This window comes from Mustela nivalis, assembly GCF_964662115.1.
Source record: "Mustela nivalis genome assembly, chromosome: 9".
Taxonomy (NCBI): domain Eukaryota; kingdom Metazoa; phylum Chordata; class Mammalia; order Carnivora; family Mustelidae; genus Mustela; species Mustela nivalis.
In genome coordinates, this window is record NC_139028.1 from 111,250,016 (window position 1) to 111,502,259 (window position 252,244).

The following is a 252,244-nucleotide window of genomic DNA, read 5'->3' on the forward strand; positions in this document are numbered from 1 at the left end:
TCCCCGGCCCCCCTTCCACACTCCCATTCTCTTCTCCCCAGGAATCCTCTTATCCCCTCTCCTAGGTGGCCACCCACTACCCACATCAAGGCAGTGTTCCTTCCTTCCCAAAGGCTGAGGAAGGAAGACCCCCAGGCTGGAGGCCCCCCCAGAACACCCCTCTCCAGACAGGAGCGCCCTCCTCACCGCAAGATCATGAGTGGGCTGGGGCCGAGACCTGAGGCCCTGTCCTCTGAAATGGCAAACATGTTTACAGGCTAAAAATACCCAGCAGCCAACTCTGCTGCCAGCCCTGGGGGCTGTGTCCCAGGTCCAGTTACCAGCACAGGCCATGGGGGAGGGAAGACACAGGCAAAGAAGTCCTAGCTGTGCCCAGACTCATACAATGGGCGCAGAAAGGTGGAGACACACGTGTAGAAGTTCAGACAGGCATAGACACGCAAGGACAGACAAAGCAGAGACTTGGGCACCCGCATTCTAGATCTCTCTCACTCCTGTGTGCAAGTGCATTCTCCCTCCTCCCCCCACTCCCTACCTCTGTCTCACACACACACACACACACACACACACACACAGATAAGGACGCAAACTCACACCACACACATCACAAGCTTTCCAAACTCAGGCTTTCTAAAGTAGTGCCTCCTCCATTTTGTTCTGTACCCCTTTCCTCGAACCTACCCCTATTTGAAGAAAACACCTAAACTTTTCAACTTTGGGTTGCTTTTAAAAACATATAAGTACCAGGCCCGTGGGTGGCTCAGTCATTAGGTGTCTGCCTTCTGTTTGGGTCCTGATCCCAGGGTGCTGAGATTGAGGCCCACATCGGGCTCCCTGCTTGGTGGGAAGCCTGCTTCTTCGACCTCCCCCACTCCCCCCTGCTTGTGTTCCCTCTCTCTCTGTGGCTCTCTCTGTCAAATAAATAAAATCCTTTTTTTAAAGATTTTATTTATTTATTTGAGAGAGATAGATCACAAGTGGGGAGGGGGGACAGGCTCCCTGCTGAGCAGAGAGCCCAATGGGGAGGGCTCCATCCCAGGACCCTGAAATCATGACCTGAGCTGAAGGCAGACACTTAACCAACTGAGCCACCCAGGCACCCCAAATAAAATCTTTTAAAAAAATAAATACATAGGGGTACCTGGGTAGCTCAGTGGGCTAAAGCCTCTGCCTTCGGCTCAGGTCATGCATGATCTCAGGGTCCTGAAACCTGCTTCCCCCTCTCTCTCTGCCTGCCTCTCTGCCTACTTATGATCTCCGTCTGTCAAATAAATAAATAACATCTTTTAAATCAATAAATAAAAAATAAAAACATGTAAATACCGAGCGCTCCTTATTTCCTTTACTAATGGCTTTTTAATTATTTCATTGTCCGTAACATTTATTCAGCTTTTCACAAATGGAGCCAGAATACAGAGAAATGAAAGCGGGCCTTCATGCCCCAAGTCCGATAATCCTTGTTGACATTTTTTTTTTAATAAAATCAATGCCTCCATCTGGTGAAGAATGTAAACAATAGAGAAAGGTAGAGCGGTAAACAGTCAGTGGGTCCCTCCTCTCCCCGGTCCCTCTCCCCAAAAGTAACCACTGTTCACAGTTGACTGAAGGATTTTTAACTTTATGACTCACCTGGTTCCTTGAAAGAGAAAGATTTCCCAGGACATAGTTAAAGGGGAGTAGATTTAGACCTAGGTTTTGGGAATTTGGGAAACATCGCTCCGCGGATAATCACGGAGACTTAGGGGGACAGCCAAAGGGCGTTGGGAGTTTGGAGGGAGGGTTTGGAGCAGGAGAGGAGCAGGGAGGGAGGGTGTGGGTGTCTACCTCCCTGGAGCATGGGCTCTGTCAGCCCCTCAGGAGTGAAAGAGCAGAGGCTAGTGTCCTGGGCTCAAGGCCAACGTATCTGTTCATTATTTGTTCTGGCCACCCTCTTGGTCAACAGAGAAGGCAGGAGAGGCTGATTTGCAGAGCTGCTGCAGAGCTGGGATTACCGTCCAGGTTCTTCCTTCAGAGGTAGGAGCGACCCCGCTGGTGGGGGCTGGTCCTGGGGATGGGCTCCTGCCGAATTCCCAGCTAGGAGCTAGAGGCAGAGTAACCGAGACCCTTGCCCCATTTTAAAAAAAAAGAAAAAAACTATGGTCTGTACCTGCTGGAACAGGAGCTGGGCTTTCCTAGGTCAGCTTCCTTGGCCCAGGGGAAGGGAATATATTCAACAACTTTCAATGGCTTAAATGGAGATGCATGCTCTTTTGGAAATTTCTGCCGACCCTTCTCCTTCTGCCCCTCTGCTGGAGCCCCCTCCTGCCCCTCACCCCTCACCCCCCAAAGCTAGACCGTAATGGTGATTTTGTCTCAGGCCACAGCAGGCCATATGGTGTGTTAGCTCAATAAATCGTCACATGCTTGGGGACGAAATGGTCTCAGAAAGGGTTAGTGATTCCCCTAAAGTCACACAGCCCTCAGCAGCAGAAGTCAAAACTCCTACCAGCATCCAGGCTCCACGAGGGCAGGGATTTTCTTGTTCTTTGTTGTCTGCCCTGTGCCTGGAGCAGAGGCTGGCTTAGAGGAAACGCTGAAGAACTTTGAGGAATGAATGAATGAATGAATGAACTCCAGGGATAACTGCCTCCAAAGTCCGTATCTTTTCCACAACAGTATCCTGAGCCCCACACTTCCTTTTACTCTCAAGCCTCCAGGGACCAATTCCCCCACTTATAGACCTCTCCGGCAGCTGCACAAACATTCACTGTGTGTGTAACACTAGGCCCCGGGGCCCGTGGTGCTGGTGGTGGTGCTGGTGCAGGGGAACAAGATCCTGATGGGTTGGGGCGCCTGCAGGGCTCAGTCGGTTAAGCATCTGCCTTCTGCTCAGCTCATGATCCCAGGGTCCTGGGATCGAGTCCCGCGTCGAGCTCCCCACTCAGGGGGAGCCTGTTCTCCCGCTGCCTGCCACTCCCTCTGCTTGTGCTCATGCTCTCTCTGTCAAATAAATAAATATTTAAAAATTAAAAATTAAAATTAAATAAATAAATAAGAACATGACAGGATGGCATTCCTGCCCTCATGGTGCTCCTTCCTGAAGGAAATATATTCTGAGCTCCTCGCAGGCCTTTGGCTTTGGGAAAATGGGATATTGTCTTTTCTGCTATATCCTTTACACTGACACCTCATTCCCCCAACATACACTCACGGGGGAATTTTTTTGTGGATACACACACAATTTTTTTAGTTAAAAGGAATCACCCCCACCCCCACCTCCATCTCAACTTTGCAAAGAAAACCTCTCTCTTTTGGAAGGTTTCAGATGCCTCGGTGAAAATAAGGGCCACCCGGGGGTCCAGGAGGACTTCCAGCCTCCTGCCTGGCACTCTGTCACATTTCTGAGGCATCTGACCCCACACGGGCCTGCGGGTTCATTGGCAAAGGTAGGTGAGTCCTAGAACTCGTCATCACTGGGATACCCCAGCTTCCCCAGAAGTTTTGTTCCCTCCCCCCGCCCCCTGCTGGGGGTTCCCTGATGTGTACATGCGTCAAGTGTGTGTGTGTGTGATGAACCTTGGGCTTCTCTGTTGCCAGGCGACGTGCCTCTGTTTTGTTCCTATTATGCCTGTTTCCATAGTAACGACAAAGGGAGCTCTGTGGGCAGGCCCCCTGCCAGGGGGATTCCCCTTCCCCTCCCTCCTCGCCGCAGTCCCCTTCTCTAAAATCAGTGTATTACAGGGAAGACAAGACGCCCGACTGCTCAGAGAGTAATCATGGCTTTTAAACTGAGATCCCAGCAAGGAAGTGAAGTGTGCAATCTGCAGTCTCTTTGAAAGCAGACTCCCCGCCCTTCCCATGAGGGCCCTTTGGCGTGTCAGCCTTAGAAGCAGAGAAATGACTGTTACCCCTTCTTTGAGCCATCTGGGATCTCCCCGACCCCACCACCGCCCCATACACACACCCCCAGAGATGAGCGTCTCCGCCAAACATCAGCCCCTTCCATGTTCTCTTTCTTCCCTTCCTGATCTGTCTGTGCCAGTGAACAGCGAACCTATCGGGTGATTCTGGGATAAAGATATTACTGCCTGAGCAATTCTGAAACCCCCAAACTCCTAACCCAAACTCAAAATAGGAAGCCAAGTAAGTATCCCAGCTCAGTTCAAACCTCAGCCTGATTTTAAACCTCAGCCTGATTTTAAACCTCGGACTGCAAATAAGGAGTTCCTGAACCGCTCAGATCCGACAGCCAGCCGGGGTCCCGGAAACCTGCCCATTACACTCGGTCCTAATTGAAATCTTCAGGCCAAAGCAGAACCCAAGTCAAAGCTGATTAGAGAACAAGAGACGACACACAGGGTTCTGCGTACAGACTCTGGGAGGAAAGAAGGCACAGAAAGAGCAACCAGGCAAGAGAAAGGGGACGACGTGGGCAGGGACAGCAGGGCAGGTGGACACGGTTGGTTAGAGAGATGGCCTGGAGGCCAGGGAGGTGAGGATGTGTGGATGCGGAGAGAGGGGCAATGTGGAGCTGAGATTAAGGAAGAGGCAAAACACTATTGAACAGGGCTGTGAAGGAGGGAGCCCCCCCTCCCCAAAGTAGAGCTCAGAATTGGAGCTGAGGGAGGGAGCCAGCCAGCTCGGCTCCCCAGCAGGGGGCGGGGAACGAGGGGAGCAGCAGCCTCCTCTCCCCCTTTTTTGGACTCTGCCTTTCCGCCACCCTTTCCAACTTCCTCTGCCTTTCCTCCAGTTCCAGGGGAGAAAGGGAGACCAGCCCGCTTTTCCCTCCCTCTGCTGCTTGCACTTCCCAAGTCCAGGCTAAGGAGATCAGGCTGAGCAGTGAGGGAAGGGCCTCGGCTGCCCAGAGCCTGAGTCACCACATAGTTGAGGTTCCTGTCACTCGAAGTCCCGCCTCTGCTACACCCTGTGCCCTCTGCCCGCCCCAGGACTTGGAGCGCTGGGTTGGGAGGTGGTGGCGGTGACCTGCCTTGGGACCTGCTCCACTTCTGGGCTCAATACCCAGCGACGGCTGCTCCAGCCTTGGATGCCATGCTTCTCTCTGCCTCCAAAACCAAGGGTGTGTGGTCCGTTCATCATCGTCGCCCCGCGGCTTTGGGAGAGGCGCCCTCCTGCTCTAGGAACCAAAGTGACTCAGTGAGTGGCTTCGAGAACTGTGGAAAGACTCACATGCACCCTTGATAAGTCACTTCCCCTCTCTGGGCTCGGTTCCTCCTGGGCAAAATAAAGGGACTACCTAACGCGGTGTCTCAGGCAATCCTGCATACGGTACATTCTGTAAGCCTGAGTCTCGCAGATGGAGCGTTCCCGCTGAGGGGGGTGGGATAAAGAGGCATGTTTGCTAACCCCTGTCCTAACGGGAGTGGGCGGGGTAGGACACAGGCACCTCCACAATAGGGCCGCCAACACCCTTGGCAACTCGGTGATTCAGACCCCGCCGAGAGTGGGCCTGGCAGGAAAGCACCCCGTGGGTTCCCTGTGACTCAGGGGAAATGCAGATCTCCCTGAAGAATGACTGGCCAGGGGCCGCTATAACCAGCTCTATAGCTCGTCTCCCCAAGCACCTAGAAAGTTTCAGGTCCCGGTCACCCCCACCCCCCACCCCGGCCTTTGACGGGCGCCTCAGCTGCTTCCACCCCACCTTACCTGGCCCTGGCAAGCCTCTTCCCCCGGCCTTCAACTCCATAGCCCTCCCTGCCCTGCCATGTCCCCTCGGTTACCCTTTGGCTCTGCCCATCCTCACTATCCACCCCCATCCTGACGGAGCCAGCCAGATGATTGCAAAAGGGCTGAGCCAGCGGGAGAGGCCCTCACATGACAGCTGTTCTTGCTGCAGAGGGGAGGGGGCAGCTGGGAGTAGAGGGAAGCACATTCCATGGGCGATCCGATCCGATCCGAAATAGCCCCAAACCCTGACCGTCCAGCCCCTGCTCTGCGCCTGGCCTGCCCATTGTGTAAACAAGGTAAGGTCAGTAGGCTTCCCCTTTGGAATCCTGAGGAAATGTGGAAGGGGGACAGGAAGGGGGAAGTTCCCGAAAGGGAGGGGGCTACAAGAATGAAAAGAGCCCAGGAACATCTAGAGACCCAGGGTCACCAAGGGCACCTTTGCCGCTTAGGCAGCCCCACATGCCCATGGGATTCTGCCTTTCCCAAGACATTCAATACAGCACAACGCCCAGCAGCCACCTTGACCACCATTCCACCCATCCCTTGGGTGCTGAAGCTCTGGGACACCCCAGTAATTCCACTAGAGTAAAATGACAGCCTCCCCCGGGGAGCCATGCCAGCCTGATTAGAGCAAACAGACAGGAGCAGGTGGCTGTGTCTCTAACCTTTTGGGAACCCTGGTATTTTCAGGCCCCAGCATTAGGGGAGACATGCAGAAGAAAGGTGAGGACCCCAGAACTCCATTCAAATGCACAGGGGACCAGAGCAAGTCAGGGAAGTTACCCTCCAGTGTAGATACAGCTGGAGGGGTGGGCCAGGGAAGCCACAGCCGCCCAGGAAAACCCCTTTGATGTGCGGAGGGAAAGTTTTGGGTTCTGAGGACAAAGAGTGCTGGTTGCCATGAAAACCACAGTATTAATTTCAGAAATGACTGGGTGGATCCTCCAAAACACTTTATTCCACTCCCTTTGACATTCTAGACCCTTCCCCCACCTCTCAAAAGGGGAAGTGGCACATTTGGGGCATGTGGGCAGCTGGTGGGCCGGGTCTGACCCAGTGTGCAGAGCAGCTGTCCAGCTCCAGCTCAAATAGGACATGAAAAAAAGAAGACAATCTAGGTCTTTCTTGGAAGAACTTTAAAGGCTTTTGGCTCTTTAATAAGTGACTTAAGCAGAGGGCCAACAAAGCTAAAACAAATAACTTATAACCAGTATCTACCGGTTTCTACACAGGCTGAACCAAGTCTCAGGCGTTTCCATTCAGGCACTGGGCTCGGTGGATTTGATCTGCGGCGAGGACATGGATGGCGCTGGAGAGTTATCTCACTAAATGAAAGAAGTCAGAGAAAGACAAATACGCTATGATGTCACTCATAGGTAGAATTGAAGAAACAAACGAACAAAGGAAAAAAAGAGAGAGACAAACCAAGAAATAGACTAACTAGAGAGAACAAACTGATGGTTCCCCCTGCAGAGGGGGCGGGGGAGAACAGGGGATGTGGATGAGGGAGTGCCCTGATGAGCACTGAGCGACGTGTGTTAGTGTGAAATCACTCAATGGCACACCCGAAACTAACAGAACACTGTACGCTAACTATACGGAAAGAAAAGATTTCATCCGCAGTCAAATGCACCTGAGCCCAGACTCCTCTCCTTTCTCCACCTCCTTTTCTGGACACTCTTAAGATTTTGCCCAGTAAGCGGATAAAACGGCTCCCTCCTTGCATCTCACTCTAGTTCTCCAAGATCACCCCTATTCTCAGGCCCAGCCCGCTCCCAACTCCCCCTTCCCTTTTGGCCCCATGACCGTGGCTGGGGACCCAGGAGGCACGCGCTGCAGCCTGGGCTCCCGGATGCCAGCTCCAGGTGGTGTGCTAGTGGCACAAGCCTCCCCAGCATGTCAGGAAATGGGCCCAACAACCAGAGATGTCCCCCTGGCGCAGGCGCTCACAGGCGCTCACCGGCCACGCAGAGGCAAGCCGGGCGGGGCCGGGAGGAGCCGGGGAGCCAGGCAGAGCTCCAACAAGCGCCGGGGCCCCAGCTGGGATCGGGATAGGGAGGCGGGATAGGGAGGCCGCCAGTCCTAAGCACAGCCCCAGAGCCCCAGGCTGGGCGGTGACTCAGGGATCCTCTGGGCAGGGCGGGGCCGCACCAACTCCAGATGGCCCTCCCCTCTTTCCCTGCCCCACATCTGCCGCTAGAAACTCCTGCTGTTAACCTCTTTTTTGCCCACCAGGGCAGGGCAGAAGCCCTCTAGCTCCATCTGGCTTCGGAAGCCCATAGCCAACCCACCCCAGGTCTCAACACCCTCCCCTTGGACTGCCCCCCCACCTCCGTTTGTGGGTACTGGCCGGCCCCCAAGCACAGGCCTCATCTCATCCAACAACCTGGCCACTCTCCTCTGCACCAAACCACCAGACCCTGAGGCCCAGGAGGCAGGACGTGAGGATGAGTCACTCTTCCTGCAGTCCCAGGGAGGCTGGGAGGCGGGGTCCCCCAGCCCGGCCCAGTCCACATGCGGTGCCCAGTCTGCTGCGGCCCACCCAGCAGAAACCCCGTTTTCCCCAGCTCGGCCCCACTTCTGGGCCTCTCTGACCTGCCCCTTCAGACCTTCAGAACTGGGGTCTCTCCAGACTAACTCCTCAGCTACCTAGAAGGTCAAGGATACCAGGAAGGGGGGGGTGAAGATTACACAAGCAGAGAAGCAGGGAGGTGTGGTGGGAATCGGAATCTGGGAAGGGAGTCTGACAGGTTAGGTGAGGCCCTGGCACCCAGTGCCTGGCCCAACCCAGCCGGCAACTAGCACTTTTAGATCCTAACCAGGAGCAGCCTGGAATGCTCGGAAGCGAGACAGGTGGCAAGTTTGGATCCAACTCCAGATGACCTGCCAGGGAGCAAACCCTGAGCAAGAACGAGCCCATCCTCGCCCGGCTGGATTCCACATGGGGACTCTGCTCCGCCCGTTCTTCCCAGAACCCTGGCTCTAGCCCAAATACCCAGAGAGATGACAAGCCTGCCCCCTCCCAAGCTACCAGACCATCTGTATCTGGGAAGCCCACCTTCTTCGCCTCCCAGCTAAGCCCTTCTCTGCGCTTGGACTGAGGGTGGGAGAGAAAGAGCACAAGTAAAACCATAAACTAGCGACCAAAGGTTGAGTTGTGACTGTTTCTACATCTGCCTCAGAATGTGAATCAAACTGGAGCTTTCCAACTTCGCCGTATGTAATAACACGGGGAGATCTTCGATGCTCTTCAGACAACAGAAACAGGAACAGTAGCAACAGTAGGACAAGACAGGAGGAACAAGAACCTGTGAGAAGGGCATTAAGCTCGAGAGAGAGAATATAGTACTCCCAGGTCTGAGTGGGGTTCTTAGGTGGCAAGTCGGGACGGTCCCAAGTTCCAGGAAGCAGCCGGGCACATTTCCAGCACGAGTTCCAGTGACAGCCACTGGGGTCAAAATCCCATCTCCACAAGCAAATCTCTTAAATCTCTGAACCCCACTTCCTTGTGAGAAAGTAGGACTACCCCAGAGATGATCCACAGTCAGTCTAGAGCCAACAGGCCAGTCCTGTTCTGAGTAGTCTGTGACTGGTATTCCTGCTTGAAATATTTCAACCAAGACCCTCAGTGCCACCACCTCCCTCCTTCCCAGGGCATCTGTGAGAAATAACGTGAACTTCCTCCACAAACTGCTATCGTGCCTTAGCAATCTGGTCCTGAAGACTTAGGCAGTTCCAAAGCCCTATGTCACCGCCCGACCTAACTGCATCCGGCCTCTCCCAGCTAGGCCAAAAGTCAGTGATCACAGTACAGGCAGGGCGAATACAGTCAAAACAGAGAGACCTCTCCTCTACCCTTCTAAGACTCTCTCCTGCAAAAGGAGGTACTGCAGGCCCAGAAAATACCCTGCTTCAACATATCGACTTCCCTTTGAAGAAGCCATCACTCATAAAGGAGACAGGACAGGTAAGAGTTCAATGTTCAGTTTCCTTTAATGACCCCCATCTCCCTGAAGGGTAGGTACAGGCAACTAGGCGACGGCAAGAGATGTTCATTTGAAGATCTTGCCCTGATTGAAGGTTTTGCCCACATGCTGGAAGGCCCCCTCCCAGGAAAAGTACTCTCGAACCAGCGTCTGGGTCTCCTCGCTGCCAGGATCCAGTTTCCGCCAGGTATAGGACTCGTAGTCCACCTGCCAATCTGGACTCAGCTGGGGAGAGAAAGCCAGATTAAGCACGTGGTCAGGTTATCAGACACTGTCCCACACCTGTTACTTCCAGCTCAGAAGCATGTCATTAGATCCTAAAATGCCCGTGACCATGGCAGTCCTTCCTGTGCACATTCCTTGCACTCTCCGAATGCCTACAAGCGCGGGAATGAAGGTGGACTTCCCACCCCCTTGCCCCACCCTGAAGAGACAGGCTCCTCCTACACCTTTCCTCACCGGAAAGGCAAGCTCCTGGCCTCGGAAGACCCAGACTCCAGAAATGGAGCTGCTGTTGTTGGTTCCAAAGAGGATGACACTGGCAAAGGCATTCTTCCTCAGTTTGTCCAACCGCTGGAACATTCCTGAAGGGGCGAGGGAGAACGTGCAGTCTTTAGAATCACATCACCCACGGCCTTGTTCCCCCCCACCTTCTTCCTCGACCCACTCCCTTCTTACCAGTGATGAGGTTGCAACTCATGAAGGTCTGGGTGAGCTCTTCAGGGAAGCGGTACTCAGCGTACCACAGAGACCAGCCATCCTTATCAAAATGCTCCCAAAAATACGGCAGCGCCACAGAGAGTGTGTCCTCATTGGAGTACTTGCGCTTAAATTCGTCCAACACAAAGGTACTGAATGGAGGAAAAAAGCAAGGTCAATGTGGAGAAGGTCCCACTGAAGCAACAAAGGGTTGCCAGGCTAAGAGAAACTAAGGGCAAATTTCACTAAAAATGTACTGGTTTAAAGGAAGAGGTCACTGGATTGGCAGATGTGTACAACCTTGCAAGGGAGGAGAGCTAAGGGCATATAACCAGGGGCCAGGGCACTCCTCTGCTCCCTATCTCGGCCTAAGTCAGCTAAGCTCCAGGAGGGTAGGACCCACGTGGGGTGGAGGGAAGCCCTGCAGGAGGACAGTGCAGCCAACTGCTGCCCCCTGGTGGAGACCCAGAATGTGCGCTCCTTCTCCGCGGCCAGCCCCTCCAGGGCCCTCTCCCACTGAGTCACACTCAGTCCCTGAATCACCCAACTCTCCCCCCCCCCGCCACCACCACAGGCCTCTTCGGGTTACACACACTACAGTGTGACAGCTATGTAACCGGCAAACGTTATCACAAGGCCTCCGCCCCAGACCTTACACCCGTGGCCTTGAGTCACTCTGCCCAGGAACAAGTCCAGATGCTGCAAAGACCTTAGGGTTAGATCCTTGCAGCAACTTGGCACAGTGCTGAGAAGGCTCGCTGTGCAGAGTCCCTCCCCTCACGGCAGGGTGATCTTTCTTTTCTTTCCAGTTATAAAACCACATGCTGACTGAAGAAAATCACTGGCAATGCCAGCAAACAAGAGAACTGATTAGTATGTTCGTGTACTTCCCGCTGGTGGCTCTCCAAAGACCATGTGTGTAGTTTTGTGCCTTTTCTCATTTAATACGGTCACCCTACCGGGGATTCTTTTTCACAAATGTTTTAAGATTTTCTATTTATTCATTTGCGAGAGACAACATGGGAACACAAGCAAGGGGGAAGGTCAGAGGGAGAGGGAGAAGCAGACTCCCCACTGAGCAGAGAGCCCAATGCGGGGCTCAATCCCAGGACACCAGGATCATGATCTGAGTCGAAGGCAGACACTTCATTGAGTAACCCAGGCGCCCTTTACAATTTTTTTTTTAAAGATTTTTATTTATTTATTTATTTGACAGAGATCACAAGTAGGCAGAGAGGCAGGCAAAAAGAGAGGAAGAAGCAGGCTTCCCGATGAGCAGAGAGCCCGATGCAGCGCTCCATCCCCGGATCCTTAGATCATGACCTGAGCTGAAGACAAAGGCTTTAACCCACTGACTCACCCAGGGGCCCCTTTTACAAATGTTTTAATGGCTAAATAATCCTCTACTGTATGACTGTGCCATAAACCTATTTTTAAAAACCCTTACTAAATGTTTAATTGGGGGCGCCTGGGTGGCTCAGTGGGTTGAGGCCTCTGCCTTCGGCTCAGGTCATGATCCCAGTGTCCTGGGATCGAGCCCCGCATCAGGCTCTCTGCTCAGCAGGGAGTCTGCTTTCTCCTCTCTGCCTGCCTCTCTGCCTACTTGTAATCTCTGTCAAATAAATAAAATAAAATCTTTAAAAATAAATAAATAAATAAATAATGTTTAATTGGCTCCATTGTTCATTACTATAAATAATGGCAACAAACCCAGAATTAAAAGCCATTCCTTTTTCCCTCTTCCCAGATAAGGTTAAGGGGGGTGACCTGCCCACTGTTAGAATATAGCAAAGCAGATGCTGTCCTTGAACCCTGGGTCCTATGGTCCTTCCCAAAAATACGACGGAGACCTCCTCTGAGGAGCTTCTACCCCAACCATCTGGAAAAGGGACCAGGGATTTTTTTCTTCACACCTTCCTGAGCTGTTAGAACTTCATAATTTATGACCATGTTGTATCCATTTCCCCCCAAATGAGGACAAGCTCTGAACCGCTCTTGGAAACAAGTGTAGCTGGAAGGCCTTAAAAGGACTGGAACTGGGACACTTGGGTGGCTCAGTTGGTTAAGCGTCTGCCTTGGGCTCAGGTACCGATCAGAGTCCTAGGATAGAGCCGTGTGTGGGGCTTCGTGCTCAGCAGGGAGTCTGCTTGCCCCTCTCCCTCTGACCTTCCCCCCCTGCTTGTACTCTCTTGCAAATAAATAAAATCTTTAAAAAAAAAAAGAGCCAGAACCAACTATTGACATATTGCAGCCTTCATCTTTGAAGACATTACCTTTGCATTAAAAATCCTACAGAAAAATCTCTTGCCAGCCGAAAAGAGAACCATAGTAATACTGCTAACTGGTATGAACCTGGGCACCTGGGTGGCTCAGTGGGTTAAGCCTCTGCCTTCGGCTCAGGTCATGACCTCAGGGTCCTGGGATGGAGCCCTGCATCAGGCTCTCTGCTCAGCAGCGAGCCTGCTTCCTCCTCTCCCTCTGCCTGTCTCTCTGCCTACTTGTGATCTGTCAAATAAATAAAATCTTAAAAAAAAAAAAAAAATGGTATGAATCAATATTCCCAAAAGGATGTAAGTTGGTTTTCTTTAAACTCAATTACATTGTATATTTTTTTAATTTTTAGATTTTATTTATTTATTTGACAGAGAAAGACACACAGAGAGAGGGAACACAAGCAGGGAGAGTGGGAGAGGGAATAGCAGACTCCCTACTGAGCAGGGAGCCCGGCATAGGGCTCCATCCCAGGACTCTGAGCCAAAGGCAGACGCTTAACAACTGAGCCACCCAGGCACCTCAGGATATAAGTTTATTAACAATTTTCAGTCTACTAGTGATTTATTTTCTGCCCAAAATATACATACCTAATATATGTGAAAATCTCTAGCTAACAATTAACTGGGTCCATGTTACAAGAGCACACGTAACTCGGGTTAGTTATCACAGCTTATGTATACACACCAAAACTCCTGCTCATTCCTGACCTGTCCTTGTATTAGGTTCAAGGTCAACCACCTCAGTTCAAAAAGAAATACATCTGTAAAGAGAAGCTGCATCTGGAGGCTTCCTTGGTCATGTATGAAGTGCCTAGGCCCAAGATTACACTTCTTTCTCCCCAAATGGGGAAGAGCAGTGCCCACTGTGACCATCTGTGCTAGGATGCTCATCATTTACAAGTCCCCGTGCGCCTATTCTGCCCACCAGCAGTGTGCACCTTCATGCTAATTTATGCCATAAAAAAACATTACAGGGGCGCCCGGGTGGTTCAGTGGGTTAAAGCCTCTGCCTTTGGCTCAGGTCATGATCCCTGCTCGGCAGGGAGCCTGCTTCTCCCCATGTCTCTCTCTCTGCCTGCCTCTCTGCCTACTTGTGATCTCTGTCAAATAAATACATAATCTTAAAAAAAAAAATTTTTTTTAATTTTTAAAAAATGTTAAAAACCATTACAAGGAGAGCCTGGGCAGCTCAGTTAGTTAAGCACCTGACCCTTGATTTCGGCTCAGGTCATGACCTCACAGAGATCAAGCCCCATTTGTGAGTCTGCTTCTCTGCCTCCCTCTGCACGCACTCCACAAAATAGTATCTTTCTTTTTTTTTTTTAAGATTTTATTGTCAGGGAGAGCGAGCGAGCGCAGGCAGACAGAATGGCAGGCAGAGACAGAGGGAGAAGCAGGCTCCCCGCCAAGCAAGGAGCCCAATGAGGGACTTGATCCCAAGATGCTGGGATCTTAACCAACTAAGCCACCCAGGCATCCCCACAGAATAAAATCTTAAAAAAAAAATCTTAAAAAATCTTAATAAAATCTTAAAAAAAAAAAAACACCATTACAAAACGGGGGAGGGTGAACCCTGTTGAACCCCAACAGACCAACTAGTGAGATGGTGGACAGCTTTGGGAAAGGCAGAGTGAGTGAGTGAGAAAAGCAGGAGCAAGAACTGCGTGAAGTGGCCGCTGACAACAGAGGTCTCCTAATGCAATTCTAATGAAACGCCAGGGCACTAGCTGAGGACTTGAGTACAGAGAGCAGGCAAGTACTGGATGCCCCCCTTCTAGGAAAACCAACAAGCTTCCTTTCACTGTATTCTTTTCTTTGAAGAACCCTAACCTTTACTGAAAAGGCTGGCAGTGGATGGGGTGAGGACCATCCCATCTTCTTCCTTCTTGAGGGGTTCTAGTCCCCCATCTGGGAAACAACGCAGCAGACAGGCACTAGGGAGTCTCGGTCACCGTCCCTTCTCAATGAGGATGTTTATACCGTTTGCTCACATAGGGCGCCTGGGTGCCTCAATCAGTTAAGCGTCTGCCTTCGGTTCTGATCATGATCCCAGAGTCCTGGGATGGAGCCCGAGAGCCCCACATCAGGCTCCCTGCTCAGCGGGGAGTCTGCTCCTCTCTCTCCTTCTGTCCCTCCCCCACTGCTTGTGTGCACACGCACCCTTCTCTCTTAAATAAATGTTTAAAAAAAATTTACCCAATTCTTGAGGGTAAACTCAAGAAGTTGTTTTCCTTGCAAACAAGACATCTTTCAATTTTATATGGCAACCTAAAATGGTCCTCGCTATGAGAGGGGAACACACAAAGGCAAATACTGGCCTTCTTGAATCCCATGCCCCCTTCCCTCTAATATCCTTACCTCTTGGGCAGGTGAGCGAAGGGGTCCTTGGCCTTGGGCTCAGCAGCCAATGCCTGTTCACATTCATCCATCTCCTCCTCAGGAGCAGGGGCAGCAGCCTTTTTCTCCTCTTTCCGCTCAGCCTGGGGCTTCTGCTTCTCTTCCCGAGAACCTTTCTCTTTCCGTGGGGTGTCCTTTTTAGGCTGGCTCTCTGCAAACTTTTTAGCTGGCGCAGAGAAAGGGAGAGAAGTCAGCATCCTGCCTCTCTCCGTATGCCTCTAAAGGCAGTGAGCAAGGGAACGGAAACCCACTGGCAGGGCAACTGTGGAATCTAAGCTCCGCACTGCTCTGTCACCCGCTCCCTGTATGTCCTGCAGCACAAACACAACACTCAGCAACAAACACACACCTGCACTACGACTCCTGTATGTGAACACTAAGGAGGGAAGAACATATGCCTGTAAAACACAGGACACTACATAGGACAGCCCGCATTCGGTGGGTCCACGGAACCCAGAAGCCTGATGGGAAATCAAGGGATGGAGACTGAGTGAACAGCCCCGAGCCGGGCCACGTGCTCCTCTACCTCCAGACTCACCATCGAACTGGGCCATCTTCTCACAGAGTTTCACCTCCCCCAAGACAGCCCGGAACTGGGGCTGGTTAATGCAGGTGAGGAACCAGCGGTTGGTATTGGGGAAGGCCTGGCGGAAAGAAGGCTCCAGGACCTGTCAGCACATAAGGGTGGAAGAAGCAAAGGAGAGAAAGGTCTTGAGGGGTTTCAAGTCTGAGAGCTTTTTCTCTACACCAAAGCTCCACCTTCTCTCAACCCCTGAGAGGGCAGCTCCCTAGAACACCATCTTACCCTGGAAGGCTACTTCCCCTGTACCCTCCTCTTTTTAACACTACAGTCCAACTTAATGGATACATGATCCATTCTTCATTTACTACAAATCGACCTGGTAGACATGTTCATATGGCACCTTAGCCCTTTTACAAAACCACGTCACACCTACACACTCCAATCTCAAATGTCATGTGTCAGGGCGCCTGGGGGGCTCAGTTAGGTGTCTGCCTTCAGCTCGGGTTATGATCCTGGAGTCCCGGGATCAATCGAGCCCCCGGTGGGGCTCCCTCTCAGTGGGGTTCCTACTTCTCCCTGTGCTTTTGCCCTCCCCCCAGTTCATGCTCTTTTTCTATTTCTTTCTCAAATACATCAATTAAGTCCTTTAAAAAAAAGTTACATGTCAAACTAGAAACAGAGGTGGGGCAACACCGCTACCAATACTCCTTTTGCCAAATAACAAGGTAACAGGAACTATCTACACATGATACATATTTTTCTTTCACCAAACTTCAGGACCTAGCAACATTCTTAACAAAAAAAAAAAAAAGGCAAAAAGTATTTCAGAATACCAAACAGTCCTTTAAACTAAACTTAGCTTTGCAACAAACTCCTTTACCACCTTTTTTTTTAAGATTTTTTTTTTTAATTCATTTGACAGACAGGCACCCCTCTTTTACCATCTTTTAGTTTGCTAAGATCAGAGCAAAAATAATCTTTGTCATGGAAATAGACTAGAGCAGTCAGTTCTATAGTACTGGTTCTACAGTATTTAGGTTTTTTCTTTCCTTCATTTTTTAAAAAATTATTTTATTTATTTATTTGACAGAGAAAGATCACAAGTAGGCAGAGAGACAGGCAGAGAGAAAGAGAGAGAGAGAGAAACAGGCTCCCTGCTGAGCAAAGAGACTGATGTAGGGCTCAATCCCAGGACCCTGAGAGATCATGACCTGAGCCAAAGGCAGCGGCCCAACCCACTGAGCCACCCAGGCGCCCCTGGGTTTTCTTTTCTTTTCTCTTAAGATTTTTATTTATTTGAGGCGCCTGGGCAGCTCAGTTGTTAAGCATCTGCCTTCGGTTCAGGTCATGATCCCTGCCGGGGGTGGAGCCCCCATCCGGTTCCCTGCTCAGCTGCAAGCGTGCTCCTCCCTCTCCCACTCCAGCTGCTTGCGTTCCCTCTCTCACTGTCTCTGTTTTTAAAAAAAAAAAAAAAAAAACCCACACACATACAAAACACAAGGGAACACAAATAGGTACTTTTTTTTTTTTTTAAGATTTTATTTATGTATTTGACAGACAGAGATCATAAGCAGGCAGAGAGAGAGGAGAAAGCAGGCTCCCTGATAAGCAGAGAGCCCGACACGGAGCTCGATCCCAGGACCCTGGGATCATAACTAAGCCGAAGGCAGAGGTTTTAACCCACTGAGCCACCCAGGCACCCACAAGTAGGTACTTTTTGCCCCCAGTTATCACACTACTATTCTGGCTAGTATCAGTCCAAGAGCTGCTGGGACACCTGGGTGGCTCAGTTGGTTGGGCCTCTTGTGATCTCGCTCTCTCTCTCAAATAAATAAATATTTGTTTAAAAAAAGTGTACCAGGGCACCTGGGTGGCTCAGTGGGTTAAAGCCTCTGCCTTCGGCTCGGGTCATAATCCCAGGGTCCTGGGATAGAGCCCCATGTCGGGCTCCTTACTCAGTGAGAAGCCTGCTTCTCCCTCTCTCTCTCTACCATTCCCCTGCTTGTGCTCTGTCTCTCTCTCTCAAATAAATAACTAAAAAAACTTTAAATTTAAAAAAAAAAAAAATTTTTTTTTTAACTTTAAAAAAAAAGGGGGCGTCTGGATGGCACAGTGGGTTAAAGCCTCTGCCTTCTGCTCAGGTCATGATCTCAGGGTCCTGGGATCGAGCCCCACATTGGGCTCTCTGCTCAGCGGGGAGCCTGCTTCCTCCTCTCTCTGCCTGCTTGTGATCTCTGTCAAATAAAATCTTTACCAAAAAAAAAAAAAAAAAACTTTTTGAAAAAGAAGTACTGCTCTGCATTCAACACGTCATGTTCTCTGACCCAGTAACCTCAAGACTAATTACCACCTCACTGGTTTTATAACTTACAAGGAAAAGAACTAAAGGAATTCTCTCTCTCCCTCTCTCTCTCTCTCACAAACACACACACCTCTACCTACAACTAGTCAGTAATGAAACCAAAAACTGAACCTAGCCTGCCTCCAAAAGACCTTGGTACTGAAGCTACCAGCCCTACCTATATCTTTACAACTAAACACAAGCACAGCTGGACTTCCCAAAAAGTACGGAAACAAACTAAACATCTTCACTGCCAAACAGAAAGTCAGGAAACAACGTTACCTAACTTCTCAGAAGGAGGGAAAGCAGTCAGGGTACTCAAACTTGAGATCCCTAGTTGTTACCAGACACACACTCATATCCAAGTCCTTGGCAGAATAAGGGTAACCTGGAAGAATCATTCGTCACTTCATTTCTACCCTCCCTCCCTACCCTCTACCGACGTGATACTTTATAAATGTCACCTGTTTATAGAGCCACAACAGGGTGCAAACAACTGTGATGTCAGCCAGTGTCACACGTTCGCCCACCAGGAAAGTCCTCGTCTTCAAGTGAGCATCCAGTAGGCCCAGAATTCGCCTCACTTCCTCCTTTGCATTCTCTGTGGCCTATTGATTTAAAATGATCAAAAACTTAATAGCAGGTCCCCATCCCTTTCCCTGCTCCCCTCCCCCTAGCAACAGAACCAAGGTTGGTTCTGTTTCGTTTCATTTCATTTCATTTACTAAATTCTGGCTCATTCCCATCCCCTCTCAATGGAGTCAGATCCGAGATCATTCCCAATGTATGACAAATGAAGCTCTTGACACCAAATTTCTTCATGGTGGAGTCTAGATGAATTTCCCACTACACTGACCTAGTACTTTATCTTTGGATTTTAGAAGGGACCTCAGAGATCACCTGGCTTAACCACTCCCCTACCATTTGGGATAGCTTTTCTACAGAAGAGATCTCTTCTCTGACCACTCTCAACAGGCACCACTTCCAGTGGATCGATGTGACAAAGAACCCAGATACCATCAACCACAGTGCTCAAAATTCACACCCTGACGATGAGGTCTTTAATTATCCACATATTCTTAGCATCTCCTTTTCTCAATCTATTTTATTTCTTACTCCCTGACACTCAGGAGTTGATGCCATCCCTGCCCTTGGCTTCTCCCCCAGTCCCAAGGCTTACCTGCTTGTTGTGGTGCATGATGCCCAAGGTGGGGAAGACCCAGGTACTGGCTGGGGGCACTATGTCGCTATCAGCAAAGCTCACCCACTGCACCACCTGGGCTGCTGCCTCGGGAGTACTTCCCCGCAGCTCCTCATTGCTCACTGCAGAGGCAGAACACAAAGGTCAGAACTTTGGGGTCATGCCAACATCAATCCAAGTCCATGAAAATTCCTCTTCTACACACTCCAGCTCACCCTCATCCTCTCCTAACTCCTTCATTCCAGATCTTCCCATTCCCACACCCACTACAAATTACCATAGTAGGCAATGGCATTGCTCTCGAATACACAAAATCCATCGTCACCCTCAAATGCTGGAACCTGGGACAAAACAGTCAAAAAGATAAGTAAAATTCAAAAAAATCAGTAAAATTCACAGTAACTTTTCACTAGCCAATCTCAGGAACTCCAATCATTTTTGATAAAAGTTCTTACATAAGGCTGACAACCCTTACTAAGCAAACTATTGATAAACGCTACTGGTACTAACTCTAACCCATGAACTAGAAATATTTAAGTAATTTGCTATATCTTACAATCTAAACTCTCATAAGAAACGACAAAGATTTAGGTATTATGTCTGTATAAAATCCCCCAATCAAATAGGCAAAAGATCAAAAAACTACGTGTCATATCTCTGTTCATGTACTTGAAAGGATGGCTCCCCACACAGCATTTGTCGCCTCTCTGTTTAACAAGGTTATTTGTGGATCTCTGTAAGCCCCTTGGTCGGCTCAGGGCAGATACCTGATACATTTCCACCGCAAACAATCGAAACTCCCTCCCACAAACACAAAGCAACCTGTGAATTTTATAACAATCACTGGACAGCTCTGCATTAAATCAACATTTACCTCAAAATAAAAAGAACTTTAAATCACTGAAATGTTAAAAAAAAAAAAGTTATATGGAAAGCTCCCTTTTAAAGATGGAGACCATCTTCAGAGTGAGACAATCTCAGGGCTCCTTGAGTTCTCGGGACCAAAGACCCCTATGCACTTTCTTACTTACCTTGCCTGCAGGAAATTTACGGAGAAATTCAGGGGTGCGGTTGGTTTGGCCAAAGTGGAAGTGGGGTGGTGCGGAGAGCACGCGGACCTGAGCCCCGCTGTACTGAGCAGCAATGAGGGCCTTGAAGGCCCTCCAGTTTTCAGGATATGTGTACAGGGTCTATGGGGAAAAGGAGGGTGATATTCATGAGTAAAAAGGTCCCAGTCCTAAATGTCATCTCCCAGGATCAATTTCCTGAGTTATTCCCAACCTGTTCAACTCACTTTTACTCCCCCGGTGAACCGAGCTCTCTAGTATCTGTCCTGTGTAATCAGAGTCCTCTGAAATACCGAAGACAGAACTACACACCAACTGCTAAATAAAGCTTGCTGACAGGCTTGACCTTCCCTAAGGAAGGACATCTCTAGAATCATTCTCACCTCACATATATCTGTCCAGAAACCCAGAACTTGTAGCTCGCTCAGACTCCACCCGCCGACAAACATACACTCCTCCCTTCCCGGAGCCTTGGTTTCATTCATTGATGGTTAGCGAGTACCTGCCTACTCCACTGCTGAGCCGCGCTCCCCTTCCAAAGCAGCACCCTTGTGTCTCACACACCCCGACCGCTTCCAAGTTCCCCTCAGAAGAACCACGGAGAAACCGAATGGCATCTTCTCTTCCTAAACCAACTCGTTCTCCCCAAAGGACCACTCCTTCTTGTCACGCGTCCAGTCTCTCCGGTCCTGTCCCGCAGTGAGTTCCCCGGCGTTGCCTTCTCCTTCTATTAACCCGGCCAGCACGTTCTGACTCCCCCGTCCGGATAGTCCTCCCGTTCCCAAACCTCCCCGCTGGACGAACCTCAACCGGAGACAGCCGTACCTGCCCACAAAGACCCTCCTCTTCACCCCGTCCCTGTGGCTGCCCCACAAAACGGTCGCAAAAGTTCTGTCAACCTGCCCGGATCCCACGTCTCGAGGCGGCAACGAACCCGAACCCCTTTCTCAGGCCCCAGACGGCCAGGATCCGACATCTCTTTTCTCCTCTACCCGAGACCCTTCCACCTCTTTGGCCTCCAAGAGTCCCAGCCTCAGTTCCCCTCCAGGGCCTGGAAGCCTTGCACTCCAACAGTACGGTCTCCAGACCCCGGATCACTTCCCCACTCGCCTCCAGAACTCCTCTGACCCCGGAGGGCCCTATTCCGGCAGAGGATGGCGTCGGATACCGCGACCCGGATCGCCGGAGCCGGCAAACTTACCCCAGCCGCCATGGTGATTCCGCAGAGAAAGGGGGTGGGGCTCTCGGCGCTGCCGCAAAGTAAGCCGTCAGGGAGAGGAGCGGGGGAAGGGGAGAGCCGTGGAGAAGCAGCAGCCGCAAAGCGAGGACGCCACAGAAGACATACGCACGACAGTTCGGTATCCCGCGGTGGCTGAATTGGGAAAAGAAGGGGGTGGGGCCTGCTGTTCTGCGCAGAGAAAGCTCGCGCCGGCGCAGTGGAACTCCTGGCTGGCCCGCCCCTCGGGCCTGGCCAATCCGAGTCCCGACGTGGAGGTTGAAGGCGCGGAGGGTAAACTGTGAGAACCAGCTGGAAAACCTCCCCTTGTCTGCGACGTGGCACAGCTGCCAACTCCACGCCAGCGCCGGCTCCCAGAGGCGTTTCCCCTCCAGCTCGGGAACCCGCGGCGACTGGACGGACATCCTGCCGGGCCCCTAACATCAGGACTGTGGGACCCTCACAGGAGCGGAAACAAGTCCTGTGTGGATAAGCCCATTTGTTCCCGCTCTGGGTTTTTTAGAGAGGATGAATAGCCAACCAGAGCCCAAGTCAGAAACCCTGCCAAAGTGATGTTTCCTCCCATTAAACCACCCTGCGGCTCTGCGATGCGGTCCTGCAAGAAGGGCCCTGGTAGCGGGCCTGAAGCAGTGGCGTGCCCTGCGGCGGGGGAGTGCCGAGGGACAACACGGCGCATCCACGGCGCATCCCTTCCACCCGTCACCCTTAAGGGCTGCCAGTTTACCCATGATTGGCTGCCCTTTACCCACCCTCGGGTCGGAAAATGTTTCCCCCATTTTAATCAGAACAGAATGAACTCGGTTAAGTGAGAGAAGAGCCCTGAACCCGTTTCAGGCCATCACCATGGAAGTCCGGCGGCAAGATACATCGGGAGGCAAACTTGGTACTTCTGCCCCGTGCTGCCCCAGCCGCCCACCGGGCACTCCCATCCTTCAGGAACTCTCCGGAGCGGGCTCCGGGTGCAGGGACACACACACCATCACAGGCGCTCGCTGCAGGTTGTGATAAACGGTAGGAAGGAAACAAGCCAAGACCTATTTTAGGGTAGCCAAAGAAGACGTGTCTGGAGAAAAGGCAGTAAGGTCTGGGGAGGCAAAGTACTGAGTGGAAGGGGGATTACTACCGGATGGAAATTAGAGGAAACTAGTGTTCATTAAACTAGCAGCTTTATTGCCTGTCACAGTCCCTGTCTTCACTTCAGGAGGTTCCGAAGTGCTTGAGGGAGGAAAACCTGTAAGAAATGATGGAGGTCAGGGAACAGGCCTTGAGAATCCTGTACTGGGGTCAGGGTGAGAGTCTGGTCAGCCTGGGAGGCAGAGGCCACAAAGGTCAGGAGCGGCTCTGCCTCTGGCCGCTGTGCTGCACTGCTCAGTCCTCTCAGCTCCTGGGTGACCTGGGCCTCGACGGCCAGCCACTCCACGGTGCTGTCTCCACCTCCGCCTCTCTCCTTGGTTTGCTGCTGCAAGCGTCGCCGGGCCCGCCGCCGCCCCTGCCACACTCGGTGCCACAGGGCACAGCGCCAGTTCACAGAGCAGAGTGACACCCCCTTCCCTGTCTCACCCTGAGACCAGTCTCCAGCTGCCTCGAGTCCCCTGGGCTCCTGCTCTGCCAGTGCTGCATGGCCCGACTGACCCTCTTCTCCAGGGGCGAGCTGCTTTCCGGGCATCTGGGTTGGCTCCCCTGGCTGCCCAAGCCTCTGCCCCCAGTCCTGTACCATCTCTCCAGCCTCTACAACCATTTCCTCCACCCCGTCTTCACTGTGATCCCCGATACATCCCTGCTGCTCCTCCTGCCCCTCCTCACAACTTTTTTCCTGTCCATCTAGTTTCAACCTTTTGCTTGTCCCTCCCTGAGGAGACTCAGGGCCCCCCCTGTCAGACCGCAGTCTCTTGGTTCCCTGTTCTATATGGCACCCTAACGCTTCCCTTAACACCTGGGCCAGGGCAGCAGTGAGCCGGGTGAAGGGGGCAGGGGGTAAGGGGATGGGTGTTGCAGACAGCAAGGAACTAGGGGAGCTGGGCTGCAGAAGGGGGAGCAGCCCCCAGTCCCGGCCCCGGGAGGAACGGCGCTGGTACTGGAGGCTCCGGCAGTAATTGGCTGCCGCTCGGCAGCTGTTCTGTAGGCGCCCAGCTACCCGGCTCGTCACATTGGCTGCCACATTGTGACTCAGGTCAAAGGGGTCCTGGAGATTCATGGGGCCAAGGCGCAAACCCTCCCAGCGATCAGAGGGCAGGCCCCCTGCCACAGGCAGTGCCTGACCCTCCCGCAGGGACAGCAGTGAGCCACGAAGATCCCAACAAGAGACGCAGGAGAAGAACTGGGCTAGCAGAGAACCTGGAGGAGGAGGAAGACCAGGCAGAAGGGGTTACTTAGAGGCCAGAAATGAAATAGGCCTGCACTAGACGCATTCTCTACGAACTTTCTTTTCCCTTCCAAGGAGTTCAGAAGAGTGTCAGAAGCCAGACTTCTTTGATCTTTATATCAACAAAAGGTCCAGCCTCTCTCCCCCCATGCCCCGTGTCCCCAGCAACCTCCTTCCCCAGATGCTGCTCCTTCCCCTCACCAGCAATGTAACCTTGAGCAGCCACTTAAGTGCTTCAAGCCATGGCTTCTTCATCTGCAAAATGGTATTAAGGATACTAGCTATCCCACGAGGTTGCTGGGCGAACCATGCCAGGCCAACAGTAACTGCTGGATATGACCTATAGTCGCGTTTAACATCATTTATTACTACTCCAGCGGGCTCCCCAAACTCACTGAGGGGCTCCTTATTGGTGCTGGGCTCCAGTCTTGAGGCATCCCTGGGGAAACTACAGTCCCAGCCATCAACCTCCACCTGCTCACCCTCCCCTGCAAAGGGAAAAAGGTGAGGGTCAGCCGGAAGCAGGAAGATTTGGGGGTGACAGCAGAGATCTCATTCCTTGGGCAGCTTAGCGCGTCAAAATGAGACACAGAAGCGGAAAGCCGAAGTGAACAAGAAAAAGCGGGTGGCGGCCAGGCCACTGTACCTGCTTTCTGGGTGAGCTGGGACACAGTGGGCAATACAGGAGGGTCCCTGGTCTGAAGGAAATAGATCACGAGCAAGGTCAGGGCGTAGTTACTGAGGAGGGGGCCACTTCCTGGGTAAACAAGAATTCCAGTTAGATTGGAGATGCATCTAACACCCGGGTTGGTTCTCTCAACCCTCGTTCCTGTACAAACCCCCCTCTCTTCCCCGAACCCCCACCTTTGCCCCAACGCCAGTTCAACCCCAAGTCTGTCCTGATCCATTCTCACCTGACAGCCCTCGACCCTGAGCCCAGCAGCGCAGGGTGTACACCAGGGGCCGAACTCGCCCATCCAACTCCGAGCAGAGACTCAGGAAGCGAGAGTTATGCAGGGCCAGCCTGGAACAGGGACAAGGGCGTCAGTGCTGGGGACCCTCAGAACGATCAGCCCAGCCCTTGTTCCAGGCCTGCAGAACGGGGGTCCAGCTGGAATAAGGCCAAAAGAGGGTTTCCCAAGTGTTTGCTGACCCAGTCATGTGAACGGGCAAGCAAAGAAAGGGCAAGCAAAAGGACGTCACAAGTGTTCAGGAAACATGACCTCCTATATGCCTGTCCTAGACAGGATGTTAGAGAAGGGTTTCCTTACAGAACTGCTCAAAGCCTTTCATATGCAAAGAAACAAAGACTGGAAGGGAGGGAGAAAGACAGAAAGAGGAAGTGGGGAGAGGGGGTGGGAAAGGAGAAACTGATTTGCATCTAATTTAGCATTTCCCACTTATTCAACACTGGAACTCTCTTCTAAATCCCCTAAAAACAGTATCGGAAGGAACACACTTTACATTCGTGAAAGTGGATGCCAGACGGCAGACACATGGCAGCAGAGGGCCGGGACCCAACTAGGATAATCTCAAGGTTCAGCTAGTGCAAAAGCTTCCCGCCCCCAAGCGCTCTCTTCACCCATCCCAGAATGCTCAGCTGGACTTCCCCAACCACCCCCTATACAAAGGTACCGGTTACTGAGGGAGACGTCACCGTGAAGACCTGAAGGCCGATGGCAAAACTTGACCACAGGGCGTCGGGCAGTGGGCACAGTTTGGACTCGGTACACTCCAGGGACACAGCCCCGAAGAATGGATCCCACCAACTCCAGCATGGCTACTCCCTCTGTTTTCTCCCCCCTCAGGGCCTCTGCTAGTTCCAGGGCCTTCCCCAGGTCCCCCTCTCCCCGGTCCTCTTGCAGTGGTGAGGCTGGAGGCAGGGACTGGGGAGAGGCGAGGGTCTCAGAGGCCAAAGCAGAGTCCGGAGTCTGGGGTGCCAGTGAAAAGGAAGGAGTTTCAAAATCCAGGGCTTCTGAGTCTTGGGGAGACGGAGGCTGTGAGTCTGGAGGGGAAGCCAAGGTACAGCCCAGGGCTTGAGGATCCAGTGGTGATGCAAGGGCTGAGTCCAAAGATGGAGACTCAGGGGCCTTTGGGGCGGGCTGCGGGCAGAAATGGATTCAGTGAATATTCACCTCTCCTGCTGTCCCCCATCTGGGCAACATTCCCCAGAATATATCTATTACTGCTTATATGCCAGGTTCCGTTCCAAGGACTTTATATATATTAACTCAGCTAATCCTCACAACCCCTTTTAAAATTAAACATAACTTTAAAAAAAAATTGTGTTTATTTTTTTGACAGAGAGAAAGAAAGAGAGCACAAGCAGGGGGAGCAGCAGGCAGAGGGAGGAGACTCCCCTCTGAGCTAGGAGCCCGATGTGGAACTCGATCCCAGGACCCTGACATCATGACCTGAGTGAAAGCACATATTTAACTGACTAAGCCACCCAAGTTTCCCTAAAAATAACTTGTAGTGCCACAAAATAAATGGTCTGTATTCTACCAAGATGCCACTGGCATGAAAGATAAAAGGCAGAGGAACTGTAAAAGAGACCGAGGGGCCAACACTAGCCTGGGACTGGGCAGCTGATGACTGCAGACAATGGACTGCAGACTGAAATCTCAGAACATTTTACACCCGCGCCAGGGAACACATCCGTCCTTGCTAATGGTACTGTGGCTGTACCCAAGGATGCCTTTCTGTTTCGCCAATAGATACCAGACTATTATGGGCGTCATGTATGCTCTCAAATGACTCTGAAAATGTGTGTGTGTGCATGTGTCTATATGTAAGGAGAAAGAAAAAACAGACTGATAAATTTTTTTTTAATGTAAATATACTTTTTATTTGACAGAGAGAAACACAGCAAGAAACGGAACACAAGCAGGGGGAGTGGGAGAGGGAGAAGCAGGCTCCCCACTGAGCAGGGAGCCCAAAGCAGGGCTCGATCCCAGGACACTGGGATCATGACCTGAGCCAAAGGCAGACGCCTAACAACTAAGCCATTGTAGGCACCCCTAAATTTATTTTTTAAATAACACTTTTTGTGGTGCCCCTGGGTGGCTCGGTCAGTTAGGCGTCTGACTCTTGGTTTCATCTCAGGTCATGATCTCAGGGTTGTGAGGTCAAGCCCCACATCGGGCTCTGCATTCAGTGTGGAGTCTGCTTGAGATTTTTCTCTCCCTCTGTCCCTCCATCCACTCGAGCCCAATTTCTCTCTCTTTAATATAAATAAAATATTTAAAATAAGGTAGGAATATATGAAAACTCTGTACTTTTTGCTCAATTTTGCTGTGAACCTAAAGCTGCTCTAAAAAACAAAGCCTATTAAAAAAAAAATACTAACAACCCTTTCCTATTCCAAAAGCAGAATCAACATATTAGATGTTAGAAAATACAAATAAGTAGGGATGCCTGGGTGGCTCAGTCGTTAAGCTTCTGCATTCGGCCCAGGTCAACATCCCAGGGTCCTGGGATGGAGCCCCACTTTAGGCTCCCTGCTCAGCAGGAAGCCTGTTTCTCCCTCTCCCACTTGCCATGCTTGTGTTCCCTCTCTTGCTGTGTCTTTATCTGTCAAATAAATAAATAAAATCTTTAAAAAAAAAATACAGATAAATAAAGACATAACCCCAAAATTACTTTATGTTCTTTCACATATTTCTTTTCCAAAATACAGTATTATATATACCTGTATATAAAAACAGAAAATTCTGTTCTTCTCCTATTAACAATACCATATATCCTGTGTCATTTCGTATTCATCCTATCTAATACCCATCTAATATATTCACATTTCTGCAATTACAGTAACCCTTTCAGTTCCATTATCCCTGTTTCACAAAGGAGGAACTAAGGCATGAGAGAGATGGTGCTTGCGCAGAGTCCCGTAACCATCCCCACTGACTCTTCCCAGATGCTTCCCCAGTCACTCACCTGGGACTCTTCCAAGTCACCCAGATCCAAGAAGAGGTCAAGATCACAGCCATGGACATCAAAACTGTTTATGGAAGAGCCAAAAGGATGGACCACACAGCCTGGATGCCAAGCAGAAAATAAAAGCCGAGCGACATTAGAGAGGAGTGTAGGGTGGAAGAACACAGTGGGGCACAAAGAATGAAGAACAGCCAAATAAGTGCCTCTACCTGAGGGAGAACTGGGGGAGGGGGTACGGGGAGGGGGGACGGGGAGGGCTCAGACATGATAAAGGAAGTGACTCACCAGGAAAGAACTCTGTGAAGACCTCTTGCATCAGGGCTACCACGAGGCTCCGAAGCTGTCGCTCAGCCTCCGACAACTCCCTCAGCCCCACGAGCTTCACCATTTGTGCCCCCACATCCGGGGCCTCAGCTAGTGCTTTGGCCAGCTGGTCACTGTCAGGGGCTGCTCCTTTGGGGGATTTGGACGCTGGGCTCTGGAACTCCTTCTGCTCCCTTGGTCGGACCCGCAGGCGATGTCCTCCCAGGGTGTGCTGGGGCTGCGACAAGACAGCTTCCCGGGTCCCAATGTCCCCCATCTCCACAATAGCAAACACTCCCTGGCAAACCACAACAGAGGCAGGGATCATGGTTTTGGAACAAAAAATCCAAACACATGGTTTGACACTGAGTGGGATTCTTTGAAATGGGGACCATCCTATGAACTGGGAATATCTGCTTAATGTTTCTGGAACAGGGAACATATTAGAAAACCAATTCTCTCCCTCACTCCCACCCCACGCATCCCCCCCAGTCTGCCTCTGAAAATCCCATTTTACTTATTCCACTCTCCCCTGCTCTTACCAAGGACATGGTTTCGCTGCTTATACTCTGAGACATCCCCTAACTTTTCCTTTTAACTTAAGTAGACCTTTCAGTGTTGATTTAGAATCCATATAATGAGCTGTGCTAGGTGGAAATATAAATATACCCTACCTTGAACAGACTTCCTATCTAGAAATAGCAGCAACATGACACCGTGATGCTATGATCTGGTTGAGTTCCATGATATTCACTGGGAGACAGATAGATAGATTTTTTTTTCTTTTTTCTTTTTTTTTGTAAAGATTTATTTATTTATTTATTTTACAGAGAGAGAGAGAGAGAGAGAGAGTTAGTTCACAAGTAGGCACAGAGGCAGGCAGAGAGAGAGAGAGAAAGGGAGAAACAGGCTCCCTGCTGAGCAGAGAGCCCAATGCAGGGCTTGATCCCAGGACCCTGAGATCATGACCTGAGCCGAAGGCAGCGGCTTAACCCACTGAGCCACCCAGGCGCCCTAAATTCTGTACTTTAAAGGTGTGAATTTTATGCTATGTAACTCACAACTCAATCGAAAATACAAGCGCGGCGGGGGGGGGTGCTGTGCCCTTTCTACCCTCACCTCCACCCCACGCCAAACACGGCAAAGAACCATAGTGAAACCAAGAAGAAAGGCAGCCACTTGGACCCGCCCAAGCCAATCTTCTGACTCTGAGGATTCACACTACTCACCAGACTGCAGTTCAACCCCAACTATGCAATCAAAGCCCCAGCTAGAAATCAGGTGTGTCTTTGCCTGGCTTTGTCTTTGCGTGAACATTTCTCTCAAGAAACTAAAATTCAGAGAAGTTAAATAAGTTGTATTTAATAAGACTGCCTCCAAATAAGGGCTTAATGCCCCACATCTCCAACGTCCCAGTGACTCCCTCAAGGAAAAGTGGAAATGAAATGAGATATTGTATGTAAACCATTTAGCACATGATTGGGGCATAACTGCTCAATAAAAATTTTAGTCATTGGGGCACCTGGGTGGCTCAGTGGGTTGAGCCTCTGCCTTCGGCTCAGGTCATGATCTCAGGGTGCTGGGATCGAGTCCCGCATCGGGCTCTCTGCTCAGCAGGAAGCCTGCTTCCTCCTCTCTCTCTCTGCCTACTTGTGATCTCTCTCTGTGTCAAATAAATAAATAAAATTAAAAAAAAAATTTTAGTCATTATTGTCAAAATAATTAGAAGCCTCAGAAAGATGAGGTTTTTTTTTTTTTTTATATTTTATTTATTGACAGAGAGAGAGAGATCACAAGTAGGCAGAGAGGCAAGCAGAGAGAGAGGAGAAAGCAGGAGGAGAGAGGAGGAAGCAGGCTCTCTGCTGAGCAGAGAGCCTGATGCGGGGCTTGATCCCAGGATCCTGAGATCATGACCTGAGCCGAAGGCAGAGGCTTAACCCACTGAGCCACCCAGGCGCCCCAAAAAGATGAGGTTTAAGTTCAGAAAAAAAGGTCATTCTCGGGGCACCTGGGTGGCTCAGAGGGTTAAAGGCTCTGCCTTCAGTTCAGTCATGATCCCAGGGTTCTGGGATCGAGCCCAGCATCAGGCTCTCTGTTCAGCAAGGAGGCTGCTTCTCCTCCTTCTCTCTCTGCCTGCTTCTCTGCCTACTTGTGATCTCTGTCAAATAAATAAATAAAATCTTTAAAAAAAATAAAAATCTTAAAAAAAAAAAAAAGGTCATTCTCTACAACTGAAACAAATACAAACAAAAACAGGGATACTGAGTTTTTTGAAAAAGGAATCTGGGGCAGACATTGCCAACTGCCCTCCCAATATATATTCTGCCTTTCTTTCTTACTAACAGAGTCCCAAAGGTTCAGAAGGGCAAGGTGTCCAGCTTAAAGAACTTCAATTCCCAGGCTTACCTGGGGTAACCATGTGATAGAATTCAGGCCAATGAAAAGTCTAATGAAGAGGGCCCTGAGAAAGATATTTTCCTGGAGGGGCGCCTGGGTGGCTCAGTAGGTTAAGCCTCTGCCTTCGGCTCAGGTCATGATCTCGGGGTCCTGAGATCGAGTCCCGCATCGGGCTCTCTGCTCAGCAGGGAGCCTGCTTCCCCCTCTCTCTCTCTCTGCCTGCCTCTTCATCTTACTTGTGATTTCTCTCTGTCAAATAAATAAATAAAATCTTTAAAAAAAAAAAAAGATATTTTCCTGGAAAGTAAAGAAAAGCAGGGGAAGACGGCACTAGCCTTTTATATTCTATCCTTCGGACTGCCCCTTTCTCTTAGCTGAAGATGTGCAAACAGCATTATCACAACTAGGAAGGGAGAGCCAGGTGCCAATAATGACAGAGCAAGAAAACTGTAAAGTGCTGGAATGCCCAGGACTGGACTTCTTGGGGGTTGTTTTGTTTTGTTTTGTTTTTCAATATTTTATTTATTTAATGGGCAGACAGAGATCACAAGCAGGCAGAGAGAGAGAGAGGGAAGCAGGCTCCCTGCTGAGCAGAGAGCCCGATGCGGGGCTCGATCCCAGGACCCTGGGATCATGACCTGAGCCGAAGGCAGAGGCTTTAACCCACTGAGCCACCCGGGCACCCCTGGACTTCTTGCTAAGGAGAACAATTAAACCCCTTTTGGTCAAGCCTCTGTGGGTCAGTTGCCGAATGTGATCTCTAAGAAAAACACACCCAGCCCGGCCTAAGAGAAGACGTGGGCTACCAAAGCCATTTGGAGTCACCTAAGCCACGCCTACACAACCAGAGCACAGTCTCAGAACTATAATATGACACAACAGTCTTCCAAAGAACTAAAGAGAAACTGACAAACCACCTGCATAGAAGACCAAAAGGACCACAAAGAAGCAGCTTATTTGTCTAGCACTGTCCAAAGGACAGGGTAATTTGACCAACTAATTTCAATACCTCTCACTCTAAGTTAATAAACTGCTAGCTGGTTTATAAACCAGTCTCTTGTGGGGTTAGGATAGATTTCCCGATGGTGTGGCCTTAAAGCACCTACTTCACTGTAATACTCACTTAACTGTCTACTTTACTCACTAGACGATGAGCTCTGAGCCTGCATGGGCCACATCCATCCCATTCATTATGGAAAACATAGCTCTTAGGCACCTGAGTGGTGCAGTCATTTAAGCACTGTCTCTTGGTTTCAGCTCAGGTCATGATCTCAGGGCCGTGAGATCCAGCTCCATGTCAGGCTCCGTGCTCAGTGTGGAGTCTGCTTAAGATTCTCTCTCCCTCTTTCTCTTTCCCTCTCTCTCAGCGCACAAAGCTGGACTGGTCCAAGTACTGTGGTGTCCATCAAGGAAAGGCCTCACAAGGCACCAGCTGAAAACAGGGCTGCTGGTTTCTCTCTCATTTCTTTTTGTATGTGGCACACCGGACTCATTCTTTACCCCAAGAGCCATTCACTCTACCTTGTCCTTGTCCATGACAACATTGGCCACGGGTCCAAATGCCTGGAAGTACTGAGTGAGCTGAGCAGAATCCACATCCCGGGGAAAGCCACTAACAAATACACTTCGGAGTCCCTGGGCCTTTCGGGCAGCTCGTAGTTCTACCAGGTGCCGGTGCTTCCGGCCCCCCAAATGGGCATCTAGGCTGGGTCCTGCAAAGATAATCGCAAAACAAAAATATCCAAATCACCCTTCAGTGTACTTACATGCTGGCTTTACCTAAATGCACTCCTAACTCCTACTAATCCTTCCAAGCCACAGAAAGTGTGACCTTTGAATATACAAAGTCCTGGCTCTTTTCACCTTCCTCCCTTGTCCATTTGCCTATAGAAGATATTCTAAGTGGTCCCCAAGAGAACTAGCTACAAGTTTCTTTTTAAACCATCTCTAAGTACTAGGTAGAGCAACACCTGCAAATTGTAAAAAAAAAAAAAAAAAAAAAAAAAAACCAACCAGGAAACTTAGCCCGATCATGTACAGAAGAACTAAACAAAGCAAGATCCTAGACTACTCCCTCAAGGATGGTCTCTAGATATGGTACAGAGATTCCAAGTGCAGAATTTGAGGTCACACTGCCCAAGTTTAAATCCCAGGTCTGGTAAACTGTGTGAGATCTTGGGCAAGTTACTTAACCTCTCTGTGCATCAGTGTCCTGGATGAAAACATTAATATTTTATATTAATAGTACTTACCACAAATTGAAAATATTAATAGTACCTACCACAAGGGCCTTTTTTTTTTTATAAACATATATTTTTATCCCCAGGGGCATACCACAAGGGTCTTATGCAATATAGAGTACCTGGCACAGTCTGATACATGTTGAACATGGGAAAAGTTAGCAATTATTATTTTTATTAAATTCTGGGTCAGCTGTTTATTGTCACCAATGTATATGTTGGACCAAGGAAGACTATGCTGGATTTTTGGCTTGCCTCAGGGGGACAAATAGTGATAATGCCATTCACAAAGAAAAAGAACAGATCTTGTTTAGGGAAGATCAGGATTCCAGACTTCAGAAGTGGAATTAGAGAGCGTCTGGGTGGCCCAGTCAGCTAAGCATCTGTCTTCGGGTCAGGTCATGATCCCAGGTTCCTGGGACTGAGTCCTGCATGGCGCTTAGAGCCTGCTTCTCCATCTGCCTCTCCCCCACCCCCACCCCACCCCCCCACCCCCACCACCCCGCCTAACTTGTGCATGCTCACTCTCAAAAACAAATAAATCTTTAAAGAAGAAGAAGAATGGGAATTTGAGGTTTCATGGAGTCCCCCGGCGCTGTCACACGAGAACCCTGTCTACTTTGCCAAACCCACCTCCTGGTCATGCATGCCATGCTCCTTCGCATACCTCTACCTTTGGGTAGCTCCTCTGTATGGCTTCCCTTCGTTAATTACTACTTTCTCTGTGATCCTACTGCTCTCCAAACATACCTATTGAGCATTGGAATTGTCCCCACCTCTCGATGGTGAGCTCCTTCATCTCTGAATCCCCTCAGCCCACCCGAGAGCCCAGCGGAGTACCAGACACAAAGGTGGCGTCCAACAGAGACTGTTTAAAAGGGAATAAGATAATGAAATTTTCGTTGTGGAGATTTCGGATACTAGGAAGGAGGGGGTAAAGTGGTGGGACTTCCGCCACTCTCCAATCCCTTGTACAGGCGGAGTAAAAACGGAGACGAGTGACTCTACCCACCGACTTGTCAAGAACTATGACCTATAACCCTAACTTTCGCCAGGACCCACAGACGAGAACTCACAACCACCCCCTCACAAGCCACCGCTTACGGTTGGCTGTAGTAACGTGGCAGAGGCAGCAGCGGAAACCCCCACGGGGCAACGACTGGACATCCGAATCCTCTGCCGCCATCGCGACTCTCCAGTACCGACAACACACAACCCGTTCCGCTACCGCCGGAACTCACGCCTACAAATCGCAAGGCGCTCCGAAGCAACTTCCGCCAGCTCATAGGAAGTGACGTAGTATCGACCATCCCTCAGACATACTCCTCCGGAAACAGCTTCTTCGACTCAGGGTTCCGCTTTCACCCCCGTAAAGTCTCTTCCACCAGCTTCAGGAAAAGCCGCCCATCTTTGATACTTATCTGCATACTGTAAGCCGATTGGTGTGCTCTGAGCCATTCAGGCGTTGATTGGCCCAACGAATCATGAATATTCATGAAGACGGCCACAAATGCCTGCACCGGGGCCCTTTGAAGTCAACCCACTGTTTCCCTGCTGCTTGGCTGGGGGCGATTTCGCGTGTATCTTCCCTCTAGGGGCAATAGGGACCCGCGGCGCTCCATCCTCAAACCCGTATTTACCTGGCGAATAAAGGCGGAGGATGAGCAGACTTCACGAAGCTCAAGGCTGTTCCTGGACTCCCGAGTTCCTTAGGGCTGCTACTTTCTCTCTGCCCTCAGTCCTCCTTCCAAATGGGTGTTCTGCGACCACTTCCCAGCCGGGTTAGGGATCTATTACCCCACTGGGCGCCTCCCAGACCACTCAGCCACAGCCAGATTGCTGCGGCCCCGTGAGTCAGGCTTTCCTTCTGCAAGAGTGGGCGCCGGAGTCACCGGCCCACCCAAGGCATGCGGTGGGACCCACTATGCCTTCAAGGCAGCGGAGTGAGGATATCGTTCAGAGGATATGCTGCTTTCCCCAGACTGGTATAAGTGGTCAGTTCCTCCTGATACTGCCCAGGTGTAAGCTCGGAATGGGGAGAGTGAAGGGGCTATGGAGCCCAGGGGCAGAGAACGGGATGGAGACGACTCAGAAGGGCTAAGTAGCTCCTGCTGTGGCTATCGGCCCACATCTCTGGACTGTGAAAAGCACACCTGACCTAAGGCAAACACCTGAAGGTCTATAACCTTAAACAATTCCCAACTGTTGAGGCTGTTGCCCTACAGGGAAGGAAGTGCAGAAGGACCACAGAGTAAGTTTAACTTCACCTACATTCTCCAAGGGTGTGCCTCCTGTTGGTCCCTGCTCAGGCTTCTGTTTCCCAAAACCAAGAAAGCAGGAGACGGTTCTAGAGTGGGCCCCACTATCAAGGCGAGTGCTGAGGCTGGTCTCGGGAATCCTTGAGCAGCAATCTGTGCAAATATACCACAGAGCTGGGTGGTAAGAGACTGCAATACCCCCCCCCCCACCACCAAGATAGGCTGCATCTTGCCCTGGTCTCTAGCAACTCCCAGAATTTCCTGAGAAGAGTAAGTGTTGGGAAATAGAAAGAAAAGCACCTTCACACTTCCCTTCCTGTGGAAGCCACCAACCATCCAGAGTCCTCTCATTCCAACTGCTCTGAACAAATCTCTGTGTGTCAAGAAGAGCTTGGGTTCCAGCACCACAGGGATCTGGGAAGCAGTTTGAGTCACAGGAAAAAGCTAGCTGGAACAGGCTGCCTGTCCATGCTGCCTGTCTCCTAAAGCTGTTCTTGGGGAAAGTCCCATCTGTACCTCCTTTATTATGCGTTGTCCTTTATTTTCCCAATTGCATACACCACCCTCTCCCCTCTCCACCCCCCACAGCAGAGAACAGTTGAGCCAGGAGAAGCTGAAGAAAACAGCTTTTTATTTGTTACTATAAGAACCAATTACAGAATCCGAGGTTAAAAAAACGGACAAAAGATCTTTATTTCTGAGAATTGGCGTACAAAAGGCGGAGAGGGCACAGGGAGGGAAGGAAAAGAGAGAGCATGGGCTGGGGCTGATGCCAGCTTAGGCTTAGGGGCCTCAAACTCCAATTAGGAAAGTCCGGACACCGGACAGGAAGAGAAACCCCCATTAGAAAAAAAAGATAGACATGGCAGTCATGGCAGTGCACGTCCCCCTCCCCCAACCACCACCTCCTATCCATTTACTCTTCCCCCTCCCCCATCCCCTTTCACAAAGGGAGGCAAAATTTTTAAAAAATTAAAAAACCCTCCCCCCAAAACTGTCCAAGACAACTGTGGGTCCTACCCCCCAAAACAGGCTAGGTTCCCACAATGGGTCAAGTTCCTGCAGTGTGCCCTCCACCACCAGGTGTGGAGAAGCGTGGGAAAGGGACAAGCCTCCAAGTGGAAACACCAGAGGGCGCCCAACCCCTCCCAGGACACACACTCACTTGCTCCCTCCCTCACTCACTCCTTTGATACTAGAGGGAAGGGAGGTTGGATGCCCTGGGCACCCGCCCTCTAGCTTTCAGCCCACCTCCCTTCCCCCACAGATGCTCAATCCTCCAGGACAATGGGCTCATTGGTGCTGGCAGGATGTGAGGGTGCAGACAGTGGGACTGGAGGCCGCACTGCAATCAGTGGTGGCTTCACCTTCAGGGGCAAGTTGGGCCGGCGGGCAGCGCGCCGCATTTCCAGATGGGTCAGAGCCTTCCGCAGGGCCCTGCCAGGAAAAGAAGAGTGGAATGAAAAAGGCTAGTAAGACTCTTGAGGTGAAACCCCAGATTTCAAACTCCAGTTCTGCCCTCTGGCCCATTCTTTCCTGACATCCCCATCCCGTACCCAGTCCTCCTGGAGCTGGTCTCGCGCAGAACTGGTATTATCCTTACCCACCAATCTGGGCTGTCAACCTCTCAGCCCCTCCCATGGTGGCCTCTCTACCTGGTATCCTTTGTGGCCACAAACACCACCGGATTGGGGGCATCAGCTGGGTTTAGTTTTTGACGCTTGGCTGCTGGCTGTGAGCCGGAACGAATCCCTGAGGCCAGAGGCCTTCCGTTGGCAGAGAAGGGGACCCCTGCTCCTGCCATCTGGAAAGTGGGGGGGGTGGGGGGCAGCACAATGAAAGAGGACTCACAGATTCCAATCAGAAATCAAAGCCCACCCAATCAGTCTGGCTCACTCCAGCTGTCAACTCACAGTTTCATAGGCCCGTTTCACCATAATGCCCCCCAGACCCCGGTTCTGGGTCAGCTGGTTTCTGTTGATTGGCGTCTTGGTACCCCGAGGTGTTTTTGGTTTCAGAGGCGCCTGGGCCACTGCCAAGGAAAACATAAGAGAAAACTTTCATGCTTTCTCTTCTCTATGTAGTTTCCCTGGGCATCCCCAAAAGCAGTGATAGGAAGAGGGGTCTGTCAAGCAATTCGCACATGAGTGTGATCTTATCATTCACTATGGGTAGTTTATGAGAACTGTTATTAATGAACAAAAGCATAGGCTGTTAGACTTAATCTCGTTGGACTTTGATGGTGAAAGGATGACAGAGAACCTGACACCACCTGACCGGTTCGTCCCCTACCCAAATCTTTGACGATGGTTGCCAGCGGCAGCCGCACCAGAGGATGAATCTTCAATGGAGTCTTCGCAGCCTTAGGAAGTCGAATGGAGCCTAGAGAACAAAGAAGAAAATTCTTGAAGGGGCTTCGCTATTCAGGCCTCTCCTATGGCCAGGAGCCACATCTACTCGCCTTCCCAAGCACTGTGGCCTGCCATCCCTGCTGTCATTAGACCTCCAGAGAACAGTGGTCTCTGCTCTGCTTTCTGGCCAGAGCATCCCGACCTGCCACTAGCCCCACCACTCCTGCCCTTACACTCCGCCTTGATGGCATTGGCATTGATAGGGGCATAGGGTCGTCGGGCAGCCCTCCTCGGCTGTAACAGGTCCCTGCACATGCGTCTGGCCAGACGGGTCAGCTTTGTGGTCTGGAGCAGGAATGTTTGCCTGTTCTTAGCCAGCAGCTTGGCCCGGTTGGCGCTAGTCGTATAGGGAGAGAGACTCTGGGCTTCAGGTCTAGACAAATGACCCCTCGAGTGTGGCTCCTGGAAGAAAGACATGGGAAAAAGGGAGAGCCCGGATGGACACTGGGGCTCTTCTTTCTTCCATTCTCCACAAAAAGCAATTTGTTCCTGCCTGATCTCCTCACTGCCATCCTGACCTCCCCATCTCTCCAACCACCACCAAGCACCCCCTCCCCACCCACATCAAACCATCACCATTTAAGGGGTTGGGTGTTCTGGCTTTCACCTAAAGCTCCCATCAATATGCTTAACTGCTCTCCCCGGCCTGTTCCCCATCAGTCCTTACTGTTGTTCCCCGAGCAGCTCCCTCAAGCTGGGTCGGGGTCTTCAGCCCCCCATACTTCTTCCAGTAGATCCAACAGGAAGCACAGAGCCGGCACTGCATGTTGGGTGGGCCCCAGGCGTACCACTGGGCAGACTGTGTGGCTGCAGGAGCACGGAGAGAAGGAGGAAGTTTGGGAAAAATAGGTCACCTGAGCCCCTCAGGTCCTTGGGCCAGAGAAGACCTTACCCACCCCCAACATCCCTATCCTTCCCTGGAACTCACTGTGGCAGCTCTCGCAAGTCAAGCCTTTCTGGAATCCAGCCCCATTCATGCCGGGTTTCGAGCCCACAGAGATGATCTGGTTAGGATTTGGCTTAGTACTAATGGGAACAGTGTGGGGAGAAACCAGGAACTGGTCAAGGAAGAGAATCCTATTTCCACCTCGTGTCCATCATCATTTGACTCTTTGACCCTGACTCCCACCCACCGCCAATCTCTGAGAAAAGCATGAGCTGGAGGAGAGAGAAAAAGAATGCACCAGCCTCCCCCACCTACCACACTTACTAGGTAGGGATATAGACTTGTTTTAGTTTGCTGTCTGCTTCAGCAGCTTTCAACCTTTTCTGCAGGAAGGGAAAAAAGAAAGGAAGAGGCGGATCAGAGCATCTCTGCAGGAGGATGTCATCAACTCCCCAAGGCAGAGGTGAGCAGGAGGCCCCTGGTCCAGCCTCCCCAGCCCAGCCCGTACCTGCTGAATATAGCGGTCTGTGGTTTTCCACATGTAATAAAACTGGACTATGCTGGCGAGTGACTTCCAAGGCAGCTAAGGAGACAGAGGGAAGAAGCAGAGCTGGCATCTGGCCCCAGGTCCTGGTTCCCTCACCTGTCATCTCTTCCACGTCTCCGCCCGGCCCCATCCACTTACGAAGTCCTGGCGAATATCATTGAAGTCCTTCCCGTACTTCTCCAGGGCCTCCTCAAACAACATGGCCTCGGAGGCAGACCACTCCTCCATCTCATCCCGACAGAGCACCGGGCCCCCCTGGGGCACCAGGGTGGACATGGCTTTAGCCAAGTCATAGCCGTTCCTCTGCAACGTATCCATCGCATGGAACTACAGGGAAGGCAGGAAACAACGCTGACGGCCCAAACCCCTCTGCGCCATGCCCTCGGAGACCCTTCCTCTCCGGTCCCAGGGCTCAGCAGGTCCCCAAGGAGCCCAGAATGTCTGACTGCGCAGCCGTATCTGCTCACCAGCGTGATATCTCGGGAGGCGGCGGCTGCACTCATGTGCAGGCTTGGCTGCCGAATGGAGCTGCTGCAATCCAGGGCTCTTGCAAAGGTGCCCACAGCTCTGAGGGAGAGATTGAGAAGTCAAGAAAGAAAGAAGGCATGAGTGGGCTGAGGAACCAAACCAAATAAGGAAAACACCCATGCCAAGAAAAAAAAAAAAATCGAGTCCACCTCTGAGAATTCGATGCAAGATGTCCACACCGCCCCCAGCCCATCTTCCCCATCCACCCACCCCTCACCGGGCCACCACGAGAAACTGATCAATCTGCCGGTCTGTGAGAGGGTTGTCTGGGTCCCAGACCTTCATCTCCATCTTCTGTTGGTTCCGATTATCGGATTCCCCTGGGGAACAGGGCGATTGCAACATCAGGGACAGGGAAAGGAGGGTAAGTATCTTGACACAACAGTACCTCGTTTCTCCTTGTCTCCCGCTCGGATTCTGTCAGCCCTCTCAACTCTCAGACTTCTCCTCCCACCTGTGCCCAACTGTCCCTCTCAGGTTCCCAGGGTCTCGTCGCATCAAGGTGGCAGGAGAGAGTCATGAAGACAGGGCAGCAAACTATTCCACAGCACACCATTCACAGACACTACTGTGTTCCGTGACCCAGCAGCCGTATGGTCTGTCCTGTTGCTTACCCTCTGCCAGGCGATCTGGGATCTCAGCTTGGTATTTGCAACCAACTCTGATCTCCCCCTGATCAGCTAGAAGTGTCTTCTGCACAGGGTCAAACACCAGTGAATAAAAAAAGCAGTCCTGGAGACAGGAAGAAAAGGTTAGCAGGCAGCAGTCCTCAGGGGCAGAGGGCAGTAGGGAAGACCCAGAGTTCCCAGAACAGGCAGTCTGTCAGCCTACACCTCGGCACAGTTCTACTTTCCTCTGGCCTCGTTGGGCACACCCACCGCCCCCCTCCTCCCAGGACCTCTCTCTCACCTCCTTTTCCAGGTATTGGCTCAAGATATCCGTCTCATTCAGGAGGGTCACACTGCATTTCCCCCTACAGAAAAGAGGTCCGAAAAACCTGGGTGAGCTCCTCGTTCCCTCTCCACAGCATCTCCAATACACCCCCCCCATCCCCCCATCTTCTGAACAAGTGCAAGCAGGCCACAGTGGCCTGGATCATCCCGTACCGTATGTGTGTGGCTGGTAACGATTCAAACTGCCGAGAAAGAAAAAGCTCCCGGTGCTTCAGCTGATGTCGCTGCTGCTCCGATACCCCTGGCTGCTTTGATTCTTCCTCAAACTCCCCTGGGAGATGAAGGAGGAAGAAGCCAAGTCAGAAACTAATTCAGAAAGAAGCCACCCTGGAAACTCTAACCCAGGGAAAACACCTTCTATTTACCAGCTGGTTTCTCCGCATTCCCCAGGCACCTGCCTCTCACAGCTTTAGTCCACCAGCTTTCCCACTTAGCGCTCTTCCCCATCACAGCGCTCCAACTCCCCATCGCTAATGTTTTGGGAATAGCTGCTGAGAGTGCACAGAACGCCACAGAAACCCATCCCAAACCCAGGCGCCAATGCTCAGAAGCCACTCATAAAGCACAAATCTGCCCACACGAGGCCCGACAAGAATATCACACTTGTCTCTCTTGCTAAACCAGCCTGAGGTCCAGAAACCCTACAAGGTGAAAAATCATCACACAAGGTTGTGCTTACCAGTTCTTTTCAGATTTCAGGACTCTCTTTCCTCTTAAACATCATGCAACCCTAACTACCCTTCACTGTCCACTTGGCTAATGATAAGTTTGTGGGGCTTCCAAGGCCAGGACCTCTCAAGCCAGGGCCAACACCTTCTTCCCCAGGCACTGCAACTCTGCCCTGAAGCCTTGGTGGAAAGGGTTAACTTGGCTGGGGGCCAACCAAACCAGGAGGGGGCAGGACAGCCACAGGCCCAGGCTCATTGGTGCATTGTTCCCAACCTCAGGGAGAAGGGGGGTGGTGGGGGTGCAGCAGGCTCCACCCCTCGCCTGTGTGCTCCGGAAACCCTGGGCTAAGGCAAGGGGGGGACCACACCCCCCCACCCCCTCTGATTGGACAAGGCCAAGGTCAGCCCCTGCCAGATGGGGCTGTAAACCCCAGAGGGCCAGAGAACTTGGTAGGCCTAGCTCCTCCTTAACCCCTTCATGCCCAAAGCTGCCTGAAATAAGGAAAATAATTTCAAAAGGAGGAACACGAGGAAGAAAGAAAAGAAAACCAAACAAGGAAAGGAAAAAAGAAACTAAAGAAAACAGAAGGAAATATGTTTTTTAAAGGAAGATGAAAGCATAAAGAGAGGGAAAATAAGGCAAAAGGCAAAGATGTAAAATGGAGTGGTGAGAAGACAGAACAGCTGAGGAAGAGGAAAAAGGGCAAGAAAACTTTCCTAGCTTCCTATTCTCTCCCTTCAATGTATTCTCATTACCTCGTGATCACAAAATTAGGCTGTTTCCCTATTACGCAGGCTTCTAAGTACAAGCTCTTCCTCTTCAACCTTGACCTTTACAATCAGCACTCACTGTCCCAATGTACCCAAAACTGTCCCCAAGGGGTCCTGCTTCTCTAAACCCCTTCCCCATCCCCTATTTAAATACTATCATCTCTTTTACACCCTTCATTCAGATACACAGTCTCATACAAGCCATTTTCTGGCTTTCCTTATCATGGTCTCTCCACCCTGCTTCCAACCCCAACGTGTAAAAACAGGCCTCCCTCCGCAGACCAGGCATTTCCCACCCCCAAACTCACACCCCTGCTTTTGGGCATGCTACCAGGGGAAACACCTGCAGGGACATGCCTGGGCCTCAGACCATGGGGAGGGGGAGTGGGGGGGGGGTGTTAGGGTGAGGTGGGGGTGCACAGACACTCACTGGCATTGCTATCAGCCAGGCTGTTGAGGCTACTAGAAATGTCCCTTCGCCGGAAAAGGCACACAACCTTTGCCTCCACGTTTCCGTTTGCAGTCTAAGGGGATAAAAAAAATGGCAGTTAAAATTGGTCATTTTAAAGTGGAAACTCAGGGAGCCTAGGTGGCTCAGTGGGTTAAGCCGCTGCCTTCGGCTCAGGTCATGATCTCAGGGTCCTGAGATCGAGTCCCACATCGGGCTCTCTGCTCAGCAGGGAGCCTGCTTCCTCCTCTCTCTCTCTGCCTGCCTCTCTGCCTACTTGTGATCTCTCTCTGTCGAATAAATAAATAAAATCTTTTAAAAAAAATAAAAAAATAAAGTGGAAACTCATAAAGAAGAAACTAACCACCGTGAATAAGGTTCTAAGGGGTGTAAATAGAAAGACCCGAAAAATTCTGAATAAAGAGACTTACACCTATGGACAGACTTCTGAATTTTTTTTCCCCCCAGACTTTCCCTATCCTTAGACCCCCAGAGATAGAATAGGTACGTTCCCACCCAACTCTCTAAACCTTTTCTGAATACATCCAATGAATGAATGGATGAATATGAATGGGCACTTAGGATCCCTTTGGTTCCCCGCCCCCACCCCCTGGCTTCCACCTGAAGTTAGTGACCTCAGAAGAAAAAGACACCCCCCTCCAAGGGGGATGGGGAGGCAGGACGGGACAGAGGTGGGGCTCTGCTCCACTCACCTTGTTGAGCTCCTCAATCCGTCTAACCAGGTAAGGATTGCTAGAAGAATTTTCAAAATAGACGTAATCTGTAGGAGGAGGTGGGGAAGCATCGGGAAGATCAGAGGAGGTGATGGGAAAGACTGAGCACCAGGGTAGGAGAAAAAGTAGGCCTGAGAGGACCAAAGGATAAGGGTCCAGGTAGCGAGGAGCCTGAAATGTGAAAGTGCAGAGACTACCAGAAAACAAGGGGTTCCACCCGTGACCACCTAGTTCTTTTATCAAATCCTTCACTCAAAAGTGAGCCTTAAGAGACGAGAAGCAGTCCCCACAACTCAACGAAGGAGTTGCACCCCTGTCTCGGCCAAGAGAGCAATTGTTACTGACTCTAGCGCAGGGTCCTCGTCTTTTAGATCCCAGGCGCACAATAACGACCGGGGGGCGGGGAGGAGGAAACCGCCCGTCGGTTCCCGCTCAGGTGGCAGAGCGGTCGCCTCGGGCCGCCCCCCCCCCCGCGCGCCCCCTGCGTGCCCTGTCAGTTCCTTCGGAATCAGTTTCCCAGGCCCCACTCCCCGACCCAGGGGCTCCCCGACGCAAGCCTGAGAGTGCCGTCGGGGCTGCCCGCAGCCTCTCCGGGAGCCGCGGCGCCCCGCCGCGCTTCGCCGGCCCCGCACCCTCGCTCCCCGTGTTCCCGGTTCCGGTTCCGGTCCGCGCTCGGGACCACGCCGCCCCAGGCGCGGCTCCCCGTGCTGCCGGGTGCCGAGCCTCTCCAGCCCCGGACCCCGACCTCTCCCTCCGCGGACCCCGCAGCCCCTGCGCCCGGTACTCACCCCCCACCCGGTACATGTTGGCCGCCATGGCCGTTCCCGCCGCCGCCTCCGGCCGCACAAAGGGGTCCGGGAGGCTCGCGGGGGCAGGGCTCGGCTCGAGGCGAAGCCCCGAGCGCGGGGCTGGCGCTTCGCGGAAGTCTCGGTCGGGCCCGCGCAGCCGGCACCTCCGCTGCCTCAGCCGTCGCGGTTCATCCCGGCCCGCGCTGTCGCCGCCGCCGCTACCGCCTCACGCCCGGGACGCCGAGGCCAGCGCCGGTCCGCTCGGCCTCTTCCGGAACGAGCTCGGCTCCCGCCGGACCGGAGCCAGGCTCCGGCTCCCCCGCCCCCCCGCCGTCCTCGCCAAGCCCCACCAGACGTAGGGCTCTGCCGGCCGCCGGGAAGGCTTGCCCTGCCCGCCTCGGGGTTCGCCTCCTTCCGGAACACCTTCGGCCGATCCGGAGAACAAGGCCCGGCGCTCGGCTCAGGTCGGAGAGCGAGACCCCAGAGCTCGGCTACTTCCGGAAGAGATTCGGCTCCCTCCGACCAACCGCGGCCCGGCGCTCGGTTATTTCCGTTGCAGCTCGGCCCCTCCCCCGAGGGCGGGAGAAGAGTTGGGCTTAACTCTCTCCTTGCCCGAGCCCCGCAGCTCCGCCTGCGGCCCCGAAGGACTGGCGCGCCTTCGCGCTCCGCCGGGTTATTTGCAAGCGGCTTTGCCTGTTATTTGCATGAGTGGCCTACGCTCCCCTACCCTTTCCAAACTCCTCTTTTTCTTCATCGCCACCCCCACAGGGCCCCGGAGGCACCCAACCGAGCCCCACAAAAGGACTGGGAGGCGACTTTGCTTTTGGTTTATTGCCCCTCAGCAGGCGGCGGGAGTCAGGGCCCAGGCTGGGGCTGCCCGGCTCAGCCAGCGGGTCTCTACAGTGTGTGCGGGGGTGCCATTCGCCCCCTCCAGGGAAACGCGCAATCGGGAATGTCTCGAAGTCCAGGAAAGGTCGGCCCCTGGTCCTAGGGGTTTCGGGTGGGGCGGAGCCGCGCCGCAGAGCCGGTGGGTCCCCTCCCGCAGCGGTCAGACGTCGAGAGAGGAGGCGGGGGACAGGGAGGGCGTTCGAGAGGGCGTGGCGGGCGCCGGCCCCGCGCCCCCAGCGCCCAGCACTCGCCATTGGAAGATGCTGGCATCCTTGCCCCCCAGCGAGATGAGGTGCGAGTCGTCGTGCGTGAACCGGACGCTGGTCACGTGGCTGCCGTGGCCGCCGTACACGAGGCTTGGCGCCTGGGCGAGAGGGAAGACGAGTTGCGGTGGCCCCGGAGCCCCGGGCCTATCCGGCCCGCCCGGCCCCAGAGGCCCCAGGAGGCCTCACCTTGGCGCGCGCGCACGGGTACTGGAACAGGTGCACTTTGCAGAAGTCGTCGGCCACGGCCACCACGCGCTCGTTGTGGGAGCGACACAGGGAGTTGATGTCGGTGCCATCCGAGCCGTCTGGCCACACGCCTAGGACGGCGGCCCGCCTCAGTGAGGCCTCTCCCCTTGGCCACCCACGGCCCCGGGCCGCACCATTCCCGGCGCTCAGGCAGCCTCGGCCACCCACTGGCCACGTTCCAGGCAATCCTTCCCAGTCCCGACAGCCCAGGGCCTGAGGGGCCTCCCGGGCTGGATCTGCCAGTTTCTCGACGCCCACCCCTCGACGCATGCCCCGCATTCCAAGCCCAGGCCGGGCTCCACCTTGCCCCCGACTCCCCCACCCCTCCCTCAAGGTTCCAAGGCCCTGCTCACCATAGACGTGGAAGCCCAGCACGCAGGTGTAAGTGGCCCACTCCCGGTCTCGGCTGTCGTAGCGATTCCTCAGCAGCTTGCAGCCTCCAACCACATCCCCTGGACAGAGGGAGCCCACCCAGCTCAGCTCTAACCCAGCCCTCAGTGGGGAAGACACGGAGACAGGGAGGCTGGAAAGACCTGCGTGTGATCTGGTCACCGTGGTAGCAGCCCTCAGCCCAAGCCAAAACCTAGCCCCATGTGCTTCCTGAATTCTTGGCTCAAGTTCTCCTGACAGCTTCTCATCAGTTCCTCCTCCCTAGATAAGTCAGTCCCTCCACACCTGCCCTGACAAACTTGTCCAAAACAACCTCTTCCTAGTACATTTTTCAAGTCCTCATGGGGAAAGATGTGTAAAACTGGGGGAGGGAGGAATCCCAAATCATAGTGTTTCTCCTCTGTACAATTCCAACCCATCTCCCCCTCTCTAAGCCACAGCTCCTCTACCTACTCTCCTTCAACCCCTCCCAACCAGGAGCACCCCCTGCCAAACAAATGAAACCCACCAGGTTACCCATTCCCCATGTTCTCCCTTCCTTCCACTCACAGTAAAGGATCTCATAGTCCCCAGAATTGGACATGATGAAACTCCCATCCTTGGACCAGTCAAGGTGAGTGATGAAGCTGGAGTGACCCTAGGAGAAAGGGTCAAGAGACTAAAAATGTAGATACTGTTTCCCTTCCTCACATGCCCCTTAGTGCACGAGACCCCCTTCAGGGAGTTTACCTGCTCTGGCAATGCCCCCCCACCCTCCAGCCCAGCCTCCTCACCACACAGCGGCCAAAGCGGCTGGACTTGGCCCCATCACTGGAAACGCTATAGATGTAGATCATGTTGTCATGGGAACCGATGGCCAGGTACAACCCATCTACAAAGACACTCACTCAGAGAGGGAAGGGCCAGGGATAGGTCTAGGTCTGGGGTAGGGGGTGGCTCCCACCTGGACTATACCGGACCACTGAGAGCTGCTCATTGCCATCAGTGATGTCCGACACAATCTCTCGGGTCTCTGTGTCCAAAACCAGCCACCTGGAAGGGAGGGGGTGGAAAGCCCGTGTGAGGTTACCTGTCCTGGTCAAGGTGGGGGTTGGCAAGTTGGAGAGTCTCAGAGACACCAACAGAAAGGCTGTGATGTGGACAAGTCACCACCAGTTTTTTTGTTTTGTTTTTTTAAGAGAGGGAGAGTGGGGGAAGGGGCAGAGGGAGAGGCAGAAAGGGAACCTTAAGCAGGCTCCATGCGTAGCACAGAGCCCACACACTCTGTGGGCTCGATCTCACGACCCTGATGAGATCATGACCTGAGCCAAAATCAAAGAGTTGGATGCTTAACAACGGAACCCCTCAGGCACCCCCAACACTCAATTCGTACGCTAGGAAACGGGAAGGGGCCGAGGAGAGAGAAAGGCTGAGAAGCTTCTGATGCCTCTAAGAAAGGAGGACCTAATGGAGTCGCAAGCCTGGCACTTCCCTTTGTTAGTCTCTCCCAAACCCTTCCCACCCCCACTGCTTCTCTATCCTAAGCTGCCACCTCCTCCACTCCCAGGTTTGGAGGGGAGAGTGGTTGAGTGTGATGACAGTTGCCACAGGAGAGCAGGGGAGGCCTGGGCTGCAGAGAAAAGCACTGAGGAGGGAGAGGTGCAGTTGGGGCCCCTGAGCAGGAAGGAGCCACACTCCTCCCCCCTCCCGCCCAACCCCCCCCCCACACACACACACACCCCATTACCGGGGAAGCCTTCCCATACCTCCTGCTTGCCCCTCCCAGGAATCCTGGCTCCTCTCACCTCCCTGTGTTCAGTCCTACAGCCACAACTGCCCCACTGGGGTGGAAGTCAGCACAGAGACCAGTCTCCTGGGAGCGGGGAAAAGGTGAATTTAAGAAGATGCCTTTCTAGGGACGCCTGGGTGGCTCAGTTGGTTGGACGACTGCTTTCGGCTCAGGTCATGATCCTGGATTCCCGGGATCGAGTCCCGCATCGGGCTCCCAGCTCCATGGGGAGTCTGCTTCTCTCTCTGACCTTCTCCTCACTCATGCTCTCTCTCACTGTCTCTCTCTCAAATAAATAAATAAAATATATTTTTAAAAAAAAGAAGATGCCTTTCTAGGGAAGGTTCCCTAATGGACACCTCGTCATGTTGGTAACACCAAAGCCTTCTCCTCCCAAGGATGAGACGGGGAGGAGAGGGACAGTAGACCTGGGGTGGAGGCAGGGTGTCCCTGGAGCTCAAATGAGGTGATACTCAAAATATTTAACAACCAGAACTGAGCTGGGAAGCTGTTCTAAAGAATTAACCATTTGTTGCTGGAGCGAGGGGGAGGTCGGGGGGCTCAGGGGCAGGGGGGCAGTGTTCAGGGGGCACTGGAGGCATCTGCACAGCAGATTTTAAGTAGCCCATTTGGCCATACCAGTACAAACTGGCTGCCTCCAGGGAGAAGGGAAGAGGATGTTAGGGAAGGAGTGGTAGCCACAGAAGCCATGGTGGGTGTGGCATTGGGGAGCCAGGGACACAGGGCTCTACCTTGAGGTCAATGCTCCAGGCCAGTGCATGGCCCTCCCCATCCCACAGGCAGAGCTGCCGGTCGTGGCCACAGGTGAGGAAGCGGTTCTGGAAGGGATGCGTGCAGAGCCCCCAGAGCTCATCTGTGTGGCCCTGCAGCAGAGCACAGCCTGTAACCTCTGCCCCGCCTCGGTAGCTCTTCCCACCTCCTCCCCGGACCCCTGGGGGTGGGGGGCCAACCTGGATTACAGGAGAGAAGCCCTGGGCCAGATCTCCCCTCAGCAATGCATTCTTCGTGGTTCCCACCAGCAGCTCAGAGCCCAGCCCCTCCGCAATGGCCCGCACAGCCCCAAAGTGTTCAGGAATCTGCGGGATGGCGGCAAAAGTCAGGGACCCACTGGCCATTCCTCTTCCTCCTCCCTCCCCTGACACCAGCCTAGCCCTCACCTCCGCCTCCTGGAGGGCCACCAATCCCGGCCCCCACTGGACCAGCCGGCGGTCCCGTCCGCCGCCACTCAGCACAGTCCCGTCCCGCCGGAGACACAGGGCAAAGATGGAACCTTCGTGAGCATGGGCCTGGGCCACAATCCCGTAGGTCTCTGTGGGCAAAAACATGAGTTGACAAAAACATCTTGGCAATCGGGGTGCCAGGAAGTGGGCCACTGGAGTAGCCCTGGCTGTCCCAAACGGAGTAATAACTCCCAGCTGTTGAGTACCGGCTGAACACGGTCTCTGATCCTCGGCTACTATTTTTCCCAGTTTACAAACTGGACAACTGAGGACCAAAGGTGTGAGGTAACTTCCTAAAGGCCAAACAACCAGAGGCAAAACTGGAATGTGAACCCAGAATCTGGCAGATTCGCAAAGCCCCAGCTCTGCCCCTTTGCCACGATGTCCCTACCCTGCTAGACAGCCCTCCTAGAGGGCCCCTAGACAACCATCAACTGTCATGGTAAAAAGAAAAAAAAAAAAAGAACATCCTCTTCTCTATTCCCACAGACCCTCTGGGGTACTAGACTCCCCAGAAGCCACCACCCTCAACCGCATACCTTTGGCCCCACCCCTGCCTGGGGTTCTGGAATCTGAGAGGCTCCGCCCCCAGGTGAGAATGTTCCCCTCTGAATCCCCAGTGAGAATGTCTCCATCCGGGAGGAACACAAAGCAGGGGATAAACTTGGGTTTCTTGTATTTCTGGGGGAGAGGCGAGCAGAGAGCAGGGGTCAGAGGGAAGGGCGGAGACCGGAAGTCACGGACCATTGCCATTTGGGGGGACCAGGGTCTACAGTACTCAGCCCAATACCTCCACCCCCATTCTGTCCTCCCACACCACCCTGCACCCATCCACGCCTCACCCCAAAGACACCCTGTTTCCGGGTGAGGGTCCCGTTCCCAGGAACCCCTGCTCCTCCACTCCAGTTCCAGAAGTGGACGTGGGATTTCCCGCTGGTGACAATGCAACTGCTGTCACGAGGGCTGAAGCCAACGGCCAAAACCGAGTCATTGGTACTCTGAAGGGAAGACACCAGATTCAGCCGTCCCAAGCCCTGAGCACCCTCACTTTACTCCACTTTTCAGTTTGCATCCTGACAGCTGGTCTGCGGAAGCTCGGAAACCCCAAGACAAGCCTTCCTTCCGGACCCAGGCCCTGGTCCCCTAAGAGCGCCCCCCCTCCCAGTCACTCACGATGCCAGGACCACCCTAATGCCTGACACGCAATGGATCTCTCCGGAGACCAGAAACTTCCATAGTTCCCTTTCACAGCCTCGGAGAGGCTAAGAGGCTTCACTCCAGGTGACCCAGCCAGAAATGACGTCAAGGTACAGGGAAGTCTGGAGTTCGCTCTGTACGCCCCTGCTCTCAGCTCCCTAACCTCACGGCCATGCCAGGCCACCTGGACTCCCTCCTCACCTTAATCTCAGCCAGCTTCGTGCCTCGGCTGCAGTCCCACACTGACAGCATGTGTTCATTGGAATCATCCACGACACAAAGAAAAGCACCCTGATCCTGAGAATGGGGGACACATCGGTGAGGCCGAGTGAGGCCTAGAGGGGTGTGGGCTCCCAGTCATTAGGCAAGGGCTGCCATCACGGCTGGAACAGGCAGGAGGAATGGACACCTGTCCCTTTCTCAGGAAAATCGGCTTGGGGTTGGGGGTGGGGTTCAAGAAGGCCAGAACTTTGGAGGCATCACTGGTGAAGTTCAAGGAGGTGCCTGGGCAAGGAAGCCGGGGATCTAGAGGCTTTGGGGCTGGCTCACCGCCACTGAGAAAGCCAAGGCTCCCACGCCCCGCTCGAAGGCCCCCAGTCCAATCTCCTGCAGCTTCAGTAGGGTCTCTGAGTCCCAGACGTGAACCACCGGCTGCAGGGGCTGGGGGCGTCAGAAAGGGGTCAGGGACTCGAAGGAAAGCCAGGCTGGAATTTCATCCCGTCTGCCTGGTATTGGACTTTGGCCTTACCTTGCCATCTTTATCCACTCCAGCTGTCTGTCCTGAAGCTACACGGACACCATCCGGGTGGACGGCCAGGCTAAGTGGGGGAGGAGACGCTCTAGGGAAGGGGGTCGGTCTCTCAAGACCCCCCAGGACACGTCCTCCGTGCTTGGAGAGCCCTCCTGCTCCTCCACACCCACCCAGACCCCGTTCCTGCCAAGGCCACCGCCCCCATGCCTAGAGCTGCCCACTCCCAGGCCCTGGGCCCCTCACCATCGAACGCAGTCCGTGTGGCCCCGGTAATGTCTCTGGCCGCCACCTCCAGGGCCCCCTGGGCCTCCCTCGGGCCGGTACAGCACCACCACACAGGCAATAAAGTAGACCACCTCCCCAGAGCGCAGCACAAACAGATTAGAGCGGGAGTCACGACCCCTGTACCCATAACTGGAGTGGGGATCACAGTCAAGGAAAGGGTCAGACCAAGGGCAGAATGAGGTAGAGAGGGGGCAACAAAAGAGCTTCTGGCTGGCAGCACCATCAGCAAAGGATGGTAGGGGAGGAGTCAGAGGGCTTCCTGATCCCACGGACCCGGGGGGAAACCATCGAGAAGCTGGGGGGTCCCCAAGATGGGAAAGGTGGCTCCCGTGGGACTGGAGGGGGCAGGATACACCCAGTCAAGGCTGAGGGTCTCCGGGGGTGGGCCGCTGGGCAGCTCCTCAAGGCTGCGGATGCCAGACGGGATGTACATGGTAATGGGGCGGCCGCGAAGGAACATTTTCACTGAGATGCCTTCTACAGAGAGAAGGGGGGTGTCAACCACCACCCTGCAGCCTCCCTTTCAAGAAAACTCTACCCACCACACCTCACAGGTCCCCCACAATAGCTCCTGGGGCTGTAGCCCAAACCCCAAATCTGTCATCCCAGCTCTTCCAGACTCCTCTGTACATACCCAAATTATAGTTGCTCCTCCGAGACCCAGGACCCCCAGGGCTGGAGAGAGGTTCTTTCCCCCCACGGCTGTTGGGAAGAGAGAAAAGCAGAGGGATGGGGTCAGGTTCCAAGACCTAAGTGGGAAAGGGCAGGACACAAGAAAGGAGGTTCCTCTAGATACCCAACAAGGTCTGCCGGCCGTTAGTCTGCATTCGGAGCATTCAGGGCCCCCAGGAGATGGGGACTTTCATCACTACATAAGAGATGAGAAGATTTAGACTAAAGGGGCAGAGCACATGGCACAAAGCCCTAAAGCCTGTGAGAGACAGTGCGGCATGGCAAGGTTGGCCCTCTCCTCTAGACCACCAGGCTTCTGGTTGACCTTTTCATTTCTCCATCTGTAAAATGGGACCAAAGTGAATCCAGAAAGGTACACCAGCCCTGTCTTTCAGGGTCTGGGATATGAGCCAGAAAGTCCTTCTCTCACCAGAGGAAAGTAACAGGTGAATTCCCCAAACAGCGCTCACTAGATCATAAAGCAGTAATGTTTCTTGAGAGAATAAAGGAGACCAAGAACAGGACTCGAATAAACACTCAGGGGGCCTGAGCCCTTTCGGTACTCTGAGACAATTATACTCAGCCACTAGGATTTCCCCTTGCTCTCTAGAAATAAAGCCTGTTAGGACGCTTGGGTGGCTCAGTTGGTTAGAAATAAAGCCTGGTAGATTGGGGGAGGGGGTGGAGGCAGGTGGAGCTGAGGGGTAGGGCTGAAACTCCGAAAACAATCATCTGTGAAAATCAGGACAGCTTTCGGTACCTCTTAGAATCTTGGAAGGTTTGCGGTGATACAGTAGAGCCGGAGTCAGGAAGAGTAGGGTTTGAATCCAAGCTCTAGCTGTGTGACCCCAGGCAAATGACTTACCCTCTCTGAGCCTGCTTCCTCACCTGGCCAATGAACAGCAAGAGACCACCTACCCCCCAAGGATGTCGTGGGAACTGAATGAGGTGGAGAAGGTCGAGGGTTTAACACAGGGCCGGGTACACAGCAGGTGCCCCAGGAGCACTTGTTCCTTTCTTCCTGTTGGGCAATGAGGTCCCCCCACCCCACCCAGGGAATTGAGGTGAGGGATGTGGAAAATCAAGAGCCTGAGCCTGGGGTGGGTGGGGTAGAGAGGGGCGGGGGGCGGGGCAGGCTGGCCCACCTCTCCGTGCTCCCTGACCGCAGCAACAGGTTAGCCGAGGAAGCTGCCTTCCGGGAGAGTTTCTGCCGAGGCCGCTCTGAGGGGGATGAGGAGGAGGAAGAATTTCTCCGTGGCCTGGTAGGAGCATAGTGAGCAGGTCAGGATCATTCCCTCTGCTCGTGCTCCCCAGTCCTCCCAGCCCTCCTGGCTTCTGCCGCAGGACACTTACGTGTCAGCGCGCTGCGGGGACTGCACAAGCCTGAGGATCCCCGGGGGGCCAGGGGAACCAGCACCACTGCTGCTGCTGCCCCCTCCTTCCGACTGGGTCCCACCAGGCTCTTCACTGCCCCCCTGGGGGGCTGGGGGCCCATTGCTCAGGCTAGGGGGGCCCGGGGATGGCTCCGTCTCCACCTCGGTCTCGGTCTGGGTGCCCCGGCTCACCAAGGAGGGGCCGCACGTGGGGGGCAGTCCTGGGGGCGCGGCAGGGCTGCTGGGGAGACAGTGAATCAACCTGATGCCCCTAGAGATCCCTGGAAGGAAGAGGGTGTGTGACAACAGGCATACCTATCTCGGGTTGGAGCGGGTGTGCCAGGGTCCTGCAGGGGGTTGGGGGGCGCGTGCAGCCGCAGCAGGCGGAGGGCCTCGGCCAGGGCTGCCTTAACCAGCTCCATCTCCTTCTCTTGCACCTGAAGCCGCCGGCTCAAGGACTGCAGGGCCTCCTGAGCAGGGCCCTCACCTGGGAAAAGGGCAAGAGGCACTCAGAATGTACCCACCACGGGGAGAAAGGGTTGAGGGGATGCTGTCTACCCCCAACTTTGCATTCGTCCAATAGGACTACCCCCTTCAAGCAGCCCCAGGCTTGGAGGGTGGCCCAGAGGGGAGGAGACGGGTGGTAGAGGATCAAGGGCCTCCTTCTGGCCAGGGCGGGCGAGGAGTCTGGCAGCGCTCCCTTCCTGCTGCTGTCTCAGCCTCCGCAAAGACAGGGAGTACCGTGGAGTACCAGGGGGGAAATATGGAGTACTGCCCAGGAACGTGGGAACCACAGAGTGAGGCGCAGCGCGGGTGAAGGATGACGGCCCACCCCAGAGCAGACGCCAGTCTCCAGGGAAGAGAGAGAAACTGAGGAGGGGGCGCGAAAGGAGAGGGGGACACGAGAGTACAGTCGTCTGAGGGCTCAGACGACCAGGAGAAGAGATCGAGAATGACCGGAGAGGGTATCAGCGGAGACGCAGTCATAGAGAAGGTCCCAGGGTAACGGGTCAGAAGTAAAACGACCCACAAAACCAGGAGAAGAGGCCCAGAATAACGCAGGGGACAGAGAAACACCCAGGGGCCCAGAGTAACACGGGGAGTGGATGGCGTTGAAGAAGTTGGAAATGACAGCAGGAGATCCAAATAACTAGGGAGAGCGACCTGAGGACCAGTGGAGGATGCTCAGAGCCCCTGAGGCCGAGAAGCACGCGGGGACGCCACCAGACAGCCGTGGGGCTCTGGCAGCGGCCGACCGGCCGGCGCTCCGGGAAGGGGCACGCCGCCCGCCCCGCCCCGTACTCACCGGGCCCCCCGGCCCCGTCCATCCGGCCCCCGGCTTGCTCCGAGCGGCGGCGGCGGAGGAGGCTTCTAAGCCGCCGGGGCCATGGCCAGGGAGAGGGGAAGGGGAAGCACCCCGGGGCGCGCGCGCGCGCGGGTGCCGTGCCACCCCCCGGGGGCGCTGTCGGGCGAGGGGAAAGGGCCTGGAGGGGGCGCTGTGGGGCGGGGGCAGCAGGCTCCGGGGCCCGCCGGGGCCTCGGACTCTCCCGGGGCCGTTCTCGGCTCCCGGGGGTGGGGTGGCGGGGCCGTCCCGGGCCCCAGCGCCGCGGCACAAACAGGCGCCGGACGCGGAGCCGCCAGGAAGCGCGGGAGGGGGGGCGGGACGAGGTGGAGGGGGGAGGCCGGGCCGCCTGGTAACCCCTCCCTGTCCGGGCCTCGCCGCTCGGGACCCGGGCAGGGCCAACTCGCTGACCCCCGGGCCCCCTCCGGGCCTCCGCCCTCCAGGCCCTTCCGGGATCCCCGCCCCCGGACTCCCTGGGGTCCTTGTCTCCGCGCCCCAGCCCCTAGCCCCTAGGGCCAGAGCCGACCCGCCCCTCCCCACTTCCGCGAGGGGCAGGGGCGGGGTCACGAACTGGGCCCTTAGCCCGGGGGCGGGGCTTTCCCTAAGGGGCTAGGCCAAGGCATCTCGACTTGGGACTGGCAGGAGCGGGGGCAGCGGGTTATTAAGGCTGGGGGGGTGGGCGGATTCCCAGGGTATTGGGGTCAGGGTGGCATTAGCCCAGCTCAAGCCGGGCTAGGCTGACTCAGCATCCTGTCCCTGCCAACCTTCGTCCCCGACCGCTCTGCCTTTCCTTGGGCAGAGATGGGAGATGGCGCCGGTGTTGCCCCTGGTGCTGCCCCTCCAGCCCCGCATCCGTCTGGCACAGGGGCTCTGGCTCCTCTCCTGGCTGCTGGCGCTGGCCGGTGGCCTCGCCCTCCTATATAGCGGGCACCTCCTGGCCCAGCTGTGGCTCCTCCGCACTTTCTTGGCTCCCTCCTGCCCCTTTGCTGCCCTGCCCCAGGTGGCCCTGGCTGCCGGTTTGGGGGCTCTGGGCACAGGACTGGTGGGTGCGGGAGCCAGCAGGGCCAGCCTGGACGCGGCTCAGTACCCTCCCTGGCGAAAGGTTCTGGGCCCCCTGCTGGTGCTTGGCACTGCGGGCGGCGGGGGTCTTCTGATCCTAGCCCTGGGGCTGGCCCTGGCTTTACCTGGGAGTCTGGACGCTGGGCTGGAGGATGGCCTGGGGACTGCCTTGGCTCACTACAAAGACACAGAGGTGCCCGGACACTGTCATGCCAAACGGCTGTTGGATGAACTCCAGCTGAGGCACCACTGCTGCGGGCGCCACGGGTACAAAGACTGGTTTGGCATCCAGTGGGTCAGCAGCCGTTACTTGGATCCCAACGACCAGGAGGTGGTGGAGTGAGTGTTTGGTTTCTCCCCTCCCCCGCCCCTCCTCCTAGCCTCCTTCCCCTCCCTCGCCTCCTCCGCCCTTAAAACCCACCTCACCCCACAGGCAATAAATAGAGCTTAGGGACTGAGAGAATTGGTTACAGATCTGCCATTTATTAGGTGTGTGACCCAGGGCACATTACCAAACTGCTCTGGGCCCGTTTCCTCCTCTGTAGTTTGGAGATCATAGGACCCACCTTACAGACTTACTGTAAAGATGAATGAATTGTGCATGCCTCACACTGCATGCGGTGGTAAACCAGTCAGGAAAGGTCTCTCGTGTTGTTTCCCTTCTCAGCTCCTGTGCCCTGCAGTTTCTCCCCCTGGCCTCTATTTCCAGCCATCCTAACACCCCTGCCCCTCCCCTTGCAGCCGGATCCAGAGCAACGTGGAAGGCCTGTATCTGATCGACGGTGTCCCTTTCTCCTGCTGCAACCCCCACTCGCCCAGACCTTGCCTGCAAAGCCGGCTCTCGGAGCCCCACGCCCACCCTCTCTTCGATCCCCGTCAGCCCAACCTAAACCTCTGGGCCCAAGGATGCCACGGGGTGCTGCTGGGGCACCTGCAGGACTTGGCGAGCGTGCTGGGCGGCGGGCTGGCTGTCACCTTCCTGCTGCAGGTGAGTCAGCCAAGTGTCCAAGGGCTCTCCCCTCCTCAGGGGAACACTCGCTGCCTCCAGCGCTGGCCCCGGGAGCACTTGACCCACACGGACGTCTCTCCCCTTGCCTTCCCCACAGATCCTGGTGCTCCTGGGCCTGCGGTACCTGCAGACGGCCCTGGAGGGGCTTGAAGGAGTCATTGACGCGGAGGGAGACACCCAGGGCTATCTCTTCCCCAGCGGGCTGAAGGACATGCTGAACACGGCATGGCGACAGGGAGGGGTGGCTCACAGGCCCGCACCTGAGGAGGCCCCACCAGAAGAGGCACCCCCTGAGGAGGGTCTCCCTGAGGCCTAGTGGCCTGAAGCTTGGGGTGGAGACTGGGAGGGGGCATGGGGAGGGACGGACAGGACTGAAAACCTCACAACTCCTTACCGAGCCTCCACATGATGGTGGTGGTGGTGGTTCCTGGGATTAGAGGAGGAGCGAATGTCAGTCACAGAGTTGGATGGGGTGGAGGGGCATTGGCGAGAAAACTAGGTGTCCAGGCCCTAGCCCCTGTGGCTAAGAGCCACCCAGGGAACAGAAGGCACCCAGAGTGTGGGGAAGGAGACGCGGGAATGACCGGAGACTGCTCCTTGCACACAGATTCAATAAAGCTTTTGGATGGAAGCCACTGACCTTCCTCTTCAAGGGGGTGGGGGGCCCTGGGAGAGCTGATTTCTGTCTGACAGAGAAGCCAGGACGCCCAGGTTTTTGGACTCTGGTGAGGGTCAAATGCAAGAACCAGACATGCGCAACGAAGGAAACCAGAGGCCCCTCCAGCTTGAGATCTTTTATTCTGGAGGTAGGAGGGGGGTCAGCATGCTCAGGTGGGGAGGGTCCGGCCCAGCTCCTCCAGCCCCCCAACGCATGCCCAGCCCCAATAAGTTACCCAGTTGCTCAGCAGCCCTCCCTCCTGAGCGTCTGTCCTGCCGCTCCGCCCCAGACAGGGCTGACCCGACTCAACACAAGGGCCGCTTGTCCCCAGCCTGTGGGCAGTGCCACATGGCAGGCTGGGGGAGGGGAGAAGCAGCTGGGCCACGCCCTGGGGCTGAGGGGGCAGAGGGGGCCGCCCCCGGCTCTGAGGGGGTCAGGATTTGGAAAACTGCATCCTGGGCAGGCCAGGGGCCCAGTCCCCCAGGTTCGTGCCTGACGAGAGGCAGTGGTCAGGGTGGGGATTGCCGTCACACCTCCACAGCTGGGTCTGAGCCTCGGCCCTGCCGCTGGAGCTGCTCTTCCTGCTTCATCTTGGGTTTCTCTGTCCGTGTGTGCCACACCAGAACCTGTCCCGGGCGCGCTTTGGTTAGGGCTGGGCCCGGCTGGCATGAGGCCTCTGGGGCCCTCAGCATGGAACGCATTCTCTCACCCCCTCTACACACACAGCGTCCGCTGTGAAGTGTGAAGGGCAGCCCCCCTCCCCCCGCCACCCCCATGCTATGTGGATGCCCAGGAGACAGCGTGGCAGGAGACCCCTTGCCGACCTGGCTCCCAGCTTCCCCTGCAGCAGAGTAAGCAGAGTTGAATCCGGGCTCTAGAGGGTCTCTCCTGGTCCAAAAGCCCATCCTCTGAGCGTCCTCCACGAGGCCTTGCTCCGCTTCCCCCATCACCCCTCCATATCCCAGAGCCGGATTTCGGCCCATCTCCAGCTCCTTACCCGAGTGCAATTGGCTGCCCGCGGCTCCAGGTCCTTGGGATCCACGAGGTGGCTCAGGAGACTGCTCTCCAGGTGGCCCCGGGGAGCGGTGGCATCAAACTGGGCACTGGGCTTAGCCAACAGCAAGGGCAGGGCGACAGCAAATCCTGCCATATCCACTGGGAAGGGCCTGTTGGGCTCCCATGCTGTGTGGAAGCCCACGACCCGGCCATCCTGTACCCGAGGGCCCTCGAATCGCAGGCCGCCCACCAGGCCCACAGGCCACACTGAGACACCACGGGTCCAGCGCATCTAAGAGAGGTCAGGAGAAAAGAAACAGACAGGGGGGTGGCCCAGGGCCACGGGGGTCACGCGGCCCCACGGCTTCCCCCTCCTCACACCAGTCACCAAGGCAACAGGTGAGGCTGGCCCCACCTGCCTCTTTCCCCAACCCCACCCTAGAGGGGTGGGGAGGGGCTTACCTCCTCGAAGAGTTCCCGGCTGTAGGTGTTGTCATCATCTGCAAAGTACACGACTCCCCTCGTGCCGGCTGGAGGGGGGTCCTTCTCTCCCCCCACAGCGCCCCCTCCACTCCGGAGCCAGTCCAGGGCCCTGTTCCGTTGCTCTACCCCGCGGGGCCGAACCCACCCGGGTTCGCCCTCCCTGAGCCGCTGGGCCTTGGGGGTGAGGACCGCCAGGTGTGTGAAGAGGAGGCCCGAGCCAGCCAGCAGCCCGGAGACCAGTGGGGTGGGGCCCTCGGCATCCTCCACCAGCAGCCAGTGCAGCCGGGGCACCAGGCTCAGTGTCTGGGACAGCCGCACCAGCTCGGCTTTCTGCACCAGCCTGCAGGGGGAAAGAGGCAAGGCAGGGGGTAGGGCTCGGTACCATCTGCTCCCGCCTGCTGGCCAATACACATAACTTCTCCCGGGCCCATTCCGGTATCCCCCATGGTCTTTCCCGAGCCAATACCCAAATTCTCTTTCTCGCCTATCAGTTTCACACCGAGCTCCCCTGCCCTGTTCCTGCAGCCCATGTCTGGAACCCCCCCAACCCCAAGGCTCTGGCTGTGGGAGACTACAGGTTAAGGTCACAGGCTTTGGAATCAGATCTGGGTTTGAACGCCAGCTCTGTAAGTGAGTAGGTGAGACACTGGGGGAAATGGGTCAGATCTCCCCAAGCCTCAGTCTCCTTGGCTAGGAAAATGAGAATAACAGTACTTTACCACCGTGCTGTCTTAAAGGTTCAATTATAATGACTTTCTAAAATATCAGGAGGGGGGCGCCTGGGTGGCTCAGTGGGTTAAGCCTCTGCTTTTGACTCAGGCCAGGATCTCGGGGTCCTGGGATTGAGCCCCACATCGGACTCTCCCCCTCTCGCTCTGCCTGCCTCTCTGCCTACTTACGATCTGTCAAATAAATAAATAAATCTTTTAAAAAAAATAATAAAATAATGGGACGCCTGGGTGGCTCAGTTGGTTAAGCAGCTGCCTTCGGCTCAGGTCATGATCCCAGGGTTCCGGGATCGAGTCCCGTATCGGGCTCCTTGCTCGGCAGGGAGCCTGCTTCTCCCTCTGCCTGCCTCTCTGTCTGTCTGTGCTCGCTCGCTCTCTCTCCCTCTGTTTCTGACAAATAAATAAATTTAAAATAATAATAATAATAATAATAAAATAAAATACCAGAAGGGCCAGGTCCTCTGCCTGGGTTTCTAAGTAGAGAGATTTAGAGGAGCTCTTTGCCTCATTCCTCTCCAGGGGAGGGTTTTCCTAAGTTTAGACAAGAAACTGGGAAGGTGTGGCCAGGCTTCTTTATCCTGAAGACTGCTCTGCCCCAGGGTTGATGCTGTGTGTATGGAAGAGGACAGGGTCTAGAGCTGCCTGTGCCTACACGGGTCAGCCACCTGATTCCAGGCAGGTGTCAGCAGGCTCTTTAGCTATAGATCCAAAACCATGTTTCCCAGTTGGTTTGTACAAGGAGAAAGCTACATTTTAATTAAAAAAAAAAAAAAAAAAAAAAAAAAGTAAAGCTCTTACTTAGCACAGTGTCTGGTAGAAAGTAAACATGCTGTAAATCACAGCTGGTGTAACTATTTCTAGATTCTAGTTTGACTGTCAGGCCAAGCCCTTTCCTACTTCAATTTAGTCAGGGATCCTCCAACTTTCTCACCAAAGGATCCCCGAGAGAGAGAAAGCGAACTCAGAGGCAAGCTCAACATTTCTTTGAAACTTTCTTGTTCTTTCTTCAAATTTGTTAGGAACTGTGTCTTCTATTTCATAGCATACCCCTGTCTCTTTTACTGGAAAAACAACCCTTTTCCCACAGATCTTTGAGGAGAGATGTGGTTCATTTACCCTGTCATTTGGCAGGCCCCAGTTTGAGGAACATCCCCTGGCCCAGCTCCTCTCTAAAGTCATCATCAACCCCAACCTCCCGGCCTACGCAGGCCTCCTGGGTACACCAGAGCCCGTTACCTGGCGTAGGTGGGGGTAACGACATAGATAGTAGGCAGGGCTTCAGGTTCAGGGGGCTGGGCAGGGGCAGGGGGTGGGCGGCGGAGATCGGCTTGCAGCTGGGAAATCCTCAGATCCTTCTGCCGAAGCTGCTCAGCCGCTGCGCGCAGGGGAGGGAGGCAGTCACATGGCTGACCTGGTCCCAGGAAGCAGGAAAGGGGGGCAGAGAACCACAGCATGTTGAGCATCCCAAAGGGGCATAACCTTCTCATTCAACTCCTAGGCAGGGCTGGAGTGTCCTGACAACTTCCCTGACAGCCTCTCCCACACCTCATGGCCTCCATCAGCAGCCCCCTCCAACTGCAATCAATTCCATCTGTTACAGCTTTCATTTGGATACTGAACTGATCAGCAGCCTCCATCCATCCCTTCTACCTGCTGATCCTAAGGTTGCCTTCTGGAGCCATAAAGAACAACTAGATCTCCTGAACCAGGGCAGTCTTTTAAATACCTGAGGATCACGCCCTAAGCCCTGTCTCTCTATGTAAGAGGCAACATTCCATCTGTTCCCTTGGCTGTGTGACCAGAGACTCATAAAATTAATCGATTCCGTTATTGGATAAATATTTATTGAATGCTCCTCGTGGGAGGCAGCCTTAGGTGCTGGGGATGCAGCAGGGAACAGGGCAGACATGGTCCCTGCCTTCATGGAGCTTTCAGTTTAGGGGAGGAAGCAGACACTGACCAAAGAAACAAATTCGTAAAATCATTCCGAATTGTGATAAGAGCCAAGAAGGAAACACACACACAAAAAACAGAGAATAAAAGAAAATGCGGAAAAAGAAGAGTTACGCTAGCTAAAGTGGTCAGGGAAAGCCTCTCTGAGGCGGTGACATTTGAGCTGAGACCTGAAGGATGAGAAAGCGGCGGCCAGGGAAGAGCAGGGAGAAAAGCACCGCAGCCCGCAAGAACAGGTTAAGAGCTTGAGAGAGCAATGAGCGTGGGCTTTTCGAGAAACTGTCATGCAGCCAGTGGGGCCGGAGCAGAGCGAGCGAGTGGGAAGGGAAGGGGTTGGAAAGGCTGACGGCCACAGGATCATGCGGGGCCCTGCGGACTCTGGGAAGGAGTCTGCATTCCATCCGAGGTGCGGAGGGAAGCCGCGGCGCATCCTACAGAGGGGAGGGCGCTGGCGGCCGCAGAGGGCCATCGGAGGGCCGAGCCGGCTGAAGGGTGTCTGCGCGGGGGTTCATCCCTAGGGCGGGATCCACGGCGGCGGGCGCTCTCCGGCGAGCCCGCCGCCCCCCCGCCCCGCCCCGCTCACCGAGCTGCACCAGCGCGTAGAGGAGGCCGGCGATCGACACCAGGAAGTAGGCGAGAAACACGTTCTTCAGCTTCAGCTTCATGGCGGTGCCGCCACCTGCGCCGGGGCAGGCGGGGTCCGGGGGGACGAGGGGGTCCCCGCCCCCCACCCGCCAGCCTGCAGACCCCGCCCCTGCAGCGGCCCCGCCCCGTGTCCCGCCTTCCCCACGCTTCCCTACACCGGCTCCCGCGAGCTGGGGCCCGCGGCGCCCTCCCGGGCCCACTTCCGGTCAGTCTGCACCCCGCCCCTCGGGTTAATTTCCGGTCCCACAGCCTGGTTCTGGGAACCACGGGAGTGGGTGACGTCACATCCGGCGTGGCAAGCTCGCGTGGCGGGCAGTGGAAGCCACTCTGAACTCCAGTCCCCTTGAACTCCGGTCCCTGCGCGCGGATTTCCTCCTGATTTCCATTCATTCCCTTACCAGACACAGAACCCAGTAACAGTTCTATCAATGCTTGTTACACGAATGAACGAAGTGTAGGACTTCACGTGCCAGGCCTGTGCTCTGGGTGTCTCTCACGCATTGCATCTCACTCCAATGCTGAGATAGGTGGCATTGTCCCCATTTTACGGACAAGTAACCAAGGTTGACAAAAACTACGAATTGTCACTAAGCAGTTTTCTATATCCCATCTGGATACCGGTCTCCAAAATCTCTAGCTCCCTCTAATGCACGTTCCCTACACGGTTGACAATAGGGGTCGCGGTGTATGGGGGGTGGGGGTTAGGAGCGGGGTGCCAAGGCATGCACTACCTCCCGGGAAACTGGCAATATTTGAACTGAGAATTGCATGAACACATCCCTTAACTACTCATAAGCATGAGCCTTCCTGAGCAGTCATTTTCCCAAAAAAAAAAAAAAAAAAAAACCCACAACCTCTTGTTTCTGGTACAATAAATCTCCAAAACTGGTAGTCTCCAAAATGGAGAAATTTGTCACTGAAACAATGGAGAGTTTTTATTAAAAAGGGATGCTAAGGAAAAGCAGCCTTTTGCATGAGACCATGACTATAAAGCTGTTTCTATTCAAGGACCCCATTGGCTCTGGTCACCACTATTAACTACGCCTGCTAAAATCTGATGAGCTTGCTGTACTCCTCTATGAAAATACTGATGAGGGCGCCTGGGTGGCTCAGTGGGCTAAGCCGCTGCCTTCGGCTCAGGTCATGATCTCAGGGTCCTGGGATTGAGTCCTCCATCAGGCTCTCTGCTCAGCAGGGAGCCAGCTTCCTCCTCTCCTCTCTCTGCCTGCCTCTTTGCCTACTTGTGATTATAAATAAATAAATAATCTTTAAAAAAAAAAAAAAAGGAAAAGAAAATACTGATGAGGCTTATGCTGATGTTAGATGAAAATGTCAGGCCCTCAGGCTTCTAAGGATCTGTGGTTCAGGCCAGAACCAGAATCCAGACACCAACAGTTATTTATGGTTTACCATTTTATTGTTTCTCCTTTTATCAAAACCTGTCACAGATGGGGACCAAGAGGAAGTAAAAAAAATTGCCACAAATATTCCCCCTTGTCCCCTAGTTAGTCCTCCCCCACCCCCCTCCAGGGCTTCGGGCCAACCCTGGGCACACATGATCATCTCCCCCACCCCCCTCAGTCTTCTCCCAGCAATAAATACAGGTGACCGTGATTCGATGAAACCACAACCAATTTCTCCATCTTGAATGCCCCCCAAGGGGACAAAACGGGGGCAAAAGAAGTTTAATGCCCATCCCCTCTTTAAGGAAGAGTGTAAACTTCTTTCCCCCAAGGGACGGGGGGAATAGAACTGCCCCCATCAGAACTGCAGCAGCTCTAGAAGCAATCAGGGAGAGGAAAGGTTGGGGCGACAGCGAAGAGGATGTTCTCCAGCAACCTCACTCCTTTGATCCATTCATCCCTTATCAGGTAAGGGGTGGTCCCAGTGTATCAGTGGGGCATAAAAAGGGGAGGGCTGACAGAGAAGAAGCGGGAGAAAGAAATAAAAGGAGGGAAAGCAGTTTGGTGGGAAGGGAAGAGGAAGGAGAAAAGGAACCCTAAAGCTCACTGCCCTCCTGTTCTTCCAAGAAACGGCATCAACACCATCAAGAGGTATGAATGAAGAGGGTCTAGGAGATTCAGGGCCCCCAAAAGAAAGGAAAAAGAAGGGAAAGCAAGGGCCTCATGGTCCCCAGGTCTTCACAGGTGAATGTGCTCCAGTTAGAGCAACAGACTGTTGGGAGGTGATGTGAGACTTGTCGTCAGCAGGGTGGCAGAGGTCAGGAGGTCACAGGAGGAATTCAGAGCCCAGGGACAGCTTCTCATCCTGCCCGGATGTTGGCAGAATCTGAGTCTTCAGATAAGAAAGGTGAAGTCTGGGGAGGGTCAAACTCCACGGCAGAAGGAAGAAGAACTCTCATCACCACTGCGCCCCTCCCGCCCCGCAACAGCCCTTGCGCTATCGCAGGTGAATACTCCAGTCGGACGCCACGCTGACGCCAGGCTTGCGCAGGACCAACACCGAGGTCTCGGGGTCATGCTGGAAGGACAGGCGGCTTTCAGGAGATCCTGTCGAGAGAAAAAAGAAAGTGTTCCATGGTCACCGCAACAGCTATGGCACAGCAACTATTTCCCCACAGGCAAGGTGTCCCCAGCCCTGCCCCTACTTCCCCTCTTTCCCAACCCTGGGGGCTAGGCCCACCCTCACCTTTTGTCTGGAGTACCACGGCTGCTGGCTTCCCGGCCCCTATTATCACCACTCGCTCAATCCAGATTGGTGTCTCAAAGTGGCCTTTGGGGTCTGCTGAGCTAGAGGGAACAAAAACAGATGCCAGTCAGGGAGAAAGATGTCAGAGCCGAAAGAAGGATGAGACCCGAGAGCAGGATCCTATTTAAGAAAAGAGCACAGGGCACTGTGAGCATCCCCGAGGCTGCCACAGACAAATGAGCGCTTCATTACCTGGAGACCAGGCTGTTGCCAGAGAATGAGAACCGACGCAGCAGGAACTCCTGGCGAGTCTGATAATTGAATGTGTGCCCATCATCTAGAAAGAGCTCTCCTTGGGCTGTACCCTGAGCAGGAAATGGGATAGGAAGAGCCTGAGCCCAAGGGGGAAGGAGGGGCGCTCCCCCGGGGACTGAATCCCAGGGAGGCATGCAGAGGGCTGAGGGGCTCCCTGCCCACGCACTCACCTGGGGACTGAGAGCAACGAAAAGGGTGATGGGGTCATCCTTCATGCAGTCAGAAGAGCGCCGCACTCGCATCCACCGAGGGATAATTGTCCCTCCACGCTGGAACACGGGGATCTAGGGCGAGAACAGGGGAAGAAGCTGCCCCACTGTCCAGGCTTGGGCCCAGCAGTGTCTTTTGCTCTTGCCCATCTGTGCCCACTTAGGTAGCAGACCCCAAAGCACACATTCTCCCCTTCTCGAAACTGACAGGCAGACGGAGCTGGCAGCTGGGCCAGGCATACTCACAGTGTTCAGGGTTACAGGTAGGTACAGGGTCTGGGGACCGTAATGCTTCTGGTAGCTCTGAATGTCATACCACACCTGCGGATGGCAAAAGACATACTAGGTCACTGCACAGGGCCCCCATTCTATTTACTCTCCTTGCCCTTCACCACCTTCACCACCTTTCTCCACCACACCCTTTCTCCCTTAACTCACCTCCCCTTGGCCAGGCAGATACACCTGCACGCCATGAGCCCCGGAGTCTGATACAGGGTGAACCAATAATGCATCCCCTAAAACACACCAGAATCCTCTGTGAACTGAGGGGACCAGTTCCCAGGTAGGGAGCACCCAAACACCTGCTGTCTTGCGCCACCGGCTTCACTCACTCCTCCCTCCCTGGGCACCCACAGACCTCTCCCACAGGGGCCTACTTCTTCTCAGCCCTATCCCAACCCACCAGCAATGGTCCCCTCCATTTCTCACCAAGCAGGAACTGATCATCTATACTGAAGGTGGTCGCATCCTGAGGATAATGCACCCACAGGGGCCTAGGAAGGAAGCAAGACAAGAAGGGAAGACACCTGCTGTCCTGGCAGAGGTCAAAGATGCTACCCCAGGAACTGGAGATAAGAATGGCACAGGGTAGGGTGCCTGGGTGGCTCAGTGGGTTAAAGCCTCTGCCTTTGGCTCGGGTCATGATCTCAGGGTCCTGGGATGGAGCCCCACATAGGGCTTTCTGCTCAGCAGGGGGCCTGCTTCCTCCTTTCTCTCTGCCTGTTTCTCTGCCTACTTGTGATTTCTGTCAAATAAATAAATAAAATCTTAAAAAAAAAAAAAAAAAAAAAAGTACAAACCAGGAGCTTGCAGCCAGATAGCCCAACTGTGCCGTAGGCCTTAGCTATGCAACCTACCCTTGACCGTTGAACTTCCTCACCCATCTCCTTGCCTCCTCCTCCCCTGCCCCCTCCTGAAACTATTCCACACAGCAACTTTCCAGTGGCCATTGCCTCATCCTGGATCACACTGAATTTTCACCTCCTAGGTCATGTCCTACCTCTCCCTCTGGTTCTTTACCCTGAGTCACACTGGTCTTTCTATCCCTGGAACAACAAACTCATTTCCACTTTAGAATGTCTGCACCTGAAGTCTCCTGTGCTGGGATTTTCCTCCGCCAGATCACAAAAGTCCATCTACCTCATTAATCAGACCTCACCTCCCATGCCCTTCCCCTACCCCTTTTTTTAAGAATGCCCCACACCCAGCGTGGAGCCCAACATGGGGCTTCAACTCATGACCCTGAGATCAAGACCTGAGCTGAGATCAAGAGTCAGACTCAACCCAACGAGCCACCCAGGTGCCGCTCACACATCCTTCTTATTAAAAAAGCTATCTGGGGACGCCTGGGTGGCTCAGTTGGTTAAGCAGCTGCCTTCGGCTCAGGTCATGATCCCAGCATCCTGGGATCGAGTCCCATATCGGGCTCCTTGCTCCACAGGGAGCCTGCTGCTCCCTCTGACTCTGCCTTCCACTCTGTCTGCCTGTGCTCGCTCTCTCTCTCACAAATAAATAAATAAAATCTTTAAAAAATAAAAAAATAAAAAAATAAAAAAAATAAAAAAGCTATCTGTAGAACCAAATTCCATTACCCTATTCAAAAAGCCTATCACTGTTGGCAATTTTCTTATTTGCTTATTTGTGTACTTTTCTGTCTGCTTTACTCCCAAGGATGGAAGGATACTTGTCGGCCCAGTTTCAGGCACTGGGGAGAGCGATGATGATGCCCAGCAGCAATGTTTACTGCCACTCATCCCCATTAGTCTCTTCTTACTCTTGACCTTGAAACTAGAATTTCCTTCCTTTACGAGGCCCTGGTGAGTGGTGAAAGAGGCCCATAGATGGAGCCCAGCCCCCACTGTCCCTCAGCCACCTCAGCCCACTCCACAAAGACACAGCTGGCTGCCTCACCTCATGACGGGAATGCCTTCACGATGGGCCTGATAGAAGAGGGTGTACCAGAAGGGCAGCAAGGAGTATCGCTGGCCCAAGGCATCTCGGACGATGTCATGGTACTGAGCTGGTAAGAGCCAGGGCTCTCGCCGCCCAGTGTCCAAGTGTGCATGTGCCCGGAAGAACGGCTGGTAGGCACCCATCTGGTACCAGCGCACAAGCAGCTCTGGTTCTGGATTTTTGAAGAAACCGCCCACGTCCGCTGGGAGAGGGGAGGGAGGAAATAGGTTGGAAAAGAGGGCTGCTACCTAAGGAGCTCCCCCGGGCCCCAATCTAGACTCTCAGCTCTCTGTTCACACCTGGGTTCTGTGCCTTCTACCTGGCTCCTCTCCCCCCAAACCAAGACCCCCAATTCCGCCCCCTCTCACCTCCACAGAAGGAAAGTCCCACCAGCCCCAAGCTGAGACACATAGGAATAGAGATCTTCAAATGGTCCCACTCAGCAGTGTTGTCCCCAGTCCACACAGCTCCTAAGGAAAAGGAGGGAGATGGAGGTTGCAAGCAGTGGGGAAGCTCCGCTTTTCCTACAGCCGACTCCTCTGACCTGCCACCTCTGTTCTAGGGCCCCCAGGGCCCTGCCCCAGATGGCAGAATTCACAACAGCACTCTAAAGGGGACTGGACCTTCCCCTCCCCAGATCCCCTTAAAGTGCACAGGTGCAGGGGACTGGCCCCCAGCTGCTCTCAGACAGCCACATGGACAGATTTCTCAGAGAAGCAGGCCTTGGTGCACCACTCCTCTGATCTGCCCTTCACACCCCCTCTGTCACAGCTCTATTCTCCAAATCTTACCAAAGCGCTGGGAGCCCGCGAAGAAAGCCCTGCTTAGGACAAAGGGGCGCTCCAGGCCCCCAGAGCGCAGCACCAGCCCGTCTGCCGTTGCCATGTGCTGGATGGAGACAGCAGAGGAGGGGCAGTGAGCACGAAAAGCCTGCGGTCATGTCCATTCCCCAGCCCTCAGGCTCTCCTTGCGCGGCCTCTTACCACGTAGAAGCCATAGATGTTATGGACATCTCGGTGCTCCCAGCCCCCATAATGCTGGGCATCCTTAAGCATAGTAACCTCAGGACCATTGAACACAGATGGTTCGTTCATATCATTCCAAACATAGAGGTTGGGAGCTGAGCCCTAGGTACACGAGGCAGAAAATGGGGGCAGAAGGACAGAGAAGAGGAAAAAGACAAACTGTGAGAGCAGAGCACGCCTAGGAACCCAAAAAGTATTTCTCAGGGTCCTATGAGGAACAAGAAGGCCTCCTGAAAAATATAAGCAGCCAGGGGCGCCTGGGGGCTCAATCAGTTAAGCACCAACTCTTGGTATTGGCTCAGGTCACAATCTCAGGATGGTGGGGGTCAAGTCTGGTGTTAGGCTCTGGCCTCAGCGGGGAGTCTGCTTCTTTCCCTCTCTCTCGGTCCCTTCCCCAACCCCCCACTCCCACACATACTCTCTCTCTAATAAATACATCTTAAAAAAAAAAACACAAAACAAAACAGAGAACCAACCAGAGCAGGGCTGGCCGGCAGAGAATGACGGTCTCAAGGAGGTGGAGTGGGAAGGACAGATGCAGGTAGAGGAGGGGCTGCCGTACCTCATAGTTGTCAAAGCTGAACATGTTGGCCCACCAGGCCCTCATTGTAGGATTGGTAAAATCAGGATAACCAGCGGCACCTGGGACAAGTTAGGGTAGCTGTCAACCTCCGCGGGGCAGACTGGTGGCCATCCCACCTTCCGGGTCTCACAAAAGCCTCTCCCTCAATTCTGGGCCCACCTACCTGGCCAGCACCAGCCCTCGTAGTCAGAGCCATCCCGGGTTTTAACATACAGACCCTGGCTCTGCAACTCTTCATGTACACGGTAGCCAGAATCCACCTTGATGTGGGGGTCCACAATGGCCACCAACTGCAGGCAAGGAACAGGGATGCTCAGAGCTCTCCAGGGCTGCTGTGCCTGAGGAGACCGAGCATGGCCACAGCCCTCTTACCTTCCGCCTCTTGGAGGCCAAGTGTTCCAGCATGGTAAGGGGTTGGGGGAAACGGCTGGGGTCCCAGGTGAAGTACCGCTTGCCATCAGCATGCTCGATGTCCAGCCAAATGACATCGCAGGGCAGGTTGTGGTCATCGAAGCCCTGATCGACTTCCAACACATCAGCCTCGTCCCGGTAGTTCCAGCGGCTCTGGTGGTAGCCGAGGGAGAAGAGCGGGGGCAATGCCTGGGTCCCTGCAGGCACGGGGGTCACAGTGGGGTCAGGCCCAACCTGGGCCACTGGAACACCCAGAAAGGAAGGGAGGCTTGTCGATGAGACAGAGTGTGAAGGGTGCTGGGCTAGGAAGTAGGCTGAGGCACAGAACTTTTGAAAAGTGGAGTCATCCTCTCTAGAAGACAGGGCCAGCAGAGGAGGCTGCAGGCTGGCAGAGAGGGGACGCACGTACCTGTGAGACTGGCATACTGCCGGAACACATCAAAGGCAGAGGGCCCGAGCAGCAGGAAGACATCAATGATGCCGCTCTCCGACATCCAGCGGACATCCGTCTGCGGAGTCTCTCCGGAGCCTTGCAGGTAGTCTAGCATCTTCCCAAACAGGGTCTACAGAGGAGACCAGACACACAGATCTGACACCCACCCTCTTCGTCCCTGACCCAGAGACAAAGCAGCAGTGTTCTCTTCAGAGTCCTCACACAGCGGGGTCCTAAGGAGTCACTCTGGGCTAAGATTAGATATCATCTCCTCGGGGAGGCTTTTCTGGACCACGCCATCTAAAACAGCACTGTCTCCGTCCCCACCACCTGGCCGCTGCATCTCCTTCTCAACACTTACCACTGCAGAACTCACCCCACCTTCTCACCTGCGTTAACATCTGTCCTCCACCCTGAGAGCGAGAACATTTCCTACCCCAACAGCAATATAACCCCAGCACCTACCAGAGTGTCTAGTACATGACGTATGGTCACTAACAAATGCACTGACAATAAATGCAGAAGGAGCAATACCTTCTCCACGAGCATTTGTTTTCTGGGAAGGGCCAGGGAACTCAAATGCTGCTCCCAAGGCTCAGGGCCCCTTCTCCCACTCAGTCCCTATACAGGGATCCCCAGGAGCCTCTTCAAAGTAAATTCCCCTAGCACACCCACTGTCTCAGGCCTGAACACGTGCTCCCCGCCTGCGTGCTCACCTTCCCTGCAGTGTTGGATGATATGTCAACCCAGGTCTCCGCGGCATTGAGCCAGAAGATGCCCAGGTCCCGATGAGGGCTGTGTGCCAGGAGCACAGGCACAGACCCATACAGGGCCATGGGGTTGTAGAGCTCATACTGGAATACATCCAAATTGTAGAGGCGATATGGCTCCCCACCCCTGCAGGCAGACAGACAGACTGGCCCTAGGCTGTGGCACCCACAACCTCCACCCCACAGATACAGAGTGATAAGAACTGGCCCCCTGCCCTTTCTCAAACCTTTCTCAAACAAGAATTTTTCTTTAAGGTTTTATTTCTGAGGGAGAGTGTGCATAAGCACACTCCATTGGGAGGGGCAAAGGAAGAGGGAGAAGCAGAGTCCCTACTGAGCAGCAAGCCTGACGTGGGGCTCGATCCCAGGACACTGGGATCACGACCTAAGCCGAAGGCAGACGCTTAACCAACTGAGCCACCCAGGCGCCCCTCAAAGGAGAATTTTCTGATCACCAAAGGTGATCTGGCCTCAGGAATTGATCCATGCTTGTCTGGAGCGTCCAAACTACATGGATACCACTCCATAGCCCTAACGCCCAACCCCTCTTTCCCGCCCCCATTTCTTGATGTCACCATGGGACTTACTCAGTGACCTTTAACCTCAGGCTGTCTGCATGCTCAGGGATCCCATACACATGCTCCATGCCTGGCAGAGAGAAGTCTAAACCCACAGACGTGGGGCCTGGAAGGAAAGCAAAAGATGGGCTCCAGAGCTTCTGTTTGACAACGAGTCCTTGCATCCCTGCCCAAGGCTCTCCCAGCCCCTCACCATATGGCTTGCTGTCAGAGTGAGTTTTGAATGTCTCCTCCCAGGCTCCTGGCTCATCTTTCTCTGCCTTCCCCTGGGTCTCCTCTGGCTGTGAGGAGGAAAGCAGAGTACCTCCAATCACACACTAGCTCTCTCTTCCCCCGCCCTTTTCTAAATCTCATCCCCAGTGGGGAGACTGAGCTCAAGGGCCTTTCCCCTCCAACCTCCCAGCCAGCCCTGTGCCCAACAACCCAGCCCACTGACTTGCCTTGTCACCATCCCCAGGTGCTTCCTCCGGCTGGGCCCCACCGCCCTCCGCTGGGTCTTTTGATCCTTGCCTGGAAGGTAGGAGAGCTGTCTGCTCCAATCCAGAGGGGGCAGGGACGAGGGGCTAGTGGAAGGAGGGGTAAGGGAATAGAGAGCCAAGGGTCCAAAGGAACGAAGGCATTGGAGGAAGGGACTGAATGTTAAAGCTTGGCAGGGAACCCCAGTGAGCAGATCAATATGCAAAGGACGGGGAGAGAAATGAGAAAGGGAAATGATTAATGCCACCAGGAGGTGCCTGCCACACACAAGACTCAATCCCCAGCCTCTGCCTGCGTTCCAGAAGAGATAGCAGGATGGTTCAAGTGCCTGGACTGGGAATGCCAGTGCTGGCTCTGCAGCCTCTGAGAGAACCTGGCCCCAGCGACTCTCACTGGACCTCAGCCTCTTGGCCAGACACCAGGGTTTTACAAAAGCAAGTGGGTCATACCACGGTCAAGCCTCTACAGATATATGCAGGGACTCAAACAAGAGGTTCTGCCGAAGAATGTTTTCAAGGGCAGCTGGCAAGCAGTTCCACCTAGAGCCTCAGTGCACCCCCACTAAGAGCCAGAAACCCCAGCATTGGGCAGCATCTCTCCACCCCATCACAAATCAAGAAGCTCCCTACACTCCTTAAGGACTTCCAGCATTTAATCTTCCTTCTCCCAGGGGGCTCCCAGCCAGGGGACCAGGGACCAGATACCACATATCTGGAGAAAGAAGGGTGAGTGAAGGGCAGGGTATAGAAAAGTCTAGGGCACCTTCCCCTGGGGGCCAGAGTGAAGGGTGGGTAAGGGCAGAGGAACAGATACAGTACCAGAGGCCATGGATTTACCTAGAGAAAAGGTTCTTGATCTTATCCCAAATGCTACCGAGCGTGAGACTAACTTTATCCGAGAAACTGGGGCAGGAGGAAATGGGTAGGGAAGGGGAAAAGGAGGCACAAAACCAACACAAAAACAGAAACATAAAAGTGAGTTTCAGTCGACAAACTTCCAGAGATGGGGGGATGGGGCAGAAAAGAAACAAAACAAAACAAAACAAAAAGGAAGAAAATAAACCTGGGAAATGTGATGGTGTGAAAAGGGGAAGAGGGAAAGGCAGACCCAGGCAGGCCTCCCAGAGGTGGTGCCCAGAGTACAGCTCAGGGACAAAGGTGACTTGCCTCCTGGTCTGTACAGGAAACGGAGAAAACCGCGACCTGGGTCTGCTTCCTACCCTCCCTGACAGCAGCTTCTCCCAGCCTCAGCCCCAGCCCCTACCTCGCGGTCCTGCCACCCTGTCTCCTCCCAGGGACCCAGTGCCAAATCCACCACACCCCTGGGCCCTGGCCTACTAGGTCCTCTCCAGTCCCAACCCCTGTACTCACGGGACCCTGGGGGCCCTCTGGTGCTCAAAAGCCAAGAGTCCTCGGGCATTGACACTAAGCAGAAGACTGCGGTCCTCTAACAGGTCCAGGCGGAATGGCCGTGCTGTCAAGATGATTTTATAGGGTCCCTCAGCCACGGTGAGCTCCACACTGTTTTCATCACGGCCAGAGACAGAAAGCCTAGGAAAGAGATCGAAAGGGATAAAAAGAAGCACAAAGAGCCAAGAGTAGTGATGACACTTTCAGACGGTGGGGAGGGGGACTACTAAGAGCTATAGTTGGTGTGGGGACAGTGCCAGGGGCAGACAGATTCACCAAAGGAACGAAGAAGAGCCTGGCAGTGGACCCAAGCATACTTAGAACTTTGAAATGTAACAGAGGTAGCATGGCAGTTGGGGGAGGAAAGGAGGACTATTCAATAGAGAAGTCAGAAAAATAAATTTAGATTAGGAAAAAAAATGGTACCTAATTCCTACCTCATACCAGATATAAGTAACTACTCCAGACAGATTACGACTTAACATTTTAAGGTAAGATTTTTTAACTTTTTTTTTTAAGATTTTATTTATTTATCTGACAGACAAATACCACAAGTACGCAGAGAGGCAGGCAGAGAGAGAGGAGGAAGCAGGCTCCCTGCTGAGCAGAGAGCCCGATGTAGGGCTCGATCCCAAGATCCTGAGACCAGGACCTGAGCCAAAGGCAGAGGCCTTAACCCACTGAGGCACCCAGGCGCCCCTTTTTTTTCTTTTTTAAGTAATCTCTATACCCAACATGGGGCTCAAACCCATGACCCTGAGAACAAGAGTCACATGTTCTAAGGACTGAGCCAGGCAGGCGTCTCTAACGTAAGATATTTAAAAAATAACCTGGAAATAGAGAAGAATTATTTAAACACAACTTAGAAGGGTGCCTGGATGGCTCAGTCAGTTAAGCATCTGCCTTCGGCTCAGGTCATGATCCCTAGGTCCTGGGATTGAGCCCCACATCAGCGGGGAGCCTGCTTCTCCCTCTCCCTATGCCTGCAGCTCCCCCTGCTTGTCCTCTCTTTCTGTCAAATAAATAAAATCGGGCGCCTGGGTGGCTCAGTGGGTTAAGCCGCTGCCTTCGGCTCAGGTCATGATCTCAGGGTCCTGGGATCGAGTCCCACATCGGGCTCTCTGCTCAGCAGGGAGCCTGCTTCCTCCTCTCTCTCTCTGCCTGCCTCTCTGCCTACTTGTGATCTCTCTCTGTCAAATGAATAAATAAGATCTTAAAAAAAAAAAAAAATTTTTTTTAAATAAATAAATAAATAAATAAAATCTTTAAAAAAATTATACAGGGGCACCTGGGCGGCTCAGTGGGTTAATTCTCTGCCTTCGTCTTGGGTCATGATCCCAGGGTCCTGGGATCGAGCCCCACACCGGGCTCTCTGCTCAGCGGGGAGCTCCCCTCTCTCTGCCTGTCTCTCTGCCTACTTGTGATCTCTGTCAAATAAATAAATAAAATGTTTAAAAAAAAAACAAGTGAATGATAACTTTAGAATAATAATCACCTCTGGGGGCGGTCAGGGCCACATGATAACGAGAAGTATATGATTGGGTTGGGTAAAGGGTATACAGGGAAGGTTTATCATATCATATTCTAAATTAGGTACTTAAAAGAGAGCCATGCATGGGGCCCTGGGCTGGCTCGGCTGGCAGAGCATGCGACTCTTAACCTCGGGGCTGTTGGGTTTGAGCCCCCCGTTGGGTGCAGAGATTACTAATAAATAAATAAATAAACTTAAAAGAGAGAGAGAGAGAGAGGGAACCCCATGCATGGAATACTCATTATGACACTGTGTCGTGACTCAAGAATTTGAGGAACCGTATCAAGACTATCTGAAGAAAAAGAAAGAAAAAGAGAAAACGTAAGGGGAAGGGAAAGGACAGGAGGAACCAACCACACAGACACTGACACCGGAGGGCAAGAAATGGGGCCTTGTTTATTTACTTTTGCATCGCCAGCCCCTAGCCCAGGCCTGGCACAAAGCTGGAAGCAGTATCTGTCTGCACAATGAAAGAAGAAAAAGGGCAGAAAAGAAAATGCATGAAACAAAGGGAGAAACAGAGCAAGGTTAGAAGAGTGGCAAGGATACTAGAGAGCTGCTATCCCAAAGTGGGGGGTGGGGGGATCAGCCAAACAGATTCATCGGGAAGGAGAAAAGGACCGTGGAAATGCACAGGTTTCTCAAGAAAAATTTACCGAGATGTCGGGGGATCAGCCACCAATACATCTGACACCCGGTATCGGGGCCGCCGGGGCTCCAGCTCATCAATCCTTATCCGGGTCATGTTCTTTTGAAGCCCCTGGAGCTCCAGCACCAACACTACCTGTGGGGGTAGAGGTTTGGATCTGGAGAAGGGAGAGGGCTACACCACAGAATGCCCTCTGACCCGACTCCCTCCTGAGGGGGTCCCCTCACCTAAGGGACCTGAGATCTGAATTCCTCAGAAAATCCCAAGATGGCTGGGACAGGATGTTGGCTATAGGTTCACCTCTGACAAATTACCCCTTAGCAAGCGTTTCCCCACCCCCACCAGACTCCTCCTTTTCTTCCCTGACCTTGGTAACCTCGTTGATTAGGCGGACTGTGAGGGCATCGGGACCAAGCTGTAGAGAGTCCAGCAAGGCTCGGTATGGAGAAAGGCCTGGCCGTATGCTTCGTTGCCTCCTGCCAAGTGAAATGGGAAGGAAGGTTCCCCAATGTTCCTTGGTCCCTCTACCACCTGTAGTGTCCCCAGGCTACCCCCCACCTGCCACAGCACCTCCCACAGTACCGTATTTTCCACCCCACTCTCCAAGAAATATCATACTTGCAGAAGGAACTCTCTTCACAGGTCTTAAAGTTGCTTCTATCCACAGCAAGGGTAACTCCCAGGCAGACCCCTAAACAAGCAAGTACCAAACCTGCCCCAGACCTACAGAGGAGAAAGACAAAGAGGGAACAATCAGCACAGAGGTCAGAAAAGGCCCCACCTTCACAGGGAAAGGCTCCTTCCCACCACAACCCTAAAGGGGGAGAGAAATATAAGGAGTCTGGTTAACTAGAAGAAAAGGCAGCATCGACATGGGGTAAAGTGTCAGGCCTGAGGAGTTGGCTCGCTCACACCTTCCCTTCAAAAGGCAGAGGAAGTGGACACAGGATCTTTGGCCTTCAGAGGCCCTGGTATTGACTCTGGTTACATCAGCTTCTCAGAGGAAAGGAGCAGTAACAGCCAGTCCCAGGGGAAGTGGTGGCACCATGTGAGGAACAGAGAAACAAAGCCAGACATGCCTTTCCAAGGGCAAGGCATTAGGTGGAGCTATAGTGGAAAAGTTAAAGATGTACCCTCAGCTGGCCTGTGGTCAGCTAGAATACCTAGAATCCCATTATCCCTAGCACCCTCGGCATCCTGCTGCTAGATCTTCAAAGTCAGTCACCACTACTGGGTAACCATAGCCACATGTATTGAATCCTAACATATCCCCAGGGACCAGACTAAGTGCCTATATCATCAGTTTTCAACTCTCCCTATAGTTTTTAAAAGTATCAGTCTCAACCCAGAGATTCTGATCGAACTGATACAAACAGGGGCCTGGGCATCAGTTTTTAAAATCTCCTCAAACAATACTAATGGGCGACCATCATTCAAAACTTCTTCTTGATACACACTACCTCTTTTTCATTTCTTTCGTTGTTTACTTGGTGAATGTAGGGTTAGAGTTTTACCCAGATGGGAAAATTGAAGCATAAAAAGGTTCAATAATCCATCCAAAACTAAACTGCTAATAAGGGGTGAAACTGGGATCGAACTCAGCTCTGCCTGACTCTGGGGCCCAAGTACTTCATGATACACAATACAGCACACCACCTACCAGCAGGGCTTGCCTCATTGAGGACCATTACCCCAAGGTTACCACAGACTGTCACTTCCCCCATCGTCCTATCAAATGACAGACAAAGGACTAATTGACCTATTTAAGCAAGTTAGTTTGAAAGGGATGTTCATCCATTCTCAGTAAATCCGAAACAGAGGTCCTCAAACTTCACTGTTAAGAATTAACTGCAGTGTTTAGTAAATGTAGATTCCCAAATCCGGGGGCGGAATCTGCATTTTAAACATGCTTTTCCAGCAACAGATGTGGGTTGTCCAGGAGCACACTCTTAAATGTGTGTCCCAAATAGGAAGAGAAAACAAACACAGGCTTCTCTTAAAATCTTAAAACTTTGCAAACTGTTAACAAGGTAACTAAAGACTATATATACATTGTATCCAGCATTAGCCTCAATCTGTTTGACAGCTAAAGGTAAGGAAAATCACCAGAAAGGAGATGGCAGAACACAGTCCTCCAGTTCCAGAAGAATGTGAAAAGCAATGCAGGACACACAGAAAAGTGAGAACACCAGGCACTGTCTTTTGAAAGGCCAAGCAGGAATAATTAGAATCAAAAGAAAAAGACATTCTACAAGAAAACTCAACAGCTAAGCTTATGGCCCAGGTCCTGAGGAGTGACCGCAGCAGGCACCCTGCACCACTGACCCCATGTCCACTTGCCCAAAGCGGCAGTAATCATAAGTACTCTGAGTTAAATACCCTCTGGAGTTCTAGTTACACAATCTATGCAATGGGCTTGGGAGAAATGCCAATGAGGTTAGGATTTCTAAAAGCTCTTTTCAGAAGTGACCTGTTGGAAGGTCCTAGGAACTCAGAAATGCCTCGAACACCCCAAAGCAAGAGGTGGTCACAAGCCAAAGTCAGGAATGAGCCGCAGGGTAAGGTGCACCCGTTTATTGTTTCAGATCACAGACTTCAAAGAGTTGAGTTTACAGTCCAATCTTTTTTTTCACTGCTGGTCACAGGACATGCCTCTCCCACCCCAGTACATCCGTTATGTCCAGGTAAACGCTTTGTGGCGTTGGTGATTGTTTCGAACCGGTTTTTTTTTTTTTTTTCGGTTATAGAAACTCGAGATCGCAGACCAAAACATTCGATTGCCATGTTGTGTTTGAGCACCATCATCCAGAGAGACCGTGAACTTACGGGATCCTGCCCCAGCCGTGCCCAGCGACCGTGAACACCGAAAAAGCTAGGGTTGGTGTCCATGTGAAGACAAGGGCAGGGCAGGGTCCGGGGCTCTGGGGTGGGGGTGGGGGACGCGTAGGGCAAGAAGGGTAGTGCAGGCGGGACAGCAGTCCGCGGTGTTTCCCGGATGAGGGGCCCGAAGGACAGTGGGCTGCGTTCCCAGAGGCCCTGTCGCGTCTAGTCCCCGCCCGGATGGCCCCGCACACTGCAGGAAAGAGGCGGCAGCGTTAACCGCCGCGAGCCGCCAAGAGAAGGGGGCGGCTGAGAGCGGCCAAGGCCAAGAAGAGCGAACGGTTGCGGCCCTCATGAGCCGCCGGGCTGGAGCTGGGTGCCCCAGAAGCAAGGGCCCCCAGCGCCGCGCGGATCTACCGCGAGGAAACCGGGGGAGACTGAGGCCACCTCCAGAGGGACAAAAGGTGCTCACGAGGCCGGGGGGAGTAACAGAGTCTCAGGAGGACACACAGGAAGGAGAGATATGGGTTTTGGGGGGCCTGGGGGCGTCCCGGGCGTGCCCCCGGGTTCCGGGCTCCTCACCGCCTCCTACGCGCCGCCACTGCCGCTACCGCCGCCATCTTGTGCCGGGTTTGCTCCTTGACCCCGAGCCTCTCCTGCCCCCCGCGCGCGTTGAGCCACGTACCTTAGTGCCCGCCCCTTCCGGCCTTCTGATTGGCCCGACCAGAGAGCGGCCGGGCGACTGTCCCATTGGCAGAGCGCACACAATAAACGCCCGCGTCAGGCGGGCCCAAGGGCGTGGCTTGCGGGCGGGGGGTGGGATTGTCCAGAGCCAGGCGCTGTCCGACTTTACCAGCTCTAAGCATCAGACAGAGGCACTGGACTCTGCTTTTCTCAACTCGGCAAATTTTATTTAGAAAAAAAAAGTGGGGGAGGAAAAAAAATGACAGCGCTCTTTAGCCTAGGGTTTTAGAAGAGAAACCTCCACCTTTCTACAGCACCTTAGCCCATCTCTCTCACTGCTCAACCTCCCTTGGCTTCCGAAGCTTGGAAAAGGCTATGTCCCCTGCCGAAGGAGAGTGGACGGCGAAGGTGCCTGAAAACGGCCAGAGAAAAGGCCCAGGCGGTCAATGTTGCGGTGGAGGACACTGTGCAGCACAGCAAGATGAGGTCCACCCTCACCGCCACCCTCCCTGGAGAAGTCCCGGATGAAGCGGCCACGCTCTGACTGGAAGATGAATTTCTGGGGCAATGGTCCATGCTCCCGGAGAAAGCCCCAGACACTGAGCAGCAGCAGACGCACTTCAAAAGGTGCCAGCTGGCTAAATACCTCGTGCATATTACCCAGGGCTGGTGGCAGGAGGCTTCCCTCTGCCATGACAGCTACCAGGGTGCAGGATGCCTCCAGGTGCCAGGGAGAGTGAGCTGTATCAGGGTGGCGAGAGGCTTCCCAATGTCCCAGAAGGGCGGCTAGTAGCCCCCGCAGGAGCACAGAGCAGTAGCAGAGGGCTGGGGGAGCAGCGGCTACCAGCTTCAACAGCTCAAAGAGCAGGGGCTGTTCCCGGAAGCGACGGCCAATGCGGAGATCCCGCTCCACTGTGGCCCTGGCATGCTCCTCAGGGGGCCAGGCCAGCTCAGCACCAGCTGCATCAGGACACACGCTCTCCACCAAGGTCACTGCCACTGCTTTGGCTGCCTCCGGGCTCAGGGTGGGAGCCCCCCAGCAGCCCCCACATTCAGTACCCCCAGGGGCACTACAGCAGTGCACCAGGAGGCTGAGCAGGCTCTGGGTGTTATAGCTCACTTCCTGCTGATTGCGCGACTGGACAAACTTCGGTGGCTTTAGGCCACGACCTATGACTCCAGCATGGAAAACTGACCAAATCCCTCCAGGCCCTGGCACAGCTGCAGTGTGCCGCCGGTTTGTGTCCAACAGGGAGGCAGAGGCCAAAGAAGCGGAGACAGCCGAAAGAGTCTCGTTGTCCCTATCCACTTCCCCTCCAAACAGTTCTGCGTTGCCCCGATGTAAGGCTCCCTCAACTAGCAGCTGCAACACAGCCTTGAGCCCAGCTGGGGAGGTCTGAGAGAGGCGAGTAAGAAGCTGAGAGGCCGATGCCACACCTGGGGGGCCATGCAGCCTCAGAGAGGCAAAAAAGCGATGTACTCCAGCTCTCACCAGCCCCAGGAGTTGGGACGGGGACAGGGCTTCTTGAGGAAAGGGACAAATGGCCAGCAAGGAGGCAGCAGCTTCAGCTACTTCCTCCTCAGGATGTAGCAGGAGAGGAGCCAGGTCAGACAAATGGGCTGATGCAGACTCCCCAAACCGGGCCCCGAGGGCTGCAGGGCCCTCACCACCTTGCTGTTCCCACCCCACTAGCAGTGCCAAGTTACGCAGGAACCGGGCAGTGAAGGGAGGCTGCAGAGTCCCTGCGTGTACCCGAGCCAGGCAGCTTCGGAAAGCCAGAGGCAGGAGGCCAGAGAGACTGACCACCAGCCCTGCATATAATTGGGTGGCCAGACTCAACTCTTCAGGGCTTCGGGCCCGGCTCAGGAGATGGCCCAAGGCCTCAGGTCCACAGCTAGGCCGAGTATAGACAGAGAGCAGGCCCAGGAGCTGGTGTTGCCAGAGAAAGCGCTTCCGCTCCAATCTTAACGTCTCTCCACACAGCTCTCCAACGTGGTTCCTTAGTGCATCTAGAAAGGGCACAGGACGGGGGGGTGGGGGCGGGCCCAGCACCCCTTCCCCAGGAGACCCTCCCCGGTGATGAACCAGTTTTTGCAGGTGCAGCAGCAGCAGCTGGATCAGCCGGTCACAGGCCTCACGTACAGTGTCCGGCACAGCCAGGCCCTGGGTAGTAATGACTGAGGCAGGCATAGCTGTGTCCACCAGAAACTGCAAGAGGCGGTAGGCACCTGCCCCCGAGGCCTGGCTCACCAGGTGCACAGCCAGATTCAGCATGTTGTCCAGCTCCTCTCGGGGGAATCCCTGCAGGTGTTGCTGCAGCTGACTCAGTACAGCTGGGGGCTTAAGGCAGTCCACCAGCTCTCCAGAGACGGTGCCCAGCAAAGCTGGTGACATGACCGCCAGCTGCAGTAGGAAAGGAACTGTGGCCTGAAGGGACGGGTCACCACTCCGGCCCCCAGAGCCCCCTGCCAGGCTATCATGGAACATTCGAAGAAGCTCCCGGCGGATGCTGTCTCCGTGGCGGGAGGCCAGGTGCCCTAGGATGCCTACAACTGAGGCAATCTTGGGCACCCGTTTCTCCCCAGGGATAGCAGGAGATCCAGGGAACGGGTCTATAGAGGGGGTTTGAGAAGAGCTTCCACCACTGCCACCAGCTCCACCTCCAGCCCCACTGTGAACACAGAAATCCTTAAGGCCACAGGAGAGAACTCGGGAGATGATAGTGCCAGGAAAAGAGGAGCCAATATGGGCCACAACCCAGTCGAAGTGTGGGGAATGCTGGACAGAGGTATCCAGCAAGGCATCCACGCAGGCATCTGGGCAACTACCAATGAGAGCTGAGAGACACTGAACATAGATGTCCATTAATGTGCGGGTGGCCCGACAGCCCATCCACAGCTGCAGCAATTCGTTGAGAGAGCCAGTGGCATGGGGCACACGCTGGTGCTGGCCTGAGTATGTGCTGCTCAGCTGCCCCATGAGGTCAATGGACCATGCACTAATCACAGGTGCCCAGGCCTTCGGGTTGGCCCGGATAAACTCAGACAGCACCTGTTGTACTTCCTGCACCACATCTTCTAGACCAGGTCCCCCAGCTGGGACATGGGAGGGTGGGGGTGGACGGAGGTGAGGGGGGCCAGCCACAGGGCTTTCGTCCAGGGTAGCCAGGTGGGCCCGGACACTCTCATCAAAGACTCCTCGCAAGTGGTCAAGCACAGCAGCCCGAGCAGGTGGCAAAGAGCGTAGCAGGAGAAGACCACAGCGAGCATGTTCCCGGGCCGAGAGTTGGTGGCCCAGAATAGGGTCCACGCCAGTCAGAAAAGCCTTGATTTCCTGGGACAGCTCTTGAGCACTGGAAGGAAGCAAGAGAAGCAGACTTAGAGCGCTGCAAGATGTTAGACACATTACGTTCCCCCGTGAGATTTGATTTCTTTCCACGTAAAAGAGGGATAACTGTACCTCCTTCATAAGATAATGTACATGAAGCACTTAAGCACCGTATCAAGTTCACACTCATCACCCAATACTTTTCTTTCAATAATAATATCAATGCTAGGTAACTCATGTAAGGTACTCTCTTAGGAACTTTATGTGAATTATTCCAATCCAGACAACAGCCCCAATAAGGTAGGGTGGGGTGATCCCACTTTACAGATAAGAAACCCAAAGTTAAGTGATCAGATTATAAACTCCAAAAGGGTAGTAAGCATTTTTGTGCGCTTCAACATGGAATACCTTTCTATTGAGGCGCCTGGCATATGGGAAATACTCTGTTAAGTATTCACTGAATTGAGTAAATATATATTGTGTGGCTATAACATCTGCTTTAAAAACACCTTTCCTGCTTGACTGCGCCCCCCAAAACACAAGCTCTTAAAGAAAATCCTAAGCTCAAACTTGTCCCTCATTAAGACTTCCTAGTACCTGTTTCTTCTCATATTCTGCAAGCCTCCTAAGCACCCACCACCTGAACTCCACATCAACAACCACCTTCCAGGCATCTTCATGGAGGAATCATGGTGTCCCAGGATACGGACAACGTAATGCCTGCTTTTCAGCCCTTCCCCTCCCAAAACATATGGCTTCAGTCTTAGGCATTCAGAAACCAGGGTTATGGGAAGAGGCAAAGTCCCCTTCCTCTTACTGCCTTTTCTGCCAAAGAAGACCGCATCCTCTAAGGGCTCATAGGGCTCCGACCATGCCCTCCTTCCTTAAATAAATAAACAAATAAACAAACCACCCTAAGGTGAGGGAGAGTAGCTTAGTTGGAGGGCAAGGTAAAGGCTAGAGGGAAGCATTTTGTGGGTTTCCGGGCCTGGGTTTCCAGGGAGTCTCCATGAAGTCAGGGGGCCCTGGGTCCTCTCGGGTCTAAAAGGGGTAGGACAGCTCGGTTCCCAAGCGTTCTGATATCCCCAACTCTTGGGAGAACAAGGCCGGAATCTGGGGTAACTACGCGTTAGGGTTTAGGATGAGGCAAGGCCAAGGTCTTAGGAGTGCGGGCACTGGAGCCCAGAGTTTTGGTGAGGCAGTCCCTGAGTTCTGGGAAGACCCGACCAGGAATCTCTGAGAACCCTGACGCGAGTTCTCGAGGTAGGATCCGGGTTTCTGCCGAGAAGGCTGGGGATCGGCGCAGGGCCACGCGATGGGGGAAGATGCCAGGGGCTCTAACTACCTGAGCGGCGCGGGACCGTGGGTGGCCGGGGCAGGCCCGGGAGGCCCTGGGGCCCCGGGAGGGTCGCACAACGCGGACATCCCGGAGCCCTAGCCCGAGCCCGAGGCGGGAGCGGCGAAGCGCAGGCAGCGCATGCGCGCTGAGGGAAACCCGAAAGGAACCACCGATTAGGCTTCTCAGGAAAACCGGTCCGGCGACGTCCGCGACCCTCCTACATTGGTTCCGGACCACGTTCGGACCCCAGAGCGGGATCACGACGGTGACAGCGAGAAGCTGACCCGGCTTCAACCAAGCTGTTTTACCCCCAAAGGGCGTTTAAGACACAAACTGAAGCTAGCTGCAGCTATTCCCAGTTGGATTTAATTATTTTGCCGAAAACTAAAAATGCAAAGTGTTCAACTCACGAGGTTTTAAAAAATGAAGCACTAGGAACATTTCATCAATTAATAGTGATATTAAATAAATAAATAAACACTGACAATGGAAAAAGCAGTTAAAGGAGATAAAGGAAGGGGAAACTGGTAAAAAGACAGAAAGAAAGGAGGGAGGGGCAGCTGGGTGGCTCAGTCCATTAAGCCTGGGAGTCTGGATCTCAGCTCAGGTCTTTCAGTCTCAGGGGCGTAAGTTCAAGCCCAGCATTGAGCTCCACGGTGGGTGGGAGCCTAAGAAAGAGGAGAGAGAGAATGGGGGGGGGGGTGGCTCCTAAGAGAGAAAAAGGAAATAAAGAGAAAGAGAGGAAGCCCAAAATAAATTGGGCTGGCCAGGCTATAGGTGTTCTCCCAGTCATAGGCTGGCGCTTCTGCCCCTCTGTTTAGTCTTCATTGTTCAGGCTTTGCTCTCTCCCCAGCCTGCCAGCTCAGGACCTCTCCTCTCCCCTGCAGATAGGTAGTGTGGTAACTGTATGAGGAGCTCATAGGCACCTCTTGAAGAGCCCCCACCACAGCCAGGCTGTCTAGATCAAGGTTCAGCTCTTCCATTTACTGGCTGCGCACTCTCTCTACCCTCTCTGTTGCTATTTCCTCACAGGCAGGGTTTGTTGTGAAAACTGAAACAAGGGAATATGTTCACTGATCTTAAATGTTGGGGTCCAGGAGCCAACGGTCAAGAAAGAATTTTTGAGGGATGGCTGAGTGGGTTAGTTGGTTAAGCAGCTGCCTTTCACTCTGGTCATGATCCCAGGGTCCTGGGATTGAGTTCCACACTGGGCTCCTTGCTTGGTTGCGAGCCTGCTTCTCCCTCTGCCTCTGCCTGCCACTCTGCCTATTTGTGTACTCTCTCTCTCTGACAAATAAATAAATAAAAATCTTAAATTAAAAAAAAAAAAAGAAAAAGAATTCTTGAGACATCTGTGCAAAAAAGATGTTTTGTTTTGTTTTGTTTTTTAAAGCACAGAGACAGGAACTGTGTGGGCAGGAAGAGCTGCACTGGGGTTGTGGGGAGTGACTGATAATATATTTTTAAGTTGGGAGGGGGTTAGGGAAAGCGTAAAACTCTAAGGTTTCCAGGACCTTGAGGAGTCATTTACTACTGCCTAGTAGAACTTTAGTCATGAGACCCTTCAGATGAGATCTGTGGCCCATATGCTTGGAGGATGATTGCTAACACGTATCTTGGAGGGGGCAGTTGAAGGGGGGAAAAGAGATGAAGGACACTGCCAAAGGGATTTGTATATATTAAAGAAGACTTAGAGGATCCTGGAGGTCAGGCTAAGATCAAACAAAGGTTGCCTTATGCCTCTAGCAAAGTATTACCATTGAAGCAGTTGAGTTCCTGGAGGAAGGTCACTCTGCCTGTCTCAAGTACTCATCAATGGGCTGTAAGTTGTAAGGAAGTTTTTTGTTTTTGTTTTTTTTTTTCTGTACTTCTTTAGCCTTTGTTCCCCCCATATCATTCATTGCATAGCACTTAGTGACCCGCAATGGTTAAGAAAGCACCATATAAGCATTCATTATTTTTATCACGTTTGTTGAATAAACTCCAGAAAATCAGCTCTTGGACAATAGGAAATTTGCCTATTTTGTTGAGGGCTACTCCTCATTCCCTACAACACTTTTTGCCAGGCACATAGTAGGTTCTTAATAGTTGGTTAAATAAATGAAAAGGAAAATCGGTTTTGAGGCCAGAAGGCTTACTGCTCTCAGTGGAAGTGTGAGTTAGAGTGATACCAGATGACAGTTCCTGAAGATACCTTTGAAACCACTTAAAAACATAGACTTGAACAGAAATCAAAATCTATACTAATGCTTCGGCAAAGCTTGATTTTAAAGTAACCTTTTTCCTCTCTGCCAAACCCCCTCTCCTCCTTTTTTAGCCTTTTGTTTTCAGGAAGCTGGTACCACCCTGAAAAGGACTGAGTATGGCAGCCCCTATACAATTCCTATAGAAACCAGCTAGATTCTGTATTTACCTATAAACCCCCCCAGCCCATTCCTCTGAGCCCCTTCCTTCCGGTGGGCTTACAGTTTTTGAAGGCCACAGCTTGCTACAGGCTCCTTTGTCTGGCAAACCAATAAACCTATTGTTCCTCTTTATCCCAAACTCTTGTCTTCCTGCTATATTTTGGGTCTGAAGCACGGAAGTTGGTTTTCCAACAACACTTTTGAACTGATTGTATTTCAAAAGCTAAAGGACTAATTATGGTTCCTTTTTTGTTCTTACATTTTAGAAGTGCAGTAACTTACAAAGTGTATATATTACCTCCTAGCAAAATCTGTTCTAGAACAGTAATATGAGACAATTTCTGCTCCTAACAGTGCTTCAAATTGGGTCCTGACACTTCCCATCTCAGAGCCTCAAATTTGGATCTGCAAAAGGAGACTTTTGAACCAGGTAAGTTCTCCAGCAATGAGAGTATTATGTCGTCCTTGCTCTTAATGATTTCATAATCTAAAGGTGCCTTGTTTTGGTGTTGGACAGATCTAGATTCATCTCTGCTATTTATCAGTAATGTAACCCTGAGACAGTGACCCAAATGTTTGAAGCACATTTCCTCATCTGTAAAATGGGTATGATGTCTCCTGTCTCCCAGAGGTTTTACAAAAATCACTTGAGACCACTTATTAAAAGACTTAACATAATGCTAGATACAGAAATTCTTCAACACAGCAAGCTCCTTCTGCCTTAGATACAGAGGTAGAACAAAATTATGAAGAATAGGTATGCCAAAATATTAAAAATGTCTTTTCTGGGGCACCTGGCTGGCTCAGTTGGTGGAATGTGTGACTCTTGATCTTGGTGTTATGGATTTGAGTCCTGTGTTGGGTGTCAAGATTACTTAAAAATAAAGTCTTGGGGCACCTGCGTGGCTCAGTGGGTTAAGCCTCTCCATTCGGCTCAGGTCATGGTCTCAGGGTCCTGAGATCAAGCCCTGCATCGGGCTCTCTGCTCTGTGGGGAGCCTGCTTCCCTGACTCTCTCTCTGCCTGCCTCTCCATCTACTTGTGATCTCTCTCTGTCAAATAAATGAATAAAATCTTAAAAAAAAAGTCTTAAAAAAAGAATATTATTGAAACTAAGGAAATTCAAATATAAAAAAGTCAATATTAACCAATGTTAAATGTGTTAGGTGTGATAGTAGTATTTTGGCTACATAGAAGAATGTTCTTAGGGGTAAAATCTCATCTGCAGTGGACTTTTAGATGAGTCAGCAAAGACAAAAATCTATGGACACTTACATATTTGCAAATGCATAGAGATAGAACAATTTAAGTGTAGAAAAATGTTATAAATTGGTAAATCTGAGTGCGTATGTAAAGGTTCATTGTACTAATTTCCTAACTTTATTGAAGGTTTGAAATTCAAAATATGAATTTGGGCTGGGAGATGCAACACTGGGCCCAAACCCTCCCTCTTCCAGGAAGCCTGCACTGATTAAACAGGACAGAGAGAATATGCTTTTCCTCTGTTGAACACACCTCCACACAGGTAGCTTTTTACTTTAAGCAAACACCCCAGCCCTGGCTTGCAACAGAAGTTCTGCATGCTAAATGGAAAAAATAATGCAGTTTATTGGAAATATAATCCTGGGTACCCTGCTGGCTCTCAGTACAACATGTCCTCTTGATCTCAGGGTCATGAGTTTCAGGCCTGCATAGAGTTCACTTAAAATTAAAAATAAAACCCAGTAGGGGTGCCTGGTTTAAGCACTCAACTCTTGGTTTCCGCTCAGGTCATGATCTCAGAGTTGATCTCAGGGTTTTGAGACAGAACCCCTATAGGGGGGCACCTGGGTAGCTCAGTGGGTTGAGCCTCTGCCTTTGGCTGGGGTCATGATCCCAGGGTCCTGGGATCAAGCCCTGAGTCAGACTCTCTCCTCAGCAGGGAGCCTGCTTCCCCGCCCCACCCTCCTGCCTGCCTCTCTGCCTGCTTGTGATCTCTGTCAAATAAATAAATAAAATCTTTAAAAACAAAAACAAAAACAAAAAAACCCCACAATAACTCCTATAGGGCTCAGCAGGGAGTTGGTTTCCCCTCTCCCTCTGCCCCCCTCCAACTCTAAAATCAATCTTTTTTTTATTTTTTATTTTTTTTTAAAGATTTTATTTATTTATTTGACAGAGAGAGATCACAAGTAGGCAGAGAGGCAGGCAGAGAGAGAGGAGGAAGCAGGCTCCCTGCTGAGCAGAGAGCCCAATGTGGGACTCGATCCCAGGACCCTGAGATCATGACCTGAGCCGAAGGCAGCGGCTTAACCCACTGAGACACCCAGGCGCCCCTAAAATCAATCTTTTTTTTAAAAGACTTTATTTGACAGACAGAAATCGCAAGTAGGCAGAGAGGCGGGGGCGGGGGGGGGCAGGCTCCCCGCTGAAGAGAGCCTGACTCAGGGCTTGATCCCAGGACCCTGTAACCATGACCCAAGCCGAAGGCAGAGGCCCAACCCACTAAGCCACCCAGGCACCTCAATCTTTTTTCTTTTTTTAAACAAAGATTATTTATTTATTTGACAGACAGAGATCACAGTAGGCAGAGAGGCAGGCAGAGAGATGGGGAAGCGGTCTCCCCGCTGAGCAGAGAGCCCGATGTGGGACTCAATCCCTGATATCATGACGTGAACCGAAGGCAGAGGCTTAACCCACTGAGCCACCCAGGTGCTCCAAATCAATCAGTTTTAAAACTAAATTCTCTATTTATAAAATCCACCAAAGGAATTGGAAACAAACATGAAAAAGTGACTTGGCCCCTCTGGTCACACAGAGGCAGTGGCACGGCTGACATCAGGACCCTTATCTCATCTACCATCTCTGTAATAATCTGTATTTTTGTTGGAAACGGAGAGTCGGGAGTGTCACGCACTAGGGGGATGGGAACATCACAGAGCCTGGCTTTTCATTGCTTAGCTCAAGTGAACTCCATGGGTCTTACGTCCTAACTGTCTCATTTCCAGGCCCACAGCCCCCCTTTCTGTGGCCCATTCCCGTTCGTTCCCACATTAAATCACACGCCTCTCCGGGAGACCTCTAGGGCTTTATTACAAGCGGAGCTGACTGCGAGGGAGCCCCATTCTCCAGCCTCTCTTCTCCTCTCTCGTCCTCTCAACACAGCTCTCCAGGGCCGGTGATGAGGCCATCAAGGAAGAGGCGTCTGAGGAGAATGAAAAGGAGCAATGCTTCCTCCAAAGTCCTCTGAAACCACCAGAGTCCTTCCGGCTCCCGCTGAGAACCTTCGGGGGCAAGGGGTGAGAGATTCAGCTCTCATCTTCAAGGTCCTCCATGTCTACATCCTGGGGGCCTTTGGTCTTCCTTTGCCGCTTGGGCTGCGGTTCACTAGTCCTGGCTGGCTTGGCGGGGGCTTCCACTGAGCAAAAGGAAAGAGGAAGCATTGAAGAACCCCAAGGAATCCAGGCTGCCCCCTCACCCCCACTCTGTGACCCGGCCTCACCTTCCATGGCTGCTTTCTCTTTCTGGGCCAGCCGGATCTGCTGGAGGAGCTTTCTGCGCTTCTTCCCAGAGAGAGTAATGTTGGCACGTGCGCTGGACCTGAAGGGGTGGTTGGAGCAAGGATATCCAGGTTAACCTGAATCAGCATGGGTTGGTTCTGGGTATTGAAAAGATCTTTGAGGGGTGCCTGGGTGGCTCAGTGGGTTAAAGCCTCTGCCTTCGGCTCAGGTCGTGGTCCCAGGGTCCTGGAATCGAGCCCCGCATCAGGCCCCGCATCGGGCTCTCTGCTTGACGGGGAACCTGTTTCTTCCTCTCTCTCTCTGCCTGCCTCTCTGCCTACTTGTGATCTCTGTCTACCAAATAAATAAATAAAATATTTTTAAAAAAAAGAAAGAAAGAAAAAGTCTTTGTTTGGGGTTTCTTTTTGTTTTGTCTTTTTGAAAACATCTTTGGATTCAAGTAAAAAGACTGCAGATCTGGGCTCTGAGGTAGTGAGTTCAATCTCTCCAACACTTAGCCATTAACATTCTTAGTACTACTCCCATACATATATAAAGTACTCACCATTAAATGTTAAAATTTGGTATATGGCAGAAACTTGTAAGGGAAAGCTATTTTTCTCCTCTGTTTTCAATATTTTTATGTTTTAAGTGGGCTCCACAATCAACATGGGCCTTGAACTCACGACCCTGAAATCAAGAGTTGCATGCTCGGGTCATCTGGGTGGCTCAGGCACGTTAAGTGTCTGCCTTCCACTCAGGTCATGATCTTTTTTTTTTTTCTTTTCTTTTGATTTATTTATTTGACACAGTGAGAGAAAGAGAGAGAGAGCACGCACAAGCCAGGGGAGCAGCCGGCAGAAGGAGCGGGGAGCCAGATGTTGGACCCCATCTCTGGATCCTTTGACTTGAGCCAAAGGCAGACGCTTAACTGACAGAACCACTCAGCCTCCCCAGTAAATAAAAATTTTGAAAAAAAAAAAAAAAAAGTCGCATGCGCTATTAACTGAGACAGCCAGGTACTCCTCTTTTCAATACTTCTGACACCAGAAAGGTGTGGGGCTTGTCCCACATCAAGGCATTCTCAAATTCCGCAGACACCAACTGAGAATCCTGCAAATTTGACTAAGTTCTGACACCTCTACCTGGAGAGAACATCAGAACCCACAGGCTGGGGCGCCTGGTTGGCTCAGTGGTTAAGCCGCTGCCTTCAGCTCCGGTCGTGATCTCGGGGTTCTGGGATCGAGTCCCGCGTTGGGCTCTCTGCTCGGTGGGGAGACTGCTTCCCTCTCTCTCTCTCTGCCTGCCTCTCTGTCTACTGTGATCTCTCTCTGTCGAATAAATAAATAAATAAAATCTTAAAAAAAAAAAAAAACCCACAGGCTGAGGGCTCAGTCTCAAAAGACTGCCCCCCACTTCAGATGGTGTACTTCTGAATGACCACCTATAAATCAAGGTTCTCAAGATCCCCTTCTCAGACTCAATTTGCTAAACAGCTCACAGAACTCAGGAAAACATTTACTTGCATTTACTTATTTATGGTAAAAGAATGAGATTCAGGAACAGCCAAATGGAAGAGACGCACAGGTTAAGGTCCCGGCATTTCCATACTCTCCCCACTTTCCCTGAACCTCCTCCCATTCACTAACCAGGAAGCTCCTCAAATCTCTATTATTCAAGAGTTTTTACAGAACTTAATCTTCCCAGGTGGGTGGAGCTTAAATTCCCAATCTCATCACCTGGTCTTTCTGGAGACCAGCCCCACCTTAGGTTATATTAGCATAAACCAAGGTGTGCTCAAAAGGGGCTGGAGGGGGCATAATTGACACTCCTATCACTCAGGAAATTCTAAGGCTTTTAGAACCTCTGTGCCTGCAATCAAACCAAATATTTATTACACCACAAAACTGTATTTACGATGAAAAAATCAGTGGAAGAAAGGGATGGGAAGTCTTCCCCAAGGCTGGGAGGCGGGGCGGGGGCTTGGAAAGTACAAAATCCTACAGGTACTTTTGTGAGAATTGAGTACATGCACACTAATGTGCTTTTTTTTTTTTTTTTTTAAAGATCTTATGTATTTGTCAAAGAGAGAGCACAAGCAGGGGGAGCAGCAGGCAGAGGGAGAAGCAGGCTCCAGCTGAGCGAGGGCCTGATGCAGGACTCAATCCCAGGACCCTAGGATCATGACTTGAGCTGAAGGCAGACACTTGACAGACTGAGCCACCCAGGCGTCCCGTGTGTGCTTTAAACTTATTTATAAAAAATCCATGTGGACGTACAATAAAGTTACCTGGGGAGGTGGATGACTGGGCAGTTCTTACATTTTTGGTGGGGTCCAAGACCCAGAGAGGCTGTGGGCTACCGGTCCTGTGACGGGCCAGCAGAGTGGAGGCACAAACGTTACTTATGTAAACGCCAGTGCACACGCAAAGCAGAGCGGATACTTGCTGGGGCGCTCGGCAGGACGGGGAAAGGGGGCAGGACGGGGTAAGAGGACTCGGTCGGGAGCAAAGCGAAGAGGGTCTGGCACTCACGCCCGCTTCTTCAGGTGGTGCCGCGTGATCAGCCCTTCGTCTATCACAGCCCCGACCACCCGGTGCTTCAGTCTCCGCTCCCGGTTCAACACCCGCCGTCGCTTGAACAGCTTCTTCTTCAGCTCCTAAGGGGGAGGAAGATGCTAATCAGACGGAAGTCGCGACCCGGGACCCCGCACCCGGCGACTCCAGCCCACAGGTCCCATCTCTGGAGAGATGAGAGGCCCCCAGGATGCTTGAGGAAACAAAGTCGGGGCTCCCCCACAATCACCGTTCGGGGCCGGTTGATCTTTCCGCCGGGAGCCCCCATGGCTGCGCAGCGAACCTGACTCCCAGACGGTGTCGCGGCTCTGCGTAACGTGAGCGTCGGTCCCGCCCCTCAGCCTCCGAGAGCCAATAGCAGCTAGGGGGCGGGTCCTGAGCCTATATAAAGGTGCTCGGCAGTGCTACCCGCCTTTCGCGGAGGAGGGACAGAAGCGGTTAGCGTCTGGGTTGCGGAGCTGGGTGCCAGGGTGGGGGTTCTGGGCGAGGTCTGCGCACCCTCCTTTTCTTGGCGGGGGTCGGGTGTGCGGTCCCGGTCCCCGTAATGTACGGAGGCAGAGGGAAAGGGCTCTGGTCCCCTCGGCGTCATGTCTTCGGTGCCCGCGGCACCAGTCCGCCGGTTCTATCCTCAAGCGCCGGGACACGGCTTCCGAGAAGCGTGGCGGAACGGAGGTTCTGCAGGCTCCTCCTTCGTGCGCTCACACCTTCTCCTTTGATTTCAGGTCTTTGGAACCGCCCCTGGAGCCGGAGCAGTCGCGTCCCCTCTTTAACTGCCCGTTGCAAACAATAAAGGACGATCGTACCCTAATAGGTGTGTGTCCGCGTTCTTTTTTTCGAGGTGGTTGTTAGGCGGTACGCGTTATTCCACAAAGCGGAATTTGCAGCTCTTCTGTTGGACCTCAGGCTCCTGCGGGCGTGCGGGCGGCATTTCGCGGAAGGCTCTCTGGCCGACCTTGCCGGGATCTCCAGATGGCCGCGCTGCGCCGAACCCTCCACGTGGCGACCCTGGCGGCTGGGGCGCGCCGTGCTTTGGCGGGTAGGGAAGGTGGATAGTGGGAGGGAGGGTTCTTAGTGACCTGGGAGACTAGACCCTGAAACTGATTCGAACCCCAGGGTACATTGCACCGTTTCTGCAGCATATTGATGGAACTAGGCCGGTGGGTGACACATGTGTTCCACTCGTGTCCACAGGCTCCCTGGCTGGTAGCTGCCTGGCTGACCGTCGCCTCTGGGATAAGCTCCATGCCGATACCCAAAAAGGCCACCTCCCCACGTTCGACTGGTTCTTTGGGTATGAGGAAACCCAGGGGTTGCTACTGCCGCTCCTGCAGGAGACATCGGCTGTCTGCCCACCGCGGGTGTTGGACGTGGGCTGTGGGACCTCCAGTCTGTGTACAGGCCTCTACACCCAGTGCCCACATCCCGTGGATGTGCTGGGGGTGGACTTCTCCCCTGTGGCTATTGCCCACATGAAGCGTCTCCTGGAAGGTGGCGAAGGCCAAACACCCCTGTGTCCTGGGCATCCTGCCTCCAGACTCCACTTTATGCAGGCTGATGCCCAGAACCTGGAGCCAGTGGCTTCCTCAGGCTCCTTCCACCTAGTGCTGGATAAGGGCACCTGGGATGCTGTTGCCCGTGGTGGTCCGCAGGGAGCTTACCAGCTTCTGTCAGAGTGCCTCAGGGTCCTAAGCCCCCAGGGGACCCTGATTCAGTTCTCAGACGAGGATCCTGATGTGCGGCTTCCCTACCTGGAGCAAAGGTCCCCAGGCTGGAGGGTGACTGTGCAGGAGGTAGGCCCTTTTGGGGGCATTACTTACTTTGCTTACTTGGTTCAAGGCTCTCATTAAAGCCCTCAGTCCTGACCCAAATTTTTCTGTTGGGTGAGGAGGGCGATGGACAGCTTTTCAACTTTGTAAGATGGCTGGGAAGCGAGGATTTGAGGCCTGGCTTCCACATTTACTAGTTGGGTACACAGAGTATGGAATGTTTCTGTCCCCTGGTTCACGAACTGACAGCAGGGTAGAAATAATAACCCGGAGCTAGGGGATTACGGATGATGATGGGTGAAATATGGAGCATTTAGCAATGGCAGGCACAGAGGGGTGCTAAATAGAGAAGGTACAGTGATTCATTCCCCAGCCCCAATAAACTGGAACTCCTAAAAACAGGAGTTTTGTGGGGGTTTTGTGGGTTATTTTGAGGACTTTGGGTTTTGATTGCTTGTTCTTAGATTTATTTATTCTAGAGAGAGGGAGAATCCCAAGCCAGTGCAGAACCCAAATCAGGGCTCCATCTTAAAACCCTGAGATCATGACGTGAACTGAAACCCTAGTCAGATGCTTAACCGACTGAGCCACCAGGGTGCCCCCATTAGAGGAGTTTTTTAATCAAGGCCTTCTTAATCCAAATCCCAGTACAGACCGACTTGTGTGACCTAGTGGCCTCACCTATAGAAGGGGGAAGACTGAAAGAACCCACAGAACGGCCTCAACAAATCACCAAAATGTTGAGGGAGACCGAAGGAGACTTACCCTCAAAGCTTCTGGGAGGCAGGAGATGTGAATTTTCCACAAAACAGCTTTGACAAACATGGGAGCCTGCTGCTGGCTTCCACAGAGGACAGGGACTGGAGGCTTCATGATAGTCTGTGTCCTCAGGAATCCAGGAGACCTCTTGTTCTCCGTATTCCTGCCCCCAGCCACGTTCTGGGTTAAAGGTTCTTAAGGGAGATCTGGGGTCCAGTGGGCTCCAAGTCCAGCCTGGGGGAAAAAGAAGTTGGAAGAGCCCATTAAGGGTGAAAAATATTTCTGATCTATTACTGACTTTTTAAAAAATGCTATTTATTTACTCAGTTTTAAGATTTTATTTATGACAGATAGCAAGAGAGGGTGAGCTGAGGGCAGATGCTTAACGACTGAGCCACACAGGCAGCCCTGTTACTGACTTTGAAATAGGGAAACGGGCATCTGGGTGGCTCAGTGGGTTGGGCCTCTGCCTTTGGCTTGGGTTATGATCTCAGGGTTCTGGGGTTGAGCCCCACATTCTCGGGCTTTCTGCTCGGTGGAGGGCCTGCTATCCCCCTCCCTGCCTCTGCTTGCTTGTGATCTCTCTCTGTCAAATAAATAAATAAAATCTTAAAAAAAAAAAAAGATGAAACAAATTTGTGTGTTTTTTGTTATTAGAAAAAGTAATATAGCAACTATAATTAAGAGGCTAATTTCAGGGCAGCCTGGGTGGCTCAATTCATTAATCATCTGGCTCAGGTCATGATCACAGGGTCCTGGGATGGAGCCCCCACATTGGGCTCTCTGCTCAGCAGGGAGCCTGCCTCCCCCTGCCGCCCCGCCCCACTCCCCAACTCTGCCTCCCTCTCTGCATACTTGTGATCTCTGTCAAATAAATAAATAAAATCTTTAAAAAAAAAAAAGATAAAGCATCCAAAATGTAACTTATCTCTGTTGATTTAGGATGATTTCCCCCCCACACAACAAACAATGTGAACATTTTAAAAAAGATTTTATTTAGGGGCACCTGGGTGGTTCAGTGGGTTAAGATTTTATTTATTTGACACAGGGAGGGGGGCCGGGGGGAGAGTAAGCACAAGCAGGAGGAGCAGCAGGCAGGGGAGAAGCAGGGTCCCCAATGAGCAAGGAGCCTGGTGCAGGACTGGATCCCAGGACTCTGGGATCATGAGCTGAAGGCAAACACTTAAGTGACTGAGCCACCCAGGCGCCCCAAACTGAATATTTTAAGCAATTAAAAATAATTAAAAGTTGGGGCGCCTGGGTGGTTCAGCGGGTTAAGCCACTGCCTTCGGCTCGGGTCATGATCTCAGGGTCCTAGGATCGAGTCCCGTGTCGGGCTCTCTGCTTGGCCGGGAGCCTGCTTCCTCCTCTCTGTCTCTCTCTGCCTGCCTCTCTGCCTACTTGTGATCTCTCTCTGTCGAATAAATAAATAAAATCTTTAAAAAAAAATAATTAAAAGTCATCACCCATCTGACATCAGAATTTCCCTCTAAAGTTCAACTTTGCCAGACACCTTGAATTTCTCTGCACCTCTAATCCTTTTCAGGTCTAGTTCCTAAGCACCTACTGTTTGCCTGTACGGGGACACAAGTAAGTTTTCCATCTCAGTCCTGCCCAGAACATCCCCGTCACAATGGCTGCACTGGAGCAGCTGCCTCCCTCACCTGGCTCTTCACTTTGGTCCTGGAAGAAGACCTCGGCCTCCTCTTCCTCATCGGTGAGCAGCAACAGCTCGTCATGTGGCCAGCCAAGCTCCCCGCTGTCTTCACTCACCTCAGAGGCTTCCACCACGATGGAGGGCAGGGGGGTCTTTTGAGAGACAGCCTGAATCGGGATAGCAGGGCGCTTGGACCAAGTGGGAGGAGGAGCCAGCAGCCGAAGCACAGGGTGGGGAAGTACTAACCTGAGCATCCTGGTGACCTTCAACCCTGACAATTTCTCCTCTGTCCATCCGCAGAGGGTTCATCAGCCGAGAACTTTCTGGATGCTGGGAGGAGCCTGGGCAATCTCTAGGCCAAGGCCCATCCTCACTGCTCCCTGGCACAAGGGCCATGGGTGCAAATCCTTGGAGCGTGTAGTGGTTGAATTCCAAGTGGAGTACCCCTGCTCAGTACCCTGTAGAGACGGCTCCTTTAATCTTTGGAGCCTGGCCCCTTAATCACTTCTGAGAAGAGAATGAAAAGCTAGGAGATTATGGGCCTTCCAGGGGAGGGGAAAATCCCCAGGTGGAGGAATACCTCCTCCCTGGAGGGATATGGGAATATGTCTCCTCACTCCCTGGGTGACAGCTGAGAAAGGCGGGAGGGGTAGGGGTCAACAAGAGCATCTGGATGAAAGCCCTGGGACTGAGGGAAGAACTTTGCCAACAAACTTGAAATTTCTTGATTCCTTTGGTTCCTGGGTCTCCTGATTTGACATGCTTCTTTGTGTCTTATTTAACAAATATTTATATGGTGTTAACAATTTGACAGGAACAGTGTTAAATGCCTTACATATAATCTCATTTAATTATCCTAGAAACTATGAGATAGATTCTATCATTAGCCCTATTTTCTGATGCAGAAAACAGGGGACAAATAACTTGAATGACTTGCCCAGAGTTACCCACGTAAAAAATGCTTTCTTTTCCAAACTAGAACTCAGTATGTTACTCCAAATTCAGAGGTTTTACTGGCAGGGGGTGACAGAGGCGGGTGCAAGAGTATACCATGAGGGGCGCCTGGGTGGCTCAGTTGGTTAAGTGACTGCCTTCCGCTCAGGTCATGATCCCGGAGTCCCGGAATCGAGTCCTGCATCAGGCTCCCAGCTCCATGGGGAGTCGGCTTCTCCCTCTGACCTTCTCCTCGCTCATGCTCTCTCTCACTGTCTCTCTCTCAAATAAATAAATAAATAAATAAAATCTTTAGAAAAAAAAAAAAGAGTATACCATGATAAGAAAAACAGCACATTTACTTTTTTTTTTCTTTAGGTTTTTTTTTTTTTAAGATTTTATTTATTTATTTGACAGACAGAGATCACAAGTAGGCAGAGAGGCAGGCAGAGAAAGAGGAGGAAGCAGGCTCCCCGCTGAGCAGAGAGCCCTCTGTGGGGCTGGATCCCAGGACCCTGAGATCATGACCTGAGCCAAAGGCAGAAACTTTAACCCACTGAGCCACCCAGGCACCCCACATTTACTCTTTTTTATAAAATATTTTATTTACTTATTTGAGAGATAGAGCACGAGAGGAGGGGCAGAGGGAGAGGGAGAAGCTGACTCCAGCTGAGCCGGGAGCCCCATGTGGGGCTCCATCCCAGAAGCCTGAGATCATACCTGAGCCAAAGGCAGATGCTTAACTGAGTGAACCACCCAGGCGCTTCCAACAAATTTACTTTTAACAATTTTAACAGGGGCACTTGGCTGGCTCCAGCGGTGGAGCCTACCACTCATGATCTCCGGGTGGTGAGTTCGAGCCCCACAATAGGTGCGAACGTTACTTAAAAATAAAATTAAAAAGAAAAAGTATTTTTTCCCCACCCAGTACACTTGACTTTGGGTTTTTATTCATAAATTGAGGGAATTTGGAGGGGATGAGTAGATTGATGTGTGTAAGCATCTGGCTGTCCAGTACCTGCTGCTCTGAAAACGCACAAATCATTGTAGGAAACACAGAATCGACCTGGAAATTTCAGAACTGGGCAACTGCAAACCCCACAGCAACCAGGCCGACAATTCCGTTTTGAATTTCCTGACAGTGAGCCCAGAGCTTGGCCCTCGATGCCAACGCTTCGGGACACGCTCCACTTCCCCAGCTAAACCAGCCCTTTCACACCCAAGCGCTTTGGGCCGACCAGGCCCTCTCTAGCCCGGCTCCTTCTCTATGGTCTCCGCTGCGGGCCGCTCTAGCCTGCGCGGGAGGCAGTGAGACGCCGGGGACGGCTTCCAGGCGGCGAAAGCTACAGAGGGCCCCGTCGCCGGTGGCGCGGTCGGCCATGGAGACTTTACGCAAAGCGCTGATCGTGGGTGCCCTTCTGGGCGCGGGGGCTGGCGTGGGCTCCGCGCTCTTTGTCCTCGTGACCCCGGGAGAGGAGAAGAAGCAGGCGATGCTGAAGGTGGGAGTAACGCGGGTGCGAGGTGGGGCGGGCGGGCGGAGAGCCCCGGGCTGGGGGGTCAGGACGGCGAACCTTCCTACCCGCAGGAGATACCCGAGCAGGACCCCCGGCGCAGAGACGAGGCGACCAGAACCAAAGAGTTAGTGCTGGCCACTCTGCAGGAGGCAGCGACCACGCAGGAGAACGTGGCCTGGAGGAAGAACTGGATGGTCGGCGGCGGCGGGAGGTCAGCGTGAGCCTGGACCTCCCTCGGCGCTGGCACCTTGCTCCCGCGCAGGAGTCCGGCGCTGCCTTTCTCCTCCGTAGGCCCGGTAGGGAGTCCGGACCCGGGATGCCGCGCCCAGGCCTCGTTGAGACCCCGGGAGCCGCTGCGGGGTGAGCACGTCCCGCCGCCACCCGCAGACGCTGCACTGATAGTCCGTCCTGCGTCGCGGGCCAGGGCGTGGGATGTGGCTAACTGAAGGAACCAATAAATCACGTTCCTCCGTCCGGTCAGTGAGCCCTGCGGTCTGACGCCTGTGTCTAGAGTGTTCTGGGGATCCGTGTAGGGGACGCGGATGACTGTGGGTCCCACCGGTCCTGCAACGACCACGTTTTCCAAACGCAAGCCAGGTCATGTGGTCTGAGGGGCCTTTCGGTGATAACCAGGAGACGTTCTCGAAATCAGAACTATCCTGGAAAATCCTGTAGCAGTAGATGCCCATGGAGGACACTTTGGGTGAGGTTGGAGAGGGGCTGTTGGTATTTAGCATGTGCGGTGATGCTTTCTGTGGCTACCGAACCCTTGGAGGCCAATTTAAATTGCTGAGCGAAAGGAGTGTGCTTTAAGTCAGACAGATCTTGATTAAAGTCCTGCCTATTACAAAACCTTTCTGAGCCTCAGTGCTGTTTCATAAAAGGTGTTAAGTATCTTGAAGGTTGTTGTAAAAAGATTAACTTGGAAATGTAAAGTGCATTGCTTGGCACAGACCATCACTTCAATAAAGGTAGGGGAGGGGTTCTCCTTCCAAGGATTTCAAGGTAGTTCAGTGTCTGAATCTAGTCATGGCTCTCTTGCAGATGCCACTGAAGTGAGGAAATAAAGCTGGCATTTGGGTCACACCCCACATCCAAGTCAACAAATTCACTCCCTGTTGTCTGTGGGGTTTCTTGTTTTGTTTTGTTTTGTTTTAAGATTTATTTGAGGGACGCCTGGGGGCTCAGTTAAGTGTCTGCCTGCAGCTCAGGTCGAAATCCGGGGGTCCTGGAATTGAGTCCCGCATCCTTCTCTCTCTGCCTGCTGCTCCCCCTGCTTGTGCTCTCTCTGACAAATAAATAAAACATTTAATTAAAAAAATTTATTTGAAAAACCCTGGTGGAGGGCACCTGGGTGGCTCAGCGGGTTAAGCCGCTGCCTTCGGCTCAGGTCGTGATCTCGGGGTCCTGGGATCGAGTCCCGCATCGGGCTCTCTGCTCAGCGGGGAGCCTGCTTCCCTATCTCTCTCTCTGCCTGCCTCTCCATCTACTTGTGATTTCTCTCTGTCAATAAATAAATTAAAAAAAAAAAATCTTAAAAAAAAAAAGAAAGAAAGAAAGAAAAACCCTGGTGGGGAGGGTGAAAGGGAGTCATAGGCAGACTCTTTGCTCAGTGCAGGTGGTGGGAAGTGGGGGGACTCAATCTCACAACCCCAAGATCATGACCTGAGCCAAGGCTAAGAGACCCTTAACCAGCTGAGCCACCCAGGTACACCTGTTGTCTATCTTACATCCTGGGGTTCCAAGCAAGATTTCAATTGAAGGAAAAAAGAAAAAAGGCCAGAACAGTAAGTATAGCTTGATAACACTGAGGTCCAAACCCAGATGGCAGCACTGGGGCTGTTTCAGTTGGTGGATGGTGAACCCCTAAGCCAAACACATTTGTTATGTGTGATCTTCAGTTTAATTGTGGCCTCTTTCTGAGCCTGGGAATGAGAGGGGAAAGGTTAGCAGCTCTTTGAGGGAGCATTAGAGTGAGGGGATCAGCAGCACTGAGGGGCTATGAGCCGGGAGCCTGGAGGTTGAGAGCCTGAGCCCTACAGTCAGGCTTCCCCAGGTGTGCCCAGGTTCTGCTGTTGGTTACCTGTGTTGGTTTCAGCAAGCCACGTGCTTTGGTGTCCCAGTCTCTAAAAGGGCATACTTGCACCTATTCCCAGGTAACTGCCTTTTTATCTCAGTTAATACAGCAGTTAAAACTGTGCGGTGCATAGTAAGTACTCAGTGCTTTTTAGTGAGGAGGAAATGCACTTGGAAAGGTCACTGCATTGCTCCTCTGGCCATTTGTGAATGGCTACATTAAAAAAAAAATTACCCTTTTAGGGGGGCCTAGATGGCTTGGTCCATTAAGCCTCTGCCTTCAGCTCAGGTCATGATCCCAGGGTCCTAGGATTGAGCCTGTTTCTACCCTCCCCCTTGCTCATGTTCTGTCATAAATAAATATATATATTTTTAATTACCCTTTAGGTAGCTAATAGTTACTGGAAATTTATTAGGTGCCAGGCAGTGTGCTAAAGCCCCCATCACCATTATATAACACCCACAATAATCTGAATTAACAGGTACTATTGTCCTTATTTTACTACAGAGGTAAATTGGCTGCTTCAAGAAGTCAAGGCAGGGGCAGGTGGACAGTGAAAAAAGAAAAAGGCATAGGAATAAGGATTTCAGGCCTATGCACTGCTTTTTACCTATAGGAGCAAAGAGTGCTATCCATTGTACTCCCCAACCCCAACAATTCTCCCCTCTCAACTTCCCAAGCAAATAAAAACCAGATATTGTTACCAAGTTTGTTAGAAGCTTTAGTTGAGGGGTACCTGGGTGGCTCAGTGGGTCAAGTGTCTGCCTTCAGGGGCCCCTGGGTGGCTCAGTGGGTTAAAGCCTCTGCTTTTGGCTCAGGTCATGATCCCAGGGTCCTGGGATCCAGCCCCACATCGGGCTCTCTGCTCAGCGGAGAGCCTGCTTCCCCCTCTCTCTCTGCCTGCCCCTTTGCCTACTTGTGATCTCTGTCTGTCAAATAAATGAAATCTTTAAATGTCTGCCTTCAGCTCAGGTTGTGATCTCAGCGTCCTGGGATGGAGCCCCTCATGGAGTTCCCTGCTCGCGGGGAGCCTGCCTCTCCCTCTGCCCCTGTCCCCTCCCCTGCGCGTTTTCTTGCTGTCTCTCTCAAAATGAATACATAAAAAAATCTTTTAAAAGGAGCACTTGGGTGGCTCAGTCGGTTAACCATCTGCCCTTGGCTCAGGTCATGATTCCAGGATCCTGGAATTGATACCCTCATTAGACTTGCCGCTCATTAGGGAGTCTGCTTCTACCTCTGCCTCTCCCCCACGCTCATTCTCTCTGTCACAAAAATAAATAAAACCTTAAAGAACAAAAAAAAAAACATCAAGATGAAAAATAGGGCCTATCCTAAATGCCTTCCCTTTTGGCTTCTTCCTCTGCCTTAATTTTGTCCCTCCCAGCCATTCAGGAAGGAGTCAGGCACATACAGAACTCAGGGTCTATTTATTAGGAAGGAGATGTCAGTGCTTTATCAAAGACGAAGAGGTCAGAGAGGGATGGTGGGATAAAGGCCTCTCAGCTGGGACATTTCTTGGCCACAATGAGGACAGCAGAAGGCACAAGTCCTGAAGATTGAAGAAGACAGCTTTGACCACAAAGATCCTTGCCTTTTGCCCCCCAATTTTCTGGCCTCGCGCCATCTCCTCCAAGTGTCTTCTGGCATTCCTTCCTTTCTTGGGCATTCCCTTCCCTCCCCCAACCCCTGTTCCTGGTCCCAGGTGTCATACCCAGCTCCTGCAGAGGCCGTTCCATGTCCGCCTCGGAGAAGGCCCGCCGGGGGAAGCCACTGAGCAACTGCACAGGGTCCTGGCCTCCCCCAGGTTCTTCCCCGCGGTGGAGCTCCACGTAGAGCCTCACAGCTGCCAGCTGTTCCCGTGCCCGGAACGTCTGGGTCAGTGAGGTCCCATCTGGCAGCCTGACCTGGAGGGCAAGTGAGAAACACAGTGCTGTGAGCATCAAAACTGAGTGTGGTGCCCAAATAAGGAAAACAAGAACTGCATCAAGAGACTGAACCAGGGGCGCCTGGGTGGCTCAGTGGGTTAAGGCCTCGCTCAGGTCATGATCCCAGGGTCCCGGGATCGAGCCCCGCATCGGGCTCTCTGCTCAGCAGGAGCCTGCTTCCTCCTCTCTCTCTGTTTGCTTCTCTGCCTACCTGTGATCTCTGTCAAATAAGTAAATAAATCTTAAAAAAAAAAAAAAGAAAGAGACTGTACCGGCATAATTACTATATGAAGCAGCCGATGGACCACCACTTCTTTGCTTCCCTAAGGCTGTAAGACTGCAGCTTTCTCACAGTTTAACAAACACTAGGATAAGTTCATACAAAAATACATAAATAGCCCACCATGCAAATAGCTGTGTAATAAACTAAGTGAAAACATCAACTGCTAAAAAGGTAACTGCTGAGTAAGGCAGAGATACGGTTTTAAATTAAGATTGGGTCAAGAGAAGTTTGAAATCTTTCCAAAAGTAGAAGAGATAGGATTTCAAAAGTCACTTACAAAGAAGGAAAAGGTTTGGCAAAGAGAACCTAACTGAATAAAGCTCTGAGTCAGGTGTCTTATAGGCCAATGAAGGGGATCCCAGAAGCAAGACAGGAATCAGAATCAGTACCTGTATGCGACACTGGTCATATTCCCGCTTGGTGGGAGGCTCCTGGCTGGGAGAGGAGGGAACAGGACCTGGCTCTGTTGGTGGAGAAGGCCGAGAACCCACACTCCCACCATACTGGGAAGACAAAGGAAAACACTGGTCAAGCTTTCAGCCACTTGTAAGAGGAACATCGTATGCCTATCCTTTCCCTCTGAAGCTAGGAAAGAGAATTTTTTTTACTAGCCCACCTACTTCTTTACCCCAGTGTCTTCCCAATCACCTACCTTCTTGGCTCTCTCTGCTTTGTCTCTCTCAATCTTTTCCCGGACTCTCTGTCTGGAAAGCAGACAGGAAGAAAGCAGATCAGATGTTGACAAAGCAAACCTAGCTTCCCATCTCATCTATTATCCAACATCCGCATCACCCAGACCTGGCTGCTAACTCTTCAGCCTTTTCCCTCCTCCGCTCCTCAGCAGCCCGGCGCATCTCATCTTCCTGAAGCCGCTGTCGAGCAGCTGACAACTCCTGCCCTTGTTTCCGGCGCTGCCGTTCCCGCTCCAAAGCCTCTCGCTCCTCTCTTTCTTCCCTCTCCCGCTGCTTCTGGGCCACCAGCTCCAACATCCTGTGTTGCACAAAAGAAAGAGCTCAAAAGAGACGGACACAGATCGCGTGAGTTTATAACGGATTCAAGATGAAATATGGGAACACGTGCCCAAAGAGAGATGAAAGAAACCGCCAAGACAGGACAGACCAAGAGTGTTAAGTTCCAGGTTCTTTAATCAGAGTTGTGTATTGTGGACAGGTGGAAGGTGACCCTCAGAAATGTGACTGTCCTTACTGTACCTCTTAGTCTGTTCCTGTCTCTCTTCTTCACTCAAAATGGGTTTGCCTTCTCCAGCAGCAGAGCCGGTTCCTACAAACAAGCAATCAGTGTTACTGCCCGTTCATCCTCCTCAAGCCCTTGTGAATAACCAACACGGTGTTCCTCAGTCAGGATGTTCAGGGCCACCTTGCTCCGGGGAGGTGGGTTCCCTTCCCAGGACATGTCCAAGGGGGGTCGCTAGCGGCTCGTCTACATCGGGGTCGTCTTCGTGCTCCATCAACCTGGCAGGGAAGGTCGGGAAGGAGGTTAACACGGACGCTGGCCCTCCCAGAAGTCCCCCAGGCCCCTGCCACCCCATCGGAGCGCTCACCAGTCCATTGCAGCCTCGATGCCCTGGTTCCCTGTGAGGGCCAGAGCCTTCTCCCTGGGGGCAGAAACACCGTGAATAGCGCCCGCGAGCCATGGTGCTGGTCAGGCTGGGGCGTGAGGCCTGAGGCCAGGCTAGGGGAAAGGCCAGACAGGTCCGCGATCCCCGCGGGCCAAGGTTTGAGGGGCTGCCTTACGCGCGTCCCCTGGGGAAGCCCATCTCGATGAGACTCTCCAGAGCCGTCAGCTCCGCCATGGCGCCGCCGCCGCCGCTTCCGCGGGGATCTGGGGGAGGGCGAGAAGGACCGCGCAGGGCGGGGGGTCAGCGCGGGGTGCCCCCGGCCCGCGCGCGGTCCCGCCCCCGACGCCCCAGCTGGGCGCTCTCTCACTTACCCGGCTCTGGACCCTCAGCGGACACCGCCGAGAAGAAAGCCGAGGGAAACGGAAGTGCCCGGATCTGTTTGGGTCACGTGGAGGCGGGCGTGGACGGGTGCCGCCGAGAGCCAGAAAGCACCGCCCGGGCCCAGCCGCCTGGACCCGGCGCGGGCGGGGTGGGCGGCGCGTCCGACTCGCGGATCCAGAGGCGCACGGCCCGCCCCCCCCCGCCCCGCCCCGCCCCGCCCCGCAGCCAAGCTGGCACGCCCCGCGGCGGTGGGATAGAAGGGGGGTGCGGCCCCGAAACCCGTGGGCGGAAAGTAAAAGCCGTCGACCGGTTGGAATGCTATTTGGCAGTGTTGATGAGGAGCCATAGAAATAAATGTACACGGTCTTTGACCAGCTCATCCTCTCCGGGGAACTGAGCCATCTTCCGCCCCACTGACAAAGGCATCTTTGCAGAACACAATTAATTATCTGATCCTGTCATCACCTCCCTGCTTAAAAATTCCCGACACCCCAGTCATTTAGGATGAAATTTAAGTGCTAGTAGGCTGGTTTCCTCCGTTTTATTTGTTGTTTGTTTGTTTGTTTGTTTGTTTAGAGCCCTCTCTGAAAAAGAATAACTAAGCACTGCCTTTTGGTGCCTGGCAAGACTGTACCATGGAGGGGTGCCTGGGCGGCTCAGTGGGTTAAAGCCTCTGCCTTCTGCTCAGGTCGTGATCCCTGGGTGCTGGGATTGAGCCCCGCATGGGGCTCTCTGCTTAGCGGGGAGCCTCCTTCCTCCTCTCTCTCTGCCTGCCTCTCTGCCTACTTGTGATCTCTGTCTGTCAAATAAATAAAATCTTAAAAAAAAAAAAAAAAAAAAAAAGACCGTACCATGGAAACTTGGCTAGTGCGCTGTTTCACCTCCCACCATTTGCGGCTAACTTGTGCATATTGCGAAACAGACCCTCCTGCTCTTCCAGGCCCTTTGCACCTAACAGTCCCTTTGCCTGGGATGTCCCGCCTCTTCTGTGGTACTGCTTAACTCCCAGTCACTTGGGAGACGGGACCCCAGGTTTGCTTTCTTTTCTTTTCTTTCTTTCTTTTTTTTTTTTTTTTTTTTTTTAATTTATTTGACAGAGAGAGATCACAAGTAGGCAGAGAGGCAGGCAGAGAGAGAGGAAGGAAAGCAGGCTCCCTGCTGAGCAGTAGAGCCCGGTGTGGGGCTTGATCCCAGGACTCTGGGATCATGACCAGAGCCGGAAGCAGAGGCTTTAACCCACTGAGCCACCCAGCCGACCCCAAGGTTTGCTTTCTAAGGGAATTCTGCTTTGACAGAATTCTTCCCACCTCCCAGCTCCACTAGAGACTTATGGGACTAAGACCTATTCAATCATCACAACAATCTATACGATTATGCTATTACTAGTCACAGAAAACACAGAAAAAGGAGACAAGGTCACAAAGCTGGTAAGTAGCCAAGCTAGGATCCACAACCATGCGGTATGCAGTCACTAAACCACTCTGCTGGGTTGCCTGTCCATCGTGGAGTGAATAGCACCTTCTTTGGAGTTGGGTATCCTAACTCAGCTCCTTACCTGCAGCTTCAAACCATTTAGAACTTCAAATTTCTCATCTCCTCCCCGGTGATCCTATCTTTTAAAAGACTGTGAAGAGTTAATGAGAATACGAAGAGCATGTCTTGAATAATGAGAGATGGGGCCCCTCATTTGTAAATGAATAAATGCTGAGGAAATGCAGGAAGCAAATAAAACCGGGACACAGTATGGCAAGCGTATTAGAACACATACATTCTTTTTTTTTAAAGATTATATTTAAAAGAGAGATCACAAGTAGGCAGAGAGGCAGGCAGAGAGAGAGAGAGAGGGAAGCAGGCTCCCTGCTGAGCAGAGAGCCCGATGTGGGGCTTGATTCCATGACGCTGGGATTATGAACGAAGCTGAAAGCAGAGGCTTAACCCACTGAGCCACCCAGGCACCCTGAGAACACACATATTCTAAATCTATCCTGAGGTCCAACGATTAAAAAAAAAAAAAATCCTTAATTGTATAATACCACGTCTTTTTTTTTTTTTTTTAAGATTTTTTAAAATTCATTTTGAGAGAGACAAAACATGAGCAGGGGAGTAGGGCAGAGAGGGAGAGGCAAGCTCCCGCTGAGCAAGGAGCCTCATGTGGGGCTCAACCCCAGGACCCTGAGATCATGACCTGAGCCGAAGGCTGAGGCTTTAACCCACTGAGCCACCCAGGCACCCCTATTTTTTATTTTTTTAAAGGTTTTATTTATTTCCTGGGATGGAGGAGAGACAGAGGGAGAAAGAATCTCAGGCAGGCTCCATGCCCAGCTCAGAGCCTGGTGCGGGGCTTGATCTCACAGCCCTGAGATCATGACCTGGGCGGGAAACCAAGAGTCAGACACTCAACTGAGTGAGTCACCCAGGTGCCCCTACATCCAGTTAATTTTAAAGATCAATATGAAAGTATATGCTACTCTGAGACATAGGTATGCAGACAGGAAAATGAAAAGGATCAGGAAAAATGAAAATGTCTTCCTTTTATATTTCCTTTAATGTTGGTACAGTGGATATACAGCAGCCACAGATTGAGGGAAAGTGGGGGAAATCCTTGGATTTCCTGGGAAATGCCCCAGACAGCATGGTTCTCCGCCCTCTGTCAGTCATTCATTTCCACCCACTTCTGACACAGGTGGACTCTGACACAGGGGTGCCCACCTTCAATATCCAAAGGAAAGGTAATAGAGGGAGCAGTCTTGCCCCAAACTCCCAAATTGTTCTCAAAAGCCCACCAAAGCCACCAATGTGACAGGGCACTTTTGAGGGTATATGATGGGGATTGGGATCCGCTCACTGCTCACTGCAGCCAACAGGCCTAACACGGCCGGGCCTGATCCGAAAAGGAAAGGCCCAGGAGCTAAGAATGGTTTTTATGTTTTTACACAGTTCTGTGGCTATACAAGTACCTACGTTTTATCTTTGATTTTAATCGTCTGGAACTGCAAAGCCTACGTTATTTACCATCTGGCCCTCTAAGGAAAAGGTTGCCACCCCCCCTCTGCTCCTTTCCAAATCTGAGGCTGGAGCAGGACGGAAAGTCTGGGACCTGAACAAGTTCTGGGGCTGAGCACTGAGACTCAGATAGGGCCTCAGGCTCCTGGCCTTCTACTCTCCACGCATCCCCCTCAACAGCCCCCCAACCCCAGGGCTGCTCAGGGCAGCAGCAGCAGCCGCCTCCTCCCAGGAAACCCAGGCTAAGCTCTCCTCTCCAAGCCTGGGTTCAGCTGGGCCCCAAGAGGCCCCCCCCAGGCTGCTTCAGAGCCCTACTGCAGGCTGGGAGGCCGGCCGGTGGGGGCAGCCCCAGCGCTCACGCAAGCAGAAATGCCAGACCAGAGCTAAGCAGGTCAGCAGGGCCAGCACCGTGCCCACCCCGATGGCTGTGTGCACCAGGGTAACGGGTCTGGGGGGCACGGCCAGCCTGCCGCAGGGCCCGAAAGTCGGGCCGCCCACCCCCTCGAGGCCCTCCCCACCTGTCCCAGGCACACTGCTTTCTCCAGCCCCGTTGGCAGCCACCACGCAAACGACATAATCTCCCCCGGGCTTCAGTCCTTTCAGTTCTGCTCTGCGGACCGTGGAGTTGAGCGGGGGCCCCTTCCAGGTGGCCTCACGGTCTTCCCAAAGCAGCAACCAGTACTGGTGGACGGGCGAGGAGGGAGCACACCAGTGCACCATTGCGCTTCCGTCCTCGGCCACCACGTGCACTTCTCCTAGGCGCGGCGGGGCAGGCGGCTGGGCAGGGCTGGAGAGCCCAGGGCACAGGCAGGCTCTGGGCCCAGCCCTCTGCAGCTCCTTGCATGGCACCTGCAGGTGCCGGCAGCTGTCGTAGTCACAGAGGACAGGCGGCAGGGGTGGCCGGGACGTCTCATCTTCCTCCTCTTCCATAAGATCTTGAGGGGCCAAGGGCCGCATTCTGGGAACTAAGGAGAAGGTGACAGCCAGGAGACACAGAAGGCAGGGAGAGCCCGGCATGGAGTCTGGAAGGGAGGGAGGTGGAGAGGTAAAGACTGCCCAGACCCCATTCCTCCTAGACCCCCTCCCTCAACGAAACCTCTGGGGACAGGGACACACAGCGGGGGCCAATGAGAGAACAGAAAAGAGGAGGGAAGGGGCAGACACACTTATTTGTCAACCGACTTCTGAACCGGCTGTGGACTTGGTTTTGGGGGGAGGGAGGCAAACACATGGGCTGCCCGCGAGATGGGGGTGTGACCGGCAATGGGTGAAGGCCCAGAAATGGTTAATGAATAAGCGAAGTTCTGGAGGGGAAAAGAAGAGGAAATGATTTACTCAGCCTGGAGAAGAAAGGTGGGAAAATTTCCAGCGGTCAACCAAAGCAAAGATCTCGGTAAAACAATTATCAGTCAGCGACACACACAAAAACCCGAAAGTGACAGAAATGAGACAGAAGAGATGGTATAGAGGGGGAACCTTAAGGACCTCAGCATCCTCCCCACCTGTTGAAAGAGCTCCAGTCCCTGCCCACCCTCACCTCTCTGCCCCCCCCCCCCAGGGCCCCAGCAGCCCCTCACCAGCCGAGAGGTCTTACCGCGGTGCAAATCTCCCACCAGTGGTCTGTGGGCGTGAGGCTGGGGCGACCCCGGGAGCACAGGCTTGCGGGCAGGTTTTGTCAGTGTCCTCAATTTCAATTCTGTTTTGGCTCGAAGCTTTTATACCCTTCCACTGTGATGTCACCACCTAGCCCCCACCCCGCCAGGCCCCCTCCACCCCCCTTTCCCGGTGAATGCCAAGAAGCGGGGCCGGTCCCTTCAGAGAGCCTGAGTCATGGGGCCAGGGATTGGGGGGGCGGGGGGCCGGGAGTCACAGCAGCTGTTTCATCTGGAGGCCAGGATGCCTGGGTTCTGAGATGGGAGTGGAATGTGGAAGGCAGCCAGGAGCCAAGACTCACAAGGCTCAAGCTATGTGGAGGGATGAGGAGGGGCGCAGAGGAGAGACGGCCACCTGTCTGGGACCCGAGAAGAAAACAGCTGTGACAGCATGAGGCCTGGGCTACAAAATGCTGCTTTGGTAAAAATCATACCACATCCATGGCAGTCATTTCCTGTCTTCTGCCTCCCAATGGACAGAGAAAGGGAGGGGTGCAGAGGCCGGAATGATGCAGCCTGGCTCTCCGGACCCGCCCTGCAATGATCCCCCTCCCCAGAGTCACGTGGATGGAGTAGGCCGGATGGGTTTTCTCTCCTTGGACTTTCTAGGCCTATGAATACAGACAGCTGTACCTAGAGCAGTCCAGGTCTGGAGGCCTTCCCCCTCGGAAGGCAGCCCCCCAACAAGACAGTCTCCTCCAATGCAGGAAGGCGGGGAGGATGCCCTGGGAACCTGGGGTTCTCAAGTGGCCCTGAATCCATTTCCAGGAGTCAGGCAAGCAAGTGGCATGAAAATAGTTTATTGGGGGAGCCACAGGATAGGGGAAGGAGTCAGGGGAGAGGAGAAAGGACTGGAATGTGAGGACTCTGCCCCGTTCTCTTCAGGAACTAGAGCAGGTGGGGCGCTGTCGGAGATTGTCCCCAGAGGGTTCAGAGCTGCCCAGAGTCTCCGGGGCAGGGATGGGGGAGGGGACCTGGGCTGGAGCGAGAGCAGGCAGGTTGGCCTCCGTCAGCAAAGCTGCGTCTTCCCAGGAGCCTGAACCAGAGGAGGGAGAAACAAAACCCCCAATGGGAAATTAAGTAACCGAAGGCTCTTCTCCCTCCACCAATATAACCTCCTCCCCACCCACCAGCCACCTCCACTCTGCCCAGACCTCCGTGCCCCGGGCCCCTCACCATCACTGGCCTCTGGCTCCAGCTCCTCCTCTCCATTCAAGGGCTGCTGATCTGCTTTCTCCTCCTCAGGGGGCTGGCCCTCTGCAGCCACAGGGGGAAGGCAGAGGTCAGACTAGAAGAGGCTGACAGGACAACTGAGGACTTGTGGGGACGGAGGGAGGGCGGTTGAGCTGCGGCCAGTACCTGCCCCTGGGGGATCTTCAGGGCTCTCGCTGTCCTCTGTGATGTCTGACAGCTGGGTTGACTCCTCCTGGCCTTGGGGTCCTGTGCCTCCAAAGTGGGTAGAGAACGGGGGCGGGGCTAACGCAGCTGCCTGGGCCAAGCTCACCTCCTCCAACCTGTCCTCCGCCCCTCAGCTCAGCTGCGAGGGCCTAAAGCTTGGGCCACACAGGAGCCCCCGCCTCCCGTCATGTTTACCTGCATGCCGGGCAGAGATCCGCTGCTGCACTGCCTTCCGCGAACCGTCTCGTTTCCGGACGTTCACCTGTGCGGGACAAACTAGTGAGCAGCAAGGCTGGGCCTCCCTGTGATCTGGGACCCCGCTGCTCCCCAGCCCTTGGCCATGCCCCAGCCCGCTCCTCAAAGGAGGATCGTGGAGTGGAGGGGAGGGGAGGGGAGGGGAGGGGAAGGAGGTCCTCTGTGACCTGCAAAGAGAAGCGGTGTCGGGGCCAAATGCTCCCCCACACCCACTGCATGTAGCTGAAGAGGACAATGACGCTGAGGAAGGTGAAGTTGCTGGCGACGCCGATGAAGGCGCAGGTCATCGGGAAGTTGTACAGCAGGTACCTGGGGCCAGAGGTAGGTGGCAGTTAGCAGCCTCCTCACTTCCCAGGAACTGGTTCTAGGAAAACGCAAGCCAGTTGCACTTGAGGACAGCCTCCCTCGCGCCGGCATCGGCGCACCCTCACCTGAGCCCGGTGAAGTGGGCATGGATGCGGAGCGAGGCCCCGTACATCTGGATGCGCTTGCTGTGGATCTCGATGATCGCTCCGGTGGTCGGCACGTACTGGGGATGGGACCGGGGAGGCGTGTCAGGGCACGTTCCTCTGGTGTCTGTCAACTCTTCCCAGCCCAACCCGATGCCCCCTCCCGGCATCTCCATGGCTGACGGAGGGAGCCCAGAGGCTCCGCAGGTGGGACTGTGGGCTCCTGGGGGGAGCGGTGCCTAGTCTTCCTTCACCCCTCACCGAGTTCTCCCTGTACTCCGGGTAGAGCTCCACCTCCAGGAGCTGCTTCTGCTCTGCAAAGCCAAACAGCAGGAGGCTGGAGAAGACCAGCGTGTCAAGCATCTGGAGAAGGTCTGAGCGGTAATGCAGCATCACCTGCCGGGGCCAGAAGGGAGAGGCTGGGGACAGGTACCCCCCGATTTCCGCAGCCCAACCCACCCCCCCCCAAAACTGAGCCTCCTGAGCCGTCTGTGAAGCCGGCTGCTCTCTCATTTTCACCTCCTACCACGATCCCCCACCCTTGGCCGAACCATCCCAGCTGCCCGAGTGACAGGTCTGCCCTGCCCGACCATGTCTCCATTCCCCTCTTCTAAGAACCTGCACAGGTTAAGCCCCACACAGTCTCTGATCTTCCCCCAGGCAGATCGACACCCAGAAGAGACTAAGTTTCAGGGCACCACCTGAAGCTTTTTTCTCCATGAAGACATTCAGAGATTTGTTTCATCGTGTGGCTCTATTGACAACTTACGTAAGAATGGGGTCTTAATATTTATTGAGGACCCACTATGGGCACATAAGCACTGCACATTTCTTCACTGAATCCAGTCTAGTCTTGCTACAGGACTACTACTAAAATGCTGGGTTAGTAGTGCTTTGTAACCAACGGGTTAAAGAAGCTGTCTCTCGGCTCATATGTTTCTGAGTGAGGATTCCAGGTCTTTGGGGCCCTAAAGAAGCCCATTTTGGCTCCCCTCTTCAGACCCTTCTGAAAGCTGGACACACTCATCAGATATGTGGGGTGTCTATCTGGCTTGGTAGACTGACTCCTCTTCCCCATTGTACTCCTCTTCCCCATTGTGAGGAGTCCGTGACCTCTGAGCTGGGACATTTTCTCCTGAAGCCCTACCCAGATGTTCTGACCCCTGTTATCAGCTCCGCACCCTCCCAGACAGGCCAGGAACACTTACGGAGCGTGAAGAAGTGGAGATGATCCGGCCACCTCTGGTGTAGCATGAAATGGTCACTAAGAACATGCCTAGATCTTGATTCACACGGGACTCTGGCAGCTCAAGCTCTAAGGTAACACGGTACGGCTGTCCATACATCAGCACCTGCCCAAGGCAGCCCCCATCTCATTTCAGAACATTTATTTTTTTAGATGGTGCTCTGTTCACCTCCCCTCACCCCTTCAAACTCGGCCACCACCGCCGGCCCTGCCCTTGCCTAGCGCAGGAGGCCGCTCAGTCTCTCATCCCAGGAAGGTGCTGCCCCCTTGTGGCGGCCGGGACCTTCCCACTTCTGAGATCAGCATCCTGTGACTTGGCTGAAACCAGCTCTGTTCTGAGAAAGGCTGTGTCACATTTTTTTTTTTTTTCCCAAAAGTGAACCGTCCTGTTGCCAACTGGGCCATGTGTGACTCAGCCCTCTGTCCCCGTGAGGCCATCCCCTGGGCCCAGCCTGCTTTCCCTTCCATTATTAATTAACCAAGTGACAGCAGTGTGCATCAACTCCCAAGCCATCCCTTCTCGGTCACTGTCGCTCCACATCAGCTTTATGTCACTCTGGGTCCCTTACCTTGCTTCTGTGGATAGAACCCTGAGGTTCCTAGTGGGAAGGTTTCTTCACTGGGATTAACCTCCAAAGGTTCAAGATTTGCCACCAAACATACTCAGGTTTTTCCTGACTGGTCCTCTATTCTTCTAATTTTTTGTTCAACTATTCTTATCCAAGCATCACCTCCTTCCGGATGGTACACAAGAATCACAGGGGCAAGAGTAAAGCTTTTGTTTTTAAACAAAGGGAATGGATTTAAAAAAAAAAGAAAAAAAGAAAAAGCCCATCGTGAACCACCCCCCAATCCAGACGTGGCTAAGGGTGCTTTGAGCACTATCACTAGGGTAAAAGGTAGAAAGTCACTGATTAGAGTCTTTCTCTGTACGGGTTCTTATTTCCAAAATGAACTATCTCTTTTAAAAAAATGGATTCCAGGGACGCCTGGGTGGCTCAGTTGGTTAAGCAGCTGCCTTCGGCTCAGGTCATGATCCTAGCGTCCTGGGATCGAGTCCCACATCGGGCTCCTTGCTCCGCAGGGAGCGTGCTTCTCCCTCTGACTCTGCCTGCCACTCTGCCTGTGCTCGCTCTTGCTCTCTCTCTCTCTGACAAATAAATAAATAAAATCTTAAAAAAAAAAAATGGATTCCAGGGGCGCCTGGGTGGCTCAGTGGTTTGGGCTGCTGCCTTCGGCTCGGGTCATGATCTCAGGGTCCTGAGATCGAGCCCCGCATCGGGCTCTCTGCTCCGCAGGAAGCCTGCTTCTCTCTCTCTCTCTCTCTCTGCCTACTTGTGATCTCTGTCTGTCAAATAAATAAATAAATAAATCTTTAAAAAAATAATAATAAAAAATTAAAAATTAAAAAATGGATTCCAGGGGCGCCTGGGTGGCTCAGTGGGTTAAAGCCTCTGCCTTTGGCTCAGGTCATGATCCCAGGGTCCTGGGATCGAGCCCCACATCGGGCTCTCTGCCCAGCAGGGAGCCTGCTTCCTCCTCTCTCTCTCTGCCTGCCTCTGCCTACTTGGGATCCGTCTGTCAAATAAATAAATAAATAAATCTTAAAAAAAAAAAAAAAAAAGGATTCTATGAGACTCTAGGCCCTGGAAGCTGGTGGCCTCACCGAATTCTTGGAAACATTTTTTTAGGGTGGGGGAGGGCCACAGGGGGAGGAGGAGAGATGAAACAGGTTCCACACCAAGCACGGAGGCCGCTGTGGGGCTCCATCTCTCACAACCCTTCTCAGGGTCATGACCTGGGCTGAAATCAAGTCGGATGCTTGACTGACTGAGTCACCCAGGTGTCCCTGGAACATTTTCACAGGTAGCTCTCTCGGTGAGGTGGAGGAAAATGGGGACTATTAGCTAATCGGCAGGAGTTTCTGACTCAACTATACATCTTATACGGGTGAATTGTATGGTATGTGAGTTTTTTCTCAACAAAGCTGCTTTAACATAGGTTTTTGAACCAGTAATTCTGGCTAAAAAACATCATCGCCTCCAAGGGGACCCAGGAAATTGACCACCACATTCTTGTGAATGACTCTGTGCCTTTGTGCACATCGGATGGGCAGACTGTCCTTCTGTTCCCCCATTCCGACACAATGTCCACCCTTCCTTCTAAGATCCACTTTGAGCCTCGCCATCACCAGTTTCATACTGATCTCTCAAATTCTTCTGAAATGTGGAAGCTGTACCTTCCACTTGGCTACTTAATGCGATGTATCAATTTCTCCATCAATCCTGCGACCTCCTTGAAAGCAGGACCCCATCTTCTACTTCTAGCAAAGTGTTACACATAACATACATACATGCTATTTATTCTGTTCCTTCCTTCCTAAAGGTTCCCTGTAAATGGACAAAATGATTAACCTACTTTAATTATCAGGGACCACCCTGATCGGTGTCCCTGCCATTGCCTCTCCCCTCGCCCTGCACCTTTCCCTTCCTCATCTGGCAGCTTCACACCCAATTGTTTCAGGCTCCTCAAGTCACCAGCAGGATCGCCACACCACACAGCCACACAACTGTAGGCACCATTTCAGTGCAGATGTACTGTGGTTTGTTTCTAACTCCTTCTCAACACAGTCTATTTATTATTATTTTTAGCTATAAAAGTACATCAAATCAATGTCTTCACTGAAGATTCTGTAATATTCTCCAAACTCCTTTTCTCAGTAGCCGGATTAAACAATTAATCTGGGGGCGCCCAACTTGATTTCAGCTCAGGTCATCTCAGGGTGGTAGGATCGAGGCCCTTCATCAGGGTCTGAGCTGGGCGTGGAGCCTGCTTAAGATTCTCTTTCTCTCCCTCAGCTCCCACACCTCAAAACAAACAAACAAACAAACAAATAAATAAATAAAACAAAAGGATGACTCTCTGCCTCACAATATCCAACCTTCCACATCACAATGTCCCCTGGGGTCTCAACTCATCTGGACCTGCTAAGACTTCTTGACAGTGTCTGGCTACCTCCTGGTCCAGTGGAAGAGGTCACAGGACACACACAGCCGGCTATTTGTACTGCCAAACAAGGCCGGTCCAAACACCAATCCCAGGGTCCCCCAGATGCTGGAGCTCACACTCCTCCCTCCAGAGTGACCATGTAGATCTATCCTTTGTCAGGAAGTGTCCTCCCATGAACCACTTAAAAAAAAAAAAACAAACTTTTCAGAGGATTTAAAAATTCTTAGTACACATGGCCACTAATTACTACGAGTTATGTTGCTAACAACTCAGAAAAACGATATGGATGCTCCTACGGTCCTCTGAAGCACGCCGGGGTCCTCCTCTCTTCTGAGAGCCTCCAGCAGCTTGCCTATTACAAACACATGCATTCCCACTCTGCATCTCCCAGGGCTTCGGGGTTCGCTAAAGCCCTACTGGCCTCTGGCCCATCCCCTGGTACAGTGCTCTCTGTAATGCATATCACACACATATGTCAAGAGTTTCCTAACCTCACATACAGGCTTTCAAAACTCCTGGGTGGATTGCAGCCTCATCCAGGGAAGTAGCTGATTGGTTCACTGAGGTCTAGAACACCTCTCATCTAGTAGGTACAGCCTGTTTGAAAAGATCTGAGAAGGGCACTGCTATCATCTGTGGCAGGAAATCATCCATGCAATTCAGACTTTTTCTTTAACCTCCCTCTCCTTGAGAGCCCTCCTCTTGAGTCTCTACTGCTCAAGTTCTGCTTGTCAGGTCTTTCTCAATCCCTCCGATTTCAAGTCTCTAAAGCTCTCATGAAACCTCTCTTCCGCTCCCATACTCACCCGATCACGTCCACCCTTAGCCAGCGAGACATTGGCAACAGGGAAGGAGCAGAGTAAGGACGAGGAGGAATCACAGTCAGTCCTAGATGAGAATGGGGATACTCCACTGAGTTACAGAGTCTGCCTTACCTGTCCGCACACCTCCTTGGCCCCCTACGGCTCCCTCTTGTCCCCCATCCCTTCTTCCAGAACAGGTACCCTTCTGTCAGAGAGAGACAGAAAAGAAATGCAGCCAGGAGATTCAAGACACCTGAACAGTTTTCATTCTCTTCGTGCTACTTCAGCTCATTTCCTCTCGTTACAGTGGAAAGTCTTACACGGGATGCAGTGAACCCCTAGTTGAACAGTTTCAGATTGAAGTGCTTAAGATTCACTTGGGGAGAGCTTGATAAAAATGCAGATTCCTGGGGACACCTGGGTGGCTCAATCGGTTAAATGTCCAACTCTTGATTTCTGCTCAGGTCATGAACTTGGGGTCCTCGGATCAAGCCTTGTGTTGGGCTCCCTGCTGGGCGTGGAGCCTGCTTGGGATTCTCTCTCTCTCTCTCTCTCTCTGTTTCCCTCTGGACCTCCCCACCAACTCATGGGTGCATGTGTGCTCACTCTCTCTCAAAAAAAAAATTTTTTTTAATTAAATAAAAAAATTAAACAAAAAAAGGAGATTCCTAGGTCCTATCCCCAGATTCAGTAGTTCTGGTCTGGAGCCTAGTTTGGGAAAATCCCAAAGAATCCAAAGATGGTCTTTTTTTCTTTTCTTCTTTTTTTTTTTTCCCTTTTTTTCTTTTAAAGATTTTATTTATTTGAGAGCTAGGAAGCGAGAGGGAGAGAGAGAAGCTGGCTCCCTGCTGAGTGCAGAGGCCAACACAAGGCTCAATCCTGAAACTCCAGGATCATGACCTGAGCTGAAGGTTGACACTTAACTGACTAAGCCACCCAGGCACCCCCATACACGGTTTTTAAGAGGTTCACAAATCTCAACTTGTAACAAAAATTATACATGGGCATACCTTTATGTGTGTGTGTGTTTGTGTGTATATATATTTTAGTAAGGTCTACATCCAACATGAGTCTTAATTCATGACCCTAAGAATAAGAGTCAGAGTCATGTGCCCTACCAACTGAGCCATCCAGGTACCCCAGTGCAAACATGTTTTTACAGCAGAAGGCCCAGAGTTTTCATGAGATCATGCCTCCTGAAAGTTTAAGCAGCTTTGACTTAGAAAGCACAGTTCATAATCAGGGACTCAAGACAGGAAAAAAAAAAATTAACTTTGGACCATTGATAAGAATGCCCCAACCAGCATCTCTTCACTGGTCCTATTGCCACTGTCAAGCGAAAGGGGGAGAATTTGGCAAACTCTGTAAAATCAGAAGGAACTGAGGTTCCAGGTAAGAAGCAGGACTCTGGGACTTTGTGTACCCTGTTCCCTTGTGTTTCCATAATCTGTGGCATTATTGGGAGTGGATGAAAGTAATGTACAAGGCAACTTGAGGCTTTTCTAATACCTTCTCTGCTGAAGGCCAAGTTGAGTTCTGAGATGACCTATGGGATCTGGTTGCTTAAGAGGTCTACAGTGGCCCCAGGAGAGATCTGACCCAACCCAAACAGAACTGATCCTCACAGTGACAGTCTAAAAGGGGGATTTTCTTCTTCTTCTTTTGAACAAATATCAGCAACCAGGGGCAGAACTAGGATCTTAGAGCCCTACCAACCCAAAGCTTCTTCAGCCTTGGGCTGTGAAAGGTAAGAAGTCATATAAACACACTGGGCTCGAATCTTCTCCTCTGTAAATGAGGGGTTGACCTGAATAAGCACTAAGTGCCCTGACAGCAATTCTCTCAAAGAATCCCTCTACTTTGGTAGAAGACCCCTCTCACCTGTAGTAGAAATGCACGGGGCTGAGGTGGCTGATTGTGGGCATGTAGGAATAGTAGAAGGAGCCATAGAGGAAGACAGACACCCAGAGCAGGAGGAGGATGGTACAGAAGAGCACCCCAAACTGTAGCAGCAGCTTGCGGGCACGACCTGCCAAGACGTGGCCCACTTCCTGGGCCCACAGTAAGGCAGGTAATGGTGGGTCATTGACCATGGCAGGGAGTCCAGAGTGTCTGGCCCCAGGTTCAGGCCTTGAGTTCCTAGCTGCTCTGCCACCTGGACGCCACCCCTGGCCATGGGATGAAGCAGCTGGTGGTTCCTGGAAAAAGACAGAGAAGGGAAAGAATGGCTCTTTTCCCAGGGGAGGTGGCGACAGGAAGGACAAGCTTACTGGACTGGCTTGGAGGAACTAGAGAGAGCAGAACACAGCCAAGACTTCGTTTTCATATGGCTTTTCTCCAGATGACTGCGTTTCTCAACCAATTATCCCTTATTTCCTTATTTCCCAATTATTTCCTTCACTGTGCTTTCCCTAGCCCCACTGCCCCAACACCTGAGCTGAACTTGGCTTCTGGGCACCCGAGTCTGGGACCGGCCCCCGGGATACTCATTCATAACAACACACAACACAGAGAGGATGAGCACCTTAAAAAGCTTCTACACACACGATGACACCGAGTCCACACTGCGAGGTGGCTGCACCGACAGAATGCGCGACTTGCCTAGGGCCGTACAGCCGCACTCAAAGCCAACAGCCCAAGCGCGCTCACAAGTGCCTCCCGAGTTCCTCCTCTTCTCCCAGAGCTGCGCTCGCTCCCCGCCAGGGCCGAGCCCCACGCCCGGCAGGGCGTCCTGCACTCCCCGCCAGCACCTGACTCCGGCTGGCGGTGGGCGCGGCGCCGGGAGCCCCGACCTAACCGCGCCAGCGAGGAAACCAGCGGCTCGCCGGCCGCCAGGGCTCTGCAGACTCACCAGCTCGCGGAGGCTGGGGCAACGGCGAGAGGGGACTTCCGCCTCCCGCGGAAGCCCCGCCCCCTTCCGCCGGCCGCCTCTGTGGCCTGGCGGGGCCGGCCCTCACTCCAAGGCGGGGCCCGGCGCAAGGGGCGGGGCCTGCCGGGCTGCGGGTTTCCCACCTCCGAGCACTGCGTACTGTCCCCTCCCTGCCGTCCCCCTCCCAGACCCGAGAGGACAGGCGCCTCCCTCCAGGCCTCAAGATAAGGCCCAGGGCAGGCTATGAGTCAGCAGGCCCTCAGGCCGCCCCTCGAGGCCGCAGTCCGGGCCCTCCACCCACACCTTCACCACCGGCCATCTAAACCCCCCGCAAAGGGGGAGAGGAGAAGGCACCCAGCTGTCGCCCACTTTTATCGCCCACAGCTCCTTGGACCCGTAGGCGTCCGAGGCAGAGAGCCCTGCTGGCCGGCCGGCCGGCTGGCCCCTACCACAAGAGTGATAGCATTTCAGCTCCGTGTTTTGTCTCCAGCATTTAGAACGCAACCGACCCCGGACCCTAACTGGACTCTCCCTCAGGATCCCCGCAGCGCGCTATGTACACTAGATCTTAGCAGACGGTACCTTCTATTTTGTATATGACTATTCACCCCAGATAAGATTCCTCAGAGGGGAAGGTTAATACTGTGTCCATCTTCACATTCCCCGGAGCGCCAGCCACAACCCTGCAGGCCTGGGATGTAATCTCTCAAACCAATACCCACACTCCAAAACCCACCCTGGAAGCTCATCTAGTTCAAGAAACATCCGAAGACTTTCCCCACAGTGTCCCCTACCTCTTCTTTGTCCGATTCTTTGATCTGGTATCTGCACACCTCTTTTCCCCCAGCTTCTTCTCCTTGTTCTTTAGGCATCTTCCTAATGAACCTTGTTGCCCCTGGATCTTCCACTCGAGTCACTTGTGGCTAGAACATGAAGTGGCTGGTGATCTAGAAGCTCATACCTGTCGCTCATCACATTTTCCTGGATATAGGGAATGGAGGGTCCCTGGGAAAGAAAAGAAGATTCAGGTACTACATGCTATGTCAGAGCAGAGGGAGGAGGGAGAAGGGGGGCGACTGCCCAGCTGATGTCAGATTTTCAAATGAGCAGGGTCCCCCCCGCAGCCAGTACAGACTCCACAGCAGGCGATGTCACAGGTCCAGACCACCCCATTTAAGGGGATGGGGGGGGGGGAGTCGGCCTGGGCCTCTGTTCTTTCCAGGTTCCTCCTAGTCTGGATTCAGAATGCCTGCATTGGGGGAAGGGCAGCTAGTGAGACAGTTCACAGTGGGGGTGTGCGTAGGGGCTGCAGTCACCAGCCAGGCTCCCCCACTGGTCCGGCAGTTGGTATGCTCCAGGATCTGAGCAGCTCCTTCTAGCATCCTTCATCCTTCAGGTACCAGCGTCTGGGCAGTGCCTGAGCTGCCGGAACTGGGACTAGCCCCCGGCAGACCTCTGACCTGACCTCCCCAGTGGACTTCTTTGTACCAGCTGCTTCTGCTGCTACCGCAGATCTTTTCAGCTGCAACTCCCTGCAAGGTGGGGCACCCATCTCAGGCAGCTTTTGTGCACCCCACTGACTACTCCCCAGGGCTGCTGCTGCCTGTGGCCTCAGGTGAGTAGGGAGCATCCTGCTTTTCTCCCCCTGGGGCTCAAGGGGGCAGGGAGAGGGGGGAGAGGGAGAGAGTCCTCATCAGGGCGGGGCTTTTTCTGGTGGAGGCTTTCAGAGCTGGGAACACACATGGCTGGAAGGGCTGAAAAGCCTTAAACCATTTTTATGTCTAATGATCTGTGGCCCAGGCCGTAGGGGGGTTTGGGTGGCATTTCATCCCACCGTCTCCATTTCCTTGGCCCAGGAAGACAGGGATGGGAAAGAACGCTATAGAGGATGAGGATAAGAGAACAAAATACTGGGACACATGACCCCAGTCTTGTAAAGATTGATGAAAAAGGAGCACGAAGGAGGGGTCTTCAGATGAGATTATGCGGCCCCGCACGCCCCACATCATGGTCTGAGCTATCCCTCTCTTTTCTCCAGGATGAAAGGGGAGACCCCTGTGAACAGCACTATGAGTATTGGGCAAGCCCGCAAGATGGTGGAACAGCTTAAGATTGAAGCCAGCTTGTGCCGGATAAAGGTGGGCAGACCCTGGGTCCCATTAGTTGGCCCAGTTAGTTGTGTTGTAGGTCCCCAAATCTCAGGCTAAGATAGATGTTTTCTTTCCTGGACTGCCTGCCCTCAGGGGAGGAGTCTCTGGCTCTGGAAGGACAGCTGTCCTCTGGCCTCTGTGGGGGATGAGGGAGGCGAATACTGTCTGAAGAAGCCCTAGGGATGGCAGAAGATAACCCATTTGGGGAGGGAGGCGGCTCCCTCTCAGAGGCTCTGGCTAACAACTCCCCTCCTGGCTGTGCCCCAGGTGTCCAAGGCAGCAGCAGACTTGATGACTTACTGTGATGCCCACGCCTGTGAGGATCCCCTCATCACCCCTGTGCCCACTTCGGAGAACCCCTTCCGGGAGAAGAAGTTCTTCTGCGCCCTCCTCTGAGTTGCCCTGTCCCTCGGCACAAGCTCTTCACCTTTCCCTCTCCTAGGCCCTTCCTTAGGTCAGTAACTGTCGTGAGCCCCTGAGGGTCCCTGCATCCCCATCCCTAGCCCTTGTCCAACCCCATGAGGTTATCTGAAGCACAAAGGTCTCCGTCACCGATCTGTCGACCCCATTTCCTCGCCCACTGCGGAGGACCCCAAGTAGCCCCTGACCCAGGGCCCCCTTAGCTCCATCCCCAGAACGGCCGTTCAGACTCTGCCAGCGTCCTGCCGGCTTCTCTCTGTGACCCGCTCAGATAATGGAGAGAGGGATGGGCCGAGGGATGGGCCGAGGGATGGACCGGGTGCTTGCTCTCAGTCTCACCTGCAGCTATGAGAAGGGTAAAGCCATTTGAAGAATAAAGTCATCCAGAGTCTCAGAGGACAGCTCCTGTGTTAGAGTTCTTGGGGAGAGGATCATCAGTCTGTAGATCTGGGAGTGTGTGCGGCAGGTGGAAGGCTTGGCATACCCCAGGAATAGGGCCAGTCAAATCAGGTTAGACATTGTCTAGGATCGGAGATCGCCGGGATGGCGGGGATGGCGGGCGCGAGAGAGCGTCTCAAGTGGAAGAACTAAGTTACAACAGACACTCAGAGGCTACGGAGAGCACTCACACACGCACACGCGCGCGCGCAAGCACTGAACACAAGCGAAAATGAAAACAGACCGAACAGGGGAGGTCTAGGGAGGGATTCCGAGAGCATTCGCAGACCGCAGGAACTCTGGAACCGAGGGGAGGAGCGCGGCTCCAATTCCTGCGAAGGGGCCGGTTTTACTTCTAAGATGGCCGCGCCCACAGCGGGCCCCTTTCCAAGATGGCCACCGTCATGGGACTAGCGCCAATATGGCAGCCTCACGTCACTGGTTTCACCGTACAGGGCTACCGAGCTAGCCCCATGCTTAAAATGGCGGCCCCAGGCAGCCAGAGATCTCAATATGGTCCCTTCTGTGCTCATCTGGTCTCAAAATGGCTGCCCCTGCCCTTGCCAACACGATGCCCATTCCTACCCACCCCGGAGTCTGAAAATCGACGTCTCCCCATCCCCCACCATCCAGGTGAAGGCACACGGGTGGCTATAAGCAAAGATCGTGGGACAAGAGGACCCTCGCAAGCACAGCGTAGCAGGCATACGGGTCGCATGGATCTTGGCGAGGGAATCTAGGCTCTACAGCTTGCCAAGTAGAGGCTCCCTTTGGGGTGTGCCCGGCGCCGTTCCTCAGTCGCCTTCTGGTCTCCGTAGGAGCTAGATAAGCTCGAAATTCATTCGGGTTGGGTTTCCTGGTAGGGCTTGCAGTGTTCCCATTTCTCCCTCAGGCCCGTTCTGTTCTGTCACATCCGCCAGAAGCAACGTCGCCACTCCTAGTGTGCCTACCAACCTTCGTAGTGGCCCCAGCTTGCCTTCTGGGCAGATGCCAAATCCAAGGCTTAATGTCTCACGAGCGCCTCCCAGACTCAAACTTGGCGGAGGTTTATAAGCCGGGGATGCTTTTCTAGAAGCCTTTTCCTTCCAAGGGTGAACATATGGAAGTGGGACCAGCGCCAAGACAGGAAGGTAACAGTCCCGGGGTGTCTGCTCTTCATGCATTATCAACATCCCCCAAATTCAAGGATGTATCTATCCTTCCTGGGGGGAATCCTAGGCCAGTTCATTTTGTCAGGATACACTTTTGGAGGGGCACCAAAATGGGTGATTCCAATGGTTAAGTGTGTGCCTTCAGCTCAGGTCACCAACCTAGGGTCCTGGGATGGAGACCCATGTTGGGCTCTCTGCTAAGGGAGACACCCCCTCTTCTGCTCCCCTTGGATTGTGCTCCATCAAATAAATAAATACAATCTTAAAAAAAAAAAATACATTTGCGGGGGTGGGAGGAGGCACCTTGCAGCAGTAGGAGGTATTAGGGATATCTACCACCCCCAGCTTCCCCACACCTTTGCACAGGAAACAGTTAAGGAGAGAGGAATGCAGAGAGGAAACCACAGGAATAAAGGGCATCTACCAGGAATTGAACTTAGTCTCCTATGGATGTCTCCACAGGTCCGGGGTACCCAATGGACTTGGGGCACTTTCAGGAACAAAAAGCAGCTTTCCAGCTGTTGAATTTCTGAGCCCTAACATGTTCTGAAGGTCATCTAATTACCTCACCCTAGCAATGAAGAAGCAGGGAAAACAACCTGGTTGCCCTCCTGCAGTGGGGACCTACCCCCATTCTGTTCAGGAGTCCCCATTGGTTCCTTCTTGGTGTTTCATGAAAACTCCTGAAAGGATTCAGTATAGTCTATTTTATTCTTTTAAAGATTGATTTACTCTGGGGCGGAAGGTTAGGGGCAGAGAGAGAGAGAGAAAATCCCACGCAGACTCCCCACTGGGCACAGGGGGCAGGGAGGGGGGAGAAGGGGATGGGGCTGGGAAGGGCTTGGTCTCCTAAGATCATGACCTGAGCTGAAATCAACCCACTGAGCCACCCAGGCGCCCCAAGGAGCATCTTATCTAGAAAGTGTCTGGCACAGAGCTGGCACTCAAATATTTAACGAATGATTATACTATATATGCTTAAATAGCAAGCAATGCAGAGCAGACACTAAGAAACTCTCTCTTTTTCTACTGCATCAGGGTTGGGCAAATTCCAGGAGAGTAAGTGAAAATTTCCACATCAGCTCAGACTTGGTAAAAAGCCAGAACGGAAGTGCTCAATAAACGTAATCTTGATATTCACTGTTTTGCTTTTTAAGTCTCTTTTCAATTTTTCTGCACAATTTTCATACTCATCAAATTGGGGGTGAACAGCTGCAGCCCTATTTGGGGACAAAGGGGGCTTAAGACGTTACCAGATGGGTGCCTGAGTGGCTCAGTTAAGCACCTGCCTTTGGCTCAGGTCATGATTTCATGGTCCTGGGATCCAGTTCTGCATCAGGCTCCCCACTCAGCAGAGACTGCTTCTTCCTCTGTCCCTCCCTCCCCCGTCACTTACACGGGCATGCGCTCTCTCTCTCTCGCAAAGATAAATGAAAATCTTTTTTAAAAAAAGAGATTACCAGAGACCAGGCATTAACCATCAATAACCATTAAAAATGATTAATTTAAAAAAATAATTAGCTTTAAAACTGACTTTAGGGTGCCTGGGTGGCTCAGTTGGTTAAGCAACTGCCTTCAGCTCAGGTCATGATCCCGGGGTGTCAGGATGGAGTCCCACATCAGGCTCCCTGCTCAGCACAGAGTTAGCTTCTCCCTCTGACCCGCCCCCCCTCAAATAAATAAATAAAATATTTAAAAATTAAAAAAAAATAATAAACCTGACTTTAAATATCCCAGAAAATGGGCAAACACTAATATCAAGGATAGCCTTTATGTAAACAAAGCCGTAAGCCTCTGGGGGTCTGAATCTGTGTCCCACACAGAGAGAGGAGTTAGAGCAGGATCTGTTACCTGTTATATCACTACTTTTTCCAAACACTGGTTGTGAGCCTGTGGCATCTCAGCTTTATTAAGTCCCTGACCATTTATTAGAAATTACAGTTAGGGGGCGCCTGGGTGGCTCAGTGGGTTAAGCCTCTGCCTTTGGCTCAGGTCATGATCCCAGGGTCCTGGGATCGAGCCCCACATCAGGTTCTCTGCTCAGCAGGGAGCCTGCTTCTCCCTCTCTCTCTCTGCCTACTTCTGATTTCTCTCTGTCAAATAAAGAATAAATAATCTTAAAAAAAAGAAAAAGAAATTAGTTAGGAGCAGTTCAGTGCTAGCAACACAATAGCGCTCTTGTTAAAGTTACCTTAAAGTAACTATGAAATAACCCCCAACAAACATCTTTCACGGAATAGGGCTCTTCCTCCTAAGTAGTAATGACTTATTAATAAACTTATTTGGCCCCCAAATGGAACCTTACATTTAGCTTTAAGCATCCGACTGGTTTTAGTATAGGCCAAATACAGAGAAGTCAGGATTTAGAATTTATTTTCTCCTACTCCACTGGCTCAAACACTCAGCCCAAGCAGGCACTATGGGGACTAAGAACCCTCAAGTGAAGGCCTGGCTGGCTCCCAAGCGACTCGCGGAACAGGAAGGGAGTACTAGCCATGCAAGGGGAAAGCCATCGTCGGTTGGACCCAGCACAACTTGAGGAATCACCATCAAAAATCAGTTTCCCCCAGATAACACACTCCACCTCAGTCAGTGCAGCCACAGCAGAGAGGGTGAATTCAATCCAAATGGTTATTTATTCTAAAACTGGAAGCTACTATGCCTACATTTTTGCCAGGATGTAATGAGAACAGGGGAGGAAAAAGTTACAGATGTAAACAATGACACAGTTACATTTTTTTTTTTAAACGGTAAAACCCTTTTTTACTGGCCACTTCCAAGAATGCTTTACAGGTTGTGCAAAAACATTTACAGGCTCCATGTGGTGTGCGTTTCCATCTATGACAACTACAACAGACGTCTGATAAAACACTAAACAAGTCTAAGGAAAACAAGGCTAGGGGTCCCTCCTGGTAATCCACATTTCCCCCACTTAACATTTTTTTCACAATAAAAAGACAGAAACAAACCCCAGACATCTACTGTTGTTGTAAGTGATCTCTTGGGTTAAACCAACAAGGATGTGGCAGCTTCACTCTCCATCCAGCAGAAAAAGTTTTTGTTTTTTTTAAACGATGACTTTCTGGTGTCCAAAATTAACAGCAAGTCCCTCCCCTAGCCCTCCCCCAACCCCCAAGACCTCCAAACGGCTTGAGCTTTGTTCCTCTGGCCCCGAGGGCCTGGCATCCACAAACCACATCAGAGACCATAAGAAGATGCTATTCGCCAGAGGACGGAACATTTGAAAGAGGGATGGCAACTTCTGCCTCAGATTCAATTTTCTATTCACATCATCTTGCCCTACGGCCATTTCTTTGGGCTTGAATTTCTACCTCCCTGCCTGGCACTACGAGCAAAGCTTTCTCAAACTCCCTTAATAAGTTGTTAGTGGATTACAGCCAAGTTCATGCAATCACTTCACCCACTGCCACACGCAAATCCACGAGGGCCCCACAAGGAAGCAGGCGCCAACAGAAAGGATGTCGTGAGGAGCAAGCCGGCTCCTTCCTACCAGCACCCCCTTGCCAGCCTCGGGGGGCAGAAAGATGTATGGGACGGGGGTGACTGGAGGACCAGGGCGGGGCCTGCGTGCCTAGAGAAGGGCTGCACGGAGGGAGTGATGGCAGAGGGAGAGGAAGATCAGATCTCAGCACAAAATTTTTACCCGAGGACTGCCCAGGTGAGGAAACGGAAGCGGAGCCTCGGGGTAGGCATGGGGTCCAAGCCGGTCCCCCCACCGCCACCGCCCCGACGGGCTAGTGCTGCAGGCCACGGTGTTTGCGGAGTAAGCTCTTGGCTGACACAACGCGGGGCAGGAAGAGGACGTACAACTGAAGCGGAGGACGGAAGGAGCATTCCCACACCCCCGGACTCCTGAGCCCAGCCACGGGAAGCTGTTCGTCAAGAACCGGCAGGGTGTCGGTAAAGTTACAAACAAAAAACTATCCCAACTCAAGTCTCCTGGCTAGAGGCCTCTCTGGGGACGCGCAGGGACAGCGCCCCTGGAGGAATCCGGTTTCCAGAAGTCGGGAGGGGGCGGCTCCCTTCTCAAGCACACGGTACACACGCGCTCACATTCTCGGCCTCCCCCCCACTTCGGCAGCCCCCACTGAGCTGCCCCCACCCCCCACCCCCCTCCTATCCACTCTCTACCTGTGTATCAAAAAACCCAGCAGGGCCTGTGCCCCTCACACTGTATAAAAGAGTTGCTATTCTCAGCACCTGGGCCCGGGAGCCCACACCACAGGATTCGCCTATGTACATCTCCCGCTGCGGCATCAAGAATCCTGCTTCGTTTCTGTGTGAGCTGAAACCCTGAGAAACGCTCCTTCTCTCGCACTACGAGAGGCCAGGTACCCTAACAGAGATGATTTCAGAGACTTCCCGCCTGTCTCGAGCTTGGAAGACAGAGAGCAGAGACTGGCAAAATCACAATCTTCCGGCTGAGGGCGGCAACGCCATTCTCCCCCGAAGGTTCTGCGGAAATTCACTGCCGGGTGCGCGGAGCGTGCAGGCTATTCCGCTCTGCGATCGTGAGCCTCGTGAGCCGTCCCCGGGCCACCTCGGCCTGGGAATCCTACGTAACAGAACCACCCAACTGGCAGTCTCCGTGCCTCCGCCAAACGGCACGAGGCCCGGGAAAGTGGAGACAGGGACACTTTGGCCTCCCAGCCCACCAGACCAGATATCCCAAGAGGGAAAGGTCGGTAAAGAAAATACAAACGGTTAGTTGGTGCAAGTGATTGATAAGAGCCAATCGTTTATTTTCACTGCCCCAGTCACAAGCTCTCCCTCTGTCCCCAGTCCTGCCGCTCCGGAGAGGGCGCGCTCCCATGCGTGCCCACCCTCTCCGCACCTCCTCAACACTCCCCCTTCCTCGGCTGCCAGTCCAGCTGCCTTAGAATGTCAGAAGGGTGACATTTTCAGTTCTTTTCCTGTCCGAACTGCAGGATACAGGAACAGGCAGCCCTAAGTGCTGCTTTCTGCGCAAATGTTTTTTGATTACAAATATCTAACTAGGTTTGAAATGTTTTATAGAATAAGACAATATTCTTTTCAACAAACTTTTAAAAAAAATGTACAGTTTTGTTGTTTCCACCTCCCCCCTCCCCTGCCCCTGCTTGCGCACCCTCCCCCCCCACCGCCCCTCCCCGGCAGCTCAGCCCCACCCGAACAGCCCCTGTTTTCCTTGGTTGTGTTTTGGGGGGTGCCTGGCACCCCTAGAGATTCAGCTTCACGGCTGACAGGCGAGAATGACAGGGGCTTCACCGATACCCTTGGTAACCGTAGTAGTTCCTGTAGTATCGGTCTCTGTCCTGGGGGTGGTGGTAGTAGTAATTCTGCCACTAGAAGAGAGGGGAAACCCCGTCACTGGGCGCCACAGCTGGCAGAGGACGGAGAGGCATGCCGTTCATTCCTCTAGTCCTGCCACCCCCCTCGCTCTCCCCAAAGATACTCACATCCCGACTGTACTGTCTGTAATAGTCTCTGTATCTGTTGTACTCATAATCTCGCCCGTAGAACCGATCATAGTCTCCCCTGTATCGATCGTAGAAGTTACGGTAACCCTGAGAAAGGAGGAGCGGACATTTACGGGTGGTCGGCATCACGGTCCGCTGCCATCCCATTTGAAACGAGACACACGTCAGAGCTTGATTATGATCAACAGGCTTAAGCTTCCCAAAATAAATTCTTCCAGAGGAACACAGTAAATGGGCAAAACCCTAAGCCCTGAGGAAACAGCCCAAACCGCTCTGCTCCCCCAAGCCAATAGGAATGGCCATCACGACCCAGAGGGAGGAGCAGAAGGAGAGCTGCACTCACCCCTCTGTTTCCAGACTGCCCCCAGTACTGCTGCCCGTAGGCCCGGTTGTCGTAGCCTCGGCGCTGCCCGCCCACTGGAAGAGAAACGGAGAGCGCGCTCAGACAGCTGGCATGGGGTCCTGGCTCCACGTCTGAGTGGAAATCAAAAAGTCGGAGCCAAAGGCAATTCTGGGGGAGTAGGAAGCCTACTTCTGTCAGGCTTACACAATGGTAATTAAAACACCAGCCAGGAGCTTTTTCAAGAGTCTGAAGGGGGAGGGCAGAGGAATAGAGACACAAGGAAACCAAGCCACCTTGCTTTTGGAGCTCCCCAATTCCTGCAAAACATCTCAAATGGCAAAAGGATAGACGGCAGAGTTAGGAAGAGGAATAAAATCTGCCATTCATAGGATCGCAGACTTTCAGTCTGGGAAGGGACCCCAGCTATCCTATAACCCAGACCCGTTATTCCACGCCAATGACACAAAGTCTAACTAGTAAGCTCGTCTGGGGTAGGAAGCTGGTATGCCCACTGCCTAGCACACAGCAGACACTCAAAAATTTTGTTGACTTATACACACACACACAAACAAACATTATTAAAGGGCAGTGAAAGCACAGTACGGGGCTCACTGACAAGACATTCAGGAGGAAAATTAATTCTATCACTAGCCTAACTTACTTCATAACCCTCCCAGATTACCGAATAATGCATTCACTTTCTATCTACACAGCTGCGTTGATCCAACAGATAAAGCAGCGAGAGAAACTTTAGGCTGAGAATCCCGTCTCACTGCACTCCTCCTGGAGCTCTACTGCAACAGTGAGCAGGAAGCAGGCGGGGCACTCGGAAGGAAAACTGAAAATGGGACAGAGAAGCTCAAACACTGTTTTTCAAGGAAAAAACATTTCTGTTGCAAAAGAACTATCTCTCGCTGAACAGAGGATTGTGGGAAAAGCCTAAGATGATGGGGGGTGGAGGACACAGGAAGAATGAGCTCCATAAAGAAGGTACTTCCTTAACACCTACAACTTGACCAGGGGTCCTTGCCTCTACCGTGGCTCCCTCTGTGCGCAGCGATGCCGCCGCACCAAGGCAGGGAGGCTGGCAGGTCCCCGGGACTCACCGTAGCCTTGGCCGCGGCTTCGGTTCTGCCGGTTGCGCTTGTTTCGGTTGTTTCGGCGGTTTGTCCGCTTCTCAGAGGGGGGCAGCAGCTTCCTGGCCTCCTCCTTGTACTTAGTGACAATGGGCTGAGCTTCCTCCTTCTCCAGCTCGCCGTATGTCACCTCATCCATATAGTCGCATTTCTCAGGCAGAGAGAAGTTGGCTGTAAGAGGAAGAGAGAAGCTCGAGGCCTGAACAGTGCGTACATGCGCAAGATCTCACCTTGAGAAGCCCACTAGAGGTGGCGCGGGATCTTCTAAGCCTTGTCTACCCATGCCCACAAAGGTGCTGGGTTCATCCCTACTCGCATTTAACTGAATGATGCACTTGCCCTACTGTAAGTTTTTCCCTAAATTTTATCAGTCCCAGGCCAGAGGCTACCTGCGAAGTCTATTTACAAGTTCTCCAGTGATCCATAATAAATTAACAGTGAATTGGGTTCCAGTCTCTTATCAGGACAGAGGCAGGTAGCCAGAGGCTAAAAATACCTGAGAATGCTTTGGTGTTGGTAAGATGCTGAAAAATCCACTCTTAAGAGCGACTCCGTGAGAAGCTGACCCAAACCAAAATGCACTTACGCATCTAGATGAGCCCAGGAAACAAGGGTACAAGGGAGTTCAATTACCACCTGTGCGCGATGGGCCAGCACACGAGGCTGAGTCGCAGCAGAATTCGGCTCAATGGGGGATCCCCTGATTCTCAGAGAAATCCAGTGACCTCTCTGAAATGAATTCTTCCAAGTGTCTGAGTATCAGGTATGTACTGGCAAAGCTCATTCTGAGTGAACTCAGAGCGTCCGGCTCTTAGGTGTGTCATCAGCTCCCGGGTCTGGGCATTATCACAATTCAAAGAGCCAGCAGCCAATACGGCAGGAGGAATGCCAGAAGATGAAGGCAGCCAACGGGGGGGGAAAATCACTCTCAAGAGAACGACTGGAAGTGGGATCAGTCAAGATGGAGATGATGCTCTAAGGTTCTGTACTGCATTAAAAATTACAGGCACAGGGACGCCTGGGTGGCTCAGTTGGTTAAGCAGCTGCCTTCGGCTCAGGTCATGATCCCAGCGTCCTGGGATCGAGTCCCACATCCGGCTCCTTGCTCAGCAGGGAGCCTGCTTCTCCCTCTGCCTCTGCCTGCCATTCTGTCTGCCTGTGCTCGCTCTCTTCCCTCTCTCTCTCTCTCTGATAAATAAATAAAATCTTAAAAAAAAAAAAATTACAGGCACATACCAAAAACCAAAACAAAAAAACAATCCTAATGTGACACTAGAAAGCAAGGTATACCAATGAGACTGTTCACACCAAACACCATAGTTTCGTTTGAACCGAAATAACCACCCCCCCCCAGAACATAAATTCAATGAAGGCAAAGCCTCATTTAACTGGCTATTTACTCTCTATGCCTAGGATAGTACTAACAAACAGTAAACACCCCTGAAGCTTTTACTATATGAGTAACTGACTCAGCAAAGCCTCTGCTCTGAGTGGTGGTCTATCACTACCTCCCTTTTTGTATCCTCTCTGCAATGATTCAAGGAGTTACTGCCTCTCTCCAGTCATTTCCGCGTTCATCCATCTACAAGTGCTCATACCCACTCATTTACTCTCCAGATTCACACACACACACCCCCCCTTTGTTAAAGTAAGCTCTCTGCCCAACCTGAGCTTGAACTCGTGACAAAGAGATCAAGAGTTACATGCTCTACCTTCTGAGCCAGCCCGGCACCCCCAGATTTACTCTTTAAATGTGGAGAAGTACTCCAGATGCTAAGAGGCGCTAAGAGGCCCTGAAAAGGTGTGCACTGACCAAGGACAGGTTCCCTAACTTGTATCATGTTAGCCCACCTTTCATCTCCAGCATGATAGACTCAGGCACATCATCTCCCTCCACTTCCTTCCTCAACTCCAGCCTCTTCTTCCAATCTTCCTCATTAGGAACAACCACCACCACTTTCCGAGAGAAAGTCTTGAACAGCAACAGCTTCCGCCGTTGGCCAGAGTTGTACACATTACACTAGGGACAGGAAGGATAACAGGTTTTAGGAATAAAAATGACCACTCATATGCAACTGAAACACTTACGAAGAATCTTTTCGAAGGGAAGCAAGAGATGAGGGGTCGTACACAATTTCCCCTAAATGCTTCAAATTCTACCTAACAGATATTATCCTGTTTTGCACATCAGAAAAATTGAGACTCAGAGAACAAGACTTGTCTGAAGTCATAAACTTAGTAAGTGGTGGATCCAGGAATCCAAACAAGCTCTTCCCATTACCTCTATTATGTGTGTATAGTCTGGGTCCCTACTCTCTGGTAAAAACACTCATAGAAGGCATCTCTGAGTTTAAAAAACATTATGGCCACAATATAACCGCTCGGTCATAATCAGGTAACCTGGTTCTGATCGTGAATTCAGTCTCCCTCTACATATGCACCCCACTTGGGACTGCAGGCCATTCTATCAGATAAGTTTTCATCTTTGGACCTTCTGTAAAATTAGCTTTCTTTCTTTCGTTCGTTTTTTTTAAGTAGCCTCTACACTCAATGTGGAGCTCGAATACACAACCCCAAGATCAAGGGCTGCACTTCCCACTGACTCAGCCAGCCAGGTGCCCCGGTTTTTTGTTTTTGTCCCCCCCCCCCGCCCCAATGTCTGAAAAATACCTGATCAAGAATGAAGTTCCTCTTTGTCCGGGAAGCAATCTGGACCAGCTTACTAAGGCACTGGGAGGCTTGCTGAACTAAAAGGTCTCTGCTTTTGGGGTCCATCTCTGGCTCCTCGAGCCCCTTCATCTGGTGAGTTCGAGGGGAAATGAAGAGAAACACAAGAAGTTATGCAGCAAGTTAAAACCCAGGAGTCACAGGTAAAGGCCATCTCTCTAAATGCCACCAAAGCTATCACAGCAGTTCACTGCTACTCCTCAATGCTGTGAATGTATGTTGTCTATTTTCTAAGAGTCACTTCCAGTCTTGATATGGATATAGGCCAGATTTCACCTGCTTTCAGAAATCTGACAACACAGCCAACGGAGGGAAAAAAAAACTACTTTAAATATATATTGAGAATTCATTTCTCTATTTGTGGGATCCTGTTCGCAGACACTTAACAGACCCAACTCCATCAGAAAAAGGTTATAGGCCTTTCCTGGGGCCTCCAAAGCAAATACCAAGACTATCCTCCCCCAGGCAACTCACCCTCATTTGACTGAGCACAGTCTCAGCTCCCAGGACATTGTATCTTTTCTCAGGGTTTTCTTTTGCGTATTTCAGTGCCCACTGGGTCTTTCCAGATCCAGGCAGTCCTACCATCAGAATCACCTATAAGCAAACAGAACCAGGAATACCATGAAAAGTGACGGAGGGTCATGTTTACAAAGCCCGATTTAAGAGCATCATATCTGCCCCAGCTCAGCGGAGCTTTAAGAAGCAGCTTTACGAGAAGCCATAAAGACCAACTGTTCCATAGCACAAGTAGGAAGGTTTCTGCGTGTTGCCTGGCATACCTCACACTCCTCTATGGTCTTGGGAGGGACAGCGGTGCGCACCCGCTCCTCAACAGGCACAGCATGAATGAACACAAACTCTTCCGGTGGTGGGAAGAAGGGCTCCTCCTTCTGACCAAAGTTTAATTCTACAACACAATTTTTGCAGAGGACATGGGGTAGGAGGGCCCGTTCCGCCAGGGACTCCTTGTTGATCCGGAATGCCACACCTAGGTCTTCTCCGTTCTTGGAAAAAGAAAGTTCTACTTCTTCAGCCTCAAAATTCTACAATAACAACAAACAAGAGCGTTTGTGACTTTACAGGGTTTGAGACTGATTACATCTTACAATATTTTTTTAAAACTCAGACTGCTAAACACAACTAAGCAAACAATGCATCAAATGCACAGAACACAAGACCTGACAGGAAGCAAACTGAGGGGCACTTGGGTAGCTGAGTGGGTTTAGCGTCCAACTCTTAGCTCAGGTCTTTATCTCAGTCATGAGTTCAAGCCCCACAATGAACTCACTGATACATTCCAGACTTTACCTGCTTTCAGAAATCTGAAAATACAGCAAAGGAAGTAGGCTCCTGCCTAGCATGGAGCCTACTTGGGTTGGAGGGGGGGGGGCAAACTGAATCTCGAGTGCCCTCTACCCACTCCTTGCTATGAATCCACAACTTTTAGGAGCACTTACAGCAAAGCAGCCAATGACATCATTCTCCCCGAAAGTCTGGCCAAATTCTTCAAACTGCCCATTCTCTGCCTTGAGTCCTCGTCCATCAAAACCATAAGAGAATTCATCCTCACCTAGAACAGTGAACAAATTAGTTACCTACACCCAAATTTCCTATGGAGTAAGCAACACGGCAGCAAACACAACGATTAAGTTAAAAATAACATTACCAAGCTGTGGATGGGAAAAATCAACAGACCATCCAACTCGAAGGAGAGAAACCTCTGTGCAGCCTTCTTTCATTGGGAGATTCTGGGTTACCTGGTCAAGTCAGAAAAGGAACTCTCAGATACTCTGACCAATGCAGGAGCAAAGTCTGAGTTAGAAAGACAAGACTTCTACATGAACTGAAAACTACTATCATAACTCCACATCAGAATAACAGCTGTCAATGAACCTAAACCAAAGCTAGAGAGATCAATTTCTTGGTTATTGGAGCTAAGGTTATCATTAATTACTGCATTAATTACTGCATTAATACAATATTGGTGGGCAGGACCTGAATACATAGTAGTTTAATGAATAATTTAATAAATGAATGGTCTTAATGAACTGCATATACTACCTTGGCCTCAAAGCAGACTTTCCCCTTTGTCACGCCGTAAGTACTCCTTGCCCCAGACCAAAGGGTGGGGAACTTCTCTGAGAAAAGTGGCTGCCCTCCATAGCGGTCTTTGCTCACTTGAAAATGGAGATCCGAGGTATCTGTTAGAAAGAAGGAAATCTGTTTATTCCAAAGCTCAACACTCAAAAGCCACCAACAGAACAAAAATACACCTAGTTGTCAAGAATGGATACAAAGTCTCCCATTGCTAAGTCTCTTAAAAATTGCAGGCCAGGAAATTTTAATATCCCAAATCACATCTGACTGGTTGAAAACCCCAACCTTCTGCCTTATACATACACGTGTCCAGGTTCACAAGAGTCTGATCCTCCTCCTCATCTTTTGCCTCTTCTTCGGGGGGTGGTGGAGACTTTGAGCTGTGGGTAGAAGAGAAAAGCAAATGGTGTATCCAAACCCCTCTTCTTTGAGGGGTGTCTGTAAAATGTCAACTATCAGTGAATATAAAATTCCAGGAGACAGCTGCTTTCAACAAATGAGAAAACAACAACAGGAGCTTTCAAGAGCAGATCCGATCTAATACTTATGCCTATAAAAAACCTATTCCATTTTTAATCCACCCCTCTTTCCAAACTCTCCAATCAACATCAGGTATACCAAAATCAGAACAGACACTCCTTTCAATGAAAGGGACTGTTTCCCTCACCGGCTGTGGTAAGCCTCCTCTCGGAATTCATAGTAAGCTCGGCCATGTTCATCCTTCTCATCCCGCTGTCTCTTTACCCCCCGCCGCTCACCATCTGAGCCTGCTGGTTTTGACTTTTCACTATCTTGGTCATCTCCTACAAAAAGGAGGGAAAGAAAATCAGCAGTTTTCATTTTGGAATGTAGATTAAGTTCAGAACCAATAGCAACTAAAGGAGGAGCTGAGAATCCGTCTAATGAGAACAGCCAGGTTATTCCCACTGCATCCACAGAATGTTTTATTTCTAAAGATTATCTTCCTGTCACTAGATGGTATTTTGTCTTAGAAAAAAGAAGGGACGGACCTTATGGGCTAATTAGAGTCAAGCAGTAGATAAAAATTGGACAATTTTTGCATTCTAAATTTATCTGCTTAAATCAGGTCAAACTTGCAGATTTTCCCACCAATATGACATCTTTAAAAATCCCCTAAGTCTTTTAAAAAACTTCGTAGGTTAATTTAATTTTGATTCTTGATTATTAGATTTGGAAATAAGCAAGACAGTTAATACACATTTTCCAACACTGTTCCACAGCTTCATGATATAGACGCCTCAGTGTGAGTGTGTGTACGTGTTTTAAAGAGTTTGCCTTTCTAGCTTAGAATGCACAGCCATTCATAGCTTTTACTTATACACCAAACAGACTCAGGTGCAGATACACAGCTGTATTTTTACCGTGCGTTTTTACTGAAAGTTGCCAAGAGCAAACCATTAAGTCACAAGAGACCCATAAATAATACTGCATCTCTACTGCACATAATTTGGGGCAGAAAGGTGTTGCCACATATTTAGCAACATTCTCTGCCAGAGGGGGGGAAAATACCTGGAATTTTTCCTTAGACTTTGGTAATTTGCAACACAAAGATATTTAATAATAATTTCTTTAAAGCAGCCCTTTATCTCTCAACCTTTTTTACCTGCTATTTGGGATACATGTTAAGTCAAAGGTTATGTAATGGGATTTTTGTTCCAGGACATAGAACAAACAATCTGCAAGTTGCATGTGACTGTCTTAGAATGGGTTCCAATTATACCATGATTACTAATAGCAGCTTTAAAAAATCTGTTATAAAAACTAAAGACAACCCACTTCATAGTAAGACTTGGAAGCAGCTCTAGCTTTCCTACCTACTCTGACAGACAGGTATGGATCAGCTCTCACCATCCAACCACTTCAAAAGAAGAAAGGTCACTAACTCCCTGGGGCGACTCTACACATTCTCTACCGAGGTTACTCAAATGAAGCCACTAACACCTCAATCTTTTCAATTCAGGAAGTCAGGGACCTAAAATGTATAAGGCTGACCAAGTATAAGGCAAATCCCCAAATTTGCCCATCCACGGACTCAGTGGGAAGATTAAAATTTAATCATAATAATTCAGGTAAGATAAAACCTCTACGAGGGGGTTGGTCAGTTCTAAACGCACTAGATTAAGACCTTCGCTTCACTAGTTAACTATTAAACTCCACACCCTCACACCACTGGCTGCTAAAGCAGGAGCAAGGTTAGACTTCCAGATTTACTGTGTGGTTCAAGCTCCAGCAAAGTGATGGGGCGAACTTTGGCGAACTTGGCTTATTGCTTAATATTTTTAAGGCGGAAATATCAATAGTCAGGTAACCCAAAGGCCAAAGCCTCCCAATAGTGCGGTCTGTCCATGTAATCGCCAATTTCTAAGCGCATTCCCGCTTTTGGAAAAGATAACCAGTACCGCGGGAAGCTGCTCCACAGGTAGCTCACATGCAGTTCGCGTGCAAAATCGCTCACTTCCAATCCAGGAACCAAGTTAGGCAGGAACCTCCCTCCTGCAGAGAGCAGGGCCGCAAGAGGCAGCCAAACCCCCCAGAAAGGTGGGTAGAGAATGAAAACCACCACCTCCCCTGGGGAGTCCCACCAGAAGGCGATAGGAATCTTGCGCTTTCAGGCAAGTGAGAACGGGGAATCGGACCCCGCGGTGCACAGCTGGGTGCTGGGTCGGGGGCAGTTTGGAGACGGGCTCCACTGCCAGCTCCTCACCCTGTTCCTCTGCGGCCTTGTCACCCGGCGCCTCAGATCCCGGCGTCTCGTCCCCGCTCCGCTCCTCCGGCTCGTCTTCCTCCCCCTTGCCGGTGCCCTGCTCTTCGCCACCATTTACCCCACCTGACCCCGCCGTGGACTCCTCCGCCGGCTTCTCGGAAGCATCAGGCTCGGCCGCGGCCTCCATGGCTGCCGCCTCCGGGGGCTCCGGCGGCGGCTGCGCGGCCTGGCCCGAGACCTGGGCAGGGGGTGGCTCTTCGTCCTCGTCCTCAAGCAGTGCTTCCTCGTCCTCCTCCTCCTCTTCTTCGTCGTCCTCCTCGTCCCCGCCCGGGCCACCGCCCGACGCGGCTACAGGCCGAGGCTCCGCCTTGCAGGCCCCGCCGGGCCCGGCCCCGCCACCGCCGGCCTCGTCCTCGAGCATCTCGGCGTCCAGCGCCTCCTGCAGCCGCTGCGCCAGATCCACCTTGAGGCCGCGCGAGTCCAGGCCCCGCCGCTGCAGCTCCGACCGCAGCTCGGTCACTTTCAGCCGCTTCACCTCCATCGCCGCCGCCTCCTCCGCCTCCCGCCGCCTCCTCCCCTGCGAACCGTCGACCGAGCCCGACCGCGCAGGCGCCGCCGCCGCCCGCCTCCGCCTCACGCGCCAGCACTGAGCCCGCGCGAGCGAGCGCACGCACGTACGCACGCAGGCAGCAAAGGCCGCGCGCAGCCTCCGCTACGTAGTGTTTGTTTCTCCCTACTGCTCCCCTCCCCCCTTCGGCTCACGGAGCCCCAAACAACGCAGCGGGGCACTGCTTCCCTTACAGCCCTTCGGTTCCCCTGCCGCGGGCGGGCGCGCCGAGGACGACGGACTTCCCTCCCCTTACCTCCCGCCCCCTCTCACCCCTCGGCCAATCGCCGCCAGCGGTTTCACCGCGCAGCCGCACCGGAGCCGGAGCTGGGGACTGGCTGCGGTTCAAGTGCCTCGTAGCACGGAGGGGTGTGCGCGCCCGCCTTCCCGTACTTCCAGCCGCGGGCTCTGCGCAGCCGCCGGGAAGCTCCTTTCCCACACGCCCCTCCTACCCCGTCACCACCCTTACTCCCGGCTGGTTTCCGATCGCGCTGTCGTCTTAGGGCTTGCTAGTCTTTCTTCCCTACTATCTATACGTGCGGCAGCTTCTTGAGAAGAAAAAAAAAAAAGCCAGGAGGGAAGCTGTTGCAACTTGAAATCCTACTAGCAATTGTCTTTCTGTTTAGTACACAAAGGGCTTCCCCAAACCAAGGAATATACTGTGACCCCCCTGGCCCTCTTCTCAAAATCCTTCAAGTTCTCTACCCAGCAACACACGCTCGGACCTCGTCTGTTAGCTTTCTTATTGGCCAACTTGAATCGATATCTGCAATTCTGATTGGTCGTGCGTGATCATCCGGATTCTTCCAATTGGCGAAGCTGCCGGGAGATTCCCCCCCCCCAGCCCCGGGTTGATCCGCAGGGGCCTGGAGAGGCGGGGTCATTTCTGCGGGATTACTTTTTCGAAGCCGCTTGTGATTGGACGGCGTGGCGCAATGCGCGCTGCCGTTTAGACACCAAACTGTCGGGACTCTGGCCCCGGTACTGTAGGTGCTTCCGCCCGTAAACCGAAGTCGAGGAGGAGACTTCCGTGCCTGGGCGCTTGCAGAGGGCGAGCGGTTGCCCGTGGGGCTTGGGGGACTTGCCACTGAGCTGCTGTGCTGCCGCGTCAGTTTATGCCTGTGGTTTGGGTGCACGGAACGCATTCAGCTCGGTTCCCAGCTTCTGACGCAGATAGAAACAAATGCTTGTGGAATACGTGCAAATAAAGAGCCAGGGTGGCGGCCAGCCCTGTAGCCTTCTTTCTGCAGTTGTCCCCGCCTATTCCCTTCCACTTCCGGGTCAGGGAGGTGTGTCCAAAAGCAAGGAGGAAGCAAAATCCGCCGGCATTCCCACGCCTGCCACAGTTCCTTGGGACGGCCTCTGATTTTCCGGGAGGGCCTGTCCACCCCGCTGTCTCTTTAAGAAATCACTTAGTCTCTGGCTTTACTCTTCCCACATCCTTTGCCTGATTACTCCTGTACGTCTAGAGATCGAAAAATACTGCAGAGTAGAGAGGAAGGGGCTGTAGAATAAACAAGCGAAACTCATTCCTTGGGGGGCGCCCTGGAGAAGGGTCATTTCCTGCCTTCTCATACCGGCTACCTCAATTAGTTATTCGCTCCTGTCTTCAGAGCTTCAGTTGCTCTTTCACTTCCCGATTCCGCAAGAGCTCTGGGGAGGCAGAGTTATGGAGAAACGCCTGCAGGAGGCTCAGCTGTACAAGGAGAAAGGGAACCAGCGTTACCGAGAAGGGAAGTACCGAGATGCTGTAAGTAGGTACCATCGAGCTCTGCTTCAGCTGCGGGGTCTGGATCCAAATCTGCCCTCCCCGATACCCAATCTAGGACCTCAGGGCCCGGCCCTCACACCTGAGCAGGAGAACATACTGCAGACCACGCAGACAGACTGCTACAACAATCTAGCTGGTAAGAACAGGGCTGAAGGGCGGGTACAGTATCAGGCAGGCACGTGAAAGTCTGTGAACATTGGGAAAAACACAGACGTGCTCTTCTGTCATGTAATTGTTCTGCCATGAATTGAAATGTATTTCCAATCTCTAGGGCTCCCTGCTTCTCAAACTTCACCTGGAGAGTTTAACTGAGCCCCACCCCCCCAGATTCCAATTGAGGTGTAATGTGAGGTGGGAGGAGGATCTACCAATTTGTGTTTCTAACAGATTCCTAGGGGATGTGGTTAGATTTAGGGAATTTTGCACGTTCTGGAAAAAACACTGAACTTATGTTTATGGCATTGTTTCTTTAATATGTAAAATATAGGAAGAAGCCACTTGCTTTAGCCTGTGGTGTCAGTCATTATTAGATGTTTTGGACTTTTCCACGTTTTCCTTCTTCCTATAAATCAGCTCTTGGGGGCGCCTGGGTGGCTCAGGCTGTTAAGCATCTGCCTTCACCTCAGGGTTTTGCTTTGTTTTGTTTTGTCTTTTGTTTTAAAATTTTATTTATTTATTTGACAGAGATCACAAGTAGGCAGAGAGGCAGGCAGAGAGAGAGAGAGAGAGAGGAAAGGAAGCAGGCTCCCTGCTGAGCAGAGAGCCCGACCCTGGGATCTTGACCCAAGCCACTAAGCCACCCAGACGCCCCTCACCTCAGGTCTTGATCCCAGGGGCCTAACTGGGATTCTGCTCAGCTGGAGTGTGCTTCTCTCTCTGCCTCTCCCCCGCACTCATTCTCTTTCTCTCAAATAAATAAAATCTTTTTTTTTTTTTAAGATTTTATTTATTTATTTGACAGAGAGAGATCACAAGCAGGCAGAGAGGCAGGCAGAGAGAGAGGAGGAAGCAGGCTCCCCGCTGAGCAGAGAGCCCCGATTCGGGACTCAATCCCAGGACCCTGAGACCATGACCTGAGCTGAAGGCAGCGGCTTTACCCACTGAGCCACCCAGGCGCCCCTCAAATAAATAAAATCTTTCCCCCCAAAAATCAGCGGGTCACCTGGGTGGCTCAGTTGGTTGGACATGTGCCTTCGGCTCAGGTTGTGACCCTCGGTCTTGGGATCAAGTCTTGAGTTGGGCTCTCTCTGCTCGGCGGGGTATCTGTTTCTCCCTCTCCCTTTGCTTATGTGCTCGCTCTCTCTCTCATTCGCTCTCTCTCTCTCTCTGAATATTTAAAAAAAAAAAATCAGCTCTGGGATAACTAGTGTCAACCATCTCCATATGGCCTTGGATGAAGAAACAGATGGCAGAGTTAGTATCACTAAGATTAATCTGTGAAAAGAAAGTAAACTTCTCAGGTCTGTTCTGTGGCAGGCAACATAATCATAGTGCTAATGAAATTATTTTGAAATATATTGAAGCATTCTAATGGTCCCAAGCCGAGGCCATAGAAATTATTAGGATTAATTTTTATACTTAATGACTGTTATTTTTTTTTAAATTTTTTTAAGATTTAACTTATTTATTTGACAGGTAGAGAATACAAGTAGGCAGAGCAACAAGCAGAGGAAGAGGGAGAAGCAGATTCCCCGCTGAGCAGGGAGCCCGATGTGGGGCTCCATCCCAGGACCCTGAGATCATGACCTGAGCCAAAGGCAGCCGCTTAACCGACTGAGCCACCCAGTGCCCCCATGACTGTTATTTAATGGTGATTTTTTTCACTACAATAGTTTTCACTTATGATTTGATGAAAATCTAGCTTTGTTACCAGTGTGTGTCTAGAGCAATTCTTAGACTCAAATGCCAATAATAGTAATTATAGTAGCTAATGTTTCAAGTCATTCAATTCAACATTTATTTGGTAGCAAGGATATGGGAGGATAATGAGACAGATGAAAAGAGCTGCTCTGGGGCACCTGGGTGACTCAGTGGGTGAAGCCGCTGCCTTCGGCTCAGGTCATGATCTCAAGATCCTGGGATCGAGTCCCACATCGGGTTCTCTGCTCACCGGGGAGCCTGCTTCCCTCTCTCTCTCTCTCTGCCTGCCTCTGTGCCTACTTGTGATCTCTGCCTGTCAAGTAAATAAATAAATAAATAAAATCTTCAAAAAAAGAAAAAGCTGCTTTCGTGGAACATATATTCAAATAAGGAGGTAACGTACTTAATATATGAAGTGATGGTAAGTGCTAGGGAAAGGAATAAAGCAGAGAATGGGGACAGTGAGTGCCACAGGCATGGGAACATTACTTTTAAAGAGAGTGATCAGCCAATATTTTCACTGTCCATGGACCCAAAGGCAAAGACTGTAGCTTCGTCATCCATAGAGCTTCTGCTTGGAGGTGCTTGGGGAATGCTCTGTAAAGACTTACTCAGTTCACCATTTCTGCTCATTGAATGCCTGTCACCCCAGTTTATTTACAATATTTCTCATCTTCATAAAAATTCTGCCAGGTACTTATGATTATCCCCATTTTGCAGGTAAGGAAATGAGATCGTGTCGCTGCGGAAAATCCTCCATTGGTATCTCATTACACTTAGGAAAAAACCCAAACTCTGACCCTCAGCTGTAGGGCCAGACATGGTCCAGCTCCTCCGTGCACTGAACTTGCAAAGCATATTTATTTCTACCTTCTAGTTTTGTAGGATTTCTTCTCTCTCTAGGTTAGCATGCCCTGTCCCTGTGATCCTGGTCATTCAGATCCTAGTTCAAAAGTCACTTTCTTCAAGAGGCCTGGTGTAATCAAGCATCACTCTGACTTCATTCACTCTATCGTAGTACAGTTCTGCTTTCCTGAAAATGCTTCTAAAAATTCATTTGTTTATTGTATTTTCTTCCTGCTCGGGGGCTAGGATGCAAGTATTGTTTACTCATCAAGATGTCTGTCTCGTTCCTCTTCCTGCTGCTCCTAGCTCTGTCTAACATATGCATAACCGGTTGTCCAATAATGAATGAAGCTACATTGATGGATTAGTCAAGTATAAGCCATATGACCACTTGGTGGGGGTATTGTAGAAGGGATGCAGATGTAAGCCTGGGCCCTTTACTGTCTGCAGAAGCCCTGATTCTCCTTTCTTCTCAGCACCATGATTAAATAATACTGTGTTTAATTCCTATGGTAATGAAACAGGGAACACATTTCCCTTCTTAATTATAGAAAGGCTGAACATTGGCTCACAAACAGATTTGTATTTTGAAGACTCCTTATATATACCAAGGTAATAGTGAAGTAATATATTATCAAGAAAGATGGTTTGGGGGTCATCTGGGTGGCTCAGTAGGTTAAGCCTCTGCCTTTGGCTTGGGTCGTGATCTCAGCGTCCTGGGATCGAGCCCCGCATCGGGCTCTCTGTTCAGCAGGGAACCTGCTTCCCCTTCTCTCTGCCTGCCTCTCCTCCTACTTAGGACCTGTCTCTCTCTCTCTCTCTGTCAAATAAATAAATACAATCTTAAAAAAAAAAAAAAGAGAGAGATAAAAAAAAAAAAAGAAAATATACTTTAAAAAAAAGAGAGAGAGAGAAAGAAAGAAAGATGGTTTAGGAATCAGAGAGACCTTGGTTCAGACTTTATATTCCACCTGGAAGCTGTGGGATCTTAGGCAAGTTACTTTTATCTCTCCAAGCCTTGATTTCTTTGTCCATTACATGGAGATAGTAACACTGACCAATTTCATAGAGTGGTTGAGAAGATTAAACGAGATAATCTTTGTTTTTGTTTTTAAAGGTTATGTTTATTTGTTAGGGTAAGCGGGGATAAAGAGGGGCAGGCAAAGGAAGAAACAGGCTTCCCCACTGAGCAGGGAGCCTGATGTGGGGCTTGATCCCAGGACCCTGGGAGCATGACCTGAGCCGAAGGCAGAGGCTTTAAGCCACTAAGCCACCAGGCACCCCTGGGATAATGTTCTTATGGAGCACAAAGCATAGTGCTTGCTATGTCCTCACACAATTGATGGCAACCTTTGTTTATAAAGCTGCAGTATGGCGGCACCTGGGTGGGTCAGTCATTAAGCGTCTGACTTTGGCCATGGTCATGATCCCAGGGTCCTGCGATGGAGCCCCGAGTCAGGCTCCCTGCTCAGTGGGAAGCTTGCTTCTCCCTCTCTCCTCCTGCCTGTGTTCCCTCTCTCATAGTGTCTATCAGATAAATAAATAAAATCTTTATTAAAATAAAAATAAAAAAATTAAAAAGCTGCAGTACAATAATTGTTATGAAATGGAGGTTCGAGACTGAGAGACTGGGGTAGAAGTGAAACAATGAAGAAGAATTTTAAATACCTTTCGAAGTATGTTCCTACCAGTTTTAGAACTGGGCTTAACAGCACTGGGCACATTGTAAGCATTTGGTAGCTATTAAAGTCACTTATAGGGGCGCCTGGGTGGCTCAGTGGGTTTAGCCGCTGCCTTTGGCTCAGGTCATGATCTCAGGGTCCTGGGATCGAGTCCCACATCGGGCTCTCCGCTCAGCAGGGAGCCTGCTTCCTCCTCCCTCTCTGTCTGCCTCTCTGTCTACTTGTGATCTCTCTCTGTCAAATAAATAAATAAAATCTTAAAAAAAAAATTAAAAAAAAATAAAGTCACTTATAAGGTATGTAAAGCTTCTGTTTGCTGTTGCAACCCCAGTGTTGCGAGAAGACTGACACCTGATAGACACTTAGATGCTTTAGATGAGTGAATACTGTTGGTATTGTCCTCCCGTGCTGCCTCCCATTGGCCCGTGGAACTAAGTGGAGTAAGCCCCACCTCCCTCTTCTGTCTTTCTTCCTTTCCTTTGGCCTGTTAGCCTGTCTCCTTCAGATGGAGCCAGTGAACTATGAACGAGTGAAAGAATACAGTCAGAAAGTCCTGGAACGACAACCTGATAATGCCAAGGCCTTGTATCGGGCTGGAGTAGCCTTCTTCCATCTGCAGGACTACGACCAGGCTCAGCAGTACCTCCTGGCTGCTGTCAACAGGCAGCCAAAAGGTGAGAGAAGGGGATGAGGTGGTGAGAACAGATAAGATTGCACTGCTGAGGTGGTCTCTGCTGGGGAGCGGGGAGTATTTGATTTTACTTTTTCAGTTTATTCAATGTTTTTGCCTAGGCAGTAACACATTCACGTAGTTCAAACTTCAAAAAGTAGAAAGAGGTGCTTGGTAAACTGGCCGGCCTTCTATCCTTGCATTTTTGCCTGCAGGGGAAAGCAGTATTGTTTACCCTCTAGAAGTATTTCTGCTTCAGTAGGCTTATCTAGAATGTCCCCGCCTTCCCCCAAAGAGATTTTAAATAAGCATTGTCTTTCCAGTTTCAGTTCCGAGGTTGTAAATAAAATAGGATCTAGATTCCAGGGAATGGGCCTGATGAGCCTCATTTCTGCCAACCCCCCCCCCCCCCCCGCTGGGTCTGGCCTTTGCTTTAAAAGCTGCCACTTTATCCTTTAGCTCAGCAAGGCCCAGGTATGACCTAGAAAAAGGGCAGGCCTGCTGAGAGAGAATTTGAGACTTGGTTCTTTGTTTCTGAAGCAAGGATATTGCGAAGTGGGTTATAGACTCCTGTGCCGGTGGTTCCGCTCTAAAAATTGTCTCCAGTTTTGCATTCTGGCTTAGAGCAGCTAGGAGATGTTAGAAGCAGAGGGTCCCCAAACATAACAATGTAGCAAAAACTGCCTGAATAAATAGGGATGGGGTGGAGGGGTGCCTGGCTGGCTCAGTCAGTAGAGCCTGTAACTCTTGATCTTGGGGTTGTAAGTTCGAGCACCGCGTTCGGTGTAGAGATTACTTAAAAATGAAATCTAAGTATAAAATATAATAATCATAGAACAAATGAATGGGAAAGCTAGTGTGAATAAAGACCTAAAACATGACGCATTTGTTCGTGTTTCATACCTTCAAGTACGGAAGTGAACTGCCAACCATGTATAAGCGTTTTCAGAGTCTCTGTAGTTGTGACAACAGCTCTTTTTTCAAACTCTTTTCCTTTATCAAATTAACAACCAGCCAGCCCTGATTGTACAGAAATTTTTCTTCCTGTACGGAAATTTTTAAAAAAAATTCGCAGTGGTATTAATGAATGAGCTTTACTATTAAAAGGAATAGTTATAATATATTCAGATCTTAGAAAGATTTTTAAAAACAGAAGTATGGGGGGGTGGCAGCGGAGTAGGGGGACCCTAGGCTCACCTCATCCCACAAATCCAACTAGATAATCATCAAATCATCCTAAATACCCCAGAGATCGACCTGAAGACTGGCAGAACAAATCCCACGACTTCAGGTAGAGAAGAAGCCTCAACGAAGAAGGGTTAAAGTATCCGCTAAAGTCTGATACCCATCATTATGTGTGTTTCTTCACAGGAAGGTTCCTGGGCTCTAGAGAGTAAAAATACTGTGCATACTTTGTAAATCGGAACAAACTTATTCTCCCAGAAAATATGTTTATTCTGCTACTTACACACATACACACACCCCAAAATTGTTCTGGTATAATACTAAGTAAACCCAAATGATTCTTTCCAGTTTCAGAAATCTGGCCCTCCTCAAACCTACCTTCTATAGTAAGTCCTTTGAAAGACTTGGAATCTTGATTTGAAGTAACAATGCTGGTTTATATCATTCATTCGGGATGTCATTTGGGGTTTTCTCTGACCGGTTTCTGTAAAATAACCTTATCCCAAAAGTGGGGGTCAAATGCTAGCTTGCAGAAGTCAGTAACAGTAACTTGGTATTTTCTCTAAGTATTTATAATCAGTATGTTTTGCTCTGAACATTTTAAAGGGCCCATTTATTAATTTCGGCCATGGCTAAAAAGAAAATACCTGATTCTATAGAAAAAGTTGTAAACAAACAAACGAAGTGTGTGAACAATCCTTTCCTGCCCCAAAGTGTGATTGTGTTCTAACTGCCTCTAACTGCCTTCTTTCCCTGTCCTAAGATGCCAATGTCCGACGGTACCTCCAGCTAACACAGTCGGAACTCAGTAGCTACCATCAGAAGGAGAGACAGCTCTACCTGGGCATGTTTGGTTAACAAAGAAGAAAGATGCTCCTCCACTTGAACTTGAAAGTTAAAGACCCATCCAGGGGAAACCTGAGCCTCAGCAAGAGAAATTAACCCCATACCTCTCTGACCCAGGTGGATTTCTGTTTTGTTTCGAGCCCTGCACAAACTCCTTGGCACTTACGCAGTCTGGTTTTCTTTTGTTGTTGTGTTGTGCTCTGTTTCTCAGGTCTGTCCATCTGTATTTGTATACCTTTCCATTCATGATTCTTGCGGATATTGACTTGAGAGTACAGTCACCTATAGGTGTGATTAATCCTCTCTGTGGCACAGATTTTAATGGTAGATGGTGTTAACATGTATTCATGTACAGAGGAGAAAGCTAGTAAAGTATGAAAGAATGACAAAAGAATTTTTTTCTCTGTTTCTCAGATGCCCAGTGCCAAAGTCACACAGACCGCAAACTGGGAAACATATTTTTGTGTGAAAACAATTATAAATTGGACCCACATGACTTAAAATGGAAAGGTTTGAAATTAACCATTTTGATTAAACCAATTCCTTTTTCTTAATATTCCATGTACATTCAGATTCTTTGTCCCCCCCCCCCCGTGAAAGTATCTGGTTTCTATTTTTTCTGGTAATAATTTCTAGCCCCTGCTATTTATTGTTCATACTCAGAACATTCATACAATATACTTATTTATTTTTTTTTATTAAACTCTTCTATCTTAAGACCTTGAATCAGGCATTTAAGTATTTAACAGTTCTTTAGCCGTTGTGCCAAAAAAAAAAAAAAAACCCAAATAAACATTTTAATTTTTAATGGTGCATATGTATAGTATGTTCCTTTCTCTAAGGAAAAGAAAATAGGAAAAATAGATTGCCATGTTGTCTTGAAACAATACCATGAAAGCAGGATAAAAAATTAAATCTTTTCTTCATGTGTCACCTCGTATTTAGCAAGAGCTCAGTTCCTTACAGAGGAGGGAAATAAGGAAGGGTTCTCCTTCCCTAGTGCTGAAGCACCCCATAGAACTTTCTAGAAGCTTTGTCAGTGCAGGCTGCAGATCTGGTGTGGTCATCTCAATAGGGGGCTCCCTCAACCACAAGCTCCTTTGTCATTCTGTGTACTTGTTGGGAATAATGTCCACAATATTTTGAGTGCATGTAGCACTGCCTCGACCTTCATGAGTGGAGGTAGTAAGCATGCGTCACTAGGCATCACCTAACAGATTCCAGAAAGAACAACCAAAAAACCCCCAAACCCTTAGTCTTGTTAAGTACGCGTGAATTCTTCTCCCTTCATCAATAATGTCCCCCCACCCCCAAAGGGTCAGGCTTCTCTTTGTGTCTCCCCCTACCCTTAAATAACAGAACTTAGAATAAAAAGGTTTTCTACCAAATAATCTTGTAAGTCCAAGGACAGAACTAACAGAAATAGAGTATTTCATACGTTTCCCTGCTTAAGTTTCTAAGCCTAGGTTGTTGGCAAAATTATGTCATGGTTGCATGTTTGCTTTGAGCAAGTTTTGCTTTCTGATCTTCTTTTTTCTTTTCTTTTTTTTCTTCCAAAGACTGGATGTTACACTAAGCTATCTTCTGCATCAATGAGGAAAAAAATAAAACTGGTATTTAAAAACATATTTTAGAAATTTATTGCACTAGGGGCACCTGGGTGGCTCAGTGGGTTAAAGCCTCTGCCTTCTGCTCAGGTCATGATCCCAGGATCCTGGGATCAAGCCCTGAATCAAGCTCTCTGCTCTCTGCTTCCCCACTCACCCACCGCCTGCTTCTCTGCCTACTTGTAATCTCTGTCAAATAAACAAACAAAATATTTAAAAAAATAAATTTATTGCACTAATCCTTTTATTAGCACTGCAAAGAGACCAAGTGGTCAGCCTTACATTTCAGTCTTTATTTCAAAGACCGCCTTCTAATGGAGATGTTAATGAACAAGAAATTTGTCAAAGATAGACAGTCACCTGTGGGTCTAGCGGAGATCCAGCCAGCCCACATCCTGAAGGAATCCCAGAGGGTACCTCAATCTCTGTACTCAGAAGTTTGTGGTGGGGAAGGGAGCTCACCGTACTAATCCTTAATGTTTTCCATGCAGAATTTCAGGGTTTGATTGATGGGAAAGCATTGTGGATATGAAGGTACGTACTTGGGCAAAGAAGGGACAATTTAGACCAATGTCTTCCCAACTCCTGCCCACCACCTTTATAGTTTTGCCAAAACCACATACTACCTACGCTATTATTTTCTATCTTTTTTTAAAGATTTTATTTATTTATTTGACAGAGATCACAAGTAAGGCAGAGAGGCTGGCAGAGAGAGAGGGGGAAGCAGGCTCCCCGCTGAGTAGAAAGCCCAATGTGGGGCTCAAGTCCTAGGACCCTGGGACCATGACCCAAGCTGAAGACAGAGGCTTTAACCCACTAAGCCACCCAAGCACCCCTACACTATTATTTTCAAAGAAACTTTTGGACAGAGGAACGTGTTAAATGATATCGTGAGGATATCATCCACAAACTGCCAACTGTGAAACTGTAAGACAAACAACCCAGTTTCCTCAATAAATAAATTGCAGGAGGGGCACCTGGGTGGCTCAGTCAGGTAAGCACCTGACTTTTGATTTCAGCTCAGGTCATGATCTCAGGGTTGTGCGATCAAGCCCCAAGTCAGGCTCTACACTTAGCGGGGAGTCTGCTTGAGATTCTCTCTCTGCTTTAGCCCTCCACACCACCCCCCACCCCCACCGCTTGCATTCATAATGTCAATAAATAAAATTTTTTTTAAAAATGCAGGAAAAAGGAGAGAACCTATAGATTAAAAAAGGCTTAAGACGGGGCACCTGGGTGGCTCAGTGGGTTAAGCCGCTGCCTTTGGCTCAGGTCATGATCTCAGGGTCCTGGGATCCAGTCCCGCATCGGGCTCTCTGCTCAGCAGGGAGCCTGCTTCCCTCTCTCTCTGCCTGCCTCTCCGACTACTTGTGATTTCTCTCTGTCGAATAAATAAATAAATAAATAAAAAGGCTTAAGACAACCAAACAAATGTGACTCTGATTCTGATTTGAATTCTGGATTTGGATTCTGATTTGAAAACAAAACAACTGAGGGGCACCTGGGTTGGTTAAGCCTCTGACTTCAGCTCAGGTTATGATCTCAGGGTCCTGGGATCGAGTCCCACGTCTGGCTCCCTGCTCAGTGGGGAGCCTGCTTCTCCCTCTCCCTGTGCCCTTCCCCTTACTTGTGTGCATGTGCTGTTCTCTCTCTAATAAATAAATGAAATCTTCTATTGAAAAAAAACCCAAAACCCAAAACAATTGAAGTTTGAGATAAGGGTGCCTGGCTGGCTAGTTAGAGTATCACTCTAGATCTCAGGATTGTGGGTTCAAGCCCTATCCTGGGTATAGAGATTACTTAAAAATAAAATCTTTGGGCGCCTGGGTGGCTCAGTGGTTTAAAGCCTCTGCCTTCGGCTCAGGTCATGATCCCAGAGTACTGGGATCGAGGCCCGCGTTGGGCTCTCTGCTCTGTGGGGAGTCGGCTTCCTCCTCTTTCTCTCTCTCTGCCTGCCTCTCTGCCTCCTTGTGATCTCTGTCAAATAAATAAATAAAATATTTAAAAATAAATAAATAAATAAATAAAATCTTTAGGGCACCTGGGTGGCTCAGTTGGTTGATCGACTGCCTTTGGCTCAGGTCATGATCCTGGACTTCCAGGATCGAGTCCCGCCTCAGGCTCCCAGCCCCTTAAGGAGTCTGCTTCTCCCTCTGACCTTCTCCTCCCTCGTGCTCTCTCTCACTTATTCTCTCTCAAATAAATAAATAAATAAAATCTTTGGGGGCACCTGGGTGGCTCAGTCTGTTAAGCATCTGCCTTATGCTCAGGTCATGATCCTGGGGCCCTGGGATCAAGTCCCACATGGGGCTCCTTGGTCAACGGCAAGTCTGCTTCTCCATCCCCCTCTGCCCCTCCCCGCTGCTCATGCTCTCTCTGTCAAATAAATAAATAAAATCTTTAAAAAAAGATTTTATTTATTTTTTTGACAGACAGATCATAAGTAGGCAGAGAGTTTGGCAGAGAGAGAGATAGAAGCAGGCTCCCCACTGAGCAGAGAGCCTGATGCAGGGCTGGATCCCAGGACCCTGGGATCACACCCGAACCGAAGGCAGAGGCTTTAACCCACTGAGCCACCCAGGCACCCCTATAATAAAATCTTTTAATAAAAAAAAAAAGAAAATCTTTAAAGAAGATCTTCCCTGCTCCGCAGGAAGCCTGCTTCCCTCTCTCTCTCTCTCTGCCTGCCTCTCTGCCTACTTGTGATCTCTGTCTTTCAAATAAATAAATAAAATCTTTAAAAAAAAAAAATAAAAGGGGCGCCTGGGTGGCTCAGTGGTTTGGGCTGCTGCCTTTGGCTCGGGTCATGATCCCAGCATCCTGGGATCGAGTCCCACATCGGGCTCCTTGCTCAGCAGGGAGCCTGCTTCTCCCTCTGCCTCTGCCTGCCATTCGGTCTGCCTGTGCTCGCTCGCTCTCCCTCTCTCTCTGATAAATAAATCTTAAAAAAAAAAAAAAAAGATCTTTTTTTTTTTTTTTTTAAAGAAGATCTTAAGAATAAATAAGTTTATGAGATAAATTTGAACCAGAATTGTTGGAGTGGAGAAAAGGATTTTGCCAGTTTTACTGAGTGTGATTATGGTTTTCAGTATTTTTTTTTAGATTTTATTTATTTATTTGACAGACAGAGATCACAAGTAGGCAAAGAGCCAGGCAGAGAGAGAGACGGAAGCAGGCTCCCCACTGAGTGGAGAGCTTGATGCGGGGCTCTATCCCAGGACCCTGGAATCGTGACCTGAGCCGAGGGCAGAGGCTTAACTCACTGAGCCACCCATGCGCCCCTGGTTGTTGTATTTTTTTTTTTAAGATTTTATTTATTTATTTGACAGAGAGAGATCACAAGTGGGCAGAGAGAGAGAGGAGGAAGCAGGCTCCCCACTGAGCAGAGAGCCTGATGTGGGACTCGATCCCAGGACCCTGAGATCATGACCTGAGCCGAAGGCAGCGGCTTAACCCACTGCGCCACCCAGGCGCCCCGTATTTTTTTTTAAGAGTTCTTTTAGGGGTGCCTGGGTGTCTCAGTCCTTGAAGCAGCTGCCTTTGGCTCAGGTCACGATCCCAGGGTCCTGGTTCGAGCCCCGCATCAGGCTCCCGCCCAGTGGGGAGTTTGCTTCTCCCTCTTCCTCCGCCTCTAACCCCAGCTTGTACTCTCTCTCAGTCACTTTCTCGCTCTCAAATAAATGAATAAAATCTTAAAAATAAATATATTAAGAGTTCCTTTAGAGGTGCCTGCCAAAATCACTTACTAATAATCGGGTAGGGGACTTTGGAAGATTTCATATCATTTGCCAAAACAAAACAAAAACCCAGAAAAGTAAATATATTTTACAATAGAAATAGTATATCTCCAGGTAAATCATCTTTGGAAACATTGGCTTTGGCGACATTAAAATTGGAAATTCAGGGGACGCCTGGGTGGCTCAGTTGGTTAAGCTGCCGCCTTTGGCTAAGGTCAAGATCCCAGCGTCCTGGGATTGAGTCCCACATCGGGCTCCTTGCTCAGCGGGAGCCTGCTTCTCTGTCTCCCTCTGCCTGCCACTCTGTCTGCCTGTGTTCACTCTGACAAATAAAGAAAATCTTAAAAAAAAGAAAAATTGAAATTCAGGAGTGCCTGGGTGGCTCAGTCAGTTAAGCACACAACTCTTATCTCCGAGTGTGAGCTCCATGTTGGGTGGAGAGATCACTTAAAAAAATAAATAGTTGGGATGCCTGGGGGGTTCAATTGGTTAAGCATCTGACTCTTGATTTTGGCCCAGATCATGATCTTGGGGTCCTGAGATAGAGCCCCACATTGGACTTTACACTGGATGTGGAACCTGCTTGAGATTCTCTCTCTCCCTCTGCCCCTTCCCCCCAACCCACACCCAATCCCCAGCCTTGTGCATAAGCACACACACTCTTCTCTAAAGCAAGACAAAAATAGATAAATAGAAATCCAAAGCAAAGGACTGAAATGGTGACTTTTATGAAGCTAAGTCTGGCCAAATGTCTGGTGATTGAAGACACAATAGGCAGCAAATGAAATCATACTCTTAGAAAACTGCCAGTTAAGAAAAGATTTTAAATTTAAAAAAAAAAAAAAAAAAAAAAAAGGAGGGGCACCTGGGTGGCTGAGTTCGTTAAGCTACTGCGTTCGGCTCAGGTCATGATCCTGGAGGCCTGGGATTAAGTCCTGTATCGGGCTCCCCGCTCCATGGGGAGTCTGCTTCTCTCTTGGACCTTCTCCCCTCTCATGCTCGCACGCGCTCTCTCTCTCTCTCAAATAAATAAATAAAAATCTTGTTAAAAAGAAAGAAAGAAAATAATTAAAATCCTAAATTAGAATTAAAGCTCTAGAGTCACGTGGCTGGCTTAGTCAGTATGGCGTGCAGCTCTGGATCTTGGGGTTGTAAGTTCGAACCCCACACTGAGCGTAGAGATTACTTAAAACAAAATTAAAAATCTTAAAAGAATTGTATCTCTAAAGCTGGAGAGCATAAGGTGGTTGTCTGAAAACTAAATCCGCTTATAGCTCAAAAATAAAATTTCAGTGTGAAACTCTTGGTAGGCTGGAGCACAACCCTTACCCCCATAAAAGGAGGCTGATTCTGGCTCAGTAAAATGCAGTGTCATCCAACAATTAGGACTGTCCAGCGATAGACTATGTTTCCTCTGGGGATAATGAGTTCTGTTTTTTTTTTTATGATTATTTATTTAATCTCTACACACAATGTGGGGCTTGAAGTCATGACCCTGAGGTCAAGAGTCACAAGCTCCACCGACTGAACCAGCCAGATGCCCCAGGTTCTTCTTCAAGCAGGGGTTTCACACTGGCAATAGGAGGAGCCAATGCTGGACTAGGGGTCCATTGGATGAGCTCACCTGTGGTTCCTTGAATTCACGGAGGAGACCATTGAGAAGCCCGGAAATTAGAAAATTCTCTATAGCTCACACCTCTATAGACCGGTAGAGACTGTTCCTGGCGACCAGCAGATACAGTGAGACAACCGTGGCCTTTCGTGTTGGCTGTTGTGCTGTCTTCAACATCTCGCAGATTCCTAATTTCCACTGCCAGGGAAACTGGTGTCTCATGCTGGGAACTGAAAGCAAATGCTGGCTCTGGAGGAGAACCACACCAAGCAACAGACCCTCTTTTAGGTGTTATACATGGCCAAGACTGTAACAATGGTTACTGTTTTCCAGACTGTCTAGAGAAATAGTATGCATGATATATACATGTAGACACCATATTATGTCTTGCTTTTAGGAACTGAGGCAACTGATTTTATTTTTTCTCCCCACCCCCCTTTTTTAAAAGATTTTTTTTTTAAAGATTTTATTTATTTATTTATTTGACAGAGATCACAAGTAGGCAGAGAGACAGGCAGAGAGAGAGAGAGGGGGAAGCAGGCTCCCCACTGAGCAGAGAACCTGATGTAGGGCCCGATCCCAGGAAACTGGGATCATGACCTGAGCTGAAGGCAGAGGCTTTAACCCACTGAGCCACCCAGGCGCCCCCTTTTTTTTAAATATTTTATTTGAGGGGCGCCTGGGTGGCTCAGGTCATGATCCCAGAGTCTTGGGATCAAGCCCTGGCATCAGGCTCCCCGCTCAGTAGGGAGCCTGCCTCTCCCTCTACCTCCCCGGGCTTGTGTTCCCTCTCTTGCTGTCCAATAAATAAATAAATAAATAAATAAATGTTTTAAAAAATGAATAAAAAAATATGGTGGCGCCTGGGTGGCTCAGTGGGTTAAGCCGCTGCCTTAGGCTCAGGTCATGATCTCAGAGTCCTGGGATAGAGCCCCGCATCGGGCTCTCTGCTCAGCAGGGAGCCTGCTTCCTCCTCTCTCTCTGCCTGCCTCTCTGCCTGCTTGTGATCTCTCTCTGTCAAATAAATAAATAAAATCTTTAAAAAAAATGAATAAAAAAATAAAAATTTTGAGAGAAAAAGGGAAAGAGAGAGCACGTTCCAGAACACAAGTGGAGGAGGGGCAGAGGGAGCAGCTGACTTCCCCACTGAGCAGGGAGCCCAATGTGGGGTCAACCCTAGGACCTTGGGATCATGACCTGAGCGGAGGGCAGATGCTTAACTGACTGAACCACCCAGCTGGCCAAAATTTACCCTTTTAAAGGCAACTGATTGTTTTTAGGCAACCGATAGTTACTCTAGGCAAGACATTGGAAAAGGTGCTCCACTCAGCCGGAACTTACCGTGTGTATGTATGTCTTGCCTTGTTACTGATGCCAAGGAATTAAAGTGGGAATATATATTTGCACAAATAAATTTAGCCATTTGGAAGACAAACTAAAAGATCATTCCAACACAAGTGAAAGGCAAAGAATTCATCCAGCTGTGAAAATGTTAAGCATCAATGGTTTGCTTCCTTCAATGCCCCAGGTACGGAGTTTCCTTTGGCCAATCTCTGATGTTTGGTCCGCCTTCCTCTAACTCAGAAACAGAAGCTCGCCGGCAAGAGCTTCCAATGCAGAGCAGTACAGATAAATACAAAAAGAGAGAAAATAAATTCAGAAAAGTGACTCATTTCATCTTCTCCTAACTCTTCCTTGTTGCTTTTTTTGCACGCGATTCCTTATGTGCAGAACCGAGAAGGGTTTTTCGGGAGCCTTCCTACCCAATGGCACCACTGTTCACAGAGAACAGAAGAGGAGGCCCCTTCTGTTACCGGCCCAGAGCTCCCAGAACCCACCTCAACACCCCAGGCCCCCCTTTCTCTGGGGTCTCTACTGCCAGTAACCACTGTGCGACCACAACTGAGTCATCTGACTTCTCAAGGCTGTCCTCACGCCTTTCAGGTGCGGGAGTTGGACTAGAGGAACTTCAAGATCATGTCAGCTGGAGTTCCTCGCTTTCATTGTGCCCAAGCCCCCATCTTTCCCGTACCACAGGCCCTCCTCCTCCTCCCCCCAAAACCCATCACCCCAGAGCTCCGTGTTTTCTGCCTTCGGGTTCCTCATCTTCAGGGACCTCAACCCACATCAGGACACACAGGCAACGATTTCAAGTCATCGGTAACAGTGTCTGTTGCTGAAACAGTCACCCCCAGACTTTCTATAATGGAAGCAGAGGCGAAGGGGCAAGGGAGCAAAGCCAAACACTCATGAGGATGAACGAGAAAACTGCTGGTTTTCTCAACAACGTTCTAATCCAGCACAGTGGGCATGGTGTTTGAAGCCCAGGACTCAAACTCTGGCTTGCCCCTTAACTCGCCCTTGTGACCCGCAATAGGTTAACCTGATTTTGGGGTCTCACGTTTCCTTGCCTGTGGAAAAGGGAAAGGGGAGGCACGTGCCAATACCTCATAAAGTTGTTGAGAATTAAGGATTTTTATGTATCCTCAGTATAGCCCAGGTCCTGGGAGCTTAACTACAATGATAAACCATCACTGGATACGATTCCCTCATTAGTACACTTTTCCTAAGTCAAATCCGTATTGCCCTCTGCCTGTCCCACTTATTCCCCTCAAAAGCAACCTAACCCTGAACCCTACCCCAGGTACAGATGTCAGCTTCCTAAAAGATCGGCAGAAGTATGAAAGAATCAGGAGGCATGCAGGTTTGTGGAATAAACCAGCCGACACGGGTCCAAAAAGATACTTTCACTGCTAGCTTTATGGTCCAGAAGGCAGGGTGGGAAGCAATTACAGCTCAGAAAAATGTGCCCTTGGAGAGGAGCTGACCGAGATGCACCCGCTCCAGAAAGTCCTGCTGTCTGGCTGGGTAAAGAAAAACAGGTGGGAAATCTCTGGCCTGCGCAAGAGGTTCATTCTGTTCCACCAGCAGGGGAAAAGAAAAAGCTTCCAGTCTCTGCTGCCCCCTAATGATGGCAAGAGCAGGCCTAGCATCGGCTTCTGATGCTCCTGCAGGTGTCAGTTTTTGGGGCCGAGTACAAAATCTTTAGGTGGCCCTCCGCCACCGCCACCGCCACCGCTGTTCTGCTTGTCTGCTGTCGGGGAGCCGTGGAGGGGCTGCACTCCTAGGAGGGGGCCAGCCTCTGGATCCGGCTTGCTGCGTTTGGCGAGGTCCTCATTGTGAGCCTTGCGGATGTGTCGGTAGAGGTCCCCTGACTGGGTGTAGCTGCGCAGACAGTAGCGGCACTCGTAGGGTCGCTCACGTGTGTGCACCGTGGCATGTCGCCTTAGTGTGTAAGAACATGAGAAGGTCTTCCCACATGTCTTGCAAGTGGGCACGTCCTCGGTAAAAACCCCAAAACTTCCCGGGGTTGCTTCATACTCAGAAGGCAGGTAAAGTGGCTCATGCAGGGCCGCGGGCGCAGGCAAGGGCGATGTCACCAGTCCTCGGGGATACTGCCCTGGACCTGGCAGCAAATGGTAGGGTAGGTGAGGATCTGGAGGCAGGAAGTGATCACTTGGCCCCACCTCCTCCAGTCCGGCTGCTCTCGGCTCCTCAAAAGCCTCTGGCTGAGGGGGCTGTCCACCATACATTGCTCCCCCGGGCGGGAACAGTCCCTCAGGGCCCTGACGCTGTTCCTCGGACACATCGGGCTCCTCATCAGAAATCACAATAGCTTCTACTTTCACCTGGACCAGCTCAGCTTCTGCGGGCGCTGGAGCCTGCGATGGAACTGGGACAGGGACCGGGGCAGCTGCTGGAGCAGGAGGATAGAAGCCTTGCAGTGGTCCCCCAGGACCCCTTGGTTCCACCATCCTCAGACTCTCAGTACCCACATCAAGGGGAGCCAGAGGCTCTGCCGAAACTGTTGGAAGGCCTGAAGACAAGTAGTTTGAAGGAATGGTCTCTGTGGAGCTACTGGGGCTGGCGAGGGAGACATCAGCCACTGGTGCAGGAGGTGCCCGGAGATGTGGGGAGTCGACCTCCACGCCAGGCTGGGTCGTGTCAGCTCCCCCGGGCATTGGTGGCTCATCTGGAGGACAGACTGTCGGTGAGGGAGCTGCAGGGCCTTTCCATTCCCCTTTGCCCCAGGGGCCTGATGTCTCGGCAGATGCCAACGAAGGCTGGGGGCCACGGGAAGTGGGCAAAAACTCCAAACTAGGGGGCTGTGAGTTGGTTTCCTCCTCCTTCTTGGTACTGTCTGCCTCGGCCAGGGCCCGGGCTTGCAGCCGCCGCTTACACACTTTAACGATGTCATTCATGTGCAAGTAGCTGGCAGCCGCCAGCACATCCTCCACGGGGGTATCCCCCCTCAGGACCAGCTGGCCAGCATACATGAAGTCCAGAAGCAGCCCAAACGCTGGGGCCGTGACAATCTCATTGTGGATGCACACCAGATCCCTCTTGTCCAGTTCCCGCTCTTTGTAGAAAAGCTGGAAGAACGGGCTGCAGGAGGCCAGCACAGCCCGATGGGCCAAGAACTGGGTGCTACCCACCATTACGGTGCAGTCACAGAGGAAACCCTGGGACCGCTGCTCTCGCAGGCTCTGCAACAGCTGCTGGCTGTGTTCTGGGAATTCCATAGCACCCCACGAAGGGAAAAGGACCCTAGGAAGGGCCCCACCAGTGGCTCCCTGGGAAGAGAGGACAGTAGGTTAGGGCAGGTAACCTCCCCAGCAACCTTCACCTTAGCCTGAGATTTCACCTGCCACCCCAAAGCCTCTGGCAACACCGTCCTGGCCCCAAAACGCCCGCTGAAACTACTACCCTTCTTTCTCCTAGGTCACACCCAGTGATCTCTTAGCCCCGCCCCTTCGGCTCAACCTTAGAAGCAGGCCCCGCCCCCACTCATAAAACCACGCCCCGGAAGTCCCGCCCCCTAACCAGCCTACGCTTCCTCGATGCCCACCCAGTGGCTTCCAGCAGCTTCCCCAACTAGGAGTCTCTTTTGCTTCCAGGCCTTCCCGGGAGGTACCTCTACGCCCCACTCCAAAAACTCCCCTGAGCCTCTCTCCTCGCCTTCCAGGGGCTAAGAAGTCCTAGGGTGGGAACTAGCAGAGAAAGCCGATCCCTCACCCACCAGCGAGAAACCACCGGCGAGCTCCGCCCCCTCCCACCTCCTCAGTTTTAATTGGCTAAAATTGGCCTTCCCTGGGCACGGATTGGTTCACTGTCCACTAACCATCCCCCTGCTCTGAGCGGCGTCTGCAAGTGGGTGCCGGTGGCCGTTACTCCGGAAGCTAGGCGCAGGATTGGTTGGCGCTCCTGTCCTAAACTTTTCCTCGTCGTCCCGCCTTCTTTGCCCTAGAGACCTCCTGATTGGCTGAGCTTCATCTACCTGCGGCGGTAGGAGGGCGGGGAGCGGCTCTATGGAGATAAGCGCAAAGTCCTCTGGCTTGGGCTCGAGGCCCGCGGTTCTGCAAGGTGTTGTGCTCAGGGTGGCTGGGAAAGGGAGAACCCCAAAACCCTAATCTGATGGCTCCAGACCCCTGGGTCAGAAATGGTGGTGTCCTCTCACCTGATCATATCGTCCTTAGCCTAATTCCCGTAGTCAATTTACAATGAAGAGATTAGAGTGCCCTTCTCTGTCTGCAGGGGCCTGGGAGGTGCTGATGGAAGGGAGGGAGCGGGGACATGCCCTTAAAATTTACCAGCACAGGAAAATAGGAGAATAAAGAGTGTGGTTACTCCCCCCCCCCCACACCTTTTTTTTTTTTTTTTTTAAGTAGGCTCGATGTCCAACATGGAACGTTTACTCAGGACCCTGAGACCAAGGATCATACGCTCCACCGACTAAGCTACAAGAACATGGTAGCATGGTTTTTGTTTTTGTTTTCGGGGGTTTTTCTTTTTTTTTTTACTTTTTCCCCCCCTTTGAGTAAATCTTTTGAGGGTACCTCGGTAACCAGCAGAAGAAGGGGTATTAATTGGGAGTTATCAATACCTGTCTCTTCTCTGACCAGGGCAATGTGTTGACAGGGTTTCCATAGGGGTAACTCAGTGCCCTTCACCCCTTTTCGCCCCTTCACCCATCACACTAAGTATTTTCACATTGTTCTGCAGACAAGCCCTCCAATGAGACCTAACCAGAAATTAAGGACATTAATCAACCTTTCATCCTTGTACTTGAGCCCTGTGGGCCATATTGACCTTGGCTTGAGATCCCATCTTTTCAAGATACCCTCCAAGCCACACTATATTGCACAGAAATTAAAATTAATGTAAGCAACATATCATTTTTGGGGGCACCTAGGTGGCTCAGTGGGTTAAGCCTCTGCCTTTGGCTCAGGTCATGATCTCAGGATCGTGGGATTGAGCCCCACATCAGGCTCTCTGCTCAGCAGGGAGCCTGCTTCCTCCTCTCTCTGCCTGCCTCTCTGCCTACTTGTGATATCTCTCTCTCTCTCTGTCAAATAAATAAATAAAATCTTTTAAAAAATCATTTTTGGGGAAAATATATTTTCAAACAAAAAATGTAGTGATAATTAGTGGCAATTTTTTATATTTCCACAAATTTCTTTACTGTCTGGCTTAATAGAAGACTGGTGGATTCTCACATCTGCTTCGGTTTTCAAGCTATTATGAGATATTGTGTTGATTATGCGAAGAAAATGCCTCACACAAGTATTAGTGCATGGAATTTCATTGGCCATGGAGACAACTTTGTGTTCTACTCTGAGTGGAATGGGAAACCATTGATGGTTATTTATTTTTTTTAATTTTATTTATTTATTTGACAGAGAGAGATCACAAGTAGACAGGCAAGCAGAGAGAGAGAGAGAGAGAGAGAGAAAGAAGCAGGCTCCCCGCTGAGCAGAGAGCCCGATGTGGGGATCAATCCCACGACCCTGAGATCATGACCTGAGCCAAAGGCAGAGGCTTAACCCACTGAGGCACCCAGGTGCCCCCATTGATGGGTTTTAAGTAGAGGAATGTTCTGATATGATTCTAGTTCTTAGAGGCTTATCCTGGCGACTCAGTGGAGAAGGAAGCATAGAGGATCAAAGTGGGAGGAAGGTGTGGGAAAGGTCCCAGAGGAGATGATGGTGCCTTGACAAATGTAGTGGTGGATGTAGCTGGAGAGAAATGCTAGGTCAACAGAATTTGCTAAAGCAAGGGTAGGAAATTAGGAACAAGAGAAAAAAAAGTCAGAATTTTGGCATGAGCATTAATATGACTGGTAGAACCATTTTCTGAGAGGCGAGCAATGGGAAATCGAGAGTTCTGCTTCTGATCCTTTAAGTAGAGCTTCCTCTTAGCCAGTTAAGACTTGTGAGCCTGAAGATCAGGGGGAATGTTGGGGGTGGAGATACATGTTGGGGAATGTCATCAGTATATAGATGGTATATTTAAAACCAAGGGACTAGAAGGATCCCCCCTGTACAGTAGAGGACTGCTGGAGTTGGTAAGCAGTAAAGTACATAGGCTGTTCAGGAAGGTGAAGCAGTTTGGTTTCTATAGGTTCAGAAGAGATCGGAATGAAGGTGAGTCAGAGTTTGGGCACAAAGACTGAGTGTGTGTCACACTCTGGGATTGCCATGCCTACTGGACCTAGGTTAAAAAAAAATTTTTTTTAAAGTAAGTTCTGTGTCCATCATGGGGCTTAAACTCATGACGTTGATATGAAGAATCACATGCTCTACTGACTGAGCCAGGCAGACACCCCTGAAATTTCTTGTTTTCGCTTTGCATTTGCCATGTTGCGGGGTGCCTGGGTGGCTCAGTTGGTTGGGCAACTCTTTTCAGCCCAGGTCGTGATTCCAGGGTCCTGGGATCAAGCCCTGCATCAGGCTCCTTGCTCCCAGGACCCGGGGACCACGACCTGAGCCAAAGGCAGACACCCAACGACTGTCGTAGAGGTTACAAAAATAAAATCTTAGGGGGACCTGGGTGGTTCAGTGTGCTAAGCCTCTGTCTTTGGCTCAGGTCATGATCTCAGGGTCCTGGAATGGAGCCCTGCATCAGGCTCTCCGCTCAGCAGGGAACCTGCTTCCCCCTCCCTCTCTGCCTGCCTACTTGTGATCTCTCTTTCTCTTTCTGTCAAATAAATAAATAAAAATCTTTTTAAAAAATCTTAGTAAATAAATAAATACCAAAAGAAACCATACTTACAATAGCAATCCCTCCCCCCCAAAAAATCTTGAAAAGCTTTGCTTCTGTGTATTTGTGTATTAGTCGAAGTTAGATAACCATCTACCATTTATTTAGCATTTGTTAAGGTCTAACAGCATGCTAAAGATATAATCTCTAATTCCAAAATAGTCTTTCTGCTCTCCAGGGGGCCGAAATGACAGCTTCACCTTGGTTACATAACTTGGCCAAGGTCACACGGCTAATAAAAGGCAGAACTGGGGGCACCTGGGTGGTTCAGTGGGTTAGATCCTCTCTCTTCAGCTCGGGTCATGATCTCAGGGTCCTGAGATCAAGCCCTGCATCGGGCTCTCTGCCCGGCGGCGAGTCAGCTTCTCCCTCTCTCTCTGCCTGCCTCTCTGTCTATTTGTGATCTCTATCAAAATAAAATCTTAAAACATAAAAGGCAGAGCTGATACTGAGTTTAAGACTACTTTCAAAACCACACCCCTAACCATTCTGTAGATCTATCTTCCTAGAGTGTCTGCAGGGTGGTTTTCAGGGTTGTTGTAGTACCAATGGTCAGAGGATTTAGACTTGGTTGGGGGCAGAGGTATCCTAGTTGTTGGAAGAACAGTTGGCTCGGAGGGAGGAGTCCAGAACCAGGAAGAGAGCAGTGGGGATGGATGGTCTTGCTCAGAGACCTTCCTCCAGCAGGACCTGCTACTACTGTTTGTCTTTAGAAAACAGTGACTGACATCACAAGGGCTCCTCTCTAAAAAGTGATAGCAGGGGCTACTGGGTGGCTCAGGGGGTTAAGCTTCTGCCTTTGGCTCAGGGTCCTGGGATCAAGCCCCACATCAGGCTCTCTGCTCAGCAGGGAGCTCGCTTCTCCCTCTCTCTTTGCTGGCCTGTCTGCCTACTTGTGATCTCTCTCTCTCTCTCTGTGTCAAATAAATAAATAAAATCTTTAAAAAGAGAGAGAGAGAGAGAGATAGCAAATGATAACTGAATCTTCCAACAGACTTTCTTCATGTGCCAAATCTCAGTCCAGCTGATTGGTAGCCATTGCTGTTCTCTTCCATCCTAGCTTGTCTCTCTCTGATCCTGAGGCTTTGGAAGCAAAGGGCTCAGGGCTTGGGGAGAATGTATCAAGGCCAGCCCAGGCCTGGGGAGCTCAGAGATAGACCAGGTTCAGCCAGTCTTTGCTGACAAAACCCAAAGGCAGAGAAACAAGAGGTGGTGAAGTAAGAAAGGAGTTTCAAGGAGGCTAACACTGGGGAAGACAGAAGCTTACCATCTCAAAGACTGTAGACTCTCTCCAAAGGACTGAAAATACTCCCACATTTCTATAAGGAAAATGCCAGACAAAGGCAGGTGGGTCAGGGGAGGTAGGCGGAGAAGGTCAAAGGGATCACTGTCTTGCCGGCAATCATGGGTGCGGTTTTGCAGGCTCTGGAGAGTCCCTAATGCAGGAAGGGGTGGTTTTGGTTTCCATCAAGGGATGCTTTGCCCTCAGGGTCTTCCGCTTGAGCCAAGAGACGTGCTGGAATGAAGACCCCAACTAGAAAGTTTGAGGTCAAGATGGAGGCTACAGCCCTCTTTTACCTTGGGAAACCATTGGGTTACAAAAAGGGGAGAGACATTAGACTTGAGTCTTGGATACATCAGTCTTGGCAAATAAGTGCATAAAAAATGTTCCACAGGGCACCTGGGTGGCTCAGTGGGTTAAGCCTCTGCCTTTGGCTCAGGTCATGATCTCAGGGTCCTGGGATTGAGTCCCGCATCGGGCTCTCTGCTCCGCGGGGAGCCTGCTTCCTCCTCTCTCTCTCTCTGCCTGCCTCTCTGCCTTCTTGTGATGTCTCTCTGTCAAATAAATAAATAAAATCTTAAAAAAAAAATGTTCGACATCATTAGTCATTAGGGAAGTGAAAATTAAAACTACAATGAGCTTCTACTACGCGTTCACTAGAATAGCTAAATAAAGAAGCCTTGCTGACGGTGTCAAGTGCTGGTGAAGATATCAGAGCAACTGGATTTAGCCTGAGTATGCAATTATAGTATTTTACCATACCACACAGACACAATAGGTGTAAATTAACGCAAGAGCATTGATAATAGTAAACTGTGGGAAAATAACTAGGAAGAGATGAGGGTTTTTTTTTTTTTTAAGATTTTGTTGTACTCTTTAAAGAAATTTCTCTACCCAGGGGAGCCTGGGTGGCTCAGTGGGTTAAAGCCTCTGCCTTGGGCTCCTGTCATGATCCCAGGGTTCTGGGATCAAGCCCTGCATCGGGCTCTCTGCTCAGCAGGGAGCCTGCTTCCCCCTCTCTCTCTGCCTGCCTCTCTGCCTACTTGTGATCTCTGTCTGTCAAATAAATAAAGAAAATCTTTAAAGAAAGAAAGAAAGAAAGAAAGAAAGAAATCTCTCTGCCCAACATGGCGCTTGAATTTATAACCCCAAGATTAAGAGTCATATGCTCTACCAACTGAACTAGCCAGGCACCCCAGGCCCAGGAACTGATGAGTAGTAAGTATCTATTAATAATTCTGACTCTAAATACAGTGTTTGTTTCCCTCAAACACATGCATATCAAGTAATTCTCAAATACCAGCTGAGTGTTCTACAATTCAGTTCAATTCTGAAACCATCTACATGGTAATAATATGGGGTTCCACAGGTTAAGGGCTCAGTCCAGTAAGAATGTTCCCTGTCCCCGCCCCCCTGCCCCCTGTAGATGCCAACTGGAAGTCCACATTGTCACCTGAGCTCACCTACTGGCTATACATTCTCCAAAGACTCTTTCTTGGGTTTAGTCAATGTGTTAGAGTGGTTCATGAAACACAAAGATACATTGCACTTACTAGATGTCAGGTTTATTATAAAACAATATAGAACTCAGGAAGAGTTGCATAGGGCAAGGTATGGGAAAAGGGTATGGAACTTCTAGGCTCTCTTTCAGGGCACTTCTCAATCAGTGTCTTCAGGTATTTGCTGATCTTAGAAGCTACCTGAACTCCAACCTTTTCGGTTTTTGTGGAGGCCTCAGTACACACACACCATGGATGAACTTGTTGGCCAAAGGTCAAGGATTCAACCTCCAGCCCCTCTCCTTTCCCTGGAGGTCAGGGGGTTGAGACAGAAAGATCCAACCTTTCAGTCATCAGGTTGGTTCCCCCAGCACCCAGTCCCTATTATAAGGTGATTTTCAGATGTTATCTCATTAACATAAACTTGGGTTTGAGAGGGGTTTGTTATGAATATCAAGAAGACACCTTTTAACACCGTTATCACTTAGGAAACTCTAAGTCTTTTAGGAGCTCAGGGCCAGTGCTCGCTTCGGCAGCACATATACTAAAATAGGAGCTCTGGGCTAGGAACAGAGAAGACCGAAAATGCATTTTGTAAGGGCCTATTCCGCCAGAGCAGCCCCACCCTGGTTGAACTGCCATTTTGTTATAAAACTTAAATTGACCTTGCCCCCCGCCAGGGGAATTTACTTAAAAGCAAGTCCGGGGGGGTGCCTGGGTGGCTCAGTGGGTTAAAGCCTCTGCCTTCAGCTCAGGTCATGATCTCAGGGTCGTGGGATCGAGTCCTGCATCGGGCTCTCTGCTCGGCAGGGAGCCTGCTTCCTCCTCTCTCTGCCTTCCTCTCTGCCTACTTCTGATCTGTTTCTGTCAAAGGAATAAATAAAATTAAAAAAAAAAAAAAAAAAAAAAGCAAGTCCGGAAGGGACGCCTGGGTGGCTCAGTTGGTTAAGCAGCTGCCTTCGGCTCAGGTCATGATCCCAGCGTCCTGGGATCGAGTCCCACATCGGGCTCCTTGCTCCGCAGGGAGCCTGCTTCTCCCTCTGACTCTTCCTTCCACTCTGTCTGCCTGTGCTCGCTCTCATTCACTCTCTCTCTGACAAATAAATAAAAATAAAATCTTAAAAAAAAAGCAAGTCCGGAAAACCAGTCCCACGTAAGGAAGTCTAAGTACAAGGGTGGGTCAGGCCTGGTGGAGGTATTCAATCAGTGGGGGCACATACTGTCTTCTAGCTACCAAGGAGTATGGGCCCCGCCCTTTGGGAGCCTTTTGGCGCCAATCCTTACCAAGGTGTGATAGGCTGGTTCAAATGTCTACTAGGGTAAATTGTAATTCAGCTTGTCACCTAGCATCACCGTGGAGTTTCCTGTGTGTGTTATAATCTCATTGGCCGCCTGTGTGTCGCCAGGCCCAACCACATGGACTTTGCTCTATAAAAGTTAGTCTGGAAAGCAGGGAGGGGCAGCCCCGACCTGTCTGTTTGACAGTCGGGGCTGTTTCCTGATGCTTGGCGCGAAATAAAGCTTTGCTTGACCTTCGCTTTGTATCAGTCTCCTTTAATCATGGACCCATTATTGGGGTACCCAATTTTGGGGGGACCCAACAATTTCTTATTATAAATTACAATTATCATAGTTACCTTTGGGTTTTTTTCCCTAACTTTTTATTATGAACAATATCCAACACAAATAGAAGGAGACATGTAAGAAACCAATATTAGGGGCGCCAGGGTGGCTCAGTGGGTTAAAGCCTCTGCTTTCGGCTCAGGTTATGATCTCCGGGTCCTGGGATGGAGTCCCCCATCGGGCTCTCTGCTCAGCAGGGAGCCTGCTTCCTCCCCTCTCTCTTTGCCTGCCTCTCCGACTACTTATGATCTCTGTCAAATAAATAAATAAAATCTTTTAAAAAAAACACCAATATTGGGGGTGGGATTATGGACATTGCGGGGGGTATGTGCTTTGGTGAGTGCTGTGAAGTGTGTAGACCTGGTGATTCACAGACCTGTACCCCTGGGGATAAAAATATATGTTTATTAAAAAAAAAAAAAAAAAAAGAAAGGACCAATACCCAACTTTTGTAGCAACATGGACGGGACTGGAAGAGATTATTATGCTGAGTGAAATAAGTCAAGCAGAGAGAGTCAATTATCATATGGTTTCACTTATTTGTGGAGCATAACAAATAGCATGGAGGACATGGGGAGTTAGAGAGGAGAAGGGAGTTGGGGGAAATTGGAAGGGGAGTTGAACCATGAGAGACTATGGACTCTGAAAAACAATCTGAGGGTTTTGAAGGGGTGGGGGGTGGGAGGTTGGGGTACTAGGTGGTGGGTATTATGGGGGGCACGAATTGCATGGAGCACTGGATGTGGTGAAAAATAATGAATACTGTTATGCTGAAAATAAAAAATAAATTAAAAAAAAAAAAAAAAAAAACACCAATATTACCAATCATCCAGCTTCAACAGTTATCAGTGCATTGCCAAACTTGCTTCATCTGTAACTCTGATGTGAGAAACAAAGGCAGAAAGAAATATAGATAAAATTAAATGTCATTATTGGGTGCCTCTGTGACTCAGTGGGTTAAAGCCTCTGCCTTTGGCTCTGGTCGTGGTTCCAGGGTCCTGGGATTGAGCCCTGCATTGAGCCCCATATGGGGCTCTCTGCTCGGCGGGGGGCCTGCTTCCCCTTCTCTCTCTGCCTGTCTCTCTGCCTACTTGTGATCTCTGTCTGTCAAATAAATAAATAAAAATCTTTAAAAAATTAAATGTCCTTATAAATTGCAGCCCACTGACAAATACTTTAAATAGGCAGATTATAACATTCTTCCAGGATCCTGAGTCTTCTTTAGCATATGAAAGTCCTTTTAGAATTTCCCTTATCTTTACTTGCCCCCAATTCAAGGTTGTAATCTGTTGTTCCTCACAGTCCAAACCTATCAGTGGCAGCTCTTTCTGCCCAGCGGTTCTGTCCCCTGTGCTTTAATAAAGCCACTTTTTTTGCACCTAAGACATCTCAAGAATTCTTTTCTGGACATCAACTCTGGACCCCACCAACCTCATCAACATTCCAAAAATAGAAACAAACAAAAAAAAACAAAAAACAAAAAAATCACCTCTGCCTTTAAAATATATATATATATTCATTTGTTCATGATAGAGAGCATGAAGGGGAGGGATGGGGGAGAGGGAGTGAGAATCTCAAGTAGACTCCATACTGAGCGGGGAGCCCTACAGGAGGCTTGATCTCACAACAATGAGATCATGATCTAAGCCAAAACCAAGAGTTGGACACTTAACTAACTGTGCCACCCAGGCACCCCCGCCTTTTTTTTTTTTTAAAGTACAATTAATCTAATTGTAAGTTATAATAATAAACAGCATTAAATGTTTAATAAAGGCTGTATTTAACAGCTTGCTTGCAAAATTTCTCAAATAGTAAGAACTGGCTTGGGGCACTTGGCGGCTCAGTCGGCAGAGTATGCAACTTGATCTTGGGGTTGTACGTTCGAGCCCCCGCCCCCTATCAAACACTTGTACTGTCTCTTAAAAAAAAAAAAAAATGCTTGGAAGTGAGAAAGGCACTTGTAAATGCCTTGGTTTGGGTAGGGACCTACTTAGCCAGATCAACTCCATCTCGGTTAAACAGCCATTTTGTTGTTTATGCAGTAAAACTTAAACTGACCCTGCCCACCTCCCAGGAGAACTTACTTAAAAGCAAGTCTGGGAAACCAGTAAAATATGGTAGACCAGTCCCTGATAACAGAGCCCAAATACAAGGACCGGTCAGGTCAGGTAGAGATAACAGCCCAGAATGCAAGGACAAGTCCTGCAGGTGAAGACAATCTCATTGGCCAGGCTCAACCACATGGCCTTTGCTCTATAATAGCTAGTCTGTGGGGGTGCCTGGGTGGCTTAGTGGGTTGAAGCCTCTGCCTTCTGCTCCGATCATGATCTCAGGGTCCTGGGATGGAGTCCCACATCGGGCTCTCTGCTCAGCAGGGAGCCTGCTTCCTCCTCTCTCTCTGCCTGCCTCTCTGCCTACTTGTGATCTCTGTCTGTCAAATAAATAAATAAATAAATAAAATCTTAAAAAAAAAAAAAAAAAGCTAGTCTGTGAAGCAGGGGGTCGTGGCTCTCTCCTTAAGAGACAGCCCCGACCGTTTGATTCTCGGTGCTGGCACAAAATAAAGCTTTGCTTGACCTTCGCTTTGTATCTTTCCCATAACATCAGTTTGGACTCCTGTAGTCCCTTCAGAGTGGTAACAGAGGGAGTATCCGAGGTTTTGGGCTTTACTCATTTCATCCCTCTTGGAAAGAGCTTCCTAACTCCCAGCCCCCAAATAACTGACTTGTCCCATTTCACCTTGGGGACCAAGTGCCTGATAAGAGCTGGTCTGGGAAGGCCCCCACACATGGGTTTCAGCAACTCCGATAGCTAAGTGAAGCCTAGAGCCACTGTTCCAGATCCATCATTCCTGGTCAAACACTGGTCCCCAGTAGGGCCTAACAACAAGGAACCAAAATCCTTCTGTGAACCTAAAGAGGACCTCAAACTAGTCTTGAAGCAAGAAGACACAGATAAGTCTTTTTCCTTTCGCCTGCTGTCTCCTCACAGCATGTGGGGAGTTCACGAAAACATGCTCTATTTCTTGCTGGACCCCTGGCTGTACTCGCTCTTGCATTGTGCATTTGGCCTTGCCTCCTAAATGCCCTGACCCACTTTAGATCTTCCCGAATAAAGGTCGTTGAACTCCAAATGGTTGTGGTTCAGAAGGAGTCTCACGTGGAGATCAAACTAGACACCTGCAGGGGACCCCGTGACAGATCCTGATGAAAGGAGCCCTGACTACTGTCCCATCCATGCCCCTGACCAGCGGGAAGTAGCTTCAATCGGTCGTCACCCTTTTTCCCTGACAGTAGTTAGGGTTACCTCTTTAGAGGAGGGAATGATGAAGGATAATTGCAAAGCAGGCAGGCAGGAACAAGGCCCCCCGCCCCTACCTTAAGAGAAAACCACTCTTTAAAGGATTTTACGCGGCTCTGGAAGGAGCCCTCCACTCTTCCCCAGAGGACAGGTGACAAAAGCCTGATTGGATGACAGGCACAGAGGGTTAATCAGATGAACACAGCCTGCCAATAAGCTCGTAAAAACCCCTAGACTTAGAAACTGGTGGCAACGTCTATAGGTCCCCTTCCCCCTTGGGAAGGTTGTACTACCACTTTGATATTGCTTAATAAACCTTGCTTTGCTGCATGCCAAAAAAAAAAAAAGCTCTTGTAGCTTGTTCCAGCACCCCATTGTCCTTAAGTTTGCCTTTGAGGGGTCCACAATAGCCAAACTATGGAAAGAACCCAGATGTCCAGGAACAGATGAATGGATAAAGAAGACGTGGTGCTGAGGCACCTGGGGGGCTCAGTAGATTAAAGCCTCTGCCTTTGGCTCAGGTCATGATCTCAGGTTCCTGGGATCGAGCTCTACAACAGGCTCTCTGCTCATCAGGGAGCCTGCTTCCCCCCCCCCCTGCCTGCCTCTCTGCCTACTTGTGATCTCTGTCTGTCAAAAACAATAAAATATTTAAAAAAAAAGATGTGGTAAATATATATGTGTATACACACACACACACACACACACACACACACAATGGAATACTACTCAGCCATCAAAAAATTGAAACCTTGCCATTTGCAAGGATGTGGTTGGAATTAGAAGGTATTATGCCAACCAAAATAAGTCAATAAGAGGAAGACAATTATCACATGATCTCGCTCATATGTGAGATTTAAGAAACAAAACAAAAGGATCATAGGGAAAGAGGAAAAAATAAAACAAGACAAAATCAGAGAGGGAGACAAACCGTTAGAGACTCTTAACTCTAGGAGACAAATTGAGGGTTTCTGGAAGGGTGGAGGATGGGGTAACTGGGTGATGGGCATTAAGGAGGGCATGTGCTGTGATGAGCACTGGGTATTATATGAGACTGATGAATCACTGACCTCTACCACTGAAACCAGTAATACATATGTTAAATAAAAAAAAAACAAAACAAAAGTTGCTTTTGAGGAGAGGCTGGCTAGAAAAAGAAGTTAGGACTGCTGAGGCCCATTCATCTGCTTCATTGCCCGATCCTCCAAAGGGGATCCATGGAGTCTGAGTGGCAGACTGGCGGGCTCAACAATTTTTGGAAATGGGCAATGTCCATGGGAACTGGTGTATGAACCCTCTGAGGAAGCAGAAGTCTCTGTTCTTGCAGGAGTGTGGGTCAGACCCATTTACAACGTAAAAAAGCTTAGGTGCTGGGCATTGGTTCAAGGCCACAAGGATTGTCCTGGCTCTAGAACCTGAGGCTCTTGTTAAGCCTTTCTCAGGGGTCTGTGTCTCTGGTGGCTTCTCCCTTTTTCTGCATTGCCCTTTAATCAGTCAGGGTCTCAGCAGGGAACAGATGGTATGCTTACTCTGGTTAATTAAAGTGAGTTTAATAAAGGGACTGTCTAGGGACGCCTGGGTGGCTCAGTTGGTTGGGCAGCTGCCTTTGGCTCAGGTCATGATCCCAGCGTCCTGGGATCGAGTCCCACATCGGGATCCTTGCTCGCAGGGAGCCTGCTTCTCCCTCTGCCTCTACCTGCCATTCTGTCTGCCTGTGCTCGCTCTCTCTCCCTCTCTCTCTCTGATTAAAAAAAAAAAAAAAATCTTAAAAAAAAAAATAAAGGGGCTGTCTACAAAAAAGTGGGCAGAGTTGAAGGAACTGACAAAGGCTCATCAATTCTTTAAGTCCCTGGTGTGTGTGTGTGTGTGTGTTGGGGGAGGGGAAAGGGGACCTGGTTTCTCACATCCGGAGAGAGCGCTGCTTTCTGGGCTCTGATTTTGGCTGCTTCGTTTGACCTGCAGGCAAGGAGTGGGTACTCCACATTTGCTGAACGAACGCCTGCAAGAAAATCTGGAATACCCAAATATGCAAGAGTCTTGGGGTCGGACTTCAAGAATTTGAATCCCGCCCCTGAGTGATCCTCAAGTGACATCAACCCTCTGGGCCTGGGCCCTCATTGGTAAAGCTTGTCTGGTGGGGCTGCTGTTTTTGACAGCTACTTACTATGGTTACTGCATGAAAGCAGCCTTCAAATATTTGCTATAGGAATGCATTTTGCTAAAGTGCTTTATTCGTGTTGTCTTTTATTAGCTAGTAATTCCGTTTGAAAGTATTTATCTGGGGCGGTTGGGTGGCTCAGTCGTTAAGTGCCCGCCTTCGACTGGGATCCCTGTCCCAGGGTCATGGCATCCAGTCCCACCTGGGGCTCCTTGCTTCTCCATCTACCTGCCGCTGCCCCTGCTTGTTCTCTCTCTTTCTGATAAATAAACAAATAAATAAATAAATAAAATAAAACAAAATAAAAAATACTTATTTTGGGTTTTCTTTTTTAAGAGTTTATTTGACAGACATAGATCACAAGCGGGCAGAGAGGCAGGCAGAGAGAGGGGGAAGCAGGCTCCCCGCTGAGCAGAGAGCCCGATATAGGACTCGATCCTAGGACTCAGGGATCATGACCCGAGCTGAACGCAGAGGCTTTAACCCACTGAGCCCCCCAGGCACCCCTAAAAAAAAATACTTACTTAACATCCACTCTAGGGCAGACACTGTGAACTTGTGAACCCAGAGGTTGGACCGCTGGTGGGCGTGGCGAAAGGGGGCGGGGTCAACGGAATCCCCGCCTACGATAGCGATGTCCAATTGGGTCCACGGAGGGGGGCAGAGTCCCGCCCAGTTCTCTGGGGCAGGCCCGGAAGCCCGTTCGGGGAGGCTAAGTGTGTTTCCGGTTGGGCGGGAGGAGCGTCTCCTTAGGCAGGTGTGGGTTTAGTCGCTGATCGGTCACGCCGGGAAGATGTTCTATCACGTAAGCGAAGCATCGGGTGGCGGCGAGGGCAGGGTTGAGAGGGAGAGCTAAGCGGGCGCCGGGTCGAGGAGTTGCTCCTGACCCCATGTCCCAACAGCGCCTTACTTGGTCTCCATCCCACTTTCCCCTCAGATCTCCCTGGAGCACGAGATCCTGCTGCACCCGCGCTACTTCGGCCCCAACCTGCTCAACACCGTAAAGCAGAAGCTCTTCACGGAGGTGGAGGGGACTTGCACCGGCAAGTGAGTGCCGCGCCCTTCGTGCCGCGTCGCCCGGTGCTTGCAGCCTCTCCCCAACTCCTATAGGTCCGCAAGGACCTGCTACCTACCCTGGGGAACCCTCTCACCCTCTCAGGCACCCCACGCAGGCACTTGCGTCCTGCTGTGGGTTCCCGCGGCGCTGTCTGCAAAGTTGGATCATAAAACTGTCTTCCTTAAGCAGAGAGTGGTCGTTTCGTTGATGCCACAAACATTTTTAAAGCTCCTGCTGTGTGCTAGGTTCTGGGCTGGGCCCGGGGACAACGCAGGCAAGAAGATAGAATGAGGCCAGCGCCCATGGGGCTCACAGCACCTTGGGATCATGACCTGAGCCGAAGGCAGTTGCTTAAAGACTGAGCCACCCAGACGCCCCTCTTCTGGTTTTTTCTATCCCACAGGACCAAAGGGCCTGGCACGGCACATCTTTGGGCTCTGCAGAGAAGGGCCTCTCACATGGTGACGTGAATGAGCTGGGATGAGCCCTGGGCTGTGGGTACTTGGGCCTCCCCCATGGGAATAAACACAGGCAGGGGGCCTGGTGGCTCAGTAGGTTAGGTGTCAGACTTGGGCTCAGGTCTTGAACTCAGGGTCCTGGGATGGAGCTGCATGTGGGGCTCCATGCTCAGTGGGGAGTCTCCTTCCCCCTCCTCCTACCTCATTCTCTCTCTCTCAAATAAATAAATAAAATCTTTAAAAAAAAATGCACATGCAAGTTCCTGAACCTCATCTCATCCAGACAGCATCAAGACTGAGGACAGGCCTGGGAATCTGTGTTTTAGTAAGTTTTTCTTGGGTGATTGAGGCATCCCCAAGGTTGAGGTCTCTTGGCTCAAGGACAACAGCCTCCTTGGATATTTATTGTGAAATTATGAGAGCAGCGTTTGGCATTGTAGATACTGATTGGTATTGTGTCTTCTCTCCGGCATTAAGGTCTGCGGGCAGGGGTGCCATCTCCTTCCATGTGTTCTGTCCCCTAACCCCCATGCCCACCGTCTTGTTGCAGATGGTTTTAGAGGCTCTTGTCCACACAGTGCCTTTCTTTTTCCCTTACAGGTATGGCTTTGTAATCGCTGTCACCACCATTGACAATATTGGCGCTGGTGTGATCCAGCCAGGCCGAGGATTTGTTCTTTATCCGGTGAAGTACAAGGCCATTGTCTTCCGGCCCTTTAAAGGGGAGGTTGTGGATGCTGTTGTCACTCAGGTCAACAAGGTGAGACCATACAGAGCCGAGGCAGTTGGGGGGCTGCTTAGAAGATGGGAGAGGGGTCTCAACTACTCTTGCTCACTCTGTGTCCTTGGCTAAGTCACTCTGTGCTTCCAGTTTCCTCACTTGTCAAATGGTACAATAATCTCAGTGCTGCCTCGCTCGGGGTCCTATAAGTCAGAATGAGTAGTCACCAGTGGCAGCCTCCATTGATTGAGTACTTACTTGGGCCAGGTCCAGCTCCAAACTTCAGGACGACTGAGGCGTGTGCTTTTATTCCTTTTTATAGAAGCCTCCGTGTGGAGGTCATGTGATCCACAAGGTCATGTGATCCCCGAGTGTTCAAGTTGTGGACTGATGAGTCCCAGGTCTTGGGCCTTGATTGGCCTGTATTGGTTTCACTTAAAATGGAATCTTGGCAGAGGAGAGACATGAAAGCAGATGATACCATTCAGAGTGGTTTCAAAATATGAAGTTTTTTTTTTTTTTTTAAGATTTTTTACTTATTTGGCAGAGATCACAAGTACGTAGAGAGGCAGGCAGAGAGAGAGGGGGAAGCAGGCTCCCCGCTGAGCAGAAAGCCAGATGCGGGGCTCGATCCCAGGACCCTGAGATCATGACCTGAGCCCAAGGCAGAGGTTTAACCCACTGAGCCACCCAGGCGCCCTTAAAACGTGAAGATTTTTGGAGTCAGATAAAGCTGGGAAGCTTACAAGAGTTGGGGGATAAGAGACAAAGCCTCAAAGACTCGTTGTCCTTCTAGGTGGGGCTCTTCACAGAAATTGGACCTATGTCCTGCTTCATCTCCCGACATGTAAGTCTGGGCATGCTGGGGGTGCTAAGGAGGAGAGATGCCAGTCCTGATCATCTCTGGAAGCACCTGTGGAAAGCGCTGACCAGTCTTGCTTTCCTTTCAGTCCATCCCATCAGAGATGGAGTTCGACCCCAACTCCAACCCACCGTGTTACAAGACAATGGATGAGGTGGGTGGGGAGGCAGTGCATGAGAGGGAGGAAGGAGAAATGAGCCCTCTGAGGGATTTTGGCTTTGTGGGAGGAGGACGGGGGACGGGGGAAGAGGGCGGTTCCATATCTGAATATCCTATTCCCTCTTCTCTAGGACATTGTGATTCAGCAGGACGATGAGATCCGCTTGAAGATTGTGGGGACCCGTGTGGACAAGAATGACATTGTGAGTCTCTTGCCTGCCCTCTTGCCTGTGCCAGGCAGAGGTGGGAACTGTTGATTTCTTACCAACGAGGGTTCCTGGGGATTTTGTGCTCTTCCACAAGGAAGAGGGGATGGCTGGGCAGAAGCCCTGGGGCTGGGGGTTAGAGGCTAGTCCCGGGCTTGCTCAGGCTTTATTTCCTTTCTGCCTTCCCTCCTGCAGTTTGCTATTGGCTCTCTGATGGACGACTACTTGGGTGAGTGCCTGATCATGCATCCAGGGTTGTTGCATGGAGAAGGGGTGTGTGAAGGCAGGCGGTGGACGTGGGACTTAATGCCTGAGTCGCAGATGAAGAAAACTCAGGACTGTCCGCTTGGAATATCCAGGACATGTACCTCACGGGACGGGGAATGCCTGTTTGATGACTGCCCCCAAGCTCTGAGCCCAACTGATGTGCTTTTCCTGTTTTCTGCAGGGCTTGTGAGCTGAGCACTGGGACCCTCTGCTCTGTTTGGTCCTTATCTAGGAGATATGGTGGTCACACTCCTCGTGGAGTCCAGAGGCCTGGTCTGGCTGCTGTTGGGGAGGCAAAGGAGGCTCCTTGTCCCCAGAAAACACTGGGTGGTTCTGCTTAGCAACCACTCCCCAGTTTTTTGACTGTGCATTCTAACCATAAAGGTCCTGTTCTCATGGAAGTGTTACCTCCTTTCTTTGGTAAGAACAATTCTTTCTTAAAAAAGGCTGGAGCCTTTTGGTGGCCTGATGCCTCAATTAGCCTCAGTGACCCAGGGGATCTGACTAAACCCTTGTGCAGAGGGTTGACGTTGACCTGACTGAAGAGAACGCACTAATGTCAGGTCTCTGGCTTCCAGCAAATGATGCTGTCATTAGAGCCAGTCCGAGTCCCGATCTAGTTGTGGAGTATTCGCCCTCTTTGACCCTTAAACACAACCAAGGGTGTAGCTGGGCGTGAGGGGAGACGAGATGGTTGGGTAGGGAGAGGGAAATCAGGACAGAAATGACCCGGACTTTGGGATCCCAACACAGCCCTCCCTAGGATGGCTTCACCAACAACGGAGGCCTTTCAATGCTGATCGATCCCTAAGCTGAACTGAAAATGGGAGCCGGCTTAACATGTCCGTAGGGGGTGACACGGTCGGAAGACTGAAACAGATACGCCACCTTCCCTCCCAGGATGCCCACACTGGTTTTGTCATATAATCTCTCTGCCTGGGTATGCCCTCTCCCAGCCGTCTCCTGGCTGCCTGCCGCTCCAGCAGACCTCAATCCTTCTTCTCCCCTCCTCCCTTTTTCTTCTTTTTCACCTTTCTTCTACTTCCTTGGGAAGCAGAATTGTGTCATAGAAAGCGTGGTATTGGGGTTGGTGTAAAACTAGGTTTCAGTTCTAGCTGGGTGACCTTAAGTTTTCTCATGATGAAATGGGCCTACATCCCTCTTTGGATGGTTGCTGCTGGTGTGAGCTCACACGTGCAAGTGGCTTGCAGGGCGTCTGGCCCCTGATAGGCCCTCAACTGTTAATTGTGATGATTGTGCCCTAATGCGTTAAAGCAGCGATTGTGAGCTGGGGTGATTTTTGCACCCTGGGGACATGTAGCAGTGACATTTATTTGGGCTGTAACAACTATAGATGGTAGTGGGAAGAGGCCAGGGGTGCTGCGTAGCATCCTACCGTGTCTAGGACCTCGCTCCCCAACAAAGAATTACCTAGTTCCAAATGTCAATCATGCCAAGGTCCAGAGACCCCCATAAGAAGCATCCAGAATAGTGGCTGAACATGGTAAGATTTCTCCTTGCCTTCACCACTCCTGGACAGATAGATGGAGGCTTTTCCATTCATACCTCTACAGTGTGTCACAAAACGTTTTGTTACTGTCTGCCATTTCTTTTTATAACCTTTATTTCTTTCTCTCTTTTAATTAATTTTTCTTTTTCTTTTTTTTTTTAAAGATTTTATTTATTTATTTGTCAGAGAGAGAGAGAGAGAGCAAGAGCGAGCACAGACAGAGTGGCAGGCAGAGTCAGAGGGAGAAGCAGGCTCCCTGAGGAGCAAGGAGCCCGATGTGGGACTCGATCCCACGACGCTGGGATCATGACCTGAGCCGAAGGCAGCTGCTTAACCAACTGAGCCACCCAGGCGTCCCAAGATTTTTCTTTATTTGACAGAGAGAGCCCACAAATGGAAGCAGGTAGAGGCCGAGGGAGAAACAGGCTTCCCACTGAGTGGGGAGCCCTAATGTGGGGCTGGATCCCAGGACCCTGGGGTCATGATCTGAACAGAGGGAAGATCCTCAACTGACTGAGCCACCCAGGGGCCCTCTCTCTGTGTTTTTAAGATTGATCTATTTATTTTAGAGGGCATGAGTGGGAAGGGGAGAGGAAGAGAGAATCTCAGCAGACAGCTCACTGAGCACAGAACCTGATGCGGGGCCCCATCTCATGACTCTGAGACCTGAGCCAACACCGAAAGTGGACCCCTTCTCTGTGCCACCCAGTCTCCCCTAACCAGTTCCTCTTTTAAGAAATCTCTACACCCAGGGTGGGGCTTGAGCTCACAACTCTGAGATCAAGAGCTACCTGCCCCACTGACTGAGGCATCCAGGTGCCCCTCATTATTATGTAAAGTTTTTTTTTTTTTAAAGATTTTATTTATTTATCTGACAGAGACAGAGAGAGAGAGATCACAAGTAGAGAGGCAGGAAGAGAGAGGAGGAAGCAGGCTCTCCGCTGAGCAGAGAGCCTGATGCGGGGCTCCATCCCAAGACCCTGGGATCATGATGTGAGAGCCACAGGCAGAGGCTTTAACCCACTGAGCCACCCCAGCACCCCAAGATTTTATTTATTTGACAGAGATCACAACTAGGCAGAGAGGCAGGCAGAGAGAGGGGGAAGCAGGCTCCCTGCTGAGTAGAGAGCCCGATGTGGGGCTCGATCCAAGGACCCTGGTATCACGACCTGAGCCAAAGGCAGAGGCCTTAACTGACTGAGCCACCCAGGTGCCCCTTTGTTTGTTTTTAAAATTTATTTGATTTATTTATTATTTATTATTTATTATTGGACAGAGCTTTTATTTATTTATTATTTATTTATTTGACAGAGAGAGAGAGAGAGAGCGATATCACAAGTAGGCAGGCAGAGAGAGGAGGAAGCAGGCTCCCTGCCTAGCAGAGAGCCCAATGCAGGGCTCAATCCCCAGACCCTGGGATCATGACCTGAGCCGCAGGCAGAGGCTTTAACCCACTGAGCCACCCAGGTGCCCCAAATAAATAAATTCTTAAAAAAAAAAAAAGATTTTATTTATTTATTTGACAAAGAGATCACAAGTAGGCAGAGTAGCAGGCGAAGAGAGAGGGGGAAGCAGGCTCCCCGCTGATCAGGGGCCTCCCAGGACCCTGAGATCATGACCTGAACGGAAGACAGGGTTTTAACCTGCTGAGTCGCCCAAGTGCCCCAAGTTTGTTATTTTCTTGATAACTGTGGATTCACAGGCATCCCTTCCCCTTTAAATTTTCTATCTCCAGCTCTTGGGACTGGGCCACGTTTTCCAAGTTTGTTGAATCTGGGACAGTTTCTGGGCTGGATTTGCAGTGAATTTTCCCACGGAAACCACATTCTAGTTGTGCTACCACTTTGTTTTATTCTGAGTGGATCACCCGGGTTGTAGGGACTCCCCCTAAGCTGTAAACACCATGTGTGTCACCAAGAGCAAAACTCCTCTCAAGTTCTCAGAGAGAGCCACCCATCTGTAAATTGTGTTGCGGAGAACCTGGAAGTAACACGGCCTAGAAAGGAAGCAATTGATGGACGGAAGCTGCTCGTGGAACCTGGGCACGAGGGTGGTGGTGAGGATGTGGGGGGTGGCACCCATCAGGGAGGCATGCGCTGTCGGGGAAAGGGAGCAAGTGCGGATGGCCTGGAGATGATGGTCTCCAGGATTCTTCTAAGGTTTTGTAACTGAAAGTTATGGCAAAGGTCACAGGTAACAGGAATATCTGCCTGCTAATGCTAAGTCTTTGACACACATTACCGGATTGTTCACAAGGGTCCCATGGAGTTGCTTCTGTGACTCCACTTGATGGCTGACAAAACAGGTGAGACACCTCAACTAGAATGCCTACGGTCACCAGCTCTAGTGAGTGGTAGGGCTTTTGTTTTGTTTTTAAACTGTCAGTCTGGCTCCAGAGCCTTCATTAGCTCTCTTTGCCAGGCACTAGGTGGCTGGGGAGTGAATGGACCCAGCTTTCTTATCTGTGGCCATGTGGGTCTCACTACTGCTTCCCTCAACCCCTGCCTCTACCCGAGCTTGGGGGCACATGGGCCCCAGATAGCTTGAATACAGTGTTAGTATATCCCACAGGCCCCGGGGCCTTCCGCCATTGTCTCCTGCCTCCAAGGTTGCCAGTGGCTCTCCAGACTAAACACCTCAGCCAGGAGATCAGAAGAGGGAGGAAGGGCTAGAAGGTATACAGTCATGCTCCCTCGCGGAATACTCCTTTCTGTAATGAACAGCCTGTTGCCAACTACCTCATCTTGGATGAACATAAAGGAATTGATTCACTGTCTGCCGCCTGTTATGTGGAAGAAGGTCCGACCACAACTCTGTCAAGTGCTTTCATAGACCTGATCTCATTTTATCTACAGTAACCCAGTGAGGTGGATATTACTACCCCATTTTGCAGTTGGGTGAAAATGTGGTTAGGTAATTTGCCCCAAATTGGTGGCAGAATTTGGACCCAGGTTAGTCTGACTCCAAATAGTATACTTGACTCACTAACCCCACTTGGTTCTGAGCTGAGAACTGCACAAGTTCGGGAAAGTGTGTGCGGGGAGAACGGTTAAGGAAGTCTACGAGGCAGGTGAGGGCTTATGTTTGGGCTCCTGTTCAGTAAGAACAGGAATGAAAAAGATAGGAGGTAGGGTGTCAGAGTGAGCATGGCCCTGGCGTCTGCAGCTTGCACGTTGAGTTCGGGCCAGTGGGAAGACCCTTCTGTCTGGAAGAGAATACCCATCGGGAGCTCCAACCCTATGGCGGGAAAGGGAAGTGCCGGTGATGTTGGAGGGGTAAGCCGAGCCCCAGCAAGCGGGCAAAGAAAACTTTGATTAGACATTAAAGTTTAAAGCTTCGTTGCAGTCGCATAAATGCAAATGTTCGGAAACTCAGGAGCAGACTAGACTAAAGGAATAAGGACGCTATCCTTGACCATACGCTTTTCAAGCCAAACCATAGGTATCTACTCGCAAAAATTCCCAAGAGCTGTCGCTTTAAGAAGCCCGACGCCTCGGCGTCACGTGACCCCATCGCGCCCAGATGGTTTTACAGCCCCTTCACAGAGGCCAACCGCTTGGCCGGAAGCCCCCGGGAGGGCGGGAACTTCGCAAGGCGCTCGCCGATTGGCTGTGCTCTTGGAGGGTGGGGCCTGCGCTCAGAGAGAGGGAATTAGGGTGAGCAGGGTGAGTGGGCGCAGCCGCCGCCGCCACCGCAGCCGTCTGGGTAGACACCTTCGCTGCGCCCGGAGCCCTCAGGTGAGCAGGCCCTCGCAGGGCCTCGCACTCTCGGTCCCGCTGTGGGCCGCGCACTCACCGGTCTTAGGGCCGGCTCCTCTGGGGGCCCGCCCCCTTCTCTGACCACGTGACCCAAGTTCGGTAACCCCTGACCTCTTCCACCCCACCCCGCCACTTCTGGATCGGGGATGCAGCGAGGCTTGGTGGGGGGATGCACACCCCCGAGGCCGGTGGCGGTCAGTTCCCACGCTCTTTCCCAGTGTGGCTAGTGGCTCTGAGGATGCAGAGAGGAGATTGGGGTGGAGGGAGACCTTGGTCAGAGCCTGGACTTTGTGCGTCTTAATGTGGACATCCAGTAGGGAAACTCCATCCGCGCTTCCCGCGTGGGCAGGACTTCATATTCTCATTTCACGGACAGGGAAACAGAAACTTCAGAATTATCCGTTGGCGGGTCTCCAACGCCAGGTCTTCGGGCTGGGAATGCAGGCCTTGTTCCCCACACAGCCCGCCACTCCTGATGATTCGGAACAAGAGTTGGTCCCTGCGCCCCACTTAGTGCTCGCTGGGTGGACTTGGATAAGTCACTGAACATGAACCCCTCAGAGCTTTGATTTCCTTGACTGTGAAATTGACGTAGTACTTATATAATACATATAATACTTATTTCATTGTTAATGAGGATAAAATGAAGTATGAGCCATATAAAGCACTTAGCTTTGTGCCTCAGGCATTGCGTGTGTTTAGAAAAAAATGGCTGTTTTTTGTTCGTTTTTGCAGCAAGTGTTCATTGAGGGCGTATTATGTGCTGACAGTGTGCCGGTCGCTGGGGATGCAAAGGTGAGCAAACAGGCATGATGATCCTAGCTGGTGTGGAGCTGACTATCTAGTGGGGGAGGTAGGAGTTAATCGCAAAGTCACACAGATACGTAATTACAAACTGTGATAATTGCTTTGAAGGCAAAGTACCTGGACACTGGAGGTCTGAGGAGACTTCCCGGAGCAAGTGACATTTGAACTGTGACTTGAGGAAGCCTCTTAGGAGTCCACTAGACCTAGAGATTGGTAGTGAAGGAGGAGTGTTTCCAGTAGTGCAGTGTATGAACGTCCTGGTAGCAGGTGTTTTGCGGGGGGAATAGAAAGAGGCCATGGTGGGAGTGCAGAACACAGGAGAGAAATGTTGCAGAAGTCGGTGGACATGCAGGACCTGGGAACCAGGTCTGTTCTCTATTCCAGAGCCAGTGTGGAGCCACTGGGAGGCATACGGGAGGCCAGGGTAGGATGCCCATTGGATCTAGGTACCTGGAGATCACTTGTGACCCAGTGAGCCTTGCCAGAGAGGAGGAGTGGGGCAGCCCCTGGGTGGGTCACCCTGGAGCTGGAGCCCTGCTGCCCATGGTGCTGACGCCTCACTCTGGCCCTTACGGGCCTGCCTTCTAATTGTGTCAGAGTCATTCATCGGCCACTGTTTTTGTTGGATTCTTACTCTGCCATATCCTGTGAACGGAAGAACAGGTTCCTGCCTTTGGGGAAGACCAGACACATGGGCAAAAAGCCCAGCTGTTGAAAGCCTGACAGTCCCCAGTGGCATAGGGTCAGGAAGACCTTACAGGCCTTCACCTTAGCAAAGAGGAGAGGGTGGGGGCTTGGAGTAAAGGGGGAGGCAGACCAGCCTGAGCGCTGATGGAGGAGCACAAGGCAGGCGGGAAGACACTAGGCTGGTCTTCCTGGGAGGAGGGATCAGCTTGAACCGCTGTGGAGATTTGGGACCAAACACAGAATGTCAAGCCGGGGAGTTGAGAGTTTCTTTTAGAACCTGTGGGGAAGGACTGAAGGTTTTTGAGTAAGGGGGAAAGTACTGTTTTCATCAAGACTCAGTAGGTAGTGGTTGTAGCAAGAATCAGGGAGGAAGACATGACGTTTTTACTTGTAACTGACCATGGTTACATCTTCTGTTGTCCATCTGGGTACTGTTCTAGTCCCTGGCTTCCTCCTGCACCAGCTCATTCGTTCTCACAGCAACCCCGTGAGTTAGGGAGGGCGGGGGCGATTGCCTGTGTTCCCCAGGTTGGGACACCAGGGCTCAGGCTGACAGACCTCGGCCACGTTCACTCAGGAAGTGGTAGGGCACGGCTGGGGCCCAGTTCCGTGAACTGCCAAGGCCAGGCCCTTTCTCAGGCAACACTCCTGTCTGACCCGGCTCGTCTGTTTCTTGCACTTTGCCTCGGACGCTCAGAGCCTCCGTGGCGCCTTTGTTGGGGGTTTCTGGAGCAAGAGCAGTGAGCCTGGCTCAGAAGGCCTTGAGGCAGGCTCCTGTGCTCGGAGGGGGCCTGGGTGGCTTTTCAGGCCTTCTCTCCCGACTCCCAGCTCCAGCGGAGCCATGTCCGAGCGGGAAGAGCGGCGGTTTGTGGAGATCCCTCGGGAGTCGGTCCGGCTCATGGCAGAGAGCACGGGCCTGGAGCTGAGCGACGAGGTGGCGGCCCTGCTCGCGGAGGACGTGTGCTACCGGCTCAGAGAGGCCACACAGGTCTGCTCCCCTTCCCTCCCCGCATGTTCCCGGCTCTCCCCTCCCCGTGGCCGCCCCCTCCTGCAGGGACGTATTACACAGGTATGGGTGCAGCCCCTACTCGGGCTTCGAGGCAAGGCAACAGAGGAGGCCTCGTCCCTGCCCTCTCCAGAGTTACCTTTGAGCCTGCGGGGCTTCCTGGCGAACGGTGCTGGCTGGGCATGGTCTCATCTTCTTGACAGCCATGCTGGGCAGGCCACACAAGGTCATGTTCCTATTTTGCATGCGAGAAACTGGGTCCTAGAGAGGGAACATTACCTCAAGGGCTGTTTGCACAAGACCAGCGCTGGAGTCCACACATTCTGGCCTCTGTGCTGGGGTCCTTTTTGCCTCCCAACTCTCTCTCTCCTCTGGGGGGACTCCATACCCCCTTCTCTCTGTCCCCTGACTTTGTTCCTCCCCTCTCAGAATAGCTCACAGTTCATGAAACACACCAAACGGCGGAAGCTGACCGTCGAGGATTTCAACAGGGCTCTCCGATGGAGCAGCGTGGAGGTGAGTTGAGCCCAGGCTGCGGAGGCCTCAGCTGGCACGACCCACCTCCTTGCCCTGCTTGGGGCTGGCACCACAGAGAGACACACGAAGACCCAGTGTGCGCACAAGGGAAGCTCATGGCCGCCACGGTGCTGGGGGGCCCGGAGGTTCGGGAAGCCTTCTTGGAAGAGCTGGGACTCGATGCAGGCTTTGAAGGGAGGCGTGCATTAGACTCAGCTAAGAGGGGAAGAGGGGGACGTTCTGGGTAAGGGAGGAGCCTGGGCACAAATGTGGATGTTAAAATGTCCTGCGTAGTTGTTGTGGGGTAGGGACTCGGAGGGAGGAGGTCAGGTTGGGAAGAGAGTAGTGTTGGGGCGCTTGGCTGGCTCGCTCAGTAGAGCATGTGGCTCCTAATCTCAGGGTTGTGAGTTTGAGCCCCACATCGGGCATGGAGCCTACTTTAAAAAAAAGGAGTCATGTTTTCAAAGTTGGGTGAGTGTGAGGACCAGCAGCAGAGGGGTGTGGGGCTCAGAGCCCGTACAAATCGGGGTGGAGGGACCATGTTCTACTCCCTGACCCAGCGAGTGCTCGATGCTGCGGTCAGATTCCCAGCAATAGGCTTGAAGCCTAGGGCATCTCCCCTTTCTCGGGACTTTTGGGTTTGCCTTAGTGTAGACTCCCTGGCAGGATCTGTAGAGCACCTCTTCCCTCCCTGGATTCAGCCTGCCCTCTGGTCCTCTCTCTGCTCAGGCCGTGTGTGGTTATGGGTCCCAGGAGGCACTGCCCCTGCGCCCTGCCAGAGAGGGTGAGCTGTACTTCCCTGAGGACCGAGAGGTGAACCTGGTGGAGCTGGCCTTGGCCACCAACATCCCTAAAGGCTGTGCCGAGACAGCTGTGAGAGGTGACTGCCCAGGCAGTGGGGCGGGGACAGAAACAGGGTCATCACAGGAGGGGCGATGGGCAGGCTGGTGGATGGAGCGGGACTCAGGGGTGGGTGGTGCTACCACAGGCAAAACCCCAGGCTCACCCATCTCTCTGCTCTGGTTCTAGTTCATGTGTCCTACCTAGATGGCAAAGGGAACCTGGCCCCACAAGGATCAGGTAAGGGGTGGTAGGGGGAATGGGCTCTGAGCTTTCCTTTCTTAGGAGCCGGCGTGAGGGGGGCACCCCATTTCTCTGATTCTTCATCTGACAAGTATTTACTGATAAATACTTATGGTCCTGAGGGGGCGCAGCCGCTGCCCAGAGGGCTTGGATTTGGAGATAGCAGCCCAGTCTTGGAACCAGTCACGTTGTGGGGTGTTGAATGCTGGCACACAAGTCTGGGCAGCTGGGGTCCCTGATGGCAGGGGTTCATGAGGGATTGGGGACAGAGCAGGAATCTGCCTCGTGGAGGACGGGTGGGAGGCAGAATACAGAGCACAGAGGTGGGGAGAGCGGGCAAGGTCAGGGCTGAGGTCAGGCTGCTCTGACAAGCTGGTGGCTACGTGCTCTGGGAGTCCTGTCTGCATGGGCTCCTGGCGGGGAGGGTGGAGGGTGGAGGGAGGGTAGTGGGGGTGAGGGAGAGCAGGCAGGGGAGGCTGGGAGAGGGCTGGGCTCTCCACCCTGACCACCTCCTGCCCATCCGCGTACAGTGCCCAGCGCGGTGTCTTCGCTGACTGATGACCTGCTCAAGTACTACCAACAAGTGACCCGGGCTGTGCTGGGGGACGATCCGCAGCTGATGAAGGTGAGCGAGTGGGGCACAAAGACCAGCTTTCAGGTTCCCCGAAAACCCTTTCAGATGTCTGCTTCCTGTCCACTCCACACCGCCGGGCTAACGTGGCTGGAGGCTGCTGGCGGTGGCGATGTCATGCTCTCAGGCTGATCCTCCTCCAGGGCAGACTCTAACCGCTCTGGCAGGAACCCTTGTTCTTCTGGAACCGGCCACTCAGCTGGGGCATTTAGGGGACTCACGTGGTCAGTACCCCCACCCTTTAATTCTAGAGCCTACGCTTTAGGGTGACTGTTGACCTGTGGCCACGGGGCGGGGGGAAGGGGACAGGCACATGGCAGCTTTCATTTGCCTGGACTTGAGAGGGAGGAATGGGAAGTAGAGGCATCAGGTCAGGTGCCCGGCCGGCTCGGAGACCCTGCCGCTTTAGCCTGTGGGACTCCGCAGGGCCTGCGGGACGCGACCTGTGGTCCGTCCCCTTCTGTCCAGAATCAGGACAGCACTGGTTTGGTGGTCTGCTCACACATGTGGCCTCTCCTAGAGGGCTTCCATCCCCCACTTCTCCACGTGTCTGGCTGTCGCTGCCACTCCCACGGCAAAATTGGGAACGTCGCTACCGTACATTCCTGCCTCAGGAGCACGGCTCTGCTTCTCCAGGAGCAGGGCAGGTGGCTGGATGGAGGGCCTGGGAGCGGAGCTCCTGCCTCGCCAGCATGTTGTATGCCTTCGTGATACCTGCTAAGGACCTTTATATCCAGAAGAGTCTGGGGGTCACAGGTAGCAGAGATTCATGCCTAGGACAGTTTTTCTCATTTACATAACTTTCGTTCTGCTTACAAAAGTAAGACCAGCATTTCATTACAGAAGTATTGTAAAATAAAAGCATACAAACTGGAAAGTGAGGGTCTCTAATAGAAGCGCCTACCTTTTTTCCCCTATGTTTTAACTGTGATTACACTAGTATAAACCAAAGTATTATATTAAACATCTGGTTTTAGAACAGCTGCTTTTCTCCATTAAAAACGTGTCAGACAGGGCGCCTGGCTGGCTCAGTGGGTTAAGCCTCTGCCTTTGGCTCAGGTCATGATTTCAGGATCCTGGGATCGAGTCCTGCATCTGGCTCTTTGCTGGGCAGGGAACCTCCTTCCCCCCCTCTCTCTGCCTGCCTCTCTGCCTACTTGTGATCTCTGTCAAATAGATAAATAAAATCTTTAAAAAAGAAAGCACAAATAATATTTTAAAAAAAATGTTAAAACTTAGGTTGTATTCAGTTTCGTGTTGTCACAGACAGGGGTAGGAGTGGGTATGTTTGTCAGTGGGTATTTCTTTCTTTTTTTTTTTTTTTTTTAAGATTTTGTTCATTTATTGGTCTGAAAGAGAGGGAAGAAGCAGGGGGAGCAGCAGGCAGAGCAAGAAGCAGACTTCCCACTGAGCAGGGAGCCCAATGCGGGACTCGATTCCAGGACCCTAGGATCATGACCCGAGTTAAAGGCAGGCGCCCAACCAACTGAGATACCCAGGGGTCCCATGAGTGGCTATTTCTTACAGCAGGTTAAATTTACAGAAATACAGTTGCTGAATCAAAGAGTGAGAATGTTTACAATTTTACTTTAGAAATTCTCAACTGTCCTTTAAAAACTGTCCGTTTATCCCTGGGGCTGGTGGATCCAGGGCAGTCTGGCTCCTTCCTTTTCAGATCGCTCTCCAGGACCTGCAGACCAACTCCAAGATAGCGGCCCTCCTGCCTTACTTTGTCTATGTGGTCAGTGGGGTGAGTGAGCAGGCCGGGGAGGTGACCCAGCCCCGGGTAGGGCTGGTGGCGGGTGCCCGCAGAGCCGCTGCCCCCCCCCCCCCGCCCCCTCATGTGCCCCTCAGCCGGGGTCTTCTGCAAACAGGTGAAATCTGTCAGCCACGACCTGGAGCAGCTGCACCGGCTCCTCCAAGTGGCCCGGAGCCTGGTTCGGAACCCACACTTGTGCTTGGGGCCATACGTTCGCTCCCTGGTAGGCAGCGTCCTCTACTGCGTCCTGGAGCCGCTGGCTGCCTCCATCAACCCTCTGAATGACCACTGGACTCTTCGGGATGGCGCCGCCCTCCTGCTCAGCCACATCTTCTGGTAGCCACTGGGCCTAGCCCAACAGGGGGGCGCTGCCACAGCGCTGAGGGGGTTGTGGTGGTTGGGGGTGGGAATGTTTGGCTTCAAGGCCCTATGTCGTGAGGTCAGGGAGCCTCTTTCCATTTAGAGCTTTCCGGTCACTGCGCTGTGGCACCCTGGGATTGTAGAAATGGATGGCGACTGTGCCAAGGGCTTGGTCCTTCAGCCCTTTGGGTAGTCTTCAGTCCCTGAACAACGAGCCACCTTGTTTGCTTACCTCAGTGTGCCAGGCACCGCCATTTTCTCTGTGTGTCCTGACTTGAGTCCAGTTGGGTGGTCCCGTGCCTCGTTCTCTTCTCTGACCCAATGCTGCGCCCGTAGGACCCACGGGGACCTGGTGAGCGGCCTTTATCAGCAGATCCTGCTCTCCCTGCAGAAGGTCTTGGCAGACCCGGTGCGGCCTCTCTGCTCTCATTACGGGGCTGTGGTGGGGCTGCATGCCCTTGGCTGGAAGGTGAGGACCCTGGCCTTTCCCCACAGACAGAGCCATAAGAGCTCCCATTTGTAAATAGAACAATGGTATTTGTGTGTCTTTTCTTATAAAAATGGTCCATGCTTGGCGTTTCCATGTATAGAATTCTTTCCTGAAGCCAGGCTAGTTGGTAGCCTGACTTTCTGTAGATGAGTGTCTTATGCTTTCAAAAGTCCTACGTAGGGACGCCTGGGTGGCCCAGTGGGTTAAAGCCTCTGCCTTCGGCTCAGGTCATGATCCCGGGGTCCTGGGATTGAGTCCCGCATCGGGCTCTCTGCTCAGCAGGGAGCCTGCTTCCCTCTCACTCTCTGCCTGCCTCTCTGTCTACTTGTGATTTCTCTGTCAAATAAATAAAATCTTTTATTAAAAAAAAAAAAAGTCCTACGTGGCAAGTACTAATACATCTCCACTTCATGAATCCCTGCCCATACTGTGCTAATCATGTTAAGGAACTATCCCTCAATTCCTCTTGTACTGAGTATTTTTTTAAGCTTATTTATTTTTCGTAATCTCTATACCCACCATGGGGAACTCATGACCCCAAGATCAGGAGTTGCACACTCTACCCACTGAGCCAGCCAGGTGCCTCACTTTTTTTGTTTTTTAATGTGGATCATATGGTAAATATAATGATAGCTTTATTTCATCTTTTCTAAAGCTATTGCCTTTAATTTCTTTCTATTTTATTGCTAGGACTGCTAGTATCATTTTACATATAACGGTAAGGGGCATCCTGTGTCATTTCCAATTTTTTTTTTTTAAGATTTTGAGAGAGACACAAAGAGATAGTGACAGAGAGCATGAGCACAGAGGAGAGGGAGAAGCAGGCTTCCCCCTGAGCCCAGGGAGCCAATGCGGGACTGGATCCCAGGACCCCGGGATCATGACCTGAGCTGAAGGCGGACACCTAACCGACTGAGCCACTCAGGTGCCCCGTGTCATTTCCAATTTTGAGAGAAGTGCTAATATCCTTCCCTTTTAGGCTGACATTTACCTTGTGTTTACTGGTAACCTTTCTCAGATAAATTACTTCATACTGCTTTATAGTCTTGATTTTATTTATGTGTAACTTTTATCAAATGCTTTTTCTGTATTTTTTGATTGATCCTAAGGTTTTTGTGCTTTTATCTGTTCATGTGATTAATTGTATTTATGGATTTAAAAAAAACTTATTTAGAGAGAACACTTGCACATTTGAGAGCAGGGGAGGGGGTAGGGGAGGGACAAGCCGACTCAAGCAGACCCTGCACTACATGACCCCAAGATCACCAAGTGGAAACGAAGAGCCCAACCAACTAAACCACGGCGGCTCCCGTTTATGGATTTTTAATAGTAAACCATCATGACATTTTTGTGTATAGACTCAATATAGTATAGACCTAAAGAAAACCTAAATCTTTTGTTGGAATATAAGGCATTTTTTGTATACTTTTGGGCTTACTAAATTTTAAGATTTTGTTCTGTTTTCAGGGGTGAAATCAGTAACAAGTTTCTTGTACTGTCCTTGTAGAGTTTTATTATCAGGGTTACACTGACTTCATAGACTGAGGCATGGTGGGAGCATTTCTTGTTTGTTCTTGTGAGATTGAGATGCTTTTTTCCTTGAATATCTGTAGACTGAATTTTAGCAATGATTTTATTTGTGGCTAGGTACCTACTATGGTTAGAGAATTATTCAAGTTTTTAATAGCTGAGTCAGCAGTTAAGTTCTATTTCTCGAGGAACTTGCCCATTTGTTAACATTGTCAAATCTTCAGGCTGTGGATGACCAGCTGGAGAACTCCCTCCCAGCAAAGTGCATAACGGAGGTCACCTCCTCTGTGAAGTCTTAACTTGATACATAATCAGAGACCAGGTCTCTGATCAGTTTTTGGGCAGGTGGTTTGAACTGAGTCCCAGTTTACATCTCAGCAAGAATAGCAGTTGCCTGCTGAGTCTATAGAGTAATAGTTGGCAAATTAAATCAGTCTGTTTCTAGCCCTAGGCATTACTCACATGCCCTCTTAGCCCCTGTCATACAGGTCAGTGACAGTTGGGTCACTTTATATTGTCTTTGTACCTGACCTTTATCGCCAGTGCTTAGCAAAGGTTTGGGTATAGAGTGGGTTCCAAATAAATGCTGGTTGAATATGCCAGGCTAAGAATTTCATATCGGAGATAGAAAGTAGGTCTTCTATGGGTAGGGTACTTGAGAGGCCATAAGCAACAAAGAGGTGCCTACTGTGTTCCTTCTCTCCCAGGCGGTGGAACGAGTCCTGTACCCACACTTGTCCACTTACTGGACAAATCTGCAGGCTGTGCTAGATGATTATTCCGTCTCTAACGCCCAGGTTAAAGCAGATGGGCACAAGGTTTACGGAGCCATTCTGGTGAGTGCCTGCCCCTTCGGGCCTCTCTTCCCTGCTTGAGCTCAGCAGCTCGCTCACCTGCCTTACTTTGGAAAACTTAATGGGCCCCGGTTCCTCCTAGTTCTTGCCTATCCTGGTTCCTCTGCTCTTGCAGGTGGCTGTGGAGCGACTGCTGAAGATGAAGGCCCAGGCAGCAGAGCCCAACAAGAGCGGCCTAAGCGGCAGGGGGTGCCGGGGCTCGGATGATCTCCCCTGGGACAGCCTCCTTCTGCAGGAGTCTCCCTCCGGGGGCAGCTCCGAGCCAGGCTTTGGGTCTGTCCTCCCGCTGCCGCCAGGAGGCGCGGGGCCGGAGGACCCTTCCCCATCGGTGACCCTGGCGGACATCTACCGGGAGCTGTACGCCTTCTTCGGGGACAGCCTGGCCACCCGCTTTGGCACCGGGCAGCCCGCACCCAGCACTCCGCGGCCGCCCGGGGACAAGAAGGAGCCGGCGGCCGCCCCGGACTCGGTGCGCAAGATGCCGCAGTTGACCGCTAACGCCATGGTCAGCCCGCAGGGCGACGAGAGCCCCCGCGGCGGCGGCCCCGCGGCAGCCTCTGCGCCAGCCGCCTCCGAGAGCCGGCCGCTGCCGCGCGTGCACCGGGCGCGGGGGGCGCCCCGGCAGCAGGGGCCCGGCGCCGGCACCCGCGACGTCTTCCAGAAGAGCCGCTTCGCCCCGCGCGGCGCCCCCCACTTCCGTTTCATCATTGCCGGGCGGCAGGCCGGGAGGCGGTGCCGCGGGCGCCTCTTCCAGACGGCCTTCCCCGCGCCATACGGGCCCAGCCCGGCCTCGCGCTACGTGCAGAAGCTGCCCATGATCGGCCGCACCGGCCGCCCGGCCCGCCGCTGGGCGCTCTCAGACTACTCGCTGTACCTTCCGCTTTGAAGCGGCGCGTCCCCGCCCCCTCCTCTGTAAATAAAGCCCGGCGTCGGAAGTGACGTCTCCGCGCTCGCGTGCCGCGCCGGATGAGGCGGGGCTTGGGCGGTTGGCTTCCTGGTGGCGGGGGCGCCATGGCGCTACCCTGGCTGCAGCGCTTCGAGCTCTTGCTCTTCACCGCCGCCTTCCTGTGCGGAGCTGTGGCGGCCGCGACGCTGACCCGGACCCAGGTGCGGGGCGGGGCCGGGCCGGCCTGGGTGTCGGGGAGGTGGGGTGGGATGCTGGTGCTGCTGTCCGGGCCGGCCCGGTCCCGTCGTGCTGCCCTTCGGAGTCGGTGGGCCGGGTGAGGCCGGCGGGCGCCGATCGCGCTCTGGCCTCTCAGGCCGGAGTTCTGCTTCACAGCCGTTTCCTCGCCGCAAGGACGAGTCCTCAGGAGTGACTGACAGCACCAGGCATAGTCCGGCCTGGTGGCTCCGGCTGTATAACCTTAGCCTAGTTCTGCAGCAGGATTCGGTCCAGGCCCTGCCTTCATCCTTTAAATCAGACACTGTTGTAACGAGCTCCGCTAGGAAATAAAGCGTAGGGTGGCGGAGATCCCGGGCTGCCGCAGGAATGCAGCCCAGTGTGTGTGAGTGACAAAACAGCCATGTAGAAAACCCCCACCGAAAGCCCAAGGGTTTCCCCCCCAGGCAGTCGTCTTCGTAGACACAGGTCGTGTAACCCTATGAATATGAAGTAGGCACTATTAGGTGGTGGGTTTTTTTTAACGGATGAAAAAACATCGGAGATAGTTGAAGGTTACCCAAGCCCTGGTTTTACTTTAGGATTTCTGCAGAGGGGAGACCAGAACTTGAGGCATCTCCGAAGCTCACTGTCCTTTGTTATAACCACCGTCTATTTCCTGATCCTTCTGGCCACAGCAGGTTTGACTTCCCCAGCAGGCCCTCTCCATCACTACTGGCCCAGAAACAGGAACTGACAGTGCATCTAGAACTTCCTAGGGTGGCCCTCTCCTAGCTTATCCCTCACACCTGCTATAAGCCCGCGCTGAGGCGCTAACCAGACATCTCAGCAGCTTCTCTTCACAGGGCTCCTTCAGTGGCCGCTGTCCCCTGTATGGTGTGGCCACCCTGAATGGCTCCTCCCTGGCCTTAGGCCAACCCTCGGCCCCATCCCTCTGCTACTTTGTGGCAGGGGTCTCTGGCCTCCTGGCCCTCTACTGTCTCCTGCTTCTGCTCTTCTGGGTCTACAGCAGCTGCATTGAGGACTCCCACAGGTGACTGCCCTACCCTGAGGGCCGGGGGCTGAGCTGGGAGAAGTCCCATCTCACCAAGGCTGGTTCTCTGTCTCCTCATAGAGGCCCGATAGGGCTCTGCATAGCACTGGTCATCTCAGCTATAGCCATCTTCCTGGTCTTAGTGGCTGCCTGTATCCTTCGATTTGGCACCCGTTCTCTCTGCAAATCCATCGTCTCCCTGAACATTACAATTAGGTAATGGAAGAGGGAGGGAGCCCTGGCTGGGGCTGACTGCCTTGAGTCCACAGAGGGGAGCCTCTGTGGAGAGAGACCCTCTATCTGTCCCTGTCAGTTGCTCTCATCCTGAAGGGCACCTGGGCATGGGAGTGTCGGGTATGTTCCGCCCTTTCTCACCACTGTCTCTCTGACCTCGCAGCTGCTCTGAAGCCCAGAAAATTCCATGGACACCCCCTGGAACCGCCCTGCAGTTTTACTCCAACCTACACAATGCTGAAGTGAGGTCCCGGGATGTGAAAGACTGGTTCAAAACCCAGGGATTCCCAGATTGCTATAAGCACCTGTAGTTGTAAGGGTGCTTTCCAGTGAGAGGCTGTGAGGGGCTGAAGGGCTTTCAACCTGACAGCGAACAGAGAATGGTGGTTCGTGGGTGGAACCAGATTTGAGATGGCCACACTCCTCACACTCCTGTTCCTGTTTCCCACAGACCTCTTCTTGGGTGAATCTGGTATTGTGGTGTGTGGTCTTGGTGCTTCAGGTGGTGCAGTGGAAGTCCGAAGCCACCCCATACCGGCCTCTGGAGCGGGGTGACCCTGAGTGGAGCTCTGAGACAGATGCTCTGGTTGGGCCACGCCCTTCTCATTCCTGAAGAGGAACCAAAGAATGCTTCCTGCAGCCAAAGACTCTGCCCAAGTGCCTACAATCCTGCTGTCCCCTCCTGGCCCTGTTGATGCTGGGAGCCTGTTTTCCCTCCACGAGGGAAACATGATGATAGCCCCCTGCCTTCCTACAGCTCTTTTTGTACCAGAATATTATATTACTTTCTTCCTTCCTCTTGGTACTGAGTTCTTGGTGGTAAAGCACTGTAGACAGGTGGACGGGGGGAGGACAGAGCTCAACAGACATGGAACAAAAGGCAGAGGTTCTGTCAGTTGCCCTTTGGATGACTCCTCTTTTATTTGCTGTTCATGAACCTTGGGTGCCCTTGTGTTGTGACCCGGATTGTCACCGTATCTCTAAGGTTCAGTTTTTAGTCCCCTCTGGGAGGGGTTGAGCGACCCACAATGGTTTCTTCACAAGCTGCGGTAGGCACCCACAGTATTGTCGAAGAGTTTTGTGTTGGGGAAGTGTCCAGCTTTGTCTAAGAGGAAGTAGAAGCGCCGGCCTTTGATCTTCAGAGGCAACATAGCAGGAACTTCACCACGGTGGGCCATGCAGGATACCTGGTTCAAAGGGACGGTGAAGTGAGCACCCAAGCCAAAGGGGGCATGAGTGGTGAGGGTCACCTGCTTTCCTCCAGCCCGCAGCGTCACTGAACGCACAGAACGGAGGGAGAAGAGAAGACCAGCACCGAGTACCAGGGTACCTGCAGGAAGACCAATGTTTGGGGTGAGGGATTTCTGTTAAAGAGCCAAGCAGCAACCTTAACAGTGCCCCGAATTAAAAAAAAAAATGGCCATGACAGTCACATTTACCGAGTTCCTCTACCCGACTCTCGTGTTCATCCTTCCTCCCCAACAGCTTTTGTGTACACCCCTGTTTTAAGGACAAGGAGACGGGTCCAGAGCGGTGTAGCTGCTCAAGCTCGCAGTACCCCAGGCCTGTCCGAGGGCTTGGCTGGGGGGCCTCCAGGTCGGGAGCCCCGCACTGTCCTTGCTGGGGCAGGGAGGGTCGTGTCCAGCCGCCCCACGTCCCGGTGGTGGGAGGCCAGCCCACGCCTTACCGATGGCACCGCAGCCGACGGCCAGGCCGTAGCGCCAGAGAGCGGAGCGCAGGTCCAGGCGGCCGCGCTCTGCGGGCTCCCCGTCTGGAGGCAGCGCGCGGGCTGGGGGTCGGGCCAAGGCTGCCACAGCCAGGGAGGCCCAGAAGACGCCCTGGCCGGCGCAGAACAGCCCGAGGACGGCGAAGAAGCGGCTCCGTTCATGCTGGAAGAGCAGGACGTCCCGAGGTGGAGCCGCGTCGTGCAGGGGCCGCAGTGCAAGGAACACCCGAGCAGACCACCGCCTCCCCAATGCAGCCATGAATCCGCGCAGCGCCGCTTCCGGGGAGGGACTTCCGGTCGGCAGCCCCACCCCCCCAGCTTAGGGGCCATGCGCCTTCATCGGCCCCGCCCCGGCCCCCTACTGCGGGCAGGGGCGAGGCTAAAAAACAATGTAGCACACCGGACACAAAATACAATATCACTCTTTTATCTTAAAAAGTAGGGCGGGTTCTGGGTTAAGTACACAAAGCACCTAAGTCCTTCGGGGAGTTTAGTGTCAGTTCTACAAAGTAAGCTTTGGCTTCCTGGCACCAGTGAGGCTCAATCTTCCAGAAGTCTTCCAGAAGTCTTCCAGAAGGCAGGTGAGGAGAGGGATCCAGCAGCCCTTCCTCTTCGGTCACAGTCACGGGGTGGCCTTGGGGCCAGAGAGGAGGAGACAACAGCCACGACAAGAAGACATCAAATATCCAAGGGCTATTTTACAAGGGCTTCTTCTGGGGCAGGTCTACCAATCACTTCATAAACGCCACTTCTGGGATCTCACCCTTGGCCTTAGGAAGAAAGAAAAGGTCAATAGAGCCAACCCCTTTCCCCCAACCCCCCTGGCTGGCTTGACCCTCTCAAGGCCCAGAAATCCCTGGTCTTTTTGCTGCCAAATTCCTGAAACTTACCTTGAGATGAGTAAAGGCCTGGGCAGATATGGTATAGTCCCAGTTATTGTCCTGAAGGCACCTTGAGTGGGGGAAGAACAGGCACCACAATCAGAACCAAAATGCACTCACCCTGCTCACTAAACGCCTCTTCACAATCCTTCCTAGAGAAACACTCACCCGTGTGTACCAAAATTACATACATTCTTGCACTATGTATTACAAATGAAAAATAAGTAAAAATTCAAATGTCTATCACTGGTCTACTGGATACAAAGGATAAGCAGCTGTCAAAAGAAGTAATTTTTATAAATTACTAAGGTAATCTTTTTATAACGATAGGTAAGACATTCACGGGGTAAGCAAAAAAAAAAAAAGTTGCAGAACTGTAAAATTGTTGCTCTGCTGATTTAGGCATAGACCACATTTTTTTTACAGGCCATATTAAAATCTGGGCTTTCAAAATATCAGGAGCACTCATTCACGCCCACCCCTACCTCCATTTACCCCTACTCCTACACATGCCCGGCACTTACTTCTGGGACCACTCCAGGTTCATGCCAGACTGGGTAGAGAACGCCTGCAGCATCTCCTGCTGCTCTGGGGACAGGGTGGGCACTGGGCTGGAGGAAGGGGTGGGTGCGGGCATGGCGAAGGCTCTCTGGATCTCGTCAGGGCTGGCGTTCCGCACAAACAGCTCGTCGTTTACGATGCACAGCCTTTGGGACAAAAAGCACTTTAGACAGCTGGACAGACAGCCAACCTCAACTTCCCAACATCATTTCTGTTCTCACGTTTGATACTTTTATAATACCTGACAGATTCTTTCAACGCCCCAAAGTTCGCTTCCCCACTCGTGGTCACGTTTTATCATTTACGCCCCTTCCCACAGAAACCGTGTGTGGGGGCAGACGCCAAACACACGGGAATTATACATTCTTCCCCAACTCAGGACAGTTCTTCTCCCCGTGGATCTTCTAGACAGAACAACGAAGTAAGTAGCTTATGCTAGTTTCCCGGTGACAAAACCTGCTCTTCGCTCAGACACCCAGACAGGCAGCGTGGCTCCCGAGCCCAGCTCACGGCCGTGAGAGCTGCCTCCTGATGCCCACTTGCCTTTCTGAAATTCTGAAAATATCCTGAGGACTTGTTCCCCTTTTGTGTCCCCCACCAGTTTCCACATGCTGGCCATGGGTTGGGACTGGGACCCCATGTGATAAGCCCAACTCTTACCCTGAGTTACTGGCAGGAACAGCCACAAACGTCCGGGTGAAGGCTCGCAAAGAATCCCGAGACTTTCCGTCCACTGTAACATCAACAACAACGACGACCCCTCAGAACCAGCTCCACACTAGGTTTACTAAAAGCTGCGCAATCCTGGTCTTACTCGATATGACTAAACTGAAGCAGACCAGACAGATGACCCCAGGCGTACAGGGGAGGAGAGGGGAAGAGGCGTGTCAGAGGCCAGGGCGAACCACCACCAGGTAGCCCAGCGGCCGGTGTCAGGCGCCCCCCCCAGCGACTCCCCAGGGCGGAGCTCTTACTAAGCCCCTTCACAAGAAAGAATTTGAAGCCTGCAGATACTGTAAGTTGTCCACACATCCATGGGCTCAAGGCTGGATGGAAGCCCAGACCTGCCTGACCCCAGAGTCTGTGTCCTCCTAATCCTCAGGCTTTTCCCATTTCCCAGACAGGAAAGACAGGTGAAGGGAGGCCTCATGAAGGTGGCTTGAGGGCAGAGGAGGAGGAGGTCAGGGACAGAGAGGGAAGGCAGCTGAGAGGGCCATGGAAAAAAATCTCGCTGTGGGAGACCCACTCTGCAAGCTCAGGACCCCAATATTCTTACCTTCTTTGAAGACCCCGTTGACAGAAAAACACAGCAACGTACTCTGAAAGAGAAAAGGCATCAGTCACCATGCGGGCTCCCGGCCAAAGCCCGAGGCCCCCAGGGCTTGTAAGTGCTCCTTCCTTCAGTTCTGGTTTTTGTGGGGAAGAAACAGGTGCTTACCGTCTGCGCGCTTATGTCTACCACAAAGGAGTTGACGTCGTGCTGGGTTTTGGGCAGCTCATTGAGGAAGGCCACGACGTTAAGTCGTGTGTGCTTCAGCAGCCGGAACCGCAGGGCTGTGGGGGAGGAGAACCCAAGATCAGGGGCTGCCACTTGCGCTGGGCCCTGTGACTGGGCCCTGTGACGGAGTCCCGCCCCGCCCCGCCCCATTTCTCACACTGCTGTGCTCACTTACTTGGGTCTTTGAGTTTCTTCACATTCCTGCTATCCTTGAAGTACTCGGCCAGGTTGCTTCTAGAGGATTAAGTGGAAAAGGAGGCCCGGGTCAGAGCAGCATGCGCGCCAGCAGGGGCTCGCGGGGGCTCCCGGGCGTGGTGCGGGGCAGGCAGCAGGTGGGGACACTCACCGGGCAGGGTTCTGGGGGGTGAAAGGAATGCTGAGGGAGCAGCAGGCCCCATCGTGGTAGGCATCCAGGAGCCGCTGCCGGTCCCCGGAGTCGTACACGGCATAGTACCTGGGCAGAACACAGAAGGGGAAGTCTGACTCCCCCGCTGGCTCCCCAGAGCGGGCTGTACTGTGCCCCGCCCACCGCTCCCCAGCCTCGGGGCCTGCGGTATACTTACTGCTGCAGGAAGTGCAGGACCAGACTCTTCAGGGTCTCTGTTCCAAAGTAGCTTCCCTGGAACCACACAGGTATCAGGACCGCGTAACTGATCCTTTCCTCCCCACCCTCGTCCTAACTGCCCCCTTCCTACCTTGCAGGGCGGCAACATTGTGGGGGCTTCGACATCAAAGGCAATTGGCGGGGGTAACTCATGGCCGTCCTGCAGGAAGAAGTGGAAGTCGGCCGCGTGAGCAGAGAGAAAAGGCTGGTTGAGTAATGAGGCGGGCGAACGCGGAACGAGGGCTCAGAGATCAAGTGTCAAGGACATGTGCAGAAGGTCCAGGAATCCAGAGAGGGGCAACTTTTGTCTACAGGCCTCTTTCTGAAAAGGATCATAGCCTTTGCCAGATTCTCAAAGGGCTCCATGTCTCCAGATTCCTGGTCATACAAACACATGAGAGGCGAGAGCTTCTGGGTGGGAGAGCTTGCGCTCGTTAGAAAAACCAGAACGGGCCCCCGGGTGGCTCAGTGGGTTAAGCGGCTGCCTTCGGCTCAGGTCATGATCCCAGCGTCCTGGGATCGAGTCCCACATCGGGCTCCTTGCTCCACAGGGAGCCTGCTTCTCCGTCTGACTCTGCCTTCCACTCTGTCTGCCTGTGCTCACTCTCGCTCGCTCTCTAACAAATAAATAAAATCTTAAAAAAAAAAAAAAAAAAAAAAAAAAGAAAAACCAGAACGGGCCCCCGGGTGGCTCAGTGGGTTAAGCGGCTGCCTTCGGCTCAGGTCATGATCCCAGGGTCCTGGGATCGAGTCCCACATCGGGCTACTCTGTGGGGAGCCTGCTTCTCCCTCCTCCCTCTGCCTGCCACTCCCCCCGCTTATGCGTGGACGCTGTTAAATAAATAAACCAAATATTACAAAAAAAAAAAAAAAAAAAAAAACAAAGGAAAGAACAAAGAGCTACAGACTTACCAGGCGTAGTAACTTGGGAAATCGTTCTCGAATGGCGCTGTCAAAAACGGGACGCGAGTGAGTGACGCTTCAGAGCCACCGTGCCTCCTGAGCTGCTCTAGGAGCAAATACTCCAATGCCCAAGGGACCGCCCACCCCATCCTGCTTGTCCTCTCACTCCTCCCCAGCCTCTGAGCCCTGGGGAAAGAGGCCCCACTCCCCACCTCACCCGGGGCACCCAGGAATGACCGCCTTGAAGACGGACTCTCTTCTTGCTGCCTGACCCGAGCGCCACGAGAGCAGCACTCCCAGCCCAGGCTTTAAGCCAGGACGTCCTTCCCCTCCCTGCCCCCCTTACCTTCCACCTACTCACCTGTGCAGCCCCGGGAGGAGGGAATGGGGTGGGAGCCCAGGGGCTCCGCTGCCTCAACAGGTATCCATCAGTTCTGCCCGGTCTGGCCGTGGCCAAGACCCGAACACACCACAGGGATGGCACAGGATGTTGGGGCAGGGAGATGAGCAAGGCGGGGGCAGGAAGAGGGGAGGTGAAGGAAGAAGACAGGGAAGGAAAAGAAGAGGAAGAGAGAGAAGGCAGGACGGGGCCAGAGCAAGGGCGAGCTGGGGAGACGGAGAGGAGCAGAAAGTAAGAAGACAGAGAAAGCGAAGCCAAGGCCAAAGAGCTGCAGACGGCAAGGAGGCATCCCCGAAACAAGGAAGAAAAAGGGAAGAAGACACCCACACAGCCTTCTCCTTTGGCTGCCCCTTGCCCCGTGGTCCAAGGTACAGACAGGAAACAGGTGCTTGCTGCAGCCGGAGGGCACATGCTGTTGGCCAGGTCTCAGTCTGGTACCTGGGTCCCGATCGCAGCTGGGCGTGGGAAGCGAAGCAGCCATGGGGGCAGGAGACCTCCCTCAGAAGGGGTGAGGGTTCAGGCCCCTGCAAAGTTGGGGGGGTGAGGGTCTGCGCCCCACCTCTGTTGGCCCCCAAGTTCTCTCCTGATGGCCCCTCTGCGACTGTGCCTGTCTTAGGTTGTTCCTTCCCTGAGGAATCTTACCCGTCTCTGGCTAACCAGCCATCCTCCGGGGCCAAACAGGGTGACGTGAGGTGTGCGAGTGAGGGCGGGGCAGCGCCCCCCGAGAGGGTCAGTGCTCTGTCTCCTCGGTAGCCTATGCCCCCGTGGCCTCCACGCCCAGCGCCTGCCTTGGGCTTCCCTCGCCTGCTGGCGGGGCCCTGGCTCTGGTCACATGGCTTGGGGAACCCAGGTTTCTTCTCCAGGAAGGGCCCGGCTCATAGCTCTGGGCAAGAGAGACGGAGTGCATGGCACCAGCTCCAAGGAGGCCTCAACCTCAGCACGAGGGGGAAAGCCCAAGCAACCACCTTGGGCATGTGGATCATGAGAAGAGTCCCTCTTGGCAGAATGACAAGAGGGCCCAGCACCAGACAAAGAGGGGAAGGCCCATCCACGGGAAGTCCCTGGAGGGACGCCATTCTCGGCCCAGGGATACCAGGCTCTTGGCACAAGGCAGCTCCACATATGGGACACGTACGCAAGACACCCCCAGGTCACAGTAGAAAGCGGGAGATGCCCTTCCTGGAACAGCAGGGTGGGGAGACTCTAGAAAAGGCTGTGTTTGGGAAGAGGAAAGACCACAGAACAGCAAACAGGTAGTCAGGGGAGAAGGAAGGGAAGGAGACCTCGGGGCCAAGCTGGGACACACGGACAGACGAAGGGAGGAGCACGTGATCCTCCCAAAGGACACGTGGTTCAGCTCAGGGCTGCACATCTCCTGCAGACGGGCACTGGTCAGGGTGCATTAGCTCAGCCTCCCGGGGGGTGAAGGTCCCCAGGAGGGGAGACAGAGGCTACAACTGACCTGATGTAGGTAGACTGGTCTCGGAAGGTGTCGCACAGTGGGTTTCCGTCGAGCCACAGCTCTTCCAGCTTCAGACCTTTTATCCTGTCCAACTCCCTCTCAGACTTCAACTGTGGAGAGCGGGGGAGAAAAGAGCGCTCAGGACACCCCGGTAAGGAGAGCCAGCGAGACCCCCAGCCCCGAATGTCCCTGCCCGAGCGTCTGGAGCCTCCTGCCGTCAGCCGGCGAGCCCTCCACTCACTCCGCCCGTGACACTACCAGGCCCTCAGGTCTCACCTCATTCCCGGAGAGGTTGAGGATCTTCAGGCTGGGTGCTTTCTGCACAAGGCTGGACATGTCATCCAGCCTGTACAGCCTGTTGTTGCTCAAGTTCAAGGACAAAAGCTGTGGGCAGGGAAAAGTTGAGAGGAAGCTCTGCTGACGAACCATTCAGAGACACACCTGCCTCCCGACCCCACCCTACCCACCCCAGCCGGCTTCTTCCTCCCGTCTCAAAAGCCGACAAAGGCCTCACCTCAGGGATGTTCTCCTCAATGATTCGCAGCGTCGCTGCCATGCAGTTCCTGCGGTTCAGGACAACATCGATGTTCTGGGCCACCAAGTCTCCAGGAAGCAGAGAGGAAGGAAAGGCAAGTCTGAGAAGCTTTCCTTCCAGGCTGGAGCTCGTACCAAACCACTCTCAGATCCTCCCCACCCGACAGATCCCCCTCGGCCTCCACCTCCCTGAGGATGACGGCTACTGGCCCTACCTGGGTCCGAACGGAGCCCCTTGAGGTCAAGCGCTTGCAGGGAGCCATCATATCGTTTGCTCATGATTAGCTGCAGGGCAAGGGAAAGGGGCCGGGGGTCACTCGTGCTGTGTGGAGGGCTGGGGATGGGCGAAGTGGGAGGACCGGAGTGGAAACGCGGGACGGGAGCCTGCCTCACCTTTAGCTGCTCGACCTGTTCCGGCTTCAGTTCATTCTGTACCGAATGGGGAGGGGCAGAGGAGTTGATGATGATCGATATCTGGAGACCAGATGGGGAGAGCAGGGTGAATTCCAGAAAGGCCTGAGCTGGGGAGGGAGGGAATGCCCGGCTGAGACCAACCCCCAGGCAGGCCAGGCCCTTTAAACATACCCTTCTGTTTTCCTGATCCAAAATCTTATAGTTGACGGCCTTCAACGCAGAGGCAGTACTGGCATCTTCAACAAAAAACTGGGCCCGTGTGTTTTCATAGTGAAACTGCACGGAGAAGAAACAGAGGCGTGTGAGACTCGGAGCCCAGGGTCCCCCCAAGTCCAGCTGGCCCCTCGCCTTCCTTGGTGTCCCGCCAGCCACGAAGGCCTAATCTCACTCACCTCAATGGGGGTGAAAGGGACACTGCACTTGCTCTGAATCACGTTCAGGAGCCACGACTTGTCGTACTTTCTGCCATAGGGAATCTAGAGGACAGAGGAAAGGCAAGACCTGTACCGCAGGCTGACGGGCAGACCCACAGTGCACCTTTCGCACCTGCCAACTTTCACAAGATTTCCTGAAGAAAGGGCCAGTTAAAAGCTTTTTACTCAAGTCAGACACAGACTGCTTCCTCTCCTTTCTGTCCATTTAAACTCAGTATTCCTCAAGAAAATAAAACTTTTTGGGTCTAATAGGTCTAAGACATGATTGAGACCTGGCCCACCCCTCAGGGGCCTTAAGAGACCCCAAACCCCACATGCGGCTTGAGCCACGCGGAGACAGTCAGAGCAGTTCCTCCACTTCCCACCGAGTTAATCACGTTTTCCTTTAGCCGATGTCCCAATCCCCCTACCCCATCCTGCTTGTCACTTCGTCTCCTTTCCCGAACCTGCTCTTAGATGTTCTAGGAGAAAGGACAGACTACTGACTGTAGAGAAAACAGCAGAGAAGATTGACTTTGTCACGTGAAAAGTAAAGACCTTCACTCGGAGCCCAGCCCCCTCTCTCCCTAGCAGCATCTACTTCCCCGGACACTCACTGTAATGTTATTTTATTTTTTTTTTTAGAGATGGGGGAGGTGCAGAGGGCGAGAGAGAGAATCTCAAGCTGGCTCCACACCCAGCACGGAGACCAGGACACAGGACTCAATCTCGTGACCTTGAGATAATGACCTGAGCCAAAATCAGGGATTGCTTAGCTGACTAAACCACCCAGGCACCCGGACACTCACTGTAATCTTAAACCAGTTTCTTGAGGTCCCATCCTGGCTGGTGCCAGCTCCTCCTCTCTCTGGAAGAGTTCTGTCTCTCCGCACAGTAACATGAATGCGATCTCGATCGTGCCAACTGTCACCTCGACGGTTGGGTCGGGAAGGATAGGGGTTGCTGTGGGAAAGCAGAGAATAAAATGTCCACAAACACTAGGAATGTCTTCTCAACGGCTTCCCACGCTGTTGTCAGGATTGCGGTTAAGACTGTTCAAGCATTAACCTGGCCCTGGCATCTCTCACTTCTAGAAGTGGGAAAAGAAAAGGTGTGGGCAGAAGAGAGCCAGATAAGTAAGTGGGTCACTAAAATCAAACCAGATCAACTGGTCACTTACTGTCGTATTCGGGGAACATCTTGGGCATCACTCATTGCCACATCTCTGTCATCTTCCTCCACGCGGGAAGATCGAATGCCAGACCCTCCTCTTCCAGACCTACGGTTCCCTTCACCATACTTCCACCGGAAAGGACCCCGGCCTTTCTTTCTTCTTTGAGGGAAACTAACGCGGTCATCGTGCTCTGGGGTTAAAAACAACATCGATTAGAAAACATGTTGCTAGTCCGCCCTGCTGTGGCGATCACAGCATCCAGCAGCCTGTGTTATCGAATGACATATACACCAACTATGAGCCCACTTCCACACAAACTTCTGTCTGTTGGGAGAGAGAACCCTCTCTGGGGCTTGGCAGCATGGGGGAAACATTACTGGAAGACAGCGTAGAGCTTTAGAAAAACGAGTCAGAAACTGAAACCTAGGGAGAGAAGAAGCAAGATGTGGAAGTGTGAGAAGAATGTGGACTCGGTGTGGAACCGTAAAGTCACATGAAATCTGCCTGCTCTTGGCCTCCCAAATCTATTACACCTCTCTCAAAATCTGGATGGTGACCTCTCTCACATCTCTTAAAACCAATCAATCATAATAGTTACATCAGCTTTCAGTAAACATGCTTCCTTCTTTTGCCTACAGAGTACAAATGTCGTATGGTTATAAATATAATCAATTTAAGGGCTTCTTTAAAATTCTTTTTTTTTTTTTAATATTTTTATTTATTTGACAGAGAGAGATCACAAGTAGGCAGAGAGACAGGCAGAGAGAGGGGGGAAAGCAGGCTCCGTGCTGAGCAGAGAGCCCGATGTGGGGCTCGATCCCAGGACCCTGAGATCATGACCCGAGCCGAAAGCAGAAGCCCTAACCCACTGAGCCACCCAGGCGCCCCCTTCTTTAAAATTCTTGTTCTCAAACTGCCACACTGAAGTTTTGGGAGTGAGCTCTTTATTTCCTTGGCCAGAAATGCTTAAAAAAAATTTTTTTTTATTAGAGAGAGAGAGAGGGAGAGAGCGCACAAGCAAACGCATGCACAATTAGGTGGGGTGGGGCGGAGGTGGGGTAGTGGAGAGGGAGAAGCTATCTCCCCACTGAGCAGAGATCCCAACACTGGTCTCTATCTCAGGACCCTGGGATCATGACCTGAGTCAAAGGCAGATGCTGAACCAACTGAGGCACCCAGGCTCCCCCCAGAAATGCTTTTTTAACTGGAGACAACTCTTAAGATTCAGGTTCTAGTGGCAACTAGGGAGCTCAGCCAAGGGTCCTTGACTGCTCTCCAGGAACAGGACCCTCTGAATGCTGGTATAGGAATGGCTTCCCCCAAAAAAGGTCCATGCAGGATGCCTGGGTGGCTCAGTCAATTAAATGGCTGCCTTCAGGTCAGTTCATGATCCCAGAGTCCTGGGATGGAGCCCCTCATCCGGACCTGCTTCTCCCTCTCCCTGATGCTCTGCCTACATGTGTTCTCTGTCTCTCTCAAATAAATAAAATCTTTAAGAAAGAAAAAAAGAATCGACGACTCCCAAGAAGGTGTGCCTCATGCCTAGCAGGCTGCAAACAATGAACCTTAAGAAATGACTACAGGAAGGAAAAAACCAAACAAACAGCTGAATAGCAGACAAGGCTAATATTCACCGACAACTTTCTCCAGGGCCAGGCACTAGGCTCCAGGAACTTGATAGGAATGATCTCATTTAACATACACAAGGGCAAACTTCGGAAATAAGTACAGTCGCTACCTTCTTAAGGAGATAGAAAGATGAGGCCTGGGAGTGGAATTCACTCAAGCTTGGTGAAGACAACTCAGGACTCAAACCTCAGCTGTCATGTGCTCCTAACCACTTCTCTGGCCTGAAACCCTGCGCAGTGTTCGGACTAGCACAGCGAGTTGGTGTGGAGGTTTAAAATATTAAAGCCAAAGCCAAGGCCGCAGGGGAGGCGGGGCAAGAGACTGGACGCGGTGGAAAAGAGGACACAGGTAGCCGATGAGCACGGCAGTGACTCACATTAAAGGAAGAGTCTGGCCGCCAAACTCAACTGACAGGCATCAACCATCCACAAAGTTCAAAGGAATCTCGCCGCCCCACTGCCCGGCCGCCCGCTCCGAGCCGAAGCTCCTCGCAACGCCAGGATTCCCGCGTCAAATCGCCCGGCTCCCAGCCCCGAGGGCGGCCAGGCCCGCGGGTGGCCTCGCCCCCGGCCCGCGCCGCCGCCGTCCCCCGCGAACGCCCGGCCTCTCGCGGCCTCCCGCCCCGGGGCTGCGGCCTACGCCGGCGCCGCCCACCGGGGGCCCCAGATCGCCTCGCTCCCCGCCCTGAGGCCAGCACTGACCGTTGTAAGACTTCCCCTCGTCCGCCATGGCACAGTGAGAAAGCAGGGCCGGCTCAGGCGCGGACCACAACGCCGCCAAACGACCGAACACCCACAAGCGCCCCGGCCGAAGCGCTCCTACGCCCGGCGCCACCGCATTTATTCTGCGAACTGCGTCGCGCGCCGCCGACGTCCCCCTGTGGTGGGCGGTGCCGCCGGAGGAGCGCAGCCGCCTGCGCGTGCGCACTCGGCGGGCGGCCGCGCTGGGGGCGGGGTCGGCCGATCCGCGTCCCGCCAGAGACCGACCTGCGCTCGCCCTGTTGGACCAGGCCTGCCGCGCTGCCTGCTTTCTTCGGTCCGTCGCTACGCCAGCACCTCTGGGCTAGCGCTGGAGCAAAGAGCAAGCCCCTGCAGCCCAGGTCTTTTGAGAGGAACAGGAAAGGGGGTCGCAGGAAGGGCTTCCGAGGAAGGGGAGCCCTGGGCTTTGGAGCGGTAGTGATGGTTCGGAGACCCCTAGCGGTGCACAGCCAGTATTGAAGTCTCAGCCCAGCCCTTTGCCAGCAACCCACAGCAGCTGTGCTTTCCTTGTCTATAAAATGGATTATCAGGGGAGAGAAAACTGAAACGTAAACTCCAAGAGAGCTGGAACCTTGACCAATTCGTGGCTTTTCGTCCTCCAGCTTCTGGCTCAGTACCCTGCCTGGCATGTATCAAGAACTCAGCACTTGTGAAATAAAATGAATTTCCGATCTATGCGTCCTCCCCAAGAAGAGCTGCCGAGTCAAACGAATCGACCATTTTTACAGCTTTGGCAACCAACTATCTTCACAACCTCCCCACCCACCACCGAGGTGCTGTGCGAGAACTAAGCTTGCGTCAGTAGGGCACTGAGAATGCAAGCAAGACCACCTGCTGAACAGAAACCAGGGAGAGAGGAAATAGTACAATGCCTGGGCTAGAAAAGGCGAGTTCTCCTAGACTGCCCCCACGCACCTCCCCAAAGTTCTAGGGCCAGCTCTCAGGAGTACGGTGATGGTTCTCTCTGTAGCTTGAACCTCCTTTGGGGTGTGTGAGCCATGGGGGTACCCCAGGAACCTCAGAATGATGTGGTGGTGGCTCCTGGCCACGGAGTATTAACTTCCCTGGCGGGGCAGGAGGGGATTGTTCTGGGCAGGTGTCTCCTCCACTCTCCTGTGACTGGCTGGGATTTGGTGAGGGGCTTGGAGGGGACCAAGAGCCTCGGCTGGAGCTGGGAACGAGTTCTTCACCTTTTACTCCTGGCAGCAGGCAGAGCTTGTGCGTCATCCAGCTCAAGGAAAAACAGGGGCCAGCCGGCTGAAGCATGCAGCGGAAGCAGGCACAGATACTGCTGGAGGTGATCCTGAAAGTTGCCACCGATCAGGGCCCCATTCTGGGGTTGTGCTTCCCCCTCTGGAGGGAAGTTTCCAGGCTCATGAAGTACTGCTGCACCCAGGTGTTCCCTGCCCGGAGGCAGCTGTGTGCACAGGGCCCAAAGCTTGGCCCTCAGAGCCATCAGCCCAGCCTTTCAGTTCTGGTACTAGGCAGTGCACTCACTCCACTGGCTGCGAAGGCCCTTCGACGCTCCCACCCAGAAATGACGACATGGCTAGTGAGGCTGACAGTCTTGCTGTAATTGGGAGAAAATGGGCTGCAGCGCGTTTGGCAGATTGAGTCACCAGCAGCCAAAGTTGGGGTTGTGTAGGCAGCTGAGGGGCTCAGGGCCCCTTGCCTCACATGGTGGAGAGAGGAAGAAGAAAGAGGTCAAATTCTAACCCAGATGGGAAAGTTGGTCCCGGGGGGCGGCTTCACTTCCTCTCCTCCCTCTCAGGAAGGTGGGGAAGGCCATCATCTCCCCTTGCTGCCCAAGTTTCCTTTGGAAGAGGCTGGGGAGTTTCTAAAAATCTCCTACCTAGTGGAGACAACCTCCCCGACCGGCCCCCCAGTTGGCCTCTGCTCCCTTCCAGCCACTTCACAGCAGAGTACAAATCCAGAACTGTGTGTTTCGAGGGCCTGAGGGTGGTGAGGGGAGGACAGGGTGGCCAGAGGCAAGGGGGCAGGGGGCAGGGGCAGTGGCCATTCTCAGCAGTTCCAGGGAAACAGGGCCTTTCTCCCAAGCACCCTGCACAAGGCTCAGTGACAGCTCTGGCCACCTGCCCTCCCAAAGGGGTTCCAAACCCCGATGGAGTGCCTCAGAGCGGAGAAGGTTCAGGCAAGGAAGACCACAAAGATGATGAAGAAGACAATGAGGATAAGGAAGATTTTGACCATGAGCCACCGGTTCGAGGTGACCGACTGGAAGTACTTGAGGATCTCTGAATGGGCGGCCTCAACATCCAGCTGGGCTCCGAGCACGTTCTCGTCGATTCTGGGGGTGGGGCGGAAGAAGAGGAAACAGAAGACCACGATTAAAAAGACTGCTGTTGGGGCGCCTGGGTGGCTCAGTGGTTAAGCCGCTGCCTTCGGCTCAGGTTATGATCTCAGGGTCCTGGGATCGAGTCCCGCATCGGGCTCTCTGCTCGGCAGGGAGCCTGCTTCCTCCTCTCTCTCTCTCTGCCTGCCTCTCTGCCTACTTGTGATTTCTGTCAAATAAATAAATAAAATCTTAAAAAAAAAAAAAAAAAAAAAAAAGACTGCTGTTGAAGGAGATTTACCAACATGGAAAGAGGGTCGCGATAATGTGGGAGTGAGAAGTATTTCCATACAGTACGATCCCATTTTTGTGTATATATGCTTGTATATAGAAAGAGCTCTGGGGGGCGCCTGGGTGGCTCAGTGGGTTAAGCCGCTGCCTTCGGCTCGGGTCATGATCTCAGGGTCCTGGGATCGAGTCCCGCATCGGGCTCTCTGCTCAGCGGGGAGCCTGCTTCCTCCTCTCTCTCTCTCTGCCTGCCTCTCTGCCTACTTGTGATCTCTCTCTGTCAAATAAATAAATAAAATCTTTAAAAAAAAAAAAAAAAAAAGCTCTGGAAGGGTAGTGGGGATGAGGCTTGGCTCTGGTGTGAAGATCAGCTCTGCAACTTATTAGCTTGTGATTCTGAGCCGGTCATTTAATTTAACCTCCAGACTCATTTCCTTCCACTGCAAAGGAGGGAAAATGAGAATGAACCCAACACAGCATCTGGGGTTGTTGTCGGCCTCAAATGGTTAACAAAATGCCCAGCCCACACTAAAAGCCCCCCCATGTCAGCTATTATAAATCTTCGCTTGTCAGTGTTTATTGATTTTTGTCTAATGAGTAACACTGCATTTGTAATATGGGAGAAAGTGCTCACAGACCCCTGCAGTCAGGAAATCCTGGTTCTGAGTGAGACAGGAAGAAAAACTTAATGATACAGACAGGAAGTCAAGAGATAGGAAAAGCCCTACTATTAGGAGAACATGTTTCTCCCAGGAACGTCCATCTCTTGAGAGGCGCCTGAGGAAAAGAAAACATTTCTTGGCTACCCGGAATAGGCAACAATCCTGAGAACCCAATACAAACCCGGGCTTTTGCAAAGGGAGGCCCCGGAAGCAGAGACTGCGGTGAGCTGTGAGGACAGAGAAGTGGGAGCCTGATAATCCAGTTGGAACAAGGAAAGCAGAGCCTGGGCCAGCGGCTGCAAGCCCCAGGCCCCCAGAAGGTAGTCATGAGGCCTGCGAACTACTCTGTCCAAGCGTAGGAGCCCAAGGGTGCCTGGCTGGCTCGGTCAGAAGACCATGCCTTTCTGGGGGCACCTGGGTGATTCAGTCTGTTGAGCTTCTGACTTTTCGTTGTGGTTCAGGTCATGATCTCCAGGTCCTGGGGTCGAGCCCCAGGTCAGGCTCCATGCTCAGTGGCGTGTCTGCTGGGATTCTTTCTCTCCCTCGGCCCCCCTCTGCTCACATTCTCTCTCTCATGAATAAATCTTTTTTTTTTTTTAAGGTTTTATTTATTTTAGAGAGATGGCAGGGGGAGAGGGAGAGAGAGAATCTGAAGCAGATGCCCCCTCAGTGTGGAGCCCGATGCAGGCCTTGATCTCACAACACAAGATCATGACCAGAGCTGAAATCAAAGAGTCAGATACTTAACTGAGTGACCCAGGTGCCCCAAATAAATATATCTTAAAAAAAAAAAAAAAAAGGAAGAGCATGCGACTCTTGATGTTGGGGTCATGAGTTCGAGCCCCATGTTAGATAGAGATTACTTAAATAAGTAAATAAACTTTAAAAAAGGCCCAAATACAGGAGTCTAGACTGTACGTGATGCCCTATTTGTATCCGAGTGGCTAACTGAAGTATCAGGTTTCCTACCTTTGGACTGTCATTTCATTTCTCATTATGGGTACAACTGACATTTCATATCCAAGAAAGCTCATCTTGGCAATCATGAATGGCTTTGCTTAACAAAAACGTATACACAGTAAATGCAGTCTGGAGTAAGAAAGACTTTAAGTCAGAGTCCATGAATGTAAACTAATGGGAAAGGGGCGCCTGGGTGGCTCAGTGGGTTAAAGCCCTCTGCCTTCGGCTCAGGTCATGATCCCAGGGTCCTGGGATCGAGTCCCGCATCGGGCTCTCTGCTCAGCGGGGAGCCTGCTTTCTCTTCTCTCTCTCTCTCTCTGCCTGCCTCTCTGCCTACTTGTCATCTCTGTCTGTCAAATTAAAAAAAAATAAATAAAAAAAATAAACTAATGGGAGGGAGCTCTGGGGAGGGAATTAGGGGTCCGTGGGACACTCAGAGATAGTAGTGGGGAGCAGAAGACAGATATGAGGGCCCACAAATGTGGCCTGAAAAGGAGAAGGGTGAAGAAAACAGGGAAAAAGCTCGGTGAGGAGGCTGAAGGAATGTCTTACGGAAAGAAAGTAAAACTATAGAGGGAAGGAATCAAGCATTAAGAAGCTGGAGTCTGGAAGGGACGCCTAGGTGGCTCAGTTGGTTGAGCAGCTGCCTTCGGCTCGGGTCATGATCCCAGCGTCCTGGGATCGAGTCCCGCATCGGGCTCCTTGCTCGGCAGGGAGCCTGCTTCTCCCTCTGCCTCTGCCTGCCATTCTGTCTGCCTGTGCTCGCTCGCTCTCTCCCTCTGATAAATAAATAAAATCTTAAAAAAAAAAAAAGAAGCTGGAGTCTGGATGAAAAAAAAAAAAAAAAAGAAGCTGGAGTCTGGGGTGCCTGGGTGGCTCAGTGGGTTAAAGCGCTGCCTTCAGCTCAGGTCATGATCCCAGGGTCCTGGGATCGAGCCCCACATCAGGCTCTCTGCTCAGCGGGGTGCCTGCTTCCTCCTGCCTCCTTATGATCTCTGTCAAATAAATAAATAAAATCTTTAAAAAAAAAAAAAGAAGAAGAAGAAGCTGGAGTCTCAGGGCGCCTGGGTAGCTCAGTGGGTTAAACATCTGCCTTTGGCCCGGGTCAAATCCCAGGATCCTGGGATCGACGCCCTGCATTGGGTTCCCTGCTCATTGGAAAGTCTGCCTCTGCCTCTCCCCTGCTCATGCTCACTCTCTCGCTCTCAAATAAATTCTTTTTTTTTTTTTAAGATTTTATTTATTTATTTGACAGGCAGAGACCATAAGTAGGCAGAGCGGCAGGCAGAGAGCGAGGAGGAAGCAGGCTCCCTGCTGAGCAGAGAGCCCGATGTGGGGCTCGATCCCAGGATCCTGGGATCATGACCTGAGCCGAAGGCAGAGGCTTTAAACCAGCGAGCCACCCAGGCGCCCCTCAAATAAAATCTTAAAAAAAAAGAAGAAGCTGGAGTCTCAGGGTGCCTAGGTGGCACAGTCAGTTAGGTGTCCAACTCCTGACTTCTAGCTCAGGTCATGATCTCAGGGTTGTGAGACTGAGCCCCAAACTGGGCTCCCCACTCAGCCTGGAGTCTGCTTGTCTCTTGCCCTCCCCCTCAGCACCTCCCTATCTCCCCTGCCCTTGTGCATGTGTGACCGCTTTCTAATAAATCAATCTTAAAAAAAAAAAAAAAAAAAAAAAAAAGCTGGAGTTTGACTGACCGGCAAGGATACATGCTCAGAGTGAGGGAGAGGCATGAAAACCCAGAGGATGAGAAAGCTGAGTTTAAGTCAGGGAAGACGACAAAAGGGAGGTTGAATGGAGAAGGACGGTAAGCCCAGGAACTGGAAAGACTATCTGACCGTGATTAGGAAAACTGGAATTTTAGCTTTCGGAGTGTCAATTTGCCAAAGGCTTCATAATGATTGATAGGAGTTGGGTCATATTCAGAGGATATGGAAGCTACTTTTAAGGAGCTCCATGTTGGGACACCTGGGTGCTCAGTGGGTTAAGCGTCTGCTTTTGGCTCAAGTAATGATCCCAGGACCCTAGGACAGAGTCCTATATTGGGCTCCTTGCTCAGCAGGAAGCCTGCTTCTCCCTCTGCCTGCAGCTCCCTCTGCTTGTGCTCTCTCAAATATACAAAATTAAAAAAAAAAAAAAAAAAAAAAAAAAAAAAAAAGGAGCTCCACGTGGCCAGCTTTAGAAAATCTGACTCTATGATGAAAAACGATGATGGCTGGGGGCGCCTGGGTGGCTCAGTGCGTTAAGCCTCTGCCTTCAGCTCAGGTCATGATCTCAGGATCCTGGGATCAAGCCCTGCATCGGGCTCAGCGGGGAGACTGCTTCCCTTCCTTTCTCTCTGCCTGCCTCTCTGCCTACTTGTGATCTGTCTGTCAAATAAATAAAATCTTTAAAAACAATTTAAACAAATAAATAAAATCTTTAAAAAAAATTTAAAAAAAGGGGCGCCTGGGTGGCTCAGTGGGTTAAGCCGCTGCTTTTGGCTCGGGTCATGATCTCAGGATCCTGGGATCAAGCCCTGCATCGGGCTCAGCAGGGAGACTGCTTCCCTTCCTCTCTCTCTGCCTGCCTCTCTGCCTACTTGTGATCTGTCAATAAAATAAAATCTTTTAAAAAAATTTAAACAAATAAATAAAATCTTTAAAAAAAATTTAAAAAGAGGGGCGCCTGGGTGGCTCAGTGGGTTAAGCCGCTGCTTTTGGCTCGGGTCATGATCTCAGGATCCTGGGATCAAGCCCTGCATCGGGCTCAGCAGGGAGACTGCTTCCCTTCCTCTCTCTCTGCCTGCCTCTCTGCCTACTTGTGATCTGTCAATAAAATAAAATCTTTTAAAAAAATTTAAACAAATAAATAAAATCTTTAAAAAAATTTTAAAAGAAAAAAGAGAAAACGGTGATGGTAATGGATTACAGTACATCGGATACGAAAAAGAAATCCATTATTCCCAGTAATGTTTAAAGAGAGAAGGCTCCTGTTTTACAGAAGGGTGCAGCTAGTAAATGTAGAAGGGATGAATTAGAGGGGTGCCTCGGTGGTTCAGTGGGTTAAAGCCTCTGCTTTCGACTTGGGTCATGATCCCAGGGTCCTGGGATCAAGCCCCGCATTGGGCTCTCTGCTCAGCAGAAAGCCTGCTTCCCTTTCTCTTTCTGCCTGCCTCTCTGCCTAATTGTGATCTCTGTCAAATAAGTAAATAAAATCTTTAAAAAAAAAAAAAGAAGGGATGAATTAGAAAACTGCCACTTGGTCTCACACACAGTCACGCCTGTATCAGGCAAGGACTATCATGGGTCTAGGGAGGCGGACGTTCACAGGCATTCGAAGCGCCACTCTACAGATGACTTAGCCAGATGCTCACCGCATTAAACAAGTGACCAAACTTGCCATCGCCAATAAAGGAATAACCTCATCCAGTGCCCACTGGTAATAATCAGCTATGTAGCTGGCTAACAGTCTATAACCTAGATCCCATCATGAGGCAACACTGAGCTAACACACATGCAGGACCTTCTACAAGAGGCATTGGCCTCCTCCAAGAAAAGTCAGTGTCACAAGAAGCAAAACAGAGGGCAGACTAAAGAGACATATCAAATGCCAGGTGTGACCACTGCCTGGGTCTTAAATTCAAGGAAAAAAAGCTAAAAGCACTTGTTTTTAGAACAGCTGGGGAAATTTCAGTATGGACTAAACAGTGGGTAATGACAGAGAATTGTTTGTCATCTTAGGTATGATAGTGGCACTGTGGCTGTTCAGGAGAAAACCAATTCTGGAAGGGTGCCTGCTGAAGTCTTTAGGGATAAAAATGTCATGATCTTTGCACTTTCCGATGGTTCAGAGGAACAAAAAGGAGGGAAAGCAAATGTGAGAAAATATTAAGTGGGCAAATCTGAGTGAAAGGAACATAGTGTTCATTTGTATGATCCTTCCAACTTTTCTACTAGTTAGAAATCCTGTAAGTTACAAATCGGGGTGCAAAGCGAAACAATGGAGTAACAGGTCAGCAGTTTTCATACCTCAGAAAAAAAATAAGAATCACGTGCTGAGCATCCCCAAAATGCAGATTCTCATGTCTTATATTCAGAAAGTTTAGAATGGGGCCCAGGAATCTACATATTGAAGACTTTTGGACTAAATCAGTGGTTTCTTTTTTTTTTTTTAAACACATCGTGCTTCTTTCTTTTTTTTTTTTTAAAAGATTTTATTTATTTATTTGACAGATCACAAGTAAGCAGAGAGGCAGCCAGAGAGAGAGAAAGGAAGAAGCAGGCTCCCCACTGAGCAGAGAGCCCAATGCGGGACTCGATCCCAGGACCCTGAGATCATGACCTGAGCCGAAGGCAGAGGCTTTAACCCACTGAGCCACCCAGGCACCCCTAAATCAATGGTTTCTAAAAAGGGTGTTCAAATCCAGATCCACTGGCATGCAGGAAGCAAAGAGAAGAATGTCTATTTAAAAAATTTCATCCTTGGGGGCGCCTGGGTGGCTCAGTGGGTTAAGCCGCTGCCTTCGGCTCAGGTCATGGTCTCAGGGTCCTGGGATCGAGTCCCGCATCCGGCTCTCTGCTCAGCAGGGAGCCTGCTCCCCCCCCCCTCTCTCTCTGCCTGCCTCTCCATCTACTTGTGATTTCTCTCTGTCAAATAAATAAATAAAATCTTAAAAAAAAAAAAAAAAAAAAAAAAAGAAAGGTCATTTAAAAAAAAAAAAAAATTTCATCCTTGGGTGGCTCATTCAGTCAAGCGTCTGCCTTTGGCTCAGGTCATGATCTCCGGATCCTGGGATAGAGCCCAGCATCAGGCTCCCTGCTCAGAGGGGTGCCTGCTTCTCCCTCTCCCTCTGCTGCTCCCCTGACTCATGTGCACACACGAGCACATTCTCTCTCTCGCAAATAAAATCTTAAAAAAATAAACAAATACAATAAAAAAAAAAATTCATCCTTTCAAAATCTCCATTTCTTGTACACAGTTGCCCACAATTTTTCTCTTTTGTTATTTCCCTTTTGTGTTTCAATCCCCTGTAAAACTGCTTCTGAGCCATCCAACAGAAGTTGCTGCACTGATGCAATCACTCCCAGCCCCGCAGTCCCCTGGCTACCCTCCTCACCTCACACCTCCTTTTTCAGGGGCACCGAGAAACATCCACTCCTTTCGTCCTAAAATCCCCACCACCTCAGCTTCTAAGGACACATTTCTCTCCGCTTTCTTTTGTCATCTTTCTTAGCCGTCTTCCTCGGCCTCCTGGACAAATCCTTCCCCCTTCTCCCAGGACTCCTGGAGCCACAGGGATCTGTCCTGTCCTTTTTCTCACTTGACCCCTGTCTCGGGGTAGTCTCATCTATGTCCTCGGCTTCACCAGGAGGCCATGGACTCCCCCAAGTCCTTATCTCTAGCCCAGCCCTCTCTGCTGAGCCTCAGGCCACACAGCAAATGCCATTTGGAGGGCCCAGGGAGTCTGCCAGTCAGCACGTCCCGAACAAAGCTCGTTCCCCTCCCCCAGCATCCATCTACTTCTCCCTGAGAATGTGGCACACAGGTCCTCTGTGATCTAGCTCTGCCTCTTCAGCTTCCTCCCTCCCCACTCTGCCTGCCCGCCTGCCTGCCTGCCTGCTGTGTGCACTAAGTCTGCATTCCTGGAAGCCACCAAGCCCTTTTTCATTACTTAGCTGTTCTGGAATGGCCTTTCCTTTCCTTTGGCTGGCATTCCTCCTCAGGACTTAGTTTGCTATCTTTTATTTCTAGGAGAGGTACCTGGCCTGAGTTCCCTTACCTCCTTCTCTCTCTGCCCTTACCATCCTGAAGTGGAACTGTCAGTGCGTGTTTCTCCTACTAGACACGAGCGCCGCAAGGACCGGAACGGTCTTTCACCCTCCTATCCCCAGATCCAGCAGGACTAGCTCAGAGCAGCACCAGATGTTTGCTAAACCCATAAAGAAATGAACACTAACACTGAAAGACTCTTTCAAGGAAGACTAGAATGTAAGGTTGCAAGCAGATGCAGAGAATGTTAGCTACTTTTTTTTCAGGTTTTATTTATTTATTTGAGAGCAATCAAGAATGAGACAGATCACAGAGGGAGAGGAAGAAGGAGAAGCAGACTCACCAACTGAGCACGGAGCCCTATGCGGGGCTCGATCCCAGGACCCTGAGATCACGACCTGAACTGAAGGCAGACGCTTAACTGACTGAGCCACTCAGGTGCCCCTAATGTTAACTATTTAAAACACATAAAGGATGCAGAAAGAACCTAAGTAACTTTTTTTTTGTTGTTTTTTAAGATTTTACTAATTTATCCATCAGGGAGAGAGCACAAGCAGGGAGGCAGAGGGAGAAGCAGGCTCCCTATTGAGCAAGGAGCCCCATGCGGGACTTGATCCCAGGATCCCGGGATCGTGATCCAAGCTGAAGGCAGATGCCCAAATGACTAAGCTACCCAGGCATCCCAAACCCAAGTATCTTTTATGATTCCATTTCACAGAACCTATAACAATATTCTAATATACAAAGTACATCACAGCCTGAGGAGCTACGGTGTTTACGGAACCAACCCAGTAAGGAGTTCCCTAGGTCTCAGCTGAACCAGGGAAGAATCGGTCTTTTGAAGCCTCTTGATTCCAGGACCATGATGGCTAGACTCGTAGCACCTTATAAAGGGCTGGTACTATAGTCGATGAATAAATAAACAAACAAACATCCTTTAAGTAGCGGTTGCCAAACTCCTCCCCCTCCCACATCTCGTCCCCCGCCCTCCGCTCTGAGCGCTCCCTCCTACTGAACGGAGAACAGTGAACCAGTCTGAGGAATTGGGCACAGTCTGAGTCAATAACGGCCAAATGTCTCCTAAACGTCATGAGAGATATAGATATACAGATGCGAGAAACTCCGAGAACCCCGGGAAAGGGAAGTTCAACGAAAACGACATCAAGAGACGTAATAGTCAACTGCTGAAAATCAAAGACAAAACAAACCCACACAAACAAAAAAACAAACATACAAAAAAACCGGAAAAGCAGCCAGAGAAAAACACATTACATACAAAGCTGAAGTCATCACCACCTTCTCATTAAGAACAAGGAAGACCAAAGCTCAGTAGAGTGATACAGCTAAAGTGCCTGAAGAGTGAACCTGAAAACCAACCCAGAATTCTATATCCAGGGAAAACATCCTTCAAGAATGAAGGTGCAGGGGCACCTGGGTGGCTCAGTGGGTTAAGCCTCTGCCTTTGGCTTGGGTCATGGTCTCAGGGTCCTGGGATCAAGGCCGCATCAGACTCTCTGCTCAGCAGGGAGCCTGCTTCCCCCTCTCTCTCTCTTCCTGCTGCTTAAAAAAAAAAAAAAAATGGAATGACGTTTAGCTAAAATACCAACAAAAAAATTTTTGGTGGAATTTTGAAAAAAATTTCCATTGTTCAAAAGATGATAGAGAAAGAGGAACAAAAGGACAAAAAAAAAAAAAAAAAACCCAGGAAAAAAAGAAAGAGAAAGCAAATAGTAAAATGGTAAGCCTAAATCCAACCTTATTAAAAAGTACACTATTTTTTAAAAATTTATTTATTTGACAGAGAGAGAGAGATCACAAGCAGGCAGAGGCAGGCAGAGAGAGAGAGGAAGCAGGCTCCCTGCCGAGCAGATAGCCCGATGTGGGGCTCCATCCCAGAGCCCCGAAATCATGACCTGAGACTGAGCTACCCAGGCGCCCCCAAAAGTACACTATTTTTATGGAATCACAGAAGACTCTGAGTAGCCAAAGCAATCTTGAGAAAGAACACAGCTGGAGGCATCACATGCCCTAATTTCAACCTATGCCACAAAACTAGAGTGAGTCACCAGGACAGCCTGGTACGGGCGCAAATACAAACACATAGATCAACGCAACAGGAGAGAACACCCAGACATAAATCCACTCGTATGTGATCAATTAATCAGAGGAGGCAAGAATATAAACGGGGAAGACAGTCTCAGTGACAAATGTGTGGGGCGACTGCACAGCTACATGTGGAGAGTGACCCTGGACCACTTTCTTTCACCACATGCAAAAATTAATTCACGATGGATAAAAAACTTGAATGCAAGACCTGAAATCAATAAAAATTCTAGATGAGAACACAGGTGGCAGGTTCCTTGACATCACTTAGCAATATTTTTGGACCTGACTCCACAGGCAAGGGCCACAAAAGCAAAAATAACAAATGCGAGTACATCAAACTAAAAAGCTTTGGCACAGAGAAGAAACTATCAACAAAGTTCTTTCTTACTGAACAGGAGAAAAGTTTGCAAGTCATTTATCTGATATGGGGCAAGCATCCAAAATATATAAAGACTCCATATAGGGACGCCTGGGTGGCTCAGTTGGTTGGACGACTGCCTTCGGCTCAGGTCATGATCCTGGAGTCCCGGGATCGAGTCCCGCATCGGGCTCCCAGCTCCATGGGGAGTCTGCTTCTCTCTCTGACCTTCTCCTCACTCATGCTCTCTCTCACTGTCTCTCTCTCAAGTAAGTAAATAAAATCTTAAAAAAAAAAAAAAAAAAGACTGCATATAACCCAACAGCAAACCAACAGACAAACCAACCATCTAATTTAAAAATGGGCAGGAAATCTGAAGAGACATTTTTCCAAAGAAGACATCCAAATGGCCAAGAAGCACATCAGATGCTCAACACTGCTCATGATCAGAGAAAAACAAATCCAAACCACAAAGAGATAGTCACCTCATACCCGTCAGAATGGCTATCATTAAAAACAAAACAGGGGAGATGCCTGGGTGGCTCATTTGGTTGGACGACTGCCTTCGGCTCAGGTCATGATCCTGGAGTCCTGGGATCGAGTCCCACATCGGGCTCCCAGCTGCATGGGGAGTCTGCTTCTCCCTCTGACCTTCTCCTCGCTCATGCTCTCTCTCACTGTCTCTCTCTCTCTCAAATAAATAAATAAAATCTTTAAAAAACAAAACAAAACAAAAAAGGGGCACCTAGGTGGCTCAGGGGGTTAAGCCTCTGTCTTTGGCTCGGGTCATGATCTCAGGGTCCTGGAATCAAGTCCTGCATCGGGCTCTCTGCTCAGCAGGGAGTCTGCTCCCCCCCACCCTCTCTGCCTGCCTCTCTACTTGTCATCTTGCTCTCTGTCAAATAAAAATCTTAAAACAAAACAGGGGTACCTGGGTGGCTCAGTGGGTTAAGCCTCTGCCTTTGGCTTGGGTTGTGATCTCAGGGTCCTGGGATCGAGCCCCACATGTTGGGCGCTCTGTTCAGCAGGGAGCCTGCTCCTCTCTCTCTCTCTCTCTCTCTGCCTGCCTGTCTCCCTACTTGTGATTTCTGTCAAACAAATAAACAATATCTTAAAAAACTAAACAAAATAAAATAGCCAAAAAAAAAAAAATAATATATATATATATGTATGTATGTATGATGTATGTATGTATGTGCTGGTGAGGATGTGGAGAAAAGGAACCTTTGTGCACTGTTAGTGGGAATGCAAACTGATACAGCGACTCTGGGAAACAGTACAGAGGTTCCTCAAAAAATTAAAAATATAGCTATCACATGATCCACATGATCCAGTAATTCCATTTCTGGGCATTTATCCAAAGAAAAAGAAAACACTAACTCAGAAAGATAATATGCACCCCAATGTTCGCTGCAGCATTATCTACAATAGCCAAAACACAGAAGTGTAGGAGTCCACTGATAGAATGGATTTTTTTTTTTTTTAAGATTTTATTTACTGGGGCGCCTGGGTGGCTCAGTGGGTTAAAGCCTCTGCCTTTGGCTCAGGTCATGATCCCAGGGTCCTGGGATCCAGCCCCTGCTCAGCGGGGAGTCTGCTTCCTCCTCTCTCTCTGCCTGCCTCTCTGACTACTTGTGATCTCTCTGTCAAATAAATAAAAAATTAAAAAAAAAAGATTTTATTTACTTATTTGACAGAGAGATAGAAAAGAAGCACAAACAGGCAGAGCGGCAGAAGCAGGCTCTCCACTGAGCAGGGAGCCCAATGCTGGGCTCCATCCCAGGACCACCTGAGCCAAAGGCAGCCTGAGCCATCCAGGTGCCCCATGATCCCTTTCTTAACATGTCATCCCACCATAATTCTCCACGTATATCTTATCACTACCTGAAAATTTCTTGTCAACTCTTTTATTTTATTTATTTATTTTTTAAGATTTTATTTATTTATTTGACAGAGATCACAAGTAGGCAGGTAGGCAGGCAGAGAGAGAGAGGAGGAAAGAGGCTCCCTGCTGAGCAGAGAGCCCAACACGGGGCTCGGCCCAGGAACCTGAGATCATGACCTGAGCCGAAGGCAGCGGCTTAACCCACTGAGCCACCAGGTGCCCCTTGTCAACTCTTTTAAACAGCTGTGCTCACCCACCCTCCTGAATCTCACCCTTACGCTATAGAGATGTCATGGTTCTACTCATCGGTGTATCCTCAGCACCTAGAACAGCACCTGACCAGAAACACACACTCCATGAACACTTGTTGAAGGAACCCCGTGGGTAGGCCGGATTCCCTCTACTCTTTCGAAGGGCAGCAAGCTGTCCCTGGGGGCCTTTAGGATGTCACCCCACAGGAACAGAAGGCTCTTCTGCCCGGGGTAAAAGAGAGTCTCACCTCTGAATGGTTTCTTCCTGCTCCTTAACCATGTGTGCCAACTGCTGAAAGATGGAGCCCAGCTCGACAATTGTGGACTCGATGTTCTGCATGGTGTCTGCCCGGCTCTGGATGTAGGAATCCTTCAGGGGAGAGACAGCACCCATGAACTCTCGGAGCTTCCTCAGCGGAGGGCCTGCTTCTTCAGGACCCCTTCCCAGCGTGGCCACTCTACTCAACGCACATTTCACACACTTGCTAAGGATAGATGAGCATCTCCTCCCCAGTTCTGAGCCCAGGTACCTGCTCATCAATGAGCTGCAGCTGCTGGCTGGTCCGAGAATCCATCATGTCAATGGCCACATCCCCGGAGGCACGAGACTCTGCCCCCAAAACCACAGCACTGCCCCCTGGGAAAAGAAAGAAAAGGCACTTTGTAGTGCTTGAAAGCAGGTTCAAAGCCCACATGCTCTGGGTTTGAATCCCAGCGCAGGCACTTCCTAGCCTTGTGACCCTGGACAAGTCATTTAATCTCACTGGGCCTCAGTTTCTTCCCCTTTAAATGATGCATAATAAGGGGCGCCTCAGTGGCTCAGTGGGTTAAAGCCGCTGTCTTCGGACTGGGTCATGATCTCAGGGTCCTGGGATCGAGCCCCACATCGGGCTCTCTGCTCAGCGGGGAGTCTGCTTCCTCCTCTCTCTCTGCCTACTTGTGATCTCTGTCAGATAAATAAATAAAATCTTTTAAAAATAAATAAATAAATAAATAAATGACGCATAATAATAGTGGCTTTCTCTGAGGTGGTGGTGAAAATTAAATGAGAGAATGTGAACGAATAATAAAAATGTTAGAGGCATTCTAGTGCACAGGACTGAAGTCAGCCCCAACAGTGAGAACGTGGGAGACTAAGTGTGGGTCGTGAAAGCCAGCCGTGGGGTTTGACCTCTGAGAGAGAAATCCTGGCATCTCAAGGATGCCTGTCCATTCTACGCACACCCTGCCCTCGCGGGGTTAGAGGATGCCATCACAGACACGGTCACTGAGTCTTACCCCTCAGGGCTCCCTGCACTGCTGGTGACTTACCCAGGTGGTTGGGGGCCAAGGGCAGGGCTGACACAGGTGCCCGGGAGAACTGTTCCCGCCGATTCCTCTGCTGCTTCAGGTTCTGGGGTTGGGGAAGAAATGCAAAGGTCCCGAGGCCTCTGGGAAGCAGGCATGTTAGAGAGACCCTCCTGTCGGCCTATGACACTGCATGACACTGTTACCCGTACCCCTCCACTGTTCCTTCCCCATCTCCCTTGGGCCCTTACCCCGATTCCTATGCCTCCTACACAGATGCTTCTTACCTCTGTCCTCACTTCTAAAACTGATTTGAAGTCATTGGACATCGAGGCCAGTTTTGACTAGAACAAAAGGAGAGAGGGTTGGCCAAAGAAGACAGTCTCTTTCTCCCTTCTGCCTCCCCCTCCACCGACTCCAGGTCCCACCTGCAGGGAGACCACGATGGTGTTGGAATGGGTTTGCAGGTGCCGGCCACTCTGGCTGCCCTTGGCCCTCACAAAGTCCTGAAGCTGGGCAATTTGTTTGTTGAGGCTGTTGATGTCCTACGGAGAGCCAAGAGAAAAACTGTTAACAAAGGGGTCCTCGGCCAACGTCTCTCCCTCATGGACAGCTCCAGTAAGGACGACAGGGTGGAAGTTACGAACGATGGGGAGGGTATTTCAAAGTCAGACCAGAAGGGGCTTCTGGGATGGTCCAAGCTCCGGACTTTGCTCTGGCTCAGTCTCTGCGGAGTAGAGCCAGAAGAGGCAAAATCTGGTCTCATCCATTTCTAAATAACTGACTTTACCCCCTTCACCCTCTGACTCAACTTTACCTGCGAGGCCAGACATGTGACCAGAGAACTACTTCGAAGGCCATGATCTCACACCCAGTGCACGCTGGCCAGCAGAGCACTGTACGGCAGTCAGGAAAAGGGAAGAGTCAAAGACTCCGTGTGTCCCGGAAGCATCAACAAAACGCCTCTTATACACAAAACTCCTTTCAAAAGCCATTATAGCAAAAGAGTAAAAGCTGTGACTTGTCCAAGGTCACACATGATGAGGTAAAGTAGCACAGCCCGGCCTTCTACACCAGACCAAGGCATCCTCCGCTCCCCAATCTGGCTTGTCAAGACAGAGACAAAGGAGATGGCTGGGGCGTAGCAGAGAAAGTCTGCCCAGGGGATAAGGGGGAGGCACACACTGAAGACAAACTAGATTAGGCAACTTCTAGAATTCCTCTAACAGTCCCCCCACTTAGCAATCCAGCCACAAGCATTCGAGAGCCACGGACGATATCCACAGCTGACTGGTCTGGCCCTTTGGAGCTGATACAACCTCCTTACAGCCCCACGTCCAAAACCGCACTCCACGGCTTCTCCCCATAAAATCTCGTCCCCCAGAGTTCTACCTCGGAAAAATGGTACCACTTCCCACGAAGGCACCCAGGCTGGAAGTTTCTAAGTCACATACTCATACCTCCTAAGCCCATCTCTCTGCCACAACACAACCACAGTCTACGGGTCACTTACCGGGCACCGAGCGCCTGTGTCTCTGTGCCACACAGCGCGCTAGGCAGCTTGCGACTTTCTTTGCCCTTACACTCACCACAGAAAACAACTCCCAACTCCCTGCCAAAAGCTGTTCCCCCCTCTCCCTATTTTTCCCTTCTGGCAAATGGCACCACCAGTCGCCAGCTGCTCAGACCAGACGCAAGAGAGCCATCCCCATGTCCTCTCTTTCCCCTTAATCCATACGGAGCCTCTGCGGGAGCCCACAGAGAACCCGGCTGAGCCGGAACAGACGCTCCGAATCGGGCCGCTCACCTCCTTCCCCACGAAACCTGCCCTGGACCCTATTGTCACCTTCTCTTAACATTCGCCAAGAGCCTCCTAAGTGACTTTCCCCTTGCAGCCTGCCCTCGCCCATTCACCCTCGACACAGCGAGCAGAGTGAGCTTTTGAACCAGAAACGGAGCACTTCACTGCTCTGCTTAAAATCTTCCAAGAGTTTTCCACTAAATTTAGAACACAAGCCAAACTCCTTCCCTGGCGGACGCAGACGTCACAGGCTCTGCGCATTTCCCTGACCTCCCCCCTCCGGGTCTCCTCATTCGTTGCGGTAACCGCACTGCACTCCCTCTGTGTTTCGGAGGCGCGCTAAGGCGGCCCGCCCTGCACAGCCTTTCCCTTTGCTAGTCCCACTTTCTGAAAAGTGCTCCCGCCACATCTTTGGAAGATGCTTTTTCATCACCATTCGGGTCTCAATGCCCCTTCTCACGGGCCATCCTAGATCACCTCCATCTACTAAGACCCCAGCCGGAGGAACTCAATTTATTTCTTTAATAGGATTCACCACCCTGAAATTGTTTTTTCTATCTACTTGTCTAGTGTCTCTCCCTCTCCCTCCCCTCCCCCTCTCGCAAATAAATAAATAAATAAATAAGGAAGCAAGGAAAGGAGAGAGAGAAGAGGGAACCCCCCCAGGGCAGGTACCGCACCTGTCCTGCTCCTGCTCACTGCTGAATCCCCCAGAACCAGGCAGCTATAGGTCACCCAATAATGTGACTCCAAAAATAAACAACTGAATTCCCACAACCACCCTCCGAGGTAGGTGCTGCGACCATCATACGGGAACCGAAGCTCAGAGTAGTTAGATGGCTTACCCAACGCTACACCATAGTTGGTGAACTTGGGATCTGAACTCTTCTGTCTGAAACCAGGCAGTGGTTCTTCAAAGCCTATGCAAGAGTGACCCAGTAGATGGTGGCATCCTCTCTCTACTCCCCCACAAGGCACCTCGTGAACACGGCTGCCCCCGGACAGCAGTAGAACCTCCTCCCTAGCCTCTTTGCCCACCCGTGCTCCAGACTGGGTTTTTTCCCCCTTTATGGTCATTCAACTTCAAGTTTCATGCTCTTAACATTGTGCTGGGAGAGGAAGGAATCACAACGGTACAGATTCTGCTATCCGGGGGCCTTCCAGATAGACTATGCTCCAGATTCTTAGCGTCCTTGTAACATCTGGCAGTCAGGGATTCCATGCTCCTTACCCAGGCCCACAAGGAGCTTCCCAACCAGCCACCGATCTACCCACCCAGCCTCATCTCCTGTGACCAGCCAACCAGTCAACTAACACTGAGCACCTTCTCTACACCAGACACTAGTACGGGCATTTGGGATACATCTGTGAACAAGCAGGAAGAAAAAAAAAAAATCTCTGTTCTTGTGGCACTTACAGTTTTTTCTTTTCTTTATTTGGGGGTGGGGGGATGAGGTAGATGGGAGGGAACAAAACCAATAAAGGTAAGTCAGTCAATGACAGAGAATGTTAGAAAGGATCCAGTGCTATAACCAGAAAAACAGCAAGGTAAGGAGATCACAGGTGCAAGCACTGATGTACTAACAGCACGCTCAGGGTAGGCTTCCCTGGGCAGGTAACAGCTCATCAAAAACTTCAACCTTCTCTGTTATAAGCTGGGCCACTGCACACACTGTTTCTTCTGTTGGAATGTTCTTCCACGGCCTGCAGGCAAGTCTTGAAACCAGTTCAGACTTCACTCCCTCTAGAAAATCTGCCCCAGGGTCCCCAGACCGTCTCATTCATCTTTTTGTAAGGTCTAGACCCCTTGCCTTCTCCTCACTGTAAGTCTGAGTTTGTGGGACTGGCTACCTTTTGGAGACAATAAGCCCTGAAGGCGGAAATCTTGCCTCGAGCTTTTGTACTGTGCTTTGTACACAGCTGATGGCCAACACATGAGCAGGATGTCTGGGGCTGGCTCTGGAAACTTGCTCTGGACCTCCGTGATAACGGCGACTTGCAGCGCGATCTGATGGGAACGCAGGATCCTGAGGGCCAGCAGCTCACCTGTTTGATGATGTAAGTCAGCTCCTCGATCTCCACCGCTTTATCATCGAAGAGGGACTTGCGCTTTGCCACTGCAGAGACAAAGGAGGCCACGACGGGGGAGGTCAGAGACCAGGCTCAGGGAGAACGGTTCCTCAGCCCTCTCTGGTTCACTGTCCCATCTCTGAAAGACCCCAAGAACACTCACAGATTGTCAGCTTCTCCAGCTTGGCAAATGTGTTGCTGAGGTCTTTCCCAATGCGCCTGGAAACGAGCATCAGTGAGGGCACCACGGGAAAGGGCAGGACAGGGCCTATTCCCACATTAGCTCCAGCAAAACTGAGCTGCGGCCCTCCCTCACAGCCAAGGCCCCCCGAGGCAAGCCTACTGCTCCCGGACCCTGGAGCACCCCACCACGTAACCTCTCAACTTACTTGGCCATGAGGGTAAATTCACTGCGCTGCCGGACAGCACGCAGAGCTGGCTTGTTTGTCTGGATTCCATTCTGAAATACAACGTCAAGGAGTGACACTTTAGCTCCCCCTCCCCATTTCCAGCTCTCACTGCTTCTTAGGTATCAGCTACATTCTCCCAAGGACCTCCACCGGATGGTCCAAGTTTATCAGTAGCGGTCATTTAGAGCTCAGATCTGAACCTGGGCAAATCTTGACTCCACCACTTATTAGCTGGGGTTTGGCGGAAGTGACTTAAACCATTCTGAATCTGTTTTCTCTTGCGTAAAAAGAAGACAATCCACACACCTCCTGTTGTTGCTGCTAAAATTAAACAGCATGAGGGCCATAAAGTATTTTAGTTAGATGCCTCAGACATTGTAAGCACTAAATAAATGATAGGCACCATTGCCATTTTAGTTCTCCGATCAGGAAATCAAAGAGGATAACTGGAAAGCTCTTGGAGATCATACAGAAAAGCAGTTGTTAAGACCTGAGCAGTAAAAATACTTAAAATTACAGTCACTCAGGTCCCACTTTGATTCAAGATGTGTGGACTGAAAGGGAATCTAATTTGTAAAAAAGCATTCCAAAGTAATTTTGGTAAAAACTACTTATCAAAAAAAACTGTTTTAGGGGCGCCTGGGTGACTCAGTCAGTTGACCCTCTGCCTTCAGCTCAGGTCATGATCTCAGGGTCCTGGGATCAAGCCCTACATCCAGCTTCCTGCTCAGCAAGGAGTCTGCATCTCCCTCTGCCTCTGCCCCTCTGCCTCCCCCTGCCTGTGCTCTCTCGCTCGCACTCTCTCTCTGTGTCAAATAAATAAATAAATAAATGCTTTAAAAAAAAAAAAAAAGGCTTTCATTTGATAGATGTAAAAACTGAGGTCCAGGGGCATCAGTTGGCTAAACCTCTGACTCTTTCTCTTTTCTTAAAGATTTATTTGATTTGATTTGATTTGACAGATAGAGATCACAAGTATGCAGAGAGGCAGGCAGAGACAGAGTGGAGGAAGCAGGCTCGATGCAGGGGCTCAAGCCCGATGGGGGGCCTCCGGCCCAGGAACCTCAGATCATGACCTGAGCCAAAGGCAGAGGCTTAACCCACTGAGCCACCCAGGCGCCCTTAAATCTCTGACTCTCGATCGCAGTTCAGGTCTTGATCTCAGGGTTAGGAGTTCAAGCCGCACACTGGGATCCACACGGGACATGGAGTCTACTTTAAATCAAAAACAAAAAAGCCCCACACCTCCCTGCTCACCACCACCACCACCCCGCCCCCGCCAAAAAAACCCCTGAGACCCAACTAGACTAAGTTTCCTGTGGCCACAGAGCAAATTTATGGTAGGACTACTCCGGAACTAGAACTCAAAGTCCCTGTCTCTGAGCTAAAGGCTCTTTCTAGAACGTGTTCCTTATCCACTCCAAATATACTGCAGCCACCTCTCATCCTGAAATATTCCTTGGAAGATTAGCAACTCCTACCCTCTGGGGGAATTTCTCACAGAAAACTTTAGATACTTGCATCCAGATAGCTGACCCACCCCTTTTCTGTTGCTGAGTAGATCCTACAGCCCCTCCAAACCAGATCAGTTCTGCAAGAGGTCACCATCCCCCACCCCCAAATTATGTCTATCAACAGTGCTGGAGCACAGCCTCTCTCAGATTTCGCTAAGGCTCACTGCTGCCTTTTCCACTCCTGGTCCTTACCTGACGGCTCTGCAGGGACTTGCAGGCGGACAGGAACTCCTGGGTCCGATCCCGGCAGGACATGGTGTTGGGAGGGGGAGGGACCAGGGCCACTGGGGGGGGCAGAGGGGCGATGTCGCTGCTGCTACTGCCAGCAGTTGCAGGGGACAGGACCTGTGTCTTTGAGAGACCCAGGTAGACACCCTGATCCGTGTTCTTAGACCCGTAGCGTTTCCGCGGGATCATTGAGACGCATAACCTCGGACTGTTGTGGAGGGGAGAATGTCATTCCCCAGGCAGCCTCCTTCCCCACAAATCCCCCGCCCCCAACACACACACCCCAGTAAATCCTCGGGCCCCTTCTGCACTTGGCACGGACTTTCGCGCCCAAAGCCACCCGCAGATCCTGGGACCGGCCCAAGGCGGACAGGTCCCCGCTCTCCAGCCCAAATGGTCCCGCTCCTCACACTCTACCAACTTGGCTCCGGCAGCCAGAGCGCGGGCCGGGGGCCTTGAAGCAGGACAGGACCAGAGGCAGGTCCCGTGGCACCGAGGCGCCAGCCCGGCCTGTGCAACTGCCCCAGGCCCTAATCGGGCCCTCTCGTATCCGCGGATCCCTTCGACTCCTGAGGGAGAAACGGTGACCGACCTCCCGAGAGGGACCCACTTCGGTGGGCGGAGGGGGGCGAAAAAAAATCTCTAGGTGTTTATTTGAAACAGGAAGTCCCACCCCCGCCCAAGTCCCGCCTTCTGGAGGACTGTAGCCACTGATTAGGTAATGCCGACGTCTTTCTCAACAGGGACTTCCCTGATTGGACGGCGAAGTATTCCCTCACCCCGAGCCGGGCCGGCAGGACTGGCCCGCTCGCTCCAGGTTCCCTTCCCCCCTCCCGTCGCCGCCCCCGGAAAGCCGCAGCCCGGAGCGGACACGACGGCCAGACCCCTTCTAGAGCGAGTTCTACCTCCTCTCTGCCTCCTGCCGCCGCCGCCGCTGCCACAGTCTCCCGGGTGGTCACCGCCTCCTCTCCAAGCCAGGTAGCCGCCGAAATCCGACCAGACTGGAAGCCGCCACGTCACCCACACGTAACCCCTCCCCCGGTGACGAGAGGGCGGTGCCACGCCTTTTGGAGCACAGGGACTCGAGAGACACGCCCCCCCACCCAAACGCAAGAGCGACTCCGCCCTCCCATTGGCTAGGCTGCTCGCGACCCCGCCCCCGAGGAACCAGAGCCGGGGCCCGGGAGGCAAGGCCAGCCCCAGGGGAGGAGCCTTAAAGAGCCCGCAGCCCCAGCAGAGAAGGTGCCCTGTGGGCCCGGAACCGGCAGCGGAGGCACTTGCACTCGGGCAGGTACACGTTAGAAACTTTATTCTCTGGAGGCTGGGGCAGACTGAGAGCAGGGCTGGGGTCACCCCTTCTCCGGCTCCTCCGGGATCCCCTCCCGGTTGCTCTTCTGTAACCCCAGCTTAGGATTCTGGGCTGACTGCCTCTTGACTGACCCCCGACGGCTGAACAGGGATAGCCGCCGCCACAGCACGGTGATCAAAAGGCTTTCATTCGACCTCCGATTCCCGCGGTCCTGCGGGTCCTCACCGATCCCTTCGAAGCCTGCGGGGATGACGAGGCCACTGAGCTCTGCTCTACCCTCCCCCGTCCAACCTCCTGGACGGTCCCCATCGGGGCAACCCCTTCTCCCATTCCCTGGGCCCCGTTGGTGTGTCTTGGGTCCCACCTTCGCCTTCCTCCGACTCGGTCTCCTTGGCCCGCTCATCGGAGGTCTGAAAGTCCTTGTCTTGGCAGCAGCCCATAGCCCCGAGCGGCCCGGAACTCCGTGCCACCCACGCCAGCCCTCCAGCCTCTTGTGCCTGGCTTTTGTGACGTCAGATATCCCACTGCACCAGCGATGGGAGCAGTCACCCCTCTTTCCTTTCTCCCATCACAAAAGGCTCAGGGTCCTCGTGGGTGTTGAGCTGTTTATTTACAAAATGAGGGCAGGCTCTTCAGGGGCTGGTGGACCCAGGCCGCTGCTTTTTTCTTCGTCTGGTTTGGAGAGCCCCTTGGGTCCGCTCCAAATCAGGGAGCTTCCGCTTGGCAGCTGCCTCCAAGGAGGCCCAAAGTTCATCTGTCTCTGTGTCTTCCAGGGGTGCCTTTTTGGGCTCCTGGGGCTCTTGGGGCTCATCCTGGTGAGTGGAAGAAAACTTAGAGGAATGAGGGGTACAGTAACAGATGGACAGGGAAGGAGGATCTAGCTGGGAAATAATCACTTTTATTTCCTGCTCCCACCCACTATGCCCATCCACGCTCCTGTGTCAACCCTTGGCAGTAATCCTGTTAGGACTGTTAACTATTAACACTCCTCGGAGAACTTAAGTAACTTGGCAGACAAGCGCAGTTCCAGGTCTGTGTTCCAGCTGCAGCTTTTTTCTCTCCCCAGGGAAATGCTCACATCTGTGCCCTTGCTCCCACATTCCTAGACCCAAATGCTTACCTCCCAGTTATCCCTGCCTGACAGGAGAAGGCAGTTCAGTTGAGACTTCAGATAAACCTGCAAAAGATCAGGGGTCTTGAGCCAAGCACACTGAAACAGAAATATGGATGGGGACACAAGGCGGCCAGATCTCACCTTATGCTCTAGGCCCCGTGGATTCCGGATCCTGTGTACCCTCAAGACTCTGTCCAAGCCACAGGAGGCTAGCAGGGGCTTTGAAGGGTGGCACTGTAATCCTCGGACACTGCCCGCCAACCCCTTCAGACAGCCCAGTAAGCGCCCTGGGGAAGGAGGGGGCACATCAGCACAAGCAGGCCAGCCAACAACCATTAAATATTTTTTTGTTGTTGTTTTTAAAGTTTTTATTTATTTGACACAGAGAGAGAGAGAGGGATCACAAATAGGCAGAGAGGCAGGCAGAGAGAGAGGGGGAAGCAGGCTCCCCGCTGAGCAGAGCCCAATACGGGGCTTAATCCCAGGACCCTGAGATCATGACCTGAGCTGAAGGCAGATGCTTAACCCACTGAGCCACCCATGTACCCCCCTGTTAAATGTTTATTTTGTTTTGTTTTGTTTTGAGAGAGAGAGTGAATGCTCATGTGCAGGTGGGGCAGAGAGACAGAGAGAGAATCTTAGGCTCCACGTCCAGTAGGGCCTAGGGCTCCAACTCACAACCCTGAGATCATGACCTGAGCCAAAATCAAGAGTTGGATGCTTAACCAAGTGGCCCACCCAGGTGCTCCAACTGTCTCAATCACTTTATGTTTCAATATTTATTCCTCAACATAGTGCTGGGACAGGAGTTATTATTGAGATCTCCATTTTACGTGTGAAGGACCTAGAAGTCACAAGGAGTCGAAGTAACTTGTCCAAGATCCTATAGCTTCTGGGGAAATCAGGATTTGAACCCAGGCAACAGGCTCCTGAATGAGGGCTCAACCACTCTAGCGCACCCCGAGACGGAATCCTGCCTTTCCTCCCACCCCTTGCCCTCCCGCAAGGCTCCCTGGTCCACTTACCTTGCCGAAGGTCGATTTCTGCCAGCTGCCCGTGAGTGTTCCCTACGATCACTGAACTGAGAAGACCAGAGGCAGGTGGGGTCAGCAGGAACCTCCTGGAGTCCTCTCTGAGCACCCCCTCTTGTCCTCTCAATACTTACTTGGCCCCAGGAGTGAGGGTCATGGCCGTAAGTGGGTACTCTCCATAGGTGGCCTCTAGGACGGGCCGGCGCTGGGGGGAGGCTGGATCATAGACACGGACCTGGAAGACACGGGGCGTCACAAGAGCTCGGCCTCCAGCTTCTCCACATCGTTACCCCCTCCTTCACCCACCGCTTTCTTGTTTATGACCTACTCTTAGAGAAACTTTCTCATTTGAAATGTACCTCCCCTTCTCTGAATGTCAGTGGGGAGTGGGCAGAGGAGACCTGCTCAGGAGCATGGACGGACAGGGCTGAGGGAAGAGGTCCCCCAGGCTGGGAGGGGGCAGCATTCCCATGGGCCACACGTGTGAGCATTCCATCCCTCTAGACTCCCATCTTGGGACGACAAAGTAAGCCAGTCCCACTGTCAGAGTACTGAATTTCAGAGAAATTTAGCCTAAACAACAGAGGAGAGAGGAAGCCCTCAGGGTGTGTTTTGAACGGAGCCATATCACCAAGATCAGATTTCCTTATGCAGGAGTAAAGGAAATGAGACAAATACACTGACCCAGTCCTGCCTGGGTCTTAGGACTTCAAATGAGGCCAGCTGTAAAGATCCCCAGTTAGACCCTCACTCCCTTCCTCCCTCCTATAAAGCCGAGGAACTGGAGGCTGGAGAGGCAAGTGTCAGGCCTGGGTCTCAAAGCAAACCAGAACCTGCATCAAGATCAGAATCCAGTTCTCTTGATGCCCAGTGTCCTCCCATCACACCTGTATCCTGTGTTCCTACAGTGAAAGGGGCATGATCTTCTGTCCTCCCTTCCAGCTGGGAAGCGAAGGAAGGCCCACCGTCCAGAACACACATCCTAGGAAGCACTAGAAGATCACTGGCTCAGCCACAGGACTGGGATGGATGGAGGAAATGCTGCCTCTGAGAACTCAGGGACAGAGCCTGGTGAGAACGGAAGCTGTGCCAAACGATGAGGGATGAGGACTGAGCCTGGACAGGGAGGCTGTTTCTCCAAGAGGCCGCTGGAGCCCAGGACGGGCCAGGGGCGAGATGGTGCCTCACCTGGTGGTACCCTGTGCAGGTGACAAGCTTCTGAGACTCAGGCAGGAACTGTATGTCCTGATCCCAGATGGGAACCCGCAGGTCAAGCCAGTCGTTCCGTACCTGGTCGGGGGTGGGTAGATGGGTGACAGGTTGTGGGAGGCTCAGATGAGGCCCTTTCCTTCAGCCCTTCTGCATCATCCCCTAAAGCCGATCCCATCTGGTCGTCTCTGACTCAGTCAGTGGCCTCAGCCTCCCTGGACCTCAGCCCCAGCCCCTCCCACCCCCATCACTTACGTTCTTGGCCCTGAACACAGGCTCCTCAGACCCCTGTAGGTCCCACACCTTCAAAGCATTCTCTTTCCCGCCCGTGGCAATCAGATGGGGGTGTGCCGGGTCTTGGCGCATCCTACACACCCCAGGACCCACACTCAGTTCCAGGAGCTGAAAAGAACAGATGAGAGGGGAGATGAGAAGCAGTTCCAGAGATGATAATCTTCCCCCAAAGCCCTCACTTGGTTCCTACAACAAGTGATTCCTGGCCCCCATCTTCCCCAACCATCACCAGCAAGGCAAGGTCAGAGGCTTACTTACTGGGTCAGAGGATGCCTCTTTGTCATTGTCACGCCAGACACGGACAATCCCAGACTCCACACATGTGATAAAGGTGCTGCAGGAAGAGAGAGGATAGAGTTAGGTTAAAAAAAAAAAAAAAGGTGTACAGGTCTTCTCTGGGCCCCAGTCAACCGACCCACCCCCAGATTCACATTAATGAGATTTTCTCCTTTTAGGTCTGTCATTTAATATCCTCGACGAAGGGAGGGGTTATCAGTTTTGGAAGTGAGGAGACTGTAGCTCTGAGAAATGACAAGATCTGCCCACACAACTAAACGTCAGAACCGGAGCTGGAAATAAAGTCTGTGACACTCCAAAGCAGAGGGCCTCTGCTATTCTGCAGCTACACCTGGAGGCACCCGGCTCTGCTGGTCTTTCTCAATCTTCATTGGGTCACCAGGAGTCAGGATCAGTAGTCCTGAAAAGACTGAAGTGGGACAGGTCTAAATTTAGGGTCTGGCCGAAGTCAACCACCAGCTTCTTCTCTCCAGTTCCCAGTTCAGGGCTCCAGACACTAAATGTTGATCTCTCCCTCCCACGAAGCCCAAGCAAGTTCCTCCCAGGCTCTGGAGAGCCGGAGCCTATGTTCTCTCCCTCATCGGCCCACCTTCTCCACCTTGCTGCAGGCTGTGTCATTTGCCCGGGTTGTGGCGACAGCCTCCCAACTGCTCTTTCCAGTCCATTCTCCATACCCCTCCTTGCTCAAAATCCAATACCCCCACCACCTGCAAATCACAAGTGCAAATCTCAGCCTGGCTCTGAAAGCCTTTTCCATATCATCTCTACCTACCTTGCCCATTTGTATTAAAATGCATCCTCAGCTTCAACTTCCAAATGCTGTTTATCTTTCCCAAAATGTGGTGTAGCCCGACACCATCATGCCCAGGCAGTATCTTCTTTCTAGAATGCTCTTACCCCTTTCTCTTCCTGTCAAAATTCTGCCCATCCTTCATGGCCCTGTGCAAATGTCTCACCCACGGAACTTCTAGATCTCACATGTCAAACCACCACTAAACCTACACAGCCTATTCACAGCCTTATCCATCTTTGAAAGAAAGCTAGGCCAGGGGGCACCTGGGTGGCTCACTCCTTGGGCGTCTGCCTTCAGCTGGGTCGTGATTCCAGGGTCCTGGGATCGAGCCCTGCGTTAGGCTCTCTGCTCTGGTGAAAGCCTGCTTCTCTCTCTCCCACTCTCTCTGTGTTCCCTCTCTCACTGTGTGTCTGTCAAATAAAATCTAAAAAAAAAAAACAAAAAAACCCCCCAAAAAACTAGGCCAGTTACCTAATCGCTAGCACCTTCCTGTCCTTTACCTTGGGAACTTCATATTGTTGGCTGTTGTTCGTGTCTGTTTTCAAACATACTCAACCCGGGGCGCCTGGGTGGCTCAGTGGGTTAAGCTGCTGCCTTCGGCTCGGGTCGTGATCTCGGGGTCCTGGGATCGAGTCCCGCATCGGGCTCTCTGCTCAGCAGGGAGCCTGCTTCTCTCTCTCTCAAACATACTCAACTGTTAAATGACTTGCTCAGGGTCATGCAAAAGGCTACGAAGCCAGGATGCAAAACTCTTGCGGATGCAAACTCCACGAAGGTTGGTACTTCATGTGTCTGGTTTACCTGCAGCCCTTGCATTTCGCCCAACGACTGTTACTCAGCAGGTGTTCAATAAATGCTTGTTATAGACAGGACGCAGGTCCCTGTCACCCAGCCCCGGCCCGTATCACCAGGGGTTGACCGTCATTATTCGGCTTTCCTGCGGGAGCCTCCATGCTGAGCGTTCATCGAGGGGTTCGGTCTTACCCGTCGACCTGGGCGAGGCCTCGGAACGTGCCCTCTCCGCCAGGGCAGTGCTTCTGGCCCTGGAATCGGCCTTCCTCGGTGCTGAAGTACTTCACCGTTCTGTCGGCGCAACCCACCAGGATCTGCGAGCAAAGGAGAGCAGGATGGCGATCAAAGCGAGGCTGCCTTATTTGGCTCCCCAGCTCGGGGCCGAAGGGCGGCTGCTCACCTGAGTCTCGCCTCCCGCGCCCCAGCACAGGGCGCTCACCGCCTCCTCGCGCCGCGGCTGTCCCGCCGCCGTGAAGTTCGCCGCCTGTTTGCGCTGAAGGTTCACCCCTGCGGGAGGCGGGTGTCAGTCGCGCCGCGGTCGCGAGCGGGGAATACCTCCCACTTCCCGACGCCGGGCCCAGCCACCCACCTTTCAGGATCCCGGTCTCCGTGCCCACCCACACATGATTCCAGCGTGCCCCTGCAGCCGCCATAACGGAGCCCAGCGGCCCACGGCTCGGACTTCCGGCGCAGTTATTACGTCATCCGCGCGCGCCGAGTGGTCTGGGGAGGAAGCCCTCTCCGGGAGTTTAAGGAACCGGAAGAAGAGAACCTAGCTGGTTCGTTAGGTGGAGTTTGCAGCTTTTGATGTCGCGGTCGTGAATTTGAGACTCCAAGTTTCGTGTCGAGATGACTCAAAACAAAAACAAAAACAAAACAAAGCAAGAACCTGGAAGAGTAAAGATCCCCTAACTGCGACAGCTGGTTTCGCTTTACGAAGACGAAATCTGGAGGTACTTGTGATCTGAAGACTAACTTGACAGTTTTGCTCTCGGAGTGGAAGGCATCCTGACCGGACCGCGTCGCCTGGCGGAGCCAGGCCTAGTGCGTCTCCCCCCTCCATAGCAGCATGCACATCTGGTTTTCCGTACAAGAGAAGAAGGAAGAGCGCACTTCAGAAACAATTCAAATCACTAACGAGGCTCATGGCTTCAACCTCGAGTATAAAAGACACAAAAGGAAGAAAGATGGGGAAATTGAACCCGACGAACTTAAAACAGAAATCCGGAATGTGGAGGTGGGGGCGTCGTTTTTCTTTCCTCCTATTGAGGTTTGGGGATGGTAAAAATCAGCTCCAGCTGAGAGTAAAAGTCTGCAAAATTAAAACTATTCCTCCCAGGGACAAACGGCTACTATACAGTGTCATAAGAGCCCCTTCATTGAGTGACTGCTGTTTCCTTACAGAGAGATTTTTGTTCTCTGAAATTAGAGAACCAGAAACTGAGATTATATCCGTGAGAATAAGAAGATCCCACTCTTGCCTGCACAGAGAAGCAGCCTTGGTTTGCAGCTCAGCTGCAGAGCTGCTGGTGAGAGTTCTGAGCATCACATTCCACATTTATCTTAACGTTGTATTACCGAGGAAACAAGCGCCCTGGGTCTACTTCACAGTCCGCGCCTGAGACTGACCTCCTCGCGTCCCTCTGCCCTTGCAGACTATCACATTAAATTAAACCTAAATTCCCATTTGTCTTTAAAATCCTACATTTTGGGACATCTGGGTGGCTCAGTCGTTAAGCGGCTGTCTTTGGCTCTCAGGTCATGATCCTAGAGTCTTGGGATGATGGAGCCCCGCATCAGGCTCCCTGCTCAGTGGAAAGCCTGCTTCTCTCTTTCCCACTCCCCCTGCTTGTGTTCCTTCTCTCGCTGTGTCTCCCTCTGTCAAATAAAATCTTAAAACAAAAATCCCACACTTAAATCCTTTATTTTGTGACATATCCTCTGTTGTGCAGTTTCTCTCGTTATCGGCTTAGACTAGTCGGGGCGACCCAATGATTTGTTTATAGGATAAAATGGAAACCTAAGGGAAAAACGAACGAAGCACTCCCCACAACGCCAACAATTTGTGAATCACAAGAAGTACACTTACTTTAATAAGAGTAATGCCGGCGCGTAAAGTGCAATAGAAATCGTTATTCCAGGGGCGCCTGGGTGGCTTAGTGGGTTGAGCCTCTGCCTCGGGTCACGATGTCAGGGTCCGGAGATAGAAGTCCCGCTTAGGGCTCTTTGCTCAGCCCTCAGTTCTCTACCTACTTATGATCTGTGTCTGTCAAGTAAATGAAATACATTTTTAAAAAATTTCTATTACAGGGGCTGCCTCAGGATCGGGGTCAAGATCCCGGGCTCTACCCAGCAGGGAGCCTGCTTCCCTGCCTACTGGTAATCTCTTTCTGCCAAATAAAATGAAAAAAAAAAAAAAAAAAAAGAAGAAAAAAAGTATTATAAAACGCCCTACACGCAACAGAAGGCAATGTTCTTTATAATAGATTAAACGCTTTGCTATTTTTTGTACCAGAGTTAATTCCCCCAAGGGGGGTGCACCGTTCCTGGAAGTACTGCAATACCAGGTCGATGCGTGGAGTGGACGGAGCAAGCTCCTATTCCATCTCCTAGTTCCAAAAATCCATTTAATATATTGTCCTCGGATAGAGGACGTATCAGATATTAAACTGATAAGAACAGATACTACACTTGATCTTAGCCAAAAGGCCGAGAAGCGATACCAAACTTTCTCGCTCCCCGCAAGCCTTATCTTTAGTATATCTTTTACGATTATGGTAACTTTGATGGTATAAAGATTAGATCACTTTTCAATGTGCAGTACTTCTAAAATTCAATTTTCCATCATCTTACTTTATAATAACAGCTACATTTTTTTAAAAAAGGCCAAAATTTTGTTCTTTACTTCTTTGCCTCCTGGTTAGCTCTCGGTATGTTTTACATAATCCCGCCCCTATACTGTTTTTACTTTTTGGGGATTGGTCCACATACAAGTCGGGTGGCAACGTGGGCGTGGCCTTTCCCCCAGCGACTACCGCGTCTGTGTCAGAGCAGGTTACTCGCGCATGTGCGGAGAAGGTCGCTCTTAGTGGGTCGAAGACGGTGTGGCGGCTGCTAGCGCTCCTCTCCCGCGTCTTCATTTTTTGTGGCTGTGGCTCCCAGGCACAGGCTTTGGAGATCGAAGAACCGAATTGGTTCTTCACGCTAGTTCGTGACTTGACAACATGGGGCGCGTTGAACGGGGACTCACAGTCCAAGCGATTGCAACTTCCACCCCCAACACACTTCCACTTTGCGGTCTGCACCATCCGTCACCCACCGTGGGCCCTTCGCAGAGGGGAAAAGGGGCCCCGAGAAAGGCCTTTCGTACGGGAGAAAGAGGGTGCGGCCAGCGTGGATAAAACGTAAATGAAGCAGTTCTTTTGTAGGCTCCAAGCAGTTGGGCTGTATGAAAGGGATTGAGATCAGGCCAGGGCTGAGAAGGGACCTCGGTCCCGTTTCCTTAGAAACTATTAATATAAATGTGGGACGATCTGTCCGAAACCTCCTTATCAAACTCTACACCCCGCCTGGAAATAGAGACCGAATCTCTGAGTCGAAGGGACTGGGTGGGGACTTAGGTTCTCACTGATATATCGGCTTTTAATTAGCAAAATGTCTGTGATGGATGATTTTAGAGAACGGGGTTCTCAGCAGTGTGTCCCCGATGTTAATAAACAGAGGCAGTTTCACGGGTCCCCATAAGTAAACTCAGAGCCTCCAAGGAGGGGCTGCATTAAGAGGGTGTGGCCAGTAGAACAGTACCCCCAACCCAGAGGCCCAGGTCCTGGTTTTCAGGACCTCACAATGTATTACTTTGCATGGCAAAAAGTACGTTGCAGATCTGGTTAAATTAGGGTTTGGGAAAGGAAGAGTTTATGCTGGATTATCTGGTGGGTGCTTGTGATCACAAAGGTCCTTATCAGGGATAGGAGGAGGCAGCGTCAGAGTGAGGCCGCATGGAAACATGGATGAGGCATTGCTGGCTTTGAAGATGGGAAGGGGGTCATCAGACGGATGTGGGCGGCCTTCCAGAAGCTGGAAAAGGTAAGGAAACAGATTCTTCTTGAGCCTCCAGAATGGAATGCAGCCCTGCCAACACAGCTTGATATTTGCCCTGTTGGATCAGTTTTGAACGTTTTGGACATCTGATTTCCACGACTGTAACATAACAAGTTGTTTAAAAAGTCTGTGATAATTTGTTACAACAGCAGTAGAAATACAGGGGCAAAAGCAAAATTGTTTCTTTTCTAAAAATTTTTTAAATTTATTTGAGGGAGAGGTCACAAGTAGGCAGAGAGGCTGACAGAGAGGGGAAAGCAGGCTCTGCGTGGAGCAGAGAGCTGGATGCCGGGCTCCATCCCAGGACCCCCAGTTGAAGGCAGAGGCTTAATCCACTGAGCCACCCAGGCGCCTCCAAATTGTTTATTTCAATCTCAACCTTCTTCAAATTCTGCAAGACCCAACCTGGGGCAGGCCACAGCCCCCTGAGTAGCCTTCACCTTCTGCCTAAGTTACAGACAGAGCAGCCCAGAGCGCAGATTTTGGGGGTGGGCTTTGGGGGGTGGGGGGCAGTTCCCCAGGCGAGGCTGCAACACAACAGCCCTGTTCCTCTTCTGTAGCCAAGTGGGGAGTGTTTCCTTCACAGTGTCTGCTGTACTAGCCCTTCCTATCTAAGTCAGGACACTGATAGCACAGGTGCTGTAAGATCAGAATTACATTCTCTCTTGGGAGGCTTTTTGTCCATTTGTTTATGCTTATTGAGCAGACACTCTACAATGATAAAATCAGATGTGGCCCTTGCCTTCATGAGTTCACAGTCTACTGGGGAAAAGAGGGGTTAGAATCCTGGGATCCACCAGGCAGGAGGAGGGGACTTGGGCAGGGGTGGCTCTGATGACAGAGGTGGAGGGAGTGGGGGAGTTCACAGAGAATGCCTTCATGACAGGCTTTGACGACAGGCAAAGTGAGGCCAAGGGAAGAACATTCTTTCCATGTGCATACATTGTAAACATAGTTGATGCTTTATTTTCATGAAACCAATAGTGTAAAAATTGTCACATAATAATCAAAGACTTATGACATTTCCCTCTTCCATTTTACATTCCCCCCACTTTTTTTTTTTTAAGATTTCATTTATTATTTGACAGCTTGAGATCACAAGTAGGCAGAGAGGCAGGCAGAAGGAGCGAGGGGGTGGTGAAGCAGGCTCCCTGCTGAGCAGAGCCCAGTGCCGGGCTTGATTCCAGGATCTGGAGATCATGACCTGAGCAGAAGCTTAACCCACTGAGCCACCCAGGTGCGCTGCCTTAGTTTCTTAAAAAACTTCTTAAAAAAAAAAAAAAAAAAAATTTTGAAGCTGGGGGAGTTGGTAACAGGTGAGGGTCTCATGCAGACTCCATGCCAAGCAGAGCCCATAGCCTGGCAGGGCCAATCCCAAGATCCGAAGACCAGGACCTGAGCCAAAATCAAGAGCCGGACACTCAACGGACTCCCAGGAGTCCCTAGGCTGCCCTAGAGTTCTGACACAGTATGCACACTTTTTTAAAATTTACCTATGGATGGGAATCCCTTTTTTCATCATTTGGTATCCATTCTTTCATTCTGAGTGAGATGTTCAATATGAAACTATTTCTGTCAACCAGAACTGCCTGTGGGATGGGGATGGAGGTTGGTAAGTGTGCAGACTTGAGGCTCCGGGTGTAGGCAACTATGCAACTGCTCTGAAGATTAACAACACACATAACCACCCCCCCCCCACACACACACAACCAGAGCTTCTGCTTTGATAATTCCCTTTACTGTTCTTCATCCCCAAGGCCAGCCTGCCTAAGGACAATTAAAAAGCAAGACTTGGGGGCCCTGGGGTGGCTGTCAGGCCTTGGGAGTCCTGGGATCCAGCTTATGTTAGGTCAGCACCCAGTGGAGAGTCTGCTGAGATTCTCCCCCACCCCTGGCACACTGAAGTATCTTAAAAGAAAAAAAAAAAAAAAAGTGAAGATTTGAAATTATCAGGTACATGTGGGGACAGGGAACCCAACTGAGTGAGATTATAAATTCTCAAGTGCCCATTCACATATCTTAACTCCCACTTTCTAAATGCCCAGATACAATGGCACACGTAGACAGAAAGTGGATATTCAGTGCAAATCACATTCATGTACGTGTTCACGGAATACCCCACCAGATGTCCTGAATGAACAGAAGGGATTTCCCACTGAAAGAACAAATGCAAGGAGGGGTGGCGGGGTGGTTGTCAATTAAGCATCAGCCTTAGGCTGGGTCCTGACTCCAGGGTCCTGGAATCCAGCTTCCTGCTCAGCAGGGGTTCATGACCTGAGCTGAAAGCAGACATATAATTGAGCCACCCAGGTATCCTCAGTTGACAAAATTTTAAGTAGGTTCCATGCCCAGTGTGAAGCCCAACACAGGCTTGATCTCATGACCCTGATTCATCAAGCTGGATGCTTAAATTAACTATCCGGGGGCCCCTGAGTCACCTCCATAAAGGAACCCAGAGAATTCCAGAAAAAGGGCATGTAGCAATCCCGGGTTTCACTACAGGAACAAAAATGCAAGGGCTGTAGGCCTGATCCTACAGGAAAAGATGCCACAGAAACCATGCTGAAGTTTTGTGTGCAGAAAAGTGCAGCGAAACACCAAAATCTGACACTTTTTTTTAGTCTAAGGGATCCTTGATGGTCACGCCCCACCGGCTCCTAGTGCCTCAGGTAAGCCTGCTAAAGTCATCACCCAAACCCATTCCACACAGTATGGCATAGCAGTTGACGGTGGGGAACCGTAGATCTACTGAGGTTCCCTGAACAATGCTCCCCCCCCACGCCAGACCACAGTAGGCAACCTGCCACACTAAACAATGCTGACAAGGGCAAATTTCCCAAGATTACTTCCTTCTGCTCCGCCAGACACTCAAAACACATGAACAACAATAAATGTTAAACTTTTATTTAGAAAGGTTTAAACAACTGTATGCTCACTTCCACTAGGTTGTAAAAAAAATGACCTGAAAACTTCCTTTTGATATTCCTGAAGAATTGGATTCCTGTAGAGGGGGAAGAAAAAAAAAAAAAAGGTGAAATTTTCTTTCTAGGTAATAATGTATGTAATATGTTCACCCTACCCTTTAAACTAGTTCACCTTAAAAAACCTTCCTCCAGGCATACCTTTTCTGCTTATCTTTCTCTATTAAATTCTAAACACCAACATTTAAATAGACACTAACCTAGGATACAGGCCTTGTTCTTTCTTCAGACCTGGAAAACAAATACATTCAACTTCAACAAGAGATTTATCACTCTTTCCCATATTTAGAACCCACTTATGATCCCTCAGACAGTTCCTTCTGGAACAAGTTTCCTCTTTTCCCCCAGCCAGCCCCAGTGGGTTCACCTTTACAGGCTCTGGGACTAGGACAGGAGGTAGGACATGTGACTGTTTCTTCACTGGGAAGTTCTAGTTTGGGCCACCCCGCACCTAGATTTACTCACCTCTGACTTTGACTGGAGCCCAGGAGAAAAATGGCTCAGGGTTCCTGCAAAAGAATAATTGAGAACTAAGCCTCTCAATCATCCCTAGGGGTCTCTGCTGCTTAGAGCAAAGGCTTTTTGAGTTTCAGCATGCATATTTTACAGTAACCACCAGGTAGTCCATGAACTTCCTACTGGCTTAAATGTCACTTGATAAAACTTTTCCACTGCTGTCACTTCATTTTAAGACAAGCTCTCAGCTCAGAAAATACCTTTCAGTCACAGTGATCAGACTGGGGCGGTATTGAATTCATCACTGGTGAGGGGGAGCTTGTTGTGCAGTGGTTCAGAATGGTCAGAGACAAGAGACAAGACTCCGCAGTAAGCCAGTCATGTCTTCTTATAGCTACCCAAGAAAAATGACACCCAACACACACACACCCCCACAGACCCAAAAACACCTGACAAATTTTATACAGCAGCTGAAAGACAGTGTTACAAAGGCATTTACCTCAAGTCACTCTTGGGCTCCACAAAACGTACTGGACCTGAAACCGTTAAGACCAGAATCAGTAATGCTTACCTCCAACAAAAATTGTTCCCACTTAAAATTACCATTCCTAGGAGAATCAGACTTCCGAGTCTCAACAGCAAGCCATCAGCCGAACGAGATTCCATGTAAGTCATCATGCATTTAGGCCCTCAAAAGGCTTTTTTTTTTCTACCTGATATGCTCCACGTACTACATATATAAACAACTCACCTTTGAACTAGCAAGCAGGTTATGGGTAGCAGCACCTAGAAAAATGACAAAAGTGTAGGTGTATAAAAAGCCTTTCCACATAGCATCCCTCTGCTCCTGCCTTCACCAGTTTCTCAGGTGTTCACTTATTTTCATTGTGTAAGTCATAGTGAGCTAGTTTGATTCATCACAGAAACTGCCTATCTGGGGCATGAACCACAGACATTAATCGACTAACCTGTTAACTCTGGAGGCTTTGGGGTAACACACAGGAACAAGCTGCTTCTGAATGAGAAAATTACAGAATCAGTAAAGGATCTAAAACAGCCCAGTCCATCCTAACTATGGTTAACAGATTCAAGCTAAAAAAATGCTACTGACAGGCATATGCTGTACCTCAGACAGTTCCTTATGGAACAAATTCTCATCCTCTCTCCCAGTTAGCCCCAGTGGGTTCACCATTACTGGCTCTGGGGCTATGACTGGGGTAAGACAGGATGCTTGCTCTCCTCACTGGCACATACTCTGCCAAGCCACAACCACTCAGGTTACAAGTACTCACCATCCTTAACACTTGCCAGGAGTTCAACGATGGGCAGAGTCTTGAACATCTAGAGGAAATAGATCAAGGGACCCCTGGCTGGCTCAGTCCATGCAACATGTGACCCCTGGGCTTGAGGTCATGAGTTTGATCCTCACGTTGGGAATGGAGTCTACATAAAATAAAAACATATCTCTGGTCACAACAAAAACAGCCACGATGATAAAAACCATCCTTTGGATACTGATCTCCTATACATGCATATTTATTACAGTACTGTCGGAAGCTACTTACCATATCACAGATAAATGTATCACCCTCAGGACAACCTGCAAAAGGGGAACAAACAGTTACCTAAAAATACAAAGTGGAATAAAGTTTCTTCGTTAACAAAAACTGCCATCAGAACTCTAACATGCTATTAATTGTCGCACCTCACAGAGGATCAGCATATCTATTCAAATCATCTGACAGTTGACATGGGTGAGGGAGAGCACACCCTCCCAAGAACTCTACTGTTGGGCTGCTCTCCCTCCACAGCAAAATCATTCCAAGAAGAACAAGCTGGAAGGAGCAAAAAGGCAACATGGCTCCACTGCCCATTTGCTCTCCTGGTTGTAGGCATAACCGAGAGGACACTCCAATCCCCCATTTCAACAGTTTAATTACCTGTATTCACCCAGGCAGACCGTCGGGTTCCTCAGGCCTAGTAATGAGATGCTAGAGCAGAAAAGAAAGGCATGATGATGTACCCAGGAAGAGTCGCTCACAGACCCTGGAGTACTCCCCGCCCACTTCTCAGCAGGAAGATGACATCACTTTAAGTTCAGCCATATGCTTGTCTTTTTTATATTCATCATTGAGTGGTCAGCACAATTTGGACGAGAGCAAACCCCACCAGACCCCATGCCCACCCGCACCTGCAGAAATCGCCTCATACCCACCTGGAGCATCACAGTGAGGCCTAGTTCGCAGGGATCAGGGGACAGGTCTGGTCTCGCCCTCAAACCTCTAAGGTCTTTAGAGCCGAACCGCATCTGAAAGTAACAGAGGAGCACCCCTCACTTAGTGCCGTACCTCGCAGTCCGTCTCACGTTCGTGCCCTAACCCTTCCGGGCCGAAACCCCACACGTCTGCTGCAGGGCGGTGCTACTCAGTTTTTATGTTTTCTCCACTGAGCCATCAGAAAGAGAGAGTTCAAGTTAAGTATCATCCCCGTAGCACCCCCCCGGGGGCCTGCGTCAGCTGCACAGCAGAGAAACAGCGGGAAAGGATGACCACGAACACCTACCCACGCAAGTCGGCTCTTCTCCATTCTGCGGCGTTCAAAGGTGCGCCCGAACCCTGCAGACAAAGGGACATTAAATCCACACCCATGACTTCACGTTCGCTTTGTCTTCCGGAGCTGCGACTGTGCTGGGCTTGGGCTGAGCGAGGCCCGTCTACTCAGAGAGTCTTATCCTCACGGAGCTCAGTACAGGTCTGTGAAAAGGTTCTCATCACAGAGAGGGCCGCCGCCACGGCCCGCCGTCGCCATTTTGTCCTTTACAAAGCTCGGCGGCGGCTCCGCGAATTCAAGGCCATGGCCAAGATTTTAACCCTCCCGCGCCAACCAGTAAACCCAGCCTAACACCCTCAAGCGTGCTTCGCTCACTTGACTTAAAAAAATAATGCAAGGAAAGTAAGCACTTACCGAACTCCGTGGAAAAATGAGACCGAAAGCCTCCCGCGAGATGCTTAAATACCACCTCGCAGAGGCCCACGGGACTTGTGGGAGGGACTATAGCGGACGCAGGCGTATAGAAAGAGGGCGCGCGGAGGGGGAAAAAAAAAAAAAAATGAGAGCGCGCGCGAGCCCGGGGAATTGTGGGTAGAGAATTCCCGGGAAGGCGGGAGTGCTGTGCGCACCCGCAGGAGCTGGGGCGGGAAAAAAGACGCGCATGCGCTTTAGGGAAGGGCGCGGTCGGCTTTGTGGTTATGGTTGGGGTCTGTACCGCTACATTTTTCTGGGACCAGGACGCCGAAGCCGAGGCTTCGCACCTGTGGTGGGCGACGCTCTGCTTCGGTCACCGGTGCCAGCACCCCCTGACCCCCCCCCACACCCCCTAAACCGGTGTGTAGGCTCTGCCTCCACAGATCCCGAACCTCCTGAAGCCTCGACCGTTGTCATCTCGGTCCCGCGCCTGCCGCCCAGCGTCCATTGCAGCGCTGGGGCGCAGGGTTTTTGCATAGCGGGTGGCTGTGGGGAGGTCCTTTGTATGGAGCCATTTTGGTAAAGTGAATCAGGCTGTAAGTGCTCCGTTTGAGCCTTCCGACAGGGTCTGATTTTTCCTGAGCTGCCACCTGTGACCTGCTGTCTAGTCCGCTGTCGTTGGAAGCTTGGCTTGTAGTTGAGCCAATGTTCGCTATCCTTGGAAGCACCGTTTTAAGCACACTACACGACTTGATTACTTTAGTTCTCCCAAATCCCAAGAGAGCCCCATAACTAGCCCCATTTTATAGATACGGGACCCTAGATGCAAGGAGTTCTTACAGAGGGGCTTGCAACTCTCACCTGATCCTCAAGGTGGTTCCAGTCACCTCTAGACCATTAGGACCAACTAGCTTGGTTCATCAGCAATTTGCGGTAAGTAGTCGGTATACTTGCCGGTTTCAGAAACATGGACTAAGCTCTGACTGTGTGCTCCTCTGTGTGACCTCACCTAACGCTGCAACCCGGGCAGGAAGCTATTAAGGTAATGTTACAGGTGAGGAACGTGAGGTCTAGGGAGGTTAAGTAACTTGCTGCGTGTTACCCATTTAAGAGATAATCAGAGCCAAGCAGGCTGTCTGATTCCATGCCGGCACATCTGACCACTAGGCTTTACGACTCTCATCTTAGAGTTACTGCTCAAGGTAGTCAGGGAGCAGGCAAATGCACAGGAAACAAATGGAATGATCCCAGGGCTCTGTTTCTCAGTCTGTTTGTTTGTTTGTTTTGTTTTGTTTTGTTTTGTTATCTCCCCTTCCCCAGGAACCTTAAGAAGACATTTCCCTCTCCAGTCCCACTCATGAAATTTTAATACCACTGTTATGCTGTATATTTGCTTATGTTCCATGGCCCTTTGAAGGGCCAGAAACCTCTTTAATATCTAAGATTTTTCCGTCTCTCCCCCTGCCAAATCAACTGTCACTCTCAGGGGCAACAGTGTCCCTATGTGTGTCCCAGGGTACCCTAACAAGTATTCATAACTGAGAGAATTCCAGTTTGAATACATTTAGGGACTGAAATAAATTTATTTATTCAGCAAATATTAATTGCTTGCTCAAATACATGGTTGAAAAATTATAACAAAGTATATAGAAGATGTGGGGGTAAATGACTGACTCAGTTGAAGGAGTCGCTGATTCTTGATCTTGGGGTCCTGAATTCAAGCCCCACGTTCAGTATAGAGATTACTTAAATAACTAAAAAATGCCTGAAGTATTTTACATATGTGTGTTTGTGTGTGTGTTTTGTGTATGAAACAGTTAAACTATGAACAATTCAGAAGGTCCACAGTAGGCAGAAACAATATAGAGGGGTTGTGTGTGGAAATGGGAGTTGGGAAATGCTTTATGGAGTGCCTAGGCCTTGAAGAGTAGATTAAACAGACTACAGGGGTGGGGGTAGATGGGGATTCCAGTTAAAATTTGAGCACAGGGAGCACCTGCATGGCTCAGTCGTTAGGTGTCTGCCTTCTGCTCAGGTCATGATCCCAGGGTCCTGGCATCGAGCCTTAGGTGGGGCTCCTTGCTCAGCGAGGAGCCTGCTTCTCTCCCTCCTGCTGCTGCTCCCCCTGCTTGTGTTCCCTTTCTCGCTGTCTCTCTGTCAAATCAATCAATCAATCAATAAAATCTTAAAAAAAAAATTTGAGCACAGGCTTGGAGCTGGAGCAGAAAGGAAGTGTATGAGTGTAATTCATGAATGATGGGCTGGAGGGGAATCGTAGAATATAAAGCTGGAAAAGATTTCCTGGGGAAGGCCAAATGAGGAGGGTCTGGAATGCAAAGATTATATGAACCGTAGATGATGAGGGGAAAAAGATGAAAGTTTTTGAGCAGGGAGGTGATAGGAAACTGAGAGAGAAGATGGAGACAAGGACATTAATTAGATTGTCCGAGTAGTTTAGTCAACAGGGAAGTGGATTCTGTACTAACAAGTGCACTGGCAATGGGAATGTAAAAAGGGGATTTAAGTCAGGGATCTCCAACTGACATATGTGCAGATTTGTAAATAATGCCCCTAAGTGATATGAACTGGTGGGGACAGTGGCAAACTAGGCCGCTTTTTAGCCCAGTTGGTTGTCGCCTTGCTAAAATAGTGTCTCTGGGGGTGCCTGGTGGCTCAGTGGGTTAAAGCCTCTGCCTTTGGCTCAGGTCATGATCCCAGGATCCTGGGATCGAGCCCCGCATTGGGCTCTCTGCTCAGCAGGGAGCCTGCTTCCCCCTCTCTCTCTGCCAGCCTCTCTGCCTACTTGTGATCTCTCTGTCAAATAAATAAATAAAATCTTTAAAATAGTGTCTCTGTGTGAAAAATCTAACCAAGAGGATCCAAAAATCCAGAACTGTTTATTAATTTGTCCATTTTATTATTTTTTTAATAAAAATAATTTTTTATTTTATCCGGCACCCATGAGTAGGATTTTTGAAACAGAATTGGGGAGATTTTGTGTATGTCAAGGGGAGACTGAAGTTTGGTGGAAATAACGCAAGTTTCATTATCCACGGAATAAACACTGATTTTTTTTTCCTATGGATAAGAAAGGAGATTGTTCTGGAAATGAAGAATGTAGTAGTCACATGAAATGAAACTCTGTGTGTGTGTGTGTGTGTGTGTGTGTGTGTGTGTGTGTAAATACATTTACTTGGCCAGGATCAAAAGGCTTGGGTGTCAAGTAATGAGAAATGGGAACAATGAGATGAAACAATTAGCAGAGGGTGTTAATGTTATTATATTAACATCCAGGGCTCCTGGGTGGCTCAATTGGTTAAGGCTCTGACTTCAGCTCCAGCCATGGTCTCACCGTCAGATGTGGAACCCTGCCTCCAGCTCCCCGCTCAGTGGGGAGTGTGCTAGAGGTTCTCCGGTTCTCTGCCTCTCCCTTTGTCCCTCCCTGCCCCGTGCTCTCTCTCAAATAAATAAACAAATCTTAGAAAAATATTAATATCCATTAACTGCTTCCCATGGCACCCGGGGAAGGTAGTATAGTAAGTGCTTTATGTGAAGTATTACCTCAGTTGGAAAATAATTTTTGGGTGCTTGGGGGGCTCAGTCAGTAGAGCCTGCGGTTGGGGGGTTGTGAATTCAAGCCCCACTTTGGGTGTGGAAACTACTTGGAAACAACGACAACAAAAACCTCATCCCTGGTTTACAGGTAAGAAAACTGGAGCACCTGGGTGGCTCAGTGGGTTAAAGCCTCTGCCTTCGGCTCAGGTCATGATCCCAGAGTCCTGGGATCGAGCCCCGCATCGAGCCCCGCATCGAGCCCCGCATCGAGCCCCGCATCGAGCCCCGCATCGAGCCCCGCATCAAGCCCCGCATCAGGCTCTCTGCTCAGCAGGGAGCCTGCTTCCTCTTCTCTCTCTCTCTCTCTCTCTCTCCCTCTCTGCACCTACTTGTGATCTCTCTCTGTCAAATAAATAAAACCTTTAGAAAAAAATGAAAGAAAACTGAGTATTAGATCGTTACTCACCCAGGGACACAGAGCTACTGTGGTTGAGCTGTGATTCAAACCTGGTCTCTACTTTTGACCCTGTTAAAATTTTTTTGCCTTTTTCCAAAAATTGGAGAGAGGCCAAAGTGATTGCTCGGCGTCCTTCTGATGCTGTAAAGTGAGCCAACACATCTTCGGGGTTATCTGATTTTCTAGGGAGTGTGTCCTTTTTTTTGACTTCCTATTTGCTCTTGATTTGGTTATTTTATAATTCTGTGATATCCTTGTGTGACATTAGCCAGTTTTATTTTTTTTATTAGCCAGTTTTATATCTACTTATGAACAAATTCATATCAGCATTCTTGACTGATGGATTTGAAAATACTCCTTTCCTAGAATTCTCCTTTGAACCAGTCTTAAATCTTATTTGTTCTCTCATTAGTAGGTTGCATAAAATCTTTCTTTTTAAAAGGTTTTATTTATTCATTTAACAGAGAGAGAGAGAGAGTGAGTGAGTGCATATGCAGGGAGAGAAGCAGAGGGAGACAGAGAAGCAGGATCTCTGCGGAGCAGAGAGCCTGATCCAGGGCTCCATCCCATGACCCGGAGATCATGACCTGAGCTGAAGGCAGATGCTTAACCAACTGAGCCACCCAGGCACACCTTTCCTGTGGTTTTTACAACAAATTTTATCTGGCTCCCTGGATCTGGTTTCCTCCCTTTTAATCAATCCATTCTCTACCTTATAGCAGGGAGATCTTTCCAAATAAAACATTTGTGGTCAAGTCTCACTTCTCGGCTCATAATCCTTCAGTACCCTTTCATAGTCTTTAGGCTAAAGACCAGGCCATCAATATAGCGGTCAAGACCCTTGCTTTCCTTGCCAGTTTCTTTCTTTTCTTTTCTTTTCTTTTTTTTTTTTTTAAACCTCCTGTTCTCTCCCCAAGCCTGATTCCACCCTGCCGCCCATTGTAACTCTTTCAGGTTCAAGATCATGCCTGTGGAAATCATCGTTATATTCTTATTGCCTGGAAGAATGCAAGACACTAAGAAGGACTCAATATTTTAGTTAATCTCCGTAAATTTCGAATGACCTTTTTCCAGCTCCAATTCATTGCGCTACCGGTGGAATGAGCTCCTTGCTTAGGGCTCCGGCGAGTTCGCTCAGGGAGCAACCCTGCCCCCAGGTGGCTACGAGAGGTACTGCCTCCCTAAAGGGAGGAAGAGGTTATGCAAGTAACCGCGGCTCTGCTAGGAATCGGGAGACCCGCCCGCAACGTCAGTGGAGAAACAATCAAAGTTTGAAACCAGAATTATCTGGATTGTGGTGAAGCATGACCTTGGGAAGCAATAGCCTGGTTTCAGGGAGATGAGGATGTTGAAAAGTATAACGACGGGCTCGAGTGCGGTGTTTGTCGACCCGAGGGAGGAAGGTTTGGGACGGAAGGGATGATGGAGGGTTGATCCCGGTATTAGCGAGTCTCGGCCTTTTGGCTAAGATCAAGTGTGGTATCTGTTCTTACCAGTTTAACATCTGATGCGTCCTCTCTCTGAGAACAATGTATTCCACTGATTTTGGGAGTGGGAGCTGGAATGGGAGCTTGCTGTGCGTACTCCACGCATCATTTCCCTGGTCCCTGGGTGTTGAACAGGGTTGATGTACTTGGAGTTGGATTAACCTCACATCAGGTGTCCCGCCTGGGAAGAAGAGCTACCACAGTGGGAAGGACAAAGAGAAATCTCTGAAACTGCCCAGTCCTCATTCCAGGGATGTCTTTTCTTCCCATTCTCTTCTTAACCCCTTGCACTCTGGCTCCGGTACTGGCCCCTCCACCAAGGCCACTACTGATCTTACTCACTTAATCCCAGAAGATACTTTCATCTTTTATTTTTTTTTAATAAAATATTTTTAAAAGATTTTATTTATTGGAGAGAGTGAGAAAGTGAGAGACAGAACATGGGCAGAGGGGAGGGTCAGAAGGAGAGGGAGAATTAGATGTCTTGCAGAGCAGGGAACCCAATGCAGGGCTTGATCCCAGGAGCCTGGAATCGTGACCTGAGCCGAAGTCAGACATTGAACCGACTGATCCACCTAGGTACCCCCTGCCCCCTTTTAAAGTAATCTCCACACCCAACGTGGGACTGGAACTCAGGACCCCAAGACCAAGAGTCACATGGCCCACCATGGAAGCAGCCAGGTGCCCCAATACGTTGTGCCTCTTGGCCTCTCAGTAGCATTTGACCCTGCCTTTCTTTTCTTTTCTTTTTTTTTTTTTTAAGATTTTATTTATTTATTTTACAGAGAGAGATTACAAGTAGGCAGAGAGGCAGGCAGAGAGAGAGAGGAGGAAGCAGGCTCCCTGCCAAGCAGAGAGCCCGATGTGGGACTCGATCCCAGCACCCTGAGATCATGACCTCAGCGGCTTAACCCACTGAGCCACCCAGGCGCCCTTGACCTGCCTTTCTTCCTGAAGTTGCTCTCCATCCTTGCTTTCTGATACCCGGCACTCTCCTGGGTCTCCTCTTGCTTCTTGGCCATTTTTCACGCTCTATCCCTACACGTTCTTCAGGGTTCTGCCCCAGTCCACTTGTTTTCTCACTCACTATGCTCTGCCTAGACCAACTTACCCAGAATCTTAGCCTCATTTACCATATACATATGCTGCCATGTCCCCAACATCGTCTCAACCCAGGATCTCCTGACTGCACACCTTTGTATCTAACGGTCTGCCGGACATCTTCACTGGGATGGCCCATAACCTGTTCAGCTTGTCCAAAACTGAATTCATCATCTTTTCCTACCAATCTGTTCCTTCTCCAATGGGCCCTCTCTTGCTCAGTGGTCTAAACCAGGTGTGGTCATTATCTCCAGTGTTGATAAACTGTAAGTGGTCTCCAGCCAAAGACTT

At 51.5% G+C, this 252,244-nt stretch overlaps 25 protein-coding genes and 5 long non-coding RNA genes across 64 annotated transcripts; 12 read left to right on the forward strand and 18 right to left on the reverse strand.

Annotated features, from left to right (window-relative positions):
• Nucleotides 1-5,617: 5,617 nt before the first annotated feature.
• On the forward strand, nt 5,618-7,301 carry LOC309873105. The gene is made up of 2 exons (XR_014316190.1): nt 5,618-5,960; nt 6,897-7,301. It is a non-coding gene; the product is annotated as an uncharacterized lncRNA (long non-coding RNA).
• Nucleotides 7,302-9,638: 2,337 nt separating this feature from the next.
• Nucleotides 9,639-33,894, reverse strand: LOC309873094 (speckle targeted PIP5K1A-regulated poly(A) polymerase-like). The gene is given in 19 exon segments (XM_082748115.1): nt 9,639-9,875; nt 10,110-10,234; nt 10,329-10,501; nt 14,981-15,185; nt 15,558-15,687; nt 18,348-18,491; nt 19,064-19,206; nt 19,362-19,425; nt 20,116-20,274; nt 21,353-21,434; nt 21,436-21,523; nt 24,146-24,238; nt 24,397-24,507; nt 24,665-24,774; nt 25,386-25,852; nt 27,687-27,787; nt 27,972-28,287; nt 31,908-32,098; nt 33,731-33,894. Coding segments are annotated over 19 exon segments (2,943 nt in total). The 5' UTR covers nt 33,813-33,894; the 3' UTR covers nt 9,639-9,716.
• A 1,604-nt stretch (nt 33,895-35,498) lies between these two features.
• Nucleotides 35,499-44,292, reverse strand: MTA2 (metastasis associated 1 family member 2). The gene is made up of 18 exons (XM_082748122.1): nt 43,619-44,292; nt 42,810-42,877; nt 42,079-42,172; nt 40,363-40,480; nt 40,166-40,229; nt 39,871-39,988; nt 39,474-39,576; nt 39,196-39,295; nt 38,867-39,055; nt 38,690-38,764; nt 38,506-38,564; nt 38,224-38,321; nt 37,963-38,102; nt 37,469-37,697; nt 37,177-37,266; nt 36,798-36,916; nt 36,540-36,688; nt 35,499-36,321 (listed from the first exon to the last, which is right to left on the reverse strand). The coding sequence occupies exons 1-18, from the start codon at nt 43,644-43,646 to the stop codon at nt 36,156-36,158; spliced, it is 2,007 nt and encodes a 668-aa protein (XP_082604248.1). The 5' UTR covers nt 43,647-44,292; the 3' UTR covers nt 35,499-36,155.
• A 24-nt stretch (nt 44,293-44,316) lies between these two features.
• Nucleotides 44,317-54,543, reverse strand: EML3 (EMAP like 3). 6 transcript variants are annotated; one of them, XM_082748119.1, is made up of 22 exons: nt 54,002-54,543; nt 53,011-53,182; nt 52,676-52,933; nt 52,468-52,581; nt 52,241-52,343; nt 51,285-51,352; nt 51,004-51,127; nt 50,609-50,779; nt 50,363-50,432; nt 50,164-50,274; nt 49,816-49,911; nt 49,260-49,415; nt 48,957-49,098; nt 48,355-48,506; nt 48,148-48,273; nt 47,929-48,060; nt 47,193-47,260; nt 46,352-46,440; nt 46,182-46,279; nt 45,958-46,045; nt 45,372-45,470; nt 44,317-44,870 (listed from the first exon to the last, which is right to left on the reverse strand). In XM_082748119.1, exons 3-22 carry the CDS (start codon nt 52,815-52,817, stop codon nt 44,332-44,334), a joined length of 2,688 nt encoding a protein of 895 aa, XP_082604245.1. In that variant the 5' UTR covers nt 52,818-52,933; nt 53,011-53,182; nt 54,002-54,543; the 3' UTR covers nt 44,317-44,331. The 6 variants fall into 6 exon arrangements, with proteins under 6 accessions (XP_082604245.1, XP_082604244.1, XP_082604246.1 ...); XM_082748118.1 differs by having other exon boundaries at nt 52,676-52,936; nt 54,002-54,540; XM_082748117.1 differs by lacking the exon at nt 52,241-52,343 and adding an exon at nt 44,959-45,089 and having other exon boundaries at nt 44,430-44,870.
• A 79-nt stretch (nt 54,544-54,622) lies between these two features.
• On the forward strand, nt 54,623-56,736 carry ROM1 (retinal outer segment membrane protein 1). Its single transcript, XM_082748123.1, has 3 exons — nt 54,623-55,435; nt 55,838-56,084; nt 56,203-56,736. The coding sequence occupies exons 1-3, from the start codon at nt 54,846-54,848 to the stop codon at nt 56,419-56,421; spliced, it is 1,056 nt and encodes a 351-aa protein (XP_082604249.1). The 5' UTR covers nt 54,623-54,845; the 3' UTR covers nt 56,422-56,736.
• A 148-nt stretch (nt 56,737-56,884) lies between these two features.
• B3GAT3 (beta-1,3-glucuronyltransferase 3) lies at nt 56,885-61,776 on the reverse strand. 2 transcript variants are annotated; one of them, XM_082748124.1, is made up of 5 exons: nt 61,507-61,776; nt 60,207-60,381; nt 58,222-58,582; nt 57,761-58,051; nt 56,885-57,389 (listed from the first exon to the last, which is right to left on the reverse strand). In XM_082748124.1, exons 1-5 carry the CDS (start codon nt 61,586-61,588, stop codon nt 57,291-57,293), a joined length of 1,008 nt encoding a protein of 335 aa, XP_082604250.1. In that variant the 5' UTR covers nt 61,589-61,776; the 3' UTR covers nt 56,885-57,290. The 2 variants fall into 2 exon arrangements, with proteins under 2 accessions (XP_082604250.1, XP_082604251.1); XM_082748125.1 differs by having other exon boundaries at nt 60,207-60,345; nt 61,507-61,768.
• Nucleotides 61,777-62,966: 1,190 nt separating this feature from the next.
• Nucleotides 62,967-78,354, reverse strand: GANAB (glucosidase II alpha subunit). Of its 4 annotated transcripts, none has more exons than XM_082748132.1 (25): nt 78,199-78,354; nt 75,458-75,562; nt 75,207-75,315; nt 74,847-74,974; nt 72,621-72,800; nt 72,087-72,152; nt 71,214-71,283; nt 70,967-71,054; nt 70,783-70,879; nt 70,142-70,322; nt 69,402-69,555; nt 68,954-69,189; nt 68,745-68,871; nt 68,561-68,640; nt 67,957-68,100; nt 67,765-67,861; nt 67,342-67,443; nt 66,932-67,175; nt 65,450-65,514; nt 65,180-65,256; nt 64,988-65,062; nt 64,703-64,816; nt 64,470-64,582; nt 64,218-64,318; nt 62,967-64,078 (listed from the first exon to the last, which is right to left on the reverse strand). In XM_082748132.1, exons 4-25 carry the CDS (start codon nt 74,933-74,935, stop codon nt 63,969-63,971), a joined length of 2,610 nt encoding a protein of 869 aa, XP_082604258.1. In that variant the 5' UTR covers nt 74,936-74,974; nt 75,207-75,315; nt 75,458-75,562; nt 78,199-78,354; the 3' UTR covers nt 62,967-63,968. The 4 variants fall into 4 exon arrangements, with proteins under 4 accessions (XP_082604258.1, XP_082604256.1, XP_082604257.1 ...); XM_082748130.1 differs by having other exon boundaries at nt 78,242-78,347; XM_082748131.1 differs by lacking the exon at nt 72,087-72,152 and having other exon boundaries at nt 78,242-78,354.
• Nucleotides 78,355-78,548: 194 nt separating this feature from the next.
• On the reverse strand, nt 78,549-83,203 carry INTS5 (integrator complex subunit 5). Its single transcript, XM_082748129.1, has 2 exons — nt 83,017-83,203; nt 78,549-81,696 (listed from the first exon to the last, which is right to left on the reverse strand). The coding sequence occupies exons 1-2, from the start codon at nt 83,094-83,096 to the stop codon at nt 78,717-78,719; spliced, it is 3,060 nt and encodes a 1,019-aa protein (XP_082604255.1). The 5' UTR covers nt 83,097-83,203; the 3' UTR covers nt 78,549-78,716.
• A 5,259-nt stretch (nt 83,204-88,462) lies between these two features.
• On the reverse strand, nt 88,463-92,148 carry LOC309873113 (uncharacterized protein C11orf98). Its single transcript, XM_082748139.1, has 4 exons — nt 91,699-92,148; nt 91,428-91,552; nt 88,896-88,993; nt 88,463-88,811 (listed from the first exon to the last, which is right to left on the reverse strand). The coding sequence occupies exons 1-4, from the start codon at nt 91,735-91,737 to the stop codon at nt 88,702-88,704; spliced, it is 372 nt and encodes a 123-aa protein (XP_082604265.1). The 5' UTR covers nt 91,738-92,148; the 3' UTR covers nt 88,463-88,701.
• On the forward strand, nt 91,821-96,462 carry CSKMT (citrate synthase lysine methyltransferase). Of its 5 annotated transcripts, XM_082748137.1 has the most exons (5): nt 91,821-91,906; nt 92,192-92,280; nt 92,373-92,505; nt 92,661-93,259; nt 95,541-96,462. In XM_082748137.1, the coding sequence occupies exons 3-5, from the start codon at nt 92,439-92,441 to the stop codon at nt 95,544-95,546; spliced, it is 672 nt and encodes a 223-aa protein (XP_082604263.1). In that variant the 5' UTR covers nt 91,821-91,906; nt 92,192-92,280; nt 92,373-92,438; the 3' UTR covers nt 95,547-96,462. The 5 variants fall into 5 exon arrangements, with proteins under 5 accessions (XP_082604263.1, XP_082604262.1, XP_082604260.1 ...); XM_082748136.1 differs by lacking the exon at nt 95,541-96,462 and having other exon boundaries at nt 92,354-92,505; nt 92,661-94,618; XM_082748134.1 differs by lacking the exon at nt 95,541-96,462 and having other exon boundaries at nt 92,661-94,618.
• A 1,387-nt stretch (nt 96,463-97,849) lies between these two features.
• Nucleotides 97,850-98,582, forward strand: UQCC3 (ubiquinol-cytochrome c reductase complex assembly factor 3). The gene is made up of 2 exons (XM_082748142.1): nt 97,850-98,083; nt 98,170-98,582. Exons 1-2 carry the CDS (start codon nt 97,964-97,966, stop codon nt 98,317-98,319), a joined length of 270 nt encoding a protein of 89 aa, XP_082604268.1. The 5' UTR covers nt 97,850-97,963; the 3' UTR covers nt 98,320-98,582.
• Nucleotides 98,583-101,583: 3,001 nt separating this feature from the next.
• On the reverse strand, nt 101,584-104,511 carry UBXN1 (UBX domain protein 1). 2 transcript variants are annotated; one of them, XM_082748141.1, is made up of 10 exons: nt 104,334-104,511; nt 104,138-104,225; nt 103,945-103,998; nt 103,761-103,855; nt 103,595-103,664; nt 103,182-103,373; nt 103,036-103,087; nt 102,773-102,886; nt 101,887-102,079; nt 101,584-101,724 (listed from the first exon to the last, which is right to left on the reverse strand). In XM_082748141.1, exons 2-10 carry the CDS (start codon nt 104,194-104,196, stop codon nt 101,675-101,677), a joined length of 879 nt encoding a protein of 292 aa, XP_082604267.1. In that variant the 5' UTR covers nt 104,197-104,225; nt 104,334-104,511; the 3' UTR covers nt 101,584-101,674. The 2 variants fall into 2 exon arrangements, with proteins under 2 accessions (XP_082604267.1, XP_082604266.1); XM_082748140.1 differs by having other exon boundaries at nt 103,595-103,665; nt 103,750-103,855.
• A 2,358-nt stretch (nt 104,512-106,869) lies between these two features.
• Nucleotides 106,870-109,070, reverse strand: LRRN4CL (LRRN4 C-terminal like). 2 transcript variants are annotated; one of them, XM_082748157.1, is made up of 2 exons: nt 108,941-109,070; nt 106,870-108,368 (listed from the first exon to the last, which is right to left on the reverse strand). In XM_082748157.1, exon 2 carries the CDS (start codon nt 108,361-108,363, stop codon nt 107,650-107,652), a length of 714 nt encoding a protein of 237 aa, XP_082604283.1. In that variant the 5' UTR covers nt 108,364-108,368; nt 108,941-109,070; the 3' UTR covers nt 106,870-107,649. The 2 variants fall into 2 exon arrangements, with proteins under 2 accessions (XP_082604283.1, XP_082604282.1); XM_082748156.1 differs by having other exon boundaries at nt 108,924-109,052.
• Nucleotides 109,071-109,778: 708 nt separating this feature from the next.
• Nucleotides 109,779-122,441, reverse strand: BSCL2 (BSCL2 lipid droplet biogenesis associated, seipin). 7 transcript variants are annotated; one of them, XM_082748151.1, is made up of 12 exons: nt 121,937-122,441; nt 119,822-120,032; nt 118,040-118,356; nt 116,162-116,243; nt 112,309-112,452; nt 111,362-111,496; nt 111,083-111,180; nt 110,819-110,960; nt 110,592-110,658; nt 110,358-110,438; nt 110,175-110,255; nt 109,779-110,034 (listed from the first exon to the last, which is right to left on the reverse strand). In XM_082748151.1, the coding sequence occupies exons 2-12, from the start codon at nt 119,897-119,899 to the stop codon at nt 109,880-109,882; spliced, it is 1,380 nt and encodes a 459-aa protein (XP_082604277.1). In that variant the 5' UTR covers nt 119,900-120,032; nt 121,937-122,441; the 3' UTR covers nt 109,779-109,879. The 7 variants fall into 7 exon arrangements, with proteins under 7 accessions (XP_082604277.1, XP_082604275.1, XP_082604276.1 ...); XM_082748149.1 differs by having other exon boundaries at nt 110,358-110,444; XM_082748150.1 differs by having other exon boundaries at nt 110,358-110,444; nt 122,280-122,398.
• GNG3 (G protein subunit gamma 3) lies at nt 120,426-121,996 on the forward strand. Its single transcript, XM_082748161.1, has 3 exons — nt 120,426-120,642; nt 121,066-121,165; nt 121,445-121,996. Exons 2-3 carry the CDS (start codon nt 121,067-121,069, stop codon nt 121,571-121,573), a joined length of 228 nt encoding a protein of 75 aa, XP_082604287.1. The 5' UTR covers nt 120,426-120,642; nt 121,066; the 3' UTR covers nt 121,574-121,996.
• Nucleotides 122,442-127,911: 5,470 nt separating the features above from the next.
• HNRNPUL2 (heterogeneous nuclear ribonucleoprotein U like 2) lies at nt 127,912-139,582 on the reverse strand. The gene is made up of 14 exons (XM_082748143.1): nt 137,698-139,582; nt 135,640-135,775; nt 135,276-135,352; nt 134,937-135,076; nt 134,542-134,632; nt 134,333-134,445; nt 133,655-133,918; nt 133,347-133,469; nt 132,816-132,944; nt 131,997-132,165; nt 130,116-130,316; nt 129,010-129,083; nt 128,646-128,753; nt 127,912-128,531 (listed from the first exon to the last, which is right to left on the reverse strand). Exons 1-14 carry the CDS (start codon nt 138,236-138,238, stop codon nt 128,451-128,453), a joined length of 2,247 nt encoding a protein of 748 aa, XP_082604269.1. The 5' UTR covers nt 138,239-139,582; the 3' UTR covers nt 127,912-128,450.
• Nucleotides 131,035-131,524, forward strand: LOC309873125. Its single transcript, XR_014316197.1, has 2 exons — nt 131,035-131,151; nt 131,374-131,524. It is a non-coding gene; the product is annotated as an uncharacterized lncRNA (long non-coding RNA).
• A 391-nt stretch (nt 139,583-139,973) lies between the features above and the next one.
• Nucleotides 139,974-148,997, forward strand: TTC9C (tetratricopeptide repeat domain 9C; the record flags this gene model as incomplete). Its single annotated transcript, XM_082748160.1, has 3 exons — nt 139,974-140,211; nt 144,955-145,137; nt 147,082-148,997. The coding sequence occupies 3 exons, from the start codon at nt 139,974-139,976 to the stop codon at nt 147,174-147,176; spliced, it is 516 nt and encodes a 171-aa protein (XP_082604286.1). The 3' UTR covers nt 147,177-148,997.
• A 7,865-nt stretch (nt 148,998-156,862) lies between these two features.
• Nucleotides 156,863-159,321, reverse strand: ZBTB3 (zinc finger and BTB domain containing 3). Of its 5 annotated transcripts, none has more exons than XM_082748148.1 (2): nt 159,303-159,321; nt 156,863-158,754 (listed from the first exon to the last, which is right to left on the reverse strand). In XM_082748148.1, the coding sequence occupies exons 1-2, from the start codon at nt 159,303-159,305 to the stop codon at nt 157,138-157,140; spliced, it is 1,620 nt and encodes a 539-aa protein (XP_082604274.1). In that variant the 5' UTR covers nt 159,306-159,321; the 3' UTR covers nt 156,863-157,137. The 5 variants fall into 5 exon arrangements, with proteins under 5 accessions (XP_082604274.1, XP_082604270.1, XP_082604273.1 ...); XM_082748144.1 differs by lacking the exon at nt 159,303-159,321 and adding an exon at nt 159,201-159,230; XM_082748147.1 differs by lacking the exon at nt 159,303-159,321 and adding an exon at nt 159,197-159,212.
• On the forward strand, nt 158,986-160,559 carry LOC309873124. The gene is made up of 3 exons (XR_014316196.1): nt 158,986-159,091; nt 159,429-159,544; nt 159,850-160,559. It is a non-coding gene; the product is annotated as an uncharacterized lncRNA (long non-coding RNA).
• A 12,179-nt stretch (nt 160,560-172,738) lies between these two features.
• On the forward strand, nt 172,739-176,213 carry POLR2G (RNA polymerase II subunit G). The gene is made up of 8 exons (XM_082748162.1): nt 172,739-172,887; nt 173,020-173,129; nt 174,198-174,357; nt 175,115-175,165; nt 175,269-175,334; nt 175,471-175,542; nt 175,741-175,774; nt 175,994-176,213. Exons 1-8 carry the CDS (start codon nt 172,876-172,878, stop codon nt 176,005-176,007), a joined length of 519 nt encoding a protein of 172 aa, XP_082604288.1. The 5' UTR covers nt 172,739-172,875; the 3' UTR covers nt 176,008-176,213.
• Nucleotides 176,214-180,935: 4,722 nt separating this feature from the next.
• On the forward strand, nt 180,936-191,738 carry TAF6L (TATA-box binding protein associated factor 6 like). 3 transcript variants are annotated; one of them, XM_082748163.1, is made up of 12 exons: nt 180,936-181,059; nt 181,816-181,875; nt 183,403-183,562; nt 184,010-184,096; nt 184,826-184,976; nt 185,126-185,176; nt 185,710-185,804; nt 187,486-187,560; nt 187,685-187,905; nt 188,266-188,398; nt 190,657-190,785; nt 190,919-191,738. In XM_082748163.1, exons 2-12 carry the CDS (start codon nt 181,868-181,870, stop codon nt 191,687-191,689), a joined length of 1,881 nt encoding a protein of 626 aa, XP_082604289.1. In that variant the 5' UTR covers nt 180,936-181,059; nt 181,816-181,867; the 3' UTR covers nt 191,690-191,738. The 3 variants fall into 3 exon arrangements, with proteins under 3 accessions (XP_082604289.1, XP_082604290.1, XP_082604291.1); XM_082748164.1 differs by having other exon boundaries at nt 187,486-187,551; XM_082748165.1 differs by lacking the exon at nt 180,936-181,059 and adding an exon at nt 181,191-181,274.
• Nucleotides 191,739-191,748: 10 nt separating this feature from the next.
• On the forward strand, nt 191,749-193,986 carry TMEM179B (transmembrane protein 179B; the record flags this gene model as incomplete). Of its 3 annotated transcripts, none has more annotated exons than XM_082748172.1 (5): nt 191,749-191,910; nt 192,769-192,956; nt 193,038-193,172; nt 193,354-193,432; nt 193,642-193,986. In XM_082748172.1, 5 exons carry the CDS (start codon nt 191,770-191,772, stop codon nt 193,801-193,803), a joined length of 705 nt encoding a protein of 234 aa, XP_082604298.1. In that variant the 3' UTR covers nt 193,804-193,986. The 3 variants fall into 3 exon arrangements, with proteins under 3 accessions (XP_082604298.1, XP_082604299.1, XP_082604300.1); XM_082748173.1 differs by having other exon boundaries at nt 191,770-191,910; nt 193,354-193,503; XM_082748174.1 differs by having other exon boundaries at nt 191,770-191,910; nt 193,354-193,458.
• Nucleotides 193,987-194,082: 96 nt separating this feature from the next.
• On the reverse strand, nt 194,083-195,219 carry TMEM223 (transmembrane protein 223). The gene is made up of 2 exons (XM_082748175.1): nt 194,878-195,219; nt 194,083-194,520 (listed from the first exon to the last, which is right to left on the reverse strand). The coding sequence occupies exons 1-2, from the start codon at nt 195,173-195,175 to the stop codon at nt 194,228-194,230; spliced, it is 591 nt and encodes a 196-aa protein (XP_082604301.1). The 5' UTR covers nt 195,176-195,219; the 3' UTR covers nt 194,083-194,227.
• A 108-nt stretch (nt 195,220-195,327) lies between these two features.
• On the reverse strand, nt 195,328-206,504 carry NXF1 (nuclear RNA export factor 1). Its single transcript, XM_082748166.1, has 21 exons — nt 206,091-206,504; nt 203,767-203,950; nt 203,396-203,549; nt 202,566-202,649; nt 202,345-202,449; nt 202,153-202,233; nt 201,975-202,044; nt 201,740-201,828; nt 201,502-201,609; nt 201,226-201,335; nt 199,373-199,409; nt 198,552-198,620; nt 198,420-198,475; nt 198,203-198,310; nt 198,032-198,090; nt 197,797-197,912; nt 197,635-197,677; nt 197,019-197,091; nt 196,322-196,504; nt 195,807-195,867; nt 195,328-195,686 (listed from the first exon to the last, which is right to left on the reverse strand). The coding sequence occupies exons 1-21, from the start codon at nt 206,116-206,118 to the stop codon at nt 195,648-195,650; spliced, it is 1,857 nt and encodes a 618-aa protein (XP_082604292.1). The 5' UTR covers nt 206,119-206,504; the 3' UTR covers nt 195,328-195,647.
• A 1,196-nt stretch (nt 206,505-207,700) lies between these two features.
• Nucleotides 207,701-229,109, reverse strand: STX5 (syntaxin 5). Of its 4 annotated transcripts, none has more exons than XM_082748168.1 (11): nt 228,918-229,109; nt 227,977-228,220; nt 226,250-226,320; nt 226,024-226,079; nt 225,837-225,907; nt 222,418-222,534; nt 222,277-222,333; nt 222,014-222,095; nt 221,233-221,339; nt 220,951-221,072; nt 207,701-208,455 (listed from the first exon to the last, which is right to left on the reverse strand). In XM_082748168.1, exons 2-11 carry the CDS (start codon nt 228,199-228,201, stop codon nt 208,296-208,298), a joined length of 1,068 nt encoding a protein of 355 aa, XP_082604294.1. In that variant the 5' UTR covers nt 228,202-228,220; nt 228,918-229,109; the 3' UTR covers nt 207,701-208,295. The 4 variants fall into 4 exon arrangements, with proteins under 4 accessions (XP_082604294.1, XP_082604295.1, XP_082604296.1 ...); XM_082748169.1 differs by having other exon boundaries at nt 227,977-228,135; nt 228,918-229,078; XM_082748170.1 differs by having other exon boundaries at nt 227,977-228,068; nt 228,918-229,060.
• A 92-nt stretch (nt 229,110-229,201) lies between these two features.
• Nucleotides 229,202-234,075, forward strand: LOC309873134. The gene is made up of 2 exons (XR_014316198.1): nt 229,202-229,303; nt 233,425-234,075. It is a non-coding gene; the product is annotated as an uncharacterized lncRNA (long non-coding RNA).
• Nucleotides 229,305-229,833, reverse strand: TEX54 (testis expressed 54). The gene is made up of 2 exons (XM_082748176.1): nt 229,686-229,833; nt 229,305-229,561 (listed from the first exon to the last, which is right to left on the reverse strand). Exons 1-2 carry the CDS (start codon nt 229,759-229,761, stop codon nt 229,362-229,364), a joined length of 276 nt encoding a protein of 91 aa, XP_082604302.1. The 5' UTR covers nt 229,762-229,833; the 3' UTR covers nt 229,305-229,361.
• WDR74 (WD repeat domain 74) lies at nt 229,913-237,081 on the reverse strand. The gene is made up of 11 exons (XM_082748167.1): nt 235,441-237,081; nt 235,252-235,358; nt 235,044-235,165; nt 233,228-233,303; nt 232,931-233,077; nt 232,655-232,756; nt 231,601-231,701; nt 231,461-231,516; nt 230,577-230,722; nt 230,442-230,498; nt 229,913-230,133 (listed from the first exon to the last, which is right to left on the reverse strand). Exons 1-11 carry the CDS (start codon nt 235,502-235,504, stop codon nt 229,954-229,956), a joined length of 1,158 nt encoding a protein of 385 aa, XP_082604293.1. The 5' UTR covers nt 235,505-237,081; the 3' UTR covers nt 229,913-229,953.
• Nucleotides 237,082-241,840: 4,759 nt separating this feature from the next.
• LOC309873175 lies at nt 241,841-245,386 on the reverse strand. Of its 3 annotated transcripts, XR_014316205.1 has the most exons (12): nt 245,354-245,386; nt 244,952-245,004; nt 244,605-244,697; nt 244,330-244,380; nt 243,955-243,989; nt 243,682-243,832; nt 243,358-243,404; nt 243,141-243,175; nt 242,889-242,925; nt 242,399-242,442; nt 242,134-242,164; nt 241,841-241,953 (listed from the first exon to the last, which is right to left on the reverse strand). It is a non-coding gene; the product is annotated as an uncharacterized lncRNA (long non-coding RNA). The 3 variants fall into 3 exon arrangements; XR_014316206.1 differs by lacking the exon at nt 245,354-245,386 and having other exon boundaries at nt 244,952-245,348; XR_014316207.1 differs by lacking the exons at nt 242,134-242,164; nt 245,354-245,386 and having other exon boundaries at nt 242,385-242,442; nt 244,952-245,348.
• Nucleotides 245,387-252,244: the final 6,858 nt, after the last annotated feature.

What these genes read in the sequence shown, in the direction of transcription:
- LRRN4CL (XM_082748157.1), bottom strand. Translation starts at nt 108,363, where the DNA reads ATGCCGGGCTCTCCCTGCCTTCTGTGTCTCCTGGCTGTCACCTTCTCC.
- BSCL2 (XM_082748149.1), bottom strand. Translation starts at nt 119,899, where the DNA reads ATGCCTAAAGAACAAGGAGAAGAAGCTGGGGGAAAAGAGGTGTGCAGA. An exon ending in GATCTCTGCCCGGCATGCAG is followed by an intron (nt 110,445 to 110,591) that starts GTAAACATGACG and finishes CCCACTTTGGAG; the next exon opens with GCACAGGACCCCAAGGCCAG. An exon ending in GGAGCCAGAGGCCAGTGATG is followed by an intron (nt 110,035 to 110,174) that starts GTGAGGGGCCCG and finishes CCTCTGGTTCAG; the next exon opens with GCTCCTGGGAAGACGCAGCT.
- UBXN1 (XM_082748140.1), bottom strand. Translation starts at nt 104,196, where the DNA reads ATGGCGGAGCTGACGGCTCTGGAGAGTCTCATCGAGATGGGCTTCCCC. An exon ending in ATCGAGGCTGCAATGGACTG is followed by an intron (nt 103,856 to 103,944) that starts GTGAGCGCTCCG and finishes CTTCCCTGCCAG; the next exon opens with GTTGATGGAGCACGAAGACG. An exon ending in CGGAGCAAGGTGGCCCTGAA is followed by an intron (nt 103,666 to 103,749) that starts CATCCTGACTGA and finishes TGCTTGTTTGTA; the next exon opens with GGAACCGGCTCTGCTGCTGG.
- INTS5 (XM_082748129.1), bottom strand. Translation starts at nt 83,096, where the DNA reads ATGTCCGCGTTGTGCGACCCTCCCGGGGCCCCAGGGCCTCCCGGGCCT. An exon ending in CACGGTCCCGCGCCGCTCAG is followed by an intron (nt 81,697 to 83,016) that starts GTAGTTAGAGCC and finishes GCTTCCTTCCAG; the next exon opens with TGCTCAAGAGCTGTCCCAGG.
- ROM1 (XM_082748123.1), top strand. Translation starts at nt 54,846, where the DNA reads ATGGCGCCGGTGTTGCCCCTGGTGCTGCCCCTCCAGCCCCGCATCCGT. An exon ending in AACGACCAGGAGGTGGTGGA is followed by an intron (nt 55,436 to 55,837) that starts GTGAGTGTTTGG and finishes CTCCCCTTGCAG; the next exon opens with CCGGATCCAGAGCAACGTGG. An exon ending in CTGTCACCTTCCTGCTGCAG is followed by an intron (nt 56,085 to 56,202) that starts GTGAGTCAGCCA and finishes CCTTCCCCACAG; the next exon opens with ATCCTGGTGCTCCTGGGCCT.
- MTA2 (XM_082748122.1), bottom strand. Translation starts at nt 43,646, where the DNA reads ATGGCGGCCAACATGTACCGGGTGGGGG. An exon ending in CCCAGATCGCCTGGCAGAGG is followed by an intron (nt 39,577 to 39,870) that starts GTAAGCAACAGG and finishes CCTGTTCCCCAG; the next exon opens with GGGAATCCGATAATCGGAAC. An exon ending in CCTCCCGAGATATCACGCTG is followed by an intron (nt 39,056 to 39,195) that starts GTGAGCAGATAC and finishes CCTTCCCTGTAG; the next exon opens with TTCCATGCGATGGATACGTT.
- LOC309873113 (XM_082748139.1), bottom strand. Translation starts at nt 91,737, where the DNA reads ATGGGGGCTCCCGGCGGAAAGATCAACCGGCCCCGAACG. An exon ending in AGATCAACCGGCCCCGAACG is followed by an intron (nt 91,553 to 91,698) that starts GTGATTGTGGGG and finishes CCTCCCCCTTAG; the next exon opens with GAGCTGAAGAAGAAGCTGTT. An exon ending in CACCACCTGAAGAAGCGGGC is followed by an intron (nt 88,994 to 91,427) that starts GTGAGTGCCAGA and finishes CCACCCCTTCAG; the next exon opens with GTCCAGCGCACGTGCCAACA.
- TMEM223 (XM_082748175.1), bottom strand. Translation starts at nt 195,175, where the DNA reads ATGGCTGCATTGGGGAGGCGGTGGTCTGCTCGGGTGTTCCTTGCACTG. An exon ending in CGTCGGCTGCGGTGCCATCG is followed by an intron (nt 194,521 to 194,877) that starts GTAAGGCGTGGG and finishes GTCTTCCTGCAG; the next exon opens with GTACCCTGGTACTCGGTGCT.
- NXF1 (XM_082748166.1), bottom strand. Translation starts at nt 206,118, where the DNA reads ATGGCGGACGAGGGGAAGTCTTACAACG. An exon ending in GATGTTCCCCGAATACGACA is followed by an intron (nt 203,550 to 203,766) that starts GTAAGTGACCAG and finishes GCTTTCCCACAG; the next exon opens with CAACCCCTATCCTTCCCGAC. An exon ending in TCAACCTCTCCGGGAATGAG is followed by an intron (nt 201,336 to 201,501) that starts GTGAGACCTGAG and finishes CGCTCTCCACAG; the next exon opens with TTGAAGTCTGAGAGGGAGTT.
- TEX54 (XM_082748176.1), bottom strand. Translation starts at nt 229,761, where the DNA reads ATGGGCTGCTGCCAAGACAAGGACTTTCAGACCTCCGATGAGCGGGCC. An exon ending in CGAGTCGGAGGAAGGCGAAG is followed by an intron (nt 229,562 to 229,685) that starts GTGGGACCCAAG and finishes TCATCCCCGCAG; the next exon opens with GCTTCGAAGGGATCGGTGAG.
- POLR2G (XM_082748162.1), top strand. An exon ending in TTGTCACTCAGGTCAACAAG is followed by an intron (nt 174,358 to 175,114) that starts GTGAGACCATAC and finishes TTGTCCTTCTAG; the next exon opens with GTGGGGCTCTTCACAGAAAT. An exon ending in CCTGCTTCATCTCCCGACAT is followed by an intron (nt 175,166 to 175,268) that starts GTAAGTCTGGGC and finishes CTTTCCTTTCAG; the next exon opens with TCCATCCCATCAGAGATGGA.
- GNG3 (XM_082748161.1), top strand. Translation starts at nt 121,067, where the DNA reads ATGAAAGGGGAGACCCCTGTGAACAGCACTATGAGTATTGGGCAAGCC. An exon ending in CCAGCTTGTGCCGGATAAAG is followed by an intron (nt 121,166 to 121,444) that starts GTGGGCAGACCC and finishes GCTGTGCCCCAG; the next exon opens with GTGTCCAAGGCAGCAGCAGA.
- UQCC3 (XM_082748142.1), top strand. Translation starts at nt 97,964, where the DNA reads ATGGAGACTTTACGCAAAGCGCTGATCGTGGGTGCCCTTCTGGGCGCG. An exon ending in AGAAGCAGGCGATGCTGAAG is followed by an intron (nt 98,084 to 98,169) that starts GTGGGAGTAACG and finishes TCCTACCCGCAG; the next exon opens with GAGATACCCGAGCAGGACCC.
- B3GAT3 (XM_082748124.1), bottom strand. Translation starts at nt 61,588, where the DNA reads ATGAAGCTGAAGCTGAAGAACGTGTTTCTCGCCTACTTCCTGGTGTCG. An exon ending in CTACGCGCTGGTGCAGCTCG is followed by an intron (nt 60,382 to 61,506) that starts GTGAGCGGGGCG and finishes TCCTGGGACCAG; the next exon opens with GTCAGCCATGTGACTGCCTC. An exon ending in GCCGGGAACTCTTCGAGGAG is followed by an intron (nt 58,052 to 58,221) that starts GTAAGCCCCTCC and finishes GACCTCTCTTAG; the next exon opens with ATGCGCTGGACCCGTGGTGT.
- WDR74 (XM_082748167.1), bottom strand. Translation starts at nt 235,504, where the DNA reads ATGGCGGCTGCAGGGGCACGCTGGAATCATGTGTGGGTGGGCACGGAG. An exon ending in GGAGACCGGGATCCTGAAAG is followed by an intron (nt 235,359 to 235,440) that starts GTGGGTGGCTGG and finishes CGCCTCCCGCAG; the next exon opens with GGGTGAACCTTCAGCGCAAA. An exon ending in GGCCTCGCCCAGGTCGACGG is followed by an intron (nt 233,304 to 235,043) that starts GTAAGACCGAAC and finishes CTCTTCCTGCAG; the next exon opens with CACCTTTATCACATGTGTGG.
- EML3 (XM_082748116.1), bottom strand. Translation starts at nt 54,023, where the DNA reads ATGGACGGGGCCGGGGGGCCCG. An exon ending in GAGTGGATAAAGATGGCAAG is followed by an intron (nt 50,275 to 50,362) that starts GTAAGGCCAAAG and finishes TGACGCCCCCAG; the next exon opens with CCCCTGCAGCCGGTGGTTCA. An exon ending in AGGCAGGGGTGGGGCCAAAG is followed by an intron (nt 48,507 to 48,956) that starts GTATGCGGTTGA and finishes TTTTGCCCACAG; the next exon opens with AGACCTACGGGATTGTGGCC.
- TAF6L (XM_082748163.1), top strand. An exon ending in CTGCTCAGCCACATCTTCTG is followed by an intron (nt 187,906 to 188,265) that starts GTAGCCACTGGG and finishes CTGCGCCCGTAG; the next exon opens with GACCCACGGGGACCTGGTGA. An exon ending in TGCATGCCCTTGGCTGGAAG is followed by an intron (nt 188,399 to 190,656) that starts GTGAGGACCCTG and finishes CTTCTCTCCCAG; the next exon opens with GCGGTGGAACGAGTCCTGTA.
- STX5 (XM_082748168.1), bottom strand. Translation starts at nt 228,201, where the DNA reads ATGATCCCGCGGAAACGCTACGGGTCTAAGAACACGGATCAGGGTGTC. An exon ending in AGTCCCTGCAGAGCCGTCAG is followed by an intron (nt 226,321 to 227,976) that starts GTAAGGACCAGG and finishes GTTGTATTTCAG; the next exon opens with AATGGAATCCAGACAAACAA. An exon ending in TGCAGCTCATTGATGAGCAG is followed by an intron (nt 221,073 to 221,232) that starts GTACCTGGGCTC and finishes TCTCCCCTGAAG; the next exon opens with GATTCCTACATCCAGAGCCG.
- HNRNPUL2 (XM_082748143.1), bottom strand. Translation starts at nt 138,238, where the DNA reads ATGGAGGTGAAGCGGCTGAAAGTGACCGAGCTGCGGTCGGAGCTGCAG. An exon ending in CAAGGCCGCAGAGGAACAGG is followed by an intron (nt 135,776 to 137,697) that starts GTGAGGAGCTGG and finishes TCCTTTTTGTAG; the next exon opens with GAGATGACCAAGATAGTGAA. An exon ending in AAGCCGCGGCCAAGGCTACG is followed by an intron (nt 129,084 to 130,115) that starts GTGAGTCCCGGG and finishes TTTCTCTTCCAG; the next exon opens with TGGGCGGGCAGCGCCGAGGC.
- CSKMT (XM_082748136.1), top strand. Translation starts at nt 92,439, where the DNA reads ATGGCCGCGCTGCGCCGAACCCTCCACGTGGCGACCCTGGCGGCTGGG. An exon ending in GGCGCGCCGTGCTTTGGCGG is followed by an intron (nt 92,506 to 92,660) that starts GTAGGGAAGGTG and finishes TCGTGTCCACAG; the next exon opens with GCTCCCTGGCTGGTAGCTGC.
- GANAB (XM_082748130.1), bottom strand. Translation starts at nt 78,279, where the DNA reads ATGGCGGCGGTAGCGGCAGTGGCGGCGCGTAGGAGGCG. An exon ending in CATCCAACACTGCAGGGAAG is followed by an intron (nt 69,556 to 70,141) that starts GTGAGCACGCAG and finishes TCTCCTCTGTAG; the next exon opens with ACCCTGTTTGGGAAGATGCT. An exon ending in TCGTTGCTCTCAGTCCCCAG is followed by an intron (nt 64,583 to 64,702) that starts GTGAGTGCGTGG and finishes TTTCCTGCTCAG; the next exon opens with GGTACAGCCCAAGGAGAGCT.